Source organism: Chiroxiphia lanceolata, chromosome 10, assembly GCF_009829145.1.
Source record: "Chiroxiphia lanceolata isolate bChiLan1 chromosome 10, bChiLan1.pri, whole genome shotgun sequence".
NCBI classification, from domain to species: Eukaryota; Metazoa; Chordata; class Aves; order Passeriformes; family Pipridae; genus Chiroxiphia; species Chiroxiphia lanceolata.
Genome location: NC_045646.1, coordinates 874,650 through 1,089,714, shown reverse-complemented (window position 1 = coordinate 1,089,714; position 215,065 = coordinate 874,650). Strand labels below are relative to the sequence as shown.

At 47.6% G+C, this 215,065-nt stretch overlaps 6 protein-coding genes and 1 long non-coding RNA gene across 24 annotated transcripts; 5 read left to right on the top strand and 2 right to left on the bottom strand.

Moving 5' to 3' along the window:
- Window positions 1-4,737: 4,737 nt before the first annotated feature.
- On the bottom strand, window positions 4,738-28,193 carry GMPS (guanine monophosphate synthase). The gene is made up of 16 exons (XM_032697458.1): window positions 28,033-28,193; window positions 24,302-24,483; window positions 20,445-20,559; window positions 19,497-19,594; window positions 18,411-18,514; window positions 17,137-17,330; window positions 16,668-16,833; window positions 14,998-15,149; window positions 14,433-14,606; window positions 12,768-12,873; window positions 11,700-11,815; window positions 10,663-10,788; window positions 9,476-9,591; window positions 8,005-8,135; window positions 6,180-6,352; window positions 4,738-5,298 (listed from the first exon to the last, which is right to left on the bottom strand). The coding sequence occupies exons 1-16, from the start codon at window positions 28,057-28,059 to the stop codon at window positions 5,197-5,199; spliced, it is 2,082 nt and encodes a 693-aa protein (XP_032553349.1). The 5' UTR covers window positions 28,060-28,193; the 3' UTR covers window positions 4,738-5,196.
- A 766-nt stretch (window positions 28,194-28,959) lies between these two features.
- On the top strand, window positions 28,960-39,602 carry SLC33A1 (solute carrier family 33 member 1). Of its 2 annotated transcripts, XM_032697459.1 has the most exons (6): window positions 28,960-29,702; window positions 34,081-34,271; window positions 34,909-35,093; window positions 35,519-35,636; window positions 36,419-36,634; window positions 38,284-39,602. In XM_032697459.1, the coding sequence occupies exons 1-6, from the start codon at window positions 28,991-28,993 to the stop codon at window positions 38,449-38,451; spliced, it is 1,590 nt and encodes a 529-aa protein (XP_032553350.1). In that variant the 5' UTR covers window positions 28,960-28,990; the 3' UTR covers window positions 38,452-39,602. The 2 variants fall into 2 exon arrangements, with proteins under 2 accessions (XP_032553350.1, XP_032553351.1); XM_032697460.1 differs by lacking the exons at window positions 34,081-34,271; window positions 35,519-35,636.
- A 1,477-nt stretch (window positions 39,603-41,079) lies between these two features.
- Window positions 41,080-46,117, top strand: C10H3orf33 (chromosome 10 C3orf33 homolog). 2 transcript variants are annotated; one of them, XM_032697463.1, is made up of 5 exons: window positions 41,080-41,184; window positions 41,262-41,321; window positions 43,459-43,612; window positions 44,319-44,470; window positions 44,963-46,117. In XM_032697463.1, the coding sequence occupies exons 1-5, from the start codon at window positions 41,095-41,097 to the stop codon at window positions 45,233-45,235; spliced, it is 729 nt and encodes a 242-aa protein (XP_032553354.1). In that variant the 5' UTR covers window positions 41,080-41,094; the 3' UTR covers window positions 45,236-46,117. The 2 variants fall into 2 exon arrangements, with proteins under 2 accessions (XP_032553354.1, XP_032553353.1); XM_032697462.1 differs by having other exon boundaries at window positions 44,319-44,479.
- A 1,778-nt stretch (window positions 46,118-47,895) lies between these two features.
- Window positions 47,896-130,930, top strand: PLCH1 (phospholipase C eta 1). 12 transcript variants are annotated; one of them, XM_032698180.1, is made up of 27 exons: window positions 48,371-48,458; window positions 60,243-60,360; window positions 80,361-80,507; window positions 81,462-81,705; window positions 83,128-83,257; window positions 85,238-85,408; window positions 89,099-89,192; window positions 90,473-90,676; window positions 92,098-92,218; window positions 93,066-93,237; window positions 94,679-94,786; window positions 95,401-95,562; window positions 98,021-98,092; window positions 100,598-100,692; window positions 101,376-101,473; window positions 101,952-102,131; window positions 102,224-102,331; window positions 102,608-102,732; window positions 103,168-103,252; window positions 103,787-103,933; window positions 104,312-104,391; window positions 105,693-105,752; window positions 106,226-106,586; window positions 109,161-111,246; window positions 113,806-113,887; window positions 114,424-114,501; window positions 130,292-130,930. In XM_032698180.1, the coding sequence occupies exons 2-25, from the start codon at window positions 60,282-60,284 to the stop codon at window positions 113,819-113,821; spliced, it is 5,145 nt and encodes a 1,714-aa protein (XP_032554071.1). In that variant the 5' UTR covers window positions 48,371-48,458; window positions 60,243-60,281; the 3' UTR covers window positions 113,822-113,887; window positions 114,424-114,501; window positions 130,292-130,930. The 12 variants fall into 12 exon arrangements, with proteins under 12 accessions (XP_032554070.1, XP_032554071.1, XP_032554077.1 ...); XM_032698179.1 differs by lacking the exons at window positions 48,371-48,458; window positions 130,292-130,930 and adding an exon at window positions 47,896-47,997 and having other exon boundaries at window positions 114,424-114,459; XM_032698186.1 differs by lacking the exon at window positions 130,292-130,930 and having other exon boundaries at window positions 109,161-110,699; window positions 113,806-113,893; window positions 114,424-114,480.
- On the top strand, window positions 114,428-141,179 carry STRIT1 (small transmembrane regulator of ion transport 1). Of its 4 annotated transcripts, XR_004358876.1 has the most exons (4): window positions 131,293-131,495; window positions 139,757-139,856; window positions 139,944-140,016; window positions 140,914-141,179. XR_004358876.1 is itself a non-coding variant. In XM_032698195.1 (3 exons), exons 1-2 carry the CDS (start codon window positions 114,505-114,507, stop codon window positions 139,849-139,851), a joined length of 108 nt encoding a protein of 35 aa, XP_032554086.1. In that variant the 5' UTR covers window positions 114,428-114,504; the 3' UTR covers window positions 139,852-139,856; window positions 139,944-140,044. The 4 variants fall into 4 exon arrangements, 3 of the variants coding, with proteins under 3 accessions (XP_032554086.1, XP_032554084.1, XP_032554085.1); XM_032698195.1 differs by lacking the exons at window positions 131,293-131,495; window positions 140,914-141,179 and adding an exon at window positions 114,428-114,517 and having other exon boundaries at window positions 139,944-140,044; XM_032698193.1 differs by lacking the exon at window positions 140,914-141,179 and having other exon boundaries at window positions 139,944-140,044.
- A 2,254-nt stretch (window positions 141,180-143,433) lies between these two features.
- Window positions 143,434-184,832, top strand: LOC116791957. Its single transcript, XR_004358912.1, has 3 exons — window positions 143,434-143,619; window positions 184,546-184,618; window positions 184,715-184,832. It is a non-coding gene; the product is annotated as an uncharacterized LOC116791957 (long non-coding RNA).
- On the bottom strand, window positions 144,888-174,533 carry MME (membrane metalloendopeptidase). 2 transcript variants are annotated; one of them, XM_032698485.1, is made up of 23 exons: window positions 174,453-174,533; window positions 171,659-171,826; window positions 170,549-170,584; window positions 166,909-167,070; window positions 165,915-165,995; window positions 165,087-165,182; window positions 164,864-164,982; window positions 164,189-164,254; window positions 161,560-161,694; window positions 160,096-160,197; window positions 158,286-158,422; window positions 158,090-158,183; window positions 156,971-157,099; window positions 156,132-156,230; window positions 155,581-155,661; window positions 155,061-155,164; window positions 154,828-154,886; window positions 152,795-152,914; window positions 152,417-152,550; window positions 151,423-151,488; window positions 149,226-149,321; window positions 148,775-148,851; window positions 144,888-145,901 (listed from the first exon to the last, which is right to left on the bottom strand). In XM_032698485.1, exons 2-23 carry the CDS (start codon window positions 171,816-171,818, stop codon window positions 145,802-145,804), a joined length of 2,253 nt encoding a protein of 750 aa, XP_032554376.1. In that variant the 5' UTR covers window positions 171,819-171,826; window positions 174,453-174,533; the 3' UTR covers window positions 144,888-145,801. The 2 variants fall into 2 exon arrangements, with proteins under 2 accessions (XP_032554376.1, XP_032554375.1); XM_032698484.1 differs by lacking the exon at window positions 174,453-174,533 and adding an exon at window positions 172,026-172,187.
- Window positions 184,833-215,065: the final 30,233 nt, after the last annotated feature.

Below are 215,065 nucleotides of genomic sequence, written 5' to 3'. Positions count from 1 at the left end.
AAGATCGTTGAGCCCACCTGTTAACCCAAATCCCAACGGCAGAGAGCTCCCAGCTGCCTCCCTGAAGGGCGTGAGGGATGTGGGAGCTCAGGGGGCAGCGGGTCACAGGCAGCTCGAGAGAGTCAATCTGCTGAAATTAGAACTGATGGAAGTGGCTCTCTCCAGCCTTTGATCGGCTCCAATAATTTCTAGATGTGACTGTGGGGCCAAAGGCCAGTCCCAGCACACCCAAGTGAAGAGAAAAATTCCTGGGTATGTTAATTAACTCTTTTTTCCCTCTTTGCTGGGGTCAGTGAGGTCACTGACGAGCTGCTCTGCTGGGTTTGCTCTGGGTTGCACCAACCGGTGACCAAACACCCCCTGATTAGAAAGGGGAACGTTTTCCAAGGTCAAGGGGAATCCAGGCACTGAGATGTCTCTGGAGGCACATGGCTGTGCTGGGCAGGGGCTGAGGGAGGCTGTGCCCAGCTCTGCCCTGGGACACAGCCCCAACCCTGGAGCCTGATGATCCCTGACCCTTCTCAAACAGCACAAGAAGGTGCAGAAGCACCCAGTCTGTTCTCTGCTTTTCTGCACGAATTTCAGACCAAAAGGCTGAGCTGCCTGAGCTGACCAGGTGCTGAGCAGTTAATGCTCCCAGGATGCAGTTCCTGGACAGGTTCCTGTGCCTGGAGGATTGTGTCTTCCAGAGGTGGGGAATGCAGCTGGGGCAGGCAGCGAGCCCCAGCTCTGGCTGTGAGCTGAATCTAAATCATGGACCAGACAGGGGACACTGAGCTGCCACTCTCCCCCAAAACCATGGCCAGGATCCCTGTCCCTGTCCCCTGGTCTTGGAGCAGCACCACCAGCCCATCCCTGGGAGCGCCGGCGGTGCCGTGGCATTGCCATGGCAATCAGCACCACAGAGGGGACTAAAAATAAACCCCAGCTCTGCACAGCACAAAGATCATCCCAAATCCCAGCCCTGACTCAGCCATCCCCAAACCCGGGGGGGTGGTGCTGGGTCCCCACTCCCCCACTGTGCACAGTGGGACATTCCCACCCATCCCCTCCAAAATCCAGCTCCCCCTGCACAGGAACAGCATTTCCCTCAGCTCCAGGCCCCTGTGCCACTGGGAGTGCCCAGAGCTGCACAGGAGAGGCAGGCATTGCTCCAGAGCCTCTGGGACTTGTGGTCAGCCAGGAAACCTCATTTTTCCTCTAAAAACCCCAAAATCCAACTGATCCCCACTGCATTCCCCATGCCCTGAGCAGCATCTCACCTTCACACCAAGAACCCTGGAGAGCTGGGCGAGCTCCAGGCACGAAAGGAAAAGCTGGGCACCCTTTCCTGGTCACACCTTGCCCAAACTACGACCAAAGGAGCCCAGGGAGCAAAGTGCCAGAGCAGCACTGGATGCTCAGGGTGCACCTGGAAGTGATCCCGAGGGATAAAAGCTGCTCAGGAACATCAGTCCTGGCCACAAACCCGACAGCACCGAGGGCCACCACGGGCAGAGCTGTGGGAGCAGGAGCCCAGGGGGCTGAGCTCCCCTTTTCCAGCAGCATCCCAGGTTTCCACAGCAGGCACAGCAGCACCAGGGCTCCGGTGTCAGTGACTGGGTCACGGTCTGTGAGCCCATGGTCAGGTGTCAGAGCCATGAATTATGGATGGCAGCCCTGAATTATTCCTGCTGCTTCATCAAGGGAAGTGTGGGCACAGGGACCTGGGCAGACACCTCCTGGTGAAGGGGGTGAGCCTGGGCCCCTCGGAGCAGCAGGACACGGATGGTCCCAACCCACCCCAGCACAGACCCTCAGCTCCAGCACCTGCCTCCTGCCCCTGCAAGGAGCAGAAACTCTCCTCTTTAATTAACACTTCTCTTAATTAACACACAATTCCAACTCGGCTGTCCACAAATGTACACTTACTCCAGAACAGTTTTCCACGTTTTTTTCACCCTAAAAAACATTAGAAACAGGAAGAAATCCCGCAAGCAGCTTTATATTGACCTTTGTACCTTAACCCCCTCAGGGGAAGGATCCACAAGAAAAACATCCCAGTTCTAACAGGGCTCTTGATCGCACATTTAAATCAATTCCATCCAAAAAATCAGATTTTTCAACCCAAAATACACTCCCATTTATAATGTACATGTACAAACTATATTTATAATATAGTTTCTACATGTAAGACCTTAAAAAAAAAAAAAGTCACACCAAGGTTCAAACATAATATTTTTATTTGTGGATAAAAATTAAGGCTCACAGTACTTTTATCATTTCACAAGCAGAAAAATGTTAAAAATTGAGACTGATGGGGAACGCCCCCAGTACAAATTCCTCTAACTGCTGACATGTTTTACTGAAGACTCGAGGTGAACAATTGTACAGGGCAGCTACAGGTATTAGTTTGTAAACTAGGTGCTAAATATATTTATTTTTTTTTTTAAAGAAATATGAACAGAGTATGATGTTTCTCTCCACTTGTGGCTGTCCAGTACACATGGATTCCACAGAAACACCCAAGAACCGCCGGGATGATCACACCAACCTTCCCAAGAACAACCCACCACGGCTACAACGCATGGCACAGGTGTCAAACAGAGGGGAGAGAGCTAAGGGGCACAAATCCCATTTCCATAAGACATTTGGATTTATAGTGCAATAGTTTATGCCTAAAATGTTCAACAGTCAACTTTCTGGCTTAAAGAGAAGAACACAGGACTGCTGTCCAGCTGCAGGAATGCAGCCCAGGGGATTAAAGGATGGGATGAGTGCGTGGCAGACTTCAGGACACAGGGAGACATCGTGCCTGCAGTTAAGATGCAACTCCAAGGAGGACTTTTCCAAGTGTGCAGCATGCAGTAAGGAAGGGATTGCTGCCCAGGTGTGCTGCAGGTGTGTGGGCAGAGGTACAACCACTCCTGTGACCCCCAACCCCCACGAGGGTTTTATCCCGAGTTACATCAGAACTATGGCACTACAGACTGCAGGTCCATCTGCACAGAGACCTGGTGTCTTGGCCAAACCCGAGGGGGGGGGGTTGTTTTTCAAGGGGCTCTGCACTATTTGCATTATTTTTAGTGACTCCTCCAGCTTTGCCTGTTTGCTGTCAAGGCAACACGAGCTGTGGCAGCAGCGGGGCCGAGCCTGCGCACAGGGAGAGCCGGGGGAGCAGGAAAGGCTCAGGGATTTCTGCACCACTCCAAAAGGCTTCACTTCTTGCACTCTGTGGAGCAGAGACACCACCCAGGAACGACAACAGCTGTCCTGAGCCTTTCCTTCCCTGACCAGAAATGAAGTGCACTCTGAAGCTGTACCTTCCTTGGGGAGCTCTTCTCTGAGACCAGCTTGTTTTCCCAGGACCCTGCCAGGCCAGGTTCTGCCCCAGCAAACTCCATGTGCAGGGTTTAACCAAGAGCTCCCACAAATCACCTTCCTGCAGTAAAGGAACATTTGGATTGGCAATCACTGACACCACAAAAAGCTCATCCAAAGGGCTCCGGGAGACTGTGACTGGTACAAGTCACCACTCCCCCTTCTAAAGGAGACAACTGAGACAGACTAAGCTCAATTTGCCCAGGCTGCAAAGCCCTCCAGGAGCAGGGCTGGAGGGGGAGGCAGGTCCCCACTCCACATTACACCAGCCACTGGTGTGCTGCCCTCCTGCACCCCCGAGTCCCCATCAGCCCCCGGAGCAGAGGGCTGGAACACACCAGATCCTCCCCCTCGTGAAAAACCACCCCTGACACAGGCAAAAGAAAACATTTACACCAGTTGGCCATTTCCCTATGAGCAGAAGTTAAACCCAATTTCCATAAATGTGTAGGCAGTGAATTTAAGAACAGGAAAACGTGTGCAACCAGAAATATAGAACAAACACTTCCAACATTATTCCAGTTCACAAATCCAGGCAAGGGGAGAGAGAAGTAGCTACAGCCATGAAATACTCCATGTTACTGAACAGTTTAAACCAAGTATTTTACCCCATAACACTACGGTGAACTTGCAGCTGAACAGAACAACTGCTTAAACCAGAGAACCAGGGATAAGAGGGATGAGCCTGGATACACATTCCAGCTCTCCCGGGGAGGTACCGGCAGGCACCCAGCAACCTGCTCAGGTCAGAATCCAACTGTTCCTGGCACAGGACATGCTCAGGATTCTCAGGTGGATGGAAATGGCTTTGCCTCAAACCATCAGAAAAGCTCCACGTCCAAAGTATCCATCTCTCCAATTATTGCTTCACTACAAACAGCAGAACACGAGCGACAGGAGGATCTACGCGGGTTGGGAAGTCAGCCCCCACCCCAGGGCTTCACACTAATGACTAGAATGACCTCACAGATCAAGCAAAGCACAATACATACCCAAAAAAACTCCTGTAAAAGCAAATGTGCAGAAAATAAACTGTCATCAGGTCCAAGGAAAGCACGGGGGCAGCAGGAGCGGAGGGGGGGCAAACAGGGCTCTCAGATCCAGCAGCTCTGGTGCAACAGCTGTGCCAGCTGCACTCCCAGTGGGACACTTCTATCCATCCCCAGAGCACACAGGGATCCTGCCCTGCCTGCAGTTTGCCACGGGCACACACACAGGCAGTGTGTCAGCACACACTCACCTGCCGGGCCAGGACAGACACACGGACAGAGGGGATGGCAGCAGATTTCAGCCTTGCTCAACATTATTGCCATGGGCCAAGAGTCAAACAATATAGAACAAGTTAACAGTACACAACATACACAGTAACTGCACAACTCGACAGTGCCCACTACTCCATTTGGCAAAATATTTATTTATAATAAATCCGTCCGAAAGCAGTTGGTCACAAAGGATTCCTTTTACACGTTTAGGCTGGAACAATGCTTTTGGTAGAAGTAAATAAACTGTCTCTTTTTACACAGTGTACAAAAAACAAAGAGACACCGAAATGACAGTAAAACCCATGAGAACGGGGAGAACTGTAAGACAAAGGCAGAAGCAGGAGGGACCTGTGTGTGCCCGGCAGTGCTGCCACGGTTCTTTACCCGTACAATCCTCACCCCACGGCGGGATCATCCCCAGCACAGCTCTGAACTGCAGGATTATGCTCCAGGAGAGGAATCTGATGCGATGTAGCAGCTCCAGTCACTCTTTCACAGTACTGCATGTCAACACTGGGAATGGTTTCTGATATGGTTTAGACTGCACACAGTACTTGGATAGAAAAAGAGTTAATTACTCCCACTCCGTAGTTCCTGGTGGCTTTGATGTCAAGTCATACATCACCCGAGAAATGCCAGGAATCTTCTTGATCTCTGCCACCATTTTCAACACAACCTGTTGTGGAGGGGAAAAAGAATATCAGAAAAAAAGTGTGTGAAACAAAACTGAAGAAAATTACCTGAGAAAATTATCTTTTTTAAAGGAAAACTGCTCACACTGGTCCTGTCAGACACAAAGGAGGAAGAGCCTCCTGCCATTAGCACATGGACACCAATTAACAATCAACTGAACCAAAACCTCTGGCTCATGGTATCTGCAGGTACATTTGGAACTCTCTGACTTTTGGCACAGACTGAACCAGGCTGTGGATCACAAAACACGTCCCTCAAGGCAGCAGCTCTTCAGCTCCAGAGCTGTTTATTACAGTTCAGCAGGAACACGCTCTGCTCTGTGTTACCAAAGTACCTGAAACTGGATATGGATAGTTTTCCAGAAAAAAGCACCTGAACCTGACTCCTAAATCCTTTTAGTGACCTAAAGAGCAAACAGGACACTGAGATGTTAAAGCCAGAAGTGTCAATCAAGGGCAACTCATGACGTAATTATTTCCAGTTACTAATGCAAAAATTAATTCCAAAACCCCAGGAATGGCTGGGTGTTCTTTTCTTTTCTTGGTGGCATTTTGGCTCAGCTCTGCTGGAAAGCCTTTTAAGTTTGTCACACCCATCTGCCAGCTCCTCATTTTGTTAGTTTTTCCCAAACCACCACGATATTCTGGCTAAGGAATATCACGAAAGAGAAAAAACAGCAAGGAAATCAAAGTCAAGGTAACCCAGGGAGAGGGAGAGGGAGAGGGAGAGGGAGAGGGAGAGGGAGAGGGAGAGGGAGAGGGAGAGGGAGAGGGAGAGGGAGAGGGAGAGGGAGAGGGAGGAAGGTGGAAACGAGCCCTCTGCAACACAAGCTCCCGGTGAAGAGGAGCCTGAAGGCCACGTTACCTCCTCTGGGACCTCATTGCCAGGGGTGGCTGCGATGCCAGTCATGAAGTCACTGGTGATGAAGGGCCTGATGACCACAGACCTCTGGCAGGAGGGCTGCTTCTGCAGGGGGTCCCGGTCGAAGTGCAGCGGGGTCAGGATTATCGGCATCTGGCTGATTTTTCCGGCGTAACCTTCAGGGAACGGTCGGGCAAAGGGCATTAATTTGGGCTGCAGACACCAGCTGGACAGAACCCCCACCTGGGCTTCAAATTCTACACCACCAGCTGCATTTACACCTCACAGGATCTTCTCCCTGCTGCTGTGGCACCACCACAGCTACTCAAATCAGCACTGGAGGCACTGGGGAGGCCCTGGCACAGGGTGCCCAGAGAAGCTGTGGCTGCCTCATCCCTGGAGTGTCCAAGGCCAGGTTGGACTTGGAGCACCCTGGGCTAGTGGGAGGTGTCCCTGCCCATGGCAGGGGGTGGGACTGGGTGGGCTTTGAGGTCCCTCCCAACCCAAACCTTTCTATGATCCTATAAGTTGCCACTTGAGATGATCCTTAACCTTTGCAGGCATGCAGAAAAATCCCAGATAATCTCTGTTATCCCTGTAATTTGCTGTGAATCAACTGAAGATCCACTTTCCTTCCCACATAACACAGCCATGGGATTTTATCAATCCCCACATATCAAGCCCAATAAAGAGCCATTCACAAATATGCCTTTGAAATACTCTTTGAATAGTCTTTTTGAACTACTCAAGAGAAAGCTCTCCAGTATCCCCATGGCTGGTGGCTGACAGGTAACTCCAGACAATCATCTCTCACTTACTTCTTTCTAAATTATCTCCTTCTGAAAGCCAATACACAGATCCCTAATTTCCCTGTTTCAATGATCTAAAACTCTGACATGGAGGTGTGTGGCAGCTCACAGAGCTCAGGCTCCCCCCCTCTGCCAGCCCTGGCCTCAGCTGCTGGCACAAGGAGGTTTTTTCACTAAATCAGAACTCCAGTCTTATTTTTAGGAGCGATTCATTCACACAAAGCCAAGTGTCACCAAAAGTTAGCAAGACACAGCCACAGTTTTACCAACACAACCAACAGTGTTATGCACAGCCTTCTGAGGGTAATTTTGCACAAATTCTGTTCAGACTGCTCTGCAAACTGAACATGGATTGTCAAAAAGAGGTATCTGTTGTAACTTGATTTATACAGAATATAGGCAAGTCTGAGGCAGTGCTTCCCACACAGATCACATCTCCAAAGGTAATCAAAACCATAGAACTGAACCTCAGAACTCTTCATTCCCAGACCGGCTGTGCACCATACCCAGGGAACTGAACACTCCCTGGGAGTGCAGGGTTTGGGTTGGCAAACACAGCTTTCACTTCCAGTTAAGGAACAGGAAAGCACCACAGGCAGGCAGGAGCATCAGCACCATTGGAAACGTGGTATTTGGGCTCCCTTCTTACCACAAAAAAACCACTGTTTAAAAACTCTGCCAAGTTTCTTTACTTCAGGTAAATCCTGAGGACTGAGATCAGCAGAGAGAAGGAACTTTGCTGACTTCCAGCTGGCTGACAGCACCTTTTGCACAAGTTTGCAGTGCAGTGAAGCACCACAGCACCACATGGCATGTCACAGGCAAGCCTCAGTTCCCAAAAATCCCCTACAATCAATTCCTGTCCTTTAGCTATCAGCTGCTACAACTTTCACGAGAGCCTGTCATCCCATACCTTCTCTGCAGGTATTTGGGAAGGTTACAGATTTTGACAGTACCCCTGTAACTATTCCCACTGGGTTTGCAGGGACCTGACCCATGGGATAAGGTGGAGCACCTACCAGACTCCCTGAGAATGTTGTGAGCCTCAAAGTCAGCTTGACGTAAAGTGCTGAGGACTCCTGTGGTCAGGAAAGTGGGGGTGACATCTGTGGGGGGCTCTTTGACCGGGGGGCCAAACACATACACAACTCTGCAACAGATGAGGGGGGGGGGAAAATATCCACATTTTACATTCACAGAATAAAACAAATTGCCTCCAGACTGCATCCTTAGTGTCACAGTGAGAATACAGAACGAGGAAGCAGCATATTTTATTTTGCTTACAGTTTCTAACAGGAACCCAGCAAAACCCCCATTAAATACTAAACCTTGTTGTCAATGTGTGTTCAGCACAGGGCACTAACACTGCAATTTATAAATCTGCATAATTACATCTGTGATAAAGTATCTTCTGAATTCAAACCAGCCACATCAGCTTTCCCCTGTTACCCTCCCTGCAGAGCCCAGAGCAGAGTGTGACATGTCTGAGTGCCTTGGACACAGACCTACTAGGACACACCAGTTATGTGAGTTTGTGCATACAAACCAAGAATACTTGTCTAAAATCCAAAGCAGAAAAATATGCAAGTTCAGACTGTGTATTTTTGTTTGCAACACAAAGCCTGCAAGCACAGCTGGGCAGGAGACCAACTATTCCAGTGCACTCCTGGCTGCCAGTCTCCCTGTCCCTGCAAACAGCAGCAGAGTCTGCAAACATCCCCTGGGAGAGCACAGCCCCCAGAGCTGGGGGAGGCTCAGGGGGGCACCAGGAAATCCAGAAGAGCCTAAAGAAGTCAGCAATGCTGTAAAGCCAGCACACACTGAAATTGCACAGGCAATCCTGATTTATACCTTCTTTTGTCCCCTCGGCATTTAATTTAACCAATTATCTTGCAATTCCAGGTCTCACCCTCCAGGATAATAGCTCTGTCAGTAGGTGTCACTTCTGTGAGAAAATTAAGGTTTGCTATAAGCAATTAGAAGCAGTTTCACCAGAAATCCCCCAGCCAGGCAAGGAGGATGTGATTCTCCAGAGCTGATTTAATGTCTAAGCAACGTCAGCTGCTGGGAAAAGTTATGGAATCAAGTAGGTAGAAAATGTATCCTCACAGAGAACTCAATTAAGATCAAACTGCCCAGCTTTGGAGCTCTCCTTGTGCCATTAGAACTGACATCCCCATGTAAATCCCTTTCTGACACACAGCAAAACCAGACTGCAGGACAGCACAGCTCATCAGCAGGCTGGAGCCTTGCAGAAGAGATTTGCATGAGTTATATTGGGTATTGTCTAATCAAGTGCTCTAAAAAAATGAGGAGGTAGGCTGATTTATTTCAAGCTAGAAATAAATCTGTATTTTGATTTGTTGTGTGTTTATAACCTCTGTATAAGACACTGGCCCAACATATAAAAAATTGTACCCTACAGAGGAAAACGTTTGTGCATGCTAAACTTAATTAGCTCATTAAAAATAAAGATAACTCGATCCTTACCTGTTTATGTTGTGGCACATGCGTGGGATGAGCCTGGCAAGAAACATCAGGGACTCCCAGTGTGGAGCATCTTTGCTGGAGATGCCACAGACGTAGCTGTAGGAGCGACAGTCACCCTGCAAGGCACAAACAGCAATGACTGGAGGGCAACTGGGCTGCCAAAATCACTCACAAGACTTTCCCCTTCACCCTGCAGGTGACAAGGGCCATATTTTGGGCCAACTTTAGACAGACACCAAGTTGGTGAAATCAGTGTGGTGGGAGATGCTGAGGGGATGAGGAAACACAGAGCAAGATAACAGAGCTAACAGTGTATAAAAGGCAAAATTCAGACTTAGGAAACATATATATAAAGATATACATGTATAAAGGGAAAGATTCAGACTGGGGAGATGCATCTACAGCGACCAGAGAAGAGGGATTGATTGTGTGCTGGTATTTTTGTGACAAAGTGTAGAAATCTGATGACACTGCAGCTTCAAACACTAACAAAAGCTGACTGCAGAGAGCCACAGAAGCCACACATAACACTAAACAGTGATAACAAAATATATGTAATTCAATACTGACACTGCAGAGAAAGGTTCTTTACAGCTGTGACTGCTCAGTAAAGAAATCCTCCAAGTTATTGCACACAATTCCATAGGAATGCCAGCTCAGCACTTGGTTTGTATTTCTGTCCCCAGAGGAGGGAAAAGGAAGGTAACACTGGTGCTGCACAGATCCCAGTGTTCCCTGCACTGCTCCAGGTCCTTCCCAGGATTAGTGCAATTCAAAAAAGTACAGGAAGGGGCAAATGTAGGAAGGAGGGATTTTTAACCAACATAGTCTGAGACTCCTGAGTCTTACTGGGGACAAGAGACGACAGCAGAGGTCAGTGGGGCTGGGAATGTTGTGAAGAAACTGCCTGTGAGTGACCAGGAACTGCCTGTGAGTGACCAGCACCACTGAACCCGGATAATACCCTCAAATCCAAGCCCTGGCACTTGCCTGAGTGTCCCTTCAGGCATCCTGACACCTCTGCACTGCCCCAGCACTGACAAAACTCTCACTGCCATTTGGAGTTTATCTCCTTGACTCAAACTTTTTATTCCCACACCTCAAGGCAGCAGTTATGATGTTTCTCCCCAGCCTGCCACCCCAGCAGGAAGGAGCTCCCAGACCATCCCTGGAATGCCTCCCTTTACCTGCACTCCCACAGTTTTGATTGGTAGCAAGAAGGCATTCAGTGAATGTAGGCTTGTAATCTGCATCAGCTTCTCCTGGTCTTCTTCACTTGTACACGCCTTGACCCTTTGCAGCAAAGTGTGTGGCTGTGCAAGGATGCAGAAAAATACATTTTAGCTAAATAGCTCCCAAGCCCTCAAACAGAACCTGCACAGTGCAAATAAAAATGTTATTGAAGTAGCTGTTTGCTTAAATTTAGTCTACATTTACCCCTTGGAACTATTTTAAAAAATACCTTTCATTTGACAATTAAATATTAGCAAAAGCACTTTTCTTTGATTAGTCTGTACTTTAAGCTGAGGCTCTCCAAGGCCACAAGGGAAGCTCTTTTCCTGTGCTCACTCTTTCACAAAGCTGCACTTTTCATTTCTGTGGCACTACAATGGTTTTTAAAGGAAAAGCAGATGTAAATATTAGCCCTTCAGGATTTACAAAAAAGCTTCGGGAAGATGTTTTGAACTTACACCTCAGACCAGGTCCCTGCTAAGGACTTTTCACCTCTGGGTGAGCTTAGAGCAATCACAAAGGTCATCACAGTTAAAGACATGTAGAATTTAAACATCACCAATTAAAAACTCCAGATTTTGGGCCAGGACACCCAGCAAGCACCAGTTCCTCACTCCTGCACTGTCATCTACACATTCACTGGTTGCTTGGGTGTGCAAGCCCAGAAAGTTACAATCATTTCAGGGAGGGAAGACCTTCTCCTATTACCATATGATTTGAAGTATCTCCAGAAATCTCATCTGCACAAAGTTTAACTACAACAAAACTTGTTTACTATCTGAAGGGTGAATAAACTGTTCAACACTTGCAGCAGCCACGGCAGTAAAATTCCACTGCGCTGACCCGCTTCAAGTGAGTTGTACTGGGACTCATCATCCCTCACAGAGCACAAAGTAGTCATTTGGACCTTCTAGCAGTTTAAACCTCACTGTAGGCCACTACAGAACAATCCCACTACTTCTATGCACGTTAAAATTCACAGTTCTCTGACCTTCTTCACACTCGCAGAAAAATCCGCAACTATTTTCAGGATGTTGTTTGTCTCTGGGAAGTCTTTGCACACATAAGGTTCTTCAGCACAGATCACTCTGATTGCCAGACCAGGACCTGCAAAGCAGCATTGGAAAAACATCATACCAAATAACAGGAAGCTGATTTTCAGCCAGAAACGTGGAGCAGTGGGTCAGTGCCTGAGTACAGTGTACTTTGCCATTGTACCTGCACTTCAATTGTCTTAACACACTGCAAGACAAAAAACCCAACCCACACGCAGTTTATTCCAGAAGGACATTCCTGTTCGGGACATTTAAGCATTGACTGTCTACACCCTGAATGTGCTGGTGGTGCAGTGGAGCAGTTTGTGGTGATGAAGTGCTGGCTGGAAACCCAAAATGAACAGGAACCTCCTCCCTCCCTTTGCCAGGCAACTGACAACTCTGGGTATAACACACAGAGGAGTCTCCACTGCTTTTAAAGACCCCTGAGGGCTGTTTGACCTTTTAGCTACTTAATATAAGAGTGCAATTTGCTGGAAAAGGCAGGTCCTTGCCTTGCCTGGGATGCTGCTGCATTAGCACAGCCCCTGTGCTCAAACACACGGGCAGAGAAACATCCCCTCAGGAAAGGACTCGGCTGTGTTATCCACTCGGATGTTTCCTGGTGGAGAACTCGTGTTAGTCTCCAGGCTTTCATTTTCAAAGCAGCAAATGGCCCTTGGAAGGGCAGAGCCAGGCCATTACTCCAGGTAGGATGGGCATGTGGCAGCTCAGGCAGCACTCACTGCACTTTGGGAATCCCTGTTTGGCTGCTACAGCTGAAAAGGAACAAATGCAGCTCAGGGCAAATTCAGTTACAACACACTTGCTTTTATTAAGTATATTTATTAAGCTGCTCTCAAATCTTTTCCTGAAAGAAGATCCTGCTAAAATAAAAACCTAAATTGATCTTTTCTGTGTTTAGAGATCAGTTTTATACTCCACCACACTGCAGTTAAGCGTCTGCTGAACGACACTGGTGTGACCCACAGCCCTGCACTGACAGCACAGACCAGCTCCCATACCTGGGAAGGGGTGCCTGGAAACCAGCTCTTCAGGAAGGCCAAGCTCTCTTCCCAGCACTCTCACTTCATCTTTGTGAAAGTCTTTCAGTGGTTCTATTACTTTGCCCTTAAAAACAAAAACAAAAAAAAAGTCAATTTACACTCCAGCTCACAAGTTCAAACAAAAAGCCTCAAGTGTTTAGGTTATGGCAGTCAAACTGGCCTGCTCCTCACAGCATCAGTGCCAACGATTCCATAAACACTGGAAACAAATCCCATGTCAGTGTGGGCTTCGGAAAAGAGCTGCAGGACAGAGGGGGAGACAAGGAAGTTTCAGCTTGTGCCAGAAGTATCCCTGGCTCCAGCAGTGCAGACACAGCTGTAAGGTCAAACTGGCTCTGTCTGTGCAAATTCAAACCTTCCCTGTCTCTGCTCGATGTTCAAACCGACCCAAAAGCCTGGAAAACTCGTTCTGCAGTGCTGGATATTAGAAGTGTGGGTCATTAGGAGTTCTCTCCTGTGGGTGAGACTCACTGATGAGTGAGCACCTTCCAACAGGGCTGTGATGGGTTGGTGCTTTCTTAGGCTATTTTGTAACACAGTTAGAGAACTAATGCCAGAAAAAGCAAATTAGGGCAGTCTCCTACATTTGCTTCACATGCTGATACTTAAGAGCTGTGCACAGGAAAGGTGTTTAAAAAGCTTTTCTGGACTTCAGACTAAACAGACCAACTGGGAATAGCACTAAAGGGACAGGACTTGGGCTGCCTGTCTTCAGACAGTTCAACCTCTTGTGTTCCCATCATCTCCAAGCTCCTGGTTGTCAGCCACAGATGTCCCCTTTGGGCCATTTCAGAAAGATCTTGGAGTTCCTAAATTGCTAACTGGTAAAGACAGTGTGTGCCACCAGCGTGCTGCTGGCAGATCTCTGAACAGGTTACCACAAATGTGAGGCAGCAGCTGCATAAGAACAAAAAGAACTCACCCCTGGAGGTACCTGCAGGAACCATCCCTACATTCCAACCCATTTAAACATGTTTTTCTCATTCCCTCTCTCTCCCTCTCTCAAGAACACTTTGCTCGAAGGGCTGAATGTTACAAGAGGTTCAAGATAAGGAGAATTTTGTTCTTCTCTCTCAGCAGGAGCTGATTATCTTTTTCTAAGCACTTTTTTAAAAGCACTGTTGTTGCTCTTGCCTGAATCCATCATGTGCCAGGTCTGGAACATCAATACCTAATGATCACTCGTTGACTTGTGCCCAGAACGAGAGACAACAGAAGGAAAAAGTGACCCTTTACACCACGAATTCCAGTTAAACCAGTTGCCTGAGAAGCCTAAACTGCTCTGCTGCTGAAGGTACTGGTGCTGCCCTGCTTCCTCACCACACAGGGGTTTGTTTGAGAGGGAAGAGCGAGGAAACAGCTTTTGGGTTGCAGCTGAGAACATCACTGTTCACACTGCATGAACCCCCTTCAACCCTCTGACATCCTTCCGGGTATCCAGTGCTGGACAACACCCAAAAATCTGGACTACTTTGGGAATGTAGCAACTGGGAAAAAAGAGTAATAAATTGCAATAGAATCTCAAGGGCCTCGTCAGAGCAGGGTCCCATCAGTGCAGGACAGTCACAGCAGCAAACCAGAGAAGTGTTCAGTCTGTGACACTGAGCCCCCCTGTGCCGGTACCTCCTCCCGCAGCTTCCGGATCAGCTCCGTGTCGTTGTGGTGGGTTTTGATCACCTCAGCTTTGCCACTGGCCACCAGGGAGGCGCTTTCAATGAGATCAGGTCTGAGGGTTCCCTGCGCCAGAAAAACCTCTTCGGGTTTCAGGTTCATTTCTCCAATAACCTCGTTGGCAATCTGCAGGATGGGGAGAAAATAAAGCAGAGAGCTGCAGTCTACTTTTGGCTGTCCAAGGTCCAAAGAAGATAATGGATTGCCTGACCAATGATACTGAGCTGGAACAGTACAAACAATCGGGAGGACTAATTATGACACTCTCCCACTGCTGAAATAGTCCTATAACCCCTTATTTTGTTGCACAGAAAATGGAAAAAATACCTCCAGGCTACAGGAACATCAGTGCCTGCTCAACATTCTCCCTCTAACCTACCCGTGGCTCCTTAGGTCATCCACAGACTACACAAGAGCACTGATGGCACTGATCAAACAGTCTGACAGGAAAGGTGTATCCAGAAATCACGTTATTTTAAAAAAATAAAAATCAACCAAATAAAAAATAAAACATTACCTTAACAAAGGTGTCACCGATGATTTTTCTTTTTTCCTCAGGACTTGTGGTCATATTTAAGGTCTTGCTAATTCTCTTCCGTGGGGTTCTGTCCTCATCTGAGATGGGCAGAGTTGTTGTACCATTATAGAAGGAATGAGCTGCATTCACCACTGCAGGAAATCACAGGGAGTTTTTGACAGAGTCAGTAAAGGTTTGTGTGCAAGGTTGCAAAAAAATAAGTTTTATTTTGCTGCTTTAAAAAAAGGAATATAAAAATCATACCAGTCCTTCGACTATTGACTGCAATAAATAGGGCTGTTCAACACCTCAAGAATTAGTTGTAACAAAAACCTTTTATTTCTCTTATTAACCTGTTATTTTTTCATATTGTGACTGAAAGCTCAGTTGTTGCTTCCCCTCTTAGATTATAATTTACTTGCTTTAAACAGTTTACAGGACAGTGTTTCCCCAAGGCCTTTTTGCAACCAAAATTAAATGATGCACTATTTATTCATGCTACATTATGCCTCTTAATTTAGAGAGGCTCTCAACCCAGAGATCAGCTGGGAGGCTCTCTGGCATCTTTTACCAGCACTGAACTCCCTGACCTACAGAAGGAGCACTTGCAGCAAAGGGATTCCCTCAATTTGTTCCCCTGGCTGCCTGCCAGAGCCCAGGTTTATTGCTCCACAGACTGCAAGAATAAGACATGGATTTTCCACTAAAAAATAAAAAAGTAAAAATAATAATAATAAAAAAAATAAATTAAAAAATGTGGGTATAGAATAAAGCTCAGACTTTGCTGCACTGTTTGAGGGCCAGGCAGTGGAAAGCATTGCTCACCTAGTGCCACAATTCCTGGCCAAAACACAGGAGGATCCCTTGACAACACGCACTGCACCAGAACAGGCAGCTCTTACTCATTAAATTACTCAGCCAGGCAGTGTAAAGCAGCTCTGGCTGTCTGCACAAAATTTGCCTTCTCTGACCTCCTCACACTTGAGGGAAAAAAACCCTCTGAACCTTCTCATTGGCCACGTCAAGGCACTTTCTGCTCACTCATAATGAACTGCTTCATAGAACCACAGAATCACTGAGGCTGGAAAAGACCTCCAAGATCACTGAGTCCAACCTGTGACCTGTTCTCAACAGTAGCTTGTTCTCAACAAGCTACTCCAAAACCAACCAAAATGCTCCTATTTAAAAGCAAGGAAAAATGCCCTGAAAAAATAGTTCTGGCTGTAATAGCATTCAATCACCCAAATGAGCTCTCAGTTTACAAAGAAAGAGATCCAGGACAAGGAATAAAGCCCCAAGTGTTAACCAGGATACCGGTAAAAATGGAAATCCAGGGAGTTTTGCAGCAGTTGAACAGGGTCCCTCAGCCATCAGCAGAGAGGTGACTGAGGCACAAACCCAGTGCTCTGCTGTGCCCCAACTGCAGATCCCAGATCTGAACTACTCCAGAGATGGGGCAGCTCACTGTGTGCTCCAATCAAACAAATTAAAGCTTAACATCTCAGGTTTGAATTTTGGTAACGTGCCCAGGTGTCTCCAAAGGACCAACCTGGCTTCGGCAGGCAAGGTCTGGGAAGAGCAGCTCAACAAACCAGAGCACTGAATGCAGCTCTGTGGGAGGACAGCCAGGCCATCGGCGGTGCCAGGCACACTGAGCAGAGCTGAGGTACCTTTGACTTGGATGCCCAGCTTTTTGAGGGCCTCCTCCACGGACTGGCTCTCCCTCTTGCGCATGAAGCCGTTGTCGATGTGCACGGCGATGACCTGCTCGCGGTTCAGGGCCCGGTTCAGCAGGGCTGTGCACACTGTGGAGTCCACCCCGCCACTGAGCAGCACCTGGGCGGGAGGGAAAATGGGAAAAAGGGGAAAAAAAACCCCAAATGTGGGCAGCTGTCTGTGGGGAAAGTGTCAGCACACAACTCAGACACGGCCGGGAGGACGAGAACAGCACTGACCTGCAGCCATTGACTTGGAAGGAAACAAAAAGCCAAACAACACATTGGCCCAACTGTGCAATCTTTTCTAAAACCTGGGTAATGTACGACCCAAATCACGACAATTCTGCGTTTCCCAAATTAATCTGGACAACTATCAGTGCTTCTGCAAATAAATCTTTCATCTTGGAGCCAAGGCACTCACCAGGACCTTGGAGGAGCCCACTTTGTCCTTGATGTCCTGGATGCACTGCAGCTCCCTGTTCTCCACCGTGAAGGTGCCGCTGCAGCCCGCGATGTCGTACAGAAAATTCTTCAGGATCATCTTCCCGTTCACTGTGAGGCTCACCTCGGGGTGGAACTGTGCTCCATACAGTTTTTTGGATTCGTTTGCTATGCCTTCATTGGTGCAAGGAAACGAGGGTGACAAAACAGAAATAAATGAGTAAATTGGCAGTGAATGCACACCCAAGTCAAGCATGTACTGACACAGTGTATACAGTGATTTATTCTGCCACCTTTTGGTACAGATCACCAGTGAAAACTAAAGATTTTCACTAAGATTAGGAGCAAAGGTACTCTTATATATCTAGAACACACAATCCCTCAGAAATCAAGGAAAACACTGAGACGTCCCAGGAAAATCACTGTGAAAACAGGAATAAATTACATTACTTTTCCCCCTCATATGACACCTCATCCAACCCTGCAGCCAAGCCACACCGACCCAGCTGCATCCAAGTGTCCCTGTCGATTTAGGAGCTTAATCTTCAGCCTTTTTATCTTTTCAGTGAAAGATTTTAAATAAACCAGATGAATAAATTGTGACATCTTACTAAATGCTCAGCACATTTAAGATCTCTCCAGGGCTCCCATCTCCAAGGAAAGAGGCTCCAGAGGGGGCTCTTTGGGACTCAGTAATTACAGTGACTTTCAAACCCCAAATTCTAAGGTCCTACCTTTTTCTGTGACAATCTGTGTGCAATGTTAAAACCCTGCTTTCAGTACCTACATTATTCTTGCTCACTTGAACATTCATGCAATATTAAATAACAAGTTAATCAAGTTTTAATAATTAATTAAACAGCGTTTGACTTGTACTATTACAGTGCAGAACTCAAACCCCACTCACACTGCACACCACAGTATGTCTCCATCACCCCTGCCCTAAGGGTACAGGATATTTTATCCCAGAGAGAAACAATACATGCACACTTTAGAATAACAAAAACTCTAGAAAATAATGTTAACTCTTACTTAAACCACATTTCAATCAGGGCCACTCCTTTTAAAGTCTGTTTCTTTATTGACAGCACAACATGCAAACACACACAAGGAATTGTTAAAAACAATTCCCTTGTTTGGCAATTAAATAACAAAGGAGACTACTTTGTTCCCATTTGGTTCTAACTTCTGTCTGCCATTATTGTTTCCTTTAACCAAAGTTACCAAAAGACAATTTCAGGAGAAAATAAATACCTGCTATAATGTTCCCAGACTGTGCCACCACCTTGAATCCATCGGCTACTTTATCCACACTATCTCCGTGAGTGAGGAGCACAAGCTCTTCCTTCTGAAGGCCCCTAAACAAAGATTAAAGACTAGAATCAATTCAAAAAAGAACAGAGAAGTAACTCCCTGCCTTTCCAAGAGGAGTCCTGAGGGATCACAAGAAAAGCTCATCTTGTTTGACCAGGACATTTGAAATGTGTGCAGGATTTCCCTCCCAGGAACAGCCATCCCCAGCTCCAAGGTGTCTCCCTTGGAAGCTGCAGAAGTTCTTGTACACTACACCTCTCATGCAAGAGGGAATTCACCTTAATTCTGAAGGGTTTGGGTTTTTTTCCTTATAAACATCCCAATATTGAAGCATTCCCTCTTGGACACGTGGTGCCATCTGGAGTCAATCAGGATCCCGGGAGTCCTGCTTTTTATTTCAACAAAGTGAACTTTTCTTCTTCAAAACTACGTGTTTTCAGGACAATTTGGGCACCCTCAGGCAGGGTATGAAGTTCTGCAGGAGCCCAGCAGAGGAAAGTTAATAAAACTGGAATACCAGGTATAAGTGAACTGTCAGACTTTTACAAGGAACTTGAGAGGCACCGACAAACTACCAAGAAATCTAATTCTGGCTTTATAAAAACATCACAAAGCAATTTCAAAGGAAGGTGGAAAGCGAATGGTTTGGGATTTTCTATGACCTTTCCAGAACTGGATGGGTGCCAACCAATACAAAAGCACTGCACAGCAGGAGACGAGAGCTTAACACAAATATTCCCAGGTCACGGTACATTTTACAGGGTCTCAATGAAGACCTTCTACTTTGAAATAAGGGGGTTACACAACATTCCCCTCTGTATTTCTTGAAGACATTTGCCTGAGTATTTGTTTCAATGAGTAACCTGCTTACTTGTTACCACACTTGTAAAAGTTTTATTAGAAAGTATCAGCTAAACATTGATGCAATTTCACTATTTTCCTTAAAATAACGTTCCTTTCATCCACACACCCTTTCCCAGACTGGTATATCCAGTATTGCTTTGGTAACTGAAAATGCCTCTGCACCTGAAGAGTGAACACGTGTTATCCAGGGTAATGCTGAACACCCCATCTTCTCTCACACTCTTCTTGTGCACTGTGCCTCCAAACACCTTATTCATCATCTGGAAAACAAAAATACTCCATGAGAAAGCACCACTCAATCTGGTATCACTTTATACTCAGCCTGCATCTAATCCAGCCCTTTTCTCCTTGGGAGTTTGTTCCCTTGCTCAGCTTGGATGTGCAGACCATTGCAGGACCACCAGTGAGTCCACAGGGAAATAAGTGGGGCTGTTTCTTTTTTGGGGGGTGGGAGGAGTGTAAAACACTCTTAAGAACAATGCTAAAACACTCCATGCTCGAAACACTAATTCCCTTGTTTCCATGAGGGTTCATTTTTCAATACCAACCGGACAGAATTAATTAGTGACCCACAGGTTATATTTGTTATGACTAAAAAAGGGCAGTATGGAACTCAAAACAAAACTATTTATGCTATTGATCACAGAATGGTTTTGGTTGGAAGGGACCTCAAGGCTCATCTCATTCCATGCCATGGGCAGGGACACCTTCCACTGTCCCAGGCTGCTCCAGCCTGGCCTTGGACACTTCCAGGGATGGGGCAGCCACAGCTTCTCTGGGCAACCTCCCCACCCTCACAGGAAGGATTCCTTCCCAATCCCCAATCCAAACCTGCCCTCCTTCAGCTTAAAGCCTTTATATGAGAAGGCAGAGCCAAGAGATGAACACACACCCTCAGTTTAACAATGAAAAGTATCTCTGTTGGGACTTTAAAAGCATCCTGCCCAAGTAGCACTGCCTCTTTAGAAAAGCAGATCCTTTAGCACTTCACCTCCAGTTAATAACAGAATAAGGCCCAGAAGATGGTTCTGGACAAACAGATATAACGGTTGGACTCAATCTCAGAGATCTTTTCCAGCCTTAAGGGTTCTGTGATTATCCCAACAGCACCTGCATTCCATAGCAGATTCCAAGCACTGGTTTTCCTATTGTAAATATGGCTGGGTCAAACCATGGTGCATCTTCTGCATACACAGAGTTTGGTCCTCCAGATATGATGATAGCTCTGCAGAGAAAACAAAGAAAACATTAACTCAAATATGTTGTTTGCTTAAAACCTCTTCACTTGCTTCAAACACTGACATTGTGTCATACCACTTTTCTAACTTTATACATTATAATATATATTTTAACACAGATACCCTAACATGTAGCTCTGCTATGCTATAGCTGTCACACCCACCAGCTTACCAGGGAGGTATTTCCTCAGTTTAAACAAAGTCAAATATAAACCATCTTAAAAAGTGCCTGGATTTTAAATTCCTCATAGCCAAGCATCAGCAAGATAGCTTGGACATAGCAGAGTATTAGCATGAAGATATATATATATATATAAATACTTAATGAAGTCTGTGACATCTGGAGGGGAGCTGCAGTCAAAAAACACATTCCCAAACTTCTAAGTCTGCTGAGAAAATGTCCCTTACTCCATTCTGATTATGCAGAGGTGGCATTAGCAACAGGCTGTGCATTACAAGTCCAACGCAGGCCAGCATGTACAGTTTGAAGTTAATACTTCACACCGTAAAAGAAAATTAAACCCTTTCAAAGGGGAAGAGAGAGTTTTCACAAACACAATGATTTGCAAGATCCTGAACTGCAGAGGCACCAGTTGGGCAACACTTTTGGCCTCAGCCCGGGATTGAGCAGGGCTGGACCAGACCTTGGACTCACAGACTGTTTATTTCAAGAGAACATCAAACTCGTTATTCAGAGCCAGAAATGCAAAACCAAACAAGAGAGAGGTTGCATAAATGGGATTAAATGCATCTAATAAAGCTTTCTTCCAGCATTAGTTAGAGTCTGTCATGCAAGCACTGACAAAACCCAGTGTCTCTGGTTCTGAGCAGCAGGAACAGGCACTGTGCTCACAACACCTGCACCACCAACAGACACAGGCCTGGAGGAACCAGTCCATGGACCCACCATCCCCTGCAGCCACACAGCCCCCTGCTCCCCCTGGCACAGGGCTGGATCTCCTGCAGCCACACAGCTCCTGCTCCCCCTGGCACAGGGGAGATCTCCTGCAGCCACACAGCTCCTGCTCCCCCTGGTACAGGGAGGATCTCCCTGCAGCCCAGCTCCCTCTCCCCAGCACAGGCTCCTCACTCCAGGCAGGAGAGGGACAGAGTTGGAAGAGGCAGCATTTATTTCTCTGCATGCTGGGACCTCCAGGTGAGCTCTGGAACAAGGACACAGCTGACACAGGGACAGGTTTACACTGACCCACCCTGACAACTCGTGCTGTACCTGCACAGGCACTTCTGCTCAAGCTGGAGACACGATGGATTCCCTAAACTCCAACACTGGGAGGAAAAGCCTGAACACCCTCCATGCCTGGTGGTATTGTTGCTTCCAGTAACTCCATTTTCAGAAGCATTTGCTTCAGTGCCCTGTGTACAGGACACTATTTAATATTAACTAGACCCTGAGTTGGCCTCTTCCAGTGCCCAACCATGCTCTGGGGGAAGAACCTTGGCCTAACATCCAACCTAAACCCCCCTGACAGAGCTCCAGCTGTTCCCTGGGGTTCTAAGAAGGAATTAGAGGAATACAGCCACACCTAAAAACTGAACATTCTTATGAGAAGTCAAAATAGTTATACACTGTTATACTCAAATCTGTTTTTTTTCCGTACCAACTAAAATCTCCCAGGATAAAGAAAGGTTATGCAATATATCCAAGTATTAAAGAAAGAAATTATGATCCTGGGGGGAGACAGGAACCTGCATCTTCTCAACTGTCCAGGAGAAGTTAAAACCAGCAGAGGATGCAGACCCTGAGCGTTTTACTGCAGTACCATGTAATTCCATGCATATCTTCCTGCCTTGGTATGAATATACCTTTTTCTAGTTCACCTTAAACCACTTCCAAAACAACCTGAGCCAGCTCTGAAAACCCATTTGCAATGGATTAAAGGCACATCAGCAACCACATAAAAATACCAAGAGTAAAATGTGTGCATTGATACCCCAACCTCAGGACTCCTGCCAGAGGTCAGTGCCAGAATCCAGACTAAAACCACTGAGCCTGTGGCACTTCCTGGCCCAGCACCAGGATCCCGTGGAAAATGCTACTGTTCATGTCACACTTAGCTGACACTTGTCACTGGAGAATGTTCTGACAGTATGGCAATTGAGGAGCTTTTCAAACACAACATGTGAACACACTTTAGCAGAACTCTTGCTGCCCGTGTCAAACCTCAGCACAGCCCAAAGAGCAGCTCCTCGGCCTGTTCAGAGCACGAGCTGCAACACGGGACCCTGGCAATGCCCAGGGCACGTGGAACATGCATCAGAACCTTGCAGGGAAAGCACAAACTCACTTTTTCAGTGGTCGCTGCATGAAGGCACCTGACATCAGGCACTGGTGTTTGCTGGCTGAGTCTGTGGACACAAAGTCATCGACCAACCTGGGCCCTGATAACCCGAACCCACCACCCCAACCCTGGGGAGTGACCTTCTCAACAAAAAGGTGCTGCCACATTTTAAAGAGCACGATTATTTGGAACAACAAGTCCCACAGGTCTAATCATGGAACCTGAAGAACCTCCAGCTGCTAAAGGAAAGAGGGAGAAGTTCTTCCCAGCACAAACCTTCCCAGCACAGCACAGGTCTGAGACAAAACACCACCAGTGCTGTGACCCACTCCTCAAATCCAACACACAGGAGGTGCAGGAATTCTTTCAAACCCGTTATTAAGTACTTCCATCTTTTAAAGCCTTGACTGTTGGAGAATTATAAGCAAGATCTGACAAGAAAAGCTGTTTTTCAGAACATTTCTGAAAGAAATCCTTGACACAAAAGCTGCCTAATAGATCCAGCAGTTCCTGGGTTTTCTGTTCTCTGTGTTTTCAAGAGAGATCAATAAGTTCCTACTTGACTTACTAAAATATACTGTTTACTGGTTCACTAATTATCATTGATTGGAAAAATGCAGTTCTGCAGCAAAGCACTGTCTTATCTGTTGTCAGGCACAACCAAAAAGCACACATGCACCATATGTCTGGATTGTACCAAACTGACAAGGAAGGTCTTTGGTGGTTTGTGGACTTCAGGGTATTTATTCTGCCCACACAGAAGAGATGCACATTGTAGAAAGCCTAATAAAACATGACAAATAAATGTACAAAATACTAATTAATTGTGAGGCCTTTTTTTTTTTTTTGCTGCAAACAACAAGGGGCAGTTTCAGTTAGTTTTTTTTTTTCAGTTGCTTCCCAGAAACAGTCTAGCATGATCTACCACAATGTCTTCAGTATCTGAGTAAGTTAGTTCAATTTAAAAAAAATAAATTAAATAAGAAAATAATTTTTAAAAACACACAAGACTTGCTTTCTTGATTGAATAAGGAAATCATTTTTAGAACCACACAAGACTTGTATTCTTGATTAACAGCTACCACAGTCTAACAGGCAAAACAGCAAGACCACCTCGATTTTTGCAGATACATATTTAAAAACACAAGCTCTTAAATTATACCTGGAAACCAAAACGATTAAAATAGAAGGGAGCAGGGGGCTCAGGGCAGGAGGGAAGGGAGCAGGGGGCTCAGGGCAGGAGGAGAAGGGAGCAGGGGGCTCAGGGGCAGGAGGAGAAGGGAGCAGGGGGCTCAGAGCAGGAGGAGAAGGGAGCAGGGGGCTCAGGGCAGGAGGAGAAGGGAGCAGGGGGCTCAGGGCAGGAGGAGAAGGGAGCAGGGGGCTCAGAGCAGGAGGAGAAGGGAGCAGGGGGCTCAGGGGCAGGACATACCGGAATCCCTGCTCCCGGATGGCGAAGGCGGGCGTCTCCAGCGGGAAGATCTCGGACTGGACGAAGAGCTCCCGGACGCGCCGGTCGATGACCTTCCCGTACTGCGCCCCCGCGTCCAGGATCACCACGGCCCCCTCGTAGTGGTGCTGCCCATCCTTGAGCTCTCCCCCGGCGTTCTCGGGCTGCGAACAGCACCCACGGCAGCTTCCGTCAGCTTCCCAACCCGGAAAGGTTGGAAAAGGCCTTGGTGATCATCAAGTCCAACCATCAGCCCAACACCACCACCACATTCACCTTAAACCTCATCCATCCCCCAGTGCCACATCCATGTGTTTCTCAAACGCTTCCAGGGATGGTGACGGCACCACCACCCCGGGCAGCCTGTGCCAGCGCTTTACAGCCCTTCCCACAAAGAAATTTCTCCTAATATCCAATCCAAACCTCCCCTGGCTTTACAGTGACAGGCTGCAGACCGCAGACTAAGCCAGACCTCTTTGACAACCAACATCTGCAAAGCTTTGCTAATTAGCTTATGCTAATTCATGATTAAAATGATAAAGGCTAGCCAAGAAACTTCTAAATGAAAAAAATCCTCGAGTTTATGAGGACCGTGAGATGCACTGGCACAGCACATCCCTCCCAAACAGCCACACAAACATGGACATCCCCATCCCCCAAACCAAACAGGGCACAAATTAGGGAAGAAAAATGCTAATACGCTAATGAAGGCAGGGCTTTCCATAAATAAGAGCTCATATGCTCTGTTCACCATCTGCAGCCACTGCAGCTTTTTCTGTTTCCAGTTCCACATAACCCCCAGCACAGCCCATGGTAAGTAAGAGCATGTGCCTTTTTCTCAAGCAAACCAGCTCAAAGTCAGAAGGAAAATGTTTTTCCCCATCACAGGCTGAACTTTCACTCGACATTACCTCCCAGGGAGGATAAAAAAGGAGAAATTGAGAACAAATGTCACTGCTAAATCATTTTTAAAGAAGTCTGCATTCAAGCAGATTGCACATCAGAACAAAGCACTGGTTTTCTCTGAGCCCATCATGTCTGAATTGGCTAGCCAACTCCAAATCTGAAAGAGGGCTAAAAAACACAAGGATTGTTTACAATCAGATCCTCAGTTTCTGTCCTTCAGCTCGTGGCTGAGTGTGCCTGACAGGGAGCTCTGGTTGACTTTTAGTCTTGGGTTACACACCAAAAAGGGCATGTGTTGGAGGAGAACAGACTTCAGCAGCGTGGTCCCTTCAAACCCCCAGTCAGATGGAGAGAGGTCAGAGCTGTCCTCCCTTCCAGTGGATGGGAGGAAATCCCTTTTACAGTGATTCTGGGCATTTTCGCCTCACAGTTTCTAAACCAGAAGTTTGCAAAAATGACCAACACCCTCCTTCTTGCCTGAGCCCTCCTTGGGGCAAAACACCATGTCCTTGCAGCTTTTAGTTAAAGTCTTTAATTGTTTCAGAGCAGTAGGTTCAGACAAGCAGAACTGTTAAGGAGGTTCAGGTCTGAAGAGAGCCCAAAAGCAACTCTGCCATAAATCACAGGGAAGAAGAGGAAGGCGGAAAGTCAGCACAGGGTCTGGCTTCACTTATTCAGAGGCACAATTCCAACGCTAGGGATTTTGAACCCAAATTTAACAAGGGAAACTTCATTTAATAAAATCCAAAAGGGAACAGATGCTGCTAACGTGCAGCCAACATGGCAGTTGAGCCTTGTACACCACACGTCTGCCAGGACAGAGATTAAGAGGACACCAGACAGCCCAGCTCCTGCAGGGACAGGGCTTATGGAGCCAGCACCTCTTCCTACTGGGGACTGGCCAGTCTCTAATAAAAGCTCTTTTACCCCTCAGTAGAGGAATAACTAGAGTTCCTTGTTTTCTGGTCTATTCTCACAAAAATCTGGAAAACTCGCTATTTTTGGGACTTTCTGTGGAAGCTGCTCTGACAGCTGTCCAAGGGCAGGGGCACCATGCTGATGTCCTGAGAGTGGGACTAAAACCAGGATGGAACTGGTGCACACCAAGAGAAAAAGGGGTGGGGAAAGCCTATACTGAGCTAATTCAAATCTCAAGGCACCCTGAAAACCGCAGCCCTCTGTCTCACAGACCCGAAATGTGGCACCAAGGTCCTTCCTCCCTCATCTCAGCTCTACCCTCCCCATGATCGTTGGAAGACAAAAATCTTCCAACACTGCTGTGTTTTTTTGTGTCAAAACCAAGTAATTCTGAGTTCTGTGATGAGCTGTGGTAGGAGACCTGCCACCAGGCTTACACTACCTGCTGAGGACACCACAAATCTTCTTCCTCACGTACCTACCTTCTTAGCACTTGAAACCAAGTTTGCAGGTTCCTAACAGCCCACTTGTGCAGAATCAGGGAGGTTTTTGGCATTTCACACACCCACATGCTCGCAGGATGCTCATTAATGCAATTTATAAAGCACATTACCATACAGAACAGTCACATTCTGGGGTACCAAGGAGCAGCACAGCCCAGTCTGCAGCAGTGGCTCCTCTGTCCGAGCCCTCAGCCCTGAGCTTTTGCCCACACCAATAACTCAGGACAAGCCTAAACCAGGAGCCTTGAACTCCCGCTTTCAAGCCGGCACAGGTTTTACAAGAGTTTAATTGCTTCCCTGTGGTATTAAAATTAAGCAGGTCTAAGAACACTCACTCATATTTCAAACTATAACAGGACAGTAACTCCCTCCAACTCAGGCCACCCCCAAGACCAAGACAAGAGTCCCCAGCCCGTTATGTGAGGGAAGCTTTAACAGATAGAAGCATCATGCATGTGTCCACGGGCTGCTGAGACCCAACCCTCGTGGAAACCACTGTCGTTTTCTCCATCATCTGTGTTTCCCGTGAGAGCACAGGTTGTGGAGGATGAGCCATAAGCTCCACATCCCATCACCAGTGCTGGGAGGGAGCAGCCCCAGCCAGGAGAGCAGGTTGTGTCCTTGGCTGGGGAAAAGCGCGTCGGCAAACTTGAGCAGGGACCAACTGAGCACTCAAAAACCCCCTCCAGAATCACAGTCTTCTTGCAAACTAGATAAAGGGCCCAGAACCAGGGAGAAGAGGAGCCCCCAGGAGCAGCCCCGGCCAGGAGAGGAGGCTGCGTGCACGTCCAGGGAATTAAGTGTCAGAAAACTCACACAGGGACCAAGTGAGCGCCCTAAAAACCCGAGCGCCCAAAAACCCTCTCGGGGTCGCGTTTTCGAGCAAAGCTTAGAACGAGGGTTTTAACGCCGCCACAGAAGCGGCTCCAGGCAGCTCGCAGGGCTTGGCTCAGAAGTTGAATTACCAACAAAAGCTCTGATTTCCCCAAGGCGCACCAGTCACCTCTGCCCATGCAGGAGCCACCCCTGCCCGCTCAGGAGCCACCCGGACACGCGTCCCCTCCATCCCCTCCGCCCCGCAGGACGCGCGGGGGGGAGCCCAGTCCTGCCGGATTAAAACCAGACCCAAAGCCGGGGAACGAGGGGTCCGTCCCAGCCGGGCGCTGCCACCCTGGGGTGCCACAGAGCCCCGAGTGGGGGTAATTCATTAATTAAACCGGGGGGGCCACCATCCCCAAACCCCACCGCGCCCGGGCCTCGCCACCCCGGGGCCGCGGGGGCCCCTCCAGCGCCATGTGCCGGGAGCCGCGCCCGGTGCACAAATCCCCCCCCCCCCCTCTCCTTTTACCCTTCCTTCCCTTTCCCTTCCTTTCCCCTCGCCCTGACCTTGGTGTCCCCGTTGCACAGGGCCATGGGGGCGAAGGAAAAGGCCGCTCGGAGCCGCGGCCGCCGCGCCGCGATGAGCTAATGCCGCCCGCGGGAGGGACGAGGAGGAGGAGGAGGAGGAGAAGGAGGAGGAGCCGCCCCGGCACCGCCGCGCCGGCGGAAGGGGAGGAGCGGTGGTGGGGTCAGGGGAGCGGGGATGAGGCCGGGATGGGAGCGGAGACAAGGGGCCGGGGGAGCGGGGGCGCGGCGGGGGCAGAGGCGGGATGGGGCCGGACGGCCCCATCCCGCCTCTGCCCCCGCCGCGCCCCCGCTCCCCCGGCCCCGTGGCGGGTCAGGCTTGAAGCGACCAAGTGCCCTGTCACCGCACAGTCCCTCAGATCTCTTTGTCGGCTTTGCTGGACCCGCTCCAGGAGCTCCGTGTCCCTCCTGCGCTGAGGAGCTCAGAGCTGGGCCCAGCCCTGCAGATGTGCCTCCCCAGGGCGGAGCAGAGGGGGCAGGATCGCCTCCCTGACCTGCTGCCGATGCTCTTCCCGATGTCTCCCCCAGGATCACCCGGACACCCCCCCCCCGGGTTCCCTGCTGGGCAGGGACAGCTCGATGTCCCCCCGCGGGCTGCCGGGCTTGGCCGGGGGGAGTGGGGCAGGACGCCGACCTCGATCCCATCCCTATCCCATTCCCGTTCCCGATCCCAACCCTATCCCATTCCCGTTCCTGATCCCAACCCTATCCCATTCCCGTTCCCGTTCTCATCCCGATCCCACCCCCGGCCCGTCACTCATGCTGAGGGAGGGGCGGGGCCTCGATGTCGTCACTCTCGGCGCACCAATGAGGCGCGGCCACGCCTGGCGCGCGCGTGCGGGGGCGGGGCCGTTCCCTCAGCGCGGCGGCGCCGGGGCAGCGCCGGGGCCGCTCCCGCCCGATCCCGGCGCCGACCCCACTCCCGGGGTCCGTCCCGGCCATGGCGCCCGCCATCGCCGCCGAGGAGGGCGGGCGGCAGCGCCGCGCCGGCTCCCGGCAGCACTGCCTGGCCGCGGCGGGCGAGCCGCTGCCCGCGGACGCCGAGGCGCTGGTGGGCGCGGCGGGCGCGGCGCGGGGGTTCCGCGCGGAGCTGGGCAGCATCCTGCTGCTGCTGGTGCTGTACGTGCTGCAGGGCATCCCGCTGGGGCTGGCGGGCAGCGTGCCGCTCATCCTGCAGAGCAAGAGCGCCAGCTACACCGACCAGGCCTTCTTCAGCTTCGTGTTCTGGCCCTTCAGCCTCAAGCTGCTGTGGGCGCCCTTGGTGGACGCCGTGTACCTGCGCGGCTTCGGCCGCCGCAAGTCGTGGCTGGTGCCCACGCAGTACGTGCTGGGGCTCTTCATGATCTACATGTCCACGCAGGTGGACGCGCTGCTGGGCGACGGGCAGGGCCGCGGCCCCGACGTGCGGGCCCTCACCGTCACCTTCTTCCTCTTCGAGTTCCTGGCGGCCACGCAGGACATCGCGGTGGACGGCTGGGCGCTCACCATGCTGTCCAGGGAGAACGTGGGCTACGCCTCCACCTGCAACTCCGTGGGGCAGACGGCCGGGTACTTCCTGGGAAACGTCCTCTTCCTCGCCCTCGAGTCCGCCTCCTTCTGCAACAAGTACCTGCGGGTCCAGCCGCAGCCCCGGGGGATTGTGACCCTCTCAGGTACTGCCCGGGCACTGCCGGCCCGTGTGTGCTGGGGCCGGATGGGATGGGGGTAGAACCGTGGAATGGGGTGGGTTGGAAGGGGCCTTAAAGATTCCATGGGCAGGGACACCTTCCACTATCCCAGGTTGCTCCAAGCCCCGTCCAACCTGACCTTGAACACTTCCAGGGATGGGGCAGCCACAGCTTCTCTGGGCAACCTGTGCCAGGGCCTCCCCACCCTCACAGCTAAGAATTTCTTCCTTATAGCAGTAGTTATATCTTCCTCAGGATGCTTCTTCCCTGAGCCTGGACCCCTCTGTTCAGATGGAATGGTGTTTTGGAACAGTCTTGATTTATCCCCTGTCTGTGGGAAAGCACAACCTGCCCAGAGTCTGGCAGAGTCCACTGCTACATGCACTGAACTTCCAGATTTCTCTGGCCTTAAGACTGTGAGAAACCTGCCTTGTCATTATCTTGGCTGACCTAAGCACTTTGGATTGTTTTTTTTCCCCTTCCTGGTTTAGTGGCCATGGACAAGATTACTCTAAAAAGAAGCCCAACAAACCAAAAGCTTTGCTTCTTTTTAAGGAGCCCTTTTATGAACATCTCCTTCTGGGAGGAAGGAAAGGGGAAACTCAAAATATTTTCATTCTTCCAACATGATATTGTGCACAGAGGTAGAAATGAGAAGTGCTTGGGGTTGAGCATATTCTGAAAAATAGCCATTTTCTGAAGGAAGGCCTTATTTTAGTAAATTAATGGGAATTTTGTTCACAATGAATTAAATGAAGTCTGGTAATCCATCCATAACTAGCTGTTAGTGTAGGGATGCTTCTGTTTGCTGGTGTTTGGGTTGTTTGGGGTTTTTCCCAGCAGGGTTCTGTGTGGTGGTTGATGTTAGGGTTATTACCTTAAAGATGCACCTGGTTTGGTTGGAAGGTCGAGTTTAGCCAGCTGAGCTTGGGGGAGGACAGGAAATCCTGGGATGCCTCTGGCTGCAGTCTCAGGGTGGCCACGAGCAGCAGTGAAGGGCAGATTCTCATGGTTTTAGTCTCTTTTCCCTCTCTCACACTGATTGCCTTGCCTGTGTCATCCCAGGGAACAGGTATGCCAAAATGGGCTGGAATTGTCGTGTAAAGGGTAGTTTTTGCTTTCTGTCCTGTCCTTGTCTCATGGGTAAACCAGGACAGCAGTTTCCAAGGCTGCTGTGCTTACCCTGTCTGTGCAGCATCACCACTGCTGCCTAGTGTTCCCCTTCCCTTCCTGCTGCCAGCCTCCTGTGTGGTGTCTGTCAGTGGGCATAGAGCAGTCCTTGCCATCCCAGCTAGTTCCTGGCTTTCCCTGTGCTCCTGCTGTGCATCTCCTCACTGCTGGCCTGTCTCTTCCCTCTCTCTGCAGTGCACACTGACGTCTTCACTGCTGATGCAACTTGCAGTCACTGGTGTTCAGAGAGCTTGGCTTGGCTGTACTTCCCTCACTGCCCAGGGGTTTTGTTGTTTGGGGGTTTTTAACTCAGCACTGTTTGTATAAATGGATTTGTTACTGTTACAAAAATGCTGGCTTTAGAAAATATAATCCCAAACCCAAAAAGCACCGATGCAAGCTGCTTGACCTGTCCTATCCTGGAGTGCTGACGTGGCTGGAGTGAGAAAGGCAAACAACTGACACTCTAGTTGCAGGATATTGTTTTTTTAGGAGATAACACTAACTGTAAGAAGCTCCCATTCTCTGGTTTGTGTGCCTGTGGTGCAGGTTGGCGTGTCCGTGTTTCCCTGAAGCAGCTGAGGAGCAGCAGGACATAACCAGCTCACTGAGGAGCAGAGGGGCTCACTGCTCCTTGCTCTGCTTGGAACAGGGGTTGGGATGAGCAAGGTCAGGCAGGTAAAGCAGCAGAAAACTTTACAGATGGAAGAAGTGAGTGGTTTCTTGCCAGTTCAGATCTCTGAGCACTTTGGTCATAGGCTGAGCCCAGTGCCAGGGAAAGAACAAGTCAACACTCCATGATCTGGAGGGACAGGCACTGATCCCTTCTCTCTGGTGGCCGGTGACAGGACCCGAGGGAATGGCTGGAGCTGTGTCAGGGCAGGGTCAGGTTGGATCTCAGCAAAAGGTTCTTCCCCCAGAGGGTGGTTGGCACTGCCCAGGCTCCCCAGGGCAGTGGGCACAGCCCCAAGGCTGCCAGAGCTCCAGGAGGGTTTGGACAATGCTCTCAGGGACAGGGTGGGGTTGTTGGGGTGTCTGTGCAGGGACAGGAGTTGGATGATCCTTGTGGGTTCCTTCCAGCTCAGGATATTCTGTGATCCCAAGTCATCTTCGAGTTGTTGAGGAGCAACAGCATTTGTTATTCTCATTAACTTCAGGAAATAATATGGACAAATGTAAAACCATCTGTCAAACCAAGTGCTCTGTTAGGCTGTTTCAGGATAAAGGCCTGGAGAAGGAAATGGGAGATAACCTTTCTGTGGGCTGATGGTTTGTGCTGGCACGTCCAGGAGTTTATTCAGCACCTGCAGGTCGGGTGACTTTTGGGTTTTTAAAGGCAGGGGCAGGTTCCTGGCTGGGTTTGGTGATTCCTGCCCGCTGTGCAGTCACAGGAGAGCCTGTTCCAGCATGAAGGAGGAGAGGGAAGTGTGAGCACAGGACAAAGGTGCCCCTTGCAGGCAGGCAGCCCACACTGACCTGGGCCAGGGCCTTCTCCTGGGAGGAGGTGTGTACCTGTGCAGGTGCAGCTGGGACCTGTAGCCCTGGACGCCTTCTGGATGGTTGTTTTCCAGCCTGATCCATCCCTGATGTAGTTCAAAAGCCCGTTTTGCCCCATCACAGTGGTTTATTTTGTTAACAACAGTGTAGGGGCAGAGACAAAATCGGGGTGGGGAAGCAGCAGTGGTGGGACCAGAAAATTTTGTGCTTGAAATCCCTTGTGTAAACTATAACTTCAAAGTTCTTTTGCTTGTAGCCTGTTAGTGAAGGTTACTGTATTTGAAGGGAAATTAACCTTATTTTTGTGTAAACTGCCTACAACCTCAAAGAAACCCATTCTTTTAATGTGGACTATTACATATGGGTTTTTTTTTCTTTTTCTCGTGCCTTGCTTTGTTGCTGATGCAGCCCTTGCAGTGCTGTGCTGCAGCTGACAGGGCTGACCTGATCAAGAGTGCTCATGTGATGATGCTCAGAGCTATTTCTGTCCCCGTCCTCACACTGTGCATCTCTCACTGCAGTGATAATGCCCAGGGTTGTTACTAGAGGACTGCTCCTCTGTTCTTTGTAGCCAGGCACTGTGATTAGCGAGACACTCTGAAAATGCATCTTTGCTTCAAAATTTGTGTTAAGGGCACCTATTTTTTAGCAGAGAGGAATCTGCCAGCATTGGTTATGAACTCTTTAGGAACGGGAAAAGTAGCTGGTGTGGAAGCAGCAAAAAATTGGTTTGAAAAGCCTTTTTTCTTTTACCCTGAGAATGGTGAATACACCTAGAGCAGTCCTTCCCCATTTTCTTGTTCTCTTCCTGGGCATAAGGAGCAGGTAATAATTGACTAAACCTCTGCCCTTTCACCAGCTCTCACTGCTTCCTTTCAAGTCTCCCGGAGGCTTCTGGGGTTGCTCGTGACCAGGAAGATTAAAGGCTGCTTCTGTCCTGCCCCCTGCATGTTACTGAGTTCTTTCTTGCCTCTCTCCTGGAGGTAGAGGATAGGGTTTCCTTAGATTAACCATTCACTAACTCAAAAAGTACTGCTTGCTGTGTTTTACCCTTGCTGCCTTCACACCCACAATTCAGCAGATATTAGCTGTGGTTAAAACAGAGCACCTGAACCTTGGCAAGGATCCACATCAGCCAGATGTATTTGAGGGCTCCTTATGACTGGAAAAACTTTCATCAGGCCATTTTCACACTCCCAGGTCTTTGTTTCCTCCAGATGGGAGATAGATGCTGGATAGGGAGTGTGGCCCTGAGGCACAGAAGGGCTCCATGAGCACCCATAAATCACTGCTGTGCAGGAGTTCTTCCTCTGCAGGTTTTTCCCTGTCTTGTAACTACTCCCTGTCCTTTATCAGCCTTTAGTGGTTGCATGTGTAAGCCTTCAATGCTTCCATTTGTGTTTCTGTTTCTCCTCCAACGTGCTCCCTGTGGTACCAACCCCCCAAACACCAGGGAAGGGACCCGGTTTGCTGCTGCTGCTCTGCCTCAGCTCCAGCAAACACCTCCTTCCTGCTGAGGGAAGAGCTGTGTCACTCTCTGTGCTCGTGGTTTGCTTTTGCTGCTTGGTTTTATTCAATTTTGATGATCAGGTTTATATTTAGCAAAATAAACTGCATTTTTGATACTCGGTGAATTGTCAATGAAGGCTGCTACAAAGTTTTTTTTTTTTTGATCTTATTTTATTTTCCCCTCCAGATTTCCTGTTTTTCTGGGGAGCTGTCTTCTTAGTTACCACTACACTGGTTGCCTTTTTGAAAAAGGAAAACAAGGAGCTAATACCAGCAAAAGAAGAAACAAAAGGCATCACTGATACATACAAGCTGCTGTTCTCAATAATCAGGATGCCAGCAGTTCTTACCTTCTGTCTCTTGATCCTCACGTCCAAAGTAAGTAAATACATCTTTGAATTGTTAAATGCTGGTGTCAGAGTCTGGAAGGCTGCTGAGTCCCTGGGATGTAACCTGTTTCTTAGTTCTGCTATTGATTTGCATCAGAGTTGTGGATTTTCACATGGAGTTTGAAGCAGAATTGTTTGTATCATCGTGCCGAGCAGGGCTGGACAGCAGAAAACGTTTGTTTGAGCTTTTGTGTTTACACAAGTATTAAGGAGGAGTTTGATTGCAGTCTGGTATAACAGTAATTTGTTTTTTAAACATTTTAAAACATTTTCAAACAGACTGTGTGGCCTGCAGTTAAAAGGGCAGAAAATGTTTCTTTTAACTCAAATACTGTTCTCAGAATCTGCTGCTGTGTCCAGACTGGGTTTCCATGGCTTCCTGTTGGACACTGTGGGTGCCAACAGCAGTGAAGGCACAGGCAGGAATGGCAGTGCTGCTTAATGTTCTTGGGAAGCTTTTGGCACTGATGACAATAAGAGTGTGCAAGTGTAGAACATGTAGAACTAATTTGGAAGTCAAATCAGTGGCAGAAGTGACTTGTCCTCAAGTTACTTAATACTAAATTGAATTTCTAGCCAAGCTCCCCCTGCTTTCCTCAGCCTGTTTTGTCTCATTTCTCTTGCAGGTTGGATTTTCAGCAGCAGATGCTGTAACAGGACTCAAACTGGTGGAGGAGGGGGTCCCCAAAGAGCACCTGGCTCTGCTGGCAGTTCCAATGGTTCCTTTACAGATCATCTTGCCCCTGGTCATCAGCAAATACACAGCAGGCCCCCAGCCCCTGAACACCTTCTACAAAGCGATGCCTTTCAGGTAGAACCTCATTTTAGAGAAGCACAGTAATGTGTGTGTTCAGTTTGTGTATTTAGATCAAGTGTAGGGTTTCTTGTGTAACTCTCTAACTCCCAGCTACAAGAAAGTGTGTCAGGATTCTCACAGGGAGCTGAATTCTGTCCTGTGCCTTGAAGATAATTCAGGCAATCACCTGTGAGAAAGAAGAGCATGAGGTGTTTTGAAGATGAGTGTACAGCACCATTAGAGCCATGCTCTCCTGCTCTTATTTAACAATTTCACTGCTTGTCAAATATTTAATATCTAATTCTGAGACAGAAATAGGTGTAACTGTTTAGATCTGAACTACTTCAGTGTACTCTCTGTAAATGTTCATTAGTTGCTCCGTGTTGAGGAAACACGTGGGAAGAATTATTTGAATTACTAATTGTTTCTTACCCCTCCAGGTTGCTGCTTGGCCTGGAGTTTGCTTTCCTGGTGTGGTGGGCTCCTAAAGTGAAGCATGAGGGAGGATTTCCCGTGTACTACTACGCTGTGGTGGTGCTGAGTTACGCTCTGCATCAGGTAACACCCCCTGGGAAGGGGAGGCAGGAGAGTGTGTCACACCCATCACCTCGAGGCCTGTGAATGCTGTCACCTGCCTTGTCCTGGCTCTCACTGGAAGCCCTCCAGGCCTGATCTGTGTGGCTGTATTGCCTTCTGATACTCTCACCAGTGGTAGTTCTCCCTGTTCCCTTGTGCTCCACTGGACAGCATCTGTGGAGCTACTTTGGGTTGTCTAGATCTGATTTTGTTTCCCAGGTTATTTTTTCCCCAGAGCCAGAAGCTCAAAAGCACAGTGGAGCTGGAGAAATCCCAGCACTCTGGCAGAGTTTGACAGGCACAGTGATGACTGTGCTGGTTCTGCAGATCCATGGAGTTATGTGATCCTACTCCTAGAAAAAATGCTAGCTCGTTGGAGGAACATCACAATGGATCTGATCCAAAGGCCTGGAAAACCTGGTTTTGGATCAGAACTGATTGTATGATGCGGTGAGGGTTGATTTTAAATACAACAGTGTGGGGTTTGGATGCTATTTTAGCTGTTGTGTTTTAGTTTGATAACCTGAGTCATGCCAGTGCACGTGGGCCATGACTCAGGTCATGCAGCACGACTTGAGGCAAGTGGCAAGGCCACTCCTCGTGTCAGCAGAGGGACAGGCTGCAGGAGGAGTTGCTCCCTGGGGCAATTTTAAGCTGTTGGGATTGTTTTTCAGTGAATGTTGCTAACTTCAGGACAGTGTTCGCGTCGGGGGTTTGAGCTGTGGTGCCCGTGGAGACCCCTGTGTGTGTGTTTGTCCCCCCAGATCACCCTGTACAGCATGTACGTGGCAATCATGGCCTTCAACGCCAAGGTGAGCGACCCGCTCATCGGGGGCACCTACATGACCCTGCTGAACACGGTGTCCAACCTGGGGGGCAACTGGCCCTCCACCGTGGCCCTGTGGCTGGTGGATCCCCTCACGGTGAAGGAGTGTACCGGGGCCCAGGGCCACTCCTGTGGCACTGCAGCAGCTGCAGAGGTGAGTCTGGGGGCTCTGGAGGGCCCTGCTCAATAGTGGCACAATTAAATTGCTTCCTAGGGTGTTTTTTTTGCCTCTGACAACCTTCACAGTGCACAGCTCACGCTTAAAAATTCCCACTGGTGGAGCTGATTTTCCCGTCTGACAAAATTGTCTGCTTTTGTTTGTCCACTCTGACTAACCAACATCTTACCAGGGATTTGCAGTTGCAGGGTAGTTGTCCCTTTCTGGGCTGGGATGAAAAGCTGTAGTAGAAGCACCAGATTGGTGCCACGTACTCTGGTGTAAGGAGGCTGTAGGTGTGTTTATGAGTTGTGTAATTAGGGGCTCTGTCCTGGGCAGGGCTGTCTGTCCTCCAAGTCCCTCCATTCTTGTGGTAGGTTTTTACTTCCTCCTGTCTTCCTGGAGATTTCCTCTCTGCCTGCCTTGATCCCTTCTCCAGGATGCTGCTCTGCTCCCTGACTTTGGTATTCACTTTCCCCCTGAAACGGAGCAGTGGGACTGGCTGCCTTCCCAGTCTGGGATCCCTCTGGAAGAGAACAAAGAACTTGCTGTGCACTGTACACAGATCAAACAACAGGACACAAAACTGCTGGGAAAGCAAGGTTTCAAATTCACCTCCTCGTGGCAAATGAGACACTTAACGTGGCTGAAGGGTGGAAGTGTTTGGGGGGGTTTTTGAGTGCTCCTGAGTGAGATTTATTTCACTCCTGAATGCCAGGACTCTTTGGGATGTGGAGGTTCTCTAAACAAAGTGTTATGGGAATCCAGCATGACTTGTCTGAGCTGGACTTGCAGTTTTTACTGCTTGCAGAGGGGAAACTGCTTCCACAGCAGGTGCTTTTTCAGCCTCCCTCATTAGCTTGTCACTAATTAGGTTCCCTGGGCCTCCACTGAACTTGAGTCCTTCCTCCTTCACCTCACTCCTCTGATCTTTTCTCTCATCCTCCCAGTTGGTAACATTCCACCACCACCACCACTCCCTTCTTATTCCTAGTCTGATTTTGACATGTCTCAGAAAGTGCTGGCAGAGCCTCAGCTCAGGGGATTGATTTATCCTGGGATTAGAGCAGTGTTGAAAGCCAAACAATATCAGAAACAGTCCTGTGCTGTACACTCACCCTTTAAATGCTGGGGGTTAAAAACCATCCTGGGCGTGTTTCTCCCAGACAGAGAACCCCAGAGTGGTTTGGGTTGGAAGGGACTTTAAATCTCATCCAGTTCCACCCCCTGCCATGGGCAGGGACACCTTCCACTAGTCCGGGTTGCTCCAAGCCCCATCCAGCCTGGCCTTGGACACTTCCAGGGATGGGGAGACCATAACATGGATGGCTGTTTAAAAAAAAAATCATCCTCTTTCTCCATGAGATTTCTCCCAGCCAGTGGGGCAGTTTCTGTTTCCTGGGGTTTGCCCCATGGGCCAGTGTGCTCCATTTCCCAAATTATTTTAGGACAGATTTGTTACTCTTCATGCTGCTGCTAAGCTCCAAAGCCTCTCTGACTGCCTCTGTAAGAAACAAGGAAGAGTCAACAACTATACTTAGTCAGAAGCAAGAGCAAGTAGACACCAGTGGCTCTCTAATCTTTCTGAAGTCTGTGTTTGTGTCTCCCAGAGGTACTTAATGCATCAGGTTGTGCTCCTGTTTCAGCTCTGCACAGAGGCTGGTGGCTCCTGCGTGACCACTCTGGACGGTTACTACGTGGAGTCCGTCGTCTGCCTCATCCTGGGCTTTGGCTGGTGGTTCCTCCTTGGACCAAAGTTTAAAAAGCTGCAGGACGAAGGACAGTCTTCCTGGAAGTGCAAGAGGAGCAATTGATGCACTTAAACGTTGGATGGACCGGCAAGGTTGTTTTAGTTCTATTATACAGACATATCCCATAACCCACCCCCAGGAACATCGGTATTTGGTGCCACAGCAGTGAGACCGTGTGGCCGAGGCGGTGGCTGTGACACCACTGCCCTCCCAGTGTCAGTTCAGAGAGTAAAGGTTCCCACCTCTGTCCTCCCTGAGTATCCTGCATTTCCCTGAGCTCCAGAGCCACGGCTGCTGGCACAACCACCGCTGATCCCATACGGCACCCCTGGAAAAGCTCCTGGTGCCGTGGCTGTCGAGGGGCAGCACTGCCAGCTGAGTCCCAGCTTTACTGTCACACAGAAGTGACCTGACAGGCCAGCTGGCCCAGGGAGGGATGCCAAAGGCATTCTCACGTACAGGTTAAGTGTTGTACTACGGAATTCCTTGTGGGAAGATCAGTGTGAGGTGTCTGTGGGCTTTGCTTCTCACTTTCTGAACTGTGGCCACGCCTCAAAGGATGAAACGTTCCGGAGATTCTTTTAAATGTATTTTCTGGCTTTTATAAGCTTTAAAGATTTATAAGAAAATATTTTTATAATCAAATTACATTTGTTTAATTTATTTCCGCTGTTTCAAAGCATTTTGATTTACATTCAAGGAACTTTCTTGAGGACAAAATGCTGTAGGACTGGAGTAACGCACAATCCTCTGAGCCTCAGCTCCTGCAGCTGTAACTGGAAGGTGCAGCAGCTGGGCTTCCCAGGGGAGGGCCTTCAGAGCAGGGTGAGTTTGAGGGAATGAACTGATAGTGTTGGGTTTCCCCAGTGTCACTAAAATTTGAGCATTCCTTCTCAAAATCAATGGGAAAACCGTGACTGCTCCCAGCTGGGGGTTAGAAAAGCGAGTTGGTGATGACGAAGTTGCCAGATTCCCAGAGAGCAGGTACACGTCTCGCCCTCACGTAAATCCAAGGAGCACAGTCCTGTGGTGGAGCTGCTGCAGCAGGAGCTGCTGATGCCATGTGGTGGAAACATTCCCGGTGCATTATCCCCCCTGCCCTCCCTCCTGAGTGCCTTAGTGACCCACAGCCCGCGCTGAGAGGGCACTGGGACCTCGGTGGGTGTGAATGGTGCATCGCTATTAAACAGCCCGTGGAAGGGCACGAGTCTCTCTGTCTGTGTTTCTTGCCTTGTCAGTATTTGAAGTGTTGGGCTTGGAGGAGGTTGGGGATCTTCTGTTACTGTGTGTTTGGGGGGGAATGTAAATCAACCCCACCTTTGGAGTGACTGGAGGGGACGGGTGGGTGTGTACGAAGGGTCTCCGTGGCATCAGGAGCAAGGGGGGGTCTGGAAGGGTCTCTGTCCATGGCATCAGGAGCAAGGAGGATCTGGAAGAGGACTGTGCACACGTGTTTCTTTGGCACTGACTCCTGTCCCTTCCCCTCTCCTGAGTGGACAACTTGTCACAGTTTGTTTCAAGTACAGCACAATCAGTCAAGCTGAATGAAATCAGATGGTGTTTATTCTCCAAGCTGAAAATCTTCCTCTGCATAAGCACAAAGACAACAAAAATACATCAGAGATTTATGGCTGCACCTTTGAGTCCCAGCCCCCTCACCTCCAATGCACTGACCACGTGTGAGGCACTTCAGTTCTGTGTCCCCACTGGAACCATGGACCACAGATTTAATCACAGCTTGTCCATACCTAGAGATTTTTAACTTTTCTGACTTCGAGGAAAACCATCTCAAGTGCAGAAGATGGGAAATTAAATTCCCAGATTTTTGGGGGGTTGGCTTTTACTTTGTGATTTTGTTCACTTTTTCAGAAGGTGCCACTGAAACTTGTTACTAATAAAGATGGGTTGAGGATTGCTTATTATCAGTTATTAGATGATCTCAAAAATGTCAAAGTTACACATACACTCTAAATTGGTCAGAATATGTATGAAATGTGACCTTAAATTAAGTAACTGTTTATTCTTCCAAACTGCTGAAACAAGTGATGGATTAGTGCTTTTAATCTAAGTAGCTATTTTGTAGATCAGAAATGTTAGTGCTGTGCCAGCCCATTAGCAGGTTGCTGAAGGGAAGCAGTAAAATTTTAATATTGTTGCTTTTTTCTGCCAACCCTCTTTTGAAGTGATTTTTAAAAAAACATTACAATTACTGAGGACTTAAAACACCTCTAAGATTAAAATAAAATAAAAATAAAAATAATAAAACACAAACACAAGCCTTAAAAAGACAAGAAGAAAGGAGCATCTGGCAGGGTCAGAGGTTTGGAGAGTTCAAAGCTGGGGAAGAGAAGGCTCCAGGGAGAGCTGAGAGCCCCTCCCAGGGCCTAAAGGGGCTCCAGGAGAGCTGGAGAGGGACTGGGGACAAGGGATGGAGGGACAGGACACAGGGAATGGCTTCCCACTGCCAGAGGGCAGGGATAGATGGGATATTGGGAAGGAATTCCTGGCTGTGAGGGTGGGGAGGCCCTGGCACAGGTTGCCCAGAGAAGCTGTGGCTGCCCCATCCCTGGGAGTGCCCAAGGCCGGGCTGGATGGAAGGAGCAGCCCGCTGTGTGGGCGGTGTCCGTGCCCGCGCCAGGGGGGGCTCTGGTGATGTTTTCCCGTGTCCCGCCCCGTTCCCTCCCCGTTCCCGCCCGGGGCGCGGCCATGGCGGAGCAGCCGAGCGGCCCCGGCCGGCTGGGGCAGGGCCTGGCCCGGCTCTCCGAGTGGGCGGACGCGCACCTGGGGCTGCTGCGGGTAACGGGGGCGGCCGTGGGGTCCCGCCGAGCCGCCCGAGCCCCCCGGCCGCCCTGACTCCCTCTCTCTGCCCGCAGGGCCTGAGCGCCGGCGCGGCCGTGGCCGCGGTGCTGCTGCTGGCGCGGAGCATCCGCCTGGTGAGTGCGGGGCTGGGGGGCCGGGCGGGGGGCCTGGGGTAGGGACCTCACTGTGGGGACCCCGCTGTGGGGACCCTGCTGGAGGGACCCTGGGGTGGGCACCTTGGGGTAGGGACCCTGCTGTGGGGACCCTGCTGGAGGGACCCTGGGGTGGGGACCCGGCTGGAGGGACCCTGCTGTGGGGACCCTGCTGTGGGGACCCGGCTGGAGGGACCCTGCTGTGGGGACCCTGCTGTGGGGACCCTGCTGTGGGGACCCTGGGGTGGGGCCGGGCCCAGGCGCGTTCCCGTTGCTGTCCCGCCCGCTCCCGGTGGAAGCGCCGATTCCCGCACCGAGCTGAGGGATTGCTGTGTTTTATCCCATTCCACGGCAGCAGGAGCCGGGTGGTTCTCTCAAAGGGGTCCCCGCTCCGCCATCTTCGAGGCTTTGCACTATTTGTACGCTGAACGGCATCCCTTGGTCACAAGTGACATCCCTTTCCCGTTCATGAGCGCTCAAGCCGCTGGTTGTTGATTGTCTCTCTCCCTTCTCGTGCTGCTCGGTCCGCGGGCGCAGCTCTGCCCTCATTTGGGTCTGTTCTGAGAAGGGGTCGGTGCTCGGTGGTCGCGACCCCCCCAGTGCTGGAATTACCTTTCCAGGCAGCCCATTCCTCTCGGGATTGTCTTCTCCCTAAAGCAGAGGGGTAGCCGAGCACAGAACGCTCACGATGCAATTGCCGATACATAACGGTCCAGCCACAGCTGCTGAGTAACAACTGGAAAAAACAACGGCAAAGTTTGATTCAGATCTTGGGGGGCTCCAACCTTGAGGGCCTCGGTGTCACTGTCGTGCAGCACCTCCACAGCCCGACCGAGCTGCCCCCTCGTCCCTCCCTTGTGCTCCCACGCAGAGCCTGTTCCCGAAGCCCTCTGCTCCCTGGAGTGATCAGGTCACGCTGCACTGACACCACACCACCGGTGCGTGGAGAAGCTGAGCCTCCATGGGCAGGGAGTGACCCCACTCCCCCAGGGTTCCAGCTGCTTAAAAATAACAGATACCCTCCTCTTCCCTCTGCACAATTCCAAAGGCTACAAGAGAACTTTTGTGCAGAGTTTCTGCTTTAAAATCCTACCAGAAAACATGAACTGCAAATGTTGCCAGAATTATATTTTTCCAGTTTTTGGTTGCTTGGTTTTCACCCAAGGGCCTGTGAAGGTGTTAATCTGTCTGGTGGAGCTTCCAGAACAGATGAGATCAGCTTTGGACAGCTTCTGTTCCTAAAAACCCTCCAGGCTTCCTACCTGAGGGTCCTGAATTTCCATGTTCCTGGTGGGAGGCCTTAGGGACCACAGATGGGCATTGCTGAATAAATAACACACAGGAGACAGGTCTTTGCCTTAAGCCTGGTGTTTGGGGGTTTGGTTCCCAGCAGTTGTACCTCAGCAGGTCAGTGGGTTTCACAGCTCAGTAGAATTAGGTCAGTGCTCTGCAAAGGCCTCTGACAGTGAGACCTCAGTGTCTTCTCTGGGGGTCTCACCTGTCCTTCTCCCTCCACCCCAAACCAGTGTTCGCTCCATTCCTGTGCCACAGCCCAAGTCTTTGCTGCTGCTCAGCTTGGTTTCCCTGTGTGATCACATAACACCCCCTCGGGATCCTCCAGTGCTGTGGTATCAAATTTAATCTCCCTGTGATCTTCCCAAAGCTGTTCACCTGCCTTTGTCCCTCTCCTCGTTTCCTCCCTTAGGGAAGGCGGGGCTGTCTCTGCCCTCCCTGCTCTGCCTTTGTGTTCAGCGAGTCTGTCCTTTGGCCTCCTTTCACCTCATCCCAGCACCATTCAGGCTGCTTCTAAATCACTCCTTTCACGGTGCATCAAGTGAACTTCAATAAGCATTGCTCAAAAAATGGCAGTTTCTGTTCTCTCTCTAAACCTGGCTTTTATGTCCACCCCGATGCTGCAGGTCCTGTAAGCCAGGGAAAGGCTGGCACGGCCTCTGCAGCTGATCACTATTAAGTAAATATCTATATTTGCTTGTCCATGCTCTCTAATAATAGATCTGTAGTTTCCCAAACTACTTTAAGAAGAAGTTGGATCTAATGTGACTGTAATCACTCTACCTTTTTTCATAAAACTTTGTCTTGCTCTTCCTTCCATCAATAGACAACGAAGTTTACAAGTGCTTTGGATATACCTGTGGAGTTTGTAGAAAAGAATGTGAAATTGAGAGGGAAATTACATCATGTCACAGAGCAGGGCCTGGAAGTTGAGCACATTCCCATCAGCATTCCTTTCATCACAGCCATCCAGAGAAAGTGTAAGTAATAAGGAATGTGAAGAACAAGGGTAGGGATGAAATGTGCTGCTCTCAGAGCACCTGCAAGGTTGGGAGGAAGGGCTGAAACATTTCCTGCTCTGCCTTTTGGTCTATCTGTGCTTTCCAGGTGGGAAACTGGGGAATAAAAGATGGGAGGAGACCCATACAGAGAGTCTGTCAATACAGTGTTTGTGTTATTTGTTACTGTGATATTTTCCAACAGCAGAAGTGAGCACACAGGCAGTGCTTCTACTTGCACAGCTCATCTCACTCCTGGCAAAAAGATTTTGCTGGGTTTGTGCTTTTCTTTGCAGACACCCGTTTTGGGGGGCAGTTTTGCTGTCAGAAAGAAATGTCCCTCAGTTCCATGAGTCACACACTCAGGTGTGTGTGCAAACACCAGCAGGTGTTAATGCCTCTGCCCCTTTGGATAAGTGACAGTGACTGATGGTGGGAGCAGGTCTTTCTCTCTGTATGCAGAATAACCCAAACCAGCTCAAACCACTTGTGCAAACTTGAATTTTATTTTTTTTTTTTTTTTTAACTGAAGGAGAGATGAGACCAAATTCCTGTTTGCAGAGAAGTCCTTTGGGGAACTAAAAGGGATTCTTTAAGTCCACGGGAATAAATTCATTACCAAGAGCCGAGGGTCTGTGCAAAGCATGAGGTTCCCTGCAGCACCGAACGTGTCCCTCTCTGTTCCCAGGGCAGTCAGAGGGGCTCCTGCTGATCCGGCTGGCGGGTGTGGAGGTGGCTCCCAGTGGCACGGCCTGGCTGCAGAGAGAGCTCAGCCCCCAACAGCCCATGTGGTTCCAGCTCCTGGGCAGGGAGGGCTCGGCCCTGGACTGCCTTGTTTTAGTGAATAAGGTAAATAGAGCCTCCAAAACTGGCTTTTATCTGCGCTCTTGAGTTTGATTGTAGTCGTGCAATTCCGTTGTCTCCGTTCATTTAAGGAATGTTTTATGTCTTTGGATGTGAATTCTAAATGTTGTGTTTGCAAATCTGACTTCAAGACCAGTATTTTTGCAGACTGACTTATGACAGGAGTGTGTGTCTCTGTCAGATGCTGACAGGGACACCTTCCACTATCCCAGGTTGCTCCAAGCCCCGTCCAACCTGGCCTTGAACACTTCCAGGGATGGGGCAGCCACAGCTTCTCTGGGCAACCTGTGCCAGGGCCTCACATTAGAGCTGGGTTTTGAGTCAGCTGGATTCCTCTTCACTTTGAACTTCTTCTGCCAGAGCATAGATTTAGCCACAATTGAAGCTTGTACCTCTGGGGGTGTTCACACAAACCCCCAAATAAACCTGTTTTAATGGTGACTGTCATCTTTATTGTGCCTTTTATAGGGTCGATTTCTCAGCACGTGCTTGAACGAAGAGCTCCTGAGCCAAGGGCTGGGCAGAGCAGCCCGGATTGAGGGGCTGCCCCACGAGTCCCACCTGTACTGGAAGCTCCACAAGAGGCTCCTTCGGGCAGAGCTGAAGGCCTTGAAGAAAAATAAAGGCATTTGGAAAGAGGATAAGAAATCTGAAAGGATCCAAGATCACATCAGCAGCAATAAATTTGTGCAGAGGCTGAAAGAGTTTGTGAGGTGGTTTAGGGGCTCCACTGAGAGGTGAAAAGGTGGAGGAACGTCAGCTCCCTGAGTTGTGTGGTTTGTGTCCAGGGGATGTTTGTGATCACAGACAGTGCCGTGATGTTGAGGGTCCCTGTCTCGAGCAGAAGCCCCACAGTGAATGGGTTATGTAGAATATATCCCATATCATAACCCAGGTGGGTTTATGTGAAATTCAGGAGCAGTGTGCAGGCCACCAATGAAAAGGTTCTGGTGCCAAACTCTTCCACAATAATGTCCTAAATTAGTTGTCCAGTTTTCCACCTTCTAAATCCCTACGACCTGTGTTCCCAGCGGGGAAGGCAGCACACGGAGCAGGTTTGGGAGGTGCAGTGCCAGTTCACACCTCCGTGATGTGTCCCTGCTGCACAGCTCACACGGGTTAGAAACTCCCCTTCAGGCCTTTGCAAAGCTCATGGGAAGTGTTTACACGTGAGCTTTTTGTTTGAATTCTTTTCTTACACTGTTTTTGGTGTGTAATTTTTGTTTCAGAAAACATTCGTCTTGAATAATGGGTTGCATTGTTACTGCTATAAATGGTAATCTGTTATGGCTGTTAAGGTTGTAACAAATAAAGTTCCTTGGGGGAAAAAAATCACTTGGTATATCAAAGAATGTAAATTAATGTCAAGAATCCAGATTTTTAGAATTCAACTTTCCCTTGAAGAGGAAAAACCTATGTTTTTTTTTTTTCTGATGGTTCTATAAATGTCGAAAATTAGATGAAAATAAAACTTTAACAAGAAATTTGAAAAGGAGGACCAGAAGGTGATAAGAACTTAAATTATTTTTTTTTATTTTTGGCACACATGTTAAGTATATGAGTGTACTACTATTTATGTTGTAAATATTCTCAAAATAAAGATTGAATTTCTTAAGTTCATTGTTACATGTTTTATATACCAAGCACTTGACCTTTGTTTAACCTCCCACAGTCCCAATATTTATTTAAAGTGAAGTGCTTTACAGATTTTCCTTCTTTCTGTGTGATTCCTTTCCAGTGAAATACTGGAGAGAAGAGTGTGGTGAAAAAAAACCTTAATAGCTGAGCACTGCTTGTCTAACAATTAGTTGCTGTGTCAGCATTTTCTCTGCTGATTTCAGGGGTAAAATTGTGACTCCTGAGATTCTAAAATAAGAATAGATGCTGGTGCTTCTTTAGTGCTTTTGTTCCTGGTCCTCCCGGGGGTGAGGCTGGTGAGCAGCGAGCCATGAAGTACCTGCAGCGTGGGGGAGAGGGGAGGCTGGAAAGCAGGGGCTGTGCCCCTTTCAAAGTAAAAAATGAGACGAGTTTTTATGTATTGTACAACGGAGGGCTGGGCCAACCCCTGCCGTGGCACTTGGCTGTGAAAGCCATCCAGACAGTCAGGGGTTTGGGATCACACGTGGCATCCCCTGAAGCAAACCCCAAAGCTGAGTTTTAACCCCGAACTACAAATTGAGGCTCAACAATAATCCATTTCTCATGGGGGGTTATGGGTGTTCCTCTTCCTACGTCTGGGAAGTGGAGCTTTTCCAAGCTGGGCACGATCGTACAGTTATGATTTATTTTCTGTAATAATTAAATATAATTCTGGACTTTGCACTTCTGTTCTGTAGATGAGTCACAGGAGGATTTATCACAAAAATCCACCGTAAAGCTGAGAGAAAACTCGCAGGAAACCACATGCAACATTTCTAGCAAGCAGAGGTGAGGTGTGGGCGAATGTGAACCAAGCTGTTGTTCCCTCACAGGGATTTGGGATTGCAGTGACAAATGATTTCATGAGGGTCAGCCCCTGTAATTGTTTGTTAATGCTGTTTTCCTTATCATCCAGGGCTTATCTGTTAACGAATAAAACCACCAGCACACCCTCCCCCCTCAGAAAAGGCCCAATTCAGTTCAAAGCTGTGCTTTCCATCTGTGCAGGGCTGAGGGGTTGCAGATCCTGTCTCCGTGGGAGGCCTGGCTATTGGAAAAGCAGTAACAGGAGCAGACCAACAGCCCTGCAGAGCCCGGCTGGTCGGGCTGAGCCTGGGGGAGAAGCAGCACTTTCTCCATTACATAAACCCCCCACGCTGCCTCTGAGGAGCTCCTTCCCTTCCTTCACCCGCTGCGATGCCCAGCACAGTATTTCCATCAGGGGATGCAGTTCTGTCATTAGGAATAATGACAGGAATTAAACTGTTCATCTCTTGTGCTTTGCCTCCGCAACTATGAGCAACACAACATCTTCAAAAGACCCCAGGGAGGGAAAGGACAGACCCGGCCTCCAAATGGCCCAAGGAAAATACCCTCGGCGCTGCACGGGCTGTTTATTGCCGGTGTGGGATGTCAGGCAAATGGCCATAAACAGCACCGGCCTTCCCCAGAGCCCGCCCGGCAGCGAGGGGCTGTTTGCGTCCTTCGGGAACAAACTCAGCAGGGCTGGTGTGATAGGACAGGGGAGAATGGTTTGAACTGCAGGAGGGTCGGTTTAGATCAGATTCATGGAAGACTTTTCTTACAATGAGGGTGGGGAGGCCCTGGCACAGGTTGCCCAGAGCAGCTGTGGCTGCCCCATCCCTGGCAGTGTCCAAGGCCAGGTTGGACGGGGCTTGGAGCAACCTGGGCTGGTGGGAGGTGTCCCTGCCCATAGGGGTGGGACGGGGCGGCCCGGGGTCTCCATGGCACCCGCCGCCGGCGCGCGAGGGGCCGCCCCGAGGGGCCGCGGCGCTCCCGCGGTTCTCCCTCAGCTCCCTCGGTTCCCACCGGGACCGCTCCGCACGGCTGCACCCGGGAGCTCGGTGAGTCCCACCGGGAGGAGACTCCACCGGGACGGGCGGGGGTTCGGACCGGGCAGGGCTGAGGGGGCGGCGGGGCTGAGGGATGTGAGGGGGCAGCGGCACTGAGGGGGTCCGGCTCTGAGGGGGCAGCGGCTCTGAGGGGGTCCGGCCCCGCGGCTCGGCGCGGACACACAATGGAACAGGTTGAATGGGAGCGGGCGCGGGGCCGCGGTAACACCGGGGGTGGATCACGGCTCCGGCCGCTCCGCCCGCGGCAGGGTCGGTCTCGGCCGCTCCGCTCCGGGCGCGGCCCCGCGCCGGGTTTCGCGGCGCTCCGGGCCCGGGGGCGGGCCGGGCCGGGCAGGGCGGGCAGGGCGGCGGCAGGGCCGGGGGTTTGAACGGCGGAGCAGGTTGTGCTCGGACCGGGACGGGTTGTGGTGGCGGCGGCGGGGACCGGACCCAGCGCAGCCCGGCGGCCCGCGGTGAGTGAGCGCGGGGCGGGACCCCCCGAGCCCCTCTGAAGCCCCCGCGAACCCCCCCAGCCCCGTCCGTCGGTGCGGCCCCGGGGGGCTCCCGCGGCGGGACGGGGCTGTGCCCTGCGAGCCTCCGCTGGGCTTTCCCTTGCTGTTCGTGCTGGTCTTTCCCGGTGTTCGCGGCCGCAAGTTGAGGTGAGGGTTTGCAAGGTGCAACTTTTCATTTATTTATTTATTTATAACCCGCCGTTCCGGCCCGGGCGGCCGCGCGTGCCCCGGTCCTCTCGCCCCTCCAGCAGCCGGCCCGGGGCTCTCTCCGAGGGGCGCCCGGGGCCGCCCGCGGTCGCTGCCCCGGCCCGCGCGTGGCCGCGTTCGTTCCGTCGGATCCGTCACGGATCGGGCGGGATGAACTCCCGGCCGCTCCCTGGGCTCTGGGCCCCCTCCGCTGGGCCAGCCCGGCGTTTGCCATGTGCCGTGGGCGGTTGTGCCCCCGGGCTGTGCCAGAGCACACCTGGGCCGGTGATGAGCTGAAACCAGAGCCAGCTGCAGCCGCTCGGTTCGCCCTGACCGGGGCCAGACCGTGTTAAATGAGGCTTAGCCTACAATCCTGAGGAGCAGGAGCCTCTCTCCGAGGACATCAGCCAGCACTGCTACAGAACTGCTTTGGGAACATGCTTGGTCCCCACCTGAAAGGTTCTGGAGTAGGTGAGGGTTGAGAGGAGTCAAACCTCTTGCTGAATTGAGTTTTTCCTAAAAATACCTTTTTGGGGGGCTAATAACCTACTCCATAAACCATTTTTTTTTTTAAATAAAGAAAGTACAGTGAGCTAGGAATTAAACTCCACTCACGTTTTGTTGTAATTAAGCAACTCTGTAATTCTGGGAACTTCAACTCCAGCTGACCGAGAAGTGTTTTTAGAAGAAGTGTTATTAAATTCCAGCCAGAAAGATATAAGCCTTATCTGATGGACCAGTCATAGGCTCTTTGTTTAAAGTGTGCTTTAACTCCTGAGTTATAAAGCACAATGTTTGCCTGTTTCTAGGGGGCTCTCCTGATTTGCTTGTCCTTGCTTGGGACTTCTGGCCTGTATGTTGCAAAACTTAAAGGAAACTAAAGAAAACTTAAGGTGTTTGTTCTGAAATGGGAAAGAACAACTGCGGGTAATGATACTGAAAAGAGAGGCAGGATTCAACCCTGCAATGAAACACCTGAATTAAAGATAATGTGGGATACGGAAAGAAAAGAGAGTTTTTGGGAGGTGAGAGGCAGCAGAGTGCAATGCTCGCTGTTAAAAACCTTCCTGGTTCTTCAAACAGCAGCTCCGTGGAATAAGATTGAGAACACTTCTTTTTTTAATTTGTTTTTAACTCTGAAGGATGCTTTTTCTAGACTTAAAAATGCCAGTAGGCTGTTACAGGAAAAAAAAAGTGAAGTTTTTTCAGCTGAAGATGCACGATTTGTGAGAAACCATCTGAGCGGTCGCAGGCGCTCTCTGGTTCTGTGCTACCTATTGTCTGTAAAACGGGGATCAGCTGGTGGGTTGGGATCAAGTGGTGCACAACTCATTATTTTAACAATCCCAGCCCAGCCTGGGAGGTTGCCTAGGGAATTGATTTAATGCTGCTGTCCTTTCAGCCGCCGAGGCGGGTGTCCCGCCAGGACTTTGATCAAAATCACCGGCGTTTGTGAGGGAGAATAAAATTTTCGCTCCATAAAAGCAGAGGAGAGGCCACCCCACTACTAACGGCTCCTGGTTTTGCATGAGCTGGTCTGTAATTTAAAACACTGTCAAGAAATACCCGTGGCAGTAAAACACTTTTATGAGCATCAAAACACAGGATGAAAATCAGCCCTCTGTTCTATACTTTGCTTCCCTTTATTTCTGGGAAAGCCTTCCATGCTGAAACTGTGTTCTGTTGGCTTTACAAAGGAATCTTTTTATAAATGGAACAGTTTTCCTTTAATGAAATCTGAATAAGGTGGGTTTTTTTAAGGTGTCACCCAGGATCCAGTTCAATTTAAACTGATAACCTAGATGGCAAAGCCAGGGCCACAGCCACACGGGGTAGTGGTGGAGATTTGTTTTGTTTGTTTGCTCTGGGCTTTTTAATAAGTTTAAAGAAGTTTGAATGTTAAAAAAATATCACAAACGCTCCCAAGTGGGAAAGCAGAGGTCTTTTTCCAGGTCTGACAGTGACCTGCTGTGTTATCTTCGGTAGGACAGTTTTCTGCCTGTCTTCAATGCAGTAACACTGCCATGCATGATTGCCTTGTAGGGTCTTGCAGAAACTCCTTTTATTAGTGCTTCAAATGTACTTGACTGCGTTGAAGTGAAGGTGCTGTAGAAACACAGTTATTACAGTGTTTCCCTCTTGGCAGTGGGGTGTGGAGCGTGTTGTGGGAGGGTGTTAAATCACTGACCAACAAAGCGTGGTTCCCCTGGGCGGGGGATGAATTGGTTTGAACCTCTGGGCCTGCACTGCGCCAGGGATAAATGTGGCTTTGCTTCCCAGTGCACAGGCAGAAGGTGCTTCCTCTGGAGTCCTGCTGAGGTTGGCTGGTGTTAGTGTGGCCTGATCTAATGGCCAGGAGGGAGGTGTGTATTCTTGTGTACTCGTTCTGGTTTGTTTTCCTCCTTTCTTGTTTATTTTAGGAAGCTGGAGCTGTTGTCTGTAGCAAAAGTGGCTTTCTTGCTCCAGTCTCCATGGACACTGAGGGCACTATTGTTACTCCAGAGATCTGAGCTTGCCCTCTGCTCTCCTGACTTAGGGAGCCTTTTGCTGCTCGTCTGGCATTACAGGAGTATCTAGTTGTACCTGGGTGGCTGAGGGTGATGTGGAGCACGGATTTGAGAGATGGAAGGGCAGATTGGGGGATCCACAAGGTGAGGAAACACCTGCACTGCAGATGGGCACCTGCTAAGATTCCCACAGGGGCAGTGGAAGAGGAGAGCTGGCCAGAGCTGCTGTCTGGGAGCAGGCACCTGTTGCAGAGCTGGAAAAAGCCAGGGACAGGAGGCTGGGGGTGCCAGTCCCCCTGGGGAGGCTCAGTCAGCCCCTGAATGATGCCAAAGTGCCCCAAGGGTGCTTGGCCGTGTGCATTCCAGCTCTTGGCAAGGCATGTCCACGTGAGTCTCTCCAACCTGAAGTAACTCAAGGTTGCTTGCAAGAAACTTCAGGTGGAGACAAGCTGTGGTGTGAAGCAGTCCATGCTCCCTTCCAGGCTGGATTTATTGGAAATGACACAGAGTTCAGGTAGCTCTGCACGCTGAGCATGACCAAGCGTGTCCTGAGGTGGGGAAGGGGATGAATTGAGTCTTAACAACATGGGTTCCAATCAGGCAGTGCTGAGCCTCTTATCAACCTGTTTCTCATTCTTCGCCCAGCCTTTGTTCCACCCACAGGTGAAAAAAAGAGGGAGAATATTGGCAATTACCAGCTGTGACAATTCATGTCCAACACAGAGGGTCTCGTGGTATGAAATGCCCACTCCTTGGGGAACCACTTGCCCATTGATAAGTAGCCAAATACACAAGGTGCAGATCATCCATGGGCATGGCTGGCTGTGTTGGTACATGTCCTTTCCAGGCATCTAATTTTTATCTTCACATCTTATTGTTTGAATGACTCTGTGCTGCAGCAGAGCAGCACCCAGGCTTTCCCAGGTCAGAGCAGGAGCAATAGTTCAGCAATAGCTGCTGCAGCTACTGAAATGGGTCTTGTGTATTAACAGTGTGTCTGAAAATGACTTGTCCAAGTTGTGAAATATGTATTTCTGGTGAGACATGGATACTCTCAGGTGTGATCTGGTGTGCTGTATGCCCCCTGCTTTTCACAGGGTACGTTCCTGCTGATCTGTTGAGGAAGAAAAGGTCCTTCTTAAAGCTGTGCAATGGTCTGTGGGAGAAAAGTGTTTATTTTAGTTTCTAGAAAGTGTTCTTAGGAGACCAGCAGTCTCCTGGTGCTGACACTCTCAAGTGTTCACCTTCATAGCATCAGAACCACCGGACTGAGTGGTGTGAATGGGGGTTGTTTTCTTGACCCTGTGCAGTAGTGTAGTTCTTTGGAGTCCATGGAAATTTGTCAGCTCCAGCATGGGAGGTAAAGTTGGATTCCATGCCCACCCCTTCCAGATTTTACCTGGAGAGTTGAGACATGAGCTGGGAATCTCTGGGAATTCGTGAACTGCCTCTGAGATTAATCAATTCCTCTGACTTTGGGAGCACTGATACTGGGGTGGATGGCTCTTGGAGCTGATAGTTCTGGGCTTGCTGTGCCTTCCTCTGCCTACTTTGAAGTGCATTGTCCTGTTTGTAGAAGAATTTGGAGAAAATATAAAAGATTCTCAAAGAATAGAATAGAATCTGAAGACGTGTTTTTGATGCATTAAAAAAATAGCACTGCCAATGTGGTGAAGTGAGTTGTCTCTCTGTAGATTAAAATCTCCAGTGTAGAAAGACTCTTGAGCTCAACATCTGGAGTTTGAAAGGCTTTGTGCAGCAAATCCACAAACTGATTTGGATTAGTGAATTGGTGTACAGGGAACTGGCAAAGGCAGCAGGAAACTGTGATAGCACTGTGTAAGGAAAACATTCATGGACACCCATCCAGAGTTTCCCCTTCCACGTCTGGTGGGATGAGTGTTAACAGGGTGTGCAGGGCAGGTGTCTCCTGAAGCTGTGCCTGCTGGGTGACAAAAGCACACTACCCTCCTGGAAATAATTCCTTAGGGAGGAGAAAAACAAATTCCATTTAGGCCTCTCGAGGAATGGGGAGCAAATGCTAATTCCCTTTCAGGGTCTGTTGCCATGGGGAGTCAGTTCAAATCCTTTCTAATGCCTTCCTCAGCAGCAAGTTGTGCTGACACATGCTTTTCATGGCTTCCCAGAAAGCAGAGAAATGACTTGGAACAAAAGCTCCCGGAGAGCTCAGAGCCCCGGGAAGAGCAGGGGCTGCTGTTGGGCCGGGGGTGGCACAGGTGGAGTTGTCCTGGGCACAGCCTGGCTCCTGCCTGCACAGGGGCAATGGGCACCAGGGAACTCCTGCCAGAGCCCAGGGACGGTGCTGGGCGCTGAGCCTGAGCTGCTCCTCTCCTGGGAAGGGAAAGGGTGGTTTAGAGAGCAAGTCCTGGGTGCCAGTCCTCTGGCATGACCCCAGCTGGACGAGTTAGGGTGAGGCTGAAGCCCTTGTGCCCCTGGTGCCCTCGGGAGGGAGGTGTGCAGCCACCCCCGCCTGCCTCCCACACCCTGCACGGCCCAGGTGGAGCTGGGTGCAGTGTCCTGAGTGTGCAGTGCAGGGCACAGGGAAGGGGCCTGTGGCTGGATGTGGCAGTGATGAAATGCTATTTCTGGCTCGCTGGTGGAGCCTGTTAATTGCTGTAAGATGAACAAAGATTTCAAAGCAGCTTTTTCAAACCATCAAACAACATGACATCCGAGTCTGTCTTTATCTGGTGAGCAATGCAAGTGCTCTAGTGGGGGAATAGACAAAATATCAGGTTAAAACCATTAAAAATTAAAAAAATTCTGCATTTTCATGAGGCCTCATCTGTCTAAAGACCATGCAAGTGCAATATCTGTATTCCAAATCCACACTTCTGTGACCTTTTCCCTTTAGGCAACTCTAAGAGTTTCCAGTTGCTCCCAGCGAACTCCACAGGAAATTTTTCTTTGCTCCTGTGCTGTCCTGCCCCCTCTGACACCTCCTGGCAGTGTGGTGCCAGCACAGATGTTCTCTTGGCCTTGTGGCACGTTTGATTAGGGAACTCATCTGTCAGAAAAATAAACCAAACAAAAGTCTCCTCTTTTGTTCCTCCAGACCAGTTCCTAGAGAAATGAGAAAAGGACCAGATACTGTGTGTTTTTGTTTTCTATTGCCAAATATTGTCAGTAATATATTTTCATGCTGGTGATATTTATGGATAAATATTTGGTGTTCAAAAAGGAGTGTAACTTTGGGGGCATTTTTTAAGCTTTTTGTTTATACAAGATGCTTTAACTTCTGGAAAGTAATGGTACATTTATGTAATAGTTTATACCATAGGTAGGTGATAGTTTGTTTCATAAGTTATGAAAATTACATCAATTTGTGGGGAAAAATGTCTTTTTGTGTCAGCAGCATGGACCTTCCATCTGATGCAGCCAACGTGCCTTGCCTACTCTGCCTGGCTGCCATATGTGTACCTTCAGCAACGTTTGTGCAAGTTATTTTGAGTGAATGTTGATATTTGATGCTGATTAAAGAGGAGATTTGCACAGATGATGTGTGGAACCCTTAGAGCCTGGGCTTGTGTGACAATTAAATCTAAATCTGCCTGAATTTAGACCAGCTTAAATGCTTAGCAATATTTGGGCGACCGTGAGTGGCTTAGTGGAATAAGAAGCCCAAGACTGCAGATGGGTGGGTGCCCCATGAAATATGGTCATATTAGGGTTTTATAATCTCTTCAGATTTGGTTTCTAGGTCTAACTACGGGTAAGCTTTTCATCCAATAGCTACTTTGGGTTTTTTGGATACTGTTTTCCAAAATACAGCCCTTGTTGTGCACAGGCTTGAGGGTTGTTCCACCGGAGGAGTTGTCACTTTGTAAAAACACAGACTGGAAATTCCCTGTTGATAGCTACTAATAAATTCACCTAGGAGAGACCCTGCAGCACATTTTAGTACAGTCCAGGGAAAGGAAGTTGGTGAGAGCAAGAATTTTCCTGGTTGCATGTTGTGGTGTAAACAGAATTACAAATGGCTTCACTCCCTCTGGTCAGTACCTGTTAGTTCACAATATCAGTATAGCAAAGGGCTGAGCCCTGGGACTCTGGAGAACAAGTCCTAAGAGAAGTGTCTCATCTTTGGTTGCCACTACAATGTGTTTGCCAACCTACTGAGTGTTCCTGGCACCTTTGGAAATGATGGAGAGCTTGATTTGGGACATTGAGCCAAGGGACTGTAGAGACAAATCAGCAGTCCCCCCTGGGCAGCCCTCCTGTTCCTGGGGAGTGCAAGTGAATCTTCTGCTTACTCTCAAGCTTAAGGTAAATCACTTCACCTCCCTCCCTTCTAATGGTACTGTAGGTCTGTTGTGAAGCTAAATTGCTTGGCTTTCCAGTACCACCTCAGGATTCTCCCAGGGAAGTCCAAAGTAGTATTTGTACTGTGCTTTGGTGTTTATTTGCTGTTTGCACTGGCTGGAGGGTAACTGCCTGCACACGGTGGTCAGCAGAGATGCTGTGTGCCCCCACACAATCACAGCTGCCAGATTAAAGCCCAGCCTTTCCCTCTGGACTATATTCCTGCTGCTTAGTGCCAGCCAGATGGTCTGTCCTCCCTCCCATCCTGAGATCCCTAATGCTCATACGAGTGCTCTGGCCATGGCTGGAGCTAATACAGCATTATTTCCATCACACACTTGGGGTGTCCTTTGTGTGACTCCAGATTGCTCTTCTCATTTCTAACTTTTTTGAAAATTATTATTCTTCTTTTCCTTTATGTCAATTGTAGGGTCCAGTATCTCTGAACTATTTTTCATGGTTATGTTTATCATTGACGAGTATCTGAAATGGGCACAATTTTCCAAAATCTGTAGCCCTCTCAATATATTCAGTGTTTTCTGGACTTTGGTTTCTGTTGAAGACAGAATTGCCAGGCACATGCACTTTATACACCATTTGGGGCTAAGGAAGAGAATCAGTTTTTATAAATCATACTTTGAACATGTGTGCACTGGGTATGTGCTGGAGCAGTGAGCTCTGAGACTGGAGTTTTTGTGAGAAGGAGGTGCTGGTGCCCTGCGGTGTCTGTCCTGCCATGGGGAATGATCCGTGGGATCTGGTGGACTCAGCACTGCTATCTGTCCAAGTGCTCCAGGAACAAGCATGGAGGGGGCAGGTGAGAAGGGGCGATGAACAATGCCCAGCCTGTGAACTGCTCCGCTGGTGAGCCGCTAATCTGTCCGTTCTGGGAGCTGGCCCAGGACTCACACCCTCCTGTCTGGTGCTAAGTGGCGTGTGCTTAGTACCCTCTTCACACCGGGGACCTGCACAGTGTCCAGCTTAAATACTGCACATAAACACTTGGATTGTGCTGCTGCTTTCCAGACTGGTTCAGTGTGTTACAGCCGGAGCTGGGGCTGTTTCCCTCGGGTGCTGCTCACCCTGCAGCTGCTGGTGTCGTGCGTTGTGATTCCCTGGAATGAGGGAATTCCCTGCTTCCTTGCACGGCTCACTCAGGCATGGGGGTTTTTCTGTGTGAGGGGAAACTGCAGAGTGCAGTGAGACCTGGGGGTCAGGTTTTGTTCTGGTGCTGAGCCTCCTGCCATGAGAATTCTCTCTCACAACATAAGCAGAGCATGTGCACCCTCTGCTAAATTCAGAAGCATCTTACACATTCAAGTCCACAACTTGTCTAATCAAAGAACTCTATAAAGCATACATCTAAGGAAACCTTCCTTGTGGGGAATTTAATTATTTTTTTCCTCAAACTTCTTTGAGCAGTATCAGCTTACTTCTATTAATAACAAGGAATATCAGTTTACTTCCATTAATAACCTGAGCAGTACTGGGTTACTTCCACAACTAACTCTGTTGCAAGGTACAGCTCTTTGGGAAGATGTCTCTTGTGGAACACAGTGCTCAAAGCACTCAACTGAGGCAGCTGATGGGTTTAATGGAAATTATTCAGCTAAAATAGAAGATACAGTTCCTTCAGGTTGCTGTGTTTCTGCACACCACACAATGGACTCCCTTGCTGAACTTCCATATTAATGGCCTTTATCCAGATATAAAGTGAATGGATTGTTGACATGCTGGAGTAACATCTTTTCTCTCAGCAATGATCATTTGGGATGAATGTGCCAGGCCCAGGGCTGAACCTGCAGGAATTCTGCTTGTTGTGAAAGTGATACCCCCAACCTGCAGAGTGAAAAATGAGTGTTTTCAGCTCTCTCTGAATTGGCTGCTTCATCAAGTAACTACACAAGCCGATTTTGAACTCAGATTTATATCTGGTCAGGATTTTGGTAACTTTTTTTTTCCCCAAATAGTTTTGGTGGTACAGTCCTTTCCTATTTAGACATAATTACCTGCTTATTAACACTTTTTGCTCATATAACTTATTCTACATGTATAAAATAAATTATATAGGCATAGCCTGTGGAACATTCCTTTTCTACTGTGCTGCTGCTGTTGAAGTGGTGCAAATTTGTGTACAGTTAAGTTCCCAAGTGCACTTTCATTTGAAATGATGGTATTTGGCCTAAGTGTGGGGTTGGTTGGGTCTTTGTTTCCCTTTTTTTGTACTATGGGATCTTGGCTGGGCTCTCCCAGAGCTCTGTAAAGGAAATAACTTAAAAGGCCATCCAAAAAACTGCTGGTGTTTCTTAGGAAGGTTTTCTTACGGGATGTTTGTGTCAGCTGATGCAGCCCCCTTGGGATTCTGCCTTCGTCCCTGACGTGCCAGGGAGAACCTTTGTTCCGAGAGGCCACCGGGGTGTGGGAGAACCCTTTGTGCGAGAACAAAGGAGGATTGTATCGGCATGAGCCGTGAAAGGCAGGGGAGGGGGCTGAGGGGCTCTTTCGGAGGCACTGCAGGGATATATCGATAGCAACATTTCCCTGTAAATCTCTCCCTTGATAGGAGTTCTGTGGGGGAGCTGAGCCGGAGATAAGATCTCCTTATTGTGTGTAAATTCTTAGTGATGAATATTTGATATGGTTTTCTTAATTAAAACACACTGCCTCTTGTGTTTTTATAGCCTAAAGCAAAGAGCCTGGCAGTGGGCTGGACCGTGGTGGTAGAATTGTTCCTACACTTTAAAAGTAACTAACAGCTTGTGCCTTACTAATTAAGGCTGGAAGAGTGGCCTTGGTTAATGTAGGCTACGACAAAGCTCTTGGCTGGCCAGGGCAGAAGCCCAAGGAGTGTAGAAGCTGAAGCCTGGCAGAGGTAGTGGGTAGTACTGCTTAGCCTTCCAAATTTTGGCAAAATACGCCTTTGGTGTAAACAAAACACTCTGTAGTGGAGACTGGAAGTTTTAAGATGGAGCAGAACAGAAACAGGTGTTTTTGGCTCATGCCTGTGGTGGATTGCTCAGACCTTCTCTCCTCCCTGCAGAGGCAACGGTGCAGAGGCAAATTCCACCTCTGCAGCAAACCTGGGACAGAAATACCATGGATGTCAGGTTAGTGTTGGCCTGTTGGTCTCTAGTGCCTGCATCGACCAGCAGGGCAGTAAATGTAAACATTTACACTTTGTCGCCAAGTTATTGGCTTCAGCCCCATGCTTGGTGCTGCTTCTGCAGGGGAAACCTCAGCACCTTCCAGAGTGGAGCAGCCCTGGCAGGGTGTCTGTGAGCCCAGCAGCTCTCTGGAAGGAGAGGGGGAAGCTGGCTTCCCTCTGCCTGCCTCCAGGTCACAGGGTCTGCTGCCCCCTCTGAGTGCCAGTGCTGTTCTCAGAGCCTTCCCTGAGCTCATCCAGCTTCCCAGCCCTGCAGGGACAGCCTGGATTTTCCCTGGCTTTGTGAGGTGAACCGGTGAGAAGTGCCTGGTGGCTGACAAGTGCTGGGGGAGAGGATATCTGCAGGTAATTCTGGGCTTCTCACAAGCAGCTCCTTCACCTCCATCACTGCAGGATTCATGGCATGGATGCAAGGGAAGGGAACAAGTTCTCCAGGTTCTTCTGTTCCCTTATAGCTGAGAGCAGTGGCTGTGCCCCAGGAGATGACAGTGGCTGAAGTGGTCATTAAGGGTCACGGGAGTCCTGTTGGCTGTGATTTCAGATTTCTTGCCCTTTTTGTTTAGAGTGAAGTGGATCTGCGTCCCTCAGCAGAGCTGCAGCCCAGGCACTTGCAGTGAGTGGTGTCCCATTTGGGGAGGAGGGGGTTGTTACGAAGCCCCCCTGGCAGTAGTTTTCTGAGGAGACTTGAGTGGCAGTGTCCTTACACCCTGAGAGAATTTGCTTGGTTGAAGACAGTTGGAGTTTGTGCCAAGTGTGGGCGAGCAAGCAGCTGGCTTGACCAGAGTGAAGGTGGGAGGGAGATAAAATGAGAGATCAAAGTGGGCTTGTAACAGGAAGGGGTGTCTGGATTTCTGAAACCAGATCTTGAACTTAATAAAACAGCAAAGGGAGAAGGAGGATCCAGTGAAAGGACCTGGTGTCAGGACAGGAGATCAAGGAGTCCGTGGCTTCAGAGAAATATGAAATGTCTGGCTGCAACAGAACTGTGCATAATAAGTTATGGGAAGGATTTTTGCACATCAGGGACAAAGGCAGAATCCCAAAGGGGCTGCATCAGCTGACACAGGGCAGTGGCTGCCAAGGGCAAGGGCACTGGTGCAAGGGCTCTGTGTCCTCCTGGTTTTGAGAGTTACTCACTTTTTTGTATATGTAACCTTCACTTGGGGACTGTTTACAGTGACGTGGTGCTGTTGGATGTGTCTGTAGCTTGTTGACTGTGGACCAGCATCATTAAATGGATTACATTGATCATGTCTCCAGGCCCCACCGTGGCTGTGACAGCAGTGACTGTGGGTGGGGTGGGCTCCCTGCAGCAACTGGGACTTGCTGGCTGGTGGCATCACTGCAGCCCGGCTCCAGCTCCATCCAGGTGATCTGCCATGGCCCTTGCCTTGGATGTCTGTGGAGATGGGCACATTTGGGGAGTGAAAAACTGTGTTTGTTGTAACGTTTTTGTGAAGCCAATGAACTGTTTTGCATAAAGGGCACAAATAACTGCAGAACTTGCAGCAGTTGGGCATTTCTTGTGGATTAACTGGCAGTTCCCCGTTCTGGTCTCCCTTGCAGGGTCGGTGCCTTGGATGGTGAGCAGGAGGTGGCCCCACGATGAGTTACTGGAGTCTGGATAAGAAGAGCTGTCTGCAGTACTGCAGGCACTTCCTAGCGGACAACGGCGTGTTCCACGGTGAGTCACAAAGTTATTGGCTGGTTCTGGTTTCTGTGTTCCCTGCTGTCGGCTGTCCCCGGCATTCCCTATCCACACGTGTATCTCACCGGTGATGCTCCTGCCGGGACGAGCCTTCACCGTGCGGGGCCGGGCTGGGGGTGCGCGGGGACCCCCGGGAGTGCGGGGGGTGGTGGGGGGGAACACGGACCGGGGGGGGAACACGGACCGGGGGGGGAACACGGACCGGAGGGGGGACACGGACCGGGGGGGGAACACGGACCGGGGGAGGAACACGGACCGGAGGGGGGACACGGACCGGGGGGGACACGGACCGGGGCTACCGGCGGCGCCGCGCGGGTCCGCCAGGGGGCGCTGCGGGACCGCCGCCCCCGGGGCTGCGCGTGCCGGACCCGGCGGGACCGACAGACAGACAGACAGACCCCCGGTGCTGCGGGGACCGACAGACAGACTGACACACAGACAGACAGACCGACCCCTGGTACCGCCAGGCTCCAACAGACAGACAGACTGACACGCAGACAGACAGACCGACTCTCGGTACTGCCGGGCTCTGACAGACAGACTGACAGACAGACCAACTGACCCCCAGTACTGCCGGGCTCTGACAGACAGACCGACTGACCCCCAGTTCTGCCGGTCAGGCCTGTCTCCGCTCCCGGTACTGCTGGTGCTGGACCTGCAGGGGTCCGAGCTGAAAGTGTCAGGAAGGGCTTGAGTTCCAGGTATTGATCAGACGCCTGTGATGCCTCCCAGAGATCCCCAATCAGTGCCCATCACCCCCTCACCTCTTAGCCCCTTGCCATTGGAGATGATGTGCTGTGATCATTCAGTTGTTGGAGGATCCTGCCACTAAATACTCTGAAGTCATTCTGATGTAAAATACTTCCTTGTCAGGATTTCTTTTTATATGCTTAAAACTTGATATATCAACTGGAGAGCACATGTATTCTCTCTCAAGATTTCTCTCTCTTTGCCTCACCCCTGGGCACAGGGTAAGGAGCAGTGCTGAGCCCAACCTGTGGTGGGTCAGGGACCAGCAGGATTCAGGAGCTGTCCCTGCCTGCAGTAGACTCCTGCACATCTCATCTGATAAGGGAGCTGGACCCCTGGCTGCCTGCTGGGAGAGTGACTTCCTAATGCTGTTCCGAGAGGCCCAAATCTTGTATTCCTTATGCCCTTTGCGGTCAGTGATTAAAAACTGTCACTTCAGGGCACATTTATGGCACTATTAATAACAGCAGCATGGAGTGCCTATGAATTAAAGATAGAAATACTTGTCACTTTCAAAGCAAAGGTATTTTTTCCTAGAGAACATATCTCCCATTTTCAGTGTGTTTGTCAGGACTGGGAGAGTTTGCAGCCCACTGTAAACCAGGCTGTATCTGCATTTTTGTCACTGTGATTATGTCACCATCGATGAAGTTAATGGCTTAGTGGGAGAATTAATCATCTGTCAGTTTGTGGATCTTCCTAATGAAAGGCAGTTCCATTTTCCCCTGTACTGCTTTTTTCTTGCCCATGGGCACTGCTAGTTTATTTGGGACACCAGAAGGATGTTAATAACTTTCTAAGTCAGTCTGACAGTGGCGTTGTCACATTAATTCATGTGTGTGCTGCATCTGGGACTCGTGTTACAGGCAAAGTGCTTGGTGAGCCTGTCATCTCCAGGCACAGCCATTCTGCTCCTCAGATGAAATGGAGTCATTCCTGGGGTTTATCAGGCCACTCATGGAGTCCCTCTGGTCCCTCAAAACCTCTGGTTTTGGTGGGATCGTGTTCCTTTTGAGTTGTCTCCCAGATGTCTTCACCCAGGTCCCCCTCCCTGGGTCTGGGCACTCTGGCAGTGTTTTGGTGAGTGCCTGTTGATCTCCCTTCTCTCCAGGCAGCTCCCAGCTCCCTGGCACCAGTGTATTAACTGGAGCTGTTACATTTTGGATGTGTAGTTGCAGTTTTGCTATTCCAGAACACATGAAGGAACAGTCTGGTCGGTGCTCTGTGTCTGAAGGGGTATTTTATCACAGAGCAGCACAATGTCTTTATCCTGCTAATGGTGCAAAGGCTGGATAACGATCCATCAGCACAAGGTCCAGTAATCCGTGAACAGCTATTGAGGGATGAGTGTGCAAAGTGATAATTCTCTAAAGTTGAAGGCATAATTAGCAGGGATTCTAGACCAGAAAGATTACATGGCTTAATTTATTTGTCTTTCGTTCATGACCAGACAGGATTAATTATTTTTCCCTGACAGAATCTCTCAGGGCTCCCCATTTGTCTCTTTTAACCTAAGCAAGACCCTGCAGCAACAGCTCCTTCACTCTGAGTGTGTGGAGGGAGCTGAGTCCTGCTGGGCAGTGACAGGGGAGGCAGTTCCCCCAGCCTGATGTGAGGGTGTGTGCACGTCCCAGGAGTTACCACGGGGCTCCTGATGCTGGAGACAAGTTGGTTTCCTTTGGGGCTGTGCTGATACAGATAAGAGAGTTGATGGAGCTTTTTGGGGATTTGCTCCTTGTCAGCGGGTGTTCCGGTGTTGAGCTGTGTGTGTCCAGCTTAGTGTCTATTAATCCCAACTTACACAGTGTTTTCGTGATTTTTTTGGTAGTTATTGCTATTATAGTGTCATATTCTGATACTGAGAGCACGGCTCCTCAGGGAGCAAGCACACAGGGTCGTTGATAAGCTTATTTTCCTACACTTCTGAATGCTAATATTCTGTAATTGTTAAACAGAAAGAAGCTGTGATGTGTTTAGCAAATGGCTGATTTTGTCTCAGCAGTTCTGAAAGTAGCTGTTCCTATTTATATTACTTATGCTAATGATCTTTTTTTCTTAAGTACTTTCAGAAACACAAAATTTTTTTAAAACTCTATTTCCATAATTTTAATTAATTCTCCAAGTTTCTAACTTTATCTTCTGGCCTCTCCACCTCTTTCCAGACCTGTGTCAGTAGGGGCTGGCCACCATTGGTACGATGTTGTGTTAATTCTGCCCTTATTACCCCAACTGCACCCTTTGATTTGGAGCAGTGGGATAACTCAGTTGCATCAGGGCTGTCTGGAAGGTCACATCTCAGTTACTGCCTATAACTGAACCTGTGAGCTGGAAGAACTGTTGCATCTCAGGTGCAGGGCAGCCAGGTAAAAATATCTCACAGGATCAGTGGGTGTTCTTAAAAAGCACAGCACCATCTTCAGAAACCTCAGGACTGGAAGCATCCACAGGGATGCACTATAGGAAATTTGCTGCTCTACTGCTCATCTCTGGTGCTTCCTCCCTCCCCTTGTGGCACCTGCACTGCTTTAAGCACCTGAGCAGATGTTGTTCCATTTGTTCACCTCCAGCTGAGGGGTTCAAGTGCAACAGCTTGTGGACTGCATAAATAAGAATGCTGAAGCTCTGTATTTATTGGGAGTAGTTTAAATGGCTTGTTTTGTGTAAAAAAAGAAAAAAATAACACAACCAACCAAAAAAACCCCCAAGAAACCCCAAACAAAACCAAAGCCCCCAAAGAAACAAAGGGAAAAAAAGATCAGCTTGGAGCAGAAGCACTCACATGAACCTGCAGCCCTGCTGTAGTGCACAGTCCTCTGCAACAGCAGGACAGCACCTGGCTCCTGGGATGCTTTAGTGCAGGATGTCCCATCCCTGGAAGTGTCCAAAGTCAGGTTGGACAGGGCTTGGAGCAACCTGGGAGAATGGGAGGTGTCCCTGCCCATGGCAGGAGGTGAAATGAGATGGGCTTTAAGGTCCCTTCCAACCCAAACCAGTCTGGGATTCTGTGATTAGTCAAAGGAAGATGCAGTTGTGAGTGTTGAGGAGCAGGGTGAAGGTGGTGGTGCCACGAGGCCCAGCCTAATGCAGTTCTAGTCAGGAGTACTGGAGCAAGGGGAACTGGGGAACAGGCAGAGAAAAGGGCTACAGAACTGGAGATGAGTCATGTTTGTTTAGCTTGGAAAATCCAAGATTGAGAGGGGATGTGACTGTTGGCTCTGACTGCTTTGCAAAGGGAAAGCTCAGGGAGGAAAAGGCTTATCGGAACTGATGGGAAAAGTTGGCACAAGAGCACACTGAAAATTGTCCACAAATATATAAAAAAGACACAGGAAAAACTTGGGTACCTTCAGCTGGTGATTGGCAATTTTGGAAAAATGGTTAAAACATCCTATTTGTGCCCTTGCTCTGGAGTTGTAAATGTAGTTAGCAAGCAATGTATTGACTAGTGGGAATAGAAGGCTGGAAAACCATTTGTATGGTCCCAGTTCAGTTCCTGTGTACAGTGAACAGCAAACACAAGCAGCAGTGCTCCCATTCCATTCAGGAAAATGCTGCTGTACATGGACCAGGCTGCCCTGGCACGTTATAGTGGTGTTTAGGGACACTTGCATGTTGTTAGACAAGAGGAAGTATTGATGCACAACTGGGGCCTTTCCCCAGGGCTTTCACAGGTTGTCTTTAGGTGGTGACTGACACTCGTGTGCAGTGAAGTGCTGTGGGCATGGCACTGCCTGAGGCTTTCCCAGGATTTTATGATTTTGTTAGGAGAAGCTGCTAATGGCTGCATTTGCAGGATATTGAAATTCTTATCTGTTTATGTCTGAATTTTTGGTTACAGAAGTGGAGGTTGCTGCTGTGCCTTGTACTCTGGGGAGTCTTATCTGCCCAGGAGCAAAAGTGTCAGTTTTCCTCAGCAGCAGCAGCAGTGAGATCCAGCAGTGTGTGTGCACACAGAGAATAACAGGCTGGGGGCAGATCTGGGCCTCAGCTATTTTAGCAGTTCCTGTAGAACAGAGCAGACAAGCAATTACAATGTTTGGAATAGCCTTGAGGATTTGATGAACCCACTTTCTTTTCCTTCCTGTTGCAAGCAGTGCCAAGATACAAAGTGCAGCATCCCTCTAGGCTTGGAAAAAGAGGGTTTTTTTTTATTTTCGCAGGGTTTTTAAGCTGTAAATGTGGATCATGTTTTGTTTGTTTGCTGGCAATAACAATGTGGGAATGGCTGTGTTGTCAAAGCAAACATCCATCTACTTGGCTAGTGTGTGTTTGGGGCTGAAAAGAAAAAGGGAAAAACCCCAGTGTGTATGGAATAGCCCTTCTGTGGCTCCCAGTGCCTCCCATCAGCAATGCAAGTATGTCCCAAGCCAGAAGATCCAGATAATTGCACTTATTATCTTTACATCTGATAATTTTATTTTTTCCTTAAGTTTTTTTTTTTCTGGAATTCACTCGTGCTTGTGATCAATTAATTAACTCCAAAACTTATGGTGGTTGGTGTAAACCATCTGCTTGAGGGGAATCAGGGATTCCATGCCACGTGCAGGCTGTAGTGGCTTTGGCAAGTTGGGTTGCTCAATTGCTTCACCTGGGAAAGACCATTGCCTGGGTGTTCTGAGCTGGGGCTGAGCCTGAGAAGTGACACAGGTCCTTAATGTCAGCATTTTAGGGCCTTTGAATGTCTCCTTTCCAACCTGAGCTGAGTAAAAGAGTGGAGAACTTTTCTTTGCTTCAGTGATATTGAACTTTCGTGCCCAGTGAATAAGAACATAAAATGCATTATGTTTTACTTTCTGTGCAGTAAAGTGGTCTGTTTTGGTCATTGGAGCACAAAGTTTTGGGGGAACAATACTACAGCTTTGCCAGATTGCACATCTACATTCAGGCTGATGTTTGCTGGTGGGCAGGGCTCTGCTGGAGCCTCGTGCGAGCCGGGGTTTGAGGCACAGGGCTGCAGATGCCAGATGTGGAGAGCAGGATCCAGCCTCAGATCTTCATAATCGGCTTCAGTTGGAGTTTTGTAATGATGCTTGGGAAAGCAGGACAAGTCAGGAGTGCAGGAATTCATATATTGGTTCATATTCTGACTTCTGTGGTGAAATAGCCACAATTCATTCCTCGAGACAAAGAGATGTAAGTGAAAATGTATATACAAGAAGGGCACTAAAGAATTTATGTGTTGAGGTTCACTTAGATTAAAAAAGAGACAAAAATGCCTGAAGAAACTGTCCTGGTACTTTGGTGAGGAACCCTCTGTCTGTCACTGGCTCCCTCCTTTGTTGAGAGGAGGAGTCTCGAGTGGGATCTGTCTCCAGACAGTGTTTGGTGATTGAGGTCTAGTGCCAAGTGTTTTCCCCTTCCATCTTGGTGTGTTTCTCAGCTTTCCATAGAACAATGTCTTCATTAATGACAAATGAGTGGATACAAGCTTTAATCTGATAAAAATGACAAGTTTTCTATGCAGCTAATACAAAGTTTTATTAATTGCTAGCTGAGTTTCCACTTGGAGTTTGTATTACAGTTTAGGTCTAAGATTAAATTTGGATGATGAATATGAAGATGTTATTGTCTTCTTATTTCATTATCAATTCACTGTGAGAGGTGTTAGTTCTCTAATCAGCTTTTCTTGCTCTTTAGCAGAATTAGGCTTTGTACTGGTTTCCAGCTATTTTGACAGTGAAAAAGGAAAAATCAATGAGCTAGAAAATGAACCTTCTTCTGATGCTGTAATTTCAAAACTGTTAGTTAAATCATATTCTCATTTATTGGAAAATGAGTATTTAGCAGTAGAACTTGCAGTGTTGTGTCTCTGACTGGTAGTCTGAGCCCTGTTAGGTATGAGCAGAAAATCTAAGTAGGAAAAACAGGCAGAGAGGTGACAACTGATGTCAATCAATGACAGGTGATGGAAAACCAATTTTTTGTTTGGAAATATTGTTTGTCACCATCAACTCCGACGTTTTGTTAGGACTTTGCTGTGGCACCACAGAGCATTCCCAGCAGGAGCCCGTGACTACCCTGAGAGCAGGGAGTGTGTGGAATCACTGGAACCTCGTGAGAGTGGCGCTGCTTAAATCAGATGTAGGTGCAGTGTCAGGTGGTATAAAAGGAACTTGTTGCCTTTTCCCTTTGCAGCCAGACAAACTGTGACATTCTGTGTCCTCAGGGCCACATCGGTTCAAATTTGACTCTGACAAGGCTTGGGATTAGATGCAAAACCTGGCTTGAAGAGTTGTCATGGGGATTGATGTCTTTTTTTTTTTTTTTTTTTTCTGAAGTTGAATAAAGCTGCAACTATTGTCACACCATTGGGCATGTCTTCTGAATTACATGATCTTCATTTGTTTGCTGTAACCTTCTAACCCATACGATGTACTCGAATTTCCAAAGCATTTAAGCACTTCTGGTTTTAAAATGAAGTTTCCCTTGAAGACAAAATAATGAAGAATGTATTAATGGTTGTGCAAGGTTTGTGACAGAGCAGCTGTGCTGTTAAAGATGCTCGTGTATAGCTTGACACATAATGGATGGAATGGTAGGAGTGTGTGTGAACTTGTACTTACCATGTTATCTGCAGTCTGATGTTAAACTATGCAGTGGTGGCAGTTTATTTTCTGTTGTTAAATTGCAACTCTAGCACATCAATTGATTTGAATGCAAATGTATTGGTAACTGTCTAGAGGCTTCAGAGTGATGGTTTGATCTGGTGATGTGGTGAGCTGAGAACCAGAGGTGGGGTAAGGATGGGCTGCCCTGTTTCCCTTATTCTGCCTGGGAATGGGTGACACTTCCCTCCTCAGAGAGGGACTTCTGTCACGTCCTGCCATCCCAACCTGGAAGTGCCATTGGAACAAACTGAGGGCAGCCAAGAACCATCCTACAGTGGGGTTGGGGTCTTGTTTCATTTTACAGGTTGCTGGACATAGTCCACAGACACCCCACGGTTCCTGTGATGTATCACGACCTGGGGGCTGTGGGAAGTCTGACTGGCTGTGTGTGTGTTAAAAATGGCTAAGAAATAATGATTTCTCAGTAAGGGAAATACGTCAACTCCCCTTGGATCTTGTCTCCCATCTCACTGAAGTTCTACAGGCATGTAGAACTATGGGGGGTGGGGTTTTGGGTTGCTTTTTTTATTTCCTCCTCTCAACCACGCTGTCTATCCTGTAACTTCTCCCTAACATGCACTAGACAAATTCTGTCCTCTTTTATTGCTGTCACGATGTTTGGGAATACAGCTGGGAATTCCTTTGGTGTGCTGATGTAAATGTCACTGTGGAAGAGCCAGCTGAAGAGTGAAACAATTGGAAAATGCAGTAAATGAAAGATGTGAAGTGTTATGAGCTGACTTTATTCTTACTGTGCTTTCCAGCCCTGTGTTCCCTTGGGCTCCGTTGTAAGTAAGTGCAACTTATGCAAGTCTGAATATTTCTACCCATTGTTCCACAGTGACTATAAACCCTGATTTCAGGAGCACTGAGTTGGCTGAAAGCAGCCCAGGATCTCTGGGGTAGCACGGAGGTTTCTGTAGCCCCTGGGAGCATCGGTGCTCAGCATCTCACGGGGGACCTTGGCTCTCCTGAAATGCACTGCTCAGTGATGCACAGCCCCAGCCATTTGCATCTGTGCTCTCACTGGCCTCATTCTGCAGAGCGGCTGTTCCCCCTCGAGCCAGGGACAGACACAGGGGAGGAGGCACAAAATCCGGGGAAAAGGAGCAGGGTCCGGGAAGGTTCTCTCCTCCCGCCTCGCAGGATCCGTGGTGGCAGATGCTGGGAGTTACTTTGGAGTGAGGGTGGATTTTCTCTCCTGCATCCAGCCTGCGTCACTCTCCCGCTCTCTCACTCAAGTGTGGTAATCCCTTCCCGACCCTGCCCGCAGGATTTCCTCGTGCTCCCGACTGGAGCTGCTCTTCCCAGGCTGCGGGCACGGTTCCTGCCGGAGCGTCTCCGTGGGCTGTGTGTGTGTCAGACCCGGAGCAGCCGCTGCTCCTCATCCCTGAGCACAGCAGGAGCAGATGCTCCCAGCTCCCCTCCCGGGCTGTGCTTCCCGCCTGTGAGCAAAGTTGGCTGGTGTTGCCCCTGGATTTGCGGATGGATCAGGAAGATCTCGCCGTTGGTCCTGCAGAGCAGTGCTGGCAGAGCTCTGCCGTACTTCCAAGGATTGCTTCCCGCATGTGTTAGCTCTGAAGACACGAAGATTGAACTGAGGCTTTCCTGCAGGGAGAATTTCCATTCTGCTTGCCAATAATGCATGAGTTACAAATTTAATGGCAGACCTTGAAGTATATAAAAATCTAAGTCCAGAAAAAGGTAAGAATGTTTTGAGGATGTTTGAGTTTGGAATTGCCAAAGGACGAGCTCGTAACATTTCTGGGAATGCTTGTAGAAAAATCAGGTAACTTAATCCTTCTGATTGTTAAGTTACTTACAGTATTTCTGTGGACATGGCTGGTATGAAAAATGTGTGTGTATTCCTCATTGTTTAGCAAGAAAACTTGGTATTTTTGTATTGACTTGAAAGAACATTTCTCCATGAAAACACGTCATTTTTATATGAGATACTGCTCCTATGATAAGGACAAACTGCACTTCTGTGTTAGCTTAAATTATTGCAAATGCATTTGCCTTGAACAAAAACATTCTTGACCTTTTCATCTGTTGGGCATTTTGCTGTGGCTTTCTCTGGAGAAGAGTTTCTGTAGCTTTTTCTAGTAGTGTTTATAAATAGTATAACACGCATGCAAATGATGTGTAAAATTTGAATGAAACAGCACTGGATGGGTCTTTTCAAGAATTGCAGGAGATGGTACAGAAAAGGAAGACATCTTGAATAACTTCCTTCAATAACTTGTAGTTTATAATGTCTGATTTTGTTCAATTTAAGTCAGCGCTTGATGGAAAGTGGCAATTAGCTTAAGGCTCTAAGTGGATAGAGGGTAAATGCTGTGGAGAGGAGAAATCATGCTAGATAAAGTTAATTTTTGTATTTTGCTTATCCTTAAGGATGTTGGGTTATGTGCTTTTAAAGAAAAAAACTTACATTTGGCAAACTACGGGCTTGCCAAAATTGGGGAGCTCAGAAGGCATTTTTATGACATAATTATCTGTAATTTAAAATCAAACAAACTAGTCTAAAATTAAACCACTAAAAGTCATGGATTGTGCTTTGAAACATCATTTTGCCCAGTATAAAAAATGTTAAAAAGATTCAGGGCAGTGTTAGTGATATATTGATGTGTTTCTTTGTATCTGGCATTGTTGATTTTATTTGATACTTGTTATTGAGTCAAAGTGACTGGGAATAGACACAGCTTTTGTGTAAGAAATTGAGCCTGTTTGAGGAAAAAATGAGTTATTTGTAGATCCTGAGGAAAGAGCCTCCTGTGTTGGAGTTGGTGTGGTGCAGTGCCAAACCCTGTTCTTGGTGTGGTGCAGTGCCAAACCCTGTTCTTATGTGGAGGTTTTGGTTACCCCAAGCTCTGCATTAAGATTTGATGCCCATGCTCAGGTAAAGGAGAGCAGGTGTTACTCCATCTGCTTCCTGAGGCACAGGAGGTAATGGATATGGCCCCATTGAATAATTCACAGCAGCCAGCTCCTGGAGGGGGTGTGGAACAGGCCTGGAAGGAAAGCATCGGGTTTAACTTCTGAATCTCGTGCCAGTGTGTGTGTGGATACCAACATTCCATGCCAGAGTACTCTGATGGTGGAATTCAGCTCCAGGTCATTGCAGTCCCTCTCCTTCCCCTGGTCTAACACCAAAAATTCCCAATCCGCTTGGTTGTCTCGGTCAGTGGCGCTGCCATCCCTGTCTGGGGAGGGCAGTGGGGAATCAGGGACAGCCAGTTCCCCTGGGTGTCCCTGGTGCCCAGGTGTGGCTGTGCTGATGCCACCACAGTGGTGTTGGGTCTGCACGGCACGAGCACGGACCCGGCCTTGTGTCCTGTGGGCACAGACGTGTTCCCATGTGGCATGGGGGGAACAGGCAGAGTGCCTGGTCCCCAGGAGCAGGCTGGAGTTTGCACCTTTGGCACCCATACTGATCCCAGCAGGAGCACACCCCGAGCACATTAACACACCTGAGGGTGTTGTAGGATAACACCTGGATAAATGGGTACCTGAGCAGGCGGGCACTGCCTCGGCTCCAGATGAGCTCTCCCGGGAAGCAGCAGCTCCAGTGGCTTGGCTGTGGATTCCTGGGTGGCTGCTGACCCTGAGAGCAGGAAATGCTGGAGCTCGGGGAGGGATTGGCACTGGGATGCAGCGGGCACAGCACAGACCTGCCTTGGTTGTGGGTCTGCTGGTGCTTTGTAGTTCTCTGGTGTTTTATCAGAACCTCAGGGATGCAGTTGGCACAGCTAAGCTGAGAAACAGCCCCAAATCCATCAGGGCTCATTCCCAGAGACCATCACAGCAGCCTGCTCAATACTGTTATTAGTGCTGCTTTGGGGCTCATGTACCTGCAGTTGTCCAAGAACCTGGAAAGCAAGAATTAAGTGTGGACTCTGGAATAGTGATATATAAAGGAATTATGGTCTGAGTGGGTATTGAAGGCATCAGTCTCCTCCTGGGGAGATCTTGGTCTCGCACAGGTTTAATTCCAGCAATAGCTTAAATCTGTCACAGCATTATGTGCACTGACAACAAATTAGCACGTGCACGTGGCAGCTGTGAGAGGTGTGAAGCCTGGGGATGGTTTGGTATGTCCTGGGGTTGTTCCCTGTGTGAAGTGTCTCACCTGCCAGCCTGACCAGAGTGTCCTCCCATGGCCCCGGGGAGGGTTCTGAGGGTGCTGGAGCTGGATGCTGAGGGCTCCATGAGAGGCATCCAGGCTGTTCTGCAGAGCCAAGGGCTCAGTGGACCAGTTAGCAACTAGGTTATGTGCTTGTTAACTACTTACTGTTCCCCTTTTTGTGGTGTTTATGAAATCAATCTACTCTTGTTTCAGTAGATCTGCAGAACGCTGGTGTGAAACTGGAAAGGTTGTTGCAGTTTGCTGAAGAACAACTGTTGCCTTTCTGAAACTGTGTGGCATAGATGTGAAACTGTTCAAGTACCTCTGGCAGCACTTTGATGAAGTCTGAATGCTGGGCTGGGCTGGTGACCCTGCCGTGGGAAACCAGGGGCTGGGGAACAGAACTGGCTGAAAGAAACGTTCACAGCTCCTCCCAGCACTGAGCTTGCTGCAGATGTGTGTGCTTGTTTTTCCTCTTTTCCAGCAGAAGCTCATGCCTTGGAGGATAGCCTGGCAGCATGGGCTGCTCCCTGTGCTTTTGGGATGGCTGCAATGAGAGTTCTGAGATGCCACGGGAGGGTTTCTGTGTGAGAGACAGGAAATCAGGCAGTAGGACAGGAGCTGGAACCTGGGCTGTGGCAGGTTATCAATACCCTCAGCACCACAACACATAATGGGTTTGGAGGTGTTTGCACGTTACCAATAGAAACATTGATCAGCGTGAAACTCAGCTGCACAAAACATCGTCATTTTCAGTCATAAAATCACTTTGGTGTTTGAGACTGTCAATTCATTGTTTACCCACAGATGACTCACTGTTGGTGACTTGCTCCGAGGTAACTTAGAATAGAATAGATAAACATGTTTCTTTAGCAAAATGACTGTTTCTGAAGAGTGTGAATAAATTAGTCCATATCATCTGTGGCAATGTAGTCTCCATTCATTACTTTTAAAGGTTAATTAACTCCACCTTCCATTCTATTCTGCTTTTTTCCCCCTCCTCCTGCTGTCTAACAGAGCCCCAGATGTGGGTTTGTTTGGCAGCCCGAGGGGGAAGCAGTGCTCCCTCCAGCCCAGCTCCGGGTCCTGGCACTGGGTGCCTCTTCACCCTGCAGCTCCAGCTGCTCTTGTGCCCTGTCACTCGTTCCCCTCCCCAGGGGAGTGAGATTGCTGTCCAGGTGCTGAGGTTGCTGTCACACACTGCCATTTGCTGATAAATTTGCAGACATAAGGATTGACTGTTCACAGTGAAGCTGGGATGGTTTATCCTCTGCGCGTCTCCTGTGTGGGGACAGGGAGGAACTTTAGGAAGGGTCTTTGTGTGGTTTTTTTTTCTATTTTTTTTGTTAAATTGGAGAAGTTAAGCAGGGGGTGAGAGGTATAAAGAAACTGTGTATTTGGAGAGGATGTGGAGGATGAGGGCATCTGACCCAGGTGAATATGCTGTGGTGGGAATTCTATTTCCCTGGGTAGTAACGTACAACAAAGGCAGGCCGAGAACAAGACAGGTTTGTTTCACAGTGTATGATCCTTATTTATGTACTTACTGATTTGTTTAGAGGGCAGATCTGGGATTCTGGAAGGCAGAGAACTCGTGGCTTACTGTGTTGCACCTGTGCTTCCAGAGGCACAGCTCCCGATCTGCCTTCCAGACTGGTTGGTCTCTGTCAGTTCTGGGAGGCATCAAAGGCTGAGCTGCTGTCTCAGTGCTGCAGAGGTGGCTCAGGGGAGCTCCTGGGAGTGAGGGATTGCTCCTCTGGTGCCTGAGCACTTGCCTGGCTGAGGGGTTCCCTTTGCAGACACGGCCACAGCCCCCCAGAGCGGTGCCTCCTTCTCCCTGTGCCTGGTTACAGCAGGGTGAGGGTGCTGCCCGTCCTGAGTCCCCCTCCTGAGCCTGGCACAGCAGCACCTGCACACCTGGCTGCTCTTCTCCCTCTTGGCAGGGGCAGTGGAAACTCTTCTCCTCCATTTCTTCCTGTCTCCTGCCTTTTCCACATGCTCTGTAGTGTCATAATCAATTGCTGTGCCTTCCCTGCTGCGGGATCCTCACAAAATAAAGAGGATTAGGATGTGCAAACTTAACTGTGTTTGCTTAATAAATCTGCACTCCTTGTTCACCCCATTGATGTGACAATGTGCTTTGGCAGCTGGCCATGTCTGTGCTTAAATGATTGAGCTTTTCAGTGTGGATAAAGGACTAATTCCATGGTCTGAATGGAAAACTTACAGCCCTCAGTCCTGCTGCGTTACAGAGGCACCAGAGCTCTCACAATGACCAGCTCTGATGTGGGCTGGTTCTGAACAAGGGATGAAACCTGGGCTAATTGCTTGAAGATAATAATTGGAAGTTTGCTGAGCTAGCAGAAGGGAGGCATGCTTGGGCAGAGGTGGAAAATATCCATTATTCCTGGTCTCTGGGGGCTGTTCTCTCGGACTTCAGTTGCTACACTGAAGGGTTGCTCCCAAAAAGGGGATCACAGCCCCTGTAAGTGAGGCACTGTGCTGGCAAGACATTCTCTGCATTGCACAGTACTCTGTAAAGCCTCACTGAGGGAACACAACTTGTGAGGATCATTACAACACTATTGGGATGATACCGTAGTGCCAGGGTTTTGTTTGGATGCTCCTGGTTCCTTTCTGATCTGTAAGTGCAAAAGAGGAGGGGATCTCCATCCAGGAAGGGATTCTGGGTGCTCCCATGGCAGGAATAACCAAGGATTGACAGGGATCAGCTGTGGAGGAGATGAGCAAAAACTGTTCACTTGAATGGGAAAATAAGATGAATTATTGATCATAGGCAGTAGCATTGAGCCAGCAATGTCAAGAGGGGAGGCTGGAAGAGCAGTTACATGAAATATGTGTTACTCAAACATGACTTCTGAGAGCTGCTACTCCCAAATATTTGGTTTTGTTTTGTTTTTTTGGAAGAAGAAAAGGCAACACCAAACAATTCTCAGATCTGCAAAGAGTTGAAACTATGCTGGTAGATTTTGGTTGTGTTTGGGGTTGTTTCCCCTTTCTGGGTATTGTATGTTTTTGTTTTAAGCCTCACCCCTTTTTTGTTTGCATATTATCCAGTGACTTTCCAGGCATGAGTTGTTTTCCACAGTGATTTCCATTGCCTGCACACCATTCTGGTTGGTTTGGGTAGTCACAGTTTGTGTTTGGTTCCTCGTTTGCTTTCTCTGCATCTCCAGGGCTGAGATGAATGAATTACCTGTGCCCTTTTCAGCTGGGCCTGGCACCAGCCTTTGGTGTCTCTGCTGGTGCTCTGTGACTTCCTTGAGGGTTTTCTTGGGATTTGCAGAAGTGTGAGAGATTGTCCATCTCATGTCCGTGGACTTCCCAGAGATTAGGATTAAATGCACCGTAAGAAGCTTAATGTAAAATTCTGTAGGGTTGGAAGAGTTGCTGCAGAGCAATTTAAAATGTGGCATAAAGTATGAGCTGTGGCTATTAAAGCCAGTCCTGCCTGGGGCCCTGGATTCCCCGGACCTGCATGTGCCCTCTGTGCCCTCCTGGGCCCTCTGGCTGTTGCATAACACAGCAATCAGCCCTGTGCTGACATTAGTGCTGGATATTAGTGCTCTTCTGGGGGATTTAGATAAAACGAGCTCTCTGGGGCTGGAGGTGGGGACTAAATGGCTTTTAATGGCATTAGTGTAAAGGCAAACTTAGTGTGCTCAGGATGAGGGAATGATACAAAACAGGGTGCTGAGGAGAGCACAAAGAACTGAGAATGCTGGGGCTTGGCGTTTGTTCCAGGGTTTGAGCAGATCCAGAGTGTTTCACTACTTGGATCGGGATAGTTTAACTGTGTACTGGTCTCCAGTTCAGGGGGTGGGGGCTTTTTTGGGAAGGACCTTGATGATCGTGAAGTCCAACCATCAGCCCAGCACTGCCACCATGTTCACCACTGAACCACGTCCTCAAGTGCCATATCCAGATGTTTTTTGAACGCTGCCAAGGATGGTGACTCCACCGCTGCCCTGGGCAGCCTGTGCCAGTGCTTTACAACCCTTTGCAGAGTACACAGTAAACCCCAAAATACTGAATGCAGGGGAGAAGAGCTGATGTTGCAGTTGAAAAAGTAACTCCTGTGTTTTATGGGTTCCTTTTATCTCCTCAAGCTTAATGTCAGCTTAATGCAGTTGATGCATATCATTTAGAAATCCAGTTTCCATCCTCTTTCATAATTACACTTCTCAGTGTTTGGTAATGCTCTTTATACCTTATTTAATCTTTTTGTTTTGTCAGATGGCTGTAACATTAAGTCCATAAGAGCAAGACATGAGACCAAACCTTTTGTCATTTGGTTGCACTTTGGAATATTAATTTCTTAACATACAGTAGTATAATAGGAAGAAAAAAACAAACTGTACTTATGGACAGCAGTAAGAAATTTGTGTTCTGTCCAGACATTGCTGTAGGCTCTTGGCAATACAGTTTTGCTGCTAATGCTTGGGTAATAGTACTTTCTTGAATAGCTAAACCCCAAAATCTAGCAGGACAAAGTGCCCCCCATGTTCGTTTAAGGTTGGTGAAGGTGGTTTCTGGCAGTGGCTGTGGGTTCCCTGCTGGACCGGGCCCTGCAGAGCAAAGTGCATTTCCACTTTGCTGGAATGCTGCTCAGGGTAATGTTTTAATTCTCAACATTTCCCTTCTGGTGGTGACTGAAGGGTCCTGCACATCCTAAAGGCCTGGTGGGGAAGCCACACAGCTGTGACTGTTGGGAATGAAATCCAATGAATGCCAACCCCTGGAATACTGGGAAAGGCAGTTAAACTGTGAGCACAGTGTAAGTTCTTGTGAGGGCTTCCCGTGGGAAGGATGCTGAGCCATTCCCTGGTTATTAAGGCCCTGATTGCTGTGGGGATAGATTAGAGCCGAGCTGGAAGGTAGCACTGCCTCATTTGGGGCGGATTAGTGCTTTTTGAGCAGTCAGAGCTGCAGCAGCAGTGGGGTCACTCAGCAGCGATGAGCAGCATGCCCAGGTGGAACAGCACCTGCCCCACGGGTGGCATTCCAGGAACAGCCCCACTTCCCAGGGCTCCATGGCCTTCCTCCTGGCTTCAGGGGTCTCCCACGTGCTGGGGAGTGTGGCCACTCCAGAGAAAGTCGAGCTGGCACAGATGGGTTTGTATCTGGTTTGCACTTTGATAGAGCAGCAGCTCCTCCCCCAAAGGAGATGTTTGTGCTGTTGGGAATGATTGTTGTTGCTTGAACTAAAAATTAAAGAGTGCTGTTTGAATTCAGGTCTGGTCAGCTTCAAATGGTTATTTGGGGAGGGTATTTCAATATTTTTAAATCCCATTAAACTACAGGATGTCTGTGGGGATGATTTTAGACTGTCAGGTTTGCATAACTCTGGAAACAGAAGTGACTGTAATTTTCAGATTTTTTTCACTTAAAGCTCTAAACATCACAGAATCATGGAATGGTTTGGGTTGGAAGGGACCTTAAAGACCATTCATTTCCAACCCCCTGCCATGGGCAGGAACACCTTCCATATACAATGCATAATGATATTTTTTTATGTAAACTTCCAGATTAATTTTCTTTGATCTTGTAACATAAACTACGTTGTGTTCTAGTTTAATTTAATTCTCAGGCATTGGGCAAAAAATGCACAGCTAGTCCTTGTGTTAGAAAAATACCATCTAATGGGAACCATGTCTTGCTTCCTCAAATTTTGATATCCATCTCCATTGAAGAGCTGTTTCATTTACTCTGTATTCCTGGTTTATCTACAGGATTAGATGTTTTTCTGGAACCAGCTTCCCTATTTCTTAGTGAAAGCCTCCCTGAACTGCTCTTCTGGAGCTTTATTCTGCCCTGCCTCTGCTCAGTACCCTCCGCTGATTCAGATGCTAATGTGCGGTGTCTGCCGAGACTGGAATTAGCATTTTGAGAATAGATTTGAAAAAGACCTTTTTTATTTGCGTGCTTATATTTTATAAATAGCCTAAAGGAGGATGGGGTGTTTTGTAAATGGTTTGCAGAGCTGAAATCCAGTGGGCCCATGATTGCTGTGGCATTTCCATTACCTCAGTCTGTTCTTTAACGTGGATTCTTTGTTGTCAACACCCCCACGGCAGGGATGATGCAGTGAACTCTCTTACACATTTACTATTCTTTAAAGTTGGAGTGCTGATGCTATTCCCGTGGAATTGGGGAAGTGCAAGCAGAAAAGGGGGTGCTTCCTTGGGCACTAAACTTAATGTAGGTGGTGTTTGAGAAGTGGAGACCGTTTAGATCCTGGGCAGGAACTGGGTTCCTTCTGCTCTTCTCTATTCGTGCAAAAAAGAGTTTTGAAATCTATTCCATATAACTTTTTGATTCTGAAGTCTGTCTGAAAGCGTGACTGAAATGCACCTCTAACAACTACAAATGTGATGTAGAAATGTTTAAGCAATTGATGTGGTGAAGAAGGAACTAGATTGCCTTTTATGTTTTTTTTATTTCCCCCATGCTTTTGTTGGCTCTAACTGTCTGAGTGTGGCCCATTTTCTGCCTTTCTTCCACTAAATGAATGTGGTCTTTCCCTTCTGCCTTTGCTGGCTGTCCTAAACAGCATATTAGTGAAAACAGAGTTGGGTTTTTTTTTCCCTCTCTGACAACTGAACTGATTCTAATAGAGACTTGTTTGAGAATCAGTTGGGTTTGTAAGATTTTACTAATAACTGTTAGTCTTAGGTGCAAAGAAGCAGATTTTCCATGTTGAGTAGCTTGTTGCTAAACCTCTTACAGAGCTAAAGCCCTGTTGCAAGTGATCCCTGTTAGTGAAATCCAAAGGTGCCTGTGGTTGTTGTGCCGGGCTGGTGGAGCAGCTCCCGGTTGTGTATCACACACAGGGTACAGGGAGCCTTCATTCTGGGCTAGGGACAAGTCTGGTTTGCTTGTTGGGAAGGAATCCAAGGCAAACTTGATCTAAACTCAGTTCCAAAGGGACAGGCTGGGTCTGCCAAGGAAAGCTGTACCTGTAGGTATGGATGTAGGAAGTTTTAGAGACTGATTTTGCTTCTAAGGTTGTCCATCCCTCGTGGTGTAAAGGTTTGACTTCCTGGTACTTTGTGCATCTTCGGTTAGATACAAGTTAAAACTGCCACAGCCAACCAGTTTGACTCAAACCCCTGTTCAGATCTTGAGGGGCTTGGCTTGGTATCAGCTGTGGTCTGGCATCTATTTCTGGCTTATGTCACTTTTCTCTTTAAGCCTTTCCAAACTCACCTATTGGGTTTGTGTGGTGGTTCAGGGCATGCCATGTATTCATGGACATTATAAAAGACACATTTATTGCACTCATGTGATGCTTTCAGGAGAGTTTGGTTCTGTTCAGCTCAACCTGAATCCTCTCATTCCTCCCAGAAAGACAACTCTGGAAAAATGGTGCTTCTGGTGGAGTAATTCGATGTGGGGTTTGGCTTTGCTGGCTCCCTGTGTGTGAGGGAGCCAGGACAGGTCGTTCCAGTGACAGTGGCTGCTCATTCCTTGCCTGACCAATGTTTAGGTGCTGCTCCAGCTGCCTGTGACATGTGTCAGAGGTGTTGGGAGCTGGGAAAATAAATCCCAGCTGTGGCAGAGAGGAGTGGGAGGATGAGTTAGTCTTTGTTGTGATACTGAGGAGCACCGAAGAGAGAAGTGGTGGAGAGAGGAAGAGTGATAAGAAAGGGTGATAAGAAATAAAGACAGACCCAGAGAGTATATTTGGGAGTCAGCCAGAGTGTAAACAAATCACCCAGGAGGTGAATTTGGAGTGATACCAAATGAGGAGAGGCTGAGAATGGATAAAACCAGGAGAAGGTAACTGAAGAGCATGGATATATATACTGAGATAAGAGGAAATGTTATCTTGATCCTAGTGTTTGGAAGGCTGTAGGAGGGAAGATGTGAGGTGAAATGGAAGTGATGGGTTTATTTTAGTCAAAACAGAAAAACAAAGCCTTACCCTCCGGATGGGATGGGTGGATAAAAGGGAGTCATCACAGCTTGTGCTTGAAGTCTGGTAGCAGGAATGGGGAGGGTGTGAATGTGTGTGGGGAGGAGGGATTGTCTGGGTATAATTCTGTGAGCAGCTCTGCCAACATCAAAAACACAAGATATAGAGCCCAAAGAAACGAGGAGTTTGAATGATGATCTCACCAGTCCAAATTCATGGAGTGCTGGGGTTTAAAACTGCAGTACTGTGTACAGTAATATAAAAAATTTAAATGAGATCAGCATGAAACAACTATAAAATATTTTCCTCAACATACGGTAAAGTTTTCCTTGTTTCCTTTGTTGTGAAGGTGTTCTGACAGATGAGTTATTCCATTTTCCTGTGTGGACAAGTTAGTGAAGAAGGAATTGTATGTCTCACAGCACTGACCAGTTTGTCATTAATGGTGCAACTCAAAAATGTTGTGTGCTTGGCAGATGTTGGACGTAAGTCGTGTTTTCAGTGGAATTAGATGGCCATTCAGCTGACTTTGTTCTGCTCTGCTTCACAGTTGAAAGATGCATGAGTGTCATGCAGTCTGGGACTCAGATGGTTAAGCTGAAGAGTGGAACCAAAGGGCTGGTCCGGCTCTTCTACCTGGACGAGCACAGGACCTGCATCCGATGGAGACCCTCCAGGAAAAGCGAGAAGGCAAAAAGTAAACTTCTCTTATTTCTGTTGATTCCTGGGGCAGTTCGGAATAGAATGTGAATTACAGGGGGATAGTTAAATAAATTATTTTTGATGCTGCTTTTAAATGTGGTGTTATAGTTACATAAAAGTCTTCAAGAGTGTGGGCAGAGTTTAGCCACCTAAAAGCTGAGGATTAAGGAAGGCCAGTATAGTTCAGTCAGATGTGAGCATTTTTCAGAGGTTTGTATGAATTTTGAACAAACCAAAGAGGGCCTTGATAATTATACTGAACTCTTTTCAATGTATACATCACAACTTTGAATAAACCTGGAGTTTAGGTTGAGGTTTGTTAATCCTAACTGTGATCCTTTTCTTCCGGCATTATTACATCTTGAAGTGGCTGTGTAGCATTATTTCTCATGAAGCTGTTCCTGCTGCACTGTCTTAAATTGGAAATGCAAATCAGTGGTTTATTGAATACAATAAAGACTAGAATTCATCAGAACTGTCAGGGAGCCTTGAGATTAAAACTAAGCAGTTGGGAAGGCTCCAGGCAGTGGCAGTTGGTGTTTGTGGGCCGGTGGGTGTTGTTGAAGATCTGTTGGGTGCCGTGGCATCGGGAGCCGCCGTGTCCCAGCACAGCCGTGGGTATCCCGGATTCCTGCTGTGGGGAGCAGGGCTGTGATGGGAGCAGTCCCTCTGGAACGACTGATGGATGGGAGGCACTTGTCTGTCTCCCCATGCTCCCCTTTCTGCCCTCTCAGCCCTGTGGTGTCACAGGCAGTACTCTGAGCTGTGCTGGGACTGGGCCCAGCCAAAGCAAGGAAAACCTTCCAGTCAGAGAGGGCTTTTGGATGTGAGGATGTAATATTAATAAAGTGTAGTGACTCCTAGCCTGAATAATTCAGAACAGTTCAAATCAGAAGCAGGTTGGCTGCCCTCTGAGCACGTCAATCTTTGTTTCCCCTTCTCCCCACAGTTGTCATCGACTCCATTTACAAAGTCACCGAGGGCCGGCAGTCGGAAATCTTCCACCGCCACGCCGAGGGCAGCTTTGACCCCAGCTGCTGCTTCACCATTTACCACGGCAACCACCTGGAGTCCCTGGACCTGATCACCTCCAACCCCGAGGAGGCTCGCACCTGGATCACGGGGCTCAAGTATTTGATGGCCGGGATAAGCGACGAGGACTCGCTCGCCAAGCGCCAGAGGACACACGACCAGTATCCTTTGATAGCCAGGGCTCCAGCTCCTCGTTCCCTATTCCTGATGTGGTTCTTAGTGACTCCAGTGTAGGGTGTCCTTTCACCTCCTATTAGGTGACCAAAACCCTCCCATTGATTGCAGTGGAAACTTGAGTAACGGCTTTGACACGGACACTTGTATGTGAGATAAAACATGGGCTGAAGTCAGGGGATAGTCTTGCATTTTCTTAATGAAATTCTTCTTGAAGGGTCAAACCAGTTATTTCTAGTTATCTCAATACATACTGACCCCAGGATGATTTCAGCATTTCTGTCATCTTCTGTTTGCCCAGCTGTGCTTTTATTCTTCTGCTGCAACTTGCAAGGTCCCTGAGAAGACACTGGTTTGAGGACAGTACTGACTGAAATCTAGTACAGGTGAAACCCTGACTTTCTGGGATTCTTTCAGTAAACTGACCAGTAACTCCTGGCCATCTTCATTTCTCTTGGTGTAAGTCAGATACCTGTGGGCTTCTCAGCCTACACTGACTGTCAGGAGCACAAATCTTGAAAGAACCTTAAATATTTGTTGTAGCCCAGTAATGAAAATGAACTTCATGTCCACTGAGTATTTTCTTGATGTACTCTCTTTCACAACAGTGCTGTTTACTGTTATACACAAAGAACCCCCTAACCAAAAATCCCCAAACCAAGCTGTCTTAATTAAAATTGTAACCTGTCTATTCTTCTGCCTCATGGAAATCTCCAGTGGTCACTTGTTGTCTCCTTCCGGAGAATATATACACTGTGGGCATTTTTAATTTATGTTTTCAGTGCTAATTCGGATCCACAGTAGGCACAGATCCATTGGGGTTACATTGCATGCTCTGTTGCACATGTCCTCAGATTGCTATATTTAACCACCACTTTCCCAAGCTGCTCATATTTGCTGTATCTTCTCTCCTGGTGAAACATCACTGTTGAGTCCTGTTTGCTTTATCAAATGTGGCAGCTGGGAGACTGCTCACAAATGACCCTGTACCAGTTCCAGCCAGTGTAAGGGCTTAACAAGAGGTGCTGAGGGATCTGTGTGCAAGGAGGGGGTGAAAGGGGCTGGTTGGGCAGTGAAGTTCAAGTAGAACGAAGGGAGAGGTGGAAGAAGATATCAGAGCAAGCCCAGCAACATTTGAGAGCTTTACGTTCTCAGAGGAGAAACTAGTAGCAGAAATGGGAGTGCAAAGGGGCTGCTGTTGTGAACCGAGATGTAAATAATTGACAGAAACCAGCTCTGCTTTTAAACATTTGACTGAAAACGTAGCAAGGGCAGGGAGGGGGAAAAGGGTTATTTCCCAGCCCAGAGCTGGGGCAGGACCGTGTTCTCCAGAGCTGGAGTCCTGGCCCTGCCCTGCCCGGTGCTCTGCCTCCCTTCTCCATGAGGAGCTGTCCTTGACACGTCTGTAGCTGGGTGAAGCAGACCTTTGAGGAGGCCGACAAGAACGGGGATGGGCTGCTGAACATCGAGGAGATCCACCAGCTGATGCACAAGCTCAACGTCAACCTGCCCCGCAGGAAGGTCCGGCAGATGTTCCAGGTCGGTGGCTGGGGGAAGGTTGTGCCACTCTTAGTCTATTCCTGGGCAGATCCAGAGCAGGGTCTGCAGGTTGGGACTCAAAACTGTCCTTTTCAGCACCTCAGAGGCTTTTGCCAAGTCTTACCTTTTTGTAGACAAAGGTGCATCAGAACATTGTTTAAGTGACATGAACCACACAGAAGACAATTCATCAATATTAGTCTTTCAGCTGCATCATTGTTTTCATCTCTGTGGACTGAATTGTTCTGTGCTGGCATTGATGGACAATGGAGTTACTCTGTTGCTATTGAAATCTTTTTTCATTTCCTTTATGGAAAATTATTTAATATAAACTGGCATTATGAAAGTAATTAGGGTTTCTTTTTTAACAACTTCCTCATACTTAGTCAGAATCAATTTTTTACTTCTGTTCTCTGGAACCAGTTACCAATTTTCACTGGCCCTTTTGTTTACTGTAGGAAAGGAAAGATAAGCCAAGGACATAAAGGAGAGCAAAAGGAAGTTTTGTTAAGTCTTCCAAACCAGTACCAGCCAAAAGCTGGTTCACTGTAAAAGATGAAGAATTTTCCATGGTCAAAAATGCTTTGTTTGTCTGGCATAAAATCCATGCTAGAGATACATCTTTGGAGCATTGAGTTACTCCCCAAAGAGCTGAAGTGTGGAAACTGGTGGGGTTGTGTTGTGGAGATGAATTCAGGTAGTACTTGTTTTCAGAAATTATGAATGTCATCTAAGATATGTAGTAGATAAAAATGATTAAAAATCCCATTCAGCACCAGATAGCTGGGAATTATTTTCTTCTCAGCTGACTTGCTGTGATGGGAGTTTGTGGTTTGGATGACAGTGGCACTAATGAGGTGTAATGAAAGGCAACAGAGGCAGAGTTGTGAAGCCAAGTCCTGAGAGGGAAAAAAAGTTGTTCTGTCTGCACTTCCAAAGTGTGCAGGGATGAAGTAGGGCGCTGTTCCTGAGAAGTGGTGGCAGGATGAGGTGCTCTCCAGCTGGAGAGCTTGTATTTGTATCGCTGTAGGGACAAGCCAACGGGTCCAGAGCCAAGGGAGTGTTAGAAGGGCTGCACAAAAAGGGTTCTGACCTCAATGGGGGGAGAACCACTGTTAACAGTACATGACTTGGGAATGGCAAGGGGGTTATAACTACAGAGGAACCCCCAGTATACAGCTCTGAACAAAGGACATGATTCAGAGGAACAACAGCACTTTTCATATTTCAGTTTGTTTCCATTATCTGCCATAGCCCAAAACTTACCCAAGTTGTAGCTTCCCTAAAGTTCTTTTTTCATGGAGACCTACTTAGTGCTTGCCTAGAATATATTCTTTGTTTTGAAAATCCAAAGCAATCCTCTTAGGCAGATGTTCACAGGAAAAAGCTTGTATTAGTGTGTGTTAAGTACTGTTTTCTTCCTACCTCTGAGGAGAGACAAAAAATTAAGACTGGAGATGTTTGATGTATATTTTGGTGTGGAGTCTTATTGCTGCTGCAGACTTGTCCTCTCTGCAGAGTGCTGAGGGGATGAAAGTGTTGCAGATTAAATTGATGTGTATTTAAAACTGTGATATTGTCCTGAATGTTTTAAAATGTCACTGTTGTTGGGGAATCCACAGGGTGACATTATTATGCTCCTTGCTAGGTTTTAATCCAGGATAACTGCAGGGCATACAGGAGGGCAGCAGATCAGAGTAAAGCCCAGGGTGAGCCTCTTTACAGAGGAAATGAACTCAAAACTAAAGAGGGAAATTAGAGTTTCATAGGGAATCTGTGGCTTTAGTGTAACAACTGTTTTCACCAAAAATCCAATAGATGATGATTTAATTTTGCAGTTGTTTTACCATTAGGATTTGTATCTGAACAGATCCTCACAGACTGGAATTTATTTCTGTTGGTGTACAGAAGTCCTGTTCTGTTTTATTCCCCAAATTCTCCTGTCTTTACCATGCTTACCTGAGTGTCTGTACCCCTTAGGAAGCAGACACGGATGAGAACCAAGGAACCCTAAACTTTGAAGAATTTTCAGTGTTTTACAAGATGATGTCCTTACGTCGGGATCTCTACTTGCTGCTCCTAAGCTACAGTGACAAGAAGGATCATCTCACTGCTGAGGAACTGGCTCAGTTTCTGAAGGTGGAACAAAAGGTATGGGAATACTTAACATCCATTTATATGTACATATAAGTACATTCAGGTATAGGGGAAGAGTATTATGGAAAAGTTTAGCTTGAGGCAGAGTATAAAGCATAGATGTGACAGGAAAAAAAATCTGAAGTCTTTATTGTTTTTTAAAATACTTGTAGAATGAGTTTGAACTTCTTTGGACAATTTTTGCAGTGCCCTGGATAGTGGTATGGAGGGACTCAGGGGCCTGGAGCAGGAAGAAGAACATGTGAGAGAGGCAAAGGAGCTGACTTTGGGCTGCACAAGGACATTATGAAAGTGCTGATGCAGCAGCAAAGCCAGGTTGACTGTCAGGTCTGGCATTCTGCATCCTCTACCTGCCCCTCCTCAGGCACACGGGGTGGGCAGGGTTGTCTGCTGGGACTGCTTTGCTCAGCATTACTTCAAAACCTCTTGGCTGTGTAGTTTAGAAGCACCTTGCCCTGCCTTTGTCTCTCCCACTCCCCAGCATGAACAGCGTGAGGGAGACCCACCCTTTAATGTCCCCAGTGCCAACCACGTCCTCAGGTAGGGCAGCATTGCCTCCACAAGCTGATAATGCTCCCAGTCATAATGCAACTCCCAGTGCCTTCAACCAAACAGCATTTTGGTTTTGCTCCTGTTTGGCTGCTTGGAAATCTGTGGACAGTCTGTCCTACTCCATCTGCCACTCGTTTGGCAAGACTTTTAAATATTCTGCAGCCTGAGGATAGAACAAAAGCAGGTTGGATTTTTTTGTTAGCTTGCTAAACGGGCTTCTTTTTTTAGGAGCACTCCCTGTTGCCTTCACCCCAGGGCTTGTGAAACAGATTATTTCCAGTTAGGTGCAGTTAAATTCAGCTCCTTGCTACTGAAATTGCAATTATATGGCTTCAAATGTCAGAGGAGCAGAGAGCAGGCTGGTTTTCTGGGGTGACTTCTCCTCCTGCAGTTCTCTTAGTGGCTGTGAGGGAGGAACATCCCTGGATGTCCAGTTACATCAATGTGCCTGAGTGTTGTCCCTTTGGGAGTGTCCTTCATCAATTTACCAATATCCTTGTCAGAGCTGGACCTCCCCAGCTGGTGTCCTACTCCATGACACACTGCTTCCCAAACAGAATCTCCTGGCTCTTCTCATGACACAACCTGTCTCATTGCTGACTTTGAGGAGTGGGGCTCAGGTGAAATAGGCTTTGCAAAGACCCTCTTCCCTGATAAAGGGCAGCTTTGCAGTTTCTTGCCCCCCTGGACCTGCCTCCTGGAGTGAATGACCCTGCTGTGCCCTGGTCCTGGGAGCCCTGGGTGGTGCTGCCCCGGGTCTGGTTGCTGTCTGTCCTTCCCTCCTTTCTGCTGCAGCCAGATCACAGCAAGTGCTTTTATTTCAGTCACAGCAGGGGCCTCTCTGACTCCTGTGCTGACAGGTTTTTGCCAGTTTGTTTCAGTGTTCCAGACCTGCGGTGTTTGGCTCTGGTTGTGTGAGGGGGAGGCTCCCTGGGCCCTCTCCCACCTGCTGTCTTGCCACGGATGAGTTGCTTTGCAGTCTAGTTTTCCTGTGGCCTGAGACGAAGGACAGCCCTCTGAGCTGTGGCCCAGCAGCCTTGGCTGGGCTCCAGGGCAGTGCTGCAGGTTGGGTGATGTCCCTGGAGTGCTCCGAGTGACAGGGAGCACGTGGAAATGTCAGTCCCACTGCAGCACCTTGGTACCAAACCACTTCCCTCAGTGGTTTAAAGGGCTGCTGTTTTATGCAGCTCAAAGGAGGCTGGTGGCAAAAATTAATGCCCCTGCTCCTTTTAATTGAACTGCGGAGGAAGTGGTTTTATAACAATTACACCCTCAGAACATGCACATGTAATTATGCAAAGCTCAGTTATTCAGTATGAACCAGTGCCTTTGAGTTAAGCCTGCTTGAGTAAGTTTACTCCTGCACTAATTGTACAGTGTCACAGGAACAACCAGGGATTGGGGAATAGTGAAAATGTGACAACAAGTGGTAGGAAGTGGGGATTAAGAACTCAATGTTTTGGAACAACTCTACCTGCTCTCTTGGAAGAAGTTTTAAAAGGATATAATGGGACAGTGTGTGCCAGGGAATATTTTCTGTGTTTGGCTGGGAGCTGGAAGGATGTCAGGATCGAGTAGCCCAAAAGACAGAGGGATAGTATAACAATAGCACTGTTGGTACCTGGACTTTGGAAAGAGGAGCCTGTGGAGCTGGCTCTGATAGCAGACAAGGAAGACAATAGCAGTGATTTCCTCCTCTTTCTCATACTTGTACAGTGAAGATGAGGGATGATGCTGAGCCCTGCTTTCCCTGTGCAGGAGAAATAACAGAGAGAAGGGTGAAGGGGAGAAAGGCTGGAAAAGATATCCAGGTTTTTCAACCTGAGTCAGCACATGGGTGGAACTGCTTCACTTGTCCTCTGTCACTGTCCTTCTGATGGTGACATGTCTGGTTTTTCCCCTCCTCTGGTAATTTTTCATACTTAGGCTGTAGCCTTTGAGGTGTTATGAGATATGGTCAGTCCTGGCACCCACATCCCTTAGGAGGAACTCAGCACTTGGCAGGATCAGGCCCATGGAGAAGACCAGTCAAGCTACACCTATATTTCCATACAGCTGAATGCTGGGAATACTGAGCTCCAGGAAACAGTGGAAAGCACAAATTCATCAAAGGCTACAGAGCAGAGTAAATGCGATGGGTTTGACCATCTAGAAGAGAAGCCCATTAATAAGAGAACAGTTCACAGAGGGACTATTCCTGGATTTAAACAGTAAATACTGGGTAATTTTCATGGTGACTACCCCCATTCCTGCCCTCGCCTGGAGCAGTGATGTTAGCAGAGGGCACTGTGTGTTCCTGTGCTCCCAGCCTGCTCCACAGGTCAGGGATCCGAGCTGGTTTGGCAGAGGATGCAGAGCACAAACAGTAAACAGAGCAGTGGTACAAATACCCTGCTAAAGGTTGGAGTGCCAGTGTTGTCTGCCTGGGATTTGGTAGTGGAGGAACTGAAACACACCCAGTCAAGGGGGGTGAGAAGGGATGAGATGAGTGATGGAAGATGCTTCTTCCCTTTAATTTTAAAGGAAATATGAGTGTCAACTTATGAGTGCCCCACAAGTCAGATAGGACCTCAACTGTGGAACTTCAGCTGTGGGCTGGTTGAAGCTGTTGACAAAACTTGTGTTTGTTTCAGAAGAGCTGCTGTTTTTCATTTCAGAATTTAATTATTTCTCTTCTAGCCTGTGTATTATAGTGAACTCTCTTGGAAGTAATGAAATCACAGGAGTGGAAAATGCATGAAAATGTAATCAAACCCTGCCAAATCTTTTTGCATGTCTAAGAAGATTATATTAAAGAATAAAACTTCATAGTTCTTGTTTCAGCAGTATTACCAGTACAACTATTAAGGGTGCTAAACAGCTAATTTTCATCTCTAAAATAAAATGGCACAGGTTTTGAGGGGTGGCTACCTCCCATTTCTCCTCTGAGTTAAGAGGCAGGAGGCTTGTGCAGCGCTGATAAAAATAAAAACTTCAAGTCCTTTTCCAGTAGTATTATTAACTGGCCTATTCACTGAACTCAGTGTTTGATCATAAGGTTTTTCAACTGGACCCAGAAGTCTAAAGCAGAATTTCACATGCTGGTGACATGGTATTAAAAATAAATGCACCCACACTGTTGTTTTTGTGCAGATGAATAATGTGACACCAGAATATTGTCTGGATATCATACAGAAGTTCGAAGTGTCAGAAGAAAACAAGAAGCAAAATGTTCTTGGGATTGAAGGTAAAAGTGTTGATTTCAGAATGAGTTTTGCCTTGATATACTGCAGTGCAATAGAAGTGCTTTAGTAGTGTTTTGGTGCAGCTCCTAATGTTTGACTGGGACAGAACATCCCATAGATCAAAGTCAGGAGCGTGGGTGGGTTTTTGTGAGCCATGGGGGAGATGTGAGTAGGTGGGGTGAAGCAGCAGCTCATGTTCTCCAGCCATCCATCACAGCCATCCTGCAGCAATGGGTAGGTGCCTGAGGCTGTGTGGGTTTATTGCTCACTGTGTGTGTAAAACACAAGCCATCCCATCCCCTGCAGTTTATCTGCAGCCTGCTCCGGTGACAGCCCAGTGTTCATTCTGCCCTGTCTCTGTAGTCTGTGCTCCTGCACAATCCACTGATATTTGCTTATGTGAAATAGAATATGAAAAACTGCACTTTTGTTGGGTTTTAATGCCTTGCTCACATTGTTTGTGAAAGCAATTATAAATGGTATTATTCAGAATCCAGCTTGGTATCAAATCAAACTCAGAGTTGAGATGAAATAGATTAAATACCATGGTGTGTTCCTTTGCCCAGAAGGGAACTTTCATGGAGCAGCATAATGTACATGATGATTTGGGGTGGGGGAAGTGAAGTAGGAATCTTCCTCCCATGGTATTTAAGTCCTGAGTATGGCCCCCCTTCAACAAGCTCCTGATGTGACCCAGGGCACTGCACTTAAACTGAAATAAGGAAAGTAAAATGAACAAGCTGTGACACTTAGAAAATATTTCTGCAAGCATCCCTGTTCCTCTTAACCTTGCTGCTGCTGCTTTTATCTCTGAGTTGCTTTTGGGGTTGGCATTGTTTGCACTGTCCTTTGGAAATATTTTACATTTCCTGTTCTTAAAGGAGATATTTTTAAAACTTTTTCTGTTCAATGCTGCTCTGATTTACAAGTATAAACCAGGTACCCTCTTCTCAGATAAATTAGAGTGCAGATGGCTGGATTAGTGAACTGGCTGTGGTGGCCTCACAGTTCTCCCTTGGGTGGCTGCTGCCCTGTCTCCACTCCATCCTCAGTCAGGGCAGGGCTTGTTCACGGCACGGGAGCGTCAACAAGAAACTCAGGGAGGAAAAAAAGCATTTGCTTCCGAGTTGAGACATCAGATTGGCTCCCATTTCTGCCCTGGGCCCCATACCCAGTGTCAGATCCCTGACTTTGGGGGCAGCGTGTTCCCTGGCCGTGTCCCGTCCGCGTTTGCCGGCCCCACGTGTGGCACCCGTGGCAGAGCCCTTCCTCCCCTTCCCAGGTTTCACCAACTTCATGCGCAGCCCCGCCTGCGACGTGTTCAACCCCCTGCACTGCCAGGTGCACCAGGACATGGAGCAGCCCCTCTGCAACTACTTCATCGCCTCGTCCCACAACACCTACCTGAGCGGGGACCAGCTGCTCTCCCAGTCCCGGGTGGACATGTACGCGCGCGTGCTGCAGGGCGGCTGCCGCTGCGTCGAGGGTGCGTCTGGGGACGGGCTGGGCTGGTACCCCTGTGCTGGGGCTGCTGGGCTGGGCTGGTACCCCTGTGCTGGGGCTGCTGGGCTGGGCTGCTACCCCTGTGCTGGGGCTGCTGGGTTGGGCTGGGCTGGTACCCCTGTGGTGGGACGGGCTGGGGTGGGCTGGTACCCCTGTGCTGGAGCTGCCTGGGGGTGGGACAGGGATTTCTGTGGTGGAACTGGCTGAGGCTGAGGGGTGATGGGGATTTCTATAGGGGGACTGGCTGGTTCTGAGGGGTGGGACTGGCATTTCTTTAGTGGAACAGGCTGGTTCTGAGGGGTGGGACAGGGATTTCTCTGATGGAACCGGCTGGTTCTGAGGGCTGATGGGGATTTCTTTAGTGACTGGCTGTTTCTGAAGGGTGGGATGGGTATTTCCATGAAGCACAAAGGCAGTGGCAAACTCAAAGCTTTAGGGCTTCACTGTCTGATTCCCTTCAGCAGCGAACTCTTGTTTTCAAGCAGTCTAAACTGAATTTTTTTATGGAGAAGGACCATCTCAGACAAATATCATAAATACCATAGAATCACAGACTGCTTTGGGTTGGAAGGGACCTTAAAGATCATCCAGTTCCAATCCCCTGCCATGGAGGAATGTGGAGATCACATTGGATTCCAAAATTCTGCAAGATTTAAATAATAACAAAACATTAGCACTTTTCCAGATTCTGGGTGGAATAAAGTCTTTTGATAAATTTAAGCTCAGTATTAATATTCTCTTACTATTAGTATTGCAAAACTCATCTCTGGAAAAGAAACTGTTAATCTGAATTTAAAAATCCATTAGAAAAAGTGAACCTGAGAAAATTGTGTGATTCCCCTCTGCAGGGCAGCTCACTAGAACACACAGCAGTGTGTTATTTTGCTTGACCTCAAAGCTGTTGTAGCTACCTCACAGCCTAGGGAACAACTGCTTGTAGAGGTAACAGCAGTAATGAATTGGGTGTAAATCCAGGGTACAGTAATTCATTAGGAAAAGTATTCCTGTGCTGGTCCATTCTACATGGGATGGACTTGATGCTGCTCTTCATATAATCAGTGATAAAACTGCAAGTTAAATTGAGAGTGGGAAAAGATAAATTGTTTTTCAATAGCTTGCCTTCAGAAGCGGAATCTGCTTTCCCAGCTGTGAACATTATTTGACCTATAACACCTTTGTAATTTTATATATGAGGAAAAAACAGTTCTAGGCTGCAAGGATCTCATTTGATTTAAGAAAAGACTATCTTGTTAGTCTTGGCTCAATTGGCAGGTCAGAAGAGATGGAATGAGCCTCGTTGACACCTGTGTGGTTGAGTAGTGTGAGTTCTGCTGACAGCAGGAGCAGCAGGAATGTCCAGGATCATGGGCATCTCTTACTGTATGGCTTTTTTTGTCTTGCTAGTGGATTGCTGGGATGGTCCTGATGGGGAGCCAGTGGTGCACCATGGCTACACTCTGACTTCCAAAATCCTGTTCCGGGATGTGGCTGAAACCATCAACAAATACGCCTTTGTCAAGAATGAGTAAGTGCAGAGCCAGGTCTGAGCTACACCTGCTTTCTGTGGTTAATCCTGTGTTGGAATCAACCAGGCAGGGCTTGTGTTCCTTTAAATACAGGAAGGCTGGTTCTGTTCCCGTTTATTGTTCAACTGCACAGGCTCTTCCCATCAAAGGAGGGAGAAAGTTCTGCCCAAATTAGACCTTTTGTGCACTGCAAACTCGGATTGTGAACAGTCTGACACTTGAATATCTTTCAGCTGAACTTCCCACTCTTATCCACAGCGAAATTCTCCTTCAAAATCAATACTATGATGTTCTCTACCTACAGAAAGTACTTTATTTCAGCAGGAAAATTGGAAAGCTGTCACATGCGTAGTGTGAGGAAATGCTGAGATGTGGGATAGTGTTCTGAGCCTGTTCATTTGCCATGGTGCTATGTAACAACTTATTAAGGACTTTAACCATATATATATACAGTCTGAAATCATGAGTGAGGGTAGAGAATTCTGAGTTTAGAGAGAATAAAGGGAAAATGCCTCTTTTTCTTTATTAAAACAAGAAGAAGGGAAACGTGACCCAATGATGGGGTTGTGGGGGAAAAACAAACCAACCAACCATGCCCCAAAGTTTGACATTACTGATGAGAAATAGGAGGTGGTAATTTGAAAACTGAAGGAGGTGGTTCTTCATTTTTTATGGAGTTGGCATATGGGGTTCCTTGCCAAGGCTTGTGGGGCTGCCAAGAGTTTAGAACACAATGGGGCAAATCTGTGGGAGAAATAGGCTGTTCCATCCACAGCTGGTGTGGTGAGTGTGCAGGTGTTCTCTCTCCAGACACGGTTCTGACAGTGCCTGGGGTTTTGTTCCCAGGTTTCCAGTGATCCTGTCCATTGAAAACCACTGCAGTATTCAACAGCAAAAGAAGATTGCTCAGTATTTGAAGGAGATATTTGGTGACAAACTGGACTTGTCATCTGTGAGCACTGGAGACCCCAGGCAGCTTCCCAGCCCTCAGAGTCTGAGAGGGAAAATCCTGGTGAAGGTAACTTGCTGCTGGCAGCGTGTTCAGAATGCAACAAAAATCAGTGTGATATTTATTGTAGATTTTGGTTTTGCAGAACCAGTTAATATTCCTTTAGTATCTGAACATTATCCTGCAGTCCTCCCTTGGACAGAGTATTTTGGGGTAATATAAAAATGCAAATGTCTTACCTTTCCCCTCGCCCTGCTCTGAGCAGTAGTTCACGGAATGAACCTGTTTTCAGGGCTCCTCAGCTGTGTTTGTGGCAGAAGAGCCCTTTGGAAGGAGCTGGAAAAGGCCCTGGAGCACTGGAGTTGGTGCTGTGGAGAGGATCAGTCCTTTGAGCCTCTCACTATAAATGGATTTGCTCTCAAAAGAATTTCAAAGACCAAGATGGGAAGAATAAGAAAGAAGCTCAAGGCAGACTTTGGAGAGGATGATTAATAGACTTGTGGCTTATTAGATTGTCTAATTTACTTTGGCACATGGGGGCAATTACTCTACTGTGAGCTCTCAAGATACTATTCTTCCCCCTCTCTGCTCAGTGTCAGTCTGGCCCCAGGGATTCACAATTCCAGTTTGGGGTGAGTTTGACCATATTTCAGTGTGTAGTACTGAGCTGACCCCGAGCTGGAAATCCTTGGAGTGCTGAGCTGTGCCTCTGAATGTCACTGCCTGGGTTTGCTGGGGTAACTCTGGTTAATGAACTGTGCAAGCAGGGAGGGCTGGTGTTCCAGGGATCCAGGTGAAGTGGTGGAATGCCAGTCATGCAACAAACCCAGCAAACCTGGCCTGAAATACCACGTCAGTGCACCAAAGGCAGGACAGTTTTGGTGCTCTGCTGTTCTTACCTGAACTTCTGAGCTGGTTTTCCGGGCCCATTTGGGATTGTAGTTTCAGTGGGATCCTTCAGCTCTCTGTGCTGAAGCCCTGTGGGTCAGTACAGTCTGGAGGGGAGCTGAGCTGTTTTCAGAATGAGAAATTCTATTTCAAGCATCACAGTATCCTTGCACAAAACCCTGTCTCCCATCTGCTGTTCAATTTAAGTAGCCCTATTGGAAAAAGATAAAATGAGAGTTAGGAATCAGTATCTTGTTGAGAAGCAAGCCAATTTCTCAGCTTTTTGCTATTGTTTTTGTTCTTTTTATACATTTTCCTTTGAAAGGCAGTATTGATTCATTAGCCAAACAATTTCAAGGAGTGGTGTAATTTTCATCTTGCTAGTGTATATAAAGAGTGATTCTAATAACAGTCCCAGTAACAAACTCTTCCAGAAATACTTAAAATATTGACTGTGATAATCTGGGTCCTTGAACCAGTTTGCATGAGACTCTGAGAATGATTTCTAAGTGCTGGTCTCAATTTACAGAAGGAATAGTTGAGGAATGGGCAGTTTTGGTCTTTGCACTGAATACCACTGACCACAGGTGCATTTACTGTGCATGGTTTTGCCTCGTTTCAGGGGAAGAAGTTGCCCTGCAGCCTGGGAGCAGACGCTGAGGAAGGAGAGGTTTCAGAAGAGGACAGTGCTGATGAGATCGAGGACGACTGCAAGTTAAAGGCCTGCTATGTATGTGCACACAGTCAGTGCCCAGCTCTGCATTTCCTTCATGCACTGTCCCTGTCCTGTTTCCAGTCCTCAGCAGATTAGAGTCTTTAGTTTCTAAGGGTTTGATTCCTGGGTCAGGTGCATGCTGTTCTATAGGATCCATTTTTAAGTGCCTTGTGCAAGAGACCGGTTTGAGTCTGTATAGTCTGAGTGTTGTTAACAGGAATTCCTTCCTTACCTTACTGTTTGGAGCAGGAACCTAATGATTAGGTTACCTGATACATTGAAGGAAGTGTGTAAGTGCATTAGCTGAGAATTCCTGCTTTTCTGAAAGAGAAGGTCAGGCTTGTGACAGCTGTGAAACCCAGGGTCGGGTCCCGGGGTGGTCTGGGGGGATTGTGCTTCGGGGGGCAGTGTGAGCTGTGTCAGGAGGGCTGGAGAGGAAAGGAGAAGGGATATGGCACTAAAAGCCACCAGCAGAAAAGGCAAGGTTATGCAGGGAGCCTTTTCTTGCCCAGAGAGAGGAAGTGTTGGGAGCACCGTGAGACCGAAGCGCGTGTGACGCTCCCTCGGGCTGTCCCACAGGTGAGGGGCAGAACCATCCACTTTAACTGGGTTCCTTGGATGCCTTTCAGAGTAATGGTGCAACTGAGCACCAGGTGGAATCTTTTATAAGGACAAAACTGGAATCTCTGTTAAAAGAATCCCAAATCAGGGACAAGGAAGATCCTGACAGCTTCACTGTGAGGGCCCTGCTGAAGGCGACGCACCAGAGTCTCAACGTTAACCTGAAGCAGGTACGTGGGGCTCCCCTTCCCCTGCTCTGCTCAACGTTAGACAGTGCAGTGTGTTGCACACTATTGCAGATGAGAAAACTGGAAACTTAGGAACAGCTTCTGAGAGCTGGTTTGATCCAAAATGAAACCTTGGAACTATTTCAGGAAAATATCTAAGGAGAGAATTTATATGGTTCCATGTGGAGAGTATGTTGGTTCAGTGTGTTCTAATCTGGTTTATTCCTTGTAAAACTTGGAAACCACTAATTCAGTAAGTACTGATATTGCAGGTGTGTGTCAAGCAGTTTGGTTTGTGCCTGGGTTATTGGGGAAAGATCACTTTTCTGTCACCTTAGTCCTGTCACAACAGGCCACAGTGACTGCAAGCACTGCTGCCTGTAACACTGGTGGCTGTTTTCTACAGCACTAAACCACAGGATTGTGCTTTTCCTGCCCTGAGCAAGGTTCTAGTTTTTTGGAACTGATTTTTCAGAGTGCTCTACATAAGAATGGTACATTTCTTTGCACTTTTGACATCCAACTAGTCTTGTAAAACAGTAAAATGCATCAGAATTTTGAGTATATCAGGAGTTACTACCTTGAGTCCGTGGTGACCACACTTTCACCTTACCCATCACTGGATGCAAACCCCAGTGATGTTAATGCAGAGTTTTCTGGGGAGATGTACCTGCTCTGACCAGTGGAGTCGTGAAGGTACACGTAACTCTGCTTTTTCCACTCTGGGGCCTTAAGTATTTCCTACCAATCTCTCTCCAAAGCTGGACCTGTGAGACTCCCCTGAAGCCAGGCTTGACTACAGAAAACATCCTTGGCTTGTGCTGCTGCTTGAGGCACTGGGGAAGGTTGGGTTGTGGTGAGAGGCAAAGGACGAGGCATCTGACCTGGCAGGAGGGATGTTCTCAGACTGGCTCTGCAGTGACACCAGTCAGTTTGCTGGTTCCCTCTGGGCTTGAGAGGTCAGGAAAGTGGGATTTCAGAGAGCAGGCTCCTCACATTAGTGAATATGATCAGTTATGAGCCATTTTAGTATTATTTTGTGTTAATTACATTTGACATGCTCTCTGGGAACTGCTTGGCCCCTAGAGAGAGAGCATTTGAGGGAGTTTTGGTTAAAGAATGCGAATTTCCATCAGGTGTTGGATGTGATACCTGAGATTGCCCATTAATGTCATTGATGTGACCAGAATATTAAAATGCTCCAGTAATGGGAGTGCGTTATTCAAACATCTGTCAGGTTAAGATTAAATGATAGAATTTTCTAATTGACTTATTTTAATTTATAAAGGGATATTTAGAGGTCTCTTCCCCTGCTGCAACAGTCCTGTGAAGATTGATTTGTGACTTGTTTCCAAGGGTCTTAAAAACAATACAGTGCTGAATAATTAGGAATAATGCATTGAAACAATTGGAAGATCCATTAGCAATGTTGACCTAGATCAGAGAAATCTAAATGGGTGAACGTCCTGCTGGTTTGGTAACTCTGTAACTCGCTGGCTGGCTTTGTGTACTGGTGGTGTGAAGCTCTGTTCTAGTAGTTACTGTGTGATTGATGAACCAGAAGGGGATCCATTGGGGTATTTTCCGTTGGGATTTTTTACTGGTCATTTTCCTTTACTTCATTACTGATCTGCCTTTCATTTCCCCAAAGACTTGCTATTAAAAAAATAAAATTCTGCTGAAGTTTCTTTCTACGTCTTACAGAGAATTCCAGCCTGAACTGGAACAAATCTTTGGACAGAGCCACAGGGGTTATTGACTCTCCTGGACCCAAATGAACCCTGTAGTGCCCAGATTGCTCTGATAGCCAGAAGTGAATCCAGCTCAGCACTGAACAGGGAATAGCTGGAGCTCATAGAACTTGTGAAATGCTGGGGGAATATTCTTCAGCTTTGTTTTGCTCTTCAGAAGATGAAGGGCTGTGTTTTCTGACAGAAAAAGCGAGATGCTGCCAGGAGTTATCCAGCTGATGTCTGGAGGCTTGGCTGAGAATGTGAAACTCAGACTCCAGGCTGCCTGTGAAAAGTCCATTTTTATCTGTTGAGAGATTATTTCCCCCCCCCTTTTCCTTTGTGGCTGTTTTCAAGAGCACTCAAACGTGGTTTGTTGTTGCTTGCCTGGTTTTGCTGGACTGCTTTTTCTACCTGGGTTGTTGTTGTCTTGAGTGTTAACATGAATATTTTATTCTTTACTGTTAGAGGAATCTAAGCCATCAAGTACATAAAGAAATTAGAAAGGTCCTGCAATGAGATTTTGGGTTTCAATTTGTGTTCACAGATCAGACTTTAACTCACTTTTATTCTCTCATATGCAATCACTGTACTCCTCTAATAGTGAACGAGGCTGACATAGGAAAAACTTGTATTATATTGAAATGATGCCTTTTAGAGACTGGAGCAGATTCCTTAAGAGATTTCTGAAGGTATCTAGTTACACTTTTTATTGCACTTTCTCTGCACAGAACCTGGACACAAAAGAGGGTGGAAAAAAGTCTCACGGTCGATCATTAATGGGCAACTTTGGTAAACACAAGGTGAGTAAAGTGAGAGGCTCTGTGTGCTGTGCTGGGACTGGGGCATTCCAGAGACCCTGGGAATGTTTCACTGTTTGAGAACAGGTGGGTCTGGGGGCAGTAAGGAAAGCCTGTGTGATTACACCTGGGGTCTTCACCGCTGTTTGGGGGAATATGAACTGCCAGCAGGGTGGAGAACCTTTAAAAGGAATAAAAAGAATCTCGGGTGACTAAAAGATCATCAAAGGTGGAGTTGCTGATTTTCTGATTGAACTTGCAGCAGCAGAAGAGCAACACAGACAAATGTCTTGGCATATTCTTGTTCTCCACACAGCTGACAATGCCTGGCTCACTCAGGGCCCAGCTTTGCCTGTCCCACCCTGGGCAGTGCCACCTAGGATGTGCTGGGACTGTCTGTGCCTGCTCAGGGGGCTGCTGTGACCAAGTGCTGCCTCTGGGCTCCTGCTCTGCACAAACGTGTCTTTGCTGATCTCCTCCTGGTTTTGCTTATCCCATTTGTGTTTGTGGAGCTACCAGCTCACACTCCCTGCTCTGCTACCCTTCACTGGGGCAAGAGCTGATGGAGTCCAGATGAGTGGGAGGTCTCATTTTACAGCTGGGCAGGGCAGCCATCAAAAGGGGCAGTGCTCCCATGTGTCCTCCCATTCCCATATCCTCTCATCCACCTCTCCTGTTCCCATGCTCCCACAGTGCCTCAGGGCCTGGATTTATATCCTCAATGTGAGCCGATCCAGCTGAAAGCTTCCTTCCTCCTGGAGTCAATCAGCAGATATGAAGTCAGTAAATGAGCAGAGGGGCATGTGGCAGGTCTGCAGCCCCCTCTGCCCCCAGCTTACCAGATGCTGGTATTCCTGGTCCATGCCATCCATGGTGAGAGCTGCACCAAGCAGGGAACACACTCTGGGACTGAGAATCTGAACAGTGGTTTAGGAAAAACAGCAATTAAGAAATGTTTCATAGAATTTAATCAGCCACCAGTCCATCTGCCTGAAGCCATCAAAAAATCCCTAAGCAGGCAGTCTCAGGGCTCATATTTACCCTGCAGTTCCAAGCTCCCATCAGTTTAAGGTGCTCAGATGCCCTTCAGCACCTTTGGCTCAGTGCACATTACTTGGGGGGTGTGGAAGTCTGGAAGTACCTGTTGTGCCTGACAGTGGACACTTCACATCACCCCCTGTGCTCCCTGCTGGCCAGACAAGTGTGTGGAATGAGATGTCACAGGCAGAAGTCAGCCACTGAAATCTGCTGGTTATGCTGAGGGCTGGAAAGTATGTCAATAATTTAATTACTTTGGCTAGTTATCCTAATGGATACAGCATGGTGGAAAGCCCATTCATTTCATCCCTGCTGAAAGAATAAGGATAGATATAGATTTTTTTTTTGAAGTAGTGATTGTATTGTAGACTGAGGCAACAAGGACCTCCAGTGCCTTTCCAGCTGAAGGGGAAGGCAGGTTCCCATCGATATTTTTGCAGATACAGAATTATCCACCCAGCAATATTGACATGTGATGTTTTCAGGCAGCTCTTGTGCCAAGTGGATAAACTCTTTAAATTGCCAGTGGAGGGACAAAGACACTAAAGCTGGAAATTTGTGAAAGTTAACTGCAAGGAACACCCTCAGTGCAGGCCTTCAGATTCCAAAACTGAACCATGCAAATGATTTCCAATATAATCAACTTTATGTCAGCACTAAACACAGCAAACTAAATTATATTCAGTATTGGGGTGTCACAACAGGAGGAAAGAAATCTGTGCTCAGTGAGCCATATGAATAAAAGGATAAGGAGCTTTCAGTTATATTGTTAATTACCTCATGATGAAAAGGGAATTAAATTACTCTCACAAGAAGCTGTGGTTACTGTTACAAAAACTATAACATTGTTGAAATTGGAAACTATTAAATCCTAGGTGCTTATGGAAAAAATGGCGATTTTTAGGTTTTAATCTTTTTATCAAAGCTGTTTTCTTTACTGCACGACTGTAACAATACAGAATAACTTCAGTGTTTGTATGTGACTGAAAAGGGAACAGAAAGATGATGTTTGAAAATTCTGCCCCATCCATTAGGATTGCAGCAGGGGCAGTGCCCGGGGTCCTGGAGCAGGGGGGCACCTCTGTGCTGGTGCCAGGAGGGAGTGGGGAGGGAGCTGCAGAGCACAGAGTGGGCTGGGACAGACTGAGCATCATCACAGATAATTTCCTTAGGCCTGGCTCTGCTCACCAGCAGCTAAACCTGCTCCACGGCTGCAGGGCTGGATCCTGGCTGTGGGAGGGAGGGAGATCAGGGCACGGGTGCTCTGTGCTGGCTTTCTTTCATGGAACCCTTGGGGTGGCAGCAGGGCTTCTACTGTCAGAGCCCCTGGGTCACTCAGTGTCCAGCCAGAACACTGGTCCTGAGCTGCAGCCCTGCAGCTCCCCCACCTCCCTGAGCTCAACCACAGCAACAAGGATTTCTGGAGCCACTCCAGGGACTGACCCAGCCCTGCTTGACTCTTTCCCACAGAAAGCTGCCAAGGCAGCAGCCAAACACCCCAGTGCATCAGATGAGGACGAGAGCCAGCAGAACCCTCCTGGGAGGGAACCAGGGCATCCCCACAGGTGAGCTGGGAATCCCCACAGTTGTGCAGCTCAGGTGAAGCCCAGAGGCTTGTTCACTGCCATCTGCAATTCCATGGCATTGCCTCGGGGAAGGCTGTACCTGAGAGCACACGTATGACACGTGTGTCACGAATGACACAGCTGGGGGGTGTTTGCTGTACCTGGTGTTTTGATTGCATTGGTTGTCACAGATTGCAAACAGCAATTACCCTTAAAGTGAAGTGTGGCTGCAACACTGTGCTGATGGAAAGGTGCCAAGCCCCATTTTGCCTGCTGTGAACAGTGCTCAGAGCAAACGGTGCAGGTTCAATTGGGTGCAGCCCAGCCTGGGCAACTGCACTGCATGGGAGAGTGTAAAGAAAAAGCAGTCAGAACAGTGCCACTGAGAATGCATTTGCTGTCACGGAAATGCTCCCTAGTTTTGTCTGGGAGAGCCAGGGTGCAGCTATTTCATTATGTTTTAAATGAAAATTTTGTCTGTGTAGTGAGACTGGGGGGCTGCAGGGGAACATCATCCCAGAGCCCTCTCTGAGGAGGTTTGCTGCACACAGCTCCCTGCTCACACTTGGTTGTTTCCTTACTGATGAAAAGAACAGAAAGGGAGATTGAAGAGAACAGAAAGGGGGATTGAAATATGCCTTAAATACTGAAATCTGCTGTTTTTCTGTACGTGCTCCCCTCAGACTGGCCCGCCGGAGGAAGACGGTGAAGCTGTGCCGGGCTCTGTCTGACCTCGTGGTTTACACCAACTCTGTGGCTGCCCAGGACATCGTGGATGATGGTACAGGGGCTGGCACAGAGCCTGCACAGGCCTTGGTCACCTGGGAGAGGGAAAGGGCTGAGTGCTGCTGTCAGTGGGTCACAAGGACTAGAGCAGAACCAGAACCCAGCTGGGCACTCCTTCCCCAGCAGTGAATCCTTTGCTCATGCTGCCAGCAGTAGATTTCTCTGTAGATTCTCCACAGTGGTCATGTCTGGAGTTCTACAGGAGAAAAGGCCCCAGCAATCAGCTGAAGCTCTTGCTTGGTTTGGCTTTCAAGTGTGAAAACTTGAGGGTAGAACATAAGACCCTCCTGGAAGGGGAGACTGATGCCCTTCAGTTGCACAAGGTGCATGATTTGGGTAACACAGGACAATCTATCCTTGTAACTCTGGAGTAAACCTCACGTTCCCCTGGATTAACACCAGTGTAGTGAGGTCTGTGCTCAGCCCCACGTGGGACTGCTGTGTCACCTGTTTGTTGTCTGACCATGACACAGGGTCCACAGGGAACGTGCTGTCCTTCAGCGAGACCAGAGCCCACCAGGCTGTGCAGCAGAAGGCTGAGCAGTTCATGCTTTACAACCAGAAGCAGCTGAGCAGGGTCTATCCCTCAGCCTACAGGATCGACTCCAGCAACTTCAACCCCGTCCCTTACTGGAACGTTGGGTGCCAGCTGGGTACGTGTGCCAGGAAAACGTTGCTTCCCGTTTCTTGTGCATGTGCTAAGGAATATTACCCTGAGCAATGACACCTGACTTTTCTCCTTCAGTGGCCCTGAACTACCAGTCTGAGGGACGTGTGATGCAGTTAAACGAAGCAAAATTCAGGGTAAATGGCAACTGTGGTTATGTCCTCAAACCTCAGCAGATGTGCAAAGGTAATGTCCTGCTGTATGTTTATTACTGTAACTGTCAGGCCTTTCACAGAGTGTCTTCACAGTGATGTTTGGAAGGCATAAGAAAGGAAAGTAAAACCAAAAATAGAATCTTTCATATTTCCATGCATTCATAGAAGAGAGTTTCAAAATTAATGGCAGCTGCCCCATACTCTGTTTGTTACTTCTGACTGAACTCTGGCTGTGTATGTGCATCTTGGGGTGATACTTATTCTGTGGATCTCTTTCCTTACCCTTCTCATTCTTCCCATCTTTTAGGCACATTCAACCCCTACTCTGCTGATCCACTTCCTGCCAGTCCTAAAAAGCAGCTTATTCTGAAAATCATCAGTGGACAGCAGCTCCCCAAGCCTCCTGACTCGATGTTAGGGGACCGAGGAGAGGTGAGAGACTCTGATCCTGACAGCTCCACAAGAGCTCCTGGAGTGACAGGGCAGCACATGGCCCAAAAACTTTCTCTTTATTTAAATAGACCTGTAAATTTCAGATATTGTCAAGCTTTTGGTCACTAGATGCTACATTTTTCTCCAGTCTGTATTCTACACGTTGCTTAAGAACCAGTTTGTCTTGTATGAAGGGTGACTTTACTGGTCTGCAAATCAGTCATAGATGGCCATAGCTCTGGAGACTACAAACCATCCATCAGCTTGGACTTCATGAAACCATTTCCCATGATAGCACTGCTGGAAAATTCATGTCAATCGAAGGGTTTTGAATTCTCATATGAATTTAAATCAACTCGTTGCATGAATTTGTTAAAAGTTGACCTTCATTTGTATCATTGGCTGATTTTAAAATATTTTGTTTTTAACAAATAGATAATAGATCCCTTTGTTGAGGTGGAAATCATTGGGTTACCTGTTGACTGCTGTAAAGATCAGACCAGGGTGGTGGACGACAATGGTAAGATAATCTAAGTGATTTCTTCTTCTTAGAGTAAAATATAAAGTAATTATAAACGATACAGAGTCTGTCATTACTTTCTAAATGACAAAGCTTCTTATCTGGGGAAGTCAAATGATTATGTTTTAACAAATAAATTCTGCTTTATAGATAGAATTTCTGGTGTGGGGACACAGCCAAACTAGATGTGAAGGGAAGAGCTGTTCACCTCATTGTCTTTCTCCTGGATTGTTCTTAAATCTCCTTTATGCAGAAGTTCAGATATCTATCTATACATCTCAGTTCTGCAGGACAACACCTTGCTGTGGTATCCCTACCAATTGCTCAGGCAGAACCATTTTGTTTTTAAAGCAGTCCAGGAGACAAATCTCACATTTAATGACTGACATGATGGAGATCAAGAGTGCCCAGATCTAGATGAGCAAAGAGTAATTTATGTTGCAGCTTCTTTCCTCTTGCTATTCATCGTGAAAATTGAGGACAGCACTTGCTCTGGTCTGGTTTCCCAAACTTTGTGTGCTGTTTGTTTCACAGGGTTCAATCCTGTGTGGGAGGAAACTCTCACCTTTACCATCCACATGCCCGAAATAGCCTTGGTGCGATTCCTCGTCTGGGACCACGATCCCATCGGGAGGGACTTTGTGGGGCAGAGAACTGTGGCCTTCAGCAGCCTCGTGCCTGGTGAGTCCCACTGCTTCTCCCTGAGCTGGGAATCCAGCTGAGGAACAAACAGCTTGGACCTAAAGATGGGGTTACCAGCCTGAGGTGATATATGCTCATATCTCTGTGACTTCTTGGACAACTCTCCTGTTATCTTAGGGTGGGTTATTCACCAACACTTGAAGGAGTTTGGTCATCTGTGCTTTTGGAAATTATAACTTTGATGCAATTCGTACTGGGGTTTTGGAGAAGCCTGTGAGAACATAAGGAGTTTACTGAAAGTGGCTTACAGTACATACATCCCTTCTACAGACAGTCATTGCCAGGTGTGCACAGAATGCAAACTGCTGGTTCTTTAAGGTTATTTGTGTGCAAACATTTCTGTTTCTGTTTTACCAGGCTATCGCCACGTGTATTTAGAAGGACTGACAGAAGCATCCATATTTGTTCATATAATCATTAATGAGACCTATGGAAAGGTGGGTATAGCTGGAAATGTACATCTTCCCTCTGACAGAAGTGGTTTTAAATACAGATCCTCACGGGATCTGTGTTGGAGGGCTCAGGAGGCAGAAGGATGAGGCTCAGAGTGGTGGGGAATCCTTGCAGGAGATCAGCAGGGAACGCACAACATACTATTGCTCTACTCTTAGTGCTCACATACTTTGACATTCTTGCTGTCAGCACCTACTAATTATGTCTGCATACAGGAAGCACATTTCTTCAGCGTGTTGAACTGATTTTGTTTTAGAAGTAAATCTTGAGAACTGTAATTGCACCAGAACATGGTCTTTGACAAGCTATTTTTAGCAGCCAATTTAATTAATTTAAATTAACCTAATTTAATTTTAGGTTTCAGTACATACATTCTGCTTTTCTGCTAATTTTGAACCATTTAAAAAATGAAAGTAAAAGCACAGTGCTTTTTGCCTGCATTTTGCTTCCAGCGCCTTTCTGAGCTGTTTACAGGCAGTCATTGGAGATAAACAGCACAAAGGAACTATGGCTGTGTTCAGCAGGGTGCTGAAGTAAAATAGCACTTTTCCAGTGATTTGGGAAAAAAAGCACAACCAAAAGCTTGACCTTTATGAAGGGTGTATGTTGCAGAGATTGGCCCTCAGTCTTTGTTCCTTCTGAGAGAGGATGCAAAGAATGTCATGACAAACATGTTGTGCAGCACCCAAGGAAAGCTCAGAGGAACAGAGATTAAAAAAAAATACCATAGAGAAAGACCCAGGGCTGAGATTTGGTGTATTCCAGATCCTCACTGAAATCCATACCTTTATCCTCCCTGATCCCATTAGACCAGTGAACAGGATCACAGCTTGGATACATCTGCAGTGTATATCCAGATGTGTGCACATCTGGGGGCATCTGTGAAACCACATCCAGCTCTGGTGATGGTTTGCAGGAGTGTTTGGCTGCTGCTCTTGGCTGATGTGCTCTTCAAAGAAGAAATACGTTCAGTAAAACCAGTAGAGAGCAGCTGCAGAGGGAAGGCAAGAGAAGGAGGGGGAGACCCACTGGGATTTGATCTCTATCACTTAGTCTGCTCATCTAATGTTTGCCTGGGTGATGGGCAATGATATTATTGTTTCTGGTAGGCTGAATGCATGTTTGCATCCATGTGAGTGAGGAGATCTGGCCAAGTTTCTGGGAGACACTTATGTTAGACTAATAAATAGTTTTTTAAATGCTTTGCTGTGTATTAACCTTATTTGCTTGTGTAGCAGTCTTGAGAACATGAGCCAAATGGAATTGCATTTTTTTTGCCTTTCAGTGGAGCCCTTTAATCCTCAACCCCAGTTACACAATATTGCACTTTCTAGGAGCCACCAAGGTAGAGCTCACGAGCATGTCCTTTGCACTTTGGGCACAGCTTTTCAGTGCTTCCCAGTCGCATGATCTGCAGCTGCCAAACTTGCATCATTCTCCATCCAGGCTCTGAGACATCTGGGTATTGCTTTGGTGAAGGCCATGCCTAAAAAACTCCCCGTTAGTGTGCAGCCTGTCACTGCAGACACTTCTCACAGCCTTGTCAGCCCCGATCAGGGGGCTTGGAGCAAACCTCTGCTCTAACTGTGGCAGGCTGCCATCCTAATGAGGAGAAACGCAGACATGCATGAATCCGTGGAGACCTGAGCTGAGAGCTCCTCGCTCAGAGTGGTTGTGAGTGGCTTGGTGTGGATTTTTGCTTTGCTGAGTTCTGATCTTTGTCTCCATCGTTCACAAACGCTCTGGAAGCAGCTCTTTCCCTTGTACTCGTTCTGTGTCTGAGCTCAGCCCAAACCGTGGCTCTCCTTGTCCTTTCAGAGCAAGCAGCTGATAGGGCTGCGGGGGCTGTTCAACAAGAACCCCAAGCAGGGCTGTGCCGAGGCCGGCGGGAACTACGTGCGCAAGAGATCCCTGGGCGAGCGGCTGCTGCGGCGCACGGCCAGCGCGCCCGCCAAGGGCAGGAAGAAGAGCAAGATGGGCTTCCTGGAGGCTGCTGAGATGAAGGACAGTGCATCTGAACCCACAGACCTGAAGGACAAGGAAGGGGTCGTTCGACGCCCGAAGCGGAGTCTGCAGGCGCGTCCTGCTTCCATGCCCGTGGACAAGTTCCTCCTGGTGGGACTGCCCTGCCCGGCTGAGGACGCTGCCCAGGATGCCACGGGGAAGGAAAACACCTCTGGTAAGATGCTTCCAAAAGTACTTCTGATATAGTTGAAATAGCCTGTTGAAAGGATTAGCCTCTGTGCGAGTAGTTTTTTTCAGCTCAAACCAGAGTTACTGCACAGAGTTACGTGGGCTGAATTTGGTAGGATTTTATCAGCTCCTTAAATAAGTGGCACCCTGGAAAGCTGTCTGCTCTGCAAACTGGGCAAATGAATTACAATAATTCCTGGAAGTGCTCTTTTAAGGACACTTGCCAAATTTCTTTGTAATTTAAGAACCAACCTTCCATTGCACTTCAGCAGTTCCTGGTTTCCTGCTCTCCATTTACTTGTGGAGACAGAGCTGCTGGCAGGGGGGGTTCCTCTCCCTGTTTTTCAGGAGGAAGAGCTGCATGCAACATGTTTTTAGTGACACTGTGCCTAAAGACTTTTAAACAGATGTAAAAGGGGTAAAAGTAGGTCAAACTTTGTATCCAACAGGCTTGATATTTGGCTCTTACCCTAGGTCACTGACTGATCAGTTTATATGGCAAGCATGTGTTAGGATAAAATCTGGGTCTTATGTAATTAATACACAGTACAATTTCACTCTTGAAATAGCTGTAAAACACACAGTTTTCTCAGTGTGTTCAGCAGTAATAGTCTGGTTTGAAATCCAGGACAGACCCTGGTTTTGAAATCCAGTTATTCCCATGACTGCAGCAAAGTTAGTGTGTTGAACCTGCCTAATGTTTGATTTGCTGGAAAACTTAAACAGTCTAGGGAGCTTTGAGTACAATGGCTGTGATTCATTAGACCTGCTGTCTCCACCCTGAGCTAGTCCCTCATCTGGGGTGTCAGTACTGCTTTTTGGGGCTGGTTTTGGTTTATTTGGGAAGAGCGGGTACACTTCCAGAGGCTGTCTCCAGATCCTCAGATTGGGGCTGGCCCCAGCAGCCCAGATTTGAGGGATAGTCCTGAGGGATAGGTGGAGCAGCACCACCATCTCTCTGCCCTGGTGAGAGGCAGAGAGCACCCTGAGAGCCTCTCTTGGCCAGGGGGTGACAGAAATGCTGCTCTGCTCCAAATAATTTCAGCTGCAGAGCAGCCACTTCCAGCAACTGCAGGACCCACTGCAATATAACTGCCTGGCACTGACAGGACATGGTGATCAGCCACCTTTGTGCTGCTGGCCCCACGTTAGTAACTTTGAAGGAGCAGCTAATCTGCACAGCACTTGTGAAAGAAGCTCCTGAGGAGGAACAGTGAGCAAAGTCAACCCAGGGCTTTCTCTACCACCATGAGAAGAAACTGTAGGCAGGAAAAAGGATGTTCTAGTACAGGCAGATAACTCTGAAATGCTGTGGTTTAAATTGAAAGATCCTCTAGATAAGCCTGTGAAGATGATACAGCTCAGCCATTCCTTGCAACAGATGCAATAATTTCTTAGGTATCTCTTCTTAAAGGTGCTCCAGACAAAGACACAAGAAACACTAGAAACCTGTCACAGGGGATGAATCCTGCCCCTTCTGACTGTGAGAGAGATGGATCCTGTCCTTTAGAGTCTCCAGAAGGCTTGCTCCTTAACCCTGTTGAAGAGGCTGTCTCACAGAGATCTGTCCTGCTAAAATGCTGTGGCTGAGCATATCCCTACTGCTCCACTGAAATTGTGCCAAGAGGACAGTGTGCTATCCATTTTCTCCTACATTCTTTGTAGAAAAAGTAAATCTACAAATCAAAGAAATGTGCATCTCTTCCATCCTAGTCTGGGAGCACTGGAAAGCTTGGGAAGTTTTCAGATTTTGGAGATGGGCATTTAGTGCCATGTTCACTAGAAGCAGTTCCTACTCCATCAAGGGGGCTCAGTCACTGTCAGTGGATGATTCTCCCCTTGCTGCTTCCAAGGGTACCTGATGTCTAGCAAACATTAAACCCAGCATATATTAAACCAAGCTTACTCCTATAGTCCCTGCTTGATTAAATCTCCAAAGCAGTGAGTCATGGAGCTCAGATTTGGCACATAAAGACGAGTAAGAGGATTTGGTGGAGAAAACATCTAATGTGTGTTTTTTAAGGAATTCAACCCCTTGCTCTTGTGAATGCAGCATGCTGGTGGAATATCAAAACGAAATCCTTAAACTGTAATACTTTGCAATAACCACATGCTTGGAGTCCATCTACCTGATGCTTTTTACTCAGCTTGAAGCATGCATCTTGTTTCCAAGTGTTGTGTGTTTTAACAGAGCTGTTTTGTTCTGTCTTTATTGCCACGCTTCTTTGTAGTACAAATCTGACTAGGAACACAGCTGAAGGTAATGCCACGTGCAAGCCATGCTATGGTACCTCATTAACATTACTTACAACGAATATTACATCACCTGCCTGATGTAATAGACATTCCAGGAAGTTTCAATGAAGTGCCTGCAGTTGTATTTTTCCATTTGTTCATATCACTCAGATAATTTGTACTAAACCTGCACAACTCCATTATTAAGTTCTGTCACAACTGTACCTAATTTTGCGTACTCCATTTGTCTGTCTGAGGACAAAAGAGTTGTTGATAGACAGAACAGAGTCTTGTATGCAACTAATATGTTTCTTCTTTAATTTAGCCAACAGTGATGACAATACAAATGAGAAGGAAACAAACTTGAAAGAATCTATTTTTCCATGTTTGGAGCAAACAGCAAATACTTCAAATGTGGGATCTCGATTCAAGAAGGAGAATGGCCAGAAGGATTCTACAGCTGACTCTTTGCTACCACCTCCTCAGGAGCAACCTGAACACTTAGTTTTTGCAAGTGGTGTAACTGAAACAAATCACCTCTTGGACTGTTGGGAAAATAATCTTTCTGGTGAAACTGTCCCACTAATGCAGGACTCTGACTCTGAGCTTTGCACAGGAAAACCACAAGACAAAAACTGTGTGGACAATAAAGAGGAAGATGACACAAAGGAATCTGATGAGGGGAAAGTCACTCTGGTGGGGGCTTCTCTTTCTCAAAAAGCAGATACGGAGAATCACAAATCCAACCTCAAGAAAAGCACTGCAGCACCTCTTTCTTTGACTGACATTCCTTCTCCCCCTGGCTCTGACAGCCCTGACTTGCACTCCACGCTGGCCCTGCAGGACAGTGACATTTCTCGCCTCATAGATGAGGTTTCTCTGGCTACTGAGAGCGAGCTGGACAGCGCTGTGTCTGCTCTCATCGGGCAGGTGGATGTCACAGGGGACCAAACACACCTCACCGCCGTCTCGAGCCATGGCAGCAGCAGCCAGACCTTCAGTGTGGTGGCTGCACACCCACAGGGCTTTACTGGGGATCTGAGCAGCCCCTGTAAGCACAGCTTCCCTCCCACAAAATCCACCAAGTCCCCTTTATTCTCCACTCCAGATACAACCACGTTCTCCAGCCCAGAGGCCGCAGAGTATTCCATGTACACGACTATCCAGGGGGCAACTCCAGCTTCTGAATGTAAGACCCACAGGCAATTAGTTTCCAAAAAAAATTTAAATAGTCTAGAAAGTAACTTGCCCGGCTCTCTGTGTTCTTCACCTCTTTCTTTGCTAAATGCAAATCCCAAAAGAAATTGTGGAACAAAATCTGGACCGAGCTGGGAAGGCCCTGAGTCTGCCAGTTCTTTTGCTTCCAATAACCTCATCTTCGAGGAGGCACTGTTTGACCCTGTCCCTGGTGAGAACTCGGACAGCAGCAGCCTTGTGGAAGTCGATGGGGACTCCCAGGATCTCCTGGTAACTGCCTGCGAGTACAAAAGGGAGGACATGAGCCAGCTGGCTTCTCCTTTGAGACTGAGGCAGAAGCAGGACACTGGGCACTGTGGTGAGAGGACCTCTGGGACCAGCACAACTGCTGGGCTCTGTGCTGCTGCCCACGCCTGCTCGGGCACCTTCAGGACTGGAGGGAGCCAGCTCCCTTTTCCCACGTGTGCAAATGCCGGGGGTTTGTGTGCCCATCACTCCCATGAGCAGCCCAATGTAACGTGTGAGGGGTCCCAGCTCAGGGCAGCCCCCGCGCTGCTCCCGAGCGCTCTGCCTTTCCCCCCTCACCCGGCCATCCAGCAGAGCAGCCCCTGCAAGTCCAAGAGTCTGGGAGACCTGACATCGGAGGACATCTCCTGCAACTTCGAGAGTAAGTACCAGTACATCAGCAGGAGCTTCATCTCCTCGGGCATGCGGGACAAGAAGCTGGCTGCCATGAGGGGCCTGCGGCCGCGCTCGGCCGACGCCCTGACGGAGCAGCTGCGCAAGCTGCTGTGCCCCGAGCAGGAGGAGCCCCGGCACTGCCCCGGGCAGCCAGAGCACGACTGCCCCCGGGCCCTGGTCAGGAAACTGTCCTCGCGGAGCCAGAGCCGCGTGCGGAACATCGCCAGCCGTGCCCGGGAGAGGCAGGAGGCCGGCAGGCACAAACCCCCGGGCACGGGCGCCGTGGCCGGGGTGGTGCTGAGGAACAGGCCCTCGGCGTCCCCACACGTGGCCAACAGGCACTCCACGGGCTCCTACATCGCCAGGTACCTCGGCAGCTTCCCCGGGGAGCCCGTGGAGGGTCGGGGCGTCCCCGAGGGCTCCTGCTCGGCCCTGCACCTCGGCTGCACAGACCGGTTCTACCAGCACGACTCCGTCCTGCAGCTGGAGCCCAGCCCCGAGGACCAGCCCGAGATCTACTTCCTGCTCAGGCTGTAGGTTGGAGCCGTGTACATCCCCAGAGTTTACAAACTGCTTCACTGAAATGAAGGATTTGTAGCGAGAAACGCTGTTTGGAGGGTTTAAATTATTTAGAGATGCAATTTCATGCTGGTGATTCGGCCGCGGTTTAATGTGCCCCTTCCTGTCGGAGCTGATGTAGATAGAACCACGCTCCATCCTGAGGGATGCGCTGCTTTGATCCCTGAGCGATGAGGTCTGGGGGCTGTGCATGCAGGGAGTGTTTGTAGCATTCTGTGTCTGTGATGCTGACACCTGACGCTGCAGCGAGTGCAATGGCATTGTGTCCCTCCTGTCCTGTCCCCCTGGCTGGAAAACACTTCTGGTGATCCCTTTTGGCCTTTTGTGCAGATCCTACAGAGCACTGTGGTGTCAGGAGCATGGTGGTGTCAGGAATGGGGCATGGCCTTGGGCTGGGTGCTGGGCTGGGGCTCGGCCCTTCATCTGCATCCCTCCTTCCTGCCTGCTGTTGTTGACTGTACATGTTTTCATGTATGGACTGTGATTGCACAGCAAATGATTTGTAGAACTAGGGTTTGTCCAAATCTGTGAGTCCTGTGGAGATTTGTCTTCTGCCTGCTCTGTGGAGTATGACAACAGTTGTCTTCCTCTTTGCTCACCGTGTTGAATGCTGGTTTTGGGACAGAGTGGAATGTGGGAGTAATTCTGCATTTATGAATGAAAACACTTAATTTCTGCATATTTTATGTATTTTTGCTGTTGGATGTGTGTGTAGCTTTGGTGCAGTAGCCGATCCATTTCCTGTATATTTGTAATTTTATTGCTAAATTGTCGATGGTCAGGGGCAATGTTTGAAGCTGATGTGGGAGAGGGACTGTTTCGACTGCTCACCTTTTTCTGTGAGGGCTGAAAATGAATTAGGTGAAGGAATCTCAGACACCTGAAGCTTCCCTGTAGGGAACAACATAGCTTTATTTTGGTTTTAAGATATTCTTTGCCTTTGCTGTAAGTTTTTCTGATATGTAAAAGATGTACCTTTTACCTCTTTCTTTTGTAATGCAGAGTATTATTATTCTTGAAAACGTCATTAAAATAGATTTTTAAGCACTTGTTTATATGTCTTCTGAAGCTGTAGCAAGAAGATTTATCCTTTAACTAGCAGTAGTTACTGACTGCAGACATCTGTCTGGGCAGGAACTTGCAGTAGGATTTCAGAAAGGGAAGAATTCAGTTATTTCACATGATGGTTCTTAGCTGGAGATTGGCAGCTGAGCTCTCACCTCCTTTCTGCATCAGAAGCCACATTTGAGCAGGTCTGACTGTTCCATTCAGGGTCTCACACAGGCTGTTTTATCACCTGGGAGAGAGCAGTGGATCTTCTTAAATAACAAGCATTTTTCCATGGAGGAACAGAAACAGATACTTGATGAAGCCCTTAAGCTTTGACCCTGCATTTCTACCTCGGTACCTGTGGTGCAGTTTGGAAGATGTGACTGAAGCCTTGGAGAAGCGCCTTGTAAATAAGCAAAGGATAAGATTTCCATCACAGGAGATGAAAAAACTTGAAGGTTGTTACTAGTTTTAATTGGAATTAATTTAGAAATGTTGTATGGTGCTTGCAGGAGGTCAGAATAGATTAGTGTGGTGGTGTTTTATCACTTAATCTCTTACAGTGTCCCCTTAATTCCGGAAGTTACTCCAGATGGGGACAGTTCTTGGTGTGACAGTGGAATTTGGCTGATGAAACAGGGCAGGTTTCTGTAGTGCAGCCTCAAGCCAAAGGCAGGTCAGGCTCAATGGTTTTTCCTGCCTCACTGGACTTAGTTGGTTTTTTTTTTATCCCTGTCTCACTGAAATTCAGACTCCATTGGGTTTGCACATGGTTGTTTTGGTGGTGTAGCACTGGGATGTGCCAAGACCCTCTCCCCTGTCAGTACTGGGAGCTCTGAGCCTGGAGGAACTCGAGTCAGAGGATTCAGGGTGTTCAAAGGTCTTGTGGTGACCCCTCACAGGTGAGAAAGCAGAAGGTGCTGGTGTCAGCTGCCACTGATCTCCTGAGGGCACTCTGGGGGCCTGGACATGGAGAACTGGTGAGGAAGACACTTTTTGTATCTGCAAAGGTGGTGATATAACAGAAGTTTTCAGTCTGCAGAACTTGAATTTCAGTATGTGTTTAGTAATGAATTTGGGCCTTAAATATGTGTCTTAACACATGAGGAATGCAGGAGATCACAGGTGTGGTGGACAGGAGCACAAAAATCCCTGTCTGATCAGCCCTCTGCACAGGGCAGCTGGGGGAGGAGGGGAGCATTCTGAAGACTGGAAGCAAACGTGGTGTGTGGAATGTTTGAACTGGAGAGGGGTCCAAGCCCAAGTCAGAGACATTGTCTCTTGCTTCTCTATCCACAGTTAAAAAAGAACAAAGATTAGCTGTAAACAACAAGTACGAAAAACTCAATGGTATTATTTTGTACCTATAATAGATAGGGATTAAGTTTAGTATTTTCTATTAAAGCAAGTGCCCCGGGTGTCTACAAGATAATCATCTGACCATCTCCCTCTTAATTTGCTAGAAATGGAGAGCACTGACCCTCTGAAAGGAAGAACCTGAGACCCAGAGGAGCTGAGTCCTTACTGCCCTGGCAGAATAGGCAGGTGAAGGTTCATGGGGCTGTTCCTGTCCCTGCTGTTAAAGATATGCTTCAGGTCTTCACACAGTTAGGAACTGGTCAGGCAAAGATGCTTGAAACCTCAAAATTTCAGTTTCTTTTCCAGATGAGAGTCTGTATAAACAATAATTAATCCTTTGCTCAAAACTCTGTGTTGCTCTGAATCTGGAACTTACAAGTAGTAGGAATGTGGGGCAAGGACAAAAGATGGAACAGAAAGTTAAAGACACCATTTATCTGGTCAACTTGTGCTTTTCTGTGTGCTAAGGGGGAGGTTAAGATGAATTGGAGATGGGCAGATGACACTCTCCAGTGAAGTCTCTTGGTGTAAACCCATTATTTTAAGAGAGTACCAGGCTATATTCTCAATTCCAATGGATTTAATTGCTATTATCACTTATATCATATATATCAATAGATATCAATATATCATATTTCCTCAGTTTTTAGTTTAATGAACAAGCTTAATTTTCTTTCCTGGAATGGAAGGGATATAAACAAGTTTACCTGCTGCCAATCCAGCTGCTCCAGTGGGGATGATCCTGCCATGAAGATGTCCTGGGATACCTGAAGCCCCTGCTGATCCCCCTGTACCCCCAGGTGATGTGCTGTTCTGGTGAGTACTGGTGCCCCAGCCCAGAGCTGTGGGAGGGGGTTGTGCACTGGTGTGTGTCACTCCAGTCAGGGGTGTTTGTGTCCCCTGGGTCTGTGCTGCAGGGATGAGTGTGGGCTCAGAGCTCACCCAAGCTGAGATGCTCCATAAGCAGTGCTGGGCAGCAATAGGAATGGGAGAGTTTGGGAAAGCTGGGAATGCCCCCTTCCCCAGCCTGGATCATAACCTGGGGGACACTGGAGTCAGAAATGAAGCACTTTCTGAACTCAGTCTTTAGCCCCTGTGAACATCTGGGCCATAGATCACCAGGAGCACTGCACAGAGCCAGGAGTTCCAGACACATGGGTGGAACAGACCAGCAGTCTGCACTTCAGACATTTGTAGGGCCATTTGTTTCTTAGTCCTTTCCCCAGATTAATTAAATTGTGTATGAACAAGGCTGCAGCTTGTTGAAAATCCATCTAGGATGGGTTTTGGGCTGTTTTGCTGCAGAGTCTGCACCACAGCAGAACAAGCAGTTATTTTTGCCTAGTAAAGGCTGGTGGCTCACAGCCTGGGTGAGCAGGCCTAGATTGCTTTGCTAATGTATGAAAGAAGGCATAAACTGAGCTGTTCAAGAATCTGCAGAGAAGAGGTAATAGCAGCAAAACTGAGATTAGAATATTATTTTAAAAAATTTACGTATTTTTTAATTCAAGAGCTGTAAGAGTCTCTGATTACCTTTATATGATTGCTTACTGGAATACCTGCTGCCCCTGCTTTTAACAGTGATACCAACTACTCCTGGTGTTGGGGATCCATTCCACATTCCTCACTCCTGGCAGAGGAGCCCAGGTTCTGAGCTTTGCTCAGAGGGCTTCCTTCATGAGCTTCCCATTCTCTTCTTAAATGAGATGAGGTTATAAAAGAAAAGAACATTTCATGAAAGAACAGCCCAGAATTCCCCCCCCAAGCATGTTGGATTGGTTTTGTTCTTGGACTGATACTTGTTTGGATTTGTTTTGATAAGATTTTGATGCTGCTCCTGTTGACAACAGGGAAAACAACGTGCAGGTCCCTCAGTCCCACACACGACACAGTGGGACAAAGTGATGACAATGGTCACAGCTCTGCTTGGGCATGCAGGGGGGGAAATAGGTTGAATTTCTAGCAGAGATTATCTTTAAGTCCTGTGTTGATTGAGACAGAAAGAAATGAAAATGAGCAGAGCCTGGCTGGCCTGGTTGAGGTGGAATTTTGTGTGTGTAGAAAGTCAGGGCAGTGGAAATGTCATCTTTAGTGTGTGAATTCAGTCTCTGGAGGGCTTGTACCTGAGGAGCTCCACGAGCCTCTCTGCAGGTGACTCCCACGGATCCCCTGCCTGCCCCTGTACTTTGGTTCCATGTGTGTGTATGCAGTGCAGACACAGGGGAAAGGAATAGTGAAAAGGGAGTTGGAGGCTCTGAATGGCCTGAATTTCCTCTGGCTGCATGGCTGAGCACTTGCAAATAAATAGCAATCCCATTTTTCCTGGTGTGTGCATTTAAAAACAATGTGAGCTTCCATTTCAGACTCTATGACAATAGTTCCTTCATGTTCAAACCAGGGAGGTCTTTTCCAAACTGAGGGATTCCATGATCTAATCCCAACACGCAGGGAACAAACCACGTACAAAATGACACCAAGGGTGGGAACTCTGGTGTCCAACAGCCCAAAACTTTGGGTCTGGCTCAGCACAGGGGTCTGGGGACACCTCTGTACCCAGGGGAGAGGGGTGTGACATCCTTGAGGTTGTGCCACCAGGAGCACCTCGCTGGTCCCACTCACAAGAGAGCAGAAGGTGTCAGGAGAAACCCCCCAAGTTGGATAAAACATTCCTGCAGCCAGGCTGGGATTCGTTGGATAAAACATTCCTGCAGCCAGGCTGGGATTCGTTGGATAAAACATTCCTGCAGCCAGGCTGGGATTCGTTGGATAAAACATTCCTGCAGCCAGGCGGGGATTTGTTGGATAAAACATTCCTGCAGCCAGGCTGGGATTTGTTGGATAAAACATTCCTGCAGCCGGGCTGGGATTTGTTGGATAAAACATTCCTGCAGCCGGGCTGGGATTTGTTGGATAAAACATTCCTGCAGCCGGGCTGGGATTTGTTGTTTCCCCGTTAGGAGCAGCCCTAGGGACAGAGCCCTGCATTAGATCCACTCCATGGCCTTTGTGTGACAGTGATTCCCCTGGAGCTCTGTTCTTCCCAGTCCATGTGGTGTTCTGTAATGGCATTAGATGGATGGTTAATTAAGGTACATCTGAATATAGACTTGAATTTGTCAGTGGAGTCAGACACTATTTGTGTGATCCCATTTTAAGGAGTTATAGTCTTAAGGAAGCACACTCTTAAGGGAGACAGATGTCTAGAAGCAGATGATTAATTCATGCTTAGTTTTCAAGCACTCATTTAACTTACAGACTTTTTAAAGTGGATTCTTTAATTTAGTGCTTCACATCATAAACATTTATAGTCAAAATCTTAATTCAGTTAAAGATATATTTGTCTAAAGTGATAGTTGTAAATTCAGTGAAGTTCTGCAAATGAGCACTGCTGAGAGACAGAATCTAAGATTTGCAGAGTGCTGCAAGTCATGTTAGTTTGACTTTCTTATTGCCAGCACTACTAGTATTTTTTCAGTAAAATGAAAATTTAGTTTCATCTGAGTGGATTCTCTTGCAGCGCAGAGTTCAGCAGAAGGAGGGAACAGGAACACAACTGAGTGCCAAATTCGGGTTAAGTTAGTGCAGATTTGGGGTGTAACTAGTGAAGTCAATGGAGTTGCTTTAGATGTGTGCTGGGGTGGGGTCTGTTTCTTGCCTGCTTGCCCAGAGTTGGTCCATCTAAAGCTGTTCCAAAGGTAGCAGAGATGGGAGTTTGATTTAAAATGTACTTCAGGTTTCGTGTACTTTTCCATGTCTGATTTCCAAACGGAGGTGATGCCGAATAAGGAAGGTGGTCATTAATATTTTTGTATTTATTTTGTCTTGGGAGTAAGATGTTAAATATTTAGAATATGCCTGGCTTTCTTAAGGTGAGAGTGCATGTGCTGCTTGAATTAATTTAAATAAATAGCAGTGGTATTTAACTGCACCCTCACCTTTCTCCTCTAGCTTGAGTGAGCCCCTCATTGTGCATATCATTTGCATAAAATTAGGCTTTTGCATTAATCAGCTGCAGGGCTGAAGCACTTCTGTGAGCAAAGGCTGGAAGAGCTGGGATTGTTCAGCCTGGAGAAGAGAAGTTTCGGGGTGACAGAGTTGTGGCCTTGCAGTGCCTGAAGGGGCTACAGCAAAGATGGAGAGAGACTGTTTATAAGGCCTGGAGTGACAGGACAAGGGGGAATGGCTTCAAACTGCCAGAGAACAGGGTTAGATGGGATATTGGGAAGGAATTCCTGGCTGTGAGGGTGGGGAGGCCCTGGCACAGAGAAGCTGTGGCTGCCCCATCCCTGGGAGTGTCCAAGGCCAGGCTGGACAGGGCTTGGAGCAACCTGGGCTAGTGGGAGGTGTCCCTGCCCATGGCAGGGGTGGCACTGGATGGGCTTTAAGGTCCCTTCCAACCCAGGCCATTCTGAGGTTCTGTGATGATTCTGATTCCTAATCCTGGAAGATCATCCTGAGGAGCTTCTGGGTTGATCTGTGGGTGGGCAGAGGTTGAGCCCACCTGTATGTGTGTTGGCTCCAGGCTCTGGCTGCCTGCGTGGGGTGTGGAAGGTGACTGCTCCTAACTGGGTGCTCTCTAAAGCTAATTGAGACTTCAAGCTGCTGCCTGGAGTTGTGGGAACACCAGAGCCATGAGGCTGTTCTTGCAGTGGGACCCTTCGCCATCCAAACACTGTGAGACTTCATCTTTCCATGTTTCCCTGAAGCCAGTGTGTGCTTTCATGAGATAAACCAAGATTTACTAATCAATATAGTTTTTAATTGGAAAGATAAATCCTCAGCAGCCTCCTTTGCCTCTGGTCTCCACGCTCAGTGTCCATGCCAGGCACTGAGCCAGCCCTGCAGCAGGAATGCTCCTGGATGTGACAGCAGGAGCCAAGGGAAAAGGGCTGATCTACACACGTCCAAAAGTTGGCTCTTTGGTTTCCTTGCTGAAAAACCTTTTTTTTTTTACTCAAAAGACATGATTCTTTTGCCAGTAATTCGGGTTCATCCATCCTCAGGCCAGGGGGAAGCAGGCCCTGCTCTGCTGTAGGTCTTTGCTGGGAATGGTGCAGAGGGATTGGATCCAGAGCCAGATGAAATGGCTCCTCTCTGCCATGGGTTTGGCAGCACCTTCTGCTGCACGTGATGGAGGTGCCAAAGGCTCAGCAGGAGGAACTCGTACAGCAGCAGCTGAGTCCTGCTCTGAATGGGGGCTTGAAAAGGGGTAACTCTGAGCAGTTGGTTGGAGCTGTGTAAGAATATAAATTAGGCCAAAATTCTGAGTTGTTGGTCGTACACATCAAATGTATTTTCATTTGTTTTCAAGTGGCAGAACTGTGGGCAGTGATGGCAGTTCTGGGGAGCTGCTCCAGGGAAGCCTTGCCAGGCTCACTCAGGGCAGAGGCTGCTGTTGCTCAGTGGGTTTATGGTCATTTTGTATTGAAATGGTTTCAGAATTAGTCAAACCATTACTGATTGATTGATGAGGACCGAAACAGGATCTCTAGTTTGGATTTTGCAGAGACCTCTGCTCTGCAGAAGGAACAGGAACATAACCCCTTTACCAGCTCCCAGTTTTTGCCCCCCAGCAGAATACAATGTAAACCTTTTGCTTTTGTTGGGGAGACCATTCAGTCAACTGTTCTCTTGCCCAGCAACTTTCCTTCAACCTCTTAGATGTAACAGGATAAACAACAATGGAATATTAATAGGGATATATATTTATCTCTTGAAGTTTCTCTAGTTTTTGTTAGTTTTTCCATACCACTCCTTCCAAGGAAGTTATTCCAACTACACGAGCAGTGATTTTTATGGCAAGTGATCAGGTTAATTTGTCAATTTTTGATTAAAAAAAATGTTTAAATTGATCCCTTCTTACAGGCTTTCCTTCCAGGGCAGTTCCCAGCAGTGCTCTTCTGCCTCCTCCCTGTATCCCTCTGATGATCCCAGCTGGGGAGAACTTTTGATCTGTGCAGACCACAACAAATCTTGTTTGTGTTGGGCTAGAGAGACAAGATTCTCATCCCCTCCACACCAGAACAAACCCTGGCTGCTCTCAGACAGTCAATTATCTAAATTGAGTTCTCTCTTGTTATGAACAGATCTTCTATTCATCCTTCACTCTCAGCTTCAGATTTCTCCAAAACCCTTCCCCATGTGTGAGACGAGGTGATTTCTATGCATGGGCTGTGCATTGAGCAGATGGATCTGACAGCAGTGCCATATCCTCCCACCAAAAATGACAGGATAATAAGTGAAGATCTTGTTAAGCTTGGCCGTGTTACCACAAGCGTGTGTTTACTAATATTTCACAGCGAGGCAGACGGGCTGACAGGGCTTGGCTTGCCAGCCACTGAATGCATTGGCAGCTGCTTTTTCTTAACCTTAAAGAAATAAGGGAGAAAAAAGAAAGAGAGATCGTTGGAGACCTTGCCAACAGCAATCCAGAATGGATGGGGACCCTCAGAAGCTGAGGGAGCGCAGGGCTGCCCGTCTGATGTGAATCCGACCCTCCTGACAAAGGCAGCTCTTCAGCTCCTGATCTGCCCAGAATTACACAGCAAAGTTTGGTTTGGCAAAAGCTGTAAATCTCTCCATAGGTTGGAAAAGACCTCCAAGATCATCCAGCCCAATCTGTGACCGATCCCCACCTTGTCACCAGCCCAGAGCACTGACTGCCACGTCCAGTTGTTAAAAGGTTTGGGGTTTTTTGGCACTGGGCTGCCCACGTGGCAGCCCTGGCACGTGTCACTCTGCACTGGTGAATTTATTACACTGTCAAGATGCACCATGATCAGTGGGGGGGTTGCTGGTAGGAACACACAACTGACCTGCCAAGGCATTCAGCACCTCCAGGAGCCAGAGCCTGAGTGAGCTGTGCTGGGTGGCACATGTGGGGCCTGGCAGGATGTCTGTGTCAGTGCCCTCCACCCTGGGTGACACGTGTTTCCTGCTCGTATTCACACCCTGGGTGCAGGCAGAAGGAGCCAAAGAGGGGTTGAATATGTGGTGGTAGAGATGAGCTTTGTGTCAAACCAGGTGTGCAGGGTCAGTCCATTCCATGGTGGGTGCCCCTTCCTGCCCGGGATCCATCCCAGCTCCCACTGCTCCGGGACAGCTGGGACACTGAGCAGGGTGGGGCAGAACTGGGGCCTCTGAAATGGTTGGGGATTTGGGTTTGGGTTTTTGGGTTTGGTTATTTGGTTGGGGTTTTTTTATTTTATTTTGAATCGGGGACTTTGTTCTTTGCCCTTTCAAATGAAAACAAAATGTGCTCTATCCTGGAGCGAGCTGTGGGGTGGCTTCAGCTTTGCAGGCATGTGTTGTACCCTCTGTGTGCTCAGCCTAATGAGCAGCTCTCAGGTCCCAGGTCTGGATCCGACACAGGGCTTGACTGGAGCTTTCCAGCCACTCCCTCAGGTGCTTTTTGCCCCTGGGGGAGGTGTGACTTGCCTGGGCTTTTCTCTCCCCCCAAGCAGAGCAGGGGTGAGGCTGGGCCGGGTTTGGGATGCCTGGGGTGCCCTGGGGGCTGACTCTGCTGCTGGGGGTGTGATCTGGGCTGCCCAGAGCAAGTGGGGAGTGTCCAGCACCAGGCAGTGCAGGGAGGGCTGGAGCCCAGGGAGCAGAGCCACGCTCTGCTGAGCTGTCAGAGTGGGGCAGCTGAGCAGGTTTGCTTTGCGTTCTGGATGGGAGCATTTAAGGTAACACTCGATGGTTATTTTTCAACTCTTCTGTAACCATGGAGACCAGGAGCCTCACAAAGCCAGGCAGGAGCTCTCTAGGTGCAGCTGGAACTCACTCAGACATTTCTGCCTCTTTTGGCCCCTCGTCAAATCTTTTTACTTTTGGGAAACCAGAACAAAGAATCAGAGTGGCATATGCAGAATATTGTACTCAGATTAAAATTCAGTGGGATAAACGTGAATGGATCTGCATTTGGAAACAAAGGCTGACTCTCAAAAGCCCCTCTCCCACAGCCCCTGCTCTGAACATGAAGGGTATGTGCCAATAAAATCAGCAGGTCCAGCAACTCTCTTCACCTCTTTGTAGAACAGAGGCAAGAGGTCCTGTACCTGGAAATGTCAGAAACTGAGGAGGTGGAAAATATCATATGTATTTGAATCTGTGAGCTGCTGGATAGGGTTAGAAAACTCTGTATCCTCTGACTTCCCATGATTAGTTACTCCCATCATGATAGGATTGCAGTGTGGTGGGTCCTGTTTGAAGGCAGGAGCTCTGCTGGATCAGTGCAGTGAACCCTGGCTTTCTTCAGGATTCCTTCATCTTGAGCTGAGTATTTTGCTAAGTGTACTTCACACAGTCCTGCTTTAGTTTAGTTGGATGATCAACAACTTTGTTGTCATCCTTGGTTCCCTACATTCACATTCAGAGAGAATTTATTTCCTCAGCTTTTGCTTAGAGGGTTGCAGTGTGTTTAATCCTGGGATATGGCAGAAGAGAAAAATATTTGGGGTTTATTTCTTTAATTTTAAGTAAGAGCTCAGTTTCAATCTTGGCTGTGAAACAGGAAGGCAGTGGTTGAGGATTCCTCTCAAGAGCTGGGGTCTGTGCAGTGATTCCAGTGTCCAGGGTAAGTCCCTGAGGGAGCTGAGCTGCCCTGACCTCTGGCAGTCCTGGGCATCCCTTTGTGGAGGGAAGCAGACTGAAGGGGGAACGTTTCCTGGATGTGGAGCAAATTATTCTGTGAAACAGCAGTAAAATCTCTCCCATAAGGAGAGACCATGGATGATCCCTGCTCCTTATCTTGACTTGTCCTGGCTCACTCCTCAGACTGTGCTTCACTAGGAATGTCCAGCACCTGTCCCTGTGCCAGCCAGGAAATGAGTGATTCTGTAGCAAAATGTGTTTTACTGAATCATAAAACCCCGAGAATGTGCAAGTCTGACTTGTATGTACAAAGATTGTTTACAGCCCTGTTGTGTGGCAGCAACCCTGGTCCAGCTGGGAGGGAGAAGGAATCAATCCATGTGTGCAAAGAAGTGCTGGGGGAAATGTATTTCTGGCAATGTAAATCCATTAATTTGTGATGCAATGAGTTGTCACGTACCAGGAGACACAAATAACAAATATGATGAATATGGATGGATTTCAGTAGGACTTTTCAGTCCTGCTGCAGTTCTGGAAGATTTCAGCCCACACAACCATGGTCTTGTTCAGAGAATTGTTCCACTTCAAGTCTGAGTAGCTACAGGGGAATTGTTTTATTTGCTCTGTATTATACAGAAGGCTGAATTTTATGACAGGAGAGGAAATGTCAGGACTAAATAAATGACTAATTCCTTGTAGCAGTAGTGCTGGTACCATAAAGCAAGTTAATAAATGACAAGCGTTTAGACAGATTTGAGCCACCCTTACTCTTACATGCATTTTAGTGGCAGAGGGGAGGGTTTATGAATGTGTTTCTATAAAGCCAAGGAACCTTGGGCAGTACCTAAAAGTAAGTTGGGATACTGGACTGGAGTTGGGCTGGTTGTACAGTTCCAGGTGGGGTTTGTCACAGACACGTGGCTCTGTTGCCCTGTCTCTTCTCTGTGGGGAGCTCTCTGTCTCACTTCAGTCTGGTCCCAGCTCAGCTCTGCAGCCTGACACAGAGTTACTAAACCTTCCTTTTGCTCCTTTGAGGTATTTTCATAGGTTTTCCTGCCTCAGCGTTGGGAGTTGGTGTCCCATCACTGCTGGGAGGACACAGACTGTGTGAAGAACTGTTCTCTTGCTGTCCCAGGAGTGACCGGGGGGGGGGGGTTGGTGCTGTCTCACTCCCTCTCAAGCCAGCCCTGGCTCCTTTCCTACAGGGCAGCTTGCCAAGCCAGGGGCAGTGGGTGGAGCAGGCTCTTCCCCCAAAATACCAGTCAGGGGTGGGGTCAGGGGTATCGATGAGTCTTTGGTGCCATTTCTGTTCCCCGGAATATGCAAAGTGGCCACAGTTCCTACTCACCACCTTCATCCAGCCCTTCTCCTACAGAACCTGTCTCAGGGGCCAAGCACAGCTGCTCCTCAGGCTGCTTCATGTCCCTCCATCTGTCTCTGTGCCCTGCTCAACTCTGTCTCCTTTCCTTCCCAAAACTGTCTGTCCCCACCCCGTGGGGGACCATGCAGTGCTCCATAACATATTCCACTGCCTGTTGAGCCAGGAATGACAGGATTCCAGGCTTTATATGCTTACATTAATTTTTAAGATGAGATGATCAGCTTCACAATGCCTGTTTTTCTCCTTCCAAAATCAGCTGTGGCAGGGGAGCAGTCCCGGGCTCAGGATGCATCGATACCCAAGTGTGCAGAGGGATCACTCAGCAATGGGCTGTTTAAAAAATCCAGAAGACAAGCTGGGAAAGAGATTTAATAAGGAAGGAAATGCTGTGGGTTTGTTTGGTTTTCATGGAGCAGCTGCTGTTGCTGAACTCAGTGCACAGTGGGCTGGGTGAGCACCCAGAGGTAATGGGGTGGAGTGAGGGGAGTCCAGAGACACTGGGAGCTTATATTCCATGGCACTCCTTGTGCTGGGACATGCTCTGGTTTGTATTTAAGATACTCTGTGTGTGAGGGAGGATGGATCAGACACAGAAAAGGCTTTCATTTTGGGAGTGGTCCAGCTGGATTTCCCTTCCCTCTGCAGTGACCTGTGCCCGTGACCTTTGTGGTTCTGTCTGTGCATCAGACACTGGGTCTGTCACAGAGCTGGCATGTGACAGCTGTGCTGTGCCCCTGGCACTGTGCAGGGGGGATGAACCACCCCAGGGGAATGATCCTCTGCCTGTCTGTCAACAGCATTAACAGGGGCTCCTAAAACACTGAAACTAATGGGTATGCAAATGAGAACATAAACATCAGCTAGAGTGTGTCATTTTGGGATGCATTGTTTGGTGAAAGGCAGTCCCATAATTTAAGATCTGTAATTAGTTTGAGATCTATGTCATTATGAAGATATTTTTCCCAAAAGAGCCAATATGCTGATTGATTTCAATACTAACATGATTTGTTAGAGACTCCTTGATATTTGTTCACATTGGCAGTGGAGAGTCAGAGTCTCTTTGTGTTTCTGGTATCTCCTTCCATGAACTTGGAATCAACTGTAGCAGCAAATTAGTGAACAGCTCTAATTATGCTAAAACAATGCTGTTGAGAGGATTAAGTCAGGCCAGGAAGTAGCTGAGCAGTGTAATGGCATAAGGCAAACTAAACCTGGCCAGAGCAGCACCACAAACACAGCCCACAGACAACACTGGCCTCGTGAGTTCAGGGAAGGATGAGGCTGGACATGAGTGGATTTGGTGTTTTCCTGAGGGCTGCCCTTGAGCTGCAGGGCAATGAACAGTCTGATGTTCCACACCTTTGTGGTTCAAAGGAGATGTTGGCAGAGGCTGAAGGGGCAGTGGTGTCCCTCAGGTGGCTGGAAGGGAGCCTGCTCTGCTCCAGAGATTCCTCTGCTGCTTGTTGTGAGCCTGGAGGAGCCCCATGTTGGCCTGGGTCACACCCCAGAGTCCTGCCTGGGGACAGCAAACCTCCCCCCCATCACCCACGGCCCTGCTCCATGGCCCTTCTCATTCCTCCTTCCCCTGGCACTGCCTGTCCCTGCTATGGGCTGGGCTGCAGCTTTTCCCCTGGCTGGGCAGAGCAGGAGCAGCTCTGTGGGTGTCCCTGCTCCTGGAGCCCTGTGCTCCCAGCCCTGTCCCAGGGCTTGTCACCACAAACTGCACGTACACACGTGGAAAAGCAGCAAAAGAACCAATAAATGTGCCCCCAATATAAATTCATGAGCGAGGCAATGGAATAGGATCATTCTGTCACAAGGGTTGTTTTCTATTTGCCTTTTTAATTTGAAATATTCAGAACAGTTTGAGAGTTTTGACGTGTAATGAAATCCTGAGCTGTTTTCTGCCAAATTGCAGTTGTACAGCCTTGGCTTAGCAATATATTGCCAGCTGGAACTGGGGCAAAGTAAATCCACATACATTATATAACTTCAATTGGTTTATACAAGGAGAAAGGGGTATAATATCTTAAGCCTTTTAAATAAGGGATAAATGCAATACTGGGAATTTGTTAATATTATCCCATGCTAAGTTCTAAAATGCATTTACAGGTGCAGCATTTAAAGGTGAGGGGATCAGTTGCTTCCCTGTGTCTGGGAGGTGTCACTGGTGGGAGTGCCCATAGATTGTTGTCCTGTGGTTGGATATTGTGGTGAGATGCTGTTGTGAGGAGCTCAGTGGATGTACCCAGATGGGTGGGAGGGAGCTCCTCCTTCCAGCCAGAAAAGGAAGGAAAGAAATGATTTGCCAGAGTGAACAGAAATGGTTGTGGTTTAAGGCTCAGACTCTCCTGTAAAGTTCATGAAAGTCAGTCAGGAGCTCCAAAACCAGCTCCTGCTGTCAGTGTTACTGACCAGCCTGGAGACAACCATCCAGACCTTCTTATTTTAATAGGAAAAAATTCATTTATTGACATTTTAAAGCATGTTGACTACCCTGGGGAGACAGAGATAGTATTTTTAGGTGTCTCAGTTGCGGTGGTTTTCTTATGTCATCACTTCCACTTCAGAGTCCAGGGCAGAGCAAAGAAAAGACCAAGGCTGTGGTCTTAGAGACCCCTATATACATATATATAATATACACTTAACTTGGTGCCCTTGGAGTGATGGGGTGGGAGGTGGCAGCACTGCAATGGCAAATGCAGTCCAGGGATTTTGCAGCAATAAGTGTAATACAGAAGCCAAATTGAAAATAAGTCACCCAAAAATAGACTGTACATCCCCAAGCCTTGTGTGTGAGCCTGGAACACAAGACAGTGTCAGTCACTAACCCCAAATCAGGGAAGAGGCCTCGTGCCACAGGTGACAATGAGGGGCAGGAATCCACTGCTGCCCGAGCTGCAGTCCAGCCAGAGGGCTGGGAATTGTTTCCACATGATGTGAGGGGCTGCTTTGGGATGAGCTGGTGGCACAAAGGCCCCCCCTCTCTCTAGCTGGCAGCTGGGCAGTTGTCAGGCACAGGACAAAGGCCAAAGAACAGGCTTTTAAGACTATTTTACTCTATTTGAAGCAAGTTTTTTATGCTGTCACTGCCACGCGTGTTGGCACGTTTGAGGTCGTGACAGGATTTGGCTGAATCTGAAGGTCAAGGTTTGTGCTGCCCTTGTTCTCCCCCAGGGAGATGTTGCAGCTGCAGCACGTGGGCATTTGGGCCAGAACTGTCATGGAATCAGTGACTGGCTTGGGTTGGAAGGACCTCAAAGCCCATCCAGTGCTATCCCCTGCCACGGGCAGGGACACCTTCCACTGTCCCAGGTTGCTTCAACCTGGCCCTGGACACTCCCAGGGCTGGGGCAGCCACAGTTGCTCTGGGCAGCAGTGCCAGGGCCTCCCCACCCTCCCAGGGAAGGATTTCCCACCCTCCCTGTTGCTGTAGGATGGAATGTCACCTGTGGGATGTGCCAGGGGCAGCAGGACCTGGCACCGGGGGCTTCACAGGCAGCAGCTGAAGGCCCAGGAGCTGCAGAAAGAGACTCCAAGGAGACAATCAGAACATTATAGATCCTTAATTTAATAACTTTACACAATTAAGAATTATATGCTAATATATCAATACAGAAAGACATGATACTGCATATTAATTGTCTCCATTTGAATGTCACGTAATACAACCAGAATTTAAAGTCAATGTAATTACCTTTGCTACTAATTTAATTAGCATTCATTTAGAAGAAAACATCCTTTGGCATTTGACAGTGTTTAAACTTCATGTTGCTTTTTCAGAAATAACTCCTGGGGGGAAAATCAGTTAGGGAGTGTCTGAAAAATTCAAAGCTATTTGGAAATTTAACTGTTTTCTTGATTTCCTTCCCATGTGAATGTTCATACAAAAATAAGCCTCAGGATTGTAGAATTTTCATTTTGCATGAAGGAATGTATATAATAATAATAATAATAATAATAATAATAATAATAATAATAATAATAATAATAATAGTGATGTTCACAGAATACACTTAAATCAATGATCAGCAGCACCAGTTTCTCAGGAGAGGAGAAGGAAGGGATTTTGTGCTTGTTTGGGGTTTTAGTGTGTTCCAAAGTGTTGCTGGTGGTTGGTGATGTTTGTAGCTGTTTGTGTAACATGTGGAATACTTTGGTTTCAGTATTTTTGATGGCTGTGTAATCTGGAAGACTCGATGCAGTTCAGAGCACCTGCTGAACCAGCAAAGGTTGGTGCTCAGGTGGAAATGAATGAGTAATTCTGAGCACCCTCAGAAAAGTTGGAATTCTTGCTGTCTGCCAGTGCCTGACCCAGCCCAGAGGGGGGTTTTCCTCCACTCACTCCATGCAGCCCGTGTGCAATCTCTCCATGGACTTTGCTTTAAATTCAAACTTCAAGATAACTTATTAAAAGACTATTTTTGGAGATTGTACCCCTATAAAAATCATCAAAGGTATCTTTTTTCCCCAGCCTTGGGGCTTTGCTGCCTGCCTTGTTACTGCAGCACAATCTTAAAGCACTTAAGCCCTTACAAAAGATAACATGCTCTTTATGGGGTTTAAAGATAGCTTATTTCAGATTAATTTCAATGAACCAAGAATAAACTGAATCTGAGGAAAGCCTTTTACTGATCCAGTAATTTCTGCACTTTGCAGCAATTAACTTAAAGATGGTGTAATTAAAGTGCTGAGTTTCTGTGTGCAAGGAAGGGTTTACAAAAATGACTGCTGGCCTTTTATATTTTGCATGAGGATTTTATGAACCCATCTGCCTTCAAAAATAACACCAATTTTGGGGAAATTTCACCTGTGACCTCCTTTGGGGTGTGTCACAAAACACGTTGATTCTTTGAGGAAATGCAGGTGAGTTCAGTTGTTTATTCCTTGCTCCCTGAAAACCAGGAAGGGTTTAAGAGAAGAGGTGTAACAGAAATGTGGATCATGGAAATGTTTTCCAGGGCAGAGCTGTTGCAGAAAGAGCTCTTTTCCCAGTGTTGATCTTTTCTCACAGTGTGATTATTATGAATTATTTTCTGGTGTCTGTGACTGTGACACATCCCTGAGGTGGGAGAGAGAGGAAGGGAGAGCTGGCTCTTTGTTTTCTGTCTGTAGGCTCTGTATCCCAAGAGGAGAGGTTTGCATCCAGAAATCCAGGACAAAATAATTTCTCCTATGGAAACATTATGGAATATAATTAATTGTAGAAATATTTAATTTTTTTTTTATTTTTAATCATTCAGATGGCTTTTTCTCTAAACACTGAGACAGACTCTGGCCTGGCTGCCCAGGACTGTGGGAAGGGATTGCCATCTGCTGGCAGCCACCCCTGCCAGAGCAGGAGAGATTCCAGGAGAGGTTCCCACTCCTCAGGTCCTGCAGGAGTTGGGTGATTTGCTGAGAGCCCAAAGTTCAGTCCAAGCTGAGCAGTGACAAATCCCCGGAGTTCTGTGTGCCCTGGGCACGGGGGGGATGGGGTTGGTGGGTTTGTGGCTCCTGCTGAGGGCACAGCTCAGCCTGTGGTGGTGCCCGGGTTTAAGGAGTGTGGACCCGGCTGATCAGACTGTTGTCTCCTGGTTTGTGATTCAACACCTGTCTGGGAGTCAGTAACACTCCCTGGGAGTGACCAAGGCCAGGTTGGGCTTGGAGCAACCTGGGACAGTGGAAGGTGCCCCTGCCCATGGCAGGAGGTGAGACTGGATGTGCTTTAAGGTCCCTTCCAACCCAAACCATTCCATGAACCAGCTGCCAAAAGAGAAAACCGGTCAGTTCTGGGAGCTTAGTTTGTGGTAAAATACATTCTCAGTGAAGAGCCTACAGAAATGAGAAAGGCAGGGAGAATTAATGTCAAACAAACAGCAAAATCCATGTTCCTGCCTGTAAATATTTCTCCTTGTGTGGCCTGAACAGCAGCCAAAGTGCCCGGGCTGGGTCACTGGGGAGCGTCCCTGGCAGTGCCCAGAGGTTCCCCAGGCTGAGGGCAGGGGGTTCAGGTGCTTCATTTCCTGTCACTGTTGTGGGGTTCATGTGAACGGGGACAAAGACACCTCAGGGTGAGAAACGAGCCTGTCCAGAGCCCCGGAACGTGAAATGTCCCTTTCCTGTGGAATGCTTTAAATACAGCATATTTAGCTTCTTTAAAAAATCAACCCCACCCCTTCTCTGTGCATACAGACCCCGTGCCCCAGGGCTGGTGCAGCAGAGCATCCTCTGAAGAATCCCTGCTCCCTGGAAACAGGAGTTTGCTCTGGCTGTCACCAGAGGGAACTGCAGCACCAGTGGAGGAGCTGCTCTCCCTCACACACCTTTGCTGAAGGGCTCGGTGGTTGCAGCCATATCTTGCTCCTAAAGCTGCCTCTATTGTTACAAATGAGATAATTTTTTAATCTGTGCATGAAAATGTCCATTTTTAATGCTTTTGAGAACTTTATTTCTGGTCAGATAAAACTCGGTCATATCTTAATGACTTTTCAAGGCTTGCAAAGCTTTTTTGAATTAAGTGATTTGTCATTTTAAAAATGCTTTTTTCCCTCCAGCTCAAAGGGTTCATTTTAAAAAGGAATATATAAGCTCTAGAAAAGGAAAGGAACAAAGATCCCTCTCATGTTCTCCCTCAGGTAGATGGACTGCAAAAGGAGGGATCATCCCCATGGAGGTCCAGGATCAGGGAAGCTGATGCCAGAGCCACCTGGGAAGGCAGGGAGAGGATGGCTTGAGTGGCTGCCCGAGCCAGTCCCCTGAGGGGGACAGTGCCTGGCACCGAGGCCACAGGGATGAGTGGCCCTTGGAGTGGTGAGTCTGGAGAGTGCAGAGCTCTCTGCCCGTGCAGATGTGTGTGCACAGGGCTGAGTCCTCTGGGACACTCTGGGGGATCTCTGCTGACCCAACTGGGGCTTTGATTTATCACAAGTTGTTTCCTTCTGTGCTTGAAGTTGTCCCAGCCTTACTTCTGCTGGTTTTTAAGGGCAGAGAGTGCTGACAGGGGCAGAGAAGAGCGGAGTATCTGTGGGTGTTTCTGCGGGGAAGGTGCAGTTTGCAGTGGAGACTTTAGGGCACAGGTTCCAGGGCTGGCTGACACCCAGCTGAGCTGTAGTTTTCTCATATATGGTGGTGCTGGGCTGATGGTTGGACTTGATGATTTTAAAGGTCTTTTCCAACCTTAACCATTCCATGAATTTATGAAAATGTAGACTAAAAGATTTTTAAGAAATGCTTCCCTTTGTTCATAAGAGGACATTGAAATCATCTTGCTCCATTTTATCCAGTGTTTGTGGTCAACTGGAATGGGCAGATCAAGAAATAAACGAGTTCAATCTTAGATAAACATGGTATTTTAGAAAGTCTTTCACAACTTATGGTAATGAACATCTTTTTTCCTTAGCCAGTTTGTGTTTTGCCATTGTGTTCCTTGCTGGCACGAGTTGATGTTCTTTCAGAGGACACAGGAAGATCAAATAAAGATGTTTTCTGCCCATGACTGGCTTTGTCCAGCACATGAGCTGAAATCACACAGGCCAGAGGTTGTTTGGGAATGCAGCATCTTCACTGAGTTGTTTTCAATCAGGAAATTTAGGGCTGGACCAACAACCAGGACACACATCCCAGCTGAGTAGTTCAGTCCCTTGTTTTTCAGGAACTAGAACAAAGGAACAACCAAAATTGTGATCCAATATCCAGCTGTTCCCATCTCTGTGCCCAGGTCCATCCTGGTAAAATCCCTGTTGGAGTGTCCCATGTTGCTCCTGCCTCCTGCTCTGCTGCCTCCCCCCCTCAGCCACCCTCTGAAGGAAGCTTTGCCTTTCACAGCAGAAGTGCAGCAGGGTAAGACTTGAGTTTTAACTTGGTCCAGAAGTTGGGATCCAAGTGACATACTAAATGCCTTTAAATTCTGAAGAAGATGCCGATTTTCCTTCAGCTGTGACAGTAAAGGCCACACCAACTGGTTGCAGTAATGTAGAAATCATAACACACATCCTCCAGAAAGCTGCCAGTTCTCAAATCATAAATGCCTGGGGATTTGTGGGGTGTGGTGGGCTGGGTGTCCTTCCAGAATAATAATCACTGGAGAGGAAGAAACGGGTGAAGTTTTTATTTGAAATATCTGAACCTTATCCTGTGGCTGACCCTGGGCCTGGCAGCTCTGGGGGTTCAGTGTCAGTCCAGCTCAGGGGAAGGTGAGCGGTGCTGGGTCAGACGTGGCTCCAAAAATGTGCAGTTCCAAATGCTTGGCTCCCTGTGCTGGGCTGTGCCAGGGCTCAGCAGTAACTGCTCCTGCTGCAGTCACCTTGCAGTCACCTCCAGCCCCGTGCTGGAGATCCCACTGGGCTCTGCCCATCAGTTCTGTGTCAGGCAGATGCCTCCACACAGTTATCCTGTGCCAGCCAGGGTGGATTTGGCGTCGCTCAGCTGCCGTGGAATGGAGCTGTACGGAGGCAGACCCCACGTTGTCATTGTTATTTTTAGACAGCAGTGGGGAACTAGTCCAGCAATCCCATGGCACATGTCGATGGGACACCATAGAGCAGTTCCTCCATCATATTTGCAGCTGGTTTTTAGCAGGTATCTCAGCACTCAGTGAGTGATACTTCTCTCTGCCAAGAGAAATGATGTGCAGACCCCAAGCCCTGGGAAACAGTCTGTGGAATTAAATATTTACTAGCTTAATACGTGGGTTTTTTCAGGTCTTCAGTTGCACAGTTATCAAATAAATCAGCCTTTTTTATTTTCATGATGTAAATGTGAGTAGAAGTAATGCCTGGAAATTTCTAAGGGAGCTTTCAAATGCTAAGACTGGTGTGAGTAATAAAATGCATTTCATTAGACAGGTTTTCCACACATAAACCTATTTCTTGAAAGCAAAAATCTAATATTCTCCCATGTTAGTCTGCATGTCACAGGAGTGTATGGCAAAGTCATAAAACAGTTCAAGACATTTAAATGTGGCTTTTGATTTGCTAGTAAATCAGGGGTAAGGAAAAAGCTCAACTGAAAGAAAGAAATGTGATTTAAAAATTAATACCAATATTACAAAGCTGTAAAGATTTTATTACTTGGAGCATTCCCTCTGTGAAGATGAGTTGGTCTGTCCCCCTCCTGTCCTCTACAGCAGTTTAGCCTGCAGCTATTTATATGGCTCACTCAGAACTTGTAAAACAAAGCCCTGCTTTGCCAGCCTGCTGCATTGTGTGCAGATTTCCAGGGATTACAAATACAAAGACAGAAATTCAGCTTTCTAGTATTTAATGTCTGGGTACTGGTGAAATGAAGAAGATTGGGGCATTCTCTCAACATACTGGCTATTTTAACACCAAAAATGGCCAACTGGCTTTGCAGAGTGGGTGGTGTGTCAGGGAGGTTCTGACAGTTCTCTCCCAAACATCAGGCACTAAATCTCTGGGATTCAGCAGAAAGAGCCCAGGAAATGCATCCATGGGGTTGTTTCCACGCAGCTGATATTTGCTCTCTGGGCTGTGCTCCCAGCATTCCGTGTGGAAACCTGTCTCTGGTGCAGAAGGGGAAGTTTTGCCTCTCAGTGAGGTGCTGTGGGATCGTTTACAGCCAAAGCTTTCCTTAATATTGCCCGAGAGAGGCACCGGCTGCGGAGGGGAGAGCAGAGCTCCCGACTCTGCCCCGATGGGTTTGGGGGTGGCTCCAACCCCACCCAGCTGAGTCTGTGCTGCCTGACAACCCCTGTGTGTGGGCACGGGGCAGGGGCAGTGCTGAGGGTTCTGTGGGCACGGGGCAGGGGCAATGCTGAGGGTTCTGTGTGTGTGGGCACGGGGCAGGGGCAATGCTGAGGGTTCTGTGTGTGTGGGCACGGGGCAGGGGCAATGCTGAGGGTTCTGTGTGTGTGGGCACAGGGCAGGGGCAGTGCTGAGGGTTCTCGTGGGAGATCTGGGCCCGGTGATGTTACAGGAAAACCCATTCCCAACAACGTGGTTCAATGGCCCTGTCAGCTGCATGGCCCAGGGTTGGATTATCCCACAGGGAAGCTCCTACATAACCATCCTGTCTGTTCAAGGGCTCTGGGTTGCATTTCTACCACTGTTGGCTGGATTGTTCTCATTTTCTTTAGGATTGGACTCTGGCTTTAATCACCTCATTGCATGTTAACTTCCCGTGACAGTTGGACTTGATTGTAGAGGTCTTTTCCAGCCTTTACAGTTCCATTAGCACTCAGCTGTTGGTCCTCTCCATGCTCCAGGGCAGATGCTGAGGGTCCCTGGCTGATGGAGGAGCACTGACAGCTCCCTAGGTCCTCCCTCCCTGGCAGTTTTGGGGCAGGAGCAGTTAAAGGGCTGGGACAGGATGGCTCAGTCTCCCAGGGCTGAAGGGCTGGGACAGGATGGCTCAGTCTCCCGAGGTTAAACAGCTCAGACAGGATGGCTCAGTCTCCCAGAGGAAGGCTCCAGGCTCCCACAGCTCCTCTGTGGGCTGAGGGAACAGCCAAAGATAGTGATCAGTGCAATGAAGCACTTTGGCTTCTGAGGTGGGATACTTGGAAGGCAGTAGGGATGTTGTTCCCTCCAGCCCTTCCCCAGAGCTTTGGCACAGCTCAGACACCTGCAGAGGGTTTTTGTGCTCCCCGGGGCTGGCGCCGTGCGCGGCTCCGCTGGGCAGAGCAGACTTTGAACCTGCCAGCAAGGAATGCAGCTGGGCTGTTTGTTTTTCCTTCTGGCAGAGTCCATGTGGTTCTGAAGAAGAGAATGGAGTATTTTCTAAAACATCAGCACTGGTTTTTCCCCTTAAAGTTGCTTCTCTCCCGGGAAGCCTTGCAGCCCTGCTGCCTCAGTTCCTCCTCCTGACTTTGGCCCTCATTCACTTAAAGCACTTTTAAAGCATTTGAAGTGATTCCCAGCCTCGAGCAGTTAATGGAAATGAAGTCAAGGAGGCTGCTCCAAAGGTTCCTGAAGTGAGACCAATCTGAGCACCTCAGTGAGCTGGGGGCTAAAAAAGAGATCTAATTCCTAAACCCAACTCCCCATCTAACTCTGGACATGGAGTATCTCAGTGTCTCAGCACAAACTCAGAGGGAAGAACATACAGAAATTATCACGTAATTTGAAACACAAATAGAAATGAGGGAATTGTTTTTCTTGTGTGTTGTTGTTCAGCAGCAAAGGAGTAGATGTGTTTTGCCACAGATCAATCTGAGTTTTTTCTTAAGCCTTGTGTCCTCTCCTTGGTTTTTTTATATTTTGAAAATGTCCCCCTGCTTTTTTTTTTGTCTGTTGGACTGAGCTCTATTGTAGGATTGATGTCTGCAGTTCATTCCTCAGTTCCAATCAGAAGATGTGTTGTTTAAAATAATGTCTATATTGTTACTCTGCTCTTTGCTGCAGTTACAGCTTTGATGCCCTTGATGCCCTGCTCAGGACGTGCAGGACAGCACTGGCTGTGGGTGCAGCTGGACTGGGGCAGCAGTGCCCAGAGCTGGGCAGAGCAGCAATGACTCACTGCCCTTGCTTGTGGCAACTGGACCTGGAAAGATCCCAGTCCCTGAAGATCAGGTGGTCTTGTCAGGAATACATGGTTCCTGGTGGAAATTATTTCCATGAGATCAGATGGATATATATAATCAGCAGAACCAAACCAGATAGGACTCTTATGGGAACAGCTGTGCAGCCAAGGAAGTCATTGTATCAGAGATGGCTTTCTCAATAAATATATTGCACAGAGTCATATTTCTTTTTACAGCAAATTGGATCTTATCCAAAAAGATTTGCTCTATAGCAAAGCCAGACCAAGACAGCAAAGCTCACAGTTTGTTCTTGTGTCTCAGACTGTTGTGATAGGCTGAATTGTGCACAGTATAATAAAGTGCTTTATAGCCGAGTTTTATTTTGGGTAAGCAGTAATGAAATCACCTTCCCTACGTGGTGTTTGGGGAAAGACAGGCAGTTTTTAAAGAGAACTGTCTTGCTCAAAAATGCAGAGGAGTGGCAGAAAACAGCTGTAGAGACATCAAGGTATATCAAGGCCGGGTTGGATAGGGTCTGGAGCAACCTGGGCTAGTGGAAGGTGTCCCTGCCCATGGGAGGGGGTGGGACTGGATGGGTTTTAAGGTCCTTCCAACCCAAACTAGTCTGTGATTGTGTGCCATTGATGAAAACTTCCTTAGGTGACATGACTTGGCTTCAGTTCTTGTTCTGGAATCATCATCTTAGAATTCCCTCCAGGCTCCAAAGCCCAGGGAGTGTTTATAGTGTGCAATAAACCATCTCTGCAGGGCTGAATTTGTCTCTGATGTAAAACAACTGCTCAGCACAGTGTGGCCAGAGCTCAGTGCTGCTCCCCCCCCGTGGGTGTCAGAGTGTTCCTGAGACACTCATCACACCAATGCACATGATTGTACTGAAAACATTCCACTGCCACTCTTTGTGCTTGGACATTCCAGATGAAAGCACAAGTCATGGCAGCCTGGGGCCCACGGTTCCCATTCTGCATCTTGGACAAAAATACTATTCCTGTAAAAATATCCAGACACTGAACTGCATTTCCTGTGGATGTTTGAAGGCTGCCCCTCCCTGTCTTGTAGGTGTAGGCTGGGGCACGTTCCTGCCCCCTCCTGCTCTGCCCACAGTGGGCAGGGCACTGCCAAGGGAACCCTGGGAAGCAGCTCCTGTGTTCAGGAACAGCCCCTTCCTTGGGAGGGACTGGGATTGAACTTCCATTATAACCAGCTCTAGTCCTTTCAAAATTAAATACTTGAGTTATAAACTTGCTTTAGGTTGAGTTAGATTGTGTTGGTATGAAAAGCCAGAATTTTTACCACCTGGTGCTGTAGAATCTGGCTTTGGTTTAATTCCTGTTCTTTGGGCTGGTTATAGAGGCTCCAAGGAAGATGTGATCCCACAGCCATTGTATGAGGGGAAGCAATTCTGAATAAAGGTGATAATTGATTTCTTTAGTGTAAAGTATTTAATTTTTAATCAACAAGCAGATAAGAAAGTGATCATCTCTTTTAGATCTGCTTAATGTGTTTCTGAGCACTGTCCTGTCTTCTGGGAGCCCACAAGAAATTCCTCTCAACTATATGAACATCCAGATTAGATCTCTCGAAATCATCCTTGCACCTGTTACCTGGAATGGCTTTGGAGCAGCCGTTTCTGTCCTTTTCCAGTTCAGAAATATAGGAAGAATCCCTGATTCATTTAATCTCCAGGCACAGGTCTGAGATGGGATTGTGTATAAACTTGGTGAATGTTGGAGAAAGTCTCCTCCCATTCCTGAGGGAAAGCCTTTGGATCAGGGCATGTGTGCTGTTCCTCTGAGTGTTCTGCACACTTGGTTCATTTCCCCAGAACACTTTTTCCTGCTAATTGGTCAAACCCAGGATCACTCTGAGGGATCTTCACACGCAGCTCCCCTTTGCTGTGACATGACCCGCTGTGCAGTTTGTGCTTTTGGCTCAGATCTGGCACTTGTCTCCATGTTTTTTCTCCTTTGAATTAGAGACAGTTTGCAATAATTTATCCTGTTTAGGACAAAATAATTCTCAGATTGTTTTAGGAATATTCCTTCCTGGAATTTTGTTGTCCACTTCCTCCTGGAGTGCTGAAAACCTGTGGTTGCACCCTGTACTCGTTCAGGGGGAGGGAGCTAAATGTGCCTCTGTGCTTTGTGCAGAATGAGATTCCTGGTGGTGCTTAGGAAAGAACTAATAACTGCAGAAGTACCCTGAGTAGGGCTTGGCTTGGGTTTTGATAGGAGAGGGATGAGAGGAGATGTGGGGGATTAAGAACTGGGTCCCTGTCACGCTCTAAATATGTGGATGGTCATAAATATTAATCTGAACTTACCATGTGGTGTTTCATGGCTATAAAGAGACCACAAAGCACTTTTCACCCTTGTTTCTCTCCCCCTTCAAAAACTGAGCCCCCTTTATTCACTTTGCTCGGAGACAGATGTGCAGCTGGAGGACAGGCAGAGGTAACCCTGAATCCCCTGAATTCCTGCCTTTTTAGACAATTGCATGCATAGAGCCAAACCCTGGCACGAGTGAGCCAGGCAGCTGCAGCACATTCCAAATATCGCTCTATTTAAAGCATCCCAAGGCTCCCAGAACAACTGCAGAGACAAACCTTAAACCTGCCATTAAACCAGCAGAGGGGGAATGGCAGAACCAGGTAAGGTGCACTGTGAAATGTGAATGTAACAATGTATTAAAATGAGTAAACCTGAGCAACGTAGTATGAAAATACTCAGCTATTTGTATTCTTGTTGAAACACTGTGTATTTTACTTTTCAGTAACAGTTACCAGTTTAAAATGTGACAATACTCAGCTACTTGTATTCTTGTTGAAACACTATGTATTTTATGTTGTTACCAGTTTAAAAGCTAATTCTATTAACAGCAGTGAGTTAAAAGTAGCTTGTCTTCCTCCTGTATTTCTAAATCCCACCAGTTTTTTCTTTAGTGTTTTGTAGCTGTAACTTCAGGTTAGTGAACACAATAGAACAGAACTGTGTAAAATGAGATCTGTTTGACAGCATTTTTGATGTCTGTGTGTAGCTGAGCTCTGAGTGCAGTTCTAGGTGAAGGTAGAATAATTTAGATTTTAACCCCACAAAGCTTGAGTGACAGAGCAAAATGAAATTTTAATAATGAGCTTTCCATTGTAAGCACACCTCACTGTCTCCAAGGAGAAAAGGCAGCTTATAAAAATGCATTTTGTATCCATTGTCATTTTTTATTTACTTCACTTAAACTCCCAGCTGTGTATCTGTACTGTTTGCTGTGCACAGATCCTCAGGTAACACTTCTCCTTGTAAAAGGAACTTTTTAATCCATCTTCATAGCTATGTTAAAAGTTTCTAAAGACTTTTCTGCCGGGTTCTGCACCATTTACTCTGGTATCTGAGGAGGAGAGTGAATTTCTGCTGAGGTACAGCAGGCTGCTGAACGCTGTGTCTTTATTTCAGTTTTCATTGGTATCCACAGAAATTACACCGACAGTGGTTTAACCTGGGTCTCACATGACAGACTCCCATAGTCAGCAGACACAGCAACATGAGCAGAGCTCTGACAGAACTGCCCTGTGCACCCAGCAGGATCCAGCCTTGGGGCTGTAATTAGACCTTTAGAAAAATGACAAGTAAAGAGAAATGATTCCCAGAGAAGCAGCTTTACCTTGCACAGTGTCAAAGCAATAACAGTCTTTAAATTAAACAAGTAAGGGAGTTTAAATTAAACTCCTCTGTGGCAAAAGGACTCCCAGTTTCAGAGCAGGATTTTATCTTTGCTGTTGTGGTTGTTTATCTGTTTAATATTTTCATGGCAGCACATGCAGATTTTCTCTCTGTGTTCTCTCCCTCTGGCAGACACACCGTGCAGTGTCGTGGAGAGAGGTTTGTTGTGCACAGCTTTAAAAGAGCAAGGTGGCAATCCTTAAATTATTAAGCATCTCTCTAAGTCTGCCTGCTTGATCTAAACTGTGCAAGGTGCTGTGAATAGTTTTACATAATTTATTAATCCCTTCAAAAACCTGGAAATGTATTAACTGCAGAGAGATCTGCTCTAAGAGGTTGTAATATATTGGTAAGTAATAGGATTCTACTTTCTAGCAAGAGACTGCTATTGGCAGGAAACTGATAGAAGGGTCTTTAAAATTCTGATGTTGTACAGAAATATATTTATATAAAGCCAGTCCTGCTTTCCATGTGCTCTGTGGAGAACCATCACCTGCACTGGGCTCCTTGTTCTAGGACTAGTGAGCAACTCACCCCAAGTTTGTGGCTGGCCCAGCTGTAAGAGTTTCCACATTGGACGCTCCTGTGGTATTTTCCTGCTGGAAAGGAGGAAAAAGCCTTGCAGTGGTTAATCACCTCAACCTGAGCTCCCCGTGTGGCTGTGGGGACAGAACAGGAGAGGGATACAGTGGGCAGGGAGGCGAGCTGGGAATCTCTGGTGTGCAGCCACTGCCACCATCCTTTGGGGTGTGGGAATTCAGTGTCCCCTTCCTCAGGTGCAGGCACACGGATGGTCAGGCAGGCTGGGATCCCCCTGGTTTGATGTGTTGGGATCATTCCCTGCCTGTGTAACGTGGCCTCTCAGTCACAGCCCATCTCCTCCCTTGCAGCCCCAGCCCCGCTGTCCCGCCTGGTTGTCCCTGTGCTCCTGGCACTTGGCTGGATCCTGGGATGTGCCCTCATGGTTTACATTGTCTTCTCCTGATGGCAGTAAGTGACTGGCACGTGCCACATACCACCTCTGCTTCCCTTGCTTGGCACTGCCACCTTTCAAATGGAATTTGCTTTGTCTTGCAGGACAGAAGAATTTACAGGGATGTTGATTAGAAGAACCTGGAAGTTCAATTGAGATTTCTAATGGCTAAAATAAGTATAAAATGAGTTATTTTTAATATCAACACTGTAAACATGGTGTATGCTTTTTATCCACAGTGTTTCACATGCTAATTAGAGCTTTAGGTAGAGTCACCAAACCAATTTTCCAGTTTCCAAATGGTTTGTAATGGGGTGAGTGGTTTTGGAGTCCTGTATAGGTGGACACCTGCCTGCCTGCTGAATAGCAAACTTTTAACATAGCTAAGGAGCTTCAAACTCGTTAGAAACAGGCAAGGGTTAATTTCTCATGGGGCCTGGGCAAGTATTTTTAGCCTTATTATGGGGAAGATCTATCGCAATCTATTGTTATGAAACAGAAATATGTACGTCCTTCGAACTGAAAACCTCAGGCTTTTTTAGGGTTGGGAGGGCTGTTGTACAGCTGAGTGTGCCTGGAATCATGGCTCAGGCTCACTCTGGCCCCCTGACTGTCTTGTACTGGGGGGGTTTGTCTTTTTAAATTATAATTGGAGATAATTATATTCCCCCAATGGATAATGTGCCTTGAGAACTTCCAGCGACTTTACCATTTAAATCAGAAATAATCGTCAGATGATCTGAGCTGCTGCATTTTCACAGACAGCCTTGAGCTTTTGAGCATGAAGGGTTTTATACTGAAGAGTTGCAGTTCTCAGAAGACAAAACCATTAATAATTCAATCCCCAGTTAAAGCAAAGAACTGACTGTGGGAGACATGTCTGGGAGATCCCAGCAAGATGTACGTTTAAGGGAATGTGAAAAAAACCTTAATGACCCCTGGTGGGGTTAAACAGAGAGAGAAACTATTTTTTTGGCTCCTGCTTACACAATTTGTATAAGTTTGAGAATGTGAGGAAGGCACATCAGTCAGACGTCCTGTCTCCATCTGTGGGCACTGTCTGTTGTCCTTTAGGAATGGAAACACAAACATATTTGTCTGTAGCGCAGCCGTGAACATTCCTTGGCCACTCCAGCAGCCTCAGCAACAGCACTCAAGTGTGACATTCCCTTTGGGAATTGTCTCAACTCCAAGTTGCTTCACCTGCAAATGACCTGAGGGCACAGGGGGGCTGTTTCATCAGGTGTCCTGAAAGAGAGGGGACAAACCCTGCAGTCTCTTGGAGAGCTGGAGATTCCCAATCCCTGCAGCAGGTGAGGACCTCCAGCATCACTGTCAGTCACTGCCAGGTGAGAACATCCCCTCCAGCTCAGCTGTACAGGTGGGCTGTGTGAGTAGACACCTCATTATCTCTGAGCCCACCCTGACTGATCCCAGCTCTGACTGACACAGGGCCAGCAGAGACTCCATAGAAACCACGTCCGTGTTTTCACATCTCAGCTCATTTACCAGGCCTGGAGGGAAACGATCCTGTTGGCCCAAGTGGCTCTTTGGGTGTCTCACAACACTGGAAATCGAATGTTTCCAATTAAAATGTTACAGAGCTAAAATATAAACACTACAATCTGGTTTAGCTTTACCTGATTTTTGAGAGCAGAAAGATCTGATTTGGCAGAGCAAAACAAAATAACTTTCTAGGCTGGCTTCAGTATTGTCAGACTGACTTGCTGTGTACAAAGGGAAAGTTCCTGCCAGTTTTGTAGAGTAATAAAAAGAGGATTATTCCAAGAAATTATGCATCCCCCACACTGTTGGAAGCCCACGGAGTGCTCTGCAAAGTGACCTTTTGTAACCACCCTGGGACAGCCCACTGGGGTGGCTGGGCAATGCAGCTGTACCATGTGAAGCTCCCCACATGTGCAGGGCTGTCAGAGCTGCAGCAAAAAGTTTGGGGCCTTTAATTCTTGAAAAACAAAATGAGTGTTTGGGTGCTGGGTTTTTTCTCTCGGATGCTGGTGAGTGATGAGAAGAAAACCACGTGTATTCAGATTTCCTGCAGAGCTCTGGTGCTACACTACTGAAGAGAGGCCATAGCTTCGGTTCTGTCACTGTGTCAGGCTGTAGGACATTCCAATATTGTTACAGTGTGATGGCTTTGGGGAATAACAACTGTCCCTAATGAGCTCTATCCCATCCCTGAGATCCAGTTCTCCAAGATCAAAGGGTCCTGCTCACCTTTAGGGTGGGCACCTTTTCCAAGCCTATTTCTATTTTTTCCCTGCTGGTGGGATGATGTTTTCTGTGATCTAAGATGATCTGTACTGTTTCATTTATTATTCCTTGTTTTATCCACAAAAGCCAAGCGGAAATGTTGGAGTTGCTGTTGCTGCAGAGCTGGGTGCCAGGTTTGCCCCACAGCTTCTGCCTGGCTTTCCCTGTTCCCCCTGACAGCTCTTTGAGTAAATCAATTAGGGACAAGTCTCTGTCCATCTGTCCCGGGATCTGCGTGTGGCATCCTGGAAACTGCTCTGGGCTTGTATTTATATTCCTTTAATGCTTGTGATCCAGTTTAGGGGTGTTTACACAGGGCACAAGCATGTGCACAGAGCGGAGTGTTGGGATGACACCTGCCTAAACCAGAGTTTCTCTCGGACATTCCCAGCCCACACTGCTCCAAGGACAGGGACTCCGGGGTGCGTTGCTCCTGCCCAGGGCTTGCCCCAGCACAGGGAGCAGGTTAACCCGCTCCGGAGGTTAACTCTGCTTGGCAGAGCCTCCCACACCTGGGCTTACCTGTACCAGTAACCCTGTCACTGAGCACACACCCTCCTGGGGGGCTAACGGAGGGTCCTTCCCTCTCCTCCTCTCTGGGGTGGGAGTACAAAGTGACGAGCAGAGTCCCGTCCCCTGCCCTTTCCCTGGGCAGTCCCTTAGGGATCCCCAGCCCAGGCAGGTGTCACCCATATCACCCCTGAGCAGGGTCCCTCAGTGCTGGGGGGCACAGCCACCCGCTCACCCTGTGGGGCGGGAGGAGCCCCAGGGCACGGGGGACACACTGCCCCTCAAGGGGGCGGGGCCACAGAATGTTCTGGAAGGGACGGGGCACTGAGGGGCGGGCAGGGAATGTTCTGGAAGGGGTGGGGCCACAGAATGTTCTGGAAGGGGCAGGGCGCTGAGGGGCAGGCAGGGAATGTTCTGGAAGTGGTGGGAAACTGAGGGGCAGGCAGGGAATGTTCTGGAAGTGGTGGGAAACTGAGGGGCGGGCAGGGAATGTTCTGGAAGTGGTGGGAAACTGAGGGGCGGGTAGGGAATGTTCTGGAAGGGGCGGGGCCACAGAATGTTCTGGAAGGGGCAGAGCGCTGAGGGGCAGGCAGGGAATGTTCTGGAAGTGGTGGGAAACTGAGGGGCAGGCAGGGAATGTTCTGGAAGTGGTGGGAAACTGAGGGGCGGGCAGGGAATGTTCTGGAAGTGGTGGGAAACTGAGGGGCGGGTAGGGAATGTTCTGGAAGGGGCGGGGCCACAGAATGTTCTGGAAGGGGCAGAGCGCTGAGGGGCAGGCAGGGAATGTTCTGGAAGGGTGGGGCCGCGGTGGGATACCCGTGCCCTGCCCCCAGGCCCCGCAGCCCCTCCCTGCGGCAGGAGCCCCCAGGGTGCCCCAGAGCCCCCCCGGGCCCTGTTCCAGCTCGGGCTGCCCGGGGTGAGCCCGGCAGGGCTCGGCCGCCTGGACCTCGGTTCCCTCAGAGCCCCTGCTCGCCTGGACCTGCCGCGGAGCCGCCTCAGGTAGGAGCCCTCCGTGTTTGTTACTGACGGGTGTGTCTGGAATTCTTTAATCCTGCCCTGTAATGGGACATCAGCCCTCAGGGCAAGGAACTGAACCCTGCCGGGCCCCACAGTAAGGCGAGGGCATTCCTTCAGGTGTGCAGGGACCAGCCTGGCTCTGCCATCCCTGCCCTGATCCTCTGGGACAGATCCCAGCCTGGCTCTGCCATCCCTGCCCTGATCCCCTGGGACAGATCCCAGCCTGGCTCTGCCATCCTGCCCTGATCCCCTGGGACAGATCCCAGCCTGGCTCTGCCATCCTGCCCTGATCCCCTGGGATGGATCCCAGCCTGGCTCGGGCACTCCGTGCATCTCCAGCCCCGTTCCTGGCTCCCTCAGAGCCGCTCCGTGGCTCTGTTCCCTCAGCAGGGCCAGTGGCACAGGATTCGCTACGTTTGCCTTTTACAATACCCGTGTTGTACAAAGCTGTGGGGAATGTTGGTTCCTGGGTGAAAGCAGAAGAGCTTCTCCCTTTCCCTGAGAGGCTCATTCCTGTGCAGAGAGAGGCTCTCCTGTGTGGAGAGCTCGGGATGTGTCTGTTGTGGGTTTTGTTTACTAACAAAGCATGTAACGAAGGAGCCCTGGGGGCCTGCTCAGGTCAGAGGATGCAGAACACAGTGTCCCCCGAGCTGGAAGGGTCCCACAGGGAGCACCCAGTGCAGCTCCTGGCCCTGCTCGGGACACCCCGACAGCCACAGCACTGATGGCAGGATGGATGGCCCGGAGCTGCAGGAGGGCAGGTGGACACTGGGAATTGAATCTCCCTCTGCCTGTGGGGCTCAGGGGCGAGTGTAGACACTTATTTGCAGAGAGTTTTATTTTATTGCTATTTCCTGTAAAGAACACACACTGCATTTGGCTCATAATTTCAGTTTATTATCAAAATGTTTTGATCAGATGACGAACTCAGAAAGCTAAAAGGACATAGGTTTTTAAATAGACCTATTGTAGCAGTCATCTGAGGTATCTGGTACTTGGTTTGGTAATGTCTTTGCTTTGATACACAAAGCAGCAAGTTCCTTTGCAATCTGCATGAGGATGTTTAATACATATCATTGCAGATTTAAAGCCTTTTACCCTCTTACTTAAAGCTCCTCCTTGTGATCAGCTGTGCAGATTTCCTGGTGTGAGGCCTGACATCGACCAGAACACGTACAAGTTATGTGCAGGATCAGACTCTAAGCACTGAGAAATCAGCCTGAAAACTCCAATATCAGTGCACTCCATTGGAGAACTCAGTTCTGGAGGCTTTATCTTATTGCCCAATACCATGCTTTACTCAAATTTCCCAGTTCTATGCAGCCACTGATAAAATATATTACAATACTTCAAGTCAAAAGTGTAGCTCAGATTTAAATATAAAACTATGATTTATACATTACTAGAAACTTTTAAAAAGAGCAACTTTAGAGAAAGCAAGAAAAAGCTTAGAAAACTGTGAAAGGGTCTTTGATCACAATCTTACAGATTATAGGTTTGAAAATTAAATTACCTACAATTTCACTTGGGCTGGAAAGCAGTAAATAAACTGTTGTAAATAGTGACATCAGGTAATACACGCTGGAGTAATTAGTGAGAAGTTATTTAAGTACAGCAGGTCTTTGGACTCCTCTTGTATAAATGGTTTCAAGTAAAGATGAAACATTTGGTAGAGCAGATTTCCCATAACAGCAGAGGGTACAAAGTCTGACACTGGGCTATGAACTGTCGTTTCTCCATCGTGTTATGATGGCTAAAGCCGTGTGTTACTGAGCATCTCCTTCCTCCCCTGGCCAGAACTGGGCACTCACTGACCTCTGGGAGATCACGGGTTATACTTTGACACCTCAGAATGAATCCAGAAAGCCACTGGCTGTGGGGAACAGGGTTAAACTGCAGTGCCTGTTGCTGTACATGGTCAGTGAGTTGGATCCTACAGGGTTCGTGGGGGAGAGGCAGCCAGTCAGCTACAGCAGCTCAGGGCTGCCTTAGTCCTCCTGGGATGCTTTGGTGGGTGATGATTTGGGGTTTGCATGTTTACCAACAATTACAGTGACTACTCTAGCATATTCCCCTCAGTTTTCTTCCCTCCTCCCCTTCTCAAAATCGGCTGAAAGTGTCTCTTTTCCTGGAGAGCTCCTTGGGATGGGAGGTTTGCAGTCTGTCACCAAACGCGGCACTTCGTAGCAGGATCCATGTTGTCTTCTGTGGTGCAGGAAAAGGCTTCAGAAAACTCTGGAGAGTTCTGCAGTGATCCGAGGACCCTTTGAAACAAAACAACAGCTTGTCATTGCTCCTTGCCTTTGTTTGTTTCAAACAACACGACCCATATTTTGTAATTTGGTTTGTTTGCATCAGTTTGCGTCAACTCACACCGGTGGGGAACACCCTTATTGCTGAGCTCTGAGGCTTCATTTCCCCTCCAGCAGTGGCTGTGTTTTCTCTTGCCAGTTTGTATGGCCCTTATTGCAACCTCCAAAATACAGGCCCTGTCCCTTCCTCATTACTGGCCCTCACAGCCTATTTATTTCAGCTGGAAGAGGTTTCTTGCTTGTCTGCAGTTTTCACTGAAGGTTTTTTCGGCTACATTTTGCTGACAAGTTCCTTGGTGAAGGGAAAACAAGACCCTGAGGTCGAGGGCTGTGGTGTAACTTGTCAGTGAATGTTCATTTACATTTTGACACCAGGCAAGTTTTAGCTGAGATCCTACTGCTTCTCTAGGCATTGTCCACAGATGTTCCAGTGAATGAGTTTTCTGGCAAAAAGATTTGTACAAACAACAGCCTTCAAGTGAATATGAGGCCATTCCAGCTCAGGCTGATTTGATATGTGTAATTGTGAACATGTGTGAATAGATCTGCTAAGAGCTGCTCAGTCCTTCAGGAGTGGGAATATGGCAGCACACACCTATGGAGGACAACCATTTCAGCTTCAATGTCACATACGGGTACTGGTGGACAATGACTGTGGACCAGGAGTTCTTTAAAGAACTGTTTGTTTGAGTAATTTGTGGTTGTTCTGTGGATAATCTTAACCATTAGACTGGACAGAAGCAGGACATGCTCACAAAATCTGAGGTGAAGTTCAGCAGTTGACACTTGCATCAGTTTGTCTCTACAGGACCAAAAGTGACTCTTGCCCACTGGTCCTGGGAGCCAGCAGTGAACAGGGGGTGGCACAGAAACAGGATTATTGAACAAGTCATGCATTTTGGTGAAGCTGTGCTTCACTGCCTGGAAGGACTGGAACTGCTAAAATGGGATTGTGCCAAAACAGAGCAAAAAGTATTTGGGGTGTACTAAAATTCTACTTACACAAAACAGCAGTGGGATAAGAATCCTGCTTGATTTACTGATATCCCCAGAACTACAGGGATTTGGTACCTGAGCAGATACAGGTCAAGGGCTCTTATTGTGCTTGCTGTGTTTTCATTTTGCATGTTAACACTCAGGTACGTTGTCCTTCACTTGCTTTTGATGATTACCTGATCAAAGGCATCTTTCTGTTAACTCCTGATTTTCCTACTGGAACAAACATTCTCCCTGTCCAGTTGTGAACCCATTAACTAAAATTGTACTGTGCAATTAGCAAGTTTTATGAGGAGCGGCCTGTCCTGCATGGAAGGAGAAACAGCCTGCAGTCAGTGCAGCCCGTGTTAAACGGCCCATCCCACCCCCAAATAATAATTAATAAAGATGCAATGGGAGCCTTGGTGACACTTCAGTAGTATGTCATTAGGCATCAATTTTGTGGGAAGGTCTCGTGTACTGACACACTTCTGTTTTAGAGCTCTTGTGAGGCCCCATCCTGAAAATGACTTCACATTCTGAAAGTGTTTGTGGTTTCTCATTAACACTTGTGTCATTCCAAATAGAGTTTATAGCCTTCCCTACCAAGGTACAGACAGCACAACACAGTGTAATATATCCAAGGTACACCCAAATACAGTTACACAGAGATGCTGAACTAGTGAACTCCAAAGGCCTTGTGCCTCTTCCAGATCAGATCTGCAGGGAGGCTCTGGAGAGCCCCTGGAGCCTCGTTAGCACAGGGACCAGACAGGAAGGACTGTAGGGCACAAACTGCCTCGGGAGAGATCCCAGGGAGCACAAACCACCCACACTGAGAGCCAGGCAAGGAGCACTGAGGGAACAGTCGCTGCTTTCACTAAGTGTTTGAGTATGTGGGATAAACAAGATAATTCTTTGGTGAAAAGCCGTTGAAAGAAAGATACTGGAATTAATGTAGTGGATTGTATTGGGAGAGAACTCGGCCATTGTGGACGTGAAGTCTGGAGATGACTCAGCCTTCCAGAGCCAGCAGATGCTGTGCTGGCTGCACTGTTCCTGAGCCCATGGCACTTGACCAAACAGGTTTGTCAGAGCACAAACCCTGTTACTCTGCTGATGAATAGGCTGCTCTGGCTTCAGAGAAAAGAAAAGATGCTAGTCTGGCCCAAAGGCTTCCACCCTGAGCAGCCACATTTCCTGCATGGCTCTACTGAGCTGAGCCCACCTGACCCTGAGAAGGCTGGCAGGGCACAGCAGGCACAAAGTACCTGTTTGCTCTTGCACCACAGCACACGGGCTTGTCACGGAGCAAGGGCCACGATCTTCCACTGATTGTACTGGGACTTCAGTGCAGGACAAAGGTCCATCCACAGCCTTTGGTCTATGAGAACCCTCTCAGGAGCTATGGAGGGAGCCAGGGGACTTCTGGAAGAGCCCTGGATTCCAGACACAGTCACTGAGACTCTGCTGTAACAATCATGCTTGTCTGGTGACAGCCAGGTGATGTGTTTGTGTCTGTGGTGGTGCCTGTTCAAAGCTGCTCCACAGTGTGGACAGAATTAACTTGTATCATTTCAAGGATGAGGACAACTCTCCCTCATCCTTTCTCTGCCGGTGGAGCTTCCTGGGAAAGGCTGTGCCTGTTTGTGCAGCACAGGGCTGTGCTGGGCTGGGAGAGGGGCAGTCTGTCTGTCTCCTCCCAGCCACCTGCAGTGTGCTCTGCCTGTAGCTGGGGGTGTGTTAACCCTGCCCTGGGAGGTGCAGCCCAGCTCTGGGCAGGTCCTTGCAGTCCACAGCAAAGAGCTGGGGTGCACTGGGAGTTGCACTCAGGACAGGGGTGTGCTCACCTGAATTTGCCCGGGCTGTGCACGTCCGTCTTGATGGAGTTCACGGCATATTCTGGTCTGTACGTTCCACACCACACCTGCACAGGTAACAGGGAAAAGCACTGTCAGCCCTAAGACTGCACAGCAAGACACCTGCTGTCATTTAACTGTGAAGCAATTCATGGCACGAGAATAAATGTCACATGAGAACATAGAGGAAAAAAAGTGTATTTTGTTAAAAAAAGTATGTTGTTGTCCTCAGACAAAGGCACTTGGGCACAAGAAACTCTCTACCAGACTTAGGAGGGAAGATAAAAATCACCTAATGAGACTTTTTCCCTGCTCTGCAGTGAACACTGCTCAGCTCTGCCAGCTCTCAGTAAAGCCATGGGAGTCAGCCTGCCCTTTCTGACTTACTGATAAGTGTTGCTTAGGTGATTTTTCAAAGCCTCAGCCAAGAAGGAAGGGATACCTGTGCGAAATTCAGGAAAAACAGCTGCTTGTGGTTCATGTCGAGACCAGGAAGAAGTTTTTCTTTTCCATGCTTTTTCACATAGTTTTCATAGGCCTGTAGAATGAAGTGAATAGAAATGTTAAAATTTCCAGCCCAGATAATCAGAATGAAATGATGACAAGGAGGAACGTGAGTTCTCTGACATAATTAATCATGGACTCCTTGGCCATCCATCCCACACATGCCACCTTAAAGCACAGGGCCATTTCTCAGGACTGTGGTATCAATTATCTAATGCTGCATTTTGAAAAGGAGATTTTTTTTCCGTTGTGGTTTTGTTGGGTTGGGTTTTTTGAGCGAGTTGCAGAAGACTTTAAAACCTTTCTCCGGTAGGAGCAGCTGCTTTCGTGTTCCCTGTGGGGCCGCGTGGCAGCGATGTGCTGTTCGTGTGCCACTGCTGAGGAAAGGGGCTGCAGAAATGTTCTGCCTGAAGTCAGGGCCAAGGTACCGCCCCAGTAAAGCCAATCACTGCCCAAGTGCAGCTGAGGAGTGAGCAGAGAGCAGGTCCATGGAAAAGGCTCTGGAAGTTTCAGCGGATAACAGCTGAACGAGAGCCAACAGCGCCAGAGCTCTGCAAAAAAGGCAAGTGTCCTACAGGGATGTATAAACAGGAGGGGCTTAGATGAGATCCATGAAGTAATCCTTCTACTCCACTTGGCACTGGGCAGGGCTCAGCTGGAGCGCTCTGTCCAGTTTTGGGCACTGCCCTTCAAGAAAGATGTGGACCAACTGGAGATGGTCCAGAAGAAAGCAGCAAGAACGAGCAGAGGTCTAGCAAACATGACCTATGAGGAAAGATTGAAAGAATTGGGTTTGTTTAGTCTAAAGAAGAGAAGTCTGGGCCTTGAAGCATGTAAGTCTTCAAATATGTAAAAGGTCACAGGAAAGAAAGGAGCGGATTGCTCTGTCTGCACTGTGGGAAGCAAAGCCGGGATGGCACCGGGAGGGCGCGAGGAGGGAGCGGGACGGCTCCTGTGGGGTGTCTGCAGGACACAGGAATGGTTCATTCTACCTGCTGGAGAGGGGGTGGACCAGAGACCTCTCCAGATTCCTTCTGGACCTTTTTTACTATTTATATGAGGTCGTAATAATTTTTAATACTTCTGACCTGATTTTACTCTGGCTACTCCCATTCCTTTCAGAAGGAGTATCCCCTTTCATGGCTTTGCATTTTGCACAAGTGTTCCAGTGAACACTTGTGAAGATCAGACTAATCTACTAAGTCTGATGCCTCTTTTAAGCTTCCAGGTCATTCTTAAAACTCTCATTAATAATTGTTTTTGTCCTCAAACATGTTCATTTCCAGTGAAGGAAGTTGCTGAGGGCTTTCCTTGCAGAAGCTGTGTTGGTAACTTGGACAAGTGTGAGTTGGGCCATGTGTCCAGGAGGCTCTTTGTTGAGCAGTGACAGCACTCAGTTGTCAAGGTGTTCAGGGAAGGAGAGGGAGGATCATGTTGTTAGGTTTGCAACCATCACATTTGTGAATAACAAGCTGATAGAGAAGCTACTCTCTTCCAAACCATGCTCACAAACAGAACCTCTGTCTCTTTGGCTGTCAGTCTCAAAGCTGGCCAGTCTGGAGAGTCCAGCATCTGCTTCAGGAAGAGAATGAAAGGAAGGCCAGAAAGCATCCAAGCTCCCGTGGAAGGCTTAGCACAAGGAGTCCAGATGTCACTGACATCTTTGGGTACCTGTACAGGGGGCCCAAGTCACCTGTACAGGATGAACAGCAAAGTGTTTCACGTTTATGGGGCAGAAGAAAGTCATTCTGTCCCTCCTTCCTGCCATGAAAAAGCTGGTGAAAAAGGCAGCCAGAGGCAGACAGTTGCTGGGTATCAGCATTTCAGTCAGGTGATGGTCCAAGTAGGATTCAGGGAATGTTTTCATTCTACACATTCTTTATTCACAAAGGAAAAAGTGCAAAATGGAAATCAGCTGAAAAAGAGTGCACTAGGAACAGGTAATATGTAGCCTAACAGGACTGACAGGATGAAAGAAATACCAGAATTAGCCAGTAGTTTCAATCCCTGCCTCATGGCTCAGTAGCTCTGGTCCTGTCCCTCACACAGAAATTGTGGTTCTTCTTCAAAGGCTCTGCAACCAATTTTCTTAATCTCTGACAGTTTCAGCTGAAATAAAAAACTGGACTTCTTACCTTGTATGCTTGTCTCACACCCCCATTATCAGCAATGTTTTCTCCCAGTGTGTTGATTCCACTGAGCTGTAAAATAGAAAGGAAAATTACAGTTTTCTGAAAAACAGAGCTCATTCAGGACCTCTTAGCACCAAACTGTGCATTCTTCACCTTCTAAAGGCAAGAATTCCTTTAAAATCTGAAGGTTTAGCAGATTAGGTTAACATCTCTGGAAAGTATTTGTCTCCCTTGTCTCAAAATCCATGTGGATACTGTTTTCCCTAATCCTCTCTCTTCCCCTGCAGGCAGCTTTGGAGGCTCTGTATCTCTGTCACCCAGATTCTCTGCTGCTTAGTCACTGGTCACTTATTCTTCCTCTTTTCTCCCTGTCTTTCATCTTCAGTTCCTGGTACAGTTCCAGTTAGAGGAAGTGGACAGAGCCTGTACAGTCTAGAGAAGAAGTTAAAATCAAAACTCCAAAGAGCTGAAATTATCTGTTAACAGACATCAGCAAACCTGCTAGAAGGTATTTTCCTGGGTATTAGGCAAGTTAGGAAGCTTTTTGGTATCCAGATACATAGAAGATCTCTATTTAGCTGGTGTTCCTAAGTCAGTCAAGTATCACTAAAGATGATGAAGCTTTGGTAATGGGGAATCTCTGATTTTGTTTTTAAAAAAATCATATTTTCAACCTCTAGCCCACTATATTGGGTTTTGATAGTCAAAGCTGCAAAATCTAGAATCATACTTAGGTTGAACTTAGTGTGTGAAAAAATGTCAGAAAAATATGTTGACATTTTCTGCTCTGTTTTTACTGGGCTCTCTCTGAGTGCCAACACTTCAACATATGGGTTAGGGAAACCTCAGGGTGGGGAGTTTGATCTGCTCCCTGTTCTGCATGATGGAATATATTGTCAGGCTCTAAAAAAATAGGCAGAGAATGGAGAGAATTGCTTCTTGTGGCTTGCATTTGCCACTTAGAGCAGAGTGGGGGTGTCACATAAACGTGCCGTACGTTCTGTCCCCCGGCCAGGTCCCAGGAGAAGTTCCCATACTGGTACACCATGCACTGGGACAGCTCCTTGAAGTTGGTTGCTGACTCCTCTGTCCACCAGTCCACCAGGTCTCCGTTCTCATTGAAATTCCTGCCTGCAATGATACATTAAACAATTATGGATATGGGAAAAGAGGGTTTGGTACAATAAGGAGGGGAGTGAGTCAGTCAGACCCTTTGGACTGTGGGTTTAGGAGAACAGTACAGTCATGCCTCAGAAGTCCAGATTTGCTGTTACATGTGGACATTCCTCTGTCTTGCCTGTGCTCTCTGGAAGGGTCAGGCCCTGGAAGATGTGCCCCCTGTGCCCTGGGTGTCTGTCAGCAGCTCAGCCCTTACCGTTGTCGTCGAAGCCGTGGGTGATCTCGTGCCCGATGACCATCCCTATCCCGCCGTAGTTCAGGGACTTGGGCTGGGAGGCACTGAAGAAAGGGGGCTGCAAAATGCCTGCAGGGAAGACTGCAAAAAACCCACAACATGGTCAGGGCCCTGCCTGCCACCCTGTCACTGGGGACACACCATTGCTGGCTTCAGCCAACGCCACGGCTGTTCCTGCAGATCCAACAGCAGCAATGAGCTGGCACCTGGGAATGGCTGTGGGACTGCAGGAACGGAGCAGCAGGACTGCTCTCCTCTTCACACATTTCAAAAGCACGATCAGCTTTTGCTTTGTTACTGTTTTACTTTGCAAAAAGAGTAGTTTGTTCCAATTCCCATCACTTGGCATTCTCAGACTCCTGTCTCATCATTAAATAAACCTCACATCATGATGAAAAGTGGGAAGGTGTTCCCCTGCAAGAATAAGTTATTTGATCGTTGCCTCCATCAAAAATCAATCTCAGAGACAGGAATTTATTCTTCCTCTGAAAATGCCAGTAACTCCCACTAGAATCAATAAAAATAGGCCAAGCTGGCAATGAGAGAACTGGAACAAAGCAGTTCTTCTCACCCATTTCTGTGCTCGTTTTTCTAGGCTTGTAAGAAGCAATTCAGTAAAAAAGAAATCATGTTGCAATTCTGATCTTTTTATAAATGAAGAATAGTAAAATACTATAAAATATTCTGTTCTGTGCCTTTTCCCTGCACCTCTGCCCACTGCAGCAATACAAAGTGTTAACACTCACTGGGAAGGAGATGGATGTAACTCTACAGAACTTGAACAGAAAAGAAGAATTAGGTGACAGTTCTCACACAGCAAGAGAAAGAAATCTCACCTTTCAGCATAAACCCAGTTCAGTTCTAGGGGTTTATGCTGAAAGGCAAGAACTGAACTGGGAGTTCAGTTCTCCTCTCAAGAGGAGAAAGAACCATGAGAAAATTGGTAAATAATAAACAGCTTAGAAAAAAACCCAATTGTGCTGTGCAAATTGCTGCCACAGCAGGTCTGTTCCATTGCTGGTTTGGCTGGAACTAGATGTGCAGGTGTTCTGATGTTGTGTCAGAAAGCATTGAGGGAACACTCCTGGGTGCCCGAGCAGCAGCCCCTCAGCTGGGCTTTGGAACCTGAGTGGCTTCCTCATGGTCCGAGTGCTGGTGGGATGGTGCAGATCAGACCATGTTCAAATGTCAGAACAGGGCTCTAAGTTTCCTACACATCATGCACAGAACTGCTCTTCAGAGATTTTCCTTAAGCCTAGTGCTAACTAATTCAGACATCACTCTAAAGATCAGACTGCTTTAATTATCCCGTGCATGCCATAGCTAAAGGATGAGGTAAGGATTTATGGCTCACATTAACTGCCAGTCACCAGCTTCAGTCTTCCTGATTCCTGTGAATTACTGAACAAACCTATTTGACACAAAGCCTTCTGAGCGGGTTTCTGTGCTAAATGCTCACATCAAGAAATAATATTGTTTTCTTTCTGCACGGGGCCCTGCAGGCCAAAGGTTTTCCATCTTTGTAGCCTTGTTTTCAGGAGTTACATGTGGCTCCTGGTACCTCACTGATGGCTCAGGAAGGACCCTGCAGGCTGGGACGTGAATGGCAACACTGCAGAATGGAGATGACAGAAGTATTGAGAGGCATAATTAATGTTGTGAAATGTTTTGTGACTCTTGCAAGACTTGCAGCACTGTGAGGGGAGCCGGGAGGGTTCACGAGAGGAGAAACCCCAGGACCTCCACGTGGTTCTAATCTGTAGCTAGATGGATGGGGTTTATTTCTTTAAAGGCAGTTTAATGCTCTCTTTTCTATGTTGAGTTATTTTTAACCATGGATGGTTTTGGACAGGCTGACATTAGAAATCTTTATACTCAAATTTGTAGTATCAAGATTGCTTCACTTCTTAATTTTAAAGACACACACATACATACATATAAAAATAATTTGGCCATTTAAATCTGTATCCCACTAGTAAGTTGGTAAACCTTACCTATCTGATTTCTACTTGCTGAGTAAAAAGCATTGACAACAGCAGCTCCACTTATCCACCTGGTAACACCAGAAGAACAAATGTTAGAATTTCAGTTCTTAATGGCAGAGTTAATGATTACTAGAATAAACCCAGAAACCATGTAACAGAATTACAGAATAACTGAGGTTGGAAGGTACCTTCTCCTGGGCAAACTGGATAAAAGACTAGACACAGTGATATTAAATACTCACTCCTCTTTGTCCACCTTTTCTCTGAGCTTTTTCAACCTTTTCTTCTGGGTAAATACTAAATTTTGAATAATGTTTTCAAAGTATTCCTCTTCTTTGTAGTCCAACTAAAAAGAAAGGGGGAGGAGTTAGTGGTGGTGGTACTATTTGGAATAGAAGCTACATGGATCAGGGAAATGTAGCCCTAAGCATGATGAGCTAAGGAACACATTCTTAACAGTATTTTTTGCTCTGCAGTTAGACCTGGGTTTGCAGTGCCCTGCTCTGCCACAGAGTTGATACTGTAGCTGGAGATGTGGTAGCAGCTTTTTTCCAGAGCTCTTTATTCCCTCTTTATATACATGTTTTGAGTGGAGTTCAGCAGCTGTTGGTGTTGACCTTAAGCTGTGGGAGCTGCCTGCCTGAAACCAGCAGCTCCCAGTTTGGTGAGCTGGAGTGGGAAGGAACCCAGGGGTGAGTTGTGTGTCTGTGCATCCCTGCAGCCAGTGCTGGGCTCTGCAGGCCTGGGCAGGCTGTCACTCACCTCCTCGTACTCACTGTTGAGCTTGTTGTCATCTGTCACGATCTCGTCGGGGTAACCAATCCTCTCTCTGATTGCTCTTGCCTGGGGACAAAAGAGTTTGATACTCAGAGCAAATCCAGCCATGATTTGAATCAGTCATAAATTATATAATCAAGGCAATATGAAAGTGGCTGCAGAAACCACGGCATTTTAATTATATATAGGTTTGGTTTGCATTTTTTATTCATTGAAAGCACTAGTTTGTGGCTGCTCCTGGTAGCTGGTCAAATCACCACAAATCATTCCTTGCCATTTTCAGTATTGCTTTCCTGTAGATATTTATCATCTCCCCCTTTAATTACTGATTTGTCTGAAAGATCTTAATCTTGTCTACAGATTTCTCCTATTTTTGTGCCCCTCTCCATGAAATCTGTAAGCTGCTGTGCCTATATAAACACAGATGTATGTGCATTTGAATGTGATAGAGTTACTGCTTATGTCTGTCAGGACAAACAACTGGCATACTGATTTTTATAGAAGTACACATTACCAATATTTAAGACAGAGCTTACTTTTTGTTCTGCTCTCTTTTTGGTCTCTGCATCCATCCAGGAAAGTTCATCCAAGGTTTTTATAAAAACATCACGTATATCTGCAATCATTTCCTCAACCTGGGAAAAACCACCAGAGTGTTACAAATGCACAGAAAATGATGTTACTTTTGCCCAGCCATAGTTTGATTATTGCAGCCCCTCTTGGTGTGGGCTCACAGGTAAAACCTGTGGCTCCAGGCACGGAGCACGTTCAGCCTGTCCTGGAAGGGCAGGAGCTCACCAGGCAAAGCAGCTGAGTCCTGCAGGTCACCAAAACCTGACAGACACCCCACTGGACACAGTGCATCTGAGGGCACTGTGGGGTATGTGAGAACCCCCAGAATGGGCTGGGTTACACCGGGATTCCAGGGGGGATCAGAGTCACCTCAGGCTTCACTTCAGGGTCATTTTCAGCACTATTCTGGGGGACTGAAGGCAACCAGAAATAGGCAGTTGTCCCTGTGGCCCACTATGGCAAGGTGTGAATGGTGTCAGTCTCCAAGAGCAGCAGTGACTGCTGGAGTCAGTGAGTGCTGCTCCTGGGACATGCTCTGCTGGTGTGCCACTGAGGGACCTGCAGGCAGCTGCCTCTCTCCCTCCAGGGGATGTGCAGCATTTCATGTTACTTTAACAGAAACTTCAATTTTTAAAACTTTGTACTAACTGTTATTCACACTTTAATAAAAACTGAGAGATCAAACCCACGTTGATTACAGGGTAGTAGAAAGTGCAATCAAAGCAGTGTCAAGAAGTGCAGGGCAGGTGAGGATGAGGTGACACTTTGATGGCACTTGGGCCGGGTTTGCTCAGAGCTTTACCACGTGTTTGCTGTCTCCAGCAAAGGCCTCCTCCACGTAGAGCTGTCCCACGGCGTTCTCCATGTTGCCGTTGACATAATTGGCACAGCGGCGCCAAACGGCCGTCTCCGAGGTTGTGCCATAAAGTGCCTGGGAAACACAACCAGCAGGTCAGACAGGGCCCCCCTGGGAGCAGAGCGGGGACTGACGGGCAGGGCTGTGTGTCAGAGGAGCCTCCTCGGCCTCAGATACACACACTGAACTCGTGCTTGTGTTTAGGTCACTTAGGTGGGCTCACTCTGGGATGGGAACAGCAGCCACGGGGTGGGGAAAGAGCAGGATCAGCAGCAAAATTATTTATCCTTTTGAAACAGGAAAGGTAGAAGAAAACTACTGTAAAAGCTAAAATGGGAGAGGTTGAAGGGGAGTGCCCTGACAGGCCACTTTCACTGGTACAGGGATCTGTGTTGCAGTTCCAGCTCTGACAGGGCCATTGTGATTAAGCAGCAGATTAGTTTCTGCAGTGCTAAGATTGTGTTTTCCACCCAAGCAGCAACTTCTGTCAGAGCCTGCCACCCCTCAGGAGCTTGTGAAGTAGAATCTCCTTTACTCTGTGTGATGTTGTCACAAAGTGCGCGAGGGCTTTGTCATAATAATGTAAATATGTGATAGCACATTATCATGGTACGTGATAGAGCTGAGTGGATGAAACAAAGAACTTCTATGTCCAGTCTGTGAAACTGCTCAGCATTTCTGTAAAAGCACTAATTATCTCTGGGATCTAATGACTGAAAAACAAGATTGGACCCCTAATGTTTGCTGAAGGGTTTGTAACAAGTCAGTCAGAACTGTAATACCCTGCAAATGAATGGGACTGTTCTGGTATCAAAATGGGGATTCATTTAGATTCAGAAAAACAAGAGCCCAAGTACCAGAGCAGTGCTTTCAAATCCACTCAGCTATCAGGCAGAAATCACATAAATTATGGATACTCGCCAGCAGAGGCTCAGCAAATACATCTGGCTTTTGTGTGCAAAATCCAAAATACATTAAATATTTATATACTACACCTACAGGAAAAAAAATATCTTTTGTGGTTCACAAAAGTCATCTTTACAACTTAGAGATGAATTTCTGCACCTTGCGGAAAGCATTCCTGGTGTCCTTGTAGTCCCGGCTGAGGCTGTTGACAAGGTCCATCACAAACCGCCAGGTCATGTAATTTTGAAGGTCCCTGTTTAACAAAAGGACACCAGTAATAAGCTGGTAATGTTTTGAGGCTTTTCGAGTTGACTGGAAAGAAAAGGCAGGTGCCAAGAATCCCTCAGACACCCACCTGGGGGAGTATTTGCTGAGAATAGACCTGAGCTTGATCAGGTAGTCGGGGTCATAAACGATGATGTGCTCGGTGCTGGCCACGTTGATTTGCACAGTCGACATGATGGCATTTATGAACTCTGACCAGTTGAATGCCTGGAAAATTAATATGCATTATTACCTGCTTCAGTCATAAACAAGCAGCATTTGGCTGTCTTTTCCAGTTTAAATAGGTTTGCATGACACAAATGCTCTGCCTTTAATTTCCCTAATAGCTGCACTACTTGTAAATGGGGTCATCTTATCGCTCTAAAGTCTGAAGTCTAAAGGGTGGAATTCAGCAGAAAGGGTCAAGACATTGTTTTGATTTCAAACTAACAAAATTTGTTGTTATTTTTTAAAGTTTTTGTTCTTCCTATCGCTTTGAAAAGTGTTGGTGATTTTTCCCAGTCTGTATCTTTGGAAAGTTTTATTGGAGGAGGTAACATCAGGCAAACAAATGTAGCTGAGGAGAGCAGAAAAGCTTTCAGGAACAGTCACTGCAGGTCTGGAAGAGGAGCAGCAAACTTCAAGATAATCTTGGGAATTATTGCTGTTCTATCCTTAGACCATTACAAGCATGCTACCAACTCCCATCATGTGTCTTCTGAGCATTTTGGAATAAATTTAAATTACTGCTGATCTGCAGCACCCCCCAGGAACTAATAATAACCAGGGCAGTGCCATTCTGTGACAGAAGTTGGTTTCTGACAAGGTGACTGTAATGGTAACCAACTGCACCTGTGGGAGAAGGTGAATTATGGAACCAATTAAGCCAGGCAGGAGGGAACCGTCAGAGAATTAAAGGTGAAGAATTTAAAGTCAATAAAATCACAACGATTATGAAAGTGTAGCAGGAATAACAGTGTTCCATAGCACCTTACTGGCCTCAGAAGCCTCCATAAAAGTCATTTAGGATCAAATATACCCATGTCTAGTAGGACATGATGCTCCTGAGGAGGCACACCTGTGCTAGCAAACCTTGAGCTGGTTTTTAGCCCAACTCTGGTGCCATGAGCTGAAGGCTGCACTGCACAAACAGCACGTGGCTGGGGCTGAGAGCAGAGGCAGGGCTGGCACTGCAGGAGGATTGTCCTGGTTTGTGGTCCTGACTTCTGGGCTCCTTTGTGCTTGCTTTGGGAATTACAGAGGGAATGTTGGAAAGTCAGGACTTCCTGTTCTGCCTCTGCAGCTCTGGATGAACAGAGAGGGGCTGGGATTCCACTGCTACATCCTTGAGCCAGCTGGTGGCTGCAGGCTGGCCTTTGGTCCTGGCCCTTGGGAGCTGCCCTGGGAATTATGGGAAGGGGATTTATTGGTCCTCTGCAAAGGGTGCAAGAGCATCCTGATGGCCAGCAAGGGTTATGTGCATGTCAGCTTGGCAGGAGTGATCATCCTGAACCCATGAGGATAACTCACAGAACCACAGAATCCCAGACTGCTTTGGGTTGGAAGGGACCTTAAAGATCATCTAGTTCCAACCCCCTGCCATAGGCAGGGACACCTTCCGCTGGATATTTTTTTCCTTTGTCCTTTTCCACTACTTTATGTTGAGGTAGAGGGCAAGATCTGTCAGGAGAGACAGCGAGTACAGAGGCACAGCCCTGTACATCCAGTTCAGGGACATCAGAAGTGGAGGTACAACTGTGCACATCAGGGATCCTGTTCAACTGCAAATATAGCTCAGCTTAGGAAAGAAATGTCTCTAACAGAAAAAAAATTCAGGCTTTCCTGTTTCATCTCATCAGTGATAAATTAGGGGTTAAAATATGGAATTAGTGATCACTCACCTTATTATTGATTTCCAATGAGAAGTTGTTTTGGAGTTGTGCCAACGTCATTTTATTGTACAGCAAAAGCGGATCATTTCTGTCCTCAGATTTTGTTGTTGCCTATCAAAGTTAATGATGAGACAATTACTGAGTGCCCCGAGGCAGTCCCCAGGAGTTTTGGCTCTGATCAGGATGCACATGATACCCTGTGTGTTCTTTCTGGATGCCCTGCTCAGCCAGGGAGCCACAACCCACCACTCCCACAGGCTCAGGGTTACTCTGGGCAATGTGCCTTTGCACCAGGGAGTTAAATATGTGCATCCAGAACAGCAGATTTTACCAACTGAAGTGTTTTGAAAAATCAGTCATGCCAAGTCTCATTTTATCCCCATCCTTCTCTTCTGCTTCCCCTTTCCTATTGTGCATTCAGTGGGGTTTTTCCGTGTTTTAACAGATTCCCAAGAGCACAATGCCAGCTCTCTTCAGTCACTCAGGCTGATGCTGAGTTTTGGATGGAGGGTTAAAACCCAAGGCGGAGGCAGCTTCCCCAGCACCAGCTGGACTCCCTGTCAGCAGCAACTGCTGCAGAGACATTGCAGGTGTGGGTTCCTTTCATACTCCTCTGTAAAATCCTTCTCCAGTGAATTCATTATTTGGTAATAGTTTCCCATCTCTGATTGAGCCCAGGGCTGTGATTCTCAGGAAGATGTAAAGAAAGTAAAAATCAGATGGTTTTAGTTTATACAAATGGTTTTCCCAAACATGTGCCCTTACTATCAGTGTAACTTGAAAAATAGCTGAAGCTAGAAAATATGTCTTTAACTAGTTCCACAGTCATCCTCAGCTTCAGGTCCTGCTGCAACAGTTAATAATCACAAGCCATGGCTTGCTCCTGAATGCCTGAGTTTCCATTTGGTTTTCTCCATGCAAGTTCACATTCTCACTATTTCTCCAAAGTCAAACTCATGATATTATTTTTCCTTTGCCCTTTCCTTTTAATGGAGAACAGTGTTTGATTAAAAATGCTCTTTCTTGGAACAATCAGCATTGTGGAGCAGCTTGTGCAGCACAAACATGACTTTGTGTTCAGGGCAGGCCAAGGGCTGGGAATCTGCTGCTCTGGGATCCAAACAACCCACGGGGAAACAGGACAAAGGGAGGAGAGGCCCCAAAGCATCTCCCAAAACTCACGCTCCAAACCACATTAAACAGAGACCAAGTCTCTCTGTCTCCTCTTGCAGGGCTTCTGTGAACAGCTCAGGGTAAAACATTTCCTTGGCAAACAGCTAACTCAGATCCTTTCCCTTGCTCCTTCCAGGACATGTCTGCGTTGGGACGTGTTCCTCTCAGGTGTGACATTCCTTTTTGGCCCCACAAAATACCACCAGCGGGTCACTTAACAACTCAGTTTACAGTTAACTTTCTTAGGTATTATGGAAAAAGTCAGTTATGTAAAGAATACATTAAAAATGTTTTTCTTACATTGGCAATCTCTTTCTCCAGGTCCATAACTGTATTCATTTCCCGAGAAATCTCATCCTCATTGACAGAAATGTTTCTTTCTTGTAGGATTAGTTTGGCTACAGAAATCATGAAATCAACATAGGCAGAACATGCCTGCAGGGAAAAATAGAAACATTTTAAAGACAAAACTCTTCAGAGCAGAGCATGCTTTGATTATAGTTAAGATTTTGTCTTTATTTTTATGAACTACAGATCTTCATCCCTTACTTAAACAGTTTAATACTGAAATACTGAAATACTGTTAGGTCACAGCTAGAAATTAACTTTGAAAATTCCCTCATGGAGAACTGTTGTGTAATTGGAGCACTGTTCAAAGCTAAACATGCTCAATGACTGCACTGTGTTTTCATTATTGCAGTTGAGACGTTTGTATGTCCATATTTAAACCATCATCCCTGTTTTTCTAGCTCACTTTAATTACAACTTCCAAAAATACCGCTTCCAAAGAGCAGTGTTCCCAGGAACAGAAAACCAGGGAATTAGCATTGTGGGAAAAGCACTCCCAGAGCAGTGAGCCTCCTCTAGTGCTTCTGGGAACAGTTGGAAATCATGGCTCTGTATCCAGAGTTAGGTATATTATAGACAGGACAGTATATATTAAAATCATCATCATCATCATCATTAAAATAAACAGGAAAGAATTCACCAAGGATAAGAATGTAAATAGGGCAGTAAATTATCTGAGATGTCCCACTGTCAAATCACTACAGGTGTCATTATATTTTATGGAACTCAGTATTATTCTAATTCCTCTTTGATTAGCCACATTCACTTTTCTATCAACAGAAATGCTGTTTTCAATATTCTTTTTAAATGTAAATTTTAAAAAATACATAATACTAGATTAGCTATGAAATAATATATGTTTTATGCAATATACTGTGATCTCCCAAACCAGTGATTAAAGCTAGGATTAATAAGGTGTGCACATCATCAGCTTTATTAATAGCAGTATTTTGGTACGTTGTGCTCCTTGGGCAGCAGAACACACCCCTGTAATGAATGTCCCACGTGCAGCCACTCCAGAACTCCCCTCCTGGGCATCCCTCCCTCCCTGCAGCAGTGCCAGGCTGTACCTGGCTGGGGTGTGGGCACTGAGCAGCTCAGAAGGACCTGCCAGCACAGTGCCCAGAGGCAGAACTGAGCTCTCAGTGCCATTGGTAATGAAAGAGGAGAGCCCATGAAACCACAGAGCTGCAACAAGTCACGACAGACAGTGCATAGCAAGCCTGGAAAAAACACCTGAAAATTCAGTACAGATATTACCCCACACCAGGAAGTCAACAGAGCCTTTCAGGCACCAGTCTGTGGACTTTGTTTTTGTCCTAAAGTGCAGCTCTTAGGTCAGGTGGCAAAGAACTCAGTCAGCTAATTCCAGATGCCCTGAATAAAGAGTGTCAGATATTCCAGAGGGAATGGCAGAGTCACTCCTGTGTGAGCTGAGCTGTCCTGTATCTCACAGGAGAAGATGATTTTATTGCCAGGTTCCACCCATGTGTCTGAGTGAGGAGCCCTGAGGGAGGCAGAGGTCGAAGAGCAGGAGGCAGAGCTGGTGTTTGCTGTGGACAGTCCCAGAGTGCAGTGACACAGCAGGAACCAGAGCCAGGAACAGGCTCTGTTGGACTGTGGGCATGGAAGGGAACTGCTCTCCCTTGGAGCAGTCATGGGAATGGGGAGGGTATGGGAACCTGCCTGGCAGTCATAAAGCTGGGTTTTCAGAGTCCTTCCTCCTCTGCTGTGCAAAGCTGATACTCAGATAGGTCAGAGATTAGGACGAGAACTGTGGAATTGTGTCCCAGTGCTGCAGCTGACACAGCACAAGGAAGGAGCAGGTGGTGCTCCCTGAGCCAGCTCCCAAAGGCCATTCCATCCACATGTGGAATACTCATGGAGCTGAATGGTTCAGGTGGCAATGACTGTCTTTTATGACCATGTGATCTGTAATTAAATGTAATCACTATTAACTGGTGGCAGGTCAGCAAAACACAAACAAACCCATAATGTTTTGTACACTTTCTCATTGCTTCTGCATTTAATTACACAGAAGAAAAGCGGGTAATTAAAGGTCACTGTGGTAGCAGTTTCAGCTCCATGACTTCAGCAAACACAGACACTGCAGCTCCCAAGGACTTAAAGCACATCCCAGATTAGCAACAGAGATACAGTGTCAGTGCTAACAGGTTAATGAGAGCATGTACCAGTAATGAGGAAAGAGGAATTAAAGGAGACCCTGTGAGGTTTCAGGTATCTGAGCAATTCCAGTGGTATCACATACTTTAGCTACAGTTGATGTAGAGGACTGTGATCTTTTCAAATCTTTCGTGCAGAAAAGTGTGTCTTTGGCTCTGAGTGGTTCTGTTTCTCTCCCCAAGCCTGTTACTGTAACCTTGGTTAAATGCTCATTATCATCACCTTTCCCTTCCAGTTTCCCTCATTCTCCCAGGGATGTTTTCCAGGGGGAGCACTGGAATCTCTTTGAGGAAAGACTGTTCTGTCCTTCACTCATGCCCACTCCTGAGGATGTGTCTGCCTTGAAAATACAGCCTAAAACCTCTGAAATGTCCTCAGTGATGCAGCCCCACCTTACCTCTTTGTATGCCCCAGTACACTCGTAGTAGTCCCGGGAAGGCAGGCCCAGGCCAGGCTGATCAATCTGAAAATGCAAACAAAAATGGAAAAGTACTTCAGGATGAAATGGCAAAGCATTGTACTCTCATTTGGGAATTACAGGTGCTGGGGCTTCACTCTGGCCATAGGGAAGTTTCTCTCTCATCCTCACCTTTAATTCTTTTCACTCTCCCTATACTTTTTGCCTTTCTTTTCAGTCTCTTTTTCTGTTACACTGCAAGCTGCTGGTAACCAGTGTGAAAACAGGTGAAGTCCAGGTGACAAAACAGCCCCCAGAGAAGCCAGGCAGTTCCTGAATCTCTGGAATTCATACATGTGAAGTGCTCATGGATCCATCTACCCAGCGACAGGAGAGACTGGCCCTTTGCTCCTGTAACTCCTGTGTGTATTATACATATCTGTTATTCCCCATCTCACTGAAAGTAACAGGGAATGAGTGCACAGAACAAGGATGTCAACCTGGAGAACAGACAGGGCACTGGGAAACAGAGAACTGAAGCTGAAACTTTCATCTCCAACATACTCTGGTAAATTCAGATCACTGGTGTTGCTGGTGGTTCCCATTTCTGTCTGTGCTTCTGGTTATTTGCTGCACTTTTATGATCAGCAAGTCCTGTCCCCCAGGGAGACTTACATGGATGATGTGTGCTGTGGAATTCTTATCGTCTGTGCCCACAAAAAAATTAATAAGGACCTTTTTCCCATATCTGGAGTTGAGCTGTGCAATAGCTGCCTCAGCTGTCCAGGCAGTACCTAAGGAAAGGAAAGGTGTGTTCAGTTGTGATTTCTGGTAAGCAATAAAACCCACAGTAATTTAGATATTTTAACTGAAAAGAAATAAGCACAGGTTGTCTTACCATATGAAGCCTCCCAGTCAGTTGATGCTACAGGCCAGTCAGACACATTTGGCAATAAACTGATTAAAGGCCTTCCACCTCTGCTATCAATGGCAGCTTTTAGAAAAAACAAAATGTGTTACCATGACATTTAAACCCCACAAATGTTATATATTATAATGAGTTTGGAACAATGAAGCTGAGAACTCTGTTTCCCCCATCACCACAGCAGCAGTTTGCTCTGATGGATGACTCTGCTTTAACATTTAATGTGAAAACATTCCAGTCGTGATGCAAACAGCATGTGCACATCCTTGCAGCTATGACATTGAAGAACTATTGTCTTTTCTCTCTGCAGAGAGCTTGAAATAATAGTTTTGAGAAGTATTAATAACATTATAAAGACTATAAATACGTGATTTAGGAAGCCCTGCAAACTGTTTTACTGCTCTTTGTTCCAGTGGCAGAGCCCAGCTCAGACTCTTGAATTAAATGGTCTCCCTGTCTTCCCACAGCCTGGTAATGCCACGGAGCTTTCACCTCGTCCCTGCTAATTTCTACAAAAGAATTAACTCATATTTAACTGAAAGGATTTGAGTTTAAATATCTGCAGCAAACTAGTAACTGAAGAGTAATGTAATCTCACCTAAGATATCAAAGCTAGTAAAGCAGGAGATACAGTGCTCACTTTACAATTAACGTTCCTATTTGACTCTCCAGGATGGATGCACTGTAGTTTTCACTAAGAATTTCTGACAGATTCTGCACAGGCTGGGGTACAGGCAGAGCTGTGTGAGGAGGTGGGATTCTTTGGCTGATGTCAATGCAGGAAACTCAGGAGACACTTACTTTCATTAATGCAGGACCTGTACAGAGTTTTTGCCTTCTGCACTGCAGGGATGTCCTCGGTGCTGGGGGTGTCGAGGACATCTGAAACACAGACAGCAGATGTGTGCTGATGGCTGAGCTGGGCTGGGAGTGCTGAGGGAAGGAGGGCACACAGCCCTGAGGGGGATGGGAAACACTCTGTGTCCAGCCCTAATGCCAGGGGGGCTTTGCCTTTCAAAAGCTGAGGGGAAAAGCTCTGGAGGTTCAATGCCTTGTGATTACATCGGTCTGTGTTAATAAGCTGAGCACAGAGGAGTCAGGAGATACTCTGTGGGTCACCCTTGGTGAAACACAAATGCTCTGACTTCCCAGGGGCAGTTTTTAGGTGGCCAGGCTATCATGTGAAGGCACAGCTGGCAAAACCAGGAGATAGGTGAAGTAAAAAAAGGATATTCAGTGTGGAGAGAGAGGTTTGGAGAGGGTTTCCTGAGTATAAACTGACTTCTTTGACTCTGTTATTCTTGCCTGAAAAAGGGAATTGTGCACCATTTGACACTGTTGCATTTTGTGGAAAAAGGAATGTTTGCAAGTTTATGGTGTGACTGGTTGGGAAATGGCTTGCCTGTTCTTTGGGATTTCTGATGGAATACAGCTATGCAGGGCATAGGGCTGCTGGGGAGCAGCTTCCAGCATTCCAGCTGGTGTGGGCACGGGCAGACCTCCTCCTCCTTCACCTGCCTGGCTGCTGCGTCAGTGCATGAGGGTCAGGGTAGGCATTTCAGTGGTTATAATAAGCAGATACCAGAAAGGGCAGGTCTGGGCAGCTCTGCCCCAGTGCCAGACACAGCAGCATAACTCCCACAGCGTTCTCCAAGCAAACAGTTTGGGGCACCGAACACAACCCCCCAAAATATCTGGTGGTATTTTCAGCTTTGCTAGAAAACCACAACTCCTTAGGATAACATGTGAAGGCAAAGAAGAAACTTTACATGGTCCACAAACAAACCCCACTGACCTTTTAGAACGACCTCTAGTTCGTCTCTCAAAATGTCAAAGTTGCTATAACGGGAGCTGGTCTCGGGGATGACGTTCTTGCGCAGCCACCCCCCGCAGGCAAACTGGTAGAAGTCCTCGCAGGGCTGGGCACTGCTGTCCATGTTCTCCAGCATCCGGGCGGCTGCGGGACACACGGACAGGGGACAGTCACACACGGACAGGGGACGGTCACTCATGGACAGGGGACGGTCACACACGGACAGGGAACAGTCACACACGGACAGGGGATGGTCACTGGGGACACACAGACAGGGGATGGTCACACACGGACAGGGGACAGTCACACACGGAGAGGGGATGGTCACCAGGGACACACGGACAGGGAACGGTCACACACGGACAGGGGACAGTCACACATGGACAGGGGACAGTCACACACGGTCAGGGGATGGTCACACACGGACAGGGGATGGTCACACACGGTCAGGGGATGGTCACACACGGACAGGGAATGGTCACACACGGACAGGGGACAGTCACACACGGAGAGGGGATGGTCACACACAGACAGGGGATGGTCACACACGGACAGGGGACGGTCACTCATGGACAGGGGATGGTCACACATGGTCAGGGGATGGTCACACACGGACAGAGGATGGTTACACACGGACAGGGAACAGTCACACGGACAGGGGATGGTCACCGGGGTGTGTGCTCAGAACGGGGGGCTCACAGATACATTCGGTTCAGAACAGGGGCAAGCCCACTTGACTGTTGTAGAGCAAAGAACCAGGAATGGCTGTTCCTGTTCCTGACTGTGGCCTCCACACTCTCCAGTTGCCTGTGTTTGCTGAGGGGTGAATGAGTCGAGGGTGCTGCTCCCTGCAGTGGCCGCTCAGTTCTAAATGAACTGTAAATGTTTCATTTTCTGACTTACCCTTCTTTGTACTGAAGTGGGGTGAAAAGGGGCATTAAAGGCACGAGACATAGCAGAGGTGAAGCTTTCACTGGAATTGTTTAAGTAGGATGTAGGCTCAACTGAATCCAGGCTATTTCAGTAAAATATTGACTTTGTTGGACCTTTTAAGTTCTTGTCAGGAAGGTTTTTCTATTGATACTTTCCTGAAGCTACACTCACTTTCTTTACTCCACATTTTACTCTAGAATTGATAGTTCCTCTTGCTGTCCCTGTTGACCCTCTTGAAGTGCCTTGTCCAAGACAACTGACCGATCACTGGTCACTGACCGATCGTGACACTGGATTCTCCAGTGAAACCCAGTTCCTTGATGGGAGTTTCCATCAGCTGCCCATAAACCTTCTGGGCTTTTTCTCTTTCCTATTCCTTTTCCACCCAGACTGCGGTCACTGGTTTACTCAGTTGCCTACCTGTACTGAAAATGTAAAGCCTTATCTCAATTACTTTTAATGATTAATTTTACTGTAGTACTCCAGTTGCTATTAATAGTTGCCAGTTGTTGCTGTAATAGCTTACAAATAAAGTAATATAACCTGTCATAACAACTGGTGACCTGGGGAGGATACAGGAGCAACACAATGTGCTTACCTAGGTGAAACAGGGGAGAGATCAAAATCCCCTGTGCTCACCAGGCATTTCTGATGTCTGAGCTCAGGGAAGTGAGCAGAGTGTCAGCTCAGCCAAAAAGTGCTCCAGTGTCCCATTCCATGATGTCTGCTGTACCACACTGCAGGGGATCTCCCCCATCCATGGGTAACACCACCATGCTCTTACTGAGATTTTACCCTGCCTATGACCAGTTGACTTCTCATTACATTTTTACTGCTGGTCATTTATTGGAAGCTCTTCTCTCAAATGCTCTATCAATATCTTCACTATTTTCCAGTGGTTAAATGCTGTTAAAGCTTTTAACAGAAGCAGAAAAGAGTGAAACCATTCTGCTCAATTAGTTTAGGCACTTCTTGCTAGCTCTTCATTTTACATTGTGCCTCATTTCTCCAAACTTTTCCTGCTTATCCTTTGGAGTTGGTTCATCACCATGTAGTCTATCTGAACTCCCTTTTAGCAGACATGTATATTTAGCTGAAAATGAGCATCCCCAGAGATGAAAAAAATCCAGTAGATAACTAAATTGATCATATTCCAAACCACAGCACGAGCTTCCATGGTGGGAGGAAAACACCTTGGAAATGTCATGAAAAGACAGTGATGACCACCTGAAATAAATCCTATATTTAGAGCGTGCTGGTGACAATGTGCAGTTCCTGAGCTTGGGACTGCCTTGGGGCTTCACCAACAGGGGCCTCCAGCAGGACTGAGGTGCTCTGGCTACTGTCTAAAATGAGACTGAAATAAAGGAAAGAGCCCAGGGCTGAACTCCCCTGTGTTGCAGAGGGGCAGTGATGATGCAGAGAACCCGTGTAAGAGTCCCGTGGTGCTCATGACACGAGACAACACGGAGCCATCAGCGTGTTCATGATGCTGCTCATGGGAGGTACCAAGGCTGAGCAACAGCAACGTGTTTGCTCAGCAGGGTGAGAGTTCAGAGCTGGGAAATGAGCCATGGTATGAGCTGCTGGTTTAGATCCCCTGGCAACCTCTGTGACGGGGCCACAGCCTTTGTGAACTTGGTAGCCAAGTTATTCCACAGGGGTGGAGAAAGAAAAAGGAATGAACGACTGCCCCAAGGTCACACCCAGAGAGGGATTTCAGAGGCCATGTCTTCAGAAGCTTCCCAGAAAAACACACCATGAAAAAAGAGCCCTGTGACAGATAGAGCAGGTGACTCCACCTTGGCAGAGCAGGGCTCTCCTCCTGCCGTGGAGAGAACTCTGCAAGGGCATGATGGAAAATGGCTTGAAAGGAGAAGGCAGAGCTGGCACAGAGCCCCTGTGAAATACATGTTGGCACAGCCAGATAAATGCTCCCTTCTCTTGAGAAATGAGAGAGAGGGGCTCCTCCTGAGCCTGGGAATGAGGTGGAGGGAGTGTTATAAAGAGAGTGGGGACATGTAATGGCTTTAAGCTGAAAGAGGGTTTCAACTTAAGAGCTGAAAGATTGCCCAGAGAAGCTGTGGCTGCCCCATCCCTGGAAGTGTCCAAGGCCAGGTTGGACAGGGCTTGGAGCAGCCTGGGCTAGTGGAAGGTGCCCCTGCCAACCTAAACCATTCTGTGATTCTGTCATTCTGTGATCTAGAAGTAAATTAGGCAAAAAAACCCCAAAACAGTGTGAATTGATGTGGAGAAGAAAACAGGCCAAGAGAACTAGAGGTGAGGGGAAAGGGAGAGCCCAGATAACAGCCCCTTCCCCTCCTAGGAGAGGATACATAGCATGGAACTCTGCATTTCCCTGGGCATTCTCTAGCAGTTCTCTAGCAGAGTTCAGATCAGCAGGTAAATGAAGAATTTTTATGCAGTTGTTACTGAAGGATGAAGTTAGCTTGTCAGACTATAAAATTTGTAATTTTTTGGACATGAAGGATGAGTTTGTAAGATCTGACAGTTCCACAGCACAAGATTTTACTTTCGTAGGAGAACTCTGCTAAGAAAATCATGTGGGGTAGCAGATGCCATGCCTGCATGTGCCATACTTGTCTGCAGAGAAGTGGAACATTCCACAGGAGCAATTTTGCTTAAAAAGACATAAATTAATTTAAAAGGTATGTATTTTCATTCTTACCTGATTTTATGCAGTCTGCTGTCTTGCAAACCCCATCTAAAAGAGAATACAATCATATTCTTAATTCTTTACTGAATGTCAATATAATAAAACCTACTGTAAATATTTTCATTGACAGTCAATTTAACTGCAGTGTACAGTAAGATAAATATGAATGGACACTTTACAGTCAGTAAGGGAATATTTATAGGATCAGGCTCTAAAAATACCATCATCTTCATCCCTTTAGGGTCATTCAGTGCTAGTCAGTCATCATGTGGAATTTTTGTGGTCACCAGAGGAAAATGTCCTATCAATCAATTGGAGGTGGGCAAAATGCTATTTTTAAAACAGAAATTCAGAGAAAAATAGCACATGGACTGGAGACAGTTGCAAAATCAGTTTGAATGTTTCAATACCTTACAGTGACAAAAGGATCTGGGGGAATTCTATGAAAATTCTGAGACATTCACTCTGAAGTCCTCTAAACAAAAAACAAGGTTCAGGAACATGAAAATGTTTCCTTTTGAGTCTTTAGAAATAAAACTTTTTTTATTTTTCATTTCAGAATGACATTTTTCCATTCCATAATTGAACTAGACCTCAATAAACAGTTTAAACAAAATTATTAAGTAATTTAAAATGAAACAAAACACTTAATTCCCTCTATAAGGAAACATTCTAGTTTGACCCCAGATGGAAATTTTAGCTTCTCTGTATTGTCTTTTCCAAAGCTTGTCAGGGTATTTACCCCTGAATGGAAGTACTTTCCAGTGTTTTGCTCTGGCTGCTGAAGCACAAAACCTCTCAGGATCACTACACTCACTGAGAGTCCCTGCTGCAAAAGGAAAAATAGGATTTTCCTACATCTCCAGGAACACGAAGGGAGCCTGGAGTTTGTTTTCTTCACCAGTGCTGTAATTGGTGGGGTTTTGCTTACTGAGGCATTAATTACAAACAGAAGTATTCCCTAGAACAAGCAGATGGTTTGTGTTTACCACAACTTTGCACGAACAAATGAACTTACCGAGAGTCCTGGTTGGAAAGAAGCAGTTTCAAGCTTTACATTTCAGATAACATCTTAAAACCCCTTCCTGTGCCTGCCCCTCCAGGGGGGTGCCGTGTACTCACCGTCGTAGGTGGCGTACAGGACGATCATGGTGACGGCCACGATGGCCAGCAGTGCTGCCACCACGGCCAGCCCGACCTCCAGGCCACTCCATCGCCCCTTCTTCTTCGGCTTGGGAGCGTTCATTTCAGTTATATCCATCTGGCTTTCTGACTTGCCCATAACCCGGTCTGCAAGGGAGAAGGGAATATTCCCTGAGCACCCACACTGAGCCACAGGTTTGGAACCTGCTCCTCAGCTACACAGCACCAAAGATGCTTTCTAGGTGAGTTTTCAGATTCTTTGTAGCGCTGCTGGATTGTCAGTCAGGAACTGTGGAATCCTGCCCTGCTGTCAGGCCCGTGCACACCCCCACCCCCATGAACATACCACGCGCTCCCTGTCATTGATGGAGAGCAGCACGGGGATGTTCCTGCCCGTGGAGGAGCTTCCCTCACACCAGAGAGAAGAGGAAGGCCAACAGACCAAAATCTGTTTTGAAAACTTACCCGTGAGGTTTAATCTGGTGTGAAAGTACAGGAGTTCACAAGCAAGTGAAAAGCAAGTCTCTCTGCTTGAATAAAAATTAACTTAATCTGCCAATTACTTATCTAATGCCAAAGGTCAAAATATGCCATTGTGCTTGGCTGTCATTTCTTAAAATATTATGTAAGCAGTTCTTGACTACAGCTTTACAGCTGGCTCTAAAAATAGAAAAAAAACTCAGGCTCTGCTGGGAGCCTGTCAAATTCACACTGAAGATAGTGAGTCTTCACAGCAATTTTTAAAGAACTGCAACCAGGCCTGTCTTTTGAGGTTAGAGCTGTGTGAAACAGGAGTCACGCAACGCTGGTGACAGTGGGAACAGGCTCGGGCTCACGGGGGGAACTCAGGCAGTACAATTTAAGGTTGTATTTCTTTTGCTCCTTAGAGGTAACTGGGCCACCTTTGCAATGCTGCTGGTGGCAGGTCTGTGCTCTCCCTTGATCTGCTCCCACCTATCCAGGGACAGAGATCCCAATTCCTACACATACAGCAATGTATTTCTCAGTATTTCACAATGGAAACTTGCAGCATTTCCTGGGGCTCTTTTCATCCAAAACAGAGCACACACCCTTCCCATTCGCTGGGGCAGATAATGGGAACACCCACATTCACCAGACCCCTCACACAAAGGTCACCCTTCGTTACAGCATTTCCCTTCTCTAAGTCAGCGAGGGACCCTTCTCAGTCTCTGCATCCATTCCAGTCCAAGAATTGAACTTCATTATTTTAAACTAGTTTGCTGTATTGCTGACTTCTTTTCATCTTAGTCTCCTCAAACTGCAGCAGTCTGTCACATAACCCAGTCTGTGCTTTTCATCTGGACCCCCTGTTTCCCTGACACTGTTCCTCTAAATGAAAAAAGAGACCATTTTACTTCCCTGTAAAGTGTCTCGTCTCCCCTTCTGTCACTACTCCTGGGACATCAGGATGCAGGAGGTGACTGGCAGTGCCAGAATCGCAGCTCTTCCATGGCTCAGGAGGCTGGAATCCTGCAAGGTCTGCCCAGCCTGTGTCTTTCAACACCTACAGGCACCAGTACAACTGCTTTCACGTGCCTCATGAGTTGCTGTTTTTCTCTGATGAGTAGGTTTTTTGGTCAAATGAGACAGTGGTTTGTGAGGCATAGGACTGAAATCCCACAGAACCAGGTAAAGGAGTGAGAAATCTGCCCTGCATTAACTGCAAGATAAAAGTTCATAGATAATAAAAAAGCAAATTAACTATTATCCCCTTCTCACTTTCCGTCATATTAAGCAGCAAAAAGAGCTATTTCCATGGTCTAAATACTGACCAGTCGCCAGAATCCCCTGAATACTCGGAGCCTCATTTAAGCAATGATGCTTATCTCCTGACTCGGGGGGTGACTTTGAGGGCTGAGAACACAGTTCAGTAGAGCAGCAGGAAACACTGCACCTTTCATGTGCGAATACGTCCCTTGCAGTCAGCTAAGTTTTTCCAAGTGAGCTAATCTTTCTGTCCCTGCAGGACTCTTCCTCGCGTCTAAAGGCGTCTGACTAATTTTTACTTGTAGTTATTTAAGGAGTTGTTCCCATCTGCATTAACGAACTCCAGGTAAAAGCTTCTTTATGTGCTAACTGCAAGCACAGCGAAAGTGTAGGAGTAATTTAAGCAGATACAAGCCTTGGTATTTTGTTTTTCTTACACTTCTCTTGGTGCTTCTGTGATTCCCCTTTGCTCTGCCTACTAAAGCTTAGACACCGCAGAGAGCTGACGATATTTTGATTGATCCTGATCTAGGAGGTACGGGGAGTTAATTAATGCGTTATCTTCTGTTTTTGGGATGGGCACGTTGAAAATCGGCTTGCGGCTTACTTGGTTCCCAGCGTTCGCTTCTACAGAAAATGCAGCACGTCACGAGAATACTTTTTTTTCTCGCTAAGTTGTGCCGCCTGTCCCGTGCAGATAGATTGGCTACAGCGGGCACGGCGGGGCAGCGCCGGGGGCAGCCCCTCGGGGGGATGCACCTCTCCCGGCACAGCCCCGGCGTAGCCCCGGAGCCCGCAGAGCCCCGGCCCCGCGGGGAGGTGCGTGGGGCCGGGCCGGGCCGCCCAGGGCGGGGAGGGCTCTCCGCTGCAGCCGCTGCCCCGACCGGCCCCGCCGGGGCGTCCCGCGGGCTCGGGGCGCTGCTGCGGACCCCGCGTCCGGCTTGGGGAGCACCGCGCTGGGGCTGCCGGCTCGGGGAGCCGCGCGGGGACTCGTCCGTCCGTCCGTTCGCCCGCCCCGCTCCCGCAGCCCCGTCCCCGCACTCACCCGCTGCGCTCGCAGGGCTCCGGCCGCGGGGCCGCCACGCACATCCCCGGGCGGCGCCGGGCGGAGGCGGCGGGTCTGCGCCCGCGGGTCCCGGGGGAAGGCGGCGCGGGGTTAGGTTTAGGCTCGGGCTTAGGCTCAGGCTTAGGCTAGCGGGGCTGTGCCGGGCGGCCCCCGGCCGCGGGGCGCCCGCATGGCCGGGACATCCGCGCCCGGGGCGCTCCCGCTGCCCGCGCCCGCCGAGCCGAGCCGATCAAAGGAGCCCTTGTCCGCCGGCCCAGCAGTTCTCTGGGTGACCTGAAGGCTTCTTCCTCTTCGCGATCATAAAAATGGGATGGGGCAGGAAACAAACAAACAACCCCCCCGCCCCGCCGAGCCGCGCTCAGCACCTCGCCGAGCCGCCCCCGGGGCAGCGGCCAGGGCAGGGCGGGGGAGCGCGGGGTCCGAGCCCCCGGAGCGGCGGTACCTGCGCGCCCGCCCCGCCCGCTCATCGCTCCCCGCGCCGCAGCCGCGGCGGGATGCGCACGGAGGGTCAGCGGCTGCACGTCTGCACGGCTCGGTGCCCGCTTCCATGCGCACCCGTCGCCTTTGTCAAATTAACGCAGTCACGTACTGCTCTGCAGGATCTCATGTCCTCATTCACCGAGTGGTTTCTCCTCGGGAGGGAGACAGCTGGGACTCCTTGCGCGGAGAAGCAGCTCTCAGCTCTGTCGTTAAGATTTCTTAACCAACCGAGTACCAAAAGATACTTGTTTCGTTCTTACAAAGTTTCATTGTAATTAACGTTCATTTTTACTAATAGACTGGCAAACATCAGAAGCAGCAATGTGAGTTGCCATCGCTCACACCAGGCACCACGCTCACTCCTGCTGCCTTCCTAAAAGCACCTTTATTACCTCTGAGACAGACATGGCAGCTGGAATTTCTGAAAGCTTTTGTTCCCAGCTACACACACGAAAACGTCTGTGGCTTGAGAGGGGCGATTTCCTCTCCAAGAAAAGTGGAAACTGAATCCCAACTTCTTTATGGAACTGCCCTGTGAGTGATCCACAGCGCAGATGGAATGGAGAGGGGAGGCTGATAACTGAGCATTGGCTGTAAAAATGAAGCACTTTTGCAAAATGAACCTCTAAAGAAGGAGGTTTTACTCACCAAAATGACAATAGAAGTCTAAAAAAAAGGGCAAGAATAACGTTTCAAAAAGTCTAGAGAACAAAAATACTGTATTTTCTTACAGAGAAGAGTGGGGGAAATGCTGATTATATCTTTTCCAGGATCAGTGTTCTAATTAATATAAATATCTCACTTTCGACCTTCCCGGCATTAATTCTTGCAGAGTTCCAGTCCGGTTCCTGGAACAAGCCATGTGCTCCTGCAGGTCACTCCTGAAATTACCTGGTGCCTTAAACAACAGCAAATCTCACCAGGCAATGTAAGAATAGAGGAGTCATTAAAAATACATGTGATTTTGTAACCAGCTGCCTATAGCACAGCCTTAACTGCAACCAAGCTCGGGAAGCAGAGGGTGATGTGTGAACGGACTGAACTAAAATGGCAGAAAAGGATTTGTTTTAAAAATTTTATGTGAACCAAAAAAGCAGAACTGCCTAATTCACCACAAAGAGAGAGAAAAGGAACAAACTCATCTGGAAATCTGTAAATAGCCCGAAGAGAACTGACGTATCTGTGAGAGACTTTCCACTCTTGTAGAACCTCGTGCTTGGAAAGAGGGAGCAGACCTTGGTGTGTGCCCAGGCCACGAGAGCTGTGATCTGTGAGTCAAGTGCTGGCATTCCTGTTTGGGCCTTTCGTAGGGAGAACTCCCACCAAGTCAACAGTGTGATATCCTTCTTAAGAAAAATGTTATCACTGCTCCTGTGGCCAGGCAGAGGCAAGGATTGTAGTAGGAGACAATAGTGAGGTGGGGTCGGCCTCTTCTCCCAGATAACAAGTGATAGGACAAGAGGAAATGGTTCAGATTCTTCCAGAGGAGCTTTAAGTTGGATATTAGGGAACATTTCTTCAAGGAGATGGTTGTCCAGCCCTGGCACAGCTGCCCAGGGCAGTGGTGGAGTCCCCATCCCTGGAGGGATTTAAAGGTGGATGTGGGTCAGAGGTGGCCTTGGCAACGCTGGGGAACGGCTGGACTTGGTGACCTTAGAGGGCTTTTCCAACCCTATAATTTTAAGGATGAGAGACCTGGGCTTCACTCTCTTAGTGGAAGTGCCCTGCAGGTTCCTGAGGGGCACGCACCTCCAGTGCCACGATGAGCCAAGGAGCACATTGCTGGTGTTGATTCTGGTTAAACACCCAGTGTTTGCTTCTCTCTTACTCACCTTCCCCTGACTCTGATTTCACCAAGATAAGAAACATAAAACCAAACCAGCAACAGAAAGTTCACCCCAGAATTGAAAGAAACAATGAAACCCTCACATTTAGAGATAAGAATAAATAGTTTGTCCTTATAACCTTCCTTTGGTGTTCTACACTCAAGTGATCCTACTGCTTGCAGTGAGAAAGAGCAGGATAAGTGTCTCCAGGTTCATCCTTTAGGGACAAGTTTGGTGGGATCTGGCACTGCTGATCCCTGGACTCCTATGGACAACCACCAGGTTGAAACAAATACATGGTAAATTTATAGAACCAAATAACACTCAGCATACAATTTAGAGAATCAGATAATGGGCAAAAAGAGTTAATGAAAGGGCATACGGTCATTAAATCGGTGTCCTTGAAAAAGAAAGGTGTCCTCTCAATGCTAATTAATCTGAGGAGAGATAGCAGCACTATCCCTTAGCAGTACTGTCCCATAAAAATCTGGCTAGGGAAGGAAGCTTCTCCAAAATCTGCACCCACGGGTAGTTAGAGCAACATAAAAAAATGGGTGCACTGATCAGCCATCAGAAAAACAAGCAGTGTCACAACAGCTCAGCTGGAATTCTCCATGGAGTGAAGAAAAGCCAAAGACCCATTCAGTTCTGTCTTCTCCAGTTGGTCCAAGCTGACCACAGCAAAATGTTAATCCCAGAATGACTCTGGGATGGCATTTGGGACATTAGGACTCGTTTACACTCCTGTGAAACCACCTCGAAGATACTTGTATTTCCTTTCAGAGAAGCTCACTTTCCAAAGCAGCAAAGCCAAGGTGCAAGGAACCAACAGCAGCCAAGTGGATGCTGCCTGTGTGTGTGACTGCTCACCTCAGTGCTGCTCATCTCCTGCCCATCACACCCTGTGTCACAGGCAGAGGGGGATGGAGAACCTGCTGCCTTCCCTCCCTGGCCTTGTGTGCTCAGTGCAGCTGGACTGGACAGAGAGCTGAGGTGTTAAAGTCTGAGCAGCCTGAGTGTTTCCCCACTGGATTGTGGATAATTCCTCATTCAGGAAAGTAAACAGTCTGGGTCTCAGAATCCTTGTTTCAGTGCCTAAATTATTCAGGTCTAATTGTATTGCGTTCCAAGGCTTTGTCCTTGCTAGGTGAGGGCCTCGCAGTGCAACTGATCTGCAGGCGTTTGCAAGCCTGATAAAACCCTGGGCTGAAAAGCTGCTTTTTATTTTTCTTTTGGCTGTTTCTGAGTTTGCCTGAGAGCCACACACGAGGCTGCAGTTAACAGTGACTTACAGGCCCCTTGGGGTCCTGAACTTCTGTGCACCCATGCAGGGAGTCATCGTTGTAAGTGGTACTGGGAAGACGGTGGGTGTGTTTTGTGGAAGAAACGGGTAAAAGTGGAAGTGATGTGAAACTGCATGTGCCATATGCAGATGGCAGGAAAGCTGGTAATGGTGTGAACACGGAGACCAGAGATAGGAGAGAGTTCAGAAGCATTAACCACAGGGCTTCCTGCACAGTGCAAACACGAGTATGAAAGCTTAGTCACACTCCTCTGGTTAACTGAAAACCACAGTGAGCAGAAACACAGAGAGGCCTTTACTCCAGCAACAACTGGAGCAGAAACTACCAGGGACATGCAAAATCCAAGGAGTCAACACCCTGCTGTGTTTCCAAGCAGCTGTCTGCACTGGGGCCCTGCAGCTCCAGGGATCCACAGCTCCAGGGATCCACAGCTGTTGGCATCACCCCAAAAGCCTGCACTTTGTGTTTTGTTGGTGCCATCATCATCTTCATCACTCTTAGGCCTTATGTCCAGTGATTTCCAGGGTGCCTTTATTGCAGAGGTGGATGTTGCCCACGAGCCTCGTGGTTGGGCAGGTGTGGGAGCAGTGGGATGATCATGTGGGATGTGTTTGGAGTGGCGAGCAGTGGGATGATCATCTGGGATGTGTTTGGAGTGGCTTTGGGATAGGAAATGCCAGAGAGTTGGGAGCAACACTGATCAAAGAGTGAGCCAGGGGCAGGAGGTGCATGGGGACCCCAAATGTGAGAGGATGTTGATTAGGAGCTTGGTGCAGTCTATGCTCTGTGTGTCTCCTGGCTCAGTGACAGCAGCTGGATTCCACTAAGGAACAAGATTAGGGCTGATAATGTGTTGCACTGCGGCACTGTTTGAAGCTGAATCATAATGCCTGGTGTGTCTGCACAAGATAATTAAAGTTGACAAACAAAGGAGCACAGGTTTTTGGATCCATGGGAGGGTTTACAGATGACTAGTCCAGGGGTTGTTATTTGAGCAGCTTTGCTCAGTTCTGCACAGCACTTCACGTGGATGCCACCATCATGGCATATTCTGAGAGCATCAGAGTAGCCCTGAGTGCTGCAGCAAATGCCTTTGTGATGTGCTTCTAATACTGGCATTTTTAAAAAAGCAGAGAGTATGGCAGAATCTGGCAGCTGGGAGGAGGGGTTGGTTATCACTGAAAGGATAGGGAGAGCATTACAGAGTAAAATATGTCCCAGAACTACCCCTGGCACTACCAGCCCTAAGGATAATGGGATTGCAGCCCTACTCCCTGCCTTGTCATTTCATTGTTAGATAATGAGAGGAACATCACCCGGTTTCTCAACAATAGAATAATCTTCCTTTTCATTGTCAAGTATCAGACTGTTGAGTCTTTTTGTTGTTTGCTGTGAAGGTGCATTGAGTGATTGGAGTTCAGTGAGTTCTTTACCTCTCGTGCACAAATCGAAGCATCTGTCCCCGTTGTTAGAATATCCCATTATTTATAACTCCATACGACCCCTGGGGCACAGCAGCGTGTGTGAGAGCACTGGGTGAATACACACACACATTGTGGCTCTGGTGTGTTGAGCACATTAGATGGCTGGTGGCTGAGGAAGCTGTTCCAGCAGAGAGAGACTCTTCAAGAGCAGAGCCTGACGTGTGTGTTCCCAGCAGGCTGGAGGAGTGTCCAGAGTGGCACAGCCACTGCTCAGGTTATGCTGTGCCAAAGGGTGGGATTGTTTTCAGTGCCATATTCTGTTAGAAAAAGGAGCCACTGATGGACTCCCAGCCTGATCCACGTGCTCAGCACTACAGGCCATGTTTGCTGGGAGTGCTGAGTACAGTTACATCAGGAAGACTATAAAGGCTGGAAGGTATTCAAAAGAGAGGAAAGAAACGTCTCAATTTAAGATTACAGGTTAAAAATATCCCTAAGTAATGTCTGGGTCGCTGGAAAACAACCAACCACAATTTAACAAAGCAGGAGGTGGTACCACCTTGCCTGGCAAAGTGGCAAATAAACCGCATTTTTCGGTTCTTTCTCACTGCTGGCACCCAAAGAGGGAGTTTCTTTTCACCATCCAAATGACATCAGCAAATAGTCAGCAAGAAAAATAAGTTGTGTTTCAATGTCACAGATTAGCTGGCTCCATGGCCCTGCACAATGAGATCATTTGAACCAAGTCCATGACTTAAATGTCTCTTTTTGGTCTTTTTTAATCTGAAATGTCAAACGACACGGCTTTTATAACATGAGTACTGTATGGAAAATGGGGAGGAAAAGTGCTGACTCTGGACTGTCAGAACCCAGAGAGCTGTCCTGTTCCAACCCATCCTTCTAGGTTACACCAAGTAGTAGATCTGGGACAGAAAACCGACAGGATTTCCTAATGTTTCCCATTAGCTTTTCTGTGTTAAAATGTGGAAGGGCAAAGCTGTGTGAATGTGAAAGTGGGAAAGCAGACCTCTATTGACTGTCTCAGTGAGGAACTGTCCTGCCTTCCCTCGGACCTGTGGCAAAGCTGGTGGTGCCTGGCTGGGTGAGAGCAGAGGCAGGACATGGCTGTACTGGGACACGGGCCCTGGTGGGGATTGTGCTCCCTGTATTCGGCCTGAGCACACTCCCAGGGAAGCAGGTGTGGTAAAGCAAACTCCTGTGTTCAGCTGACAGGGGACAGCACACCTGAGCCAGAGAATCCCATCAGGGATCCCATCCCTGCAGGGCCTGGCTGTGGCTCCTGGTGAGCAGGGAGAGCTGCTCCCGTTCCTTTGGGAAGGAGAGGGGCCATGGCATCCCAGCACCTTCGTTCCCGTGCCCCTGGCACAGGTTCCTCACAGTGCCAGCAGCGTCTGCCCCTTTATCCCAGTGCTCTTCTCTCCCTGCTCAGTGCTTTCCCCCTGCCACTCACTGTCCCCACAATTTCCCTTTGCCTTCCCTCTGCCCCTGTCTTTACTTCTCTTTTCCTGTTGGCTCTGTCCTTTTTTGCTCATCTCTGTTTCACTGAGGTTTGTGTGAGGAGGATCAAATAATTGCAGGGTTAAAGCAGACCCCTGAACTTGCACTATTTAATGGGTTTGTAATTAGGCCATGTATCCCTGTGAGAATGGGCAGTATGGGAATTTGCCAGGATTTACAGGGGGATTTAGTAGCCTGCTAAGAGTTTCCAGACCTATTAAATTCCTTAAGAAGTTTTAAAGACACCACTAGTTTTGGCAGGGAACTAGGACGTCTCTAAATACACGTAAAACTGAGAGATGAGAAGTAGAAAAATAGTTATTTTGTAGAGAACACAGAAAAGTTTCAAAGATTTTATCATTTAAAGTGCAGAAATAGATGTTCAAAATTATCTTGGTAACACATGCCTGGCTTAGAGCATATGATGTGTTTTCACTGAGAATTTATATTTACATATTTGCTGAGAGGTGAATATTAAAATACACATTAGCCAGGCACTGTGCATGCAGTGTACAGTAGGTATATGTCACTACTGTTGCTTTCTGATCCTGGAACATAGAATTGTGTTTAAAAAGTGGTGAAGTCTCTGCTTTCCTCCGTTCTACCTGTTTGCCATTTATAAGGGTCTGTGGCACCACATTGTTCGTGTGTTTTGGAGAGATCAGTGTCTGTTAAATGCCAGGTGATTTTATTGTGGAGTCCTGGTTTATTCTTACTCAAAACTCAGACAAGTACAAACTTCTGTTGTTGTTTACTTTCCAGAGAGGAAGGGAAAATGACACATAACCTAAAAATACTTTCCTCCCCCTACTCCATGTCTCAGCGTCTTGGAATAAGCTTTGGTCTTGGACTCAGTGGAGGGTAAGAAAAGACAGAAAACAAGTGGGCAGTTTTGTCACAGTAGCACAGAACTGCTGGTTTTGCTTCCAGGTTAAAGAAATCCAAACCATAATTAGCATTCTTTTCTCTGTTTAGTGACTACCCTGAAAAAGGACCACACAGCACTAAAAATTAGTCCACTTACCTGTGCAGCAAAGTGAGTGTAGAACTGTGTGTAAAGTTGACCCGTTCGGATCCAGTTTTGGATCAGCAGTGGGTTTGACTTGTGAAATTTGACTCCAAGCTCAAATTCAGATTTTCTCGTAGCCATGATGTGTATCAGCATCTCTCAGACCAGTTTGGATCCATGTCCATATCTCCTGACTGCAGCAGTCCAACTGCACTCGTTCATGCCAAATTGGTTCATTCCTGTGAAAAGTTTTGAAGTTGCAGTGAGTTTAAGTCTTGTTTAAATACAGGGAGATAAATTCAGCTGCTTCCATAACCACTGCAACATCACTGATGGCATCCCCAGTACTGAAAACACTTGCTTCTGAAAGTGCTGACTTTGAGAGGAGTGGGATAATGCCAGAGTCTTCCTTGGGCCTAATAGTTTGGGGTTTATCTCTGTCAAGTGGCACAATGACCTTTTATTGTTGTTATTACACAAGCTCAGAGTAGCTGTCCCCTGCAGGTACAGTAATTCCAGGCAATCCTTGGCTTTGCACTGTGTTTATGCCACTGATACCCAGCTCAGAGCCAGCAGAGTTTGCCTTTCTGTGACAGCAGCAGGGGCTGATAGTTTGCATGTCATGCTGTGAGTTCTTAAAATATGATCAAAACTACCAGTCTGAAGAGCTTCTGGAAAACAAATTTGCAGTTTCAACATCAAGCACAAACTGTCCCTTCCTCCCTCCTCACGGAATCAGCTTTTGAAAGGCCCAGGGCTGCTGCAGAGACAAGGAGAGCTGAAGGTTGACAGCAGCTCCAGGCAGGGGGGGTGATCCCTGGCTGGGAGCAGCCCCGGGCAGGGGGGAGCAGCCCACGGAGCAGGAGGCTCTGCCTGAGCCACCGAGGCCATTGCACAGGGGTTATTGTCCCCTCTCACTCAGGGAGATAAAAGAGATGGCCACAGAGGTCTCTGCTTCTTCACTGGGGGGGCAGGTGATGGTGGACACTGGATCTGCATTTGCCAAGCAGGGTTCCTGGGGAAGAGAATTCCTGACGTTTAGTTCTACAGGGGATAACAGCACTTACCTGCCTCGGGTGTGTGGCAGTTGCTTCTCACCATGTGTGAAGATCTAGAAAATACACTCGGTTAAACTTATTTGTGTGGAAATTGTGACATCCATTCTTCATTTCTGAGGACTGGAAATGGTAGTATTTATTTTATGAAGATTCTTATGGAATACAGTAATGTGCTGATGCAATTTCCACGTGTTTTCATAGGCCTTTAAGTTTTTCTTGTCTTAGACTACTGTTACACTTACAGTTTGACCTTCACTCCAGCAAGACTTCCTCTGGGAAACATTCAGAAAGGCTCAGAACTAACAGAATGATTTTCCTTATTTTCATCCTTTTCAGAATTATTTCTGTCCCAGCTGTTCCCGCTTTAGGTGAGGGAATGGTGCAAAGCCATGGCTGTCAAATCCCACGAGCCCTGCCTGAGTGCAGTTTCCCTTTGGTTCCCTTTATCCCGTGTGTGTGGTTTTACAGCACTTGGAATCCTTTGGCAGTTTCAGAAATAGTTTTCTCTACCTAGTGTTCCCTCCTTTTGTTGGGTACAGGGATGGTGTGTCCCTCCAGCAGCCCCCTCTTCCTGTGGATGATCCCAGCCAAGCACAGCCGTGGAAAGCAATCCCCCTCTGCCCACAGGGAATATCCCGTGGAAAGCAATCCCCCTCTGCCCACAGGGAATATCCCATGGAAAGCAATCCCCCTTTGCCCACAGGGACTATCCCGTGGAAAGCAATCCCCCTTTGCCCACAGGGAATATCCCCTGGAAAGCAATCCCCCTCTGCCCACAGGGACTATCCTGAGCCCCCTGTCCCGGGTAGCCCCTTTGGGGGGTGTTCCCAGTGGAGCACTGCTGTGTAATCCCCCCGGGGTGGGAGATGTTGATCTCTCAGCACACACAGTGCCCTTGGGGGGTGTTTATTTGGGGTTTGGCAGCCGGGGGTGACCCCACCCTCCCTGCTGGCCAGCCCGTGCCCGGAGGGTGCCCCTGCAGTGCCCAGGGAGGGCTGGGAGCATCTCTGCCTCCACCTCAGCTTGGGCCTTCCTTCATTTCAAATGCAGCACAAAGGAACTTCTCTTTACATTCTGAGGTTTCAGCTGTTTCCATTTGCAGTTTGTAATTTCTTCACAGAGAGGTTTCTTTTGCCTTATATTTTATTCAAGCTTTTCGTGACAGTTTTGGGTAAATACTGTGTTTGTTTGTGCATCATTTACAGCTGATTCTTCAGCTTTGGGCAGATGTCATTTCTCACTGACTGGTGCTCTCGTGTTTATGAGTTACATTTGTTTCACCTGAGACAAAAATCCTTTGCCCTCAGCACGTTATTGCCCTGATTATTAGTTTTTGTTTACAGATAGAGGTTTGATTTTATTATGTAAATAATATTCTGCTCTGATAAAGATGGCTGAGCCAAGTCAGAATTCACAAGACTGTTTATAAATATTTATTCCTACCTTTTCCCAGGTTTTATCTGTGCTCTGAAACACTCCTGAAACACCCTGCTGTGTCTTGGATAGCCTAATGTTAGATATCTCAGGTATTCTTCTTAATTGATACGGGGTGGTAGTGATAAAGAAAAGGTATTTTACCTTTTATCTTACAGGTGGCTTTTTTTATTCTGTGTCTGATGCAGATACTGCAGATACTGGTTTCTTAAGAAGCTGTTAAAACTGCTGGGATGACGAATTAAAATGTTCTGTATCTGTTATAAGGTAACTAGGCAGAATGAGATTAAAATTTGAAGTGAGACAGGACTGAAACGTGTGCTGGTTTGGGTTTGTTGAGTGTCTTTCCTGATGAGCTTGTACTCCCTGTAAAACCCTTGCTGGTGCTGAGATGAGCTCTGAAATGTCCCCTAATCACGGTGACATTGGCTGCACTGCCCTCCTGCTGGGAACACTCCTGGGCTCTGGCAGGTGCCAGGGAATCACTGCTGCTGAAGTCATCTCCATGGCAGCTAGGGGAGATTAAAGCAGGACATTTCTCAGATGATTTTGCCAATAATGATTAAAACAAAATAGTGTTTCATTATCTTTTATATGATTTCATGGAGATTAGAGGGAATAATCCAAATTTTGGGGGGATTTAAAAATTAACCATTCTGCTTGCAGCATGTTTGAAGATTAGGAATTTGAATCGGCTTCTGCCTATGAAGATGTTCACAGTTTTGTTAAGATACATTCTGAGTTCCCAGCTTTAGTTAGTTTAAAGATATTAACGAGTGATACTTTATTTTTCATTTTCATCTCATTCTGTGGCGGAGAAGCACAATAAGGTTTTCCAACATAATAATAATAATAATTAGTTTCTTGTATCAGGCTTAACAAAATAAGAACAATGTTTTGTTTGAGCTGAGATGCACAGAGAGCTTAGAACACAGTGAAGGGCAATGTAGACCTGGGGAGTGTGACATTTCTGTAGTGTTGGTAGGGCTCAGAGCAGGGGACAGTCAGTGCTCTTATTCCCCTTCTCCGAGCTCAAACTCAGAAGATTTAGAAGTTCTGAAATGTCAAAAGTTCTGAAGGAGTACTTGCTGAAGTTCTAAGGTTTACCTTGCTCTGGACCATTTGCTAAATTTAGAGAGTTTGAGTCTATGGGATTGAATAAAGAAGCACCTGAGGAGGTGACACCACTGGCTTTCCATGATCAGGTTTTCTAAGAGAAAATTAATAGATGTGTTATTAGAGCTGAAAACCCCCTCACAGAAAATGTCAGTGCCAGGCTGTGCTCTGGTTACAGCTGTGGCTGACTCTGCCCTGGGTGAGCTCTGACCTGCTCTCTGTGTGTGTGTGCTTTCATGGCAAACACCCTGCTGGGAAATCATGGCCTCCCTGGGGCTAATCAGATTTTTTTTGAGAATAACTTAAAAATCCGGTGTTAGAAGGAACTCCTGGCACATTTCCCTTTTAAATACCCACCAGCCTTCCCGAGTGACAGCCAGTGCAGGATGGAAGCAGATGGAGCTTGTAGGTTTTGGAAATAGAGTTACAGTTGTCCTTTGTTTTGAAGTGCTGATATTTTCCTCTTGCTGGCAAAGGCCTTTCCCCAGTGCATCCCCTGTGGAACTGGGTGAGGGCACTGCCCAGCAAAGGCCTTTCCCCAGTGCATCCCCTGTGGAACTGGGTGAGGGCACTGCCCAGCAAAGGCCTTTCCCCAGTGCATCCCCTGTGGAACTGGGTGAGGGCACTGCCCAGCACACCCGGGGCACAGAGGGTGGGCTGAGCTGCCAGACCCCAGTGTGTGCTGGGGGGGCAGAGACACCCGGGAGTCCCGGGAGCTGAGTGCCCACAGGAGCTGACACCACAATTCCCAGGTCTGAGCACGCTGCTCAGAGGGGGTTGCACTGTGTGCCCCCCACGCTCAGCCTGCCCTGTCTGTGAGTCTGTCTGTGGGTCTGTCTGTGGGTCTGTCTGTGCCCTGTGTGCCTTGGCCCTGCTCTCACTGGGGCCGTTTGCTGCCTTAGGGGAAAGCAGCAGGGCAGGAATGTCTGCAATGTTACAGCAGTTTCTAACACAGCACATACTTCTGCTGTTTGTTTCCAGGTGCTGCTTAGGATCATGCAGTTTAACATTTTAGAATTATACTCTGCCAAAACAAAAATTCACTTTTCTGGATTTTCTGTTTTCTAAAGGACAGTGTTCTGTGGTTACCTGGCAGGTATGTTCAGTGAACATCTCAGTTTTCTAGCTCTGTAGCCATTTATAGTACAAGTCCCACCTGCTTTCCATTAGAACTTGAATTTATAAATTATTTACATGCTTTTGGAAAAAAATCTCTTCTGTCTTATAAATTCTTTCCTCCCCTTTACTGTATCAGAATAATGGGTTTAATTAGGGCCCTGTGAACATGCTAGTTCTGTATCAGTCAGCTGCAGTTCTCACCAGGGATTTTATTCAGTTTATTCCACTTCCCATGTGACTTCCAGAGATGAAATCTCACAACTTGAGTGTGAGCCGACCACGTACGAGGGGACAGTGACGTGTCATTGTCTGCACAGACATGGAAGCTGTTTGAGACTGTCTGAGAACAGTGCCTGGGGTTAAATGGATGCTCTGGAACATGGAGCTCTGCCACAAAAGCACAGCAGTGTGGTAAAGGATGTCCTTGGGTGGTAGCATTGCCGGTCCCTCAGTGGCAGCAGGAGGTGGGAGCAGCCCCAGGCCCGGTGCTGGAGTGGCTCCCAAGCACATGTGGGGTGGAGCCCATGGCAGGAGTGTCTGCAGAGCGGGGCTGGCACAGCTGGAGCCCAGGGGGGGAACGTGGGCCCTGAACAAATTCCAGTACGTTTTTAAGTGGGAAGAGTGGTTTGGGACAGGAGGTGTGTCTTGGAGTTTCAAGCATTCCTGGTCTCCTCTTCAGTAATTTTTGGAAGGTTTAGGTTGGAAAATGGGCCCAGTAGAACATAAGTTGTGTCTGTATCTGGCAGTGGGGAAGCTGTCTGAGATTTTCTGTACGTAAACTATGAGAGAAAACAAGGTGCAGTCTTGTGTTGCTCATGATCCAGTTTGAGGAATATGAAGAAATACTAAACTTCATAATCTATCCACATTTCTGTCATTCCTAACGAGCCCACTCTCCTAAATTAAAGGTGCTCTGTATGTAATTTGAATATATCTTATTATAATAGAATCTTCTCTTCGCTCTTCCTAGATTTAGCAACTGTAATTTAGATTTCATATTTCCATCTGAAGTTAATTGTTATTCCTCCTAGTTCAGGAGAAGCTGCCAGTGGTGCCTAATAAAGAGCACTCAAGGTAAATTATGCTTCATGTCAATTAATTTAAATTTTGTGCCAGTGTTCAGAAGAGATCCACCCCATCCCATAAACACTATTAGCATTACAGCATAGTTTCTTTGGGGAAATTATTGTGTATATGAAATAAGATTTTTGGAGTGAAAATTTCTTCTGGCCAAAGCCCACAGTGCTCTGCCTTGCTCTTACTACTTTCAAATTGTGTACTTCTGGCAGCTCTTTCAATACATGTTTCCAACATAATAATTTTCCATACACACTTTTCCCCAGAATGACAGTTAGGGATTGGGCATAGAAAGGGTTCTTTTAGGACACGGTGGTGGAAGGGAAGAAATCCTGACTGTGTGATGCAGAGGTTGAGGAAAGCCCTGGTGCAGTGCAGTGCACACAGAAACCAAACCCACCGTGCCGGGCACTGGGGGGCCCAGCCAAGGATCCCAGAGCCCTTGGAATGAGCAGGGCCCTGTTTGCCCTCGGAACAGGCTCGAGGCACACAGAGAGGAGAGGCTGTGAGGTGTCCCCAGCACCCGGGGAAACTCCTCCTGCAGAACCCAACCCACTGCCCTGTTCCTGCAGCACATCCTCGCACCTCGGGGGGATGTTGGATCACATGTGCTGGCTCCAGGGTGGTGGGACACAAAGGAGCCATCAGGAATTCAGGGGCAGGGATGGGATTGAAAAGGCAGGAGTTCAAAATTTAAATCTGTATGTTGTAAGTTGTATGAGGAGCAGCTGAGGGAGCTGAGGGGGCTCAGCCTGGAGCAAAGGAGGCTCAGGGGGGACCTTCTGGCTCTGCAACCCCCTGACAGGAGGGGGGAGCCGGGGGGGGTCGGGCTCTGCTGCCAGGGAACAAGGGACAGGAGGAGAGGGAACGACCTCCAGCTGTGCCAGGGGAGGGTCTGGTTGGACATCAGGAGGAATTTCCTGCTGGAAAGGGTGGTCAGGCACTGGCAGGGGCTGCCCAGGGAGGTTTGGAGTGCCCAGCCCTGGAGGTGTCCCAGGAAGGCCTGGCTGTGGCACTCAGTGCTCTGGGCTGGGGGACAAGGTGGGGATGGGGCACAGGGGGGATCCATGGGCTGGGAGGGCTTTTCCAGCCTCAGGGATTCTGGGATAACCTGTGTTTACAGGAGAGTAAATAATAATAAGTAAGCCCCAAATAATGAGATCTTCGGGCCATTATTAACATGATCTGACTTGCATCAATTCCTCAAAGTGGATTTGAAACTTTTTCATGTCAATCCTAATGGAAGATCAGAGCACTGATCTTTTTTATTGTCACAGTGGCTTAATTTGGCAAGTGTGACAATCTGACTGAACTGTTGAGTATCAGGGTTCAGACCCCTGGGGGGTCACAGAGTGGAACCCCCAGTTGTGCAGGTGCTGTTCACTGGTGGGGTGGAATGCAAAGACTTGAGAAAATCTATGTCAGACTTCAGAAACAATTTGAAGTCTTTAAGCCAAATGAGCTATATTTGATTCTGATATAGAAAGCCCCAATTTCTCCTGATCCCTTCCATCATTTTTCAGGTTCCCTCTCACTGGAGCAGGATGGGCAGTTCACCCTCCAGGTGACTAGGTAAGGTCATTATGTCTCCAGAAAGGCCAAATATAGAATTCTTTTCTTTCTGAGAACTCCATCAGGAGCTGTATTCTTTTTGATATGCAGCTGTATTAGGTTTTTCTGCAGTATTCTGTTCCCAGTCCTTCTGTGCCTCCTGGTTTTTTGGGCATTGCAGAGGAGCTGTTCTGTTCCCAGCTGCTGCACTTTGATGGGGGTGATTGTTTTGTTTGTTTGGCATTTGTACTGAAGGTTCCCCAGCAGCTTGTTTATAATTATCCTGCACACTACAGTTCAAATAGATAATATCAGATATTTCTCAATATCTGATAGACCTGTTGTTACCACTGTGACTGTGTCACATCAAAGGCAGCAAAAGGACACAGCTTCGTTTTTGAGATGGAGATTCCTGTGGTGTGTTGTGGTTCTGGGGAGAACAACCCAGATTACAATTTTTGGCTGCTACACAGCCTGTGTTCTCCCTGCCAGGAGGATGGGATTTAGCTGCAGTTATTAGTCCTCTACTTTTCCCGCTCTGGCATCAGGGATATTTGGAACAACATATTTGTGTCACTGGAAGTGGGTGCCCCAGTTACAGATCTCACCTGCCCTGCGCCGTTGTTGAGACAAGTTCCTGTCCTGAGGATTATTCTGCAGATAGTAAATCTGGTTGGATCCCAAGTCCAAACCTTCACCAAGGGCCCACCTGCCCCGTTGGCTGTGTTGTGTTGTGTGTTGGCCAGTTTGCTGCTGGGCACACAGGAGGACACGGACACACTGCACACAAAGCCCTGGGGGCAATCACAGGCTAAAGTTACACATCATTGTGGTGTCTGGGAGTTCTGGGGGCACAGAACAGGTTGCAATACCTGTGGAGCACGTTGTATGGGGTCAGGAGTTAAGTTTGTCAGGCACTTTGGACCGGTATGTGTGTGTACAATTAATAACAAAATGTTCAGGCAGACATTCAGGTAATATTTTTTTAAGATGTTCTTTTTTTCCCAATATATGTTGATTTCCCTCCACATTGTGCATTTATTTGAAGCCTCACCAAGAAGATATTAAATGCTGGATCACTTGTGTGTTTTGGTCACATGCTCTCTGATTTTCGAGTCAGGAAACAGGATTCTTAAGGGTAGTGGCCTGGGTGTGCTAAATAAATCCTGGTGTAAAGTGAAGGTGGGATCAGCCTACATGTTCTCTGGGAAAGGTGTGTAAACTCAGCTTCTGTGAGGAGAACCAAGAAAACTTTGGTTGGAACGTTGAAAGAAATCAGAGGAGGATATAACTGAGTCATTGATATCCAGAATACAGCCCAAATTGTGCCAAGTGCTCTGTGTGAATCCCAGCTCAAGTTCCAGTTCTCTGCAGTCAGGCTCAGGATCAGTGCAGGGTGGACATGCACTCATTGAAGGTGACAGGCTCACATTCTTTCCCACACAGCTGACTCTGATCCAGTCACCCAAGTGATTGTGGATGGTTTCTGGAATTGGTAGCAGATTAAGAGCCCAGGGCTTGCTTGTCCAGATTTGGTGTATGGCAGTGATGAAATGCCTCTGCCAAAGCCTTTGTAAGAGGATCCTTTGAGGGCTAATCTGAACTCCTGTTTGAGCTCTTTTCTGATTTCACATGCTGTAGGAGCAGTGATTGAGTTGGAGGAGCTTTCAGCAGCTCTCAGTGGGATCAGTTTATCTGCTGTGGTTCTTGCTGTGCTGACAGTCTCCCCCCTCAGCTGTACCACTCCTGGCTGGTTCTCACACACCCCTGTGCCCACCGTGCTACCACTAATGACCACTAATGACCATGCCCAGGGGGGCACCAGGTGTGTTGAAAGAACTGTTTCTTGTAACAACTCTCCCCCCTCAGCTCTGCCTGAGCTGTGATTTAAGGACAGTGTTTGGTGTCACTGCTGGGACAGCTCGACTGGAATTTCAGGAGCTGAAGGAGCTGGTGACCTGCAGCATAACTGCTATTCCAGGAAAGACAGGCTCAAGATCCAGATTCCCTTCTGTGCTTCATCTCTACTGCTGTATCTGAAGGCAGTGTTTTGGGGTGTAACACCAAAGACAATGCTGAATTTTTTTCTGTAGCCCTTCTGGCATCATAAGTGAACTGGTAATTACAGCTGGCTGCTCTGGCAGGGGCAGGGCACAGCCCTGTGCTTTGGAAAGTCTCCTGTTAGTCTCTCAGCTGATAACAACCTGAACAAACACAATAGGTCAGGTGAAGTCTTCCTTCCTAAAATACATGTATTGATTATGTTATCTATAATAATAAAATAATTAAATAAAGCTCACCACTTCAAATAGAACAAAGGGGCAAATCTCACTAGCCAGATAGAAGGAAGCAAGTCAGAACTGACATTAAAATTGCGAAAGAAAAAGCAAAACTGAATAAAGAGCGAGATTTCCCCCAGCACACTGTGCAGTACCACTGCTCGTGCAGGATTGCCCTAACACTGAGACAAACAGGCTGCTGCTGGTTCCTGCCTCACTCCCATGTGCTGCACAGACACTGGAGTGAGCGCTGGAGCAGCTCCCAGCGGGGTTGCCCTGGGTGCCTCCTCGGGGCTGGTGTCTGACACAGAAACGGCACCGGCAAAACAAGCTCCTCTTGCACTTGTGTCTGAATAAATGCAGGTGTTTGGCAGCAGGAGCATCCCAAACCCCAAACATACCGTCCCAACAGAGCAGCTTTTGTTGAGCAATAAGGAAACCTTAACTCCCTCCGTGTGCATGAGGAGAGCAGCTGCAGCTGGTGCTGCGGGGACAGCGGGCAGAGAGGGGAGGGGATGCTGGGCCTGATGCTGGGCCTGCTCTGTGTGCAGGGCCTGCTCTGTGTGTGGGGCCTGCTCTGTGTGCAGGACGTGTGTGGCTGGGCCGGGGCAGCCCTGCTGGGGTGTGTTCACAGCCCTGCTCCAGGTGGTGAGGCCCTGGCACAGGTTGCCCAGAGAAGCTGTGGCTGCCCCTGGATCCCTGGAAGTGTCCAAGGCCAGGTTGGACAGGGTTTGGAGCAACCTGGGCTATGGAAGGTGTCCCTGCCCATGGCAGATGGTCTTTAAGGTCCCTTCCAACCCAAACCAGTCTGTGACTATATTAAATAACCCCAAGGATTTGCTGCTAATTCAATATTACTATTTCATTCTCCTCTAATTTATAAATTTGTCTTTAAAAGTGTTTGATTTGAATCTCACTGACATTATTGTCTGTCAGGAACTAATTCTTGGGACGATCTTGGGATCCATCTGTTGTGGTTTGATCTCAGTACAGACCATCACAGCAGGTGAAAGGTTTGGTCCCTGCAGTCTGCTTGCACAAGGACACACATCAGTGCCACAAGTATCTCAGCAAATATGTGATGCAGGTCACATTCTGTAATGCCACTGCCTGAATTTGTAAAACAGGTCTTTTCTTAGACCTGATTAGATATGAAAACTGAGAAGAAAACAGGTGGCTGAGGAATATTTGATAAATGCTTCCTAACTGAACCCAGCAGTAGACTAGTGGGGTCTGTGAGTGACCCTTCTGGGGTTTGTCCTTCTGAGTGTTTGGTGTTGGCAGAACCTGGCTCCTGCCAAAGTCAGTGATAAAACTCCTCTGGAATCAGAAGGGGGGGGAGAATGAACCATGACACAAGTACTTCAAAAATCCTGTGGGTTGCAGCATTTTGTCTTAGTCCTCCCACTCCTTCAGTTTTATTACTCTTTGTTGGAACAGCAGTTGTTGGTTTGGTGGGACCCATATTCCCACAAAACAGTCCCTGAGGTCCAACTGTGGGAAATTACAGTGACTGACCCCTAAGGAAAAAGATTCTCCCAGATTCTCATTATTAAAAACCCTGTTCCAGGAGAAAGTTTATTTTATTCATTTTAAGAACCAACCTACTAATAGGTGTTTTGGATTGAATTCAGCCCAGGAGTGAGATTTGCTCACTCTGGAGGGGTCACTACTCGTACTCATCTTGGTGTGGAGAGCAGAACCCTGCCTGGATTATTAACATTGCTTGGTGACTTGGTGATTAATGTGCACGTCAGCATCAGAGACTCTTCCATTGTCTTTTTCCTTTTTTCTGCTCAAAAGACAGTTATATTAATAAAATGAACACCACTCTGTTAGGTTGTTGGGTTTTTTTTAAAAGTAGGCAGTCCATTTTTTCAGCTTGTGTGGAACCATCACATTTATTCAATTTGGGCAGTTTAGTTAATAATGGGATTTTGTTTTTCAAAGGAAAAATAGGCTTTAATATATGGGTGTGTATTTTCATAAAGCCAGAAGCCCAAGGCAGCACAGAAATATGATGCATTCTCATGTGCTCACCACATTTCCATGCACAAATCAAATTAATTGTGTGCATGTTTTTGCTTGGGGCCTTGTGCTTCTGTTTTAAAAGGAGGGTGTCTTTTATTTTGTTTTATCTTAAAGCAGAGTTCCTTAGGAATTCCTGCAGATCGGTTTGGCTCTGCAGCTTGTGGTTGCCGTGGGGCGCTTTGGAGACAGTGGGAAGGTCAGGAATGAGACTGGATTTGTGCTCTGGGACTGTAGCAAAGCCAAAGGTGCCACAGAGACTTGGTTCCACAAATCCACGGTGCTTCAACAGCCAGGCTGAGCTCAGGCTGCCAAAAATCCTGCCAGATCATCTTGCACCCCTTCTAAGGAAAATGAGGAGAGAAAAGTGCAGCAAGGGCATATGAGAGGCACAGAAGCAGGGATGCTGTTCCTGAGGCAAGGGTGTGTTATCCCAGACATTCCCAAGGCACGGGGGCGTCCCAGGGATCTCCACTCCGGTGCTGGAGCACAGCTGGTCTCAGAACCAGCAAAGGTGTTTGTGGTTTCTTGGTGTGTCTTAAAATACAGGCAGAGTCTGTCCTGACTCACATCTCAAAGTGCAGCCAGGAAAGCTGATCCAGCTCACGGAGTGTTCCAGGCTGAGGGGTTCATTCTGCAGGGGTAGAAATGGGAGTGTAAGATGTGATCCCCTGGTTTGACCTGAAGTCAGCACAGATAAAGCTGTGAATGGAAGGACAGAGCCAGGGGCTTCTGGAGTTGCAGATTGGGTGGTGAGATATCAGCCACGGGAGAGGAATCTGAGAGAGTTCTGTGAGAGAGAGGGAATGTGACCTGCACACTGCACAGTGTGACCCACCTGGGACAAAGGGGAAGGCAGAGACACAGATCCATCTGTCTGGGCTCACAGTAACTCAGGAAGGATTCCATTGCCAAAAGAAAACTGGCTCTTTGAGGCTCCAAGAAGCTGCCCCTTGGAAGTGTCCCTGCAGCTGGGAAGCCCTGAGTGCCAGAGCCTTCCAGCTTGGGCAGCTGTGGAATGGTCTCAGTGTCTGTGTGCTCAGGAGATGACAAGGAGAACAGTTGCTGTTATTTGTGAGGTTCTGCAGAGGATGGTGCTCCTCCCTCCCAGCTGTGGGCAGTGCTTCATGGGGCAGTGGTCAGTGCAGACCTATATCCACCTTAGCTGGAGGAAGGGGAACTCTTCCCGGTTTTCTTTGACAGTTCATTGTTTAGTTACCATCTGGTTGCTGGTGTCAGGAAAAAATGGATTTTGCACCAGGAATAACAATTTTTTTTGTTGTAATGAACAACAGTATCTTTGTTACATGCCTCTGATTAATTGAGTGAGAGGTAAGACCTGGAGGTTCTTGGTTCTTTGTTCTGGTATGAAGTATTTTTGTTAGGAATGGCCAGTTGCCAGCTCAGCTGGTTGGACAGGAGTGAGGAACAGTTTCCATGCCGGGGGTGTGCATGGCACGTTTGGGTTTGGGTTAATCCTGACTCTGCTGCTCATGCACAGTTCATTGATACGGCTGCTAAAATCTGCAATACATCGACAAGTTACTTACACCCAGTATCCAGCAGGGGCTGGCAGGATCCCTGTGTGTATCCCACAGAAAAAGTGTGCTGATCAGCATTCAGGAGTGGCCCTTTGAGGGAGAGGATTGTGTAAATGGTGTAGGAATTGAGTTGGGGAGACTTCAGGGTAACCTCTCTAAATTTTTACTCATGTTGAAAGGTTTAAATTGTTCTCTGTCACTTTTGTGATGCCAGGTTATGCCACTCTCCCTCCCCACTTCCCCTGGGATCTGAATGGCTCAGGGGGGTTTTCCATTGTTGGCAGCTGCTCTGACTACAGCTGGTGAGGGGACTGGCCCCTCTCCCTCCCTCCCTCCCTGGCTCCAAAGACCTTGTGTGTGAATTCTCCTTGGCTCCCTGTGTTTCCCTGCAGCCTCCCTCCTTCAGCCTCCTCCAGTGCTGCCTTTCCTGTGCCTTTACTGTCCTTTTCCCTCCATTTCCATATCCTGAGCAAGCTCCCATCCCTGCTGTTCCTGTTTATACAAGCTGGTTCACGTGAAGGAAATCAAGATGTTGTTTAGCCAAACTGTCTCACTGCACATTTTAATTCTCTAGATTTATGATAGAGCAGCTGTGGCTCAATCCCATTTGAAAAGCTTCTGGGATCTTTTCCTGTAAGTGTGAAGTGATATAAATCCTTGGAAGGGGAGAAAGATTTTATCTAAAGCAATAACAGTAAAATCTGTTTATGTTCAGGCTGTTTGTAATACAGGACTGATGCATTCTTTTAGCAGGGAATTTGTACCTATATGTAATTTTAGCCCAGTTGCCATAAGGGTTGGAGTCTCCCTAAAAAGCCCCCAAACTGCTGCTGTTCACCAGCAATTCTTTTAGAATTGAGGGGAAGGGGGGGTCAGGTGCAGTTTAGCTGACATGCCAGGCAGGTCTGAGTGTGTATGAACACACATTGCTCACAAGTCTGGTGCAAAACCTTGGTAGAGAAGCAGTCACTGCCTGATCCAGCCAGTCAGTGCTGAATTCTGCCCTGAAGGAAGAGGAAAGGAAGGGAATTCCCTGTAGAAAGAGTTCAGGAGTGAGAGTGCAGGAGGATTTGCTGTAGAGGACAGTTTGGATTTGTGATGCTTCCCTTGCCTGGGGAAGCATCCTGGTGACATCCAAAGGAATTCAGAAGAGATCTGATAAGGCATTATTTTATTAGCTTCTTGTGCCAACTACAAAATCCATGTGACATTGTACTCTTAGGTGGCAATAGACAGTTTATCACTGAGGAAGATCACAATCTGAGTTTTTCCTCTAGGTTGTCCTGCTCTGCTTGTCACTGTGGGGACTGAACCAAAAGGGATTGAAACTGGTGCTGCTGATTTTTATCATTCCATCCCTGAACACTCTGCCCAAGCTGCTCTCCAAGGGGGCATTGATTTCTTTAACAGGAAAAAGATTGTGTACGAATTAAGTATAAATATAGTGTGAAAATGAAACAAATTTCCATGGCTGCTTCTATGTGATTTTACAGCAAATGCAGGAATGTTCTCCCAGTGGATTCACATTTGATGTATTTCTTTTTTCTGCATAATGAAATGTTAAAAAAACCCAGAAGCTTTAAATAATAAAAGAGGAAGACACTCATACTGGGGCTGAGCAGAGCAGTCCCAATTTGACTAATGTAACTGTACATTCACTCTGGACCTTTGTCAACACACATTAAAAATACCTCATCAGTTTAACCCATTTCCTTCTCTGGGAGAATCCTGGGGGATCCTTGCTGCTAACTGCATTGGGAGCCACAGCCAGGCTGGCAGAGGAACCTCTGAATGTTTAATTTGCCCACTGTCTACTGGCTGTGTGACACGGGCTGGCTCAGCACAGCTCTGCCTTGGCAGCAGCAGGGATGGACAGAGGTTTGGGGGCTTGGTTTGGGCATGTGGGGTTGGAGCAAGCCCTGCAGGTGCTGTGCCTGTACCTGGACTGCCCAGAGGGTATTTACAGCTCCTGTGCCTGCCTTGCTCTGCTGCCTTCTCTGGAGGGGCTTGGCATCTGATCTGAACTGCTTTCAAAGCTGGGAGCAGAGTTTCAGGCAAATTTGACTCAGCCCTTTGGTAAGAGCACCGTGGGTAAGTGTCAGATTCGTTCCTAATCCTCTGGTGGTCACAGCCATGGCAGACAGAGCTTATGGAGGAGCTGGACCTCAGCTCTTCTGTTTGCAGAGGGAAAGCTCTGAGGAACTCCTGAAAACCAGGTGAGGCAAAGACCATCATTTTCTTCCTGATAGAGTCTATTTAAAATGCTGAAATGAATGTTTCATATACAACTAAAGCCAAATTCTTTTTATACCCAAGGACTTAAAAGGAAAGTATGGACTTGCACCAGCTGGGCCTTTAAGGGTGTTCTTCATACATATTTGAAATCTGACAAGCAGCAGTGTTTCACTGGGAGTCTTAAGGATAATTTTACTAAAAAAATTTACACCTAGAAAGGAAAGAAACAAATTGGTCACACAATTTTCTCAGCTTACAGTTCTTGGCCGTTGTCACAGGGCAGCAGTGGTGACCTGCATTGTACCACACCTAAAAACCACCTTAGAGGTGAGCACACTTATCTCAGAATATTATTGGCCTTAGATTCTTCACTTGAATGTCTTTCCATATGGGAAAAAGGTGCAAAGTGTTCAGCTTAAGGGAGAATGGACATTTTCTGGGTAGCAAACACCGTGTTTGCTCTGCTGTCAGCTCTGAGACCCACTTAAACAGCTGGACTTCAGGAGAGGGCTGAGGCTGTTTTGTTCTGACCCACTTTGCTGCACTTGTACTTTAGTTCTTCCCTGCAGGTCCTCAGGGACACTCTGAGTCTGTTCGGGGTGGGAAGGGGAAAGGTTGAAGTGTGGGCTGAGGGAGGATCCCCCCAGCTGTTCTGGGCATTGGCATCAGGAGGCATCACATTCTGCTTGCTGCTGCTTTATGGGAACTATAAATAGAGAGCTGGGGCCCTCCTGAGCGAAACACTCCCCTTCACTGCCATTAAATCCCAGGTTTGCCCCTTCCCTGTGCTACACATCTGTCATCAGCCTGCTCTTTGTCCTCTGGTGTCTGTGCCCGTCGCAGACCTTTCACCAAAAGCTGGAGGAGGTTGCTCAGCAGGTGTTACATTCCCATTCTCAAAGTTAATCCAATGCTTTCTCCTTTCATTTCCCCCTCCTTTCTTTAAAATTCTGACTTTAGGCTCTCACTTGCCCCATTCTACTGAAATCAGTAGTTTTGTACCTGGAGAAGGTGCACCCTCTGTGTTGGTTTGCTTTTACCTGGATGTGCTTGGCTCCTGTGGGACTGGAAGGCAAATGGGAAGAGCTAATTGTGATAGAGAGCTCTGTAAAAGCTCTCTCAGAACAGTCTGTTAATGCATTGAAATCCTGGAGGTCTGAGTAGCATCCACCTCCCTAAATCCTGTGGAAAAATCGTTCAGACTTCCCAGAGAGCTCACAGTAGGACCTGAAGTTGTATTCCACTGACTTCTTTTCAGGCTTTATCAAAAACTCAGTGTTTAGGTCACACTTGATAAATATCAAGTTCTGTGAAGCTTCATAAACCTCCTCTGCTCTTGAGCTCTGCCTTAAGTGGGCTCCTGTGAAGGGGTTTGCCTGTCAGGGTTACTGGGCAACCCAGCTGAGATTTGTCTCAGAAAGGAGGTGATTTCAGATGGAGTGATTGACTGAATGTAGTGAGCTCTCAGCTGATTCTGGCTCTAAAGCTCGGAGTGAATGGCAAGAGGGGCATCTTTGCACCAGCAGAACACCCTCTGAGGTGTGTCAGGGCCCAGTGCCAGGACACTCCTCCTGCTCCTGTGATACAGCAGCACAGGCAGAAACAGTGGGGCTGAAAATACTGGAGTCTGAGTTGTGCTGAAGGAGAATAATTCCTGTTAAAGAGCATTAAATCTCTGTGAAAACCCAGCAGATGTTGCACAGCAGTAAAGGATTTGTGACTTTGCTTGCACTTGCTTTTCCTCAAGTGCCATCTCCAGGTTTGCATCCACACCTGCATGAGCACAAAGCAGAGTTAATCTGGGCAGGGTTTGGATCTTTCCAAAGAGATGATGGGATTCTCTGAGATTCAGTGGTCCCATGTGCTCTGGGGGCTGCCCCTCCACGTCCCAGCACTCTCTCTGGGAGGGCAGACAGGATCTGCTGCAGATGTGCTTTGGTGAACCAGCTGTTCTGTGTCTGTCAGCGATGCACAGGATCCTGGGATGTGAGCTCATGGCACTTGGAGGACAATAAATGCTATATAAATTATTGTCCTATACTTATAGAAGTCCAGACAGGACATTTAGTCCTCTGCTATTGCCAAGAGAGTTAATCTGGACTTGTGTAATGCTTCCAACTTCCACCTTCCTGAACTGTGGCTGATGAAGCTGATGCACTGGATGTACCCTTGAACAAAGAAAAGATAAAAATTAATTTAAGAATATTTTTAATCCTGCTATAAGAGACTGTATTTACACTGGTTTTTATAACTACAATGGGATGTTTTAAAATAATGAGTTGGTTTAATGGGCCTTAGTTATATCACATATTCATTGTTACGAATAATGGATTTTGATGGAATAACATTTTCATTTTTATAAATGAAGCATTGTAGCAGTGGTCACGTAATGCCACACTGTCCCATATACTTTTCTATAATCAAAATTCTTAATTTAGATTTGTTTGTGTTGGGCTAAAATGATGTTTGATTCCTTTAGTACCTGTGCTTGGCAGGAGTACAGATCTGCTCCCTGTAAGCAGAGGAAATTACTCAGGATGCCTTGAATAGTTCCATGTGGGGAGGTTCAGATGCTTCCCACGAGGAGCCAGCTGAGCCTGGAGCTGTTCCCGGGAGGCAGCCCGCTCTTCCCCTGGGGATGGGTGAGACTAAATCCCTGGATCCCTGGGATGGAGGCTCTGGGTGAGGAGATCTCCAACGCTGTCTAATTCTGTGATCAAATATTTAATGTTTAGAAAGAAGTCCTTGCATACATTGTCACAAAAAGCATTAAGCAGGGAAGAACTCTGGCTGCTAAATATGGCAGATGCACCGGGCTGAGGGGTTGCACTGGGGCAGGAGCACTGTATGGAATACTCAGCACTGTGTGGAATACTCAGCTTAGCTGAACACTTACACAGACCTGAAATGCTGCAAGTCAGGAACAGTTTCCTCCACAGGAGCAGAACAGCCTGTAGCTCCTCTTGGAAATGAAGGACACATCACCAAATTCACATGTGTGCAATTTCAGGCAAAATATTTGCCAGCCTATAATGAAAATAAACATGGCTGGCAGAACTGACAAAAGAACTATACTGTAGGTGCAGCAAATTTCCCCCAAATAGAAAAGAGGTGATGCCAGAACTCAAAATTCTAGGCTCTTATTTGTAGGCAGCACGGAAGGGAAGGGCAGCAGTGGTGTTTCTGGGATCACTAACCCAGTTGGGATTGGCACAAATGGCCTGTTTGTGCTGGAGACTGTTAGTGCTTATTGAAAGTCCCCTTCCTTTGAATGCTGTGTCCCTGCATCCATAGCATTCCATGTCCATGGGCCAGTGTGCAGCCAGGTTCTCTGTGGGGGGAAATGTGCAGAATGTCCCTGATATCCCTGGGAACTCAGGATTGCAGGGATGCAGCCTCTGTCACCGAGCATTGAAATGGACACTACGGTGAACTTGGGTCTTGAGATGTCTTGGAACAATCTTTGGAGATTTTCCTTTGTTTCAAAATGGAGTGAAGAGAACTTTTGTAGGAACTGTGTTCATATCTCTGATAGCAGAAGAGATTGTCACAGCGTGTTCAGAAGCACATTTCTGCCTAATTTTCATGTTATTAGTGAAGCTAAAATAATTCTTCCAGTTATATTTCCAATAATCATTATAAGGAATGGGCCAGATTCCTGTTACTGGGCTATTTTTATACCTCTCCAAATGGAGCTCTAAGTGGGTGCAAATTGCCTCTGTAACTGCACAGGTGTGAGTTCCTGCACCTGCTATTAGAGCATTTAAAAGAAGGGTTGGTGGAGAAGCACTTGCACGAGCAGAGCTCTCTGCATTTCCATTATTCCCAAACTTGGACTTTTTTCCTCCTTCCAGAAAACAGTGGAGAGAACCTGATGCTAATGAAAGGCTGATTTCCCAGCCCTGGGGACTCGAGCTGTGCTTCCCCAGTGAACAGCTCTGATGAGTCTTTCTCTGCCCGTTCAGTCCTCGTGCCTTGGCTGGAATTGTGAGTCTGGGTGGAATCTCTGCCTACAGCCCCAGAGTCCTTATTTAGCTTTTACTTAAAACTTCCTCAAACAGGTTAAGGTCAAAATCAGCTGAAATTCTCTTGTTTAACATGTGAGTGAAACATTCAGTAGCCTGTGCTGAGCCCCCAGTGCAGCCTCTCTCGAGGGCTGTGCCCGTGTGCCACGGGCACTGTCCTCCCCAGGAGCCCTGGAATGGCAGCTCTGTTTGCTCTGGGGCACTGATTCCCCTGTGCCACTGGCACTGTCCACCCCAGGAGCCCTGGAATGGCAGCTCTGTTTGCTCTGGGCTCTGGGGCAGCTGGGGCACTGATTCCTGGCACACTGTGATGAGCTGGAATTAAAAGTAAAGTCAAGTCATCCTGTTTTCAAATCCACACACATTCTCCTCCACTCCAGCTCCCCCATGTGAACACATTCTTGAAGAAATCTCTGTTTGAAGGAGAAATAGTTTGCAGCAGCATGGAATATTTAATCCAAGGCAGTGCTTGCTTGGATAAATGAGTCGAACTGCAGCTCCCGGGCCCTTCCCTGAGGCTGTGCAGACCTTGCTGGGGTGGATGATGCTGATGGAGCCCCTGCACTGCTGCCACGTGCAGGGGGGAATGGGGTGTAGCAGTGCCCTTGTCCTTGTGAGCCAAGGGTGTCCTTGGCAAGGCACTGTCAGCAGGGAAGGGGCTCACAAGGCACGTCGCAGTGCAGGTCTCCATGTCCAGGGGTGGGGTGGCCCCTGGGTGGGTACTCAGCTAATCCCCCCCCAAAAACCCTGGTGAGATGTGACCTCTGCAGGGCAGTGCAGGGCCAGCTGAGGTCAGGGAGGGTCGTGGCTGCCCCAGCTGAAGCTGCTCAGAACTTGAGAGAACAGTAAATTCTTTTCTATGAAAGATGACCAGAACCTGGAGGGTTTCTCAGATGAGCTGTGTTACAGGCAGGCTTGAAAGGCAGTTCTAGAAATCCTGAGATTTTCTGTAGCATGCTACCAGTACTGTGGTTTTCCAATAGCTTTTCCAGACTCTAAAATCTGAGATTGTCATGTAATCGAAAATATTCCTGAGATTCCAACTAATTGAAACACATGGGTGCAGTGTGGACCTTGATATGGTAAATAGAGGCCACTGCAGTGGGCTGGGCAGCCTGTCTGGGGACTTCAGTTGATCCTGAATTTGGCACTGCTGTACTGACAGGGTGACAAAGTCAGGGAACAGTCTCTGTGTGACTGCAGCCACCACAGCTGCTCTGGGTTGGGCGCTGCAAGACGACGTATTCAAGCAAATCAGTCGTGTGAACTTCCACTGGAAACATTAATATTTAATTTTAGCCTTTTTTTCACTCTGGAAGTGAACTCAGGGATGCTTCTTCTGCATTTTAAGTCTCCAGTGAACCAGGTCCTGAGGTTTTGATTCAGCCCTTATTCATTCTGATTCAGTCAGATTCCCACACAATTCTGTGAGAAAAAACGAGTGATAGTCTGTCATAAAAATTCCTCAGGATATGTGTGCATCACCACAGTTAAAGATGTGTTCTGTCTGTTTAAGCCAAACTGCACAAGTCCCTGTAGCTTTTGAGACACTCTGGCACTGTATGAAGGCATTTCAGGGAATACTGACCACATGGATTTTGTTACTTCTAGTCTTCACACTAGAGCTTTAAACTCAGATGAAAGACAGGTGGAATCTGGCTTTAGAGAGGTCAAAAAGAGAATGAAATCTTACTTTCTGTCTGGTGCAGCGAATGTCTGTGGAAGAGAAGGATTATAATGATGTCCCCTGGTCATTAGGACATCCTGCAAACACCCATAAGGGCCGTGGGAATGAATGCAAGGAGCTGGATGGAACTGCCCAGCCAGAGTATTGTGTCTGGATGGATTTCCGCATGGAAAGCCACCCGAGATCCCTTTGTTCCAAGAATGCCTCTCTGGGGACCCTCCCTGCAGTGTGTGGTGCTGCTGACCCACAGCTCTGCAGCCTTATCCTGTTCTGAGGCAGTGGGAGAGGGGCTGGGCACAGGATCTGGCCTTGCTGTCCCTCTGTGTTCCATCCTGTCCCCTCTCTGGGGCAGTGTAATATCGAGCTGCAGCAGAGCATGACCCTAAGGAGGAGTTCAGTGAGCTGCCTCCTGCCTGGAATGAGGGTGTGCAGCTCCTCTCCCCCACCTCCTGCCCCTGCTGTTTGTTTCTCTGGGCAGGATTTGTGCTCACCAGCACTCCTGAGCCCCCCTGTGCTGGCTGCAGCTCCAGCTGCTCCCATCTGTGCATGGATCCTGCTCTGGGCGGTGCTGCTGCTCCTGAGACAGCACATTTTAGTGTAAATAAATTCACGTGAGAAGTACACAAGAGAGAAGAACTTGGAGCAGGCGAGGAGGGAGGTCCTGAGTGTTCCAAAAACTCCCCAAAGCTCTCGGAGGTTGCCTTTTTACAGCACACACTGACTGCAAACTGACAAATTGTTGACAAGAACAACTCCCCGGCCCCCCTGGAAGTGCCCACGGACCACAGATGCTCTACAAAGAGTTCAGGGAACTTCACTGAGTGTTGATTACTGCAGATGAGGAGGAACTATCACCTTAGAGTCTGGGTGAATTTGAATTGTTTAGGATAGAACACACAGTTTAAAACAGAGGTTCTAGGAGGTGTTTTTCAAATATATTAACCTTGATCCAACTTTACGAAGATTTAAGTTAGACTTAATTTAATAATATGGCTTAGAATATTGTTTTGACATCAAAGACACAGAGTCTTTGAGTTCTTTATCATCATTTTCAAGGTCTTCCAGCCTTTGTCAGTGCTTTAGCATTCTTTTAGGACTTTTAGAGCACAGGCAGAAACTTCCAAGGTTTTATTAGACACAATTGCTTGTTCCATAATGAAATGTAAAACAAGATTCCGTGTTAAAAATATAAACACATGGAAGCATTAAGAAAACCTGTGTGACCTCACTGAGTGCAGATTAGATAAGAAAAATGCTGACTGGATCACAGTGGCAAGTACTGCAGTACTTCAGAGGGCAGGGGGTATTTTAAAAAGAGAGGTGTTTTAGGAAGGCAGAGGGTTTTTCCCTCCTTATGAACACCTTTGTCTGTGCTGCTGCTTCTGCCCAGTCCTTTCCATGCAGTGAGACACCACGACCTGCTGGGGAGCAAACAAAGAGTACACGGAAAATGTGGATTTGAAAGAAATCTCTTTTACTATCCAGGCTTATCTCAGTTCTTGTTTACACTTGATTTTGCCACAAAACACCCTCTGTTCTGGGCTCCCAAGGGGAGGGAAGAGTTACTGGCAGTTGTGCTTTGCTGTAGGAACTGAAAGACGTGAGAGGTCTCAAAGGCATCTCTGGGACACCTGGATTTGGAGATACATCCCCTGGGCACTCTGATCTGCCAGGAGAAGCTGCTTTCCCAGTCAGTGCCTTTGGGGATGGGGAAGGAAGAGAAATCCTGGTGGACATTGTTCTCCTGGAACAAAGGGGAGTGCATTTAAAACAAACACTTTTTTATATGGCTGAACTCCCCCATCTGCCTCCAGAACTTGCACAATAAAGGCATCTCTGACTTGCAGGGAGGATTTTTTAAGAATCGACTTCACAAACTGGTTTTGTTCTGCTCTTGCTGTGGGGTGAGCAGTAGGAATGCCACAATGGGACAAAAGAAAACACTCCTCCAGCCAAATTGTGCTCTCCCAGCCCTGCAGACCCACTCTGGCCAACTCAGTAGCAGGAGCAGAAGTGAGATTAGATGTTTTAACCCCACAGATCCCTGAAGTCTGTATGTGTATGTGGGCAGGATTAGGGACACAGAGGGTGGTTCACTGTCTGATCAGGGCCACAGTTCCAGGAGCCAGGAGCTGCAGTGCAGACCTGCCCTGAGCAAGGAGGTCCCAGCAATGTCCCACCATGTCCCAGCCACAGGCACAGTGACCTGTGCTCTGCTTCACAAACAAGGCAAGAGAAAACATCTCGAGATCCCTCCCTCAGCCTGCAGGCCAGGGAAACACAGCAGGTGTGTCACAGGACCACCTCTGAGGTGTTGGGATAGGAACTCGCTCAGCCCTTCCTCCTGATGCCCTTGGCTGAGCTGGAACCTGAATGAATGCTCTGCTTGGCTCTGGGTGTAGAAAATGTGTTGAGAAACTACACCCTGTTAAAGCATCTTTGATAAAGCAGCAGAAACACTCCTGCTGAATGTAATGTGTGTTTGTTCTGCTGCTTGGGCTGTGTTTGTGCTGGGAACCAGCCCTGTTGTTGCCCGTGGAAGAGCAGTGGCTCACCTGCAGTGGGGACACAGGAGGGTCTGAGGTTAGGGATGGTTCTTGTGTACACGAGGGAAGGCAGAAGTCTGACCCCAAAGTGTGAGCTCCAGGAAACGAGAGGAACGAGGAAGATGTTGCTGTTCATGTTGGGCAGTAAATCACTGGCCCGTTTCTTTCTGTTTTGCCACTGAGCTGTCCCTGGTGCCGGGACAGGACGCACAGTGACCTGGGACACACAGTGACCTGGGACACACAGGATAGCCCGGGACACTGCGGGACTGAACTGAGCAGGAGAGACAGGGGGAGGGAGAAATCCCACAGCTTTATCTTCCTAAAGCCTCTGTTCAAGGTCAGCCAACACAGCGTTCTCCCTGGGCCGGAGTTCCCCCTGGGCCGTGTGAGCCAGACCGGGACCTGCCCAAGGTGTCCCGCTGTTCTCCTGTGGCTCTCGGTGCGTTCCTGCGGGGCAGCGGCTCCCTCTGCCGATGGCAGACACTCCTCACGCCCCGCTCCTGGGGCAGCGCAGCTGAGGAGCAGAGCGTTTGGAAGCTGTGCCATTGTCCCCCCAGATGCCCACACAGCTCGTTCACGGGCTGGTGTGTCCTGAGCTCCCCTCAGCCCCGGCTGGGCTGGAACCCCGGAACTCACACTGCTCAGCATTAACGGCCTCACAGTGCTCATGCAGTTTGAAAAATCACTTAAAGGGCAATTTTAATGTATTAACACTAGGACACAAATCTTCAGCGCTTTTTGTACTTTCTGTTTTCCTCCAGTTTCTAAAACTCAGTTCCTGGGTTTTCTCCCTCGTTACTGCAGCAGTAACTAGTGAGGTTCTGCTCCTGTGCTCGCTGTGTTGCTGAGGTTAAAGGTGCCAGTAATTCTCATTCCTCATTTTCCATGGAGCACAAGCCTAATCTGGACTCTCGAGAACCACAAAACCTTTGAGGACTTGGTGCTGAAGGCACTGGGCATTCCATGTGCTTCCAGCAAAGAGCCAGAGGCTGCTTGGGTTTGTCCTGTGCTTGACTTTTTCCCCTCTTTCAAACTCAAAAGAGGGGAAATTTACATTCGGTATTAGGAAAGAATTGTTCCCTGTGAGGGTGGGGAGGCCCTGGCACAGGTTGCCCAGAGAAGCTGTGGCTGCCCCATCCCTGGGAGTGTCCAAGGCCAGGTTGGATGGGGCTTGGAGCAACCTGGGCTGGTGGGAGGTGTCCCTGCCCGTGGCAGGGGGTGGCTCTGGGTGGGCTTTTAGCTCAGTTTCTTCATTTCAAAGCAGGTTTTTCATCCTGTGTGTATTTATTAACAGTGCTTTAAAACACCATTAGTCTTTGTTGCTCCTCTTCTGTGGTGTGCCAGTTGCTGATCCACTGCTGAACAAAACTAAACCACTGCTCAGCTGCTTTTAAACAGCAGGAAAATGTGCAGGAAAATCAAGATCAAACACCTGCTCTGGAAAATACACAGAGGAAATACTTGAACTGAGCAGACACTGAAAGTGTTTTCCCTCATACTGTGTCCAAATGCCATTTTTATTTCATTCTGTGAAGTCAAACCTAAGAAGTGTGTGTTAAAATGACTCAAACCATTAGCCATGCTGATAACTAGCACTAATTCCAGAGGAAGCACTTAAGTAATTCCATTGACTTTAATAGGATAATAATCAACAATGATTGTAGCTTAGTCTGAGAATGTGTATAGCTGTTTTGTTACAGTAATGTGGTCTGTAAAGCAACAGTTGCTCTGTCAGTCTAATGAATGTGTTAATTAGTGACTGACTGAGCTGGGGAGGAGCAGCCCCTGGCTCTGCTGCCCTCACTGCCACCCTTCCTCCAGCCAGCTCCCACCACCCACTCCTGTGCTGCTTCCCAGCACTGCTGAGAGGTGGGGCTGCTCTATTATCCCATCAGCAGCTCACACAGTGTCCTGGGAAAGCTGCTTTTATCCATATCCCTTCATCAGGGCGTGTGGGAATAGCCCTTGGTTGGGCTCAGTTGACCTGAGCAGCTCCTTTAGCTCCACTGCTACTTGTCATTTCTCAGTCGTTCTGCCCTCGAGCCCTTTGAAGTGAAACTTCTTCACAGAACATTTCCAGGCTCTGTGGCACTGCCATGACTTCACAGACACTTGTTCCCCTTGTCCTGGCTGTGCCACGTGGAAGGGTTGTTGAGCTGGAGTGGTTACTCTGCACTCAGGAGGTCAGATGACCATGGCCCACTGGAAGGCTGCCCTTGGAAAAGGGGCTTGGCTCAGGAGGAGGGTTTTGTGGCACTGTCAGCAGTGTTTGTTTTCCAGCCTCACACCTGTTGTGACTGGGGGATTTCATTTAAGAAAAAGCTGCCTTGAGTGAAGAAATGCCCCAAACTCTCACTCTTCCCTGCCTCGGTCAGATCTGTTCAGCCCAATTTACCATTTAATCATGAAAATTAATGTGAACTCCATTGTACCCAGTGGTGGTGTGTTCCAGCCTTAGCTGTCATTTCTGTCACCCCTGTGAAGAGGTGAAAAGGAGCAGAACTTGGCTTTTTTAGGACAGGCGTGTGAGCAAGATCTCACAGAGACATTTAGAGTGGAGAAGTTGTATCACCAAAATAAATTTACATGTAATTCAGAGAGATGGAAAAAGAAACCAGAAATTCGGGTTGGAAAATGAGCCTCTCCTCTGTGCCAGGAGTCCTGGCAATGTGTGAAGACAAGGACAAACATTGCAATAACCTGACGCTCATCAGCCACCAAACTGGGGCAGGAATGAAAAAATGTTGTTGTTCTCACAGCTGAGGCTCTGTCCCAAATGTCCATCACCTGTATCTGTGTGTCCATCACCTGTATCTGTGTGTCCATCACCTGTATCTGTGTGTCCATCACCTGTATCTCTTCCCCTTCCCTGGCAGAGACTCCACTGGATACACTCCACAGTGCCAGAACCCGGGGACAAGTCACAGCTTAGTGGCAAACCCAGAGCACTCCAAGGGTGCACTTCACAGAGGAAACCCCTTCAGTACCCCCAGTCACACCATGCCAAATGCTTCCCTCCATCCTTCAGTTTTGCCTCTTTTTTTAATTGCTTCCTAAGTGAATCCAGTTAATTTAAGGAGTAAGGATTTCCCTATTCTGTAAAATGCTGTAGCCTCTTCCACATTCTGTTATAAATAGTTCAGGACTATCTCCAGCTGTTTTCCCGAGAGGAAGCCTTTCCTTGGCTGCAGGAACCTTGGCTCCAGGGCCCTGGAATCTTTAGCAGCCCGTGTCTCCTGACAGGATGCAGGTTTCAGAGTGGCTGCTCTGGGCAGGAGCAGAGCAAGATGCAGGTCTGAGAGCCATTTCTGGCATTACTGCATGTTCTGGGGAGCTTTTTGCAAAGATTGGGTTCTGTGATTCCAGGGACTGAGCTTGGGCTCTAGGAGTTGTTTTGATGTTCTCACTCTGCTTTTAGGGACATTACCCTGTGCTTGAGGAGGTAAAAATAGAACAAAAGCTGCTCGGGGTTGTCAGGAAGGGCTGAAGTCGACGTAGCAGGGCTGAAGGAGGCAGAAGTGAACTGTGCTCCTGTCTCCCCAACCCTCACGTGATCTCCAGCTCTTGGCAGAGGTGGCTGTAGGTGATGGAGATAAATGTGTCTTTAACTGCTCTGTTTTGACCTTTACTTGGAAGTGCACTGGGTGTGCTGAGAATACAACATCAGCTCTCTGTCTGAAGGCAGGGACATTTTACACCAGTGAAAATGAGGAGAGCCATGAACTGTGAATCCCTGAACAGTTACAAAGGCGACAAATAAGGTGGATATGAGTAGAATGAAAGTTAAAATTCTTAAACAGTGTCATGTGAGACGCTGTAAAACTTTGATTTTCTTCCTTTGATCATAACAGAACCTCCTCTCACACACCACAGATTCTTCTGTAACTGAATAATTCCATTTGGAATCCCAGCAAGGACAGATGTTCAGGCAGATTGAGATGAGAATGAATAATGACAATTAGTTCCTATTGGCCCATTGTAGGACAGGCAGCTCGTTCTGAGCACTAGTTTTGAGCTTTAGTGAGTTCTGAGGCTTTCTAAGTGAGTTCTGGTGTAGAAGACAACCACAGGTGCTCCTCTCCTCTGCTGTGGCTTTGTCATTAACAGGGAAAAGGTTTCCTGCTTGTGAAGGTGCTGTGAGGGCTCTTTGCATTCAGCACAAGGGTGTGACTTGTCAGAGGTGACAGAAAGTCATTCCTCGAGCTGGATTCAAAGGAGACAGAGTTCTGCACTGTATGATTTTAGTTTATTCTTACTAATAAAATAGCGGGTCAAAGATTGGATTAAATAATGTCGCAGTGATGCTGCTGAGAAGCCAACACTGGTTTCCTGGAGGAAATGCTACTGGAATAACTGAATTTGGCAGTTGTGTACCTGGAGCAGATACAGGGATGTGTGCTAAGTGTTGGGATGCTGTGACTTTTACAAGTAATTGTATTCCAAGTGGGTGGAAGCTCTGGAATTGAGGAATATCCTGGTGTCCTACTACTTAGGAAACAGATAAGGAAAAATGAGACATTATAGGAAAATCAGTGGGGATGAGGTTAAGTAGAAGTAAAAGTGTCCCCCCTATTGCTCTGACACAAATACAAGCCCTACCTGTGTATTGTGGTGACAGGGAGAGTCTCCCCCAGTCCTCCCCCACCCCGTGTGTGAGCAGGTGAGGGAAGGAAACAGCCATCACTGGTAGTGACTGCAGTGTTTGCCATCCCAAATGTAAGGACAGGCATTTTGTTCTTGGTTTGGAGAATGCAGTTTATAAAGGCAGGGTGGGTGTTTTCTGAGGTAAACAGTAAACTGAGGAGCTTTCTTCCCAGTGTTCTTGGCATGTTGGGGGAATTTGAATTTTCCTGCTGTAGGTGTTTCTGGGCACTGGGATGAGGGGTGCAGGTGGTGGGGGTGGGAAGCAGGACTGTGCAGCAGTTCCCTCCCCATGTGCAATCCTTGGCCAGCTGCAGGCAGGAGCAGTGGGAATTTCTCACTGACGTCAACCCTCGGTGCTGACGCATCTGCCTCTCATTAACTACTCAAGATGGGTCATTACTCTTCCAGCAGGCAAAGAATTTTCTCTTTAATCCCCAAGCGTGAAGACAAGTGTTTGTTCATTTTCACTACAGATGTTCCTTCTGTTGTTTCACCTGCAACTTGTTTTGCAGCTTCCAGTTGCGTGGGGAAAACACGGGCAGTTGCTCTGCCTTTGAAAAGGCACCTGCTTCGATTTTTTCAGATTGTGATGGAATTTCCACTGGAATCTGGCATAGCTATTTTGTTTCTATTTTTCTACTTGAATGTCTTGTTTCTCTTGAATGTCCTCATAACATTTATACAGAGCAATATTTACTGCCTGCTCCTGGCTGTGGTGCTGCACTTGCATTAAACACCACAGGGAGCTGCTGCTCTGATCGTGATGTGCACTTACCATTCCACAGGGACTGCACGTTTTTCCATGGGAGATAAGCAGACAGACATTTAGGATTCCTTCTCATCTGTCAGTGAACTTAGCAGTGCTCAGTGCTGAAATCCATCCTGTGCTTGGGCAGTTTGCAGCCCCCACTGTCACAGTGACCTTTGCTGTCCTCCGTGTTCAAATGTGGCAGTAGATAAAAAGGGTGTGACAGTTCTGAGAATCTGAGGAGAATGAAAAACCCCTCATTAATATTTCACTGGAGAGTGGTGACATGAAATCACACAGTTACTCTCAGGAATTCTCTTATGAGTAGGGAAAATGGGATGGGCTGGATCCGGCCATTGGCAGACGTTTTCTTGTAGAAAAGGATCAGGTGACAATTTCTGTTTGAACAGATTGGGGGATGTTTTAAAGACTTGTTTTCACTGAGCAAGGAGCCAGGCCAGATTTGACCAGCTCCCAGATTTCCTGGTGCCCACTGTTGAAGGTTAGAGGTAGTCAGGGAGTGACACCAAAGCACTGCCCAAAGATCTTTGTTGTGTTCTCATTGGAACTGAGGACTGAGGGGAAGCTGGGCATTGTCACAGAAATATGAACCTGGACACTGTCTCCTCCAAATAGGCAGGATGGCACAGAGGACACTGCCAGGGGCTCCAAGACCAGTGATATCTTCACTTAAAAGGCTTCTGGCTGGTCTTTCAGAGGCAGTGACACATGAGACACTAAAATAATAAGAAACTCTGATTCAGTTTAGGAACATTTTGCTACTGGATGTTGTCAAGTACTTGGTTGAGTGCAGGTACAGGAGTGAATAATCCAAATTCTGTAATAAAAGTACTGATAAAACAAAATCATCACTCCTTTTTCTAGAAAATAAATCTCTTTTCTGTCCCTTAAGGCTTGTTTTCTGTCATTTATGAGAAAAAAAAGGCCCATTTTGCCACCTAATGCAACTTGCACCAAATAAGTTTTAATTTTCTCTAGGCTGTGATCCTAACACTTCAGGAATTCCAGTAGAAAAGGCTTTTGCCAGGATACTGAAAAGGGGGTGGTCTAACTTAGGATCTGCAGAACAGGGTCTATCAGTTACCTGCTTTTCCAGGCTCAAGGCATCTGGCAGCATCTGGGCATGTCATCCTGGGCAAAAATGGTTCCAGGTGACTAAAAATGATACCAGCACCCCACTCCCCAGAAAGTAGCCATCATCTTGGCCTTGGAGGTAAGTTTTCTAGGTTATCTCTCGGGTTAACAGTTGTGGGCTAAAGAAAGTGTCCTATTTGCATTCATTTTTGCATACATAGCAGTGAAGTTAAATTTAGTTTATAAAAAAAATACAGAAAATACTGTGTAAGCATCCAAATCAGGCTGGTTTGTGAAGCTCAGTAAACGTAAAGGAAGCAGCATTTTAGTCCAAGTGAGGAATTGCATCCTAATCACCCCTCAGCACAGGAATATTTCATCAGTATATGCTCTGCAAAGCAAACACCCTGGGAGGGGTTGCTGCTCCACAGCTCCTGATCTCCTCAGCACAAACTGGACTGTCACTGATGAACTCACAGCAATTTGAGCCATCCTTAATTTATGTGGGAAATAGTTGGGTAAAATAAAGCAGCACTAAGACCAAGAACACAAGTTCTGAGTCCTCTAGTGGCAGCATTTGGGTTGAGAGCTTTCAGTCTTTCATTAGAACTCCTTTTCATCCCAGCTCCCGGGATAATTTCCCGGTCTGCCCATCCCACCTTCCTTGGAGCTGAGTGGGGGACAAGGTGCTGAGGAAGAAATGCTGGGAAGGGCAAAGGAGGGCTGGGACAGGCCAGCCCTGGGACTGTGGGCAGGCAGTGGAACGTGCCCACAGTGCCACACGTGGCTCCTGCATCCCTGATTCTGTCACTGTTGGAGACAGTCCTCACATCCAGCTGATCTCCTGCTGCTTCCACACGGGGTCAGGGCTGGGGCACTCAGAGCATGTGCCTTCCTTTTTCACTGCCTCCCTTCAGAAAGGGATAACTCTTCCCAGCAGGTTGGGCTCTCCAGTTGCCCCTCTCTGTGCAGTTTTCCCTCAGTGGTGTGGTGGCACAGCCTGCACAGCTTTGCCTCTTCCTCCAAACCCCACATTCCCTGGGCAGCACCCAAACCAGGAGTGATTCCAGAGTCAGAGCTGCTGCAGCCCAGCCCTGATGAGCACAGGAGGAAAATCATCATCTAGGTCTGATGGAATTAGTCCTGATGTACATTGTTCCAATTACTCCAAATGGGTCAGTGTAGGAGTATCTGCTTTTATTGGAAACCACAAGTGATTTAATTCTCCTGAAGCAAATAATGAGATGGAAGAATCAGCTGTAGTTTAACCATCTTGTATCTGAAAGTGATATCTGTGTCCCATAGACCAAAAATGGGCATTTCTTTGGACATCTTTTTTAAAGTCTCTAGAAAAAAATTAAAACATTTTATTTCACATGCTATTGAGGAATACATTCCAAGACTTTAAAGAATTTTATATAGAGATACATTTTAGCCTAGCACAGACCTTACATTACCGTCTGTAATGAACTATTTGCACAGCTGCTGTAATAACCACATCTCTCTTCAGTGACAAAAGGAAGCAAAGCTCCAAGTCAAAGCTTAGCTGAGTGCAAGGTAAGAAAGTAGAATGTGACTCATACACTAAATAGGATACAATTTTAATAACATACTTGTTGGCTGTATTTTATTGCTGGTGACTACTTGATTCTCTTCATAAGCATTTCTGAACTGTTACATGGAGTGTCTCAGAACTGCTGTCCCAGACTGTCAACAGTGCTGACCCATCCTCTGGGGAGCTGTTGTTGTGCAGAGCTGTGTGAAAAGAGGCCACAGGCGAGACCTCCACCCCAGTGTGTTTTCTCTTGGGGATAATTCCTTAGCAGAAGAATTCACACCAGAGAAGAAAGGGAAGAGGCAGGAAGGATCTCAGTGTGCAGGTTCCTGCCTGCCCCAGCCCCAGCAAGGACAGCAGAGCAGTCCCTGCTGTCCCTGGCTCTGCACCCTCAGGGCTGTGCCTCGGGGCAGTGCTGTCCCTCCTTCTGGCACACCCAGGGCACCCCCTGCTCCCTGACCTAGCCTGTGCTCCCCACCCTCCAGGAGGCCCTGCACAGATTCCGAGGAACCTCAGGAGGAAAAATAGTGCTGCTGTAAATGGAGAAAGATTACAGTGTAAACTCATCCTGGAGATCAGAGAGTCTGACTGAGGTTTATTTGCCTCAGCAACAAGAGAAGTTTCAGAGCCCACATCTCACTGGACATGCAGGTCACTGCCTGCACAGCTGTGGGGACAATCCTGCTGCTCTTTGTAGAGTTGCTTGGTTCTTGCTGCAACTCAGTTTTCCCTTTAGTTTTGAGATGAAAAAGCTCTTTCTGTACGCTTTTCATTGGAATTTATCAGTCATATTAAACAAAGATAAATGAGAAGGGGAGCTGCTTGAATTCATCACTCCAAGACCTTCTGTTGGTAACTGTTGTAACCAGAGGAAATAAGATCTCACCATATTGTAAGTTATGGTAAAAACTGCCACAGAGCAGTAGCAAGGTGCAATTCAGATAATAAAATACACTGTGTGGGAAGATAAACTGAAGTGAGTAATACGTCACCTGCCTCAAATGGGCAAGGCAATAAATAAAAGTGACTTTCTTCCAAGAACACTGATGAACGTTTAATTCCAAACACAAACGGGAGGCACAGGATGGGCTGTTCCCACCAAAGTGTCCAAAAAGCTGCAGAGAGGCAGAGAATTGAATAAGGCCAGGGCAGTGAGGTGTGTCAGGAGGAAGGTACTGAGGGAACTTGTAAGAAGATTTGTGGTTGCTCTCTGCCGTCGAGGCTGTTGGACACCCAGGGTGTGTGTGATGGCTGAGGGTACAGGAGGACAATTTTCCAGCCTCTGATGCA

Excerpts from the sequence above, each read along its gene's own strand:
- GMPS (XM_032697458.1), bottom strand. The coding sequence starts at position 28,059 with ATGGCCCTGTGCAACGGGGACACCAAG. Across the intron at positions 20,560-24,301 it reads ATCCGGGAGCAGGGATTCCG|AGCTATCATCATATCTGGAG; the intron begins GTATGTCCTGCC and ends TTTTCTCTGCAG. Across the intron at positions 17,331-18,410 it reads GTCTGGGAACATTATAGCAG|GCATAGCAAACGAATCCAAA; the intron begins GTATTTATTTTC and ends GCACCAATGAAG.
- SLC33A1 (XM_032697459.1), top strand. The coding sequence starts at position 28,991 with ATGGCGCCCGCCATCGCCGCCGAGGAGGGCGGGCGGCAGCGCCGCGCC. Across the intron at positions 29,703-34,080 it reads GGGGATTGTGACCCTCTCAG|ATTTCCTGTTTTTCTGGGGA; the intron begins GTACTGCCCGGG and ends TTTCCCCTCCAG. Across the intron at positions 35,637-36,418 it reads TGAGTTACGCTCTGCATCAG|ATCACCCTGTACAGCATGTA; the intron begins GTAACACCCCCT and ends TTGTCCCCCCAG.
- C10H3orf33 (XM_032697462.1), top strand. The coding sequence starts at position 41,095 with ATGGCGGAGCAGCCGAGCGGCCCCGGCCGGCTGGGGCAGGGCCTGGCC. Across the intron at positions 41,185-41,261 it reads CGCACCTGGGGCTGCTGCGG|GGCCTGAGCGCCGGCGCGGC; the intron begins GTAACGGGGGCG and ends CTCTGCCCGCAG. Across the intron at positions 43,613-44,318 it reads CACAGCCATCCAGAGAAAGT|GGCAGTCAGAGGGGCTCCTG; the intron begins GTAAGTAATAAG and ends CTCTGTTCCCAG.
- PLCH1 (XM_032698180.1), top strand. The coding sequence starts at position 60,282 with ATGAGTTACTGGAGTCTGGATAAGAAGAGCTGTCTGCAGTACTGCAGG. Across the intron at positions 94,787-95,400 it reads GCAAGTTAAAGGCCTGCTAT|AGTAATGGTGCAACTGAGCA; the intron begins GTATGTGCACAC and ends GATGCCTTTCAG. Across the intron at positions 95,563-98,020 it reads TCAACGTTAACCTGAAGCAG|AACCTGGACACAAAAGAGGG; the intron begins GTACGTGGGGCT and ends TTCTCTGCACAG.
- STRIT1 (XM_032698193.1), top strand. The coding sequence starts at position 131,408 with ATGTTGCTCCTGCCTCCTGCTCTGCTGCCTCCCCCCCTCAGCCACCCT. Across the intron at positions 131,496-139,756 it reads CACAGCAGAAGTGCAGCAGG|CCCCAGCCCCGCTGTCCCGC; the intron begins GTAAGACTTGAG and ends CCTCCCTTGCAG.
- MME (XM_032698485.1), bottom strand. The coding sequence starts at position 171,818 with ATGGGCAAGTCAGAAAGCCAGATGGATATAACTGAAATGAACGCTCCC. Across the intron at positions 160,198-161,559 it reads TGGAGAAAGAGATTGCCAAT|GCAACAACAAAATCTGAGGA; the intron begins GTAAGAAAAACA and ends TAACTTTGATAG. Across the intron at positions 158,184-158,285 it reads CTCAGCAAATACTCCCCCAG|GGACCTTCAAAATTACATGA; the intron begins GTGGGTGTCTGA and ends TTTGTTAAACAG.